At 42.1% G+C, this 288,358-nt stretch overlaps 3 protein-coding genes, 16 long non-coding RNA genes, 1 other non-coding gene and 1 pseudogene across 51 annotated transcripts in view; 15 read left to right on the forward strand and 6 right to left on the reverse strand.

Moving 5' to 3' along the window:
* Positions 1-1,195: 1,195 nt before the first annotated feature.
* APPBP2 (amyloid beta precursor protein binding protein 2) lies at positions 1,196-116,763 on the reverse strand. Of its 8 annotated transcripts, XM_077969514.1 has the most exons (16): positions 81,716-82,105; positions 66,542-66,659; positions 59,680-59,768; positions 55,804-55,904; positions 54,875-54,903; positions 52,941-53,092; positions 38,004-38,127; positions 24,312-24,480; positions 22,038-22,127; positions 20,054-20,121; positions 19,870-19,975; positions 18,729-18,853; positions 14,371-14,456; positions 12,053-12,243; positions 9,619-9,784; positions 1,196-5,911 (listed from the first exon to the last, which is right to left on the reverse strand). In XM_077969514.1, the coding sequence occupies exons 6-16, from the start codon at positions 53,059-53,061 to the stop codon at positions 5,658-5,660; spliced, it is 1,500 nt and encodes a 499-aa protein (XP_077825640.1). In that variant the 5' UTR covers positions 53,062-53,092; positions 54,875-54,903; positions 55,804-55,904; positions 59,680-59,768; positions 66,542-66,659; positions 81,716-82,105; the 3' UTR covers positions 1,196-5,657.
* On the forward strand, positions 29,174-30,702 carry LOC144335483 (uncharacterized). The gene is made up of 2 exons (XR_013406365.1): positions 29,174-29,255; positions 29,646-30,702. It is a non-coding gene; the product is annotated as an uncharacterized LOC144335483 (long non-coding RNA).
* On the forward strand, positions 36,982-45,175 carry LOC144335474 (uncharacterized). Its single transcript, XR_013406356.1, has 2 exons — positions 36,982-37,537; positions 41,053-45,175. It is a non-coding gene; the product is annotated as an uncharacterized LOC144335474 (long non-coding RNA).
* On the forward strand, positions 48,785-50,547 carry LOC144335463 (uncharacterized). Its single transcript, XR_013406345.1, has 2 exons — positions 48,785-49,006; positions 49,744-50,547. It is a non-coding gene; the product is annotated as an uncharacterized LOC144335463 (long non-coding RNA).
* LOC144335458 (uncharacterized) lies at positions 55,070-58,208 on the reverse strand. Its single transcript, XR_013406339.1, has 2 exons — positions 56,981-58,208; positions 55,070-55,608 (listed from the first exon to the last, which is right to left on the reverse strand). It is a non-coding gene; the product is annotated as an uncharacterized LOC144335458 (long non-coding RNA).
* Positions 62,656-65,589, forward strand: LOC144335489 (uncharacterized). The gene is made up of 3 exons (XR_013406371.1): positions 62,656-62,831; positions 63,272-63,859; positions 64,831-65,589. It is a non-coding gene; the product is annotated as an uncharacterized LOC144335489 (long non-coding RNA).
* LOC106994079 (splicing factor 3B subunit 6 pseudogene) lies at positions 69,416-69,918 on the forward strand (annotated as a pseudogene).
* LOC144335465 (uncharacterized) lies at positions 73,970-76,112 on the forward strand. Its single transcript, XR_013406347.1, has 2 exons — positions 73,970-74,748; positions 75,362-76,112. It is a non-coding gene; the product is annotated as an uncharacterized LOC144335465 (long non-coding RNA).
* Positions 77,283-82,105, forward strand: LOC144335461 (uncharacterized). Its single transcript, XR_013406343.1, has 2 exons — positions 77,283-78,797; positions 79,401-82,105. It is a non-coding gene; the product is annotated as an uncharacterized LOC144335461 (long non-coding RNA).
* Positions 82,285-83,062, forward strand: LOC144335477 (uncharacterized). Its single transcript, XR_013406359.1, has 2 exons — positions 82,285-82,422; positions 82,936-83,062. It is a non-coding gene; the product is annotated as an uncharacterized LOC144335477 (long non-coding RNA).
* LOC106994080 (uncharacterized) lies at positions 116,284-131,134 on the forward strand. Of its 2 annotated transcripts, XR_013406324.1 has the most exons (5): positions 116,284-116,422; positions 118,707-118,799; positions 125,865-125,957; positions 130,583-130,656; positions 130,745-131,134. It is a non-coding gene; the product is annotated as an uncharacterized LOC106994080 (long non-coding RNA). The 2 variants fall into 2 exon arrangements; XR_013406325.1 differs by lacking the exon at positions 125,865-125,957.
* A 2,798-nt stretch (positions 131,135-133,932) lies between these two features.
* On the forward strand, positions 133,933-136,961 carry LOC144335456 (uncharacterized). The gene is made up of 2 exons (XR_013406333.1): positions 133,933-134,371; positions 135,366-136,961. It is a non-coding gene; the product is annotated as an uncharacterized LOC144335456 (long non-coding RNA).
* Positions 136,962-142,226: 5,265 nt separating this feature from the next.
* Positions 142,227-155,268, forward strand: LOC144335473 (uncharacterized). Its single transcript, XR_013406355.1, has 3 exons — positions 142,227-142,338; positions 148,373-148,460; positions 155,155-155,268. It is a non-coding gene; the product is annotated as an uncharacterized LOC144335473 (long non-coding RNA).
* Positions 155,269-161,898: 6,630 nt separating this feature from the next.
* PPM1D (protein phosphatase, Mg2+/Mn2+ dependent 1D) lies at positions 161,899-231,242 on the forward strand. Its single transcript, NM_001260836.2, has 6 exons — positions 161,899-162,412; positions 185,870-186,098; positions 198,163-198,287; positions 212,062-212,252; positions 221,615-221,857; positions 230,412-231,242. The coding sequence occupies exons 1-6, from the start codon at positions 161,941-161,943 to the stop codon at positions 230,967-230,969; spliced, it is 1,818 nt and encodes a 605-aa protein (NP_001247765.1). The 5' UTR covers positions 161,899-161,940; the 3' UTR covers positions 230,970-231,242.
* On the forward strand, positions 170,107-175,071 carry LOC144335488 (uncharacterized). Its single transcript, XR_013406370.1, has 2 exons — positions 170,107-170,923; positions 174,364-175,071. It is a non-coding gene; the product is annotated as an uncharacterized LOC144335488 (long non-coding RNA).
* On the reverse strand, positions 201,587-203,831 carry LOC144335485 (uncharacterized). Its single transcript, XR_013406367.1, has 2 exons — positions 203,288-203,831; positions 201,587-202,945 (listed from the first exon to the last, which is right to left on the reverse strand). It is a non-coding gene; the product is annotated as an uncharacterized LOC144335485 (long non-coding RNA).
* LOC144335464 (uncharacterized) lies at positions 203,831-206,916 on the forward strand. The gene is made up of 2 exons (XR_013406346.1): positions 203,831-204,084; positions 204,820-206,916. It is a non-coding gene; the product is annotated as an uncharacterized LOC144335464 (long non-coding RNA).
* Positions 229,751-229,855, reverse strand: LOC114673378 (U6 spliceosomal RNA). Its single transcript, XR_003724081.1, has one exon. It is a non-coding gene; the product is annotated as a U6 spliceosomal RNA (small nuclear RNA).
* A 17,467-nt stretch (positions 231,243-248,709) lies between the features above and the next one.
* The window catches only part of BCAS3 (BCAS3 microtubule associated cell migration factor), a 712,862-nt gene continuing 673,213 nt past the window's right edge, over positions 248,710-288,358 (forward strand). For all 24 annotated transcript variants that reach the window (XR_013406305.1, XR_013406308.1, XR_013406307.1 and 21 more), the window contains exons 1-5: positions 248,710-248,758; positions 250,657-250,744; positions 255,154-255,208; positions 261,230-261,305; positions 277,641-277,747. Coding sequence is in view for 19 of the 24 variants with exons in the window: in XM_077970813.1 (XP_077826939.1) it covers positions 250,662-250,744; positions 255,154-255,208; positions 261,230-261,305; positions 277,641-277,747 (321 nt within the window). In the remaining 5 variants the exon portion in view is untranslated. The remainder of the gene's footprint in view (positions 248,759-250,656; positions 250,745-255,153; positions 255,209-261,229; positions 261,306-277,640; positions 277,748-288,358) is intronic.
* On the reverse strand, positions 258,814-269,856 carry LOC144335470 (uncharacterized). Its single transcript, XR_013406352.1, has 4 exons — positions 269,798-269,856; positions 267,910-268,188; positions 267,041-267,312; positions 258,814-259,050 (listed from the first exon to the last, which is right to left on the reverse strand). It is a non-coding gene; the product is annotated as an uncharacterized LOC144335470 (long non-coding RNA).
* On the reverse strand, positions 285,248-287,975 carry LOC144335462 (uncharacterized). Its single transcript, XR_013406344.1, has 3 exons — positions 287,864-287,975; positions 286,043-287,180; positions 285,248-285,472 (listed from the first exon to the last, which is right to left on the reverse strand). It is a non-coding gene; the product is annotated as an uncharacterized LOC144335462 (long non-coding RNA).

The raw sequence follows: 288,358 nt of genomic DNA on the forward strand, positions 1-288,358 counted from the left end.
ACCTAAATATCTGTTCAAGACCCTTTCAATTCTTTTGGATCTATACCCAGAAGTTGAATTGCTGGATCACAGAGTAATTGTATTTTTAATTTTTTGAGCACAGGTGACTTTTTCACAGCACATGCAGCATTTTACATTCCTGCCAACAGTGCACAAAGGCTCTCATTTCTGCACATCCTTGCCAACACTTATTTTCTGTAATAGCCATCCTAATGGGCATTTGTCTATAGAAATGTGTGCTTAAAGTAACTGAGTGTGGTTTGCTAACACACTCAGGACAGTATCTGTCACAGGGTAATCTTTGTTTCTTGAAAAAATACACAACTCAGCAGTTTACAAGTTGGAAATAGTCTTAATACTGCAAGTTATATGGCCACATGGTAATTGCTTTCACAAAGCTCTAAAATACTGCATTACTACCAAGTGGCAACTCAAACTTTAAGGGAAGGGTTCCCTTGATCTTTGAGCTTGACAGATGAGTAAGACTATCCAGGAAATGACATTCCACAAAGCAGATGAAATAGCATGTTCAGAGGTTGTCATGGAGATGTAAAAAGAAACATTTTTAAACTCAGTATCACTGAAGGTGGCAGGCAATGAAGCTGGTGCTCACTATATTCCAAGTGATGAGGGGATTTTGTCTACAGTATTTTCTTCCTAATCTTTAAAAATATGTCTTCGTTTCCTGCAACTGGTTTCTGAGTACTTCAGACTTATGCTGTTTCATGGTGAAGTTTTTTAAAGACCTAATTTCACCCCCTTATTCAAGTGAGGAAATAAAACACAAAGAGGGCTGGAATGACATCACTCGGTCTTCCAGTTCAGAGACAGCTGGAACTGAAACTCCAATCTAGGGTTTTCTTTACTATTCCAACAGAACTTTATCAGGTCTCATCATTCATTTTCAGCCTTTAGCGTGAGAGGATTCTTAAAAGAATGGTATACTTTTGTAAAGACTAAAAAATCCCTTTGCATTAATGCAGTGCTTTGTTTTTTTCAAAGTGCTTTTCATCAGCACAATCTCCAGATGTTACCATGTGCCTCCTCTGCCACACATCTTAATTTTCTTGAACAAGAGCACTTTTGTTCTAGTTCCAACAGTTTCTCTCACACTGTTCTCTAATAAAAACAGTCTGCAAAGCTTAATCCCAACCAAAAGCAATCAAAACCGAATTGGAAACAGATACACTATGAATGCAGGAACACTATATTTATTAGGTCAATAATTCATTTTTAGCAATACAAGTACAGAATAATATCACAATGCTGGTTACAAACATACTTAGTATGGTTTAATAGTTACAAATAACGGTGGGCACAAGTTGGTGAGAATGATATGAAAGGTCATCCTGACACAATGAAGAACTGTCTTCAAAAATCTATTTAATGACCTTAGATATTTCTATAGAAATTATTGTGGCACTATTAGTGGGGATTTTCACGTAAAGATTGTTAGTGTTTTGCTTTTAACTGTTACATTAAGAACTTTTAATTTTGAGCCTATTAAACTAAAATCCCCTGATGCTTAATAAAGTATAAAAATAGTACTGACCTGGTAATATTTAATAAAATGTAGCATTCATTCACATCATAAAAGTAGAACTAAACTGAAAAGTTTTAGTTACCATGGCAAAATATCTTCCCATAAAAGGAATATACAGAAATGAGTAATGTTACACAAACAGTACCTGCAATGGTTATTTAGTGATCCAACACTTAACTGTGCACCACAAACCAAGTTTTCTAGATATCTATATATAGCATATAATTTTAATCTTAAATTTTACTCTTGAAAAACATGTGCACTTCAACAAACTCACTAAGGCCACTCATGCTATAGATACCTAGGATTGCAATTAAAGAACAGTATTATGCAATAAGTCCTAAAGCACACTCCTTCTGATTATCAACAGGGTAAAACCAGTTTTCTGCCTAAAACATTCCTGAGATTTATGGACAAAAGTAGTGTTGAAGCTGGAGATTAATCCAAATGTCATATTAACAACAAAAAATTTCCTAGCCAGGCGTGGTGGCAGGAGCCTGTAATCCCAGCTACTCGGGAGGCTGAGGCAGGAGAATTACTTGAACCCGGGAGGCGGAGGTTGCAGTGAGCCAAGACGGTGCCATTGCCCTCCCAGCCTGGGCAATAATAGCGAAACTCCGTCTCAAAAAAAAAAAAAAAAAAAGAATTTCCTGGCAACTAAGGTCCTCCACAGCCAAGAGGTGAAATACACATTCACTTTTAAAGCAAAGGTAAAACTCTAAAAAATTTGTACTTATAAATTAGTGTTTTTCCAGTAGTAACTTTGCCACCCAGGGGGAAAAAAAAAAAAAAAAAAAGGAGCAGCAAGGCTACAAATTCTAGGGAAAACATAAAAACTGGCAGTTAACGATACCTGTTATGAGCAAATCATTATTTCTACATATAAAGTTTCCGCCAAAGGCTTCAATCATGTTTCGGCATGTGTTTACTGAGTTTTCTGTCTGCACTATTAAGGAGCAGCCAAATGGCACCTTCATTATTTCTAAGATCGCAGCCTCTGTACTTAATTTTCATAAAATTATAAACTCTTCCCAACAGGCTAGGAACAAAGGTCTTTCTCAAATCCTTTATTTTCACAAATGAAAAAATACCTGGGCAGGGGTTACTACAAAGCAACAGTGAGTCAGTTTTTAACCAGGCAGAGACAGAGATCTGATGGTAATAAGGGTCTCAATCCCTTTGGCAAAGTCAGCTTTGAGGACCCATAAAGATTATGCTCTAAAAATTCCAATTGGCTCTATTAAATGGAATGCAGGCATGAATGGCCACCTGAGCGACACATGCGAGTGCTGACGGAGCTCCCTGATGCACCCAACTGGAGTAGCACCGAACTTTAGGAAGAGACTGGGTAGAAGAGAAGAGTCAGAGAAGGATGAGACCAAAGGCCCCTAATTTAACATGACTTTGCTGAACCTCCAGAAAAATCTTTAAGTTGGCCAGGGCTTCCTTACATACCTCACCATATGTAAAAAGTTTGTGCAAGTTAACTTATTGTGAGATAAATTTTATTATTTTCAGATTTTTAAAAAACCCAATAAATCATAGTGGCACACATCTAACTTATCCTAAACATCCCTACTTAAAGGATGAATCTTACACTTAAAAGTCATAGGGTATTATTCTTCATTAGAACCAGAAATAATAACATATTAAGTCATATCCCTAACCAAAAATGGCAATCTGTTTTCTTAGCTAGTGTATGCACAAAAGTATATGGATTTACAAAAAAAACAAAAAAACAAAACTACATTAAAGCAGTGGTGATTAGGAGAAATTGCCAATAATGATGTTTCAAAAAAACACAACTGGCTGCCAACTGACATTATCACCCTGTGATCCTAGGCTTCTACATATCATGTTGTTTTATCACTGAGTGTGAGCTAAGTTGAGTTCAAACTGAGTTAGGGAGGATGAGGCTGTAGGTCATTTGTTTATTTTTATCCTAGGAAATGCTGTATGTGCACAAAACCAAAAAATACAGATTGAAAAAAAAAAAAACTTCATATGGAAACATGTTTCAAAATATTTATTGAAAAACAATTTACCATGACATTCCTATACCACAAACATACCACTAGATTCTAAATAACCAATAAAAGTATACAAAGCCTATCCTGAAAATATCTTTGGAGGTATTAAATATATAGGCCCATGAGGATAGAGCTGAGTAACTTAAAAATGTTAGTCCTTGGTCACAAAGACTATTTGGTAATTAATAAAGAAGTGCCTCTTGACATTAGACTGCAATTAACTGAGGGGTGGGGGGCAGCTTCATAAACTGCAAGTACATCAATTTACTCTTTCCAAAATTTAAAAAGAAAATAATTCAATTTAAGGAATAAACTCAGGTTTCTAAATCACACAGTTATCATCTTAGGGTGTGGGCATGCTTCATCTCTTTCAGTACATCCCCCAACCAACCCCCTCCTAGAGAACTTAAATGCACTGGCTCAAAACTAATAGGACTGCAAATAACAGCTTCAAACAAGGTTGGGAAGTTGAAAAAAGTGCTTAAAATATTAATAAAATTTGAAATCTACAATTTTTCTATACTCAATGTGGCAGATAGCTTAGATTTTTTCGCCTCTCACCCAACATGTATGTTAAAAGAAAACTAAAATTCAACACACATCCATTCACCCACAGACTACTCCAAGCATTAGCTAAGAGCAACATCTTTAACAGCCAAGTCATGAACCCCTGAAAATAGGGGGGAACCCAGATTCTTAACTATAGAAGCATCAGATGGGCTACTACAGTAAGAATTGAGGTAACAGCAAAATACCTTTTTGTTTCTTGAATTGCTACATGTCACAAATTCTTAAATTTGATTATTACCTCATAATTAAATAACCTGACTGGCTTACAAAAAAATCAAATCAAAACCCAATAAACAGAAAGACAAGTTAGTGAAATAGTTGTATTATTAGGGGATCTTTCCATTTGACAATACTAGTTGTATTACTATTTACCATAAAAATGGAGGGTTTTCTAAGACTTATTTTTGGGCATTCATTTTCATTAATCTCTATAAACCATACAGTAACCTAACATTTCCATCTGAACATGAACTTTTTCATGACTCACAGTCAGTATACTTGTTAACTGCATTGATTACTAGGGCAACATTCAAAATGAGGGGGATGGCTGTAGCCGATATTTATAGACTTGCTTATGGCACTGCCATCTGTGTACCTTGACTAAAAATATGCCATTGAAATTGCCAAACTTCCCTAATTTGGTATCTATTACATAATTTTTGCATTATTCTTTTTCATTATACATCTAAATGAAATCATTCTACTGATAAAAGTATACATAGGATCTAAAATAATCATCTAAAGCCTCTGGTCCAAATAACCACCTTCTACATAAGGCTGGTCCTTTTTAGATCCTCCTGGTCCTGTTAGCAAATGCTATCAGAGCATCTTACATTGTTGTACCAAAAAAAAAAAAAAAAAAAACAGTCAGAAGTGCTGGTCTATCAGATTTTCTGTTACTTACAGATCAACACTGGTCCAGTTCAGATGAATCTGACAGTCCTTTCCTTGTAATACAGAGTGGTTGTATCCACTTATCTGGGCAAGGTAGCCAAACATAAGTCAGGATGTCCCTCTTTTATTAGTCCTTGTATTAACTTTTCTATACTGCATATAAAGATTTTCCCATAAAATTCCTTTACACTACAGTATTGAATACCTCCACATGGAAGAATTACATATTAAAAAGTTGTTAAAATCATCCTTACATAATAAGAATGCAACTCTTTTAAACTCTTAAATAGTTTTATTTAGGGGTGTGTTTTATTCTTTCAGGCTTTCTGCAAAATGAATTTTTTAAAAACAAACAAAAAAAAGATTTCCTGTTGTTTGTTCTACGAGGTTGAAAATGTGGGCCAGACTACTTACACATGCGGTACATGCTGAATATAACTGAATATATGCTTATTCCTACAGACACTCTGCAAGATAGGGATCACCCAAAATAGGGTCTTCAATGGACTGGACCAGTGTTTCAATGCAAATTCCAGCCCCCCAAAACAACATGGTTTTGATTTCACAGTATGAATTCCCTGGAATCCGGGAAAAGGTAATTGGTTAACTGAGGTCCTCCCTCAGCAGCTCGGTCCCTCAACATTCTGAGAAATCAGGAAGGACTGCACAACTTCTTCAGTGGACTGGGGGCTGGTGTTGACATCTTCAAGAGCATCTGTCACTGAATACTGCCGATCTCGCAACCGGTTCCAGTTAGACAGAACATTGTGATATTCAAACACTTTCTCGTAATTTCCAATGGAGTTGTAAAGTTTAATGAGACCTCGATAATCATATTCTAGTCCACTGTAGCCTTCACCAAAAAGTTTCTTCCCTGAAAGTAACAAAAAAGGAAAAAAGAAAAAAAAAGAAAGCACAAAAGCACAAATAATGAGATAACAAGCAATTTCTATAATAGGAACAAGTTCAATTCTTTAAACAGGCAGGCTTAGGTTTATTCTCCTGCAAGGAATAGATGTAATTCTTGTATCAGCATCCCCCAAATCAGTCCATGAGCTATCATTAAGACTTTAAAAAAATTTTCTCTTGTCTAAAGCTGGCCTCACTAGAACAGAATTATAAAAATTCATGGTTTGAAGGAACTGTTTTAAAGAGATCTCAAAGAACAACAGCAGCATCTCCAACAACAGAAAAATACACATGCACAGGCCAGTCATGGTGGCTCACGCCTGTAATCCCAGCACTTTGGGAGGCCAAGGTGGGTGGATCACCTGAGGTCAAGAGTTAGAGACCAGCCTGGCCAACATGGTGAAACCCCATCTCTACTAAAAATACAAAAATTAGCTGGGCATGGTGGCGCATGCTTGTAATCCCAGCTACTGGAGAGGCTGAGGCATGAGAACCGCTTGAACCCAGGAGGCAGAGGTTGCAGTGAGCCAAGATCAGGCTGCTGCACTCTAGCCTGGGTGACAGAGAGAGACTCCGTCTCAAAACAAACAAAAAAACCAAAACACACGCACAAGGCTATTCACTGCAACAGTATTTGTAATTACAAAGTAACAGAAACAAATGAAAACATGTAGAATGGTTTAATCAACTGTGGTACCTTCACTCAATGGCATCCTATGTAGCTGCAAACTGAGGGGGAAATTCTGGGCTCTCTATAAATGGTTACGGAGTGACTGATGGTATATTGTTAAGATTCAAAAATGTAAAATACCAAAGAGTATCTATAGTGTGCTATCTTTTGTGTATGATAGGGAAAATAAGAAAATATGTATCTGTTCATTGTGCAAAAAGATATACAAAAACAATAAACCAGAAACTAGTGAGACTGGTTATCCATAGTGAGTGGGTGGGAACTGGGTAGAAGAAATCAGAGAAAATGACATGTCTCTGAGCATATCTTTCTGTATATTTCTAATTACAGTCCATTAATTAACTCAAAAAATTAACAAAATAAAGAAAGATGGATAGGAGCAAAATTTAACATGTTAAATAAACCTAATTGTTTTGCAAAAGAATAACATAACCACATTGAAGGAAGGGGGTGTAAATAACCCCAAGTAACTTTTGAACACAGTATTCTGAATATATACTACCTTCAGGCTAAACAAAAACTGTAAATGAATATTGAACTCTAAGTAGTAGGTCTGTTTTTCACAGTGGTATGGGTTAGCAACTCTTAAACTACATGCACCTGAGGAATGAACAAGTCAGTCAATACATTATAGATAATAGGGAAACCACATGTATATGGATAAATGATTTACGATGAAGACAGTATCGCAGAGGGAAAAAAACAGTATTGTGGCCAGGTGTGGTGGCTCACACCTGTAATCCTAGCACTTTGGGAGGCCAAGGTGGGCAGATTGCCTGAGGTCAGAAGTTCAAGACCAGCCTGGCCGACATGGCAAAACCTTGCCTCTGCTAAAAAAATTACAAAAAAATTAGCCAAGTGTGGTGATGCGCATCTGTAGTCCCAGCTACTTGGGAGACTGGGACAGGAGAATCGCTTGAACCCAGGAGGCGGAGGCTGCAGCGAGTCAAGACCACGCCACTGCATTTCAGCCTGGACGACAGAGTTTGAGACTGTCTCAAAACAAAACCAAACCAAAAAAAGTCTTTTGAAGAAATGGTCTTGGCTTAACTCTATGTCCATACTGGGAAAAAAAATTGAATCCCTACTGCACACCATAAACAAAAATCAGTTTCAGGACTGTAGATCTAAATATAAATAAAGTTTCCTAAAGATAATTTTCTAGAAAAATATCTTTATTACTTTGGGAAGGAGTGAGCCATTGCGCCCAGTCAAAAAGATTTCTTAAACAGAATACAAAAAGTGCTATTCACAAAAGAAAACACTGACGCAGGCTAGGTGCAGTGGCTCACAAGGCCTGTAATCCTAGCACTTTGGGAGGCCGAGGCGGGCAGATCACAAGGTCAAGAGATTGAGACCATCCTGGCCAACATACTGAAACCCCGTCTCTACTAAAAATACAAAAAATTAACTGGGTGTGGTGGCGGGCACCTATAGTTCCAGCTACTCGGGAGGCTTAGGCAGGAGAATCGCTTGAACCTGGGAGTTGGAGGTTGCAGTGAGCCAAGATCGCGCCACTGTACTCTAGCCTGGGTGACACAGCGAGACTCCCTCTCAAAAAAAAAAAAAAAAAAAAAAAAAGAAAGAAAGAAAGAAAATACTGATGCATCTGATTACATTAAGGACTGGCTGGCTGGTCACAGTGGCTCACGCCTGCAATCCCAGCACTTCGGGAGGCTGAGGTAGGAGGATCACTTGAGCTCAGGAGTTTGAGATCAGCCTGGGCCAAGATTGTGAGACCTCATCCCTATTGAAATTAAAAAAAAAAAAATTAGCCGGCTGTGCTGGTACATGTCTGTAGTCCCAGCTACTCAGCTGAGGCAGGAGGATCACCTGAGCTCAGGAGATTGAGGCTGCAGTGAGCCCTGATTTGCACTCCAGCCTGGGTGACAAAGTAAGATCCTGTCTCACACACAAAAAAGAATTATTGTTATTTAAAAGGCTCCATTAGGAAACAAGCAATAGAATAAGAGATATGTGCAACACATGTAACCAACGAAGGTCTGTCATATTCGTATCATATAAAGAACTTCTACAAGTCAGTAAGAAAACGACAAGATAAATCAGTATAAAAATGGGCAAGAGTTTTAACAGGCACTTCATAAGATGATGGCCACAGATTCCTTATCTTGATTTTGTAATAGTCCTGAAATGGAAATCCAAATGTTCCAAATGTTCATTAACAGTGGAATGGATAAATGATGACATCCTAATCTAGCATATGGCAGTGATATGCAACATCACAGATTTTACCATTATTGTTCACCAATAAGTCAGACACATAAAAATACACATTGTATAACTTTATCAAGTTCAAAAACAGGTAAGCCTGATCTATGATGTTAAAAGTTAGGAGAAGGGAGGGGGAGGAATGAGTGGGCAGTAACTGCACAAATACTTTAAAATAACTACTTTTGCCTACACATGACACTCTGCTGTCACACTTCTTACTACTGGCTTCAGTATCAAAAAAAGCACCTTTAGCAAAATGTTCCAGATGATTTTTGAGTGGTTCCTGAATATCCTTAGCAACTTATCCCATTTAAGTCTATTTTATTGTATTAACTATTTTACTATTTTATTTATTTTTTTGAGATGGAGTCTCATTCTGTTGCCCAGGCTGGAGAGCAGTGGCCCAATCTCAGCTCACGACAACCTCTGCCTTCCAGGTTCAAGCGATTCTCCTGTCTCAGACTCCTGAGTAGCTGGGACTACAGACGCGCACCACCATGCCCAGCTAATTTGTTTCTGTATTTTTTTAGTAGAGATGGGGTTTCACTATGTTGGCTAGGCTGGTCACCAACTCCTGACCTCAAGTGATCTGCCTACCTCGGCCTCCCAAAGTGCTGGGATTACAGGTATGAGCAACGACACCCAGCCCCATTTAAGTGTTTAATAACATTTTCCTTATACAACATATAAGACATGCTGACATGCTGATTTGTAATCAACTGACTAAAGAAAATTTAAATGTAACATACCAATTGCTATAGATCGCAAATAAAGTTTCTCAGCATTTTCATACTGATTCATGTCATAATTATATAAAGAAGCCAGATGTCCGACTGAAAGGGCTACTTCATAATCTTCTTGACCAAGAAGTTGTTCTTTAATCTGAATTGCTTTGATGTGCATTTCTTCGGCTTCCTGAAAAACAATTATGCCATATCAATCATTATACTTTTTCTCATCTTAACAGTTCTTACTCAATGAGCAAAACTGATCTAAATGCCAAAGACATCTTATGAATGCCATAAAGTAATCATATCAAAGAACATACTATGTTATTCCAAAAACTGCCTATGGGAAGCATTACAGAGTTTTGGAAACCGCAGATAAACTGATGACAGCAATAGTATCCTATGCCAAAAGTAACAAGTGAAAACTTATCCTGGTAATAAAAAATTGTTAGAAGAACAATTTTTTAGAACAAAGAAATTTGCAAAATTAATTATTACAAGAAACTGTTACAAGAAATTAACAAAACATTCTAAAACAAAAATTACTTCGTTTGGTTAACACAGTTAACACAGTCCAAAATTTAGTTGAACCTTCTTAACAAGCTCTATATCATAATATGTTAATTTACACGGGTATATACTTCATTTTTTGGAATTCTGACAATTTTTATTCCAACAAACTAAACTCAAGATACTTCAGGGATATATAGGTTGCTTTTCAGGTAAAGAAGACCTCTCACTCTTTCCTTACTGTGATCCCAAAATTAGTAATATTAAGAATTTATAGGCTGGGCACAGTGGCTCATGCCTGTAATCCCAACAGTCTGGGAGGTTGAGGCAGGCAGATTGCTTGAGCCCAGGAGTTCGAGATCAGCCTGGGCAACAGGGCTGGGCAATAGGGCAAGACCCTGTCTCTACAAACAATACAAAAATTAGGCAGTGTGGTGGTGTGTGCCTGTATTCCCAGCTACTTGGGAGGCTGAGGTGAAAGGATCGCCTGAGCCCAGGAAAGTTGAGCCTGCAGTGAGCCATGATCATACCACTGAACTACAGCCTGGACAGCAGAGTAAGAACCTACATTAAAAAAAGAAAAATTTGTAACTCAAAATTCTAAAAGACATTGAAGTTAGTCATATTTATTGCTACAATTAATAATACTTGTTGCAATAGCTGACATTTCTTGCACACCTGCCATGTGCCAGGCATTCTGCTAAGAGCTATACTTAGTATATACTAAGAATTATATATCAATAATTATATACTAAGAACTATGTTTGAAGTCAAGTATAGCAATCATATTTGTCTTTTTTTTTTCCTTATCTCAAGTACTACTTTCATATATTAATCTTTTTTTTTTTTTTTGAGATGGAGTCTCACTCTGTCACCCATTGGAGCTGGAGTGCAGATCTCAGCTCACTACAATCTCCACCTCCCAGGTTGAAGCAATTCTCCTGTCTCAGCCTCCCAAGTAGCTGGGACTACAGGTGCATACCACCATGCCTGGCTAATTTTTGTATTTTTAGTAGAGACGGGTTTCACCATGTTACCCAGGCTGGTCTCGAACTCCTGACCTCAAGTGTTCTGCCCACCTTGGCCTCCCAAAGTGCTGGGATTACAGACGCGAGCCACTGTGCCTGGCCTCATATATTAATCTTTTTGGTTTGATATGTTTCCTAATTTTTCATGATACATATGTATTTTTTTTTCTGGAGACAGGCTCTCACTCTGTCACGTAGGCTGGAGTGTAGTGGTGTAATCACAGCTCACTGCAGCCTCAACCTCATGGGCTCCAGCCATCCTCTTGCCTCAGCCTCTGGAGAAGCTGGGACTACAGGTGCGAGCCATCACGTCTGGCTAACTTTTTCTTTTTTGTAGAGATGGGATTTCCCTATATTGACCAGGCTAGTCTTGAACTCCTGGCTTCAGGTGATTGTCCCACCCTGGACTCCCAAAATGCTGGGATTACAGGCAAGAGCCACTGTGCCTGGCCCACGGTCCTGATTTTTAAATTTTATTTATATTTTGACTATTTTTTGTTTGTTTTAGAGATAGGGTCTCACTCTGTCACCCAGGCTAGAGTGCAGTGGTGTGATCAGTCACTGCAGCCTCAACTTCTTGGGCTCAACTCATCCTCCTGCTTTAGTCTTCCAAGTAGCTAGAAAGACAGGTATGTGCCACCACACCTGGCTAATTTTTGTAGAGACAGGGTCTCCCTATGTTGCCCAGGCTCGTCTGAAACTCCTGGTCTCAAGAGACCCTCCCATTTCAGCCTCCCAGAGTGCCAGGATTATAGGAATGAGCCATTGTGCTTGGCCTATGTTGTTTTATACTCGCTATCCTCTCAATTCCTTTGTGAATAATATAAGTGTATAATTTATTTGAGCTTAAGATTATTTAAGATTCTATTTCATTACTTAAGATTAAGAGAGAAAAATATAGTAAAACATGATTCTACCTTAAATTTTCTCATTGACTGATAAAGTCTTCCAAGGTTTCCATAGTGTTTTGCAGTCTGTACATTAAATTCCCCAAAAGCTTTTTTAGCTAGTTGGAGTGAAGACAGGTGCAAATCATGAGCTTCTTGAAGCAGCCTCTGTTCAGTTTCCTTATTATGACAGTCAATTGCAATCTCCTCTAAAATAAGTGCTAAAAAAGAAGGCAATAAATTAGTGTACTTCAAAACTGTCTACCAAAGCTAATAAGAACATTTACTTTAAACTTAAATAATAAAAATGTTTACTGATTATATTTATATGTGATTATGGTTTGGAACTGGTCAAGATGAAAGAATTCCACTTTAACAAAAAAGTACACTTTTTGGTGGTCATTCTATTTTGCACAGTATATAAATTCAAATTTAAGAAAAACAATGGTATAAACGATTTTGCAGAATTAGTTTCTATTTTAATAGACTGCTATACTTTGCTGATGTGAATTTATTTTTCAAATTAAATGGAAGGACAAGGCAAGTTTTTTTTTTTTTTTTTTTGAGATGGAGTCTCTCTGTGTTACCCAGGCTGGAGTGCAATGGCGCGATCTCGGCTCACTGCAACTCCACCTCATGGGTTCACGCCATTCTCCTGCCTCAGCCTCCCGAGTAGCTGGGACTACAGGTGTCTGCCACCACGCCCGGCTAATTTTTTGTATTTTCAGTAGAGACGGGGTTTCACCGTGTTAGCCAGGATGGTCTTGATCTCCTGACCTTGTGATCCACCCACCTCGACCTACCAAAGTGCTGGGATTACAGGCGTGAGCCACCACGCCCGGCCGACAAGGCAAGTTTTTAAAAGTTATGAAACTGTGTCAAGGAGTACCTAAGCACTTCTGAAAATTTTGAAACCACACTTTATAAAACATAACCTTTAACCAAACACAGCTAAGAACTGGTTTCCTCCTACTCATCTGACCAACCAAATCAGGCAAAACATTTCAATTTCAAAGCTGCATTCAAGACTTTCAAATTCTATCTAAAGTCTTAAGAATATACATATTATTTTACCAGATAATTTGATTTCTTAGAAAACTGTCTATGTACACAAAGGTAAGAAAAAGAGATTTACTTCGCTGTAGCATTTTTAAAAAATAAAAGGTTAAAAACAATTGTAAGGGTTAAATTAAAAAGGTAAAGTTAAATACATTAGAAAAAAGAACATATGTAGAGACATGAAAAAATGTTTGTAATATATTGAGCGAAAAAATCAGATTATAAAACTAAAAAAAAAAATTTAGTTATCTTATTTGAAGTAATAAAAGTCTAAAATAATATTCACCAAAATGTTGATTGAGGATTGGTGGGATTTTAAGGCAATTTATTTTTTCTCTTTTCTATCTAACATCATGTATTACTTGTGTAACTTAAAAAATACAAACCTAGAGGGAGAAAAACCTCAGTTCCAGAACTAAGGTAGAACATACCCAACATGCATGGAATTACCACATAGGTAACCCAATCATGTTAGCAAAATAAATACATTACATGAAAAAGCCTTGGTAGTAATCAGAAGGAAAGTTAAAATAAGAAATGGAAGATAGGGGTATTTGGCAAGAGTCTTGCAACATTCAGTGTAACCTGATATGAAGCTCAGGATAAGAATCCTGCACTACAAAGCTAAAGTTATGAAACCCATCTTCTATCCATGTTGTGCAGAAACATCTGTATTATTCTTCCATGAAATCATCAAAAAAAATTAATGCATGCATGAGTGAATGACAAAAAGGAGAGAGAAAAGAAATAAATTCTGGCTTATTAACTTTTTTTTTTTTTTTTTTTTTTGAGACAGAGTCTTGTTCTGTTGCCCAGGCTGGAGTGCAGTGGCACGATCTTGGTTCACTGCAACCTCTGACTCCTGGGTTCAAACAATTCTCCTGACTCAGCCTCCCAAGTAGCTGGGATTACAGGCGTGTGCCACCACACCCAGCTAATTTTTGTATTTTTATTAGAGATGGGGTTTCACCACGTTGGCCAGAATGGTCTCAAACTTCTGACCTCAGGTGATCCGCCTGCCTTGACCTCCCAAAGTGCTGGGATTACAGGCATAAGCCACCAAGCCCGGCCTATTAACAATGTTTTATGAGAGATGCAAACAGTCTTTCATTATGAACCACTGGAATCCCTTAAGTAGAGTTGTGGTAAAATGGCTATCTAGTAATACGTAGACACAGTCTAATCCTCTGAGAAAATCCTCCAATCCTCTGAGAAAATAAACAAATATCCCTATTTTATACCATATATCATCTATTTTAAAATATCTGAGTCTAGATTACAAAGGATACCTTTCACCCTCTTTGAAGAAGCCAAAAGAAGATGATCTTCAGGTAGGATGTGGGTAATGATACCAATAGCTCTTTCTGCATGAAATCTGTAATACAGAGAGATAGAGTCTGGTATTTCTTTTTAGTTACAAATGATTTAGGAATTTTAAAAATCACAATCTGTAATATAATACTGATAGAAAGTACTTCTAAAACTATCTATGGTAAAGATTCAGCTTTTTGCTTTGAATTTCCAATCTGCTGTAGACTGAATTTTTAATACCCAACAGAGACTCCCATTTCCCTCAGAATGAAAGAGAAAGTCTTTACTACAGTCTACAACACTGTATGATCTTTCAGCCTGCTACTTCCCTGACTTCATCTCCTGCCATTCTCACACCAACCCTCTCCTTCCCCTCCAGCCACACAGGCCTAGCAGTTTCCTGAACATGCAGAGCATGTTCTCACCCTGGCTTTACCCTCTCTGCAATGCTCTTCCCCTGAACATTCTCACAGCTCGCTTCTCACTGAACATGTCTTTCCAGAACAGATCATATAAAAGGCCCTAAAAAAATTTACCATTGGCCAGGCGCGGTGGCTCACACCTGTAATCCCAGCACTTTGGGAGGCTGAGGTGGGTGGATCACCTGAGGTCAGGAGTTCAAGGCGAGCCTGGCCAACATGGTGAAACTCTCTCTCTACTAAAAAAATACAAAAATTAGCCAGGTGTGGTGGTGAACGCCTGTAATCCCAGCTACTCAGGAGGCTGAGGCAGAACTGCTTGAACCCCGGAGGTGGAAGTTGCAGTAAGCCAAGACTGCACCATTGCACTCCAGCCTGGATGACAAAGACTGTCTCAAAAAAAAAAAAATTTTACCATCATTCTCTCAACTCTTAGCCTACTTTACTCTTCTTCACAACATGTATTCTCGCCTGACAAGTTTGGTTATTTGTTTATGGCCCATATCACCAAACAGAAGGTAAGCTATTTGTTTTATTGTCAGTTCCTTTCAAACAACACCAAGCCTCCTCTCCCCCATCTTCCAGGTAACCACTAGTTTTCTCAAATCTGTCTCCAATTTACTGATTCTCTCTTTTGTTCTAACTAACCTGCTGTTAAACTTGTCTGCTGAGTTTTTATTTTTTTTTGAGACACGATCCTGCTCTGTCGTCCAGGCTAGAGTATAGTGGTGCAATCATGGCTCACCACAGCCTCAAACTCCTGGGCTCAGGTGATCGTTCCACCTCAGCCTCCCGGATAGGTAGGTTACAGGCGTACATCGCCATGCCCAACTAATTTTTTTTGCATTTTCTTTGCAGAGCCGGTGATTTGCTATGTTGCCCAAGCTGGTCTCAAACTCCCGGGCTCAAGTGATCTACCCACCTTGACCTCCTGAAGTGCTGGGAGTACAAGGTGGGCCACCATGCCTGGCCTATCTGCTGAGTTTTAATGTCAATGACTACTTCCATTTCTAGCCATTTGTTTTATTTTTATAACGACTCAAGATGTAATTAGTATACCACACAATTCACCCATTTAACGTGTACAATTCAATGATTTTTAGTGTATTCACCAAGTAGTATGCCAATCACCAAAATCAATTTTACAACATTTTCATAACCCCATGATGAAAGAAACCCATGCTCATTAGCAGTCACTCTCCATTTCCCTCCAACTTCCCAGCCTAGACAAAACCAATTTATGTTCTGTCTCTACAGATTTGCCTATTCTGGACACATCACATAAATGAAATCATACAGTATGTGATCCTTTGTGACTGGCTTCTTTCACTGGGCACAGTGTTTTCAAGGTTCATCCATGCTGTAGCATGTATCAGTTGTTTTATTTTAAAATCTGCCCTTTTCCAGCCAGGCGCGGTGGCTCACATCTGTGGTCTCAGCACTTTAGGAGGCCAAGGTGGGCAGATCACTTAAGATGAGGAGATCGAGACCAGTCTGGCCAATATGGTGAAACCCTGTCTCTACTAAAAATACAAAAATTAGCCAGGCGTGGTGGCATGTGCCTATAATTCCAGCTACTCAGGTGGCTGAGACAGGAGAATCGCTTGAACTTGGGAGGTGGAGAGTGCAGTGAGCCAAGATCACGCCACTGCACTCCAGCCTGGGGACAGAGTGAGAGACTCTGTCTCAAAAAAAAACCAAAACCAAAACAAAAAAACTTCCCATTTCCTTTACAGGAATTTTCTTCATTCTTTCTTTTATATTAGGGTTAACAAGCTTTTTCTGTAGAGGGCCAGATAGTAAATATTTTAGGTTGTGTTGGCCACACATTCTCTGTTGCAACTATTGAACTCTTGCTGCTGCAGTGTGAACGAAGCTATAGAAAATACATGAATGAATGAGCATGGCTATGTTCCAGTAAAACATAAAACTTTAATTTACTTGCAGGCCTAGTTTGCCAACCTATTTTGTATCTTTAATCATAGAAAGAATACATACTATAGCATCAATCAAAAAACATTTTTTTTTTTTTTTTTTTTTTTTTTTTTTTGAGATGGAGTCTCGTTTTGTCACCAGGCTGGAGTGCAGTGGCGATCCTGGCTCACTGCAACCTCCAACTCCCAGGTTCAGGCGATTCTCCTGCCTCAGCCTCCCGAGTAGCTGGGATTACAGGCGCGTGCCACCACACCCAGCTAATTTTTGCATTTTTAGTAGAGACAGGGTTTCACCCTGTTGGCCAGGATGGTCTTGATCTCCTGACCTCATGATCCCCCCGCCTCGGCTTCCCAAAGTGCTGGGATTACAGGTGTGAGCCACTGCGCCTGGCCAAAAAAGTTCTGTTAACTAAAGTTCTCAGGATTCTAATCCTGTTCATTATGTCTGCTGACTCAGAGGAAATATTTTCTTATGTTTTGTAATTTTTAATGGTGAGTTCATTTTAGGTAAAGCTTTGTCTATGAAATGTCTGTGTAGTTTGGGTTGACAGGTAATTATTTCCAAGTTTTGCATTTTCTCTCACAAGGCATCCCAGGAAAACCTGCAGTCCCAAAGTGCTTTTTAATATTTTTCTGTTTGGAGATCCTCAGGCATTACCCCTGTCTCAAGAGTGTTATAGGTAAAGAATTATGTTTTGTGAGGCTTCTTTTTGGGTTCAACTGTGATACCAAACTCAGATGGCCAACTTTCCCTATCATCTATTAATTAGATAGATGTCCACCTGTTGTCTTTTCCCTGGGGTTGTAGTCTTTTTTTTTTTTTTTTTTGACAGAGTCTCACTCTGTTGCCTAGGCTGGAGGGCAGTGGCACAATCTTGGCTCACTGCAACCTCCATCTCCTGGGTTCAAGCAATTCTCTGCCTCAGCCTCCCGAGTAGCTGGCATTACAGGTGCCTGCCACCATGCCCGGCTAATTTTTCTATTTTTAGTAGAGATGGGGTTTCATCATCTTGGCCAGGCTTGTCTTGAACTCCTGACTGCAGGTGATCCACCCGCTTTGGCCTCCCAAAGTGCTGGGATTACAGGCATGAGCCACCGTGCCCAGCCGGGCTGTAGTCTTGACTCTGCTTCATGTGAGGGTTTCAGTTCTAACTCCCAGCCTCCTATAGGCTATTTCTTAAACCAAGGTTACAGAAATCTCTAAACTTTCCCATCACCCCAGAGCAGTTATACCACAGGCCATGCTTAATCCTTTGAATTTTAGTGTCCATTATTGGCCCTTGGAGGATTTCCCCCTCACTCTTGCAAGCTCAGTTACACATTTAAAAAGACAATTGTTATATTTGATTCAGTATTTCTATGTGTTCTGACCAAGAAGTTTTCAGGTTAAGTTTGCTACTGTATTACTCAAAAATTATTGAAGTAAATACTCAAAAGATAAGTTACATTCTACATGAAAATATACAAGTCTCAATATTAAATCACATAAAGGCTAAGTGAATAACCTATAAATTAGTATGATTTTATTTATTTTTGGAAATAGGGTCTCACTGTGTTGCCCAGGCTGGAATGCAGTGGTGTGAATATGGCTCACTGCATCCTTGACCTCTTGGGCTCAAGCAATTCTCCTGCCTCAGCCTCCAGAGCAGCTGGGACCACAGACATGCACCAAAACATCCAGCTAATTTTTAAAATTTTTTGAGTAGACAGGGTCTCAAAACTCTGGGGCTCAAGCAATCTTTCCACCTCAGCCTCCCAAAGTGCTGGGATTACAGGCAAGAGCCTCTGCACCTGAAAACTGGTATGATTTTAAATGACTTCAAGAACATTTTAGGCATTCTGTAAAAGCTCCAGGAAGACAAATTCAATCTATAAAGTATATCAAATACTATTATTAATATAATAATAGTTCCCTAATGGGAAAAAACAAAATAAAACAAAAACAGTATTTCCTCCTTCAGAGAAAAGGAATGTGGAACTTACAGTGCATTGTCAAATTTCCCAGAGCTATACTGGTGGACATAAGAAGAGTAAGCCAAATCTTCATGAGCTGTTGCTACGTGGATATTTTTGCCACCAAACACTGACTGTCTAATGTCAAGTGCTGCCTGAAAGAATCATAAAAATATTTGTCAATACTGTAGAAAATACCACCTAAATTAAACATCCTAGTAATTTAAATATATATCTATATGCCTAACACCACAAAATTATGAAGCCCAGAAAGTCCTGCTATATTTAAATTACAGAACACGAAAGTCACCTAGAAGGCCTGAATTTCTGAAGATAGAGTTTGACTTAAAAGGCAATGGCTTAATAATAATAATCATTCCTATGTCTTGAGAATCAAGACATTGGGAATGTTTTTCTCTGTGTCCTTCTTCAAAAGTGAACTTAGGCCAGGCACGGTGGCTCACACCTGTAATCCTAGTACTTTGGGAGGCCGAGGTGGGTGGATCACCTGAGGTCAGTAGTTCAAGACTAGCCTCCGCAACATGGTGAAACCCCGTCTCTACTAAAAATACAAAAATTAGCCGGGCATGGTGGCACGGGCTTGTAATCCCACATACTCAGGAGGCCGAGGCACGAGAATTGCTTGAACTCAGGAGGCGGAGGTTGCAGTGAGCTGAGATTGCGCCACTGCACTCCAGCCTGGACGACAGATCAAAACTGTCTCAAAAGAAAAAAAAAAAAAAAAGTGAACCTTAAAGTCAAGTATGCCTTGTCTAGACCGATGGCATAATACATCATTTACCTGAGAATGAGCAAGAAAGGCCTAAAATAATTATCAGCCATCTTTGTTATTACAAAGGCAGCTTTAGCGACATTTACTAAATCAACAACAAAGACAAGCCATTATATGGGTAAAAAAAAAATGGAAAACTACTCCCAAATATGAGCTCACAACCCAACAATTCCTTTCCTGAATGATTCTCTTTAGTTCCCAAAGCATTAACTTTTACGCCTTCTAGGCAATACTTAATAAAATAATGATGCAACCTATATTGGTGGGAAGGGTAGGTGTTAAAAAGTCATTTTTGAAGAGTGGTTTATACACCACAAACAAATACAGGTGAGCAAGTCAATATAGGTTGAAAGAAAAAAAGGGTAACCATTAACATACCTGATAAATTGCAACAGACTGACAGATATTATCTACATTGAGTAAGTAGAACCCATAATCTAGCAGTGTATCAGAATATTTTGGGTGTTTTGATCCAAAATGATCCCTATAAAAGGATACAAAATTATTAGCATATAAAGTATAGAGACAACTTAAAAGGATATTTTTAATAATAATCACCTACCGTGCCAAATACACTGCATGTTTAATTAACTGTTCTGCCTTCTTAAATTCACGTTTTACTACACAAGCCTAAAGATAAAGTGAAAAACGGTTAACTCTCAAACAGTTCATTAGTGTGCTAAAATAAGTGTAGTTTATATATTCTGGCTATAACAGTTAATAAGAAAAAAACCCTCCAAACATAAATACAAAGGTTCTATTTGTAACTTCTTTCCTTCCAAGTACTTAAAAATTTTCTATTATAGGCCGGGCGCGGTGGCTCACGCCTGTAATCCCAGCACTTTGGGAGGCCAAGGCGGGCAGATCACCAGGTCAGAAGATCCAGACCATCCTGGCTAACACGGTGAAACCCCATCTCTAATAAAAATACAAAAAAATTAGCCGGGCGTGGTGGCAGGCGCCTGTGTAGTCCCAGCTACTCGGGAGGCTAAGGCAGGAGAATAGCGTGAACCCATGGGGGCAGAGCTTGCAGTGAGCCGAGTGCCACTGCACTCCAGCCTGGGCGACAGAGAGAGACACCGTTTAAAAAAAAAAAATTCTATTACAAACAGATATGTATATAAGCTGGGAAAATTATAAAGTTTAAAATTTTGACAGTCAGTCCTAGTACAAATCTGTCACAATAAAGTCACCTTACAAAGCTGGTATACTCCCATTTTTCCCTATTATTAAAATAAAATAATGGGGGCAGCATTTACCACAGCATTTTCTAAGGTCCTTATATCCCAGTCCTGGAGTGGCTTACAACAATCTTTTGTTATTTTCATTTACTAATTTTTAAATGCATAGAATTTCAAGTTTTCTTATAATTTCTTTTCTTAAGAGACAAGGTTTTATGTTGCCCAGGCTGGACTTGAATTCCTGGCTACAGGCATGTGCCATTGTGCACAACTCCCAATTATTTCTTAAAATATTTTGATCCATGAGTATAGCTAGTCGTTTTTTAAAAACTCTAAATATAATTTATATATAGAAATATTAATCTTGCATAAATATTACACTGGCTTTATATTAAATTAATATTCAATTATTTCAATTAATTAAAAACATAAGAATATCCCTGTTCTAGCTCTCATAACTTGAATATTTACACTGTTTACTTACTCTAAAATGACTGACTTAATACAGAAATCTTGGATTCTCCCAGATATAATTTTGGACTCTATCTTCTAGTTGAATTTTCGTAAGTAAAATAAACCAAAATGAAATATTCAAATCTGAGAAACTTCTGGGTAGAAGAGTGTATCTGAAAAGTACATTAATGCTTTAAGGCCTCACTGCACCAAAGCAGTAGTTTTAAACTACTACTAAATATCCTCAAGAGTTAATGCAGGCCAAGCGTGGCAGCTCACACCTGTAATCCTAGAACTTCTGGAACTCGCTTGAGTCCAGGTGTTTGACACCAGCCAGGGCAACATAGTGAGACCCTGTCTCTATTTAAAATAAAATAAAAATGTAAAAGATTTAATGCATTTATTTACAGAATAAGAAAAAACTAGAGAAAAATCAAGTAAGGACTGCCTAGCAGGTCAAGTATAGCAAGCTGCCTTGCTGTGAGACTGCAATACAATGACAAAGAGATTTAACACCAGGCTATCCTTTAGCAGAAGAGTGACCAAAGTTCACAGGATTTTGGCATAAGGAATTTAGGTTGCTATAAATATTAAAAAAAAAAAAAAACAAAAAGAAACTCAAGCCAGAATAGCACCCAAATACTACTTTGATCTGTACTTTAGTGCACTGAAACAATTATCAAAATGAATTATTTCACTGGTTTTCTTGGTAAAGAAAAATTAGCTAAAAATCTACGTGTGATAGTTTTAGTTAGAAACCAGATTTCTAAAAATGAGCACAGAAACTTATAAAACAGACCTATGTCTATGGAGTGTACAAATAACTAAAATGTTAAATAATAGGTTAATTAAAACAAACTTAAAGCCTGATAAATCCTATAATTCATTTAATAATTTTAACAGTATATTTACCTTAGAAGCTTGTCTTAAAACATCCACCACAACTTTCACTGGTAAGCCTGCTGTAATTTCTTTCATTGCCTCAATGCACCATTTGTATGCCTAAAAAAATTATTATTTATAGGAGAGACAGAACTGTGGTAAATCAAGTTGACAATATTTAACAAGACGACTGCAAAATTTTTCTACAAGCACTTCAATAAGAACACACACAAAATATTTACAGTTAGAATTTTCTGAGGCTAAACTTTCTACAAAGTATAAATCTGTTAAATTATTTTTACTCTTAATATCTATAGCTTGTCTGAATCAGACCTTGTGTATACATATTTTCCAGAAATCAGAGGTATGTTCTCTCTTGCCTAGAAGCCTTTGCACATACTGTTCCCTCTGCCTTAAAATACATTCCCCCTTCTTCCAACTCCTTAAACTCATCTGTCTTGCAGGTTTCAGTCCCAGACAAGGTTTCCTGTGTTTTCCTATACATTCCATCCTCCTACTGTAAGATTTATTATTTTATGTATGAATTGTCTGTTTAGTTGAGTGCTTACTTTGTCCCAGCTACTGTCCAAGGTATTTTATGTGCATTAACACATTTACCTGACACAACAGCCCTATAAGATATGTACTATTATGGGAAACTGAGGTGTGGAGAGGTTAAGTGGCAGGCAAATATGCTAGTATCTAGGTTATGAAGTGGGAAACAAAACAAAAAATGTCCTTCCTCTCCTGGTGCTTAGTGGAAGAAATAAAAAAGTCAAAATAAATTATCAGGCTGGCTGTGGTGACGCATACCTGTAATCCCAGCACTCTGGGAGGCTGAGGTGGGAGGATCACCCAGCTCAGATGTTTGAGACCAGCCTGGGTTATAACATAGTGAGACTTTGTCTCTATCAAAAATCAAAAAAATCAGCTGGGCGTGGGGATGTGCACCTGTAGTTCCAGCTACTTGGTGGGGCTGACGTGGAGGCTGCAGTGGGCCATGATGATGCCACTGCACTCCAGGCCTTATGGAGTGAGCCGCTGTCTCAAACAAACAAGTAAACAAACAAAGACAAGTGTGGCCATGTTATTTCTTTTGGCAATTAAAATATGAAAAGTGAAGTGTGCCATTTCTGGAAGAAAAGTCCAAGAGCCAGCAGTACTACTCCATGAAGTTTCTGCCCCTGTGCCCAGGCGGGTAATGTTCTAGATAGATATGTTCCAGATAGACCCAAAACCACACTGGGTCTTGATCAAACTGTAGATATAATGTTAAGAACAGCCATAGCCATCTGAAGACAGGGATATATTATGAGCCAGAAAGAAACTTTCATTGTTCCAAGCTATTCTGGGGTTGATATTACCTCTGCATAGCCTAGCCTATCCTAACACAAAAACATGGTGCTAATTCATCAAACTATGTCTGTAAGATTTGTTTACTTTTCTGTAGATATCAGTGAAAAGCTTATTTATCACTAAAAGATTGAACTTTCGAAATTATCCAAGACTTCAACATTCCTCACGAATGTGATGAGAGTTGCAAAGACATGAATAAGGCATAGTATAAACCCCTAAATCCAAATGTAGAAGGAAAATAACTGTCAGGCTGGGCATGGTGGCTCATGCCTGCAATCCCAGCTCTTTGGGAAGCTGAGGAAGGTGGATCACTTGAGCCTAGGAGTTTGAGTCCAGTGTGGGTGACAAAGCAAGACCCTCCCTGTCTCAAAAACTACAAGAAGCCCATCCAAACAATTTAGGTAAACATTTGGTTAAATTAAAACAAAAACAACAAAAGAAAGGGCTCTAAATTATACATGTATATATTTCAAATTCATCTCACAAATACTCCTTTTGTTTGATTTCATTTTTATTTTTTTGAGACAGGGTCTCACTCTGTCACCCAGGCTGGATTGTATAAATATGGCTCACTACAGCCTCAACCTACTGGGATCAAGGGATCCTCCTGCCTCAGCCTCCCATCTAGTTGTGACCACCACAGGTGTGTGCTACACATGCGGCTAATTTTCTGTAGAGGCAGGGTCTCACTTTGTTGCCCAGGCTGGCCTCAAACTCCTGTGCTCAACTGATTCTCTACCTTGGCCTCCTAAAGTGCTAGGATTATAGGCATGAGCCACAGTGCTCAGCTTGACTGATTTTGAATATTCCATTACAAATGTGTACTGCCTTATATAAACCTAATAAGCAAAAAAGATCTGTAAGAAAAATAAGAGAAGACTATTTGATTTACTCTCTGTTTTTATAGGTACTTATTGGTCACAATGAAATGTACCTTAAAACACTTACCTCATCATAGTGACTTTTTGCAAATAGGAGTGCACACAGTTCTCCATAGAGTGCAGCTTTATTTGCTTGCTGGCCATGTTTTGATAGTTTATCCATATATGTCTGAGCTAATTTAAATGTTTCTTCACCCAAATGATATTTGCAGTTTCCATTTCGCACATGAAGCAACCTATAAAACACAAATAACATTGCTCTATTTTTTATATTTCCAGCTTGGTAGACCTGATGACCTCTTATCAATCACCTAAATGACTTAAGGTAATTAAATGCAATTACAAGGCAGCATGTGAAAATACATGTGTGGACCAAATTGGAGCTGACCTCATGCCGATAAAGAAGTACATGCTCTTTCCTGAAAGCTTCCCATAATTAATTTCATCAATTGTTGATTCCTTATCTTCTCTAAATATTTTATATATTTTGTATACTCAGCATGTACTGCATCTAAAAAAATGACATTTGCTCTTTTTGTTCCAAATCCACAAGTAATATAGCTTCAGTATAAGAAACTTGGAAAATAATGAAGAAAGTAAAATCAACATAAAATATCTTTTCTTATTTTTAGTACAGTCTAACACTTGATCAGTTACCACTTATTTCATGATGCTTCATAATGTTCATTTTTCTTTCTAATAAGATAAATTTACCAAAAATACCAGTAGTGTCAACTATTTCTTGAGACGGAGTCTCACTCTGTTGCCCAGGCTGGAGTGCAGTGGCACAATCTCAGCTCACTGCAAGCTCTGCCTCCCGGGTTCACGCCATTCTCCTGCCTCAGCCTCCCGAGTAGCTGGGACTACAGGCGCCCGCCGCCACCACACCCAGCAAATTTCTGTATTTTTAGTAGAGACGGGGTTTCACCTTGTTAGCCAGGATGGTCTCGATCTCCTGACCTCGTGATCTGCCCGCCTCGGCCTCCCAAAGTGCTGGGATTACAGGCGTGAGCCACCGCGTCCGGCCAATTATTTCTTTTAAAATCTTTATCCTCTATAGTGGAAATACAGAGTTCTTTACACAAAGTAACTGTACAACCATGCTGACTATTTAACGATATGCCAAAATAGTACAATGCTTCTAGATAGCAACAGACTATGTGTCTATATAGACTATACAACATAGGCAAACAGTGTTAGGACTGGACAAATATTTATTTATTTATTTATTTATTTATTTTTATTTTTTTTTTTTTTGAGACGGAGTCTTGCTCTGTAGCCCGGGCTGGAGTGCAGTGGCCGGATCTCAGCTCACTGCAAGCTCCGCCTCCCGGGTTCATGCCATTCTCCTGCCTCAGCCTCCCGAGTAGCTGGGACTACAGGCGCCCGCCACCTCGCCCGGCTAGTTTTTTGTATTTTTAGTAGAGACGGGGTTTCACCGTGTTAGCCAGGATGGTCTCGATCTCCTGACCTCGTGATCCGCCCGTCTCGGCCTCCCAAAGTGCTGGGATTACAGGCTTGAGCCACCGCGCCCGGCCTATTTATTTATTAAATGCTAGCTAGAACATTATGTTCATGTATCAAGCCAATACAACTTTCTGAAATGCTCAGCCTGAGAAGGAACAAAGGTATAAAAGCTACTTTAAAAAAAACCAAGGATGGAGAGGTTAGGAAGTATTCTTTAGGAGCATCAAATCAACAGATACATAAAATTTATTTTTTCTATCTATACCACAAATATTAACAGATTAATAACCCATGATGATAAAAATTCAGACAATCTTTTAATATCTATCATTCCTTTATATAGTCAGGGAAACAGATTAACTTCAAAAGAACCAGGACTAATCAATAAAGTGATGACTACTATACAATGCCAGTGTGTATCCTGTCAACATGTACCACACAGTTATCTGCAAAATCTATTACCATAAGAAGCTTACGTTCTAGTGGTGACAAGGGTATTAGCGTGGGCAAATATACAAATACATAAGACTTTCATTTAAGGATGAATGCTATAAAGATGATAAAAAAAAAAGTAGAGTAATATGATCAAAAGATTCTCAAAAGAGGTGTTTAGGGTAGACAGGGAAGAATTCTCCTGAGGTGGTAACATTTAAGTTGACACCTAAATGATGACACTGTAGCCAGCCAAGTGAAGATCTGGTGGGGAAGCATGTTCCAAAACAGAAGGAACTGCAAAATAGAAGGAACAGCCCCTGAGAAGGGATGGGGAGAAATTCTGGCATAGTCAAAGGAACAGAGAAGGCCAATTCATCTAGACTACAGTGAATAAAAGATTATGTAAAGAGAAATGAGAAGGCAGAGATAAGCAAGATTTTATAGCACCTTGCCTGCCTTGGAAAGGAGTTTTGGTTGCAACAGTAAGGGAGGTGATTTGACTTATGCACTATCTAATATAATTTCCTGAGATGTTAGAAATGTTCTATACTTGTGTTGCTCAATTTGGTAGCCACTAGCCACAGTGGCTACTGAGTATTAGAAATGTGCCCAGTGTGACTGAGGCACATTTTACTTTTAATTATTTTAACCTTAATAATCACATATGGTTAATGGCTACCATATGGGACAATGCAACTGTATCAAGAATGCTCTGGCTACAGTGTGGAGAATGGATTATAGCAAAGCCAAGAGTGGAAGCAAAGCCACCAAGGCAGAAGATACTGTAACAGTCCAGAAAAAAAAATTCCTTGAGAAAAAAAGGATTAGTATTTGAAACACAGATTTGATAGCCAAACAGCTGAAAGAAAAAAAAATGAGAAACCCATAGGTTGAAATTTTAGAGAATAAAAAGAACAGTGCTTACTTCTCATTTCCAAAATGCTAAGAATTTCCTTTCCAAAGACCTTCACTCTAAGTATTCTCCTGAAATAACAATCTGTGGAAATTATTTAGTAATTGGCACATGATGAGGTAACAAAATAAACATTGTAGGCCAGAAAGGCACAGCTTGATATTTTCTCCAGTCCCTGCTGAATATCTATTTAAACAAAAGGGCAAATTAAACATATGGAGACTCTTTAAGGTTCTGTGTGTCCATCTGGGCTGACACTAAGCAGTATATTGAATTCAAGGAACTTGCGGTCCAACTCATTATGGTCTAATTTTATCCCAACATTCGGCCTAAGGAAAACGCAGGTTCTCAAAATGTGGCACTATCATGCAAACACAGTATCTTACTTTCACAATAACATAAAATCTTGTCTACCTGATCAACACCTATTGTCAAGAGCAACTACTATCTGATTGTTCATTGTTTGAAATGAAAAATACACACATATGTAAGTCATTAGTTTACTAATATATTTACCATAAGACTGAACATGACTAGTTAGAGCCTCATCAGCCAGACATAACGAAAGTAAAATACACTAAAAGTGAAACTAAAGGAAAAGAATTTCTTTCCTTCTTATAAGTGTCTTTTTCTTACAACTAGTTTAAAATTTTGGCCGGGTGTGGTGGCTCACGCCTGTAATCCCAGCACTTTGGGAGGCTGAGGTGGGTGGATCACGACGTCAGGAGATTGAGACCATCCTGGCAAACACGGAGAAATCCCATCTCTACTAAAAATACAAAAAAAATTGCTGGGCGTGGTTGTGCGTGCCTGTAGATCCAGCTACTCAGGAGGCTGAGGCAGGAGAACTGCTTGAACCCGGGAGGCAGAGATTGCAGTGAGTTGAGATTGCACCACTGTACTCCAGACTGGCGAAAGAGCAAGACTCCATCTCAAAAAAATAAAAAATGGAAATAAATGATAGCTTGAAAGGGTAGAGCTGCATAATGAAAATAAAGACCGGTATGGGTTTAATAATTTTTTTTTACTATGGTGAAATATACATAAAACTTTGTGCCATATGAGCTATTTTAAAGTATACAATTCAGTGGCATTAATTATATTAACTGTATCATACAACCATCAATACTATTCGCTTCCAAAACTTTTTCATCACCCCAAAGAAAAATTCTGTAAGCATTAAGCAATAGCTTCCCCTTCTGCCTTACCCCTAAGTCCCTAGTAACCTTTAATCTGCTTTCTGTCTCTATGAATTTGCCTATTCTACATATTTCATGTAAGTGGAACCATACAGTATTTGTCCTTTTGTGTCTAACTTATTTCACTTAGGATAAAATTTTCAAGGTTCATCCATGTCGTAGCATGTACCAAAACTGGCTGAATCATTGTATGAGTATATATGTAAAAATGCCAAATTTTATCTCTCTATTTATCTGTTGATGGATACTTGGACTGTTACCTTTTGACTTGTGAAAAATTCTGCTATAAACACTAGCACACAAATATCTTTTGATTCCTTGCTTTCAATGCTTTTAGGCATATACCCTGGAGTGAAACTGCTGAGTCATACGGTAATTCTATGTTTAGCTTTTTGACAAACTGCCAAACTGTACTCCACAGCAGCTGCACCATTTTACATTCCCAGCAACAGTGCACAAAGTTTCCAATTTCGTTTTCTTTTTTTCAAATGCTCTCTCAGCAGAATCACTCGATTTCTTCTCATCCTTGCCAACACTTCTTTTCTTTTTTTTTTTTTTTAATTGTACACATCTTGATAGGAATAAAGTGGTGGCTCATTATGTTTGATTTGCATTTCCCTAATGCCAAATGACACTGAGTATCTTTTTACGTGCTTACTGGTCTTTTATGTATCTTCCTTGGGAAAATGTCTATTCAAGTCCTTTGCCCATTTTTTATTTTTTATTTTATGAGACAGAGTCTCACTCTGTCACCCAGGCTGGAGAGCAGTGGCATGATCAAGCTCACTACAGTCATGATCTCTTGTGCTTAAGTGATCCTCCCACCTCAGCCTCCTAAGTAGCTGAGACTAGAGGCTCGTGCCACCACAGCTGGTTGATTTTTTAAAAAATTATTTTAATAGAGACGAGGTCTTGCTATTTTGCTTAGGCAGGTCTCAAACTCCTGAGCTCAAGAAATCCTTCTGCCTCAGCCTCCCAAAATGTTGGGATTACAGATGTGAGCCACCATGCCCAGCCTACTCTTTATTTTAATTAATTAATTAATTAATAATTACAGGTGGTAGGCACCTGTAATCCCAGCTACTTGGGAGGCTGAGGCAGGAGAATCGCTTGAACCTGGGAGGCGGAAGTTGCAGTGAGCCGATATCATGCCATTGCACTCCAGCCTGGGCAAAAGAGTAAGACTCTGTCTCATAAAATAAAGCAAATACATGTAAATGAAAATAAAAATAAAAATTAATTCATTAATTAGTTTTTTAACAGAGTTTCACTCTTGTTATATTTTTCAGTAGAGACATAGAGTTTTACCATGTTGGCCAGACTGGTCTTGAACTCGTGACCTCAGATGATCTGTCTGCCTTGAACTCCCAAACTGTTGGGATTACAGGTGTAAGCCACGGGGCCCAGCCTCATTTTTAAATTGTGTTGTTTGCAGTTGTAGTTCTTGATACATTCTGGATACTAGAACCCTAATTAACATATGATTTGCAAATATTTTCTCCCATTCCATAGATTGTCTTTTTATTTTCTTGATGTTTTTTGATGTACAAAAGTTTTTTATTTTGATTAAGTCCAACAAATCTATAGTTTTACTTCTTCCTTTCCAATACCGATGCTTTTTATTTTTCTTGTCAAATTTCTTCTGCTAAAGCTTCCAGTACAACGTTGAAAACCACTAGTGAAAGCAGGCATCTATGTCTTGTTCCTGATCCTATGGGGGAATCTTCTAGTCTTTCACTATAGAGTATGATGTTAATTGTGAGTTTTTCATAAATACTCTTTATCATATTGAGGAAGTTCCTTTCTATTCCTAGCTTTGTGAATTTTTTTTTTTAATGATGAAAAGGTGTTAGATTTTGCTAAACGACTTTTCTGTGTCAACTGAGATAAACGTTTTTTTTTTTCCCCCTTCACCTTATTAACATGGTGTATCACACTGATGTTCTTATGTTGAACCACCCTTGCATTCCTGGGATAAATCTCACTTGGTCATAGTGTAAAATCCTTTTAATATTCTATTAGATTTGCTAGTATTTTGTTGATGATTTTTTCATCTATATTCATAAGAGATACTTGTCTGAAATGGTCTCTTTTGTGATGTCATTTTTGGTCTTTGGTATCAGGTAACGTTAGCCTTTTAAAATTAGTTAGGGACTGGGCGCAGTGGCTCACGCCCATAATCCTAGCACTTTGGGAGGCCAAGGTGGGCGGGTCACCTGAGGTCAGGAGTTTGAGACCAGCCTGGTCAACATGGCAAAACCCCATCTCTACTAAAAATATAAAAATTAGCCAGGTGTGGTGGTGGGCACCTGTAATCCCAGCTACTTGGGAGGCTGAGGCAGGAGAATTGCTTGAACCTGGGAGGCAGAAGTTGCAGTGAGCCGAGATTGTGCCACTGCACTCCAGCCTGGGCAAAAGAGTAAGACTCTGTCTCATAAAACAAAGCAAATACATGTAAATGAAAATAAAAATAAAAATAAAAACAAAACAAAATGAGTTAGGAAGTGTTGCTTCCTCTGCAATTTCCTGGAAGAGTTTGAGAAGAACTAGTGCTAATTCTTTAAATGTTTGATAGAATTCACTAGTGAAGTCTTCGGTCCTGGACTTTGTTGGAAGGTTTTTGATTATGGATTTAATTTCTTTACTTGTTATAGGTCCCGTAGGATTTTCTATTTCTTCTTAGAGCATTTAGGTAATTTGTCCATTTCCAAAAAATTTGTCCATTTTATTTATGTTATCTAATTTGCTGGTGTTCAACTGTTCATAGGATTCTCCTTAAATCCTTTTTATTTGTGGAAGGTTGGTAGTAATGTTCCAAGTCCCATTTCTGATTTTAGTTATTTGAGTCTTCCTTTTCTCTTTGTTAGTCTGGTATGGTTTTAATTTCAAGTCAGGGAGGACATCAGTGTGAGAGTGTTTCTTCTGCTAGAGAATGTGGAATCTGCATGTGATACCTCAAACAATGGCAGCAATCTTACAAGCACTGGAGAGCTAGCCAAAGAAATGACTGGTACACAAAGAATTAGCAGACAGATTGAAAGAACCTAGTTCCTTAATAACTTCTATATATTCATAATTACCCTACCCTGGAGGCACTAAACATTGTACTGATTATCTTTTTATCTTTTTTGTATTTTTAAGGTGCATTGCTTATGTAGGTGGCTCCTATCTTATTTGCTACACATAGGTTTATAACCTTTTTGTGAATTATACATTCTATTATCAATATCCCTTCTGTATCAACTAATGACTTTTATCCTGAATTCTTCCTTATTGTTAGTATTATTGTTTTGGGGTATTTTCTTTTTATGATATAGCACTAGCTTTTATTTTTTAACCCTCTTGGTAACCACCATCTTTAGGTAGGATAATTGAACCCATTCACATGTATTGTGATGATAATTGTATTTGGTCTAACCTTTTCATCTTATTTTTCATTTATCATAATCAGTTATGTCCTCTATTCTCTTTGCTTATATGTAGCTTGGTCAAGTTTCAAATCATTCTCACCCATATTCGCACCATCCTAGTTTGGGAGTTCTATCACACTTTTCTATTAACCAAGGCATTAAATATCCATCTCTAGCACTGATAATGTTTAAACATTAAATAATGATGCCCTTTCCTACTCTACCCACTAAGATGAGAACTTTGTAACACTTTAACTCCTCCATTCTCCCAAATGTTTATTTTAAAAATAGGCTATATGTCTATTTAAAAACCTGAATGTAAGATGAACTTCCATTTTCCATCTAAAAATATTTTTGCCAACTCATATATATCAAGTTTTGGGGATATATGTGATAACATTAAAACACTTATAATTTTTATTTAAGGCCAAGTGTGGTGGTAATGCCTGTAAGCCCAGTGCTTCGGGAGGCCAAGGCAGAAGGATCACTTGAGCTCAGGAGTTTGAGACCAGCCTGAGCAACATACTGAGGTCCCTTTTCTATTAAAAACAAAAAGAATAAAAATTTATAACATTTAAATCTTTCCTTATACCTACATATTTAAAATCTAAATTAAATTTTCAAAAATCACTTTTCCTCCTCACAATTTACAAAACTTTATCCAAATTATTCACATGTACCTTAAACATTTAGCTTCATCATCACCATAGTTATTTCTGGAGTCATCTGACAGTTTTTATTTTATCTGCTAAATAAATCCTTCTTTGGAATGACAGCTTTTTAGAGTAAAACATTTTCATTTGTTTGAAAACCAGTACTTCTGAATCTCTGTATGATGTCACCAGAAATTTAATCCAAAGCTACCAGTAGCCATTTGCAAAGCATTAGGACTGCTGGGCTTTTCAATTTCTCCTATGGCAAGTAGACATCCATGATCTCCACAAATGAACTACTCCATCACTTTTCAAAGTAATCTTTAAAAAGCCAGTTAATAAAATTATCCAACTCTTACAACTATAAGGTCATGACCTCCAGAATATTCTAAATATGCTAAATTTCATTACTTTTTTTTTTTTTTTTTTGAGACAAAGTTTTGCTCTCATCACCCAGGCTGGAGTGTAATGGTGCAATCTCAGCTCACTGCAACCTCCACCTCCCAGGTTCAAGCAATTCTCCTTCCTCAGCCTCCCGAAGTAGCTGGGATCACAGGCGCCCACCACCACGCCCAGCTAATTTTTTTGTATTTTTAGTAGAGACAGGGTTTCACCATGTTGGCCAGGTTGGTCTAGAACTCCTGACCTTAGGTGATCCACCACCCCAGCCTATCAAAGTGCTGGGATTACAGGCATTGAGCCACCACACCCAGCCTCATTACTTCTTTAGAAAGAAAATTTCGCTAGGTGGTCTCTATAAAGCTTCCTGACATTAGCACTAACTGAAGTTTCCGGTTAACATTTCTTTCCTAAGTACTACTTTCTTGTTCAAAATACAGGTTGAGTATCCTTATTTGAAATGTTTGGGACCAATCGTGTTTCAGATTTCAAATTTCTGGATTAGGGACACTAAACCTGTAATAGGTTTGACATGGTAAATTTTTGTCTTTTGTTATTTCCAAAATTTCCTTTTCATCTCTGGTTTGAAAAGCATCCTTATTAGGCCTATTACAAATTCTCAATTTGTTCTTCCTTCTCTTCCTACTCCATCTATATGTGAGATATATATTACAATATTCATTACCTACCACTCTTTTTATATAATCTTCCCCTACCTTGGGATTTGTTATTATAAGAACTTAAATAAAAGTTTAAAAATTTTATTTTAAAATAAAATAGAAGCCAGGTGCAGTGGCTGACACCTATAATCCCAGCACTTCGGGGGGCCAGAGCGGGTGGATCACGAGCTCGGGAGATCAAGACGATCCAGGCTAACATGGTGAAACCCCGTCTCTACTAAAAACACAAAAAAATTAGCTGGGCGTGGTGGTGGGTGCCTGTAGTCTCAGCTACTCAGGAGGCTGAGGTAGGAGAATGGCATGAACCCAGGAGGCGGAGATTGCAGTGAGCCGAGATCACGCCATCGCATAGAACTCCAGCCTGGGTGACAAAGCAAGACTCCGTCTCAAAAAATAAAAAAATTAAAAAAAAATTAAAAGACTCAGTCATAACATAACATAACATAACATAACATGTCTCATTATATTGCCCAGGCAGGTCTCAAACTCCTGGGCTCAAACGATCCTCTTGCCTTGGCCTCCCAAAGTGCTGGGATTACAGGCGTAAGGTACTATGCCTGGCTGGAACTTATATTTAGTTAGAGAAGTTCCTCGATTATTTCCCTCAGATAAGGTAAATGGAAACATACTGGGTCTTCATTTATTTGAAAATTATTTTTTTTGCCCTTTGAACTGGTGAGGTACAGTATTTTCTCTCGGTAACTAAGATACTGCTGCTTTCTTCTAGCTTCTAATTTCTATTTATCTTTGGCTTTCAGGAAATGCAACTGCCCAGGGTTCTCTTTCAATCCACATTCAACTCCCCCGTTTTTTTTTGAGACAGAGTCTTGCTCTGTCGCCTAGGCTGGAGTGTAGTGGCGCGATCTTGGTTCACTGCAAGCTCCACCCTCCCAGCTTCACGCCATTCTCCTGCCTCAGCCTCCTGAGTAGCTGGGAATACAGGTGCCCACCACCACGCCCAGCTAATGTTTTGTACTTTTTAGTAGAGACGGGGTTTCACCATGTTAGCCAGGATGGTCTCAATCTCCTGACCTCGTGATCCACCTGCCTCGGCCTCCCAAAGTGCTGGGATTACAGGCGTGAGCCACCATGCCCGGCCACATTCAACTCTTTACAAACATATGCATGCACACACACATACACATACATACACTCCCCAACCCCACCCCACTGTCGAGTAGTTCAAGAAGTTCTTTTTATCATTAAAAAAAAAAAAAAACCACTAAAGGAATACATGCCAATTGTTTAAAAACATAATAAACAGTAGAAAAGGATTTAAAATAAAAAGTAAGTTTGTTCTGCCCAACTCTCACAAGCCCAAAGGTAATCTCTGTTCCCTTATCTGGAGGTTCTAGAAAATTCTTGACCTTAAACAAACCATGCTCACATGGACTGATTAGCTACAAAGAAAAAATTGAAAAGCGGGTTGCAGGTGTGATTTTAAGTTTGTCATCCCCCAAAAACAAACCAATTCAGCAACTGTGGTTATTTCTGAGCAGCAGGGTTATAGACAACAATTTTCTTCCTCATAGCTTTCTGGATATGTTTGGCCACAGACACGTATAAGCAAGAAAAACAAAGCCATTAAATAGAAAATGAATAAATGGAAATAGGCAGAGTCTCCAAAGAATACAAAAGGACTGAAAAATGGTGCCAGTTTTAACTACTTTCTATCAAGAAAGGCTAGGAAGTTTCCCTGACCTTTGTTGTATAATGTTTTGCCACTAGCCCCATATTAGAAATTGGTTTTGTGACATTAAATTGAAAAACATACTTTTATTCTTCCCTCAGGCTCAAAGCCCCTGGGATTGGCCAAAGGATTTGATTCGTATCTGTTCTGCAAAACACTTCTTTTCCAATTCAATTAAACACATGGTCAATTAATACCTCAAATTTCTCTCTGCCTTAAAAAAAGACTAAGCCATAAAATTTTAATCATCTTTTCAAATGATACTAAGTAGATGAAAAAAAGTACTTATTATAAAAAAATTATATTAAATACACTTGTAATGACCAAGAATTTGGCAAGGTTAGTTGAATAGAGGCAAATTTTATTTTGAAATTTCAAATTCATAAAGACTAATGTCTTGGTATACAGGCAGTGAGTTGGCATTATAAATGGCTTTGTTCCTTGGTCCAGACAATATTCTAGTTTCACATGTGCTTGCTAAAAAGACAGCTAGTTCTGAATTGTTAATTAACTATTGTTTTTATTTATTTTAAATATTTGTTATAGAAATGGGATCTTGCTGGTCTCCAATTCCTAAGTTCAAGCAATCCTCAAATCTTGGCCTCCCAAAGTGCTGGGATTACAGGCGTGAGCCACTGCACCCAGACAGTTATCTACCCAATATTCCTCATGTTTTCTTCCTTAATGTAGACCCATGAGTTAATTCATGCACAATTGAAAATGTTTTGCTCCTCAGACTATATTACACAGATTAGAAGTTGTGTAGAATGTATCCCAGTTTCCAGTTTAAAAGAAAGGTAATCTAAGAGATAGAGTTAGACTTCTGGGAAAGCAATTTTTTTCTGATTTAAAAAAGAAGAGTCAGCTGTCATGCACTTTTTGCCCTCCCTTCTTCTCACTGCCTATTAACACTTGCAACCATAATGATGTGAGCTACTTGCTAAAGATGACATACTAGGAAGGAGAGAAGGAAACTGACTTGTCTTGTGAAAAAACTAAACTTTTTGATAAGGCTAAAGTCAAATTTATACAAGAATTTTAAAATCAGAAGAAACACAGGTATTTGGGTGAAATAAATCTGAATATGTGAATAAAAAAATAAAGCACATACAAAAAAGAAAGTGCTTTATCTTTTGGTCAAGATTGCTATAGTGAATAATCTATGATAAAATCATACAAAATCCCCTTTTGTTCCAAATTAACCAGTTTATGTACACAGAAATATATAACTAACCCCTCAAATCCCATATGGGATGGTCTAGTCTCCTATTCCTAAAAATATAAAATAGGCAGAAGAGGGGGAAAAAATGAGCGATTATTTTTATGAGTACTATAAATTATAGGGCTAAATACTAATTCTTTTACAGTTTCTGCCACAAAGATTCCTATAATTTATCATACACTTCTAAAGTATATGTGGGAAATTATCACCTTCTAAAATGTTATTTATAATTAAGTTTCCATATTACAAAATTAACTTCAGGATTTGAATGTCTGTCTGACATAGATAAGCCTTGTATAAAAAAGGGCAATGACAGCCTCAAAAGACTGAACTGGCCAAATAAAAAGAAAGAGAGAGAGTTTTACTCAATTTTAGCTTAAATCAACAATAATCTAGCTTGGGTGTGGTGACTCATGCCTGTAATCCCAGCACTTTGGGAGGCCCAGGCAAGAGGATTGCTTGAGCCCAGGAGTTGGAGACCGGACTGGGCAACACAGCGAAACACCACTTCTAATAAAAATAAATAAAATAAAAAATGTATTTTAAAAAACCCCAAAACAAAAATACAATGGTTTTACAGGAGAATATTCTAGTTTTGAAGGGATTCAGATTCAATTAACTCATCTAAAAAATACCTAGGAAATATGTACCTTAATTCCATAAAAATAGAAGACTGTAAATTCAATAAATTGATTGGACTTAGTTAACTTAGGATAAAGAATTTCTGCTGTTTAATTTTTTGACTTTAATTTTTAGTTTTATATAAAAAATTCTTTTTAAGAAATGCCAAATCAAATTGGGAGACAAAGAGAAAACCTGTATGAAAGTAAAGGTAGATGTAACATGTGCATAAAAAAAATAAGGACAATAAAGCAGAGTTACTTCTAGTATTTGCTTGACTTTAAGGACATCTGTAAAAAGGTAATAAATGCATCCTCAAAGAAAAGTTACTCATAAGTAAAGCACTAATCCTGTTATGCACAATTATGGAAATGTAAACAAAGCACGTGGTACAAAAGTAACACTCAAGAAAAAGTACATTTTTGGAGTTTCCTAGCATCCAGTATCTACCACAGTTCCTAGTACATAAGTATTCAATAAATACTTGTTGAATGAATAAACAAACAAGCTCTATGATAAAGCAAAAAGATACATAAGAAACACATTCTGGGCCGGGCACAGTAGCTCCTGCCTGTAATCCCAGTACTTTGGGAGGCCAAGGCAGGTGGATCACCTGAGGTTAGGAGTTCGAGACCAGCCTGACCAATGTGGCAAAACCCCATCTCTACTAAAAATAAAAAAAATTAGCCAGGCATGATGGCGCATGCCTGTAATCTCAGCTACTTGGGAGGCTGAGACAGGAGAATCACTTGAACCCAGGACGTGGAGGCTGCAGTGAGTCAAGATTGCACTACTGCAGTCCAGCCTAGGTAACAGAGCGAGACTCCATTTCAAAAATAAAAACAAAAAAAGAAACACATTCTGGTTCATAACACTCAAATCTAACCTAACTGTCTATAGCAGATTAACTATATTTTAGAGATGAGAGGATGCCAGACTAGTGAAACTATGACATATAAATATCATCTCAGAGATTTACTCAAATGTTGGCATATACTTATAAGAGCTAAAACTATAAAAACCACTAACTACCATTATAGCACATAATTACAGGATATGTTCCAACTTACCTCACACAACATTCTACTGCACGAAACCAATGAAGCATCTCATCGTGTAGAGTACACAACTGAAGGCAGGACAGAAAAACTTTCTCAGCATCACTATACCAGCCTGCATCTGAAAGAAAGCCACCTAAAAAAATAAGAAACACCAACTTTAGATAACTTAATAGCCTGAAAGCTAAAATGACATGCTGACAGTGAATATCACCTAAATTAAAAAAAAAAAAAACATGATATTAAAAGTCTTGTGTTTAGCATAAAACACAGGTATGAATTGTGAGATTTTTATAAAAAGGTTTTGAACTAGGGGAAGGAGGATTAAGGCTAAGACCTTGAATAAGGAATCAAAAGTTTCAACCTTGTAAGAATACTCCATGGCCTAAGAGTTGTTATTTTCCAGCTAATGAGCTAACTAATTATTTTGCTATTTTCATCTTGGAGAGTACACATAACTTTAGCATCTCCCAATACACAATTTCAAAGATAAATCTGAATATACTTAATCTTAATATAGCAGCACATAACGGAGGATACACAGATTATAAAAAGACCATGATGCTTAATTGATTATCTCATTTTTTTTTTAAACAAGAAATTACTGTCCTGGATAATGTTTCCTCAACATATTATCTTTTTGAGGATTCTGACCCCTAAAAATGACTAACATTTAATACACTGTTACTACACCATGTAAAACACTTCTTTTTGTGGTAACTACTTCAACTCACTAACTTTCACAACACAACTTCAACTTAAATGCAGTAACTGCCCCAAAGTAACAGATGAAAAAACTTGAGTCACAGGAAAACCAAAGCTTATAATCTAGTAAGTGAAAAGATTTGGATGCACACAATGTGACTCCAGAGGCTAAGTCTGTAGTCCCTATACTGCAATAGTTATTAAGGAATAATTTCTTAGTGCTATTCAGGATTAGTTACAATAACCAGAAAACACAAAGTAACATACCATCATGGTATATTCTAAAATACAATTTTTGGACATTAAAAAATATCTAAAATTATCTGAGACCTGCCTGGGCAACATGGCAAAACCCTGTCTCTACAAAAGAAACAAAAGTAAGCCAGATGTGGTGGCAAGTGCCTATAGTCCCAGCTACTCAGGAGGCTGGGGTGGGAGAATGGCTTGAACCTGGGAGGCAGAGACTGCAGTGAGCGGAGATCGCACCACTGCCCTCCAGCCTGGGCAACAGAGTCAGACCCTGTCTCAAACAACAACAACAACAACACCACTCTGAAATTAGAGTACGTCATAAAACGAATGGTATATTACAATAATTGGCTCAATTTTTTTTCTTGGCACACAAAAAATATGGTGTCTTAATAGTATTAATGTCTGAGTCAACAAAATATTATATTTTGCACAGACTCATGTTTTATATTTAATTAAAGCTACATGTAATTAAGCAATTTTTTAATTAGCTGGAGAGAACTGTGCTTTAGATCTTTCTAGGTTCCTCACCAAGTTGAGCAGAATAATGAGGTTATTATTCATATTCCTACTAAGTAATATTCTACTTATCATCCCAACATATTGTGTATTGTGCTGGTTATTAGAATATTGTCTCTCAGCTTCAAACCCACACTACTAGAGTCTGTTTGAGGATGCTGAACAAGGACTCTGCAAACCACATTTCTCTTTTGCTAGCTAGCTCCCTGTTTGGCTCAGCCCATAGGAGGCACTAGAGAAAAGGGCTGCAAGACTGGAAGAGCAAAGGACACTCTCCTTCCTGTATCTGTTAGTGAGGTTCCTGTTGACAAAAACACCCCAGGGTTTGCTTCTTTACTTTGGTGGTAGTAGTTCATTCCATTAAATAATAGTCAATACCATTTGCAGTTTTCCAATGCTTGCAAAACCAGTTTCACAGCACTCCATCAAACACCAGCAATAGACATCCAGGTTGCCCCTCCTAGAGGTCTAGATCCTAGACCCAAGGGCCCTCTTTTCAGACCTCTAAGGCACTAGTAACAGTCTAGCAGCATCCTAGCTCCATGGGGCAAACCCCTCCAACTATATAATTATAATTAAAAATTATAATTTTTAATAATTCCAATCTCTTTCCTTGGTTCCCCAAGCCATAGGTATGGCAGCCAATTCTCACAGCTGCTTTGTCCATAATAACCAACTATTCCCTTTTTGCGTTTTTAGTTCTCTAATATCTGGTTAAAAATGATCTGTATTAGGCCAGATACAGTGGCTCATGCCTGTAATTCCAGCACTTTTGGAGGCCAAGGTGGAAGGAGCCCTTGAGGCCAAGAGTTCAAGACTACCCTGGGTAACACAGTGAGACCCTGTCTCCTAAATAAATACTATTTTTTTATCTTGATAACTGATTTTATAGCCTAGTGAAATGAACTATTCACATATAACATCTATTTCATCCACATGTTGTTGAGAAGGAAAACATTTATACAATGTACTTAATTTCATTTGGTTCTTAGTTCGAAATCCCTAAAAATTTAGGTTTATTCTAGAGCATAAAATCAAAACTTGTAATATTGACCCTAGAATTTACCTAAACTCAAGGAAAATACTACAAGAGAGCTGGGTTTCAGCTAAGTCAAATCCAGAACTAAATTTATTTTCTCTGTTCAAAACGAATGAGATCCTTATTTGTTTTCAAAAGGAGTTATGAAAAGAAGACAACAGCACAATTGTGGCAGCTGTCACAGTTTCTTACAATGACCATTTGTGCTTGAAAATGAAGTGGACATTTGCTATAATTAGAAGAAGTATCAGTCCAGTAACCGCAGGATAGGTTACTATTTCTTTTTTTTAGGGACAGAGGTTTGCTCTTGTTGCCCAGGCTGGAGTGCAATGGTGTGATCAAGGCTCACCGCAACCTCCGCCTCCTGGGTTCAAGCGATTCTCCTACCTCAGCCTCCTGAGTAGCTGAGATTACAGGCATGCGCTACCACGCCCAGCTAATTTTGTATTTTTAGTGGAGACAGGGTTTCTCCATGTTGGTCAGGCTGGTCTCAAACTCCTGACCTCAGATGATCCGTCCGCCTCAGCCTCCCAAAGTCTGGGATTACAGGTGTGAGCCACCATGCCTGGCCAGGTTACTATTTCGATTAAAAACTTAATTTTAAGAAATGTGCTCCTTGATTATAAGCATCAAATTAAACACTTGTAAACAAGAAATAAATAAATTCAAACCATTTAAAAACATATGCCTGTTAAAAAATGTTTAGTTTTCCCTTTGAATAGCCTCATCACAATAAAGATGTGGCCTGTCAGAAAAGATCTTGGTCAGGGTGATAGTCCTACTTAATAATGCAGTCCTTTCTAAAAAACAATTTTTTAATTTTACTTTTTAGGATTAAAAAAAAGTTTTTAAATTATACTCTAAGTTCTATGGTATATGTGCACAACATGCAGGTTACACGTGCCAGGTTGGTTTGCTGCACCCATTAACTCATCATTTATATTAGGCATTTCTCCTAACGCTATCCCTCCCCTATCCCCCTAGCCCACAACAGGCCCTGGTGTGTGATATTCCCTGCCCTGTGTCCAAGTGTTCTCATTGTTCAATTCCTACCTATGAGTGAGAACACGTGGTGTTTGGTTTTCTGTCCTTGCAATAGTTTGCTCAGAATGATAGTTTCCAGTTGCATCCATGTCCCTAAAAAGGACAGGTACTCATCCTTTTTTATGGCTGCATAGTATTCCATGGTGTATATGTGCCACATTTTCTTAATCCAGTCTATCACTGATGGACATCTGGGTTGGTTCCATGTACTTGCTATCATGAATAGTGCCGCAATAAACATACGTGTGCATGTGTCTTTATAGCAGCATGATTTATAATCCTTTGGGTATATACCCAGTAATGGGATTGCTGGGTCAAATGCTATTTCTAGTTCTAGATCCTTGAGGAATCGCCACTCTGTCTTCCACAACGGTTGAACCAGTTTACACTCCCACCAACAGTGTAAAAACGTTCCTATTTCTCCACATCCTCTTCAGCATCTGTTGTTTCCTGACATTTTAATGATCGTCATTCTAACTGGTGTGAGATGGTATCTCATTGTGGTTTTGATTTGCATTTCTCTGATGACCAGTGATGATGAGCATTTGTTGTGTGTCTGTTGGCTGCATAAATGTCTTCTTTTGAGAAGTGTCTGTTCATATCCTTTGCCCACTTTTTGATGGGGTTGATTTTTTTCTTGTAAACTTGTTTAAGTTCTTTGTAGATTCTAGATATTAGCCCTTTGTCAGATGGTAGGTGGCAAAAATTTTCTCCCATTCTTTAGGTTGCCTGTTCACTTTGATGGTAGTTTATTTTGCTGTGCAGAAGCTCTTTAGTTTAATTAGATCCCATTTGTCAATTCTGGCTTCTGCTGCCATTATTTTTGGTGTTTTAGTCATGAAGTCCTTGCCCATGCCTATGTCCTGAATGGTAATGCCTAGGTTTACTTGTAGGGTTTTTTATGGTTTTAGGTCTAACATTTAAGTCTTTAATCCATCTTGAATTAATTTTTGTATAAGGTGTAAGGGAGGGATCCAGTTTCAGCTTTCTACACATGGCTAGCCAGTGTTCCCAGCACCATTTATTAAACAAGGAATCCTTTCCCCATTTCTTGTTTTTGTCAGGTTTGTAAAAGATCAGATGATTGTAGATGTGTGGTGTTATTTTTGAGGCCTCTATTCTGTTCCATCGGTCTATCTCTCTGTTTTGGTACCAGTACAATGCTGTTTTGGTTACCGCAGCCTTGTAGTATAAAGTCAGGTAGCACGATGCCTCTAACTTTCTTCTTTTTGTTTAGGACTGTCTTGGCAATGCAGGCTCTTTTTTGATTCCACATGAACTTTAGTTTCTTCCAATTCTGTGAAGAAAGTCATTGGTAGCTTGATGGGGATGGCATTTAATCTATAAATTACCTTGGGCAGTATGGCCATTTTCACAATATTGATTCTTCCTATCCATGAGCATGGAATGTTCTTCCATTTGTTTGTGTTCTCTTTTATTTCCTCAAGCAGTAGTTTGTAGTTCTCCTTGAAGAGGTCCTTCACATCCCTTGTAATGGATTCCTAGGTATTTTATTCTCTTTGTAGCAATTATGAATGGGAGTTTACTCATTATTTGGCTCCCTGTTTGTCTGTTATTGGTGTACAGGAATGCTTGTGATTTTTGTACATTGATTTTGTATCCTGAGACTTTGTAAACAAAGTTGCTTATCAGCTTAAGGAGATTTTGGGCTGAGATGATGGGGTTTTCTAAATATACAATCATGTTATCTGCAAACAGGGACAATTTGACTTCCTCTTTTCCTATTTGAATACCCTTTCTTTCTTTCTCTTGCCTGATTGCCCTGGTCAGAACTTCCAACAGCATGTTGAATAGGAGTGATGAGAGATGGCATCCCTGTCTTGTGCCAGTTTTCAAAGGGAATGCTTCCAGTTTGGGCCCATTCAGTATGAATGGCTGTGGGTCTTATTATTTTGAGATATGTTCCATCAATACCTAGTTTATTGAGAGTTTTTAGCATGAAGCGCTGTTAAAATTTGTTGAGGGCCTTTTCTGCATCTATTGAGATAATCATGTGGTTTTTGTCTTTGGTACTGTTTATGTGATGGACTATGTTTACTGATTTGCATATGGTGAACCAGTCTTGCATCCCAGGGATGAAGCCAACTTGATCTTGGTGGATAAGCTTTTGGATGTGCTGCTGGATTCGGTTTGCCAGTATTTTATTGAGGATTTTCGCATCGATGTGCATCAGGGATATTAGTCTAAAATTCTCTTTTTTTGTTGTGTCTCTCCCAGGCTTTGGTATCAGGATGATGCTGGCCTCATAAAATGAGTTAGAGAGGGTTCTCTCTTTTTCTATTGATTGGATAAGTTTCAGAAGGAATGGTACCAGCTCCTCTTTGGACCTCTGGTAGAATTCGGCTGTGAATCTGTCTGGTCCTGGACTCTCTTTGGTTGGTAGGCTACTAATTATTGTCTCAATTTCAGAGCCTGTTATTGGTCTATTCAGAGATTCAACTTCTTCCTGGTTTAGTCTTGGGAGGCTGTATATGTCCAGGCACTTATCCATTTCTTCCAGATTTTCTAGTTTATTTGCTTAGAGGTGTTTACAGTATTCTCTGATGGTAGTTTGCATTTCTGTGGGATCGGTGATGATATCCTCTTTATCATTTTTTATTGTGTCTATTTGATCCTTCTCTTTCTTCATTAGTCTTGTTAGTGGTCTATCAATTTTGTTGATCTTTTCAAAAAGCCAGATCCTGGATTCACTGATTTTTTGAAGGGTTTGTGTGTGTGTATCTCCTTCAGTTCTGATCTGATCTTAGTTATTTCTTGCCTTCTGCTAGCTTTTGAATTTGTTTGCTCTTGCTTCTCTAGTTCTTTTAATTGTGATGGTAGGCTGTTGATTTGAGATCTTTCCTGCTTTCTTTTGTGGGCATTTAGTGCTATAAATTTCCCTCTACACACTGCTTTAAATGTGTCCCAGAGATTCTGGTATGTTGTGTGTTTATTCTCATTGGTTTCAAAGAACATCTTTATTTCTGCCTTCATTGCGTTATTTGCCCAGTAGTCATTCAGGAGCAGGTTGTTCAGTTTCCAAGTAGTTGTGCGGTTTTGAGTGAGTTTCTTAATCCTGAGTTCTAATTTGACTGCACTGTGGTCTGACAGTTTGTTGTGATTTCTGTTCTTTTACATTTGGTGAGGAGTGCTTTACTTCCAACTATGTGGTCAATTTTGGAATAAGTACAATGTGGTGCTGAGAAGAATATATTCTGTTGATTTGGGGTGGAGAGTTCTGTAGATGTCTATTAGATCTGCTTGGTGCAGAGCTGAGTTCAAGTCCTGGATATCCTTGCTAACCTTCTGTCTCGTTGATCTGTCTAATATTGGCAGCGGGGTATTAAAGTCTCCCATTATTATTGTGTGGGAGTCCAAGTCTCTTTGTAGATCTCTAAGGACTTGCTTTGTGACTCTGGTGCTCCTGTATTGGGTGCATATATATTAGGTTAGTTCGGTCTAGCTTGTTGAATTGATCCCTTTACCATTATGTAATGGCCTTGTCTCTTTTGATCTTTGTTGGTTTAAAGTCTGTTTTATCAGGATTTCAACGCCTGCTTTTATTTATTTTTGCTTTCCATTTGCTTGGTAGATCTTTCTCCATCCCTTTATTTTGAGCCTATGTGTGGCTCCGCACCTGAGATGGGTCTCCTGAATACAGCACACTGATGGGTCTTGACTCTATCCAATTTGCCAGTCTGTGTCTTTTAACTGGGGCATTTAGCCCGTTTACATTTAAGGTTAATATTGTTATGTGTGAATTTGATCCTGTCATTATGATGTTAGCTGGTTATTCTGCCCATTAGTTGATGCAGTTTCTTCTTAGCATCGATGGTCTTTATGATTTGGCAAGTTTTTGCAGTGGCTGGTACCGATTGTTCCTTTCCATGTTTAGGGCTTCCTTCAGGAGCTCTTGTAAGGCAGGCCTGGTGGTGACAAAATCTCTCAGCATTTGCTTGTCTGTAAAGAATTTTATTTCTCCTTTACTTACAAAGCTTAGGTTGACTGGATATGAAATTCTGGGCTGAAAATTCTTTTAAGAATGTTGAATATTGACCCCCACTCTCTTCTGGCTTGTAGAGTTTTGGCCAAGAGATACATGGTTAGGCTGATGGGCTTCCCTTTGTGGGTAACCTGACCTTTCTCTCTGGCTGCCCTTAACATTTTTTCCTTCATTTCAACCTTGGTGAATCTGACAATTACGTGTCTTGGGGTTGCTCTTCTCAAGGAATATCTTTGTGGTGTTCTCTGTATTTCCTGAATTTGAATGTTGGCCTGCCTTGCTATGTTGGGAAAGTTTTCCTGGATAATATCCTGAAGAATGTTTTCCAGCTTAGTTCCATTCTCCCCGTCACTTTCAGGTACACCAATCAAACGTAAATTTGGTCTTTTCACATAGTCCCATATTTCTTGGAGACTTTGTTGTTTCTTTTCACTCTTTTTTTCTCTATACTTCTCTTCTTAGTTCATTAATTTGATCTTCAATCACTAATACCCTTTCTTCCACTTGATCGAATTGGCTACTGAATGTGTCATGCAGTTCTCATGCCATGGTTTTCAGCTCCATCAGGTCATTTAAGGTCTTCTCTACACTGTTTATTCTAGTAAGCCATTCTAATCTTTTTTCAAAGTTTTTAGCTTTCTTGCGACAGGTCTGAACATCCTCCTTTAGCTTAGAGAAGTCTGTTATTACCGACCTTCTGAAGCCTACCTCTCTCAACTCGTCGTCGTCATTCTCTGTCTGGCTTTGTTCCATTGCTGGTGAGGAGCTGCGATCATTTGGAGGAGAAGAGGCGTTCTCGTTTTTAGAATTTTCAGCTTTTCTGCTCTGGTTTCTCCCCATCTTTGTGGTTTTATCTACCTTTGGTCTTTGATGATGGTGACCTACAGATGGGGTTTTGGTGTGGATGTCCTTTTTGTTTATGTTGATGCTATTCCTTTCTGTTTGTTAGTTTTCCTTCTAATAGTCAGGTCCCTCAGCTGCAGGTCTGTTGGGAGTTTACTGGAGGTCCACTCCAGACCCTGTTTGCCTGGGTTATCACCAGTGGAGGCTGCAGAATAGCAAATATTGCTACCTCATCCTTCCTTTGGAAGCTTCGTCTCAGAGGGTTACCTGGCTGTATGAGGTGTCAGTCAGCCCCTACTGGTAGGTGTCTCCCAGTTAGGCTACATGGGAGTCAGGGAACCACTTGAGAAGGCAGTCTGTCTGTTCTCAGAGCTGAAACTACATGCTGGGAGAACCACTGCTCTCTTCAGAGCTGTCAGACAGGGATGTTTAAGTCTGCAGAAGTTTCTGCTGCCTTTTGTTCAGCTATGCCCTGCCCCCAGAGGTCAACAAATATTATTTGTATTAAATTCTATCTCTAAAACATGGATGGATTTTGGAAGTATTCTGATAAATAAAACAAGCCAGTCACAAAGACCATGTATTTCAAGAATCCACTTGTATAAAATGTCCAGAAAAGGCAAATCTATAGAGACAGAAAGTGGATGATGTTTGCTTCATGTGGGAGAGAAATGGGAGGGACTGCTAATGGGTACTGTTTTCTTTTTGGGGTGGTAACAATGTTCTAAAACTTATTGTGATGTCTGCACAACTCTTCTGGTATGATTTTTTTCTCTCTCTGGGTAACTTTAGGATTACGACTGATAACTATGAGTTTGCCAGGACTTGGTTCTCTCTCCAAGGTATCTATGTGGGTCATTACAGTGGCCAGATTGGCATAAGTAGATGTGGAGATGACAGAGGACCTCAATGAACACTAGTCTTCCTTTCATCTTCTTTGATACTAAATTTCTCTCACACACACATTTTTACATGATCGTACAGAACTATCCTTAACATTAGTCAAGACCACAAGTTTTTAGAGACTTTCTTTGGACAATTCTTTATCGCTACTGACATTCCATAAGACTATTTAAAAAAGAAATGCTGGCCAGGCACGGTGGCTTATGCCTGTAATCCCAGCACTTTGGGAGACTGAGGCGGGTGGATCAGGAAGTCAGGAGTTCTAGACCAGCCTGCCTAACATAGTGAAATCCCATCACTACTAAAAATACAAAAAATTAGCTGGGCATGTGGTGGGTGCCTGTAATCCCAGCTACTCAGGAGGCTGAGACAGGAGAATGGCTTGAACCTGGGAAGTGGAGGCTGCAGTGAGCTGAGATCGCACTACTGCACTCCAGCCCGGGTGACAGTGAGAGATCACATCTTAAAATAATAATAATAACAAGAATAATGCTGAGGGTCCTTTTCAAAAAATATATGTTCTAAAGTCCCTTCAGCAACCTATCTTTGAGTACTACAAATAATTATTCTAAGATTAAACAGGCCAGGCATGGTGCCTCACGCCTGTTAATCCCAGCACTTTGGGAGACTGAGGTGGACAGATCACCTTAGGTCAGGAATTCGAGACCAGCCTGGCCAACACGATGAAACCCTGGCTCTACTAAAAACACAAAAATCAGCTGGGTGTGGTGGCATATGCCTGTAGTCCCAGCCACCTGCGAGGCTGAGGTAGCAGAATCACTTGAACCCAGGAGGTGGAGGTTGCAGTGAGCTGAGATTGTGCCACTGCACTCCAGTCTGGGCGTCAGAGTGACACCCTGTCCCCCCCCCCCCCAAAAAAAGGAAAAGATTAAAGATGACTATTAAAATATGCTGGGAAGGATGTACATGCACATGTGTGTATGCTTTAAGACAGAAAACACATAAACGGCACATGCACACAGTAATGAGAGAAGTTAAAAACAAAAGTAGGGTTGGGTGCAGTGGCTCACATCTGTAATCCCAGCACTTTTGGTGGCAGAGGTGGGTGGACCACTTGAGGTCAGGAGTTTGAGACCAGCCTGGCCAACACAGTGAAACCCCGTCTCTACTAAAAACACAAAAATTAGTTGGGTGTGGTGGTGGTGCACGCCTGTAATCCCAGCAACTTGGGAGGCTGAGGAAGGAGAATCGCTTGAACACAGGAGGCGGAGGTTGCACTGAGCAAAAATCATGCCACTGCACTCCAGCCTGGGTGACAGAGCGAGACTCCATCTCAGAAAACCACCACCAAAAAACCCAAAACTAAAGTAGTTTGTGGCGATCAAACAGTACTATAGCTTGATAGTGATGGTAGTTGTATGACTCTACATGGAATCCACTGCACAGACATATACACACACAAATGAGTGCATGTAAAAACTGGTGAAAACTAAGTAAGGTCAGCAGACTAGTTGATGGCATAACACCATTTTTCAATTTCTTGGTTTTGATATTGCCCTACAGTTATATGATACATGACCACTGGGGGAAGCTGGAGGAGTGGTTCAAAGAACTCTGGGTACTCTTTTGCAACTTCCTATGAATCTACAGTCACTTCAAAAAAAATTTGTTTAATAGAGAAAAAAGAGCCAAGTGCAGTGGCTCATGTCTATAATTCCAGTAGTTTTGGAGGAATGCTTAAGCCCAGGAGTTCAAGAACAGCCTGGGCAACAAAGCAAGATCTAGTCTCAACAAAAATAAAAGTTAGCTGGATAAGGTGACACATGCCTGTTGTCTTAGCTACTCAGGACACTGAAGCAGAAAGACTGCTCGAGTCCAAGTCTGAAGTTACAGTGAGCTATGACTGTTGATATGGTTTGCCTCTGTGTCCCCACCCAAACCTCCTCTTGAATTGTAGCTCCCATAATTCCCACGTGTTGTGGGAGAGACCAGGTGGGAGACAACTGAATCATGGGGATGGTCTCCCCAATACTGTTCTTGTTGTAGTGAATAAGTCTCATGAGACCTGATGGTTTTATAAGGGATTTCCCCTTTCATTTGGCTCATTCTGATTTGCCTGCCACCATGTAAGATGTGCCTTTTACCTTCCACCATGATTGTGAGGCCTCCCTAGCCACGTGAGTCCATTAAACCTCCTTTTCCTTTAAAAATTATCCAGTCTCAGGTATGTCTTTATCAGCAGCGTGAAAATGAACTAATAAAGTAAATTAGCACCAGCAGAGTGGGGAGCTGCTATAAAGATACCTGAAAATGTGGAAGCGACTTTGGAACTGGGTAACAGGTAAAGCTTGGAACAGTTTGGAGGGCTCAGAATAAGACAGAAAAATGTGGGAAAAGTTTGGAACTTCCCAGAGACTTGTTGAATGGCTTTGATCAAAATGCTGATAATGATATGGACAGTGAAATACAGGCTGAGGTGGTCTCAGATGGAGATGAGGAACTTGTTGGGAACTGAAGTAAATGTGACTCTTACTATGTTTTAGCCAAGAGACTGGTGACATTTTGTTCCTGCCTCAGAGATGTGTGGAACTTTGAACTTGATGGAGATGATTTAGGGTACCTGGCAGAAGAAAATTCTAAGCAGCAAAGCATTTAAGAGGTGACTTGAGTGCTGTTAAAAGCACTGTTTTATTTATTTTTATTTTTTATTTTTATTTTTTGAGATGAAGTCTTGCTTTGTCACCCAGGCTGGAGTGCAGTGGGGTGATCTCAGCAGTGCAGTGGGGCAATCTCAGCTCACTGCAGCCTCTGCCTTTCAGGTTCAAGTGATTCTCCTGCCTCAGGCTCTCAAGTAGCTGGGATTACAGGCGCCCACCACCAGGCCTGGCTAGTTTTTGTAGTTTTAGTAGAGATGGGGTTTCACCATGTTGGCCAGGCTGGTCTCAAACTCCTGATATCAAGCAATCCACCTGCCTTGGCCTCCCAAAGTGCTTGGATTAGAGGCATGAGCCACCGCACCCAGTCGGCATTCAGTTTTAAAAGAAAAAAAGAGCATCAAGGTTTGGAAAATTTGCAGCCTCAGGATGTGATAGAAAAGAAAAACCCATTTTGGGAGAACTGCAAGCCAGCTGCAGAAATTTGCATAAGTAATGAGGAGATGAATGTTAATCTCCAAGACAATGGAGAAAATGTCTCCAGGGCATTTCAGAGAACTTTGTGGCAGCCCCTCACATCACAGGCCCAGAGGTCTATGAGGAAAAAATGGTTTTGTGGGCTGAGCCCAGGGCCCCCCTGTTGTGTGCAGACTAGGGACTTCAACCCGTGTCCCAGCTGCTCTACCCATAGCTAAAAGGGACCAAGGTACGGCTCTGACAATAGCTTCAGCGGCGGCAAGTCCCAAGCCTTAGCAGCTCCCACGTGGTGTTGAGCCTGTGGGTGCCCAGAAATCAAGAACTGAGATTTGGGAACCTCTGCCTAGATTTCAGAATGTATGGAAATGCCTGGATGTCCAGGCAGAAGTCTGCTGCAGGGTGGGGCCCTCACGAAAAACCTCTGCTAGGGCAGTGTGGAAGGGAAATACTGGGTTGAGGCCCTTACACAGAGTGCCCACTGGAGCAATGCCTAGTGGAGCTATGAGAAGAGGGCCACTGTGCTCCAGACTACAGAATGGTAGATACACCGAAAGCTTGCACTGTGTGCCTGAAGAAGCCACAGACACTCAACGCCAGTCTGTGAAAGCTGCTAGGAGGGAGGCTGTACCCTGCAAAGCCACAGGAGTGGAGCTGTCCAAGACCATGGGAACTCACCTCTTGCATCAGCATGACCTGGATATGAGACATGGAATCAGAAAAGATCATTTTGGAGCTTTATGATTTGACTGCTCTGCTGGATTCCAGACTTGCATGGGGCCTTTAGCTCCTTCATTTTGGCCAATTTCTTCCATTTGGAATGGTTGTATTTATCCAATGCAAGTACCCTCACTGTATCTAGGAAATAACTAACTTGCTTTTGATTTTACACATTCACAGGCAAAAGGGACTTGCCTGGTCTCAGATGAGACTTTGGACTGTGGACCTTTGAGTTAATGCTGAAATAAGACCTTGGAGGACTGTTGGGAAGGTATGATTGGTGTTGAAATGTGACGACATGAGATTTGGGAGGGGCCAGGGGCAGAATGATATGATTTGGCTATGTCCCCACTCAAATCTCACCCTGAATTATAGTTCCCATAATTCCCATGTGTTGTGGGAGGGACCTGGTGAAAGACAACTGAATCATGGGGCCAGCCAGTTCCCCCATAGGGTTTTCATGCTAGTGAACAAGTCTCATGAGAGTTGATGGTTTTATAAGGTGTTTCCCCTTTCTCTTGGCTCTCATTCTCTCTTGTCTGCCACCATGTAAGACATGCCTTTCACCTTCTGCCATGATTGTGAAGCGTTCCCCAGTCATGTGGAACTACGAGTTCATTAAACCTCTTTTTGCTTTATAAATTACCCAGTCTCGGGTATGTTTTTAATGGCAGCATGAAAACAGACTAATACAATTGTGCCATTGCCCTCTAGCCTGGGTGACAGAAACCTTGTCTCAAAATAAAATAAAAAAACAAAATAAACAAAAAAAAGTAGCAAAAACTTTAATAAGAAATTGCCTGAAACACACTTATCTATACAGATTTGTGAAAACCATATAAAATATTATACATACATTAAACAATATTTTTCTACATGTATAGCACACAAAACATTTTTCTAACTACTTTTATATTTATCATTATTTTTTAAAAATTTTTTGAGAGATGAGGTTTTGCTATGTTGCCCAGGCTGGTCTTGAACTCCTGGGCTCAAGTGATACTGCTACCTCAGCCTTCTAAAGTGCTAGAATTACAGGTGAGAGCCACCATGCCCAGCCTTTTTTTTTTTTTTTTTTTTCCCTGAGACAGAGTCTCCCTGTCACCCCGGCTGGAGTGCAGTTCAAGCAATTCTCATGCCTCATCCTCCCAAGTAGCTGGGATTTACTGGCATGCATCACCACACTCGGCTAATTTTTGTATTTGTAGCAGAGACAGGATTTCGCCATGTTGGCCAGGCTGGTCTCGAACTACTGACAGTGATCCGCCCATCTCAGTAACCCAGAGTGCTAGGAATTACAGGAATGAGCCACCATGCCCGGCCCTATCACATATTTTTAAGATCTTACTATGTTCCTTTTACATTTGTTTTCACTATCCTCATAACATCCCCACGAGGAAATACAGAATAACCCTCATTTTAGAGATGGGAAAACTGAGGCTCCAAAAGGATGAAGTTCCCTGCCACAGCCTACAGTAAACAGGTGAAAGAGGCTGGTAGAAAAACATGTATTATAGAATCACAGAGACACAGGAATCTAAACTTAGCTCTACTACTAGCTATGTGACTTGAGCCAGTTGCTCAACTTTTCTGAGTCTGTTTCCTCATTTGTAAAATGCTATTAATACAATCACTTCGTTGGAATGTCGTAAGGATTTAGAAAGATACTACTTAAATGTACAGTATAATGCTTTGGCACAGGGTTAAGTGGTTCTGATGTTCTTCTCATAACCTTCTTATGTAGACTTTGGGAAAGTCCTGGAATAATTCTTTGTTAGCAGGTTTAATTCTGAGTCCATCACACGACAAAATACTTCTGTTTTACTATTACTTACCTAAAACAAAGCCAACCTGAATGGCTTTTTCCTTTACTGCAGCATCTGATTCTGCTATATAAGAGCACCGCCTACTGAATGAGTAGGCCAAGACTGAAGCAACTTTAACACCATGATCCATCAAAGCCTGAAAACAATGATGAAGCAAATGTCTGTAAGAAAAGAAAACGATTATTTTATAAAGGTAATTTATTTTTTTCCTTTTAGAAAGTGCTAACTGCTTCTCTTTTAAATAATAGCATCATTATTTTCCAGGATGGAATAAGATAAAAAGCATTTTGCCTTATCAATTATGAGGCCATAATTCAAAATTTAGCCTAACCTCTTTACTCAGTGGATAACTGAGTGATCCTACAACATTCAGGAAAAGTACACAATGTGTAACTTGATGACAAAGAAGGATGAAGTTAACTTTTAAAATCGGCTTTAAAAACCAAATTATAATTCACAATAAAAAGGTACATAACCCAATTTTTAAAAGGCAATGAAGATAGAAGAGAGATTTCTTTTCTTTTTTTTTTGAGATGGAGTCTCACTTTGTCATCCAGGCTGGAGTGCGGTGGTGTGGTCTTGGCTCATTGCAACCTCTGCCTCCCTGGTTCAAGCGATTCTCCTGCCTCAGCCTCCCGAGTAGCTGGGACTACAGGCGCGGGCCACCATGCCCAGCTAATTTTTTGTATTTTTAGTAGAGACGGGGTTTCACCGTGTTAGCCAGGATGGTCTCAATCTCTTGACCTCGTGATGCACCCGAATCAGTCTCCCAAAGTGCTGGGATTACAGGCGTGAGCTACCGCGCCCAGCTGATATGAACAGATGTTTCTCCACAAAAGATATACAAATGCCAATAAATATGAAATAAGAAGCTCAACATCATTAATGATCAGGGAAATGCAAACCAAAATCATAATGAGATACCCCTTTATACCCAATATAATTTTTTTAAATATGCATTTATTTATTTATTGAATTTATGTTTTAGAGACAAGGTCCTGCTCTGTCACCCGTGCTGGAGAGAAATGGCATGATCATAGCTCACTGTAGCCTTGAACTGGTCTCAATTAAGATCCTCCTGCTTCAGTCTCCAGAGTAGCCGGGACTATGGACGCCCATCACTGCACGCTACTATAATTTTTTTTGAAGTGTTGTCATGAGGTGAAAAAATGGGAATCCTCATACATTGGTGGTGGGAATATAAAATGATACGTCTGCTGTGAAAAGCAGTTTAGCGGTTCCCCAAAAAGTTAAACATAGGGTTACCATATTATATACTCAAGAGAATTGAGTATATACGCAAGAGAATTGAGACTATATAAACACACACACAAAATATTGCCCAACCACATTCACAGCAGCATTATTCATAATAGCCAAAAGGTGGAAACAACTCAAATGTTCATCAACAGATGAATGGATAAGCAAAATGTAGTATTATCCGTACAATGGAAAATTATTCAGCCATTAAAAAGGAAAGTAGTACTGATGCAAGCAAAACATGAATGAACCTTAAAAACATTATGCTAAGTGAAAGTGTCAGTCACAAAAGACCATACAGTATAAGACTCAATTTATATAAAATATCTAGACTAGGCAAATCCATACAGACAGAAAGTAGATTAATGGTCAGCTAGAAACTGAGGAAATAGGTACTGTTAACTGAGGAAATGGTCAGCCAGGGTAAGAGGAAATGGAGTGACTGTTAATGATTTCTTTTTGTGGTGACCAAATTTTCTAAAATTAGACAGTGGTGATGGTTGCAAAATCTTGTAATAGTTGAGTGGTAGAATTTAAAATGGTGATTTTTATGGTGTGTGAATTACATTTCAATAGAAAAAACCTTTTAAACAAAATTGTAAATAACAGAGTCACTGCTTTGGATAAAGGAAAAAAAGGTCAAATTACATGCTTTTAGTTTCACAAATACATAAAACACTTACCAAAAGATTTGGATTTGGTGAAAGATAACCTAAGAGATGAAAAAGAGGTATTCCACTAAATCTTTACAACAGCCATGTTTAAAACTACCTAGAGAGATTCAAACCCCCAAAGTTATCCTTTCTTTAGAGTAAGGAATGTTTTTAAAAGTTTTTCTAGTCTTCTTTTACCAAAATGAGAAGTTCTTATTTATTAGATTTTTTTTTTTTTACAGACTAACTTTAATCAACTAATCAAGAAGTTTCTCTATAGTCTTAGTACACAGGCCACATTTCAAAGTTACCCCTGAACACTGAAATCATGCTATTTACTTACTTGTTTATTTATTTATTTATTTTGAGACGGAGTCTCACTCTGTCACCCAGGTTGGAATGCAATGGCACGATCTCGGCTCACTGCAACCTCGGCCTCCTGGGTTCAAGCGATTCTCCTGCCTCAGACTCCCAAGTAACTGGGATTACAGGCATCCGCCACCATGCCCAGGTAATTTTTTTTTTTTTTTTTTGAGACAGAGTTTTGCTCTTGTTGCCCAGGCTGGAGTGCAATGGCGCGATCTTGGCTCACTGCAACCTCTGCCTCCCGGGCTCAAGCGATTCTCCTGCCCCAGCCTCCTGAGTAGCTGATAGTACAGGCATGTGCCACCACGCCCGGCTATTTTTGTATTTTTAGTAGAGACGGGGTTTCTCCATGTTGGTCAGGCTGATCTCGAACTCCCGACCTCAGGTGATCCACCCACCTCAGCCTCCCAAAGTGCTGGGATTACAGGCGTGAGCCACCGTGTCTGGCCTAAATTTTTATATTTTTAGTAGAAATGAGGTTTCACCAGGTTGGCCAGGCTGGTCTGGAACTCCTGACCTCAGGTGATCCACCCACCTTGGCCTCCCAAAGTGCTGGGATTACAGGTGTGAGCCACCACGCCCAGCCGACTTACTTGTTTATTATCTTATCATCCCTCTCGAAAATACAAACTCCATGAGGAAGGGACGTTGTAGATCCTACTCACTGCTATGGCCCCAGCATCTAAAACAGCATCTGGAAAATGTGATACATATACACAATGGTGTACTATTTAGCCATAAAAAAAGAATGAGATCCTGCCATTTGCAACAACATGGATGGAACTGTATGGTAAGTAAAATAAGCCAGCCAAGGAAAGAACAACTTTGCATGTAGTCACTTATTTGTGGGAGCTACAAATTAAAATAATTGCATTCATGGATATAGAGAGAAGAAGGATGGTTAACAGAGGCTGGGAAGGGTAACTGGGAGAGGGGGGCAAATGAAGATGGTTAATGGGTCCAAAAAAAAAGAAGAATGAATAAAGCCTATTATTTGCTAACACAACAGGATTATAATCAGAAATAATTTAGTTCTACTTTTTTTTTTTTTTTTCTTTTTTTTGAGACGGAGTCTTGCTCTGTCACTCAGGCTGGAGTGCAGTGGCCGGATCTCAGCTCACTGCAAGCTCCGCCTCCCGGGTTTACGCCATTCTCCTGCCTCAGCCTCCCGAGTAGCTGGGACTACAGGCGCCCGCCACCTCGCCCGGCTATTTTTTTGTATTTTTTAGTAGAGACGGGGTTTCACCGTGTTAGCCGGGATCGTCTCTCCATCTCCTGACCTCGTGATCCGCCCATCTCGGCCTCCCAAAGTGCTGGGATTACAGGCTTGAGCCACCGCGCCCGGCCTAGTTCTACATTTTAATAACTGAAAGAATGTAACTGGATTGTCTGTAACACAAAGGATAAATGCTTGAGGTGATGGACACCTCATTTATGTTGATGTGATTATTACACATCGCATGCTTGTATCAAAGTATCTTAACCCATAAATAAATGCACCTACTATGTACCCCTGAAAACTTAATGGCAGTTAAACTTAGGGAAGAACACTAAACAGAACAGCAAGCAGGCCAGGCACGGTGGCTTACACCTGTAATCCCAGCACTCTGGGAGGCCAAGGCAGGTGGACGGCTTGAGCTCAGGAGTTTGAGACCAGCATGGGCAACATGGCGAAACCCCGTCTCTACTAAAAATACAAGAAAATTAGCCAGGTGTGGTGGCACATGCCTGTATTCCCAGCTACTTGGGAGGCCGAGGTGGGAGAATTACCTCAGCCCTGGAAGTCGAGGCTACAGTGGGCCATGATCTTGCCACTGCACTCCAGGCTGAGTGATGGAAGAGAGACCCTGCCTCCAAAAAAAAAAAAAAAAACCACAAAACAGCAAGTACAATGAAAAGCCAGATCTGTAGCTAATACTACTACATGATGATACTTACAACAGGAAGATGAATTCAATCTCCCTTTCTTGAACTCAAAAAGCTAAACTGTCAAAGTGTTAACTTTCCAAAAGTGATAGGAGGAGGCAGAACAAATGATCTTCTTTTTGTCGCCAAGCTTCTGTTTGGGTTGTACAATTAGTGCCACAATATTTTTACTATATTCTCTATGATGCTGGCAAAGACTCCTTGAGTTGTCTTAAATTGCTTTCAAATTCTAATTCTAGGTATATATCTAATAGATATGTATACATATGTTCACCAAAAAACATTTACAAGAATGTTCAGGGCAGCATGAGTTATAATATCTAAAAACTGGAAGCAGCCCAAATGTTCATCAATAATAGAATGAATACTATTTTGATGTAATAAAGCACCATATATATACAGCAACGAGAATGAACACACTGTATTTGCACGTAACATAGGTGATTCTCATAAAACAATACTGGAGAAAAAAAAAGCCAGACACAAAAGGGCACAAACTGTATATTTTATGTAATATGTTCTAAAACACATAAAATTAATCTAGTGGTTACCCTAGGGGAGGGGAAGTAGTGACTGGAAACAGGTAAGACAGGGGTTCTGGTAGCAACTGCAAATAAATATAATTCATAGTGAAATAATACCAGGTATATGGAAAAACTTATTGAGACAATTTCTCAATGAAACAATGTTATAGATTTATATTGGTACTACACTTATGAGGCAAAATTATTTTATCCACTCTAAATTTTCTGATACAATCATATTTATGAAATAATTTCTAAACTATATAAGAAATTAGTCAAAAATAAACATAAATTCATGCATTAACAAGAGGTGTAGTGGAATTTTAAAAAACAAGTAACTTAAAAATGAATTTATGTTCCAGCACTTTGGAAGACTGAGGCAAGGGGATCACTTGAGTCCAGGAGTTCAAGACCAGCCTGGGCAACATAGTGAGACCTCGTCTCTACTAAAAATAAAAAAAGGCCGGGCGCGGTGGCTCAAGCCTGTAATCCCAGCACTTTGGGAGGCCGAGACGGGCAGATCACGAGGTCAGGAGATCGAGACCATCCTGGCTAACACGGTGAAACCCCGTCTCTACTAAAAAATACAAAAAACTACCCGGGCGAGGTGGCGGGCGCCTGTAGTCCCAGCTACTTAGGAGGCTGAGGCAGGAGAATGGCATAAACCCGGGAGGCGGAGCTTGCAGTGAGCTGAGATCCGGCCACTGTACTCCAGCTCGGGTGACAGAGCGAGACTCCGTCTCAAAAAAAAATAATAATAAAATAAAATAAAAATAAAAATAAAAAAAGTTAGTTGGGTGTGGTAGCATGTGCCTATAGTCCCAGCTACTCAGGAGGCTGAGGTGGGAGGATGGCTTTGAGCCAAGGAGAGTTTCAGTTTGCAGTGAGCTACGAACATGCCACTGAACTCCAACCTAGGCAACAGAGCAAGACCCTGTCTCCAAAAAAAAAAAAAAAAAAAAGTATGGAAAACAGTATGACAGTTCCTCAAAAAAACTGGAAATAGGAGTTGGGTGCAGTGGCATAGCGCCTGTAGTCCCAGCTGGCAGGGAGGCTGAGAAAGAGGATCCCTTGAGCCCAGGAGTTCGAAGGCAGCCTGTACAGCATAGTGAAACTAAGTGTCTTAAAAAATAAACAAATAAAAATAGAATTACCATATAATCCAGCAATTCAACTTCTGGGTATATAACCAAAATAACTGAAGGCAGGGACTTGAAGAGGTATTTCTACACTCATGTTCACAGCAGTATTATTCACACTAGCCAAAAGGTAGAAAGAACCCAAATATCCACTGACAGATGAATAAACAAAATGTGGTATATGCACGCAATGGAATATAATCTAGCCATAAAAAAAAAATAAAATTCTAACTTGTGCTACGACATAGATGAACCTTAAAAACATGATGCTAAATGAAATATAACACACACAAAAGGATAAACATTATAGGATTCCACTTATATGGGATATCAGAGCAGTTAAACTCATCTAAAGTACAATGGTGGCTACACAGGATAAGGGGAAGAGGGAATGGGGAGTTACTATTTAGTGGGTAAGGAGCTTTTGTTTAGGGTAATGAAAAAGTTCTGGAAATAAATGGTGTTGATGGTTGCACAATGTGAATATACTTTTCTTTTTTTTTTTTTTTTGAGACAAAGTCTTGCTCAGTCGCCCAGGCTGGAGTGCAGTGGCGCCATCTTGGCTCACTGTAAGCTCCGCCTCCTGGGTTCATGCCATTCTCCTGCCTCAGCCTCCCAAGTAGCTGGGACTACAGGCGCCCACCACCACGCCCAGCTAATTTTTTGTATTTTTAGTAGAGACGGGGTTTCACCATGTGAGCCAGGATGGTCTCGATCTGACCTCGTGATCTGCCCAACTCAGCCTCCCAAAGTGCTGGGATTACAGGCGTGAGCCACTGCACCTGGCCCACAATGTGAATATACTTAATGCCACTGAATTCGGTTAAAATGGTAAATTTTGTGTTATGTATATTTTACAATTAAAAAAAAAAGAATTTACCTTTTATCCAAAGCTCTCAGTACTTTAGCAAAAACTTCCAATTCACAAAATTCACTGCCCAGTTGACATAATCGTCCCTGTTGGTAAAGCTGAAATAAAAAACAATTAATTATGACTTAAAAGTTTTGCAATTTAATTCTCATTTTTACTTTAATCATATTTGATAAATGTAACTTGATTAATTTCAGAAAAGATGCTTAAGAGAAATGTAACACTAACAAATTTCTGCAATTGATATAAAAATATTTTAATAGTAGTATATAATCGTTACAAATTGGTATTTGTAAACCACCTAGAACAGTACCTGGAACATGGCAAGTACTACAAAGCGCTGTATAATTATGTATTTATTAAATACAGATAAAAATCATTAAAGAAATGTTAAACTGTTAACTTTTTTACTTAAAACTGGAGAGTCAATGTAAAATTATCAAAATAATAGCAAAAACAGAGCTGGTCAATACGGCCACCTCAAAAATCTCAGTTCAGTCCTGGGTATAACATTTCAAAAACACACCAATAGTAAAGCATGTCTATAGTAATACAGGATGGCAGGATTTCTAATCATGTCATAATCGTTTATACATTCTGACTTTTTAGAACTACAACTTAAAATAACATTTTAAGGCTGAGTGCTGTGGTTTGAGCCTGTCATTCCAGCTACTAAGGAGGCAAAGGAGGGAGTATTGCTTGAGGCCAGGAGTTTGAGACAGGCCTGGGCAACATAATAAGATCCTATTTATAAATATAAATAAATTTATAAAATATAAACTGCACCTGTAGTCCCAGTTATTCGGGAGGTTGAGGCAAGGGGACTGCTTGAGCCCAAGAGCTGGAGACCAGCCTGGGCAACAGAGTGACACCCTGTCTCTACAAAACAGCCTGGGTGAGAGTGAGACCTTGCCTCAAAAACATAAATAAATAAACAAAAAGACAAATACTATTGTCCCTCCCTGCAACCCACCTCAATGTCACCAAATGCTTTTTTTCTGAGACGGAGTCTTGCTCTGTTGCCCAGGCGATACAATACCAACAGTGTGTAGTGGTGCAATCTCGGTTCACTGCAACCTCTGTCTCCCGGGTTCAAGCAATCCTCCCACTCAGGATCCCTAGTAGCTAGGATTACAGGCACGCATCACCACGCCTAATTTTTTTTTGTATTTTTAGCAGAGATGGGGTTTCACCATGCTGGCCAGGCTGGTCTTGAACTCCTGATCTCAAGACCAAATGCTTCTGAATTTACATGTGCTATATAAATAATACAGTGCCCTAGAAAGCAGGATTTATTTGACTTTATATTACAGACACTTAACAGCTCAGTTGATGAGAACATGGGTTTCATAAAGAGGACAAGGTCACTCTCAAAATGGGCCAGTTTACTTGGTGCACAGAAAACATAAAAAAACCTGAGCACACTCTTGGGCATAAATCACTAGTCACAATGGAGGTCAGGTCAAATTAGGTAAATATATTAATCCAAATCCATAATGACTACTTCAAAAAATGTATAACTGCTACAGGGGAGAGGGGACAGGGACCACCACATGCTCAGGAAGGAAAGGCAGCAATGTTATCTTCACGTAATAGTTAGACATTTATGTTAACGTTAAAACCTTCATCAGGAAAGATTTGTTATTCATTTATTTATTTATTTATGGTCTTACTCTGTCACCCAGGCTGCAGTATAGTGGCACAATTATAGCTCAATGCAGCACTGCAGTCTCGAACTCCTGGGCTCAAGTGATCCTCCTGCCTCAGCCTCTCTGAGTGCTGGGGTTACAGGTGTAAGCCACTGCGTTCAGCCTATATTTGCTATTCGTATAGAGGACTTTGTTTTCTGCTACAGAAAAGTAAGAGTTTCTGGGAATGCATCCTGTAAAATTCACTACTATTAATTGCTGTCTTATTTACTTGACAACCAAAACAGAATAACTCAGGGAAAATAAAGCTGAGAACTTATGACCACATTCTCGTAACATGGGCTTAACAAGGGGATAAATTTCTGATTTGTGACAGAAGAATTATCACAATAAATATAAACACACACTCCAAAAACACTAAGATAAAAATCTTCGCTTCTTACCAAAATGACTGACTCATCATTATCAAACTTAAGGCTTAGAATTTCTTTTAAAAAATAGAATAAATAGGCTGGGCATGGTGGCTCACACCTGTAATCCCAACACTTTGGGAGGCCAAGGCGGGTGGATCACCTGAAGTCAACAGTTCAAGACCAGCCTGGCCAACATGGAGAAACCCTGTCTCTAATAAAAATACAAAAATTAAACAGGCCCGTGGTGGCAGGCACCTGTAATCCCAGCTACTCAGGAGGCTGGGGCAGAGAATCGCTTGAACTCAGGAGACAGAGGTTGCAGTGAGTCAAGATCATGCCACTGCATACCAGTCTGGGTGACAGAGCAAAACTCTGTCTCAAAAAAACAAAAAAAGAATAAACAAAAACAAGTTATACAACTACTTTGCCTAAAAACAAAATTTATGTTATTTTACAATTCATTGTATTCCTTTAATGACTAAAAACTGGTGTATCCTACTAAATGAGATTCTATATTTGGCTGTTTAAATTTTCTTTTTCTTTTTTTTTTGGGGGGCGGGGGAACAGAGTCTCTCACTCTGTCCCCAGGCTGGAGTGCAGTGGCATGATCTCAGCTCACTGCAACCTCCGCCTCCCAGGTTCAAGTGATTCTCCTGCCTCAGACCCCTGAATAGCCTGGACTACAGGCACGCGTCACCACGCCCAGGTAATTTTTGTATTTTTAGTGCAGACAGGGTTTCCCCATTGTTAGCCAGGATGGTCTCGATCTCTTGACCTCGTGATCTGCCCACCTCGGCCTTCCAAAGTGCTGGGATTACAGGTATGAGTTTCTCTAGTTAATAAAATAGGATCACATTTAAATTGTGGGGCAAGGGTAATTTGTTTCAACTCATCCTTACCAAGTTTATCTAAAAAATGCAAAGTAATTTTTTTTTGAGACGGAGTTTCGCTCTTGTTGCCCAGGCTAGAGTACAGTGGCATGAACTTGACTCACTGCAACCTCCATCTCCCAGGTTCAAGTGATTCCCTTGCTTCAGCCTCTGGAGTAGCTGGGATTACAGGTGCCCGCCACCACACCCAGCTAATTTTTGTATTTTTAGTAGAGACGGGGTTTCACCATGTTGGCCAGGCAGGTGATCCACCTGCCTCGGCCTCCGAATGTGCTGAGATTACAGGTGTCTGCCACTGTGCCAGGCCTGAAATTAATACATTTTTATGAATTAAAGGGGTTTTTGGATACCAATCCAGAATAAAAATAGCTTCTAATCATACAGAGATCTTTTATGTGTCAGGCACTGTTCTCAGTGCTTTTCATAAATTATTCATTCTATCCTTTTACAGACAAGGAAACTGAGGCATTCACAGTTAAATAACCTTCTCAAAAATCACAAAATTAGGATAGGGCAAAGCAGGAATCTGACCCAGGCAGTTTGTCTCTATATCCATGTTCTTAACAACTTACCCTACATTGCCTCTTGAAGATAATATAAAAGGAAATTTTTTAAAGTATTAAATGGACAATTTAAAATATTTTTATAGAAATGATAGAAGATTTAAAGGTTAATCCCCTCATAGATTCATACATCTTATGAAACAGAGCTTAGAAAAGAGGAAACTGATGCTTTGTGTTCCGGTAATGATTCTCATATAAGATTTTTAAAACTTATTTTAGTTCATTACAGTGTTTATATTATGTACCCATAGCATAATGAAGCTATTAAAGGGCTATATCAATTACTTTTCTAGAAGTAGGCAAATTGTCTCCCACCAGAGATAAAAACAGACAATAAAAATACAATTAAAACAATATTATACAGGTATGAAGACAGACCAACCAACAGAACAAAATGCAATGTTCAGAAACAGACCTTAGTGTATATAAAAATTAACGTATGACAAAAGCATTTTAAGACCACTGAGGAAAGAAAAAAATTGCTTAATAAAGAGTTCATAAAAATGGGTAAACAAAGATGCCTACCTAATAAAATGTAACAAAAATGAATTCCAGATTTATCAAAATTTTAAATGGAATAAATTATATCAGAGCCTTATTAAAAGCTACCTGCTAACATTGCCTTGCTAAGCACTACATCACGGGTAAAATTCAAGATCAGCCTGGCCAACATGGTGAAACCTTGACTGTATCAAAAAAATAAAAACTGGCCCGGCATGGCTGCGTGTCCCAGCTACCTGGGAAATTAAGGCACAATAATTGCTCGAAGTCAGGAGGCAGAGGTTGCAATGAGCTGATATTGTGCACTGCACTCTAGCCTGGGTGACACCAAGACTCTGTCTCAAAACCAACCAACCAACCAAAAAACACCTATGGTCTAAGAAAACCTGAAGGCACATAATTGCATGCACACACTCACATATACCAATGAAACCTGTGCATCTCATTCATGTTTGGAACTCTCTCAGAGACTCTTTAAATAGCCAAAAACTTCAGAAATGAAAAGGGGTTGTTATCAAGGAAAAATGACCATGCTAAATGAAGTGAACAAGTTCCTGAAAAGTGTAATAAAATTCCACCTTCGCTTCTGAATTGTATATCTACATTATATATGCATCATATAAGAACCTGAAATAATACAATGCTTATATATATGTATAGGATTTATATCTCAAATATTTCACCTAGATTACTGTAAAAGTTTGATAGAATTAGTCTCTCCACTACCACTTGTCTCCCTCAAAATCACTGTCCACACAGTAGCCAGAATCGTAAAAAAAAAAAGAAAGAAAAAGAAAAACTCGTATCATGCCATTCTCTTGTTTAAAACCTTTATTTAAATGGCACCCTCACTGTAGAACAAAATCCAAAATCTGTAATGTTACCTCTGAGCTCCTAAAAGCCACGTGACCCCTGCTTTTTTTTTTTTCGAGATGGAGTTTCGCTCTTGTCACCCAGGCTGGAGTGCAGTGGTGCCATCTCGGCTCACTACCTCTGCCTCCCAGGTTCAAGCAATTCTCACGCCTCAGTCTCTCGAGTGGCTGGGATTACAGGCACCCACCACCACGCCCAGCTAATTTCTGTATTTTTAGTAGAAATGGGGTTTCACCATATTGGCCAGGCTGGTCTCGAACTCCTGACCTAGGTGATCCACCTGTCTCGGCCTCCCAAAGTGCTGGGATAACAGGTGTGAGCCACCATGCCTGGCCTTTTTTACTTTTTCTTTTTTTCTCCCTGGGAGACAGTCTGGCCTCTGTCTCACAAGCTGGAGGGCAGTGGCATGATCATGGCTCACTAGAGCCTCAATCTCCTTCCTGGGCTCAAGCAATCCGCCCACCTCAGCCCCAGATAGTAGCTGGTACTACAGGCATGCACAACCATGCCTGGCTAATTTTCCTATTTTTTGTAGAGACTGGGTCACACTATGTTGCCTAGCCTGGTCTATGAACTCGGGCTCAAGTGATACTCCCACCGAGGCCTCCCACAGTGCTGGGAAACAGGCACGAGCCACTGCCTCCGGCCTTGATGCCTGCCTATATTTCTGACCTCATTGTTGTTTCTCCCTGTCTCCTACATTCCTGCCACCTTAGGTTTCTTTTGGCTCATAATTTTTGCACACATATGCTACTACCTCTACATGAAGCACTGGTAACATGATTCTTTGCCTAGTTAGTTTATAATTCATCCAAATCCTCTCAACTACTATGTCACTTCCTCAGAGATCTTCCCCTGACTCGGCAATCTAAATTGTGTCCTGTTAAACTTTCTCATGACACACTGTTTTTTTTACCTCCATGGTAACACCAAGACATGCATGCATTCACTTAAACAGTCATTTGTTAAATATATTATTCCATCACACTCTACATTCTATGAGGTGACCATAGTTACCACTATATTCTCAATACCTAGCACAGTGCCTAGTACAAGATATACATTCAATATTTTCTTTTTAAAAAAAAATATTTTGGGCCAGGTGCGGTGGCTCACGACTGTAATCCCAGCACTTTGGGAGGCCAAGGTGGGTGGATCACGAGGTCAAGAGATTGAGACTATCCTGGCCAACATAGTGAAACCCCATCTCTAGTAAAAATACAAAAATTAGGCCGGGCGCGGTGGCTCACGCCTGTAATCCCAGCACTTTTGGGAGGCCGAGGCGGGTGGATCATAAGGTCAGGAGTTCGAGACGAACCCGGCCAGCATGGTAAAACCCATCTCTACTAAAAATACAAAAATTGGCCAGGCGTGGTGGTGCGTGCCTGTAGTCCCTGCTATCAGGAGGCTGAGGCAGGAGAACTGCTTGAACCTGGGAGGCGGAGGTTGTAGTGAGCCGAGATTGCACCACTGCACTCCAGCCTGGGCAACAACAGTGAAACTCTGTCTCAAAAAACAACAAAAACAAAGAAATCATCTGATGTCTAGATTTGCTTCCAAATGCCACATGAAAGGGGAAAGTGAATGGGAGAACAGATTCAGTAACAAGACTGGCCAAGAATTGGTAACTGTTAAAGCTAGGTGACAGACAGGAATCCATTATTCTATTCTATTTTTGTACGTATTTAATTTTTTTAAAAAAGAAAGTCTTACAAATGTATCCTTTACCTCTAACATAAAAGACTATGTTTCATTTAACAAACATGAGTTATTGTCACTTACATGATTCATTTATTACTATCCTCTGATCTCAAAACTCATCTGAAGGCTGGCATGGTGGCTCACACCTGTAATCCCAGCAATTTGGCATGCAGAGACGAGAGGATTGCTTGAGACCAGGAGTTTGAGATCAGCCTGGGCAATGTAGCGAGACCCCTGTCTCCACAAAAAATAAAAAATTAGCCAGACATGGTAGTACATACCTGTAGTCCCAACTAATTGGGTGGCTGAGATGGAAGGATCACTTGAGCCCTGAAGGTCGAGGCGGCAGTGAGTCATGACTGTACCACTGCACTCCAGCCTGGACAACACAGCAAAATCCTGTCTCAAAAACAAATAATTTTAAAAAGTAAAAAACTCATCTGCGGTTGGGCGTGGTGACTCACACCTGTAATCCCAGCACTCTTGGAGGCCAAGGTGGGAGGATTGCTTGAGACCAGCAGTTTGAGGACAGCCTGGACAACGTAGGGAGACCCCCATTGCCACAAAAAATTTTTAAAATTAGCCAAGTGTGACGGCGTGTGCCCCAGGTACTTGGGAGGCTGAGGCAGGAGGACTGCCTCAGCCTGGGAGGTTGAGGTTGCAGTGAGCCATAACTGCTCCACTACACCAGAGTCTGGGCAACAAAGTGAGATTCTGTTTCTGTGGGGAAAAAAATTCATCTGAAATGTACTCTGAAAAAAATTATATTAGAATATTGATATTCCTTTTCTTTGTACTTTATACCTTACAATTAAGGTCTTTTATCTGTTGTTGCTTCTTTAAAGTGTTATTTCAGAGAATATTCAAATAAAAGGGCAACCCTTTACTAAAACTTAAATATACTGTCCGTTTATGATGATGATGTCACTAGGTCAATCATCCATGAAACAAGAAATCAGGAGTTTTTTCCCCCAATGGTTAAAATAACGAACTTATGTGTATTTACCGAGATGCTCCAACTCTATAGCTCACTTTCTAAGTCAATGGCATAATTTTCAAAATAGTATGACTGTGTTAGTGGTAGGAGATGTTACCATAGCACAAATGGAAATTCAAAACAAAAATCTAGTTAGATGTAAAGCCTAGCCGGCGATAGATAACCAGTCATACATAACACAATATATACCAACAATCTCTATATTTGGGATAAGTTTCTCAGCTTCTCTTCTTGAAGCTTCACTACCAATATGTGGTGAAAATCAAAAGTGTTTCCATGAGGCAGAAGGAGAGGGCAGTATGGCTATAAGAAAACACTTTCTGCTGGGCACAGTGACTCACACCTGTAATCCCAGCACTTTGGGAGGCTAAAGTGGGCTGATCACGACGTCAGGAGATCAAGACTATCTGGAAAACATGGTGAAACCCCATCTCTGCTAAAAATACAAAAATTAGCTGGGAGTGGTGGTGCATGCCTGTAATCCCAGCTACAAGGGAGGCTGAGGCAGGAGAAATGCTTGAACTAGGGAGTCAGAGGTTGTGGTGAGCCAAGATCGCGTCACTGCATTCCAGCCTGGTGACAGATTAAGACTCCATCTCAAAAAAAAAAAAAAAACACTTTCTGTCTCTATAAGAAAACTCATTCTGTATTCTAGATAAGGAACTGTAAAACATTTGTTTCCTCTGATTTCAGTATTTAAAAACATTAGTTTTTAAAAACATTAGAAAATGTAGGGAATTTCATAAAGAATTGCTCAATGTTACCATCTACAGAGGAAAATCACTGTCAACATAATGGCACACTTCTTTTCAGTCCTCCTTTTCTTATTGATTTGCAAGAGTTTTGAACATGCTTAATAAACTTTAATCCTCTATTATATAACAGATATATTTTTTCTCACTACACATTTTTAACTTTTTTAACTTGGTTCTAAGAACTGTTCTGGGGATTCTGATTAAGTTCACACTGAATATACAGATTCTGGGAAAAGTTACATCTTTAAAACCCCAAATCTTCCAATCTAGGAACAAAATATTGTCTCTTCTACATTTATTGAAGACTTCTGGGTGTCTTTTTACTCCTTGAGGTGTTTTATTATTATTATTATTATTATTATTATTATTTTGAGATGGAGTCTCACTCTGCCGCCCAGGCTGGAATGCAGTGGCCCAATATCGGCTCACTGCAAGCCCGGCCTCCCGGGTTCAAGCCATTCTCCTGCCTCAGCCTCCCAAGTAGCTAGGACTACAGGCGTCCACCACCACGCCCAGCTAATTTTTTGTATTTTTAGTAGAGACGGGGTTTCACCATGTTAGCCAGGATGGTCCTGATGTCCCGACCTCGTGATCTGCCCGCCTCGGCCTCCCAAAGAGGTGTTTTATTATTTTGAGTCAGATATAATCCTTCCTATATTGCACATAGAAAAACTGAATTTTTAATTATAAACATGTAATCAACCCCTTTACCGAATTATCTTACTGTTATACTTTTTCAGTTGACTTTGCTGGCTTTTTACTAATTTTAACTGTACAGGTTAGCACCTCAAGAATGTTGAATAGGGCCGGGTGCGGTGGCTCACGCCTGTAATCCCAGCACTTTGGGAGGCTGAGGCGGGCAGATCATGAAGTCAGGAGTTCGAGACTAGCCTGGCCAACATAGTGAAATTCCCGTCTCTACTAAAAATACAAAAAATAGTCAGGTGTGATGGCACGCGCCTGTAGTCCCAGCTACTCAGTAGGCTGAGGCAGGAGAATAGTCTGAACCCAGGAGGTGGAGGTTGCAGTGAGCCAAGACTGCACCATTACACTCCAGCCTGGGCAACAGAGTGAGATGTCATCTTAAAAAAAAAAAAAAAAAAAAAAGAAAAGAAAAGAAAAAAAAGAATGAAATGCTGAATATGTAGTATACAGTGTCAGAAATAAGTCTGAAAGTCTTCACTTAAAAGCCCAGGGAGTCGATTCGAAATGGAACGCTACACGGATGTGTCTTGGCATAAGACAGTGCTATTCTGAGGGTGCTGTAACAGCTTCCAGCAGTGCTTGGGTGTTGATATCCTGCCCCTGACACTATGCAGCACCTGAAGCCCAGTGAGCTTGGAAGCTATCCAGAAGAATTTCAGTATTTGCTACAGTAACCTCATCAGTCTGCCAAGACAGCAATGCAAGCGGCCAAGAGGGTAAGCATTCGACTTCCACCTGAAGTAAATCGGATATTGTACGTAAGAAATTTACCACACAAAATCACAGTTGAATCAATGTATATTTGGGAAATATGGACCTATTCATCAAATCAGAGTAGGGAACACACCTGAAACTAGAGGAACAGCTTATGTGGTCTATGAATACATCTTTGTTGCCGAGAATGCTTGTGATCACCTACCAAGATTCAATTTTTGTGACAGATAACTTGCGGTTTTGTACTACAATGCCAACAGGGCAGTTCAGAAGATGGACACGAAGGAGGAGGAACAGCTGAAGCTTCTCACGGAGAAATATGGTATCAAGATAGATGCACCAAAAGAAACGTTGTTTTCCACATTTTTATTTTGAGGCTGGGCGCGGTGGCTCACACCCGTAATCCCAGCACTTTGGGAGGCCAAGGCAGGTGGATCACCTGAGGTCAGGAGTTTGAGACCAGCCTAACATGGTGAAACCCCGTTTCTACTAAAAATACAAAAAATTAGCTGGGCATGGTGGCGGGCACCTGTAATCCCAGCTACTCAGGAGGCTGAGGCAGAAGAATCACTTGAACCTGGGAAACGGAAGTTGCAGATGCCACTGCACTCCAGTTTGGGCAAAAAGAGTGAAATTCCGTCTCAAAAAAAAAAAAAAAAAATAGAGCATATATGTACAAAGTAAAAAGCAACTGCGATCCTACCCCTTGAGTAAACACCATTAAACTTTTGTTGTGTTCCCCTATATTCTTCTTTCAATGCAAATGCATAAATATACATGTTTTCCCCATATTTTAAAAAAAAAACAAAAAAAACAAAACACAGGCATGGTGGCTCACGCCTATAATTCCAACACTTTGGAAGGCTGTGGCAGGAAGATCACTTGAACCCAGGAGTTCAACACCAGCCTGAACAACGTGGCAAAACCTCATCTCTACAAAAAATACAAAAATTAGCTGAGCATGCAGTAAACACCTGTAAGTCCCAGCTACTAGGGAGGACCACTTGAGCCTAGGAGGTAGAGGTTGTATTGAGTGGTGACTGCACCACTGCATTCCAGCCTGGATAACAGAACAAGACCCTATCTTAAAACAAACAAACAAAAAACCCACAATGGTGGCTAGGCAAAGTGGCTCATACCTATAATGCCAGCACTTTAGGAAGCCACAGCAGGAAGACCGCCTAACGCTGGGAATTCAAGACCAGCCTGGGCAACAGAGCCAGACCCCACTTCTACCAAAAAAACAGAAACAAAACACACACATAAGATGATTCTATTCACGCTACTTTGTAACAAACTTTTTATTCTCCCTACTTGCTCTATGTTCTGGCATCTCTAGTATATATAGAATACTCATTATTTATAAATGCACTGTGATATTCCATTCCTGATTAGTATAAAGTTGTTTTCAATTTTTGCCATCATAAACAATGCTATTTATGAACAAACACTGAATATCCTTTAATAGGATTTTCCACACATTCAACAAGTATTCCTGGAGGAAAAATTCTTTAAATGGTATTGTTGGTTAAAGGGTATGAGTGATTTGAATTTTTAAAGCATGACAATCTGATAGGTGAAGGCTGATGTTACTTTAAAACTTCTTTTTTTTTCTCTTTTGAGACAGGGTCTCACTCTGTAGCCCAGGCTGGGGTGCAGCCGTGCAATCCCAGCTCATTGCAACCGCCACCTCCCAGGTTCAAGTGATTCTTCTGCCTTAGCCTCCCGAGTAGCTGGGATTACAGGCACCCGTCACCACGCCCAGCTAAGTTTTGTATTTTTAGTAGAGACGGGGTTTCACCATGCTGTCCAGGCTGGTGTCAAATTCCTGACCTCAAGTAATCCACCCACCTCAGCCTCCCAAAGTGCTGGGATTATGGGCATGAGCCACCACACCCAGCCTATTTTTAAAATTTTAAATCAAAGTACAACATGCATACAGAATAGTGCACAACTCATATTTTACATGTGAAGCTGGATAAATTTTCACTTGTAACCAGCATCCAGATAATAAAAAAGTATAACCAGAATCTCAGAAGCCTCCCCTCATATCTGTCCCTGTATCATCACTACTGTCCAAGGATAGTGTCTACTTCCAACAACTAAATTTTGCCTGTTTTGAACTTCATATAAATGGGATCATGTATTATACACCCAGTTTCCAAACTGCAACAAGGTACCCTGACGCACTGCAAGATATTCTTAATTTGAGAGAAACAACATTCAACATCTGCATTGCACTATCCCAAATACTAGATTGCTACACTACATTGCTTTCAATGACATCTTTATGAAGCTGTGTTTTCAGTGGTTGCTGTGATAAAAAGAGTAATATGAAAAAGTCAATATGGAACATCAGATGAAGCTGGGCGCGGTGGCTCACGCCTGTAATCCCAGCACTTTGGGAAGCCAAGGCAGGCGGATCACTTGAGGTCAGGAGTTTGAGACCAGTCTGGCCAACATAGTGAAACCTGTTCCTACCAAAAATATAAAAAATTAGCTAGGTGTGGTGGCACGCACCTGTAATCCAAGCTACTGGGGAGGCTGAGGCAGAACTGCTTGAACTCAGAAGGCAAAGGCGCAAGTGAGCAGAGATCATGCCACTGTACTCCAGGCTCAGCGAAAAAGTGAGACTCCATCTCAAAAAAAAAAAAAAAAAAAAAGATGAGAGTGGTGGTATCCAATCTGATTCCAAGGTTTGAGATGCTGTACAGTGCCCAACACACAAACATCCCATTAGTTAAGGCGGTTGTCTAAGAATGAAAGTTTTTTTCTTCAATTTTTGTGCATTTTAAAAAACAGATCTTAAGTTGTTAGGACATAAATAATATGAAGTTATTTGGATCTAACTACTTAATAAACAGAACTGTCAGGTATTTCTTTTGGCCTGGGGTTGCCATGAACCATAAAGGGAAAAAGTTTAGGAACCTCTGGTACACATTCCTGTGACTGGTTTATTTCACTTAGTATCATCTGCAAGATTCATTCATATTATTATTTAAAGTAGTTGTTGTTCATTTTCATTGTGTAATATTCAACTATATGATTATCCCACTCTTTATTAATATTCTTCTATTGATGGGTATTTGACAGTTTCCACCTTTGGGCTATTATGAATAGCAGTGCTATGAACATCCATAAGTGCATATATCTTGAAGTAGCACTACTGGGTTACAGTGCATGTTTATGTTCAGTTTTAGTACATAATGCTACTTTTCCAAAATGGCATATCAACTTACATTCCCATTAACAACGTATGAGAGTTTTTTATTTCTCCATATCCTTCCTAACATTTTCACTGAGTCACTGTGATGGGTGTACAGTAAAACAGTACTTCTCTGAAGACAAAATGAGGTTGAGTTGCTTTCTAAATGTTTGGCCTTTTGAGTATTTTCTTTTGGGATGCTATTCAAATTCTCTTCAAACAAACAAACAAAAAACTGAGTATTTTTCTCTGAGTTTTTTTTTTTTTTTTTTTTTTTTTTTGCAACACAGTCTTGCTGTGTCGCCCAGCCTGGAGTGCAATGGCACGATCTCAGCTCGCTGCAACCTCCATCTCCCGGGTTCAAGCAATTCTCCTGCCTCAGACTCCCAAGTAGCTGGGATTACAAGTGCCTGTCACTATGCCTGGCTAATTTTTTTATTTTTAGTGGAGATGGGGTTTCATGATGTTGGCCAGGCTGGTCTCGAACTCCTGACCTCAGGTGATCCACCTGCCTCAGCCTCTCAAAGTGCTGGGATTACAGGCATGAACCACTGCGCCCAGCCTTTTCTCTGCTATTAATGTATAGTTCTTTAGTGTACAAGGAGTCCTTTGTCAGATACAGGTACTGCAAATATCTTCTCCCACCCTGTGGCTTGACTCTTCACTTGCTTAATGATATCTTTTGATGAGGTGTTCTTGCTCTTAATATAGCACCAATTTATCACACTTCCTTTATATTTAACCACTTTGAGATCCAAATTAATCTTTGCTGACATGAAACTTTTTTTCTAAAACACTTTTTTCACATTTAGATCAGCAATTTATCTGTAAATGACTTTTGTGTGTGGTGTGAGGTAAAGTCAAGATACTTTCTTCCCTGATACAGAAATTAATTAACCAATACCATTGATTTGACTTTCCTTTTCCTATCATAGTGCCATGTCACTTTTATCATAATATGGGTTATAGTATATGTGCCAGTCTGTTTCTGGACTGTTCATTTTGGTCCACTGGTCTATTTGCAATACCATATTACCTTAATTGTTATAGCTAGGTAACAATTAAGTTTAATTCCTCCAGATTTTCTTTCACCATCATCATGATTACCTTGCATCTGGCTTCATCTTGCATTTGAATTTGTATTTCAGTTGAGTATCCTTTAATGTTCACTGGCCATTCATATTTCCTCTTCTGTAAGCTGGTTTTTGGGACATGAATTAGTTGCCTTAGTTGCCTTTTTCAAACTGATTAGTATTAGATCTTTCTGTATTAGAAAACATGCCCTTCATCTGTCAAATGCTGTCATTTGCATAGTGTTTTTTTAAAGTGTGCTTACAATTTTTTTTTTTTTTTTTTTGAGACAGTCTCAATCTGTCTGCAGTGCAGTAGCATGATCTTGGCTCACCGCAACCTCCGCATCCTAGGCTCAAGCAATTCTCCCAAGTAACTGGCACTACAGGTGTATGTCGCCATGCCTGGCTAATTTTTTATTGTTTTTGGTAGAGACACCATTTTGCCATGTTACCCAGGCTAGTCTTGAATTCCTAGGCTTAAGCAATCTGCCTGTCTCGGCCTCTCAAAGTGCTGGGATTACAGACATGAGCTACCATGCCCAACCTTTTTGTGTGTGTGTGTGTGAGAGACAGTGTCTCATTCCGGAAGCTGAGAGTGCAGTGTCATGATAATCACTCACTGCAGCCTCGAACCTCCCAGGCCCAAGCGATCCGCCTGAGCAGCTGGGACCACAGGCATGTGCCACCACGCCTGAATAATTTTTAATTTTTTTGTAGAGACGGGGTCTCCCTATGTTGCCCAGGCAGATCTAAAACTCTTAGGCTCAAGCCATCCTCCCACCTTGGCCTCCTAAAGTTCTCAGATTACAGGAGTGAGCCACTGCTCCTGGCTCTACTTTCTAATGCATTCCAACACAACAATTTCTTTTTTTTCCTTCTGGGTTTTGGTTTCATTCTTAGAAATGCCTTCTTCATGCCAAGATGGCATTACAGTGTTGGCAAGATAAGACAAGAGGTAAAGATAGATTTTAAAATTATTTTTACATTACTTTTTTTCCTTTGAGAGAAGTTCTCGCTGTGTTGCCCAGGCTAGTGTGCAGTGGCACAATCACAGCTCATTGAGTGGCCTCGACTTCCCAAGCTTCAAATGATCCTTCCACCTCAGCCTCCCAAGCAACTGGGACCACAGGCATGTACCACCCTGCCTGAATAATTTTTTTTTTTTTTTTTCTGGTAAAGACAGTGTCTCCCTATGTTGCCAAGGCTGGTCTCGAACTCTTGGGCTCAAGCAATCCTCCTCCTGCCTTGGTCTCCCAAAGTACTGGGATTACAGGCATGAGCCACTGCTCCTGGCCACTTATTTTTATAGTGTTTGACATTTTCATAATTTGTACATTACCTTAAAAATAATTTTTTAGGCTGGGCACAGTTACTCACACCTGTAATGCCAGCACTTTGCGGGGCTGAGGTGGGAAGACTGCCTGAGGCTAAGGTTCAAGACCAGCTTGGGCAACAAAGTGAGATACAGTCAGTCTCTACCAAAAAAAAAAAATTAAGGTGTTTTTTGTTGTTGTTATCTCCTACAGGAAGGAGAAATTTTTTTTTTTAATTAACCAGGTGTGGTAGCATGCACGGAGGATGAGGCAGGAGGATCACTTGGGGCCAGGAGTTCAAAGGCTGCAGTGAGCTATGATTATGCCATTGCACTACAGCCTGGGACACAGAGGGAGGCCTTGTGTCTTAAAAAAGAAAGAAAAACAATTTCTTTAAAGAAGACATTCTGGTCATTTCCCATTGCAAAATATTGACCCAATAATTTATTCTGACACTTTTATAATTTTAGTAGCCAAATTTAATTTTTTTTTTTTGAAACAAGGTCTCGTCCTGTCACCCAGTTTGGAGTATGCTGGTGCAATGACAGTTCACTGCAACCTCAGCCTCCTGGGCTCAAGCAATCTTCCTGCCTCAGCCTCCTGAGTAGCTGCGACTATAGGCATGCAACACTACACATGGCTAATTTTTTCTTTTTTTTAGAGATGGGATCTCACTATGTTGCCAAACTCCTGGAGTCAAGCAAAATCCTCCCACCATGGCCCCCAAAGTGCTGAGATTACAGACATGAGCCACCATGCCTGGCCATCAGTGAATTTTTTTAAATTCTCAGAAAACTGAATGTTGGTTCAGGCTGTATATAGCTATACAACTGAAATGTACAGAGAAAAATAAAAAATTAAGTCTGATCCTAAATCAAAACCTAATTAGTATGGTTTTCAGCATAGTATTTATTTTTATTTTTTTTTCTTTTCAGCATAATACTTTAATTTTTAAAAAAATCATTAAGGAGGCCGGGTGCAGTGGCTCACTCCTGTAATGCCAGCACTTTGGGAGGCCAAGATCACCCGAGTTCAGGAGTTCAAGACCAGCCTGGCCAACAAGGTAATAAAACCCCATCTCTACTAAAAATTCAAAAATTAGCTGGGCGTGATGGCAGGCACCTATAATCCCAGCTACTTGGTAGGCTGAGGCAGGAGAATCACTTGACCCCAGGAGGCAGAGGTTGCAGTGAGCTGAGACTGTGCCTATGCACTCCAGCCCAGGCAACAGAGCAAGACTGTTTCAAAAAAAAAAAAAAAAAAATCATTAAGACAGTGAAACCTATACATAGAACATACTACTGAAACACTTCACCCAGACAAAGCTTAACTCTATGGCAGACTTTGTATTTGGAAAAAACACAAAATAGACCTTCAGTAGTTAAAATAAAAAGATCATAAACTTCATTCTTTTTTTTTAGAGATGGAGTCTCACTACATTGCCCTGGCCAGTCTTGAAGTCCTGGACTCAAGAGACCCTCCCGGCTTGGCCTTCCAAACTGTTGGGATTACAGGTATGAGCTACCACGCCTGGCCATAAACTTCATTCTTTAGAATAAGAATCCAGCCCCGTCTCTATTTCCTTTCACTCTGTATAGAGTTCTAGAATTTTCTTTTAAGAGATGATTTTGCTGCCCAGGCTGGAGTGCAGTATTCACAGGCACAACCACAGCTAGCACACTACAACCTCCAACTTCTGGACTCAAACCATCTTCCTGCCTCAGATTCCTGGGTAGCTACGATGGGACTACAGGCATATATCACTCCATCTGACTTACAATTCTTTCACTTCATCTTATCAGCTTTTATACCAAAATGGTTGCACGCCCTTGGAGAGAAAACTTCAGAATCCAAGCCATTGCAATCACATGCCACGTAAAGTTTCAGTCAACAACCAACTGCAGACACAAAGGTGGCCCCATAAGATTATAATAGAGCTGAAAAGTTCCTATTACCTAGTGACACTGTAGTCCAATTACTTTATTTTTTTAACATTAATTTAGAGTAGACTAAGTATACACTGTTTATAACGTCTACAGTAGTGTACAGTGATGTCTCAGGCCTTCACATTCACTCACCACTCACTCACTGACTTACCAGAGCAACTTCCAGTCCTGAAAGTTCCATTCACAGTAAGTGCCCTATACAGGTGTACCATTTCTTAATCTTTTATACTGTATTTGTACTGTACCTTTTCTATGTTTAGATGAAGCTTGCCCAATGCACAGCCAGTGGGCCGCATGTGGCCTAGGTCAGCTTTGAGTTACTTTTTTTTTTCTTTTTGTGAAGAATGGGGTCTCACTTTATCACCCAGGGAGGCCTCGAACTCCTGTGTTCAAGCTATCCTCCCACCTCTGTCTCCCTAAGAGCTGGGATTACAGGCATGAGACACAGCACCTGGTCCCCAGAACATCTTTGAATGCAACCCAACAGAAATGCGTTAACTTTCTTAAAACATTATGAGATTTTTTTTCCTCAGCTTATCAGCTATCGTTAGTGTATTTTATGTGTGGCCCAAGACTTTTATCTTCTTCCAATGCGGCCCAGGGAAGCCAAAAGATTGGACACCCCTGGTTTAGATACACAAGTACTTACTATCGTCTTACAACTGCCTACAGTACTCAGTAAAGTAACATGCTGTACGAGTTTGTAGCCTAAAAGCAATAGGCTATCATATAACCTAGGTGTGTAGTAGATTATACCATCTAGGCTTGTATAAGTATACTCTCTGATGTTCCCACAAGCATGAAATCACCTAATGCGTTTCTCAGAACATATCCCTGTCATTAAGCAACACATGACTGTATTTTGTAGGGTTCTGATTTTTATAGAACTGTCAATTCTTTTACATATTTTTAGTCATCTTTCCTTCTCATACACCTCACTAGACATTCCCAACTTCTGTTTAGACTTTCTACATAAAAGCTACCACTCCTATCACTTACCCTCAACAAATGAACTCACCTCCTCATTCATGACAATCGTTCTTACAAACTTAACTATATTAATTACTTGTTTTGTTTTGAGATAGGCTCTCCCTCTGTTGCCCAGGCTGGAGTGCACTGGCACAATAACAGCTCACTGCAGGCTCTGACCTCCCGGTCTCAAGCAATCCTCTCACCTCAGCATCCCGAGTAGCTGGGATGACAGGCAGGCACCACCATGCCTGGATAATTTTTTCTACTTTTTGTAGAGGGACGGGGGTCTCACTTATGTTGCCTAGGCTGGTCTCGAACTCCTGCGCTCAAGCGATCCTCCTGCTTCAGCTTTCCAAAGTGTTGGAATTATGGGTGTGAGCCCTGCGCCTTTATATCTTTAATTCTTTCATTCTGATCTTAGAAGATTTCTTTCCCCAACTCCAATATAAGGATAATACCTTAATTTATGCACGGTGAAGGAGGAAAGACCAAAAACAGGCAAGACTCAACAACTCATGTTCCTGCTCAGGGATCTTGTTCCAAAACTTATTTCCCACCTCACTTGGATATTCAACCTCACTCTCTTGGTTTCTGCCATTCAGCCAACAAATATATTCTAATGTCTTCCATTCTTTAAAAAAAAAAAAAAAAAAAAATTCATATTTTACCCTTTCTATTCTCTCCCTTCCCTGCTTATGGAGCAGTCAATATTCCTACTTCCTTACTTTCTTTTTTTTTTTTTTTTTTGAGACGGAGTCTTTGCTCTGTCACCCAGGCTGGGGTGCAGTGGTGCGAACTCGGCTCACTACAAGCTCCGCCTCCTGGGTTTACGCCATTCTCCAACCTCAGCCTCCCGAGTAGCTGGGACTACAGGCGCCCGCCACCTCGCCCGGCTAGTTTTTTTTGTACTTTTAGTAGAGACGGGGTTTCACCGTGTTAGCCAGGATGGTCTCGATCTCCTGACCTTGTGATCCGCCCGTCTCGGCCTCCCAAAGTGCTGGGATTACAGGCGTGAGCCACCGCGCCCGGCCCACTTCCTTACTTTCCACTCATTTCATAACCCCATCTCCTAATGCTTTATGATTGTGCCTTTATCTGAAGCTATTACAAAAATTAACACAGTCATACTGTACTACACCAAACAAGCAGAAGAGGGAAATTTACGATTCCACAAATACTACCATTTTGGCTATGACTATGCCTACTAATGGAAATTTGAACTGCAAGAGAGGTGTAATTATGAAATTCTCCTTGGCTTTAAAGTGCAGAAAATTGGAAATCGTAAACAGTAAGCTTCCTAAAATTTTCACAAGTTGGGCAGGGGATGAGTATCTTATATTTATGTGTGCAATTATATTGCTTTAAAAAGTTTCTCCAGCCCGGGCACTATATCAAGACCTCATCTATACAAAAAATTAGCTAGGCACGGGTGGCATGCACCTGTAGTCCCAGCTACTCAGGAGGCTGAGATGGAAAGACTGCTTAAGCCCAGGGGTTCAAGGTTGCAGTAAGCTATGATCACCACTGCACTCCAGCCTGGGCAACAGAGTAAGATCCTGTCTCCACAAAAAAAGTTTCTTATATGTATATGCTAATACAGTGTTCAAAAGGAAGAAAAGCCAGGTGCAGTGGCATATGCCTGTAGTCTCAGCTAATCAGTAGACTGAGGCAGGAGGATAGCTTGAGCCCAGAAGTTCAAGACCAGACTGGGCAAAATAGCAAGACCCCATCTATTTTTTTTTATTTTAATAAAAAGAATAATTTATTCTTTTATCTCCACTGAAGACTAGAACAGAGTCCTGGGACTGACTTTCACTCTACTTCTACAGAGGCTAACAAAAAAATTAGTGTTATAATATCTTTCATTAAAATAATCCATTATCTTAAGATAGATAGCTAAGTAAAAAAGCAAGGAACTCAGAAACTAAATATCAGGTTTGAGACTTTAATTAAATTACTTAACCTTCTCACCAATAAAGCAGGGTTATACTGTACTCTACTTCACAGTTTAATTCTGAAGATTAAACAACACATAAAACTACTTAACACAGTTACAGGCACATATTTAACACTTCCCTCATCTTAGCACAATGCCATACTCCCAATAAGAAGTAAAAGTGTACCAAAAAGAAGCAATATTAAAACTGTGAACTATGTGAAACAGAAATTCTGACAAAACCACCATCTGTTCATACTAATAATCTTCAAATGAAAAGCTTCAATTAGAAGTGAAAGTTACTAAAAAACATTCAAGTATTCTGAGCGAATTCAACTAGTAAATATACTTTGATGACATTCCCAATGATTTCCTCTGAGAGATTGCATACGCGGTACAAGATTACATATGATTTAATAAAATGGACAGAGAGCACACACAAAGCTGCAGTTTCCCAGGCTGAGAAAGACACATCTAATTTGTCCTTCCTGGGGAGGAATGTATCTTAAATGAACAAAATTTCCTTAGATATACACAAAAGTAAATCAACGTATCAAAGGGATTAGGATAAAGGGAGCTTTTTCTCTAAATCCAAAATAATAATATGCATGACCTAAATGAATCTTCTCCAAATATTTAGGGGGGAAACCCCACTTTAATTGTTAGAACTGGTGCAAAGCAGCTGGATTTAATAGAAAGCAGTCCATCAACTGCTAATTCTGGAAAAAAAAAAAAAAACTTTCTAGGGGTGGAGAAAGCAGGCAATCTTCCCCATAAAACAATTGCCATAAAACACCGTACATACATAAGAACATACACATTTGTTAAAACGTCAGTTTACACTGTTCCAGCCAACTTACAGATCAAGAGGAAGTATTTAAGGTCAAAAAAATAAATTACATTCTACTTAGGAGTTATCGACGCAGATTCAAGACAAGGAGGGCTGAATAATAAATCCAGTGTTCACATTCAAATGTGGGGGAAAGAAAAAGGCAGGCTCTGAGTCCATAAAGTTCTCCACACTCTCAAAACACAACTAAGGACACTTACCCTTGAAACTCCTTGGAGAGTAGCTTGGGAGACTTTCTGTTCAGATTTTTGAGGGGGAGCGATTTAAGAATGCTGCAAGATTGCAACTTTCAAACACAGGAACACAATCTAAAGTATTTTTTTCTTTCAGTAAAGATCTCTCCCTGTCCTCTTCAAACAGTTGATCAGCACTCCCATTTTCACAAAATCCCTAATTCAACTTCAAGTACAGACCCCCTCCTCTCCCACAAAAAAACAAAGCTTTAAAGAACATGCAAATAAAACACACAGATCATTTCCAATAATCCCTAACTCCTTCCCAATTGGGAAAGGAGAAACGAAGGAACACGAAGCAAAAACACCAAAACACTCGGGTAAGGAAGGCGGCGAGATGAGAAAGTAGGAAGGGGTAGGGGGAGGAGCACGGAAAAAAGTCCAGCTGATGCTGACACTTGATGGAGAGGGTGGAAAATATCTTGAAGATACCGGCTAGAAGGAAAGGACTAGATGGGACAGGGGCGCGACAGAGGAAGTCCACGCAAAAGGCCTACCCAAGAGGGCCACTGTGTAGAAGGGAACACCAAAAGGGAACAAGACTCCTCAGGAAGATTTCAATGCCCCAAAGCTTAAGAGACGGCATGGGCAGATAGGGTGCTTCTCCATTGGCAACGCGGACACCACACCAGACGTTTCGGGAGGCAAGCCTGCTGCGAGGGGTGAGGGGTTAACTGCGGGGGTTCGCAGACGTGGAAGGGGGTGCGGCCCCCGGGGTTGCTGGAGGAGAGCAGAGAGGAGGCCCACGGCGCATACCTTGTAGTAAACATCAAACTGGATGTTCTCGGGCAAGGAGCGGATGTCTCGGCGGGAGCGGATGTAGTTGTCCACGACAGCGGAGATGGCGGTGTTATAGAGAGTCTCTGGGATCCACTCTAGTTCCACGGCCGCCATCTTCCTTCCCTCCTCCTCCGCCTCCTCCGCCTCCTCCTCCCGAAGGCCCGCACCTCCCTCCGTAGCGAACCCCTCTGCGGCCCCGGAGGATTCGGAGGGGCGGTGGCAGCCACGCGGGCGCACGGCAGGAGGCACGGCCGCCCTGCCTTCTCCGAGGGCAAACTGAGGGACGGCGGCAGCGGACGCAGGCCCGAGTAAAAAGTGGGACACAAAACAGGGGCCAGCCAGGCCAAAGCCTCACATTCCGGGTTTGAGAGGAACCCGGGTTCCGTCCCAGCGCCGATCTCTGCAGGGGCGGGGCTGCGTGTGCGGCGTCATGACGTAAAAGCACGCCGACGCGCCGGAGGGGAGGAATGCGGCAGGCGGAAAACTTAGGAAGAGCTGGATTCCTCCCACGGAGAGCGTGCTTTCCAAGCGGCCCCGGAGTGGAGTGGAGTGGAGTGGATAGGGGTAGACTTTTCACACGGGGACAAATTATTACAGGATATCTGCACCCCCCATTCCGAGTCACTCGGGCGCATCGGTTACTTCAGCAGGTTCTCTGCATCACGGACCCTTTTAAGGCTCAGGTAAAAGTTTGGATCCTCTCCCCACAAACGAGCAAAATTATCTGCACATTGAAAATTATGCATTGAGAAAATTCACATTACTGTAAAAATCCTTAGACTGCAGTTCCTAACCCAAGTTAAGAACCCGCGGTCCAGGAACTAGGGGTAACGATAGAAGAGACTTGTTTTTCTTTGTATAACCGTTTGCATGCACCGTTTTAACTTTTTGACCATGTTTCTTTATCCAAATAAAATTTCCGAAAAAAGAAAACTCCTGCCCTAGAACTTAGTAGGAAAACTAGCTTGATTATGGAATTACAAATAATAGTAAGAGAAAAAAGGCTAAGTGGTGGCCGTGATAGGACTTAATGGTGTTTCAATTCCCTTACAGTGGTGGCTTCAAGGGATTGTTGAATAATTGGGAGTACTTGTATCAACTTCTTTCCTTCCTCAGCCTGAACATCTGCTGTTTATGTAACTTAATTTCCTAAGTCTGCGATTTCAAGAATTTGATGCAACATCTTTCTGTTCTAGGAATTTAACATGGAAATTATTGGCCATAATGGTTGGTGACACTATCAAACTCATAGTCACTGTATAACGATGTGAGTCCTGAAAACAGCAATAATAAAAATGTCCTGGTGGATATTTAGAGCTAAAAGAAGTGGAAAGAGTTCTTTCAGTTTACCCTTCACCTGCTACTTCGGGGTTAAGTGATTAAATAATTCCACAAAAAAAATAAACAAACACTCTTAATCTTTTTCAGTCTATATAAATTCTTGTTCTATAATCTATGAACCTAGTAAAGCTGTGGATGGCCTCAAGATCAGATTGGCAGATTTAGCAAGTAAAAAAATACAAATGCCCAGTCACATCTTAATGTCATATAACCAACAAATGGTTTTGAAATGTAAGTATGTTCCATGCAATAGTTTTGCTCATGCCTTCGGAGTCACTCAAGTGTATTAGTTCATTCAGCAAATCCTTCATCACTAAGTAGACACTAGTGCTTTTGAAGCTCAGGATCCCTGCCCCACATAAAAGAATAATTATCTATTATCTCTGCAAATATTGCAGGGAACATATTTATACTAAAAACTTATTTGTAACCAGCCTGGGCAACATAGCAAGCCCCCCATCTCTACAAAAAAATTTAAAAATAGCCACGTGTGGTGGTGTGCACCTGTAGTCCTAGCTACTCAGGAGGCTGAGACAGGAGGATTACTTGAGCCCAGGATGTTGAGGCTGCAGTGAGCCACCCTGTCTCAAAAAACAACAACAACAAAAAACTTTGTTGTTCATCTGAAATTCACATTTAGCTGAACATCTGTATTTTATCTAGCAATCCTACCTGAAGGGATCCATGAATCCCCTGAAATTGAATGCACATGTTCTTGGACATTTTGGCTAAATCAGGATCTGTACTAAGGTCCTGTAAACAGGTAAAGGTGTGTCAGACACACATATTGATTGCTATATGGACCTTAGATGCTGAGTATATTAGTCCATTTACACGCTGCTGATAAAGACATACCTGAGACTGGGCAATTTACAAAAGAAAGAGATTTATTGGGCTAACAGTTCCACACAGCTGAGGAGCCCTCACAATCATGGCGGAAGGCAAGGAGGAGCAAGTACACATCTTATGTGGATGGTAGCAGGCAAAGAGAGACAAGCAAAAGGGGTTTCTCCTTATAAAACCGGCAGATCTCATGAGACTTACTACCACAAAACAGTATGGGAGAAACCACCCCCATGATTCAGTGATCTCCCACTGGGTCGCTACCACAACACGTGGGAATGATCAGAGTACAATTCAAGATGAGATTTGGGTGGTGACACAGAGCCAAACCATATATCACTGAGTTAGACATTAAAAAATGTATATAGTCACAAAGGGGACTCTGGATGAAAGGGCCTCTTAATCCCTTCTTCACTGCTTTCAGATTGAAAGTTATTCAGATGTGTGTGATGGACTAGGAGGTCCTGACCAAGAGCAGATAAACTGCCAGAAAGGATAAGGCCCCTGAGAAGGACTTAGTCCTGGCAGTATTCATCACCTTCTAACTGAAGAGCCCTTGGGCCCTAAATAACCAGCAGATATACCCGGGTACTACGTTGAGGACCTTGGGTGAGCCTCTGAGACTTGTTGGCTTCAGGTGCCAGCATGGCCGTAGAGGGGTAGAGCACCAAGTGGGCCTTTGGGGTTGGTTCCTGATTCCAGGACTGGACTCCTAAATGGCATTTCTGACCTGCCCTGGTCCAGAATAGAGCCCACTGCCCTGACGGGTGAGTCTCTGGCCAGACAGCATTCACCACACACTGACTTGAGAGCCCCTGGGCCTTAAGGAAACATCGGTGGTAGCCTGGCAGTACTCCCTGTGTCCTGTGGTGGTGGTGGCTACAGAGTGAGGCTAGTCTCCTTTTGGAAAGAAAAGGGAAGAGTAGGAAGGACTGTTATGGTTTGAGAGCCAGCTCAGCTGCAGTACAATAGAACACCACGTAGACTTCTGAGACTTTTTACTCTAGTCCATGACTCCTGGAGTATACTTCTGGACCTACCCAGGGCCTGGGGGAACTCATCACCCTGAAGGGAAGGACACATGCCTGGATAGCTTTGCCACCTGCTAATTGTAGAGCCCCAGGGCCTTCAGTGAACATAGGTAGTAGTCAGGGAGTGGTTACAGCAGGTCTTGGGTGAGACCCAATGCTATGCTGGCTTCATCTCTAACGCAGTCCAGTCATAATGGTGGTGGCCACAGGGGTACTTCTGTCACTCCACTCCCAACTTTATGTGGCTCAGAACAGAGAGAGAAATTCCATTTGTTTGGGAGAAAGTAAGGTAAGAGAACAAGAGTCTCTGCCCGGTAATCCAGAGAATTTCTCCCAGATGCTGTCCTTGACCATCAAGGTGGTACCTCTAAGAGTCTGTAAGAACTTCAAAGAACTATGGTGTTACTGGGTTTGGGGTAATCCCTCCCACAGCTCCAGGCAGCTCAGCACAGAGAGAGACTTTGTGTGTTTAAGGAATGTAAGGGAAGAGAACAAGAGTTTCTGCCTGTAATCCAGGGATTTTCCTTGGATCTTACCCAAGAACACCAAGGTGATACCTCTATAAGCCTGCAAGAACCATAGCATTACTGGGCTTGGGGTGCCTCCTAAAGCAGATACAGCTTAGATCACAGTAGTGAAGTCCTTTGAAATATCTGGAAAGCCTTCCCAAGAAGGACGAGTACAAACAAGCCCATACAGTGAAGACTCTGATAATATCCAACTCTTCAATGCCCAGACACTGAAGAACATCTATAGCATCAGCACCATCCAGGAAAACATGGCTTCACCAAATAAACTAAAGAAACCGGCCAGGTGCGGTGGCTCACACCTGTAATCCCAGCAGTTTGGGAGGTCGAGGTGGGCAGATCACCCGAGGTCAGGAGTTTGAGACCAGTCTCAACATGGAGAAACCCTGTCTCTACTAAAAATACAAAATCTGCTGGGTGTGGTGGTACATGGCTGTAATCCCAGCTACTGAAGAAGCTGAGGCAGGAGAATTGTTTGAACCTGGGAGGTGAAGGTTGTGGTGAGCTGAGATCACGCCATTGTGCTCCAGCCTGGGCAACGAGAGTGAAACTCCGTCTCAAAAAAAGAAAAAAGAAAGAAACCACCAGAGACCAGTCCTAGAGAAACAGAACTATGAGACCTTTCAGAGAATTCAAAATAGCCACGTTGAAGAAACTCAAAGAAATTCAAGAGAGCAGAAAGAAGGAATTCAGAATTCTATCAGAAAATTTAACAAATAAATTGAAATAATTAAAAAGAAGCAGAAATTCTGGAGCTGAAAAATGTAATTAGCATACTGAAGAAAGCATCTGAATCTTTTTTTTTTTTTTTTTTTGAGGCAAGGCCACACTCTGTTACCCAGGCTGGAGTGCAGTGGCAGGATATCAGCTCACTACAGCCTCAGTCTCACAGGCTCAAGCAATCTTCCTGCCTCAGTTCCCTGAGTAGCTGAGACTACAGGTGTGTACCACCATGCTTAGCTTGTATTTTTTTGTAGAGATAGAGTTTTTGCTATGTTTCCCAGGCTGGTCTTGAACTCCTGGGCTCAAGTGATCTATCTGCTTCAGCCTTTCAAAGTTCTGGGGTTATAGGTGTGAACCACCACACCCAGCCTCGAGTCTTTTAGTAGCAGAATTGTTCAAGCAGAAGAAAGAATTAGTGAGCTTGAAGACAGGCTATTTGAAAATACATGATCAGAGGAGACAAAAGAAAAAGGAATTAAAAATAATGAAGCATGCCTACAAGATCTAGAAAATAGCCTCAAAAGGGCAAATCTAAGAGTTATTGACCTTACAGAGGAGGTAGAGAAAGAGATTGGGTAGAAAGTGTATTCAAAGGGATAATAACTGAGAACTTCCCAAACTTAGAGAAAGATACCAATATCCAAGTACATGAAGGTTATAGAACACCAAACAGATTTAACCCAAAGAAGACTATCTCAAAGCATTTAATAATCAAACTCCCAAAGGTTGTGGATAAATAAAGGTTTCCCTGGCAAAAGCTGAGGAATTTCAAATCAGACTTGTCCTTCAAGAAATGCTAAAGGGAGTACTTCAATGAGAAAGAAAAAGATATTAATGAGCAACAAATCATCTGAAGGTACAAAATCACTGGTAATAGTACATAAACAGAAAAACACAGAACATTATAACACTGTAACTGTGGTATAGAAACTGGCGTAGAAAGACTAAATGATGGACCAATCAAAAATAGTAACTGTGACAACTTTAAAAAGACATAGACTATATAATAAGATAGAAATAACAAAAAGTTAAAAAAACAGGGATGAAATTAAAACATAGAGTTTTTATTAGTTTTTTTTTTCTTGTTTGTTTATGTAAATGGTGTTAAATTTTTATCAGATTATAATAATGGGTTATAAGATCGTATTTGCAAGCCTCATGGTAGCCTCACACCAAAAAGCAAACAATGGATACACAAAAAATAAAAAGCAAGTAACTAAATAATATTGTCAGAGGAAATCACTTTCACTAGAGGAAAACACAGGGAGGAAACAAGACTACAAAGCAATTAGAAAACAAAGTGACAGGAATAAGTTCTTATCAATAGTAATATCAAATGTAAATGGACTAAACTCTTTAATAAAAAGACACAGAGTGGCTGAATGGGTGAGAAAACAAGACCCATTGATCTGTTGCCTACAAGAAACACACTACACCTATAAAGACACACATAAACTAAAAGTAAAGAGTTGGAAAAAGATATTCCATGCCAATGGAAACCAAAAAAAGAGCAAGAGTAGTCAATGGGATATCATCTCACTCCAGTTAAAATGGCTTCTATCCAAAAGACAGACAATAACAAATGCTGGCAAGGATATAGAGAAAAGGGAACCCTCATACACTGTTGGTGGGAATGTAAATTAGTACAACAACTATGGAGAATGGTTTGGAGGTTCCTCAAAAAACTATAACTAGAGCTACTGTGTGATCCAGCAATCCCATTGCTGGGTATAGACCCCAAAGAATGGAAATCAGTATTTCAAAGAGATACCTGCACTCCCATGTTTGTTGCAGCTCTGTTCACAATAGCTAAGATTTAGAAGCAACCTAAGTGTTCATCAGCAGATGAATGGATAAAGAAAATGTGGTACATATACACAATGGAGTACTATTTAGCCTTAAAACAAAAAAGATCCAGGCCAGGCGCAGTGGCTCACACCTGTAATCCCAGCATTTTGGGAGGCCGAGGCAGGCGGATCACCAGGTCAAGAGATTGAGACCATCCTGGCCAACATGGTGAAACCCCATCTCTACTAAAAATACAAAAATTAGCTGGGCGTGGTGGTGCACGCCTCTAGTCCCCTATTTGGGAGGCTGAGGCAGGCGAATCACTTGAATGAATGTGGGATTCAGAGGTTGCAGTGAGTTGAGATTGCACCACTGCACTCTAGCGTGGTGACAGAGCAAGACTCCGTCTCAAAAGAAAGAAAGATCCTGTCATTTTCATCAACATGGATGGAACAGGAAATCATTATGTTAAGTGAAATAAGCCAGGCACAGAAGGACAAATATTACATGTTCTTACTTATTTGTCAGATCTAAAAATCAAAACAATTGAACTCATGGTCATAGAGTGTAGAAGGATAGCTACCAGAGGCTGGGAAGGGTAGTGGGGGGTTGGGAGGGAGATGGGGATGGTTAAAGGCTACCAAAAAATAGAAAGAATGAATAAAGGCTACTATTTGATAGCACAACAGGGTGACTGTGGTCAATAATAACAATTGTACATTTTTTTAAATAACCAAAATATCATAATTGGATTGTTTGTAACACAAAGGATAAATGCTTGAGGAGATGAATACCCCATTCTCCATGATGTGATTGTTTCACATTGCATGCCTGTATCAAACATCTCATGTACCCCATAAATGTATGTATCTACTATGTACCCACAAAAATTAAAAATTTATATCTTTTTTTGGGCCAGGCGCAGTGGCTCATGTCTGTAATCCCAGCTACTTGGGAGGCTGAGACAGGGGAATGGCTTGAACTTGGGAGGCAGAGGTTGCAGTGAGCCAAGATGGTGCCACAGCAATCCAGCCTGGGAGACTCCAGAGGGAGATTCCGTCTAAAAAAAAAAATATATATATATATATATATATATATACACACACACACACATATATGTAAACAGATCAGATTTGTGTGTCAGAAAGAAGATGGCGATAATCTGTGACCAGCGCAGAGAACCAGAACATCCAGAATCATGCTCTCCCAGCTCCAGAAGAGTTTTATATGTATATATATATATATATATATATTTTTTTTTTTTTTTTTCAAAGGATAAGGAGCCAGGTGTGGTGGCTCATGCCTGTAATCCCAGCACTTTGGGAGGCTGAGGTGGGCAGATTGCTTGAGCTCAGGAGTTTCAGATGAGCCTGGGCAACATAGTGAAACCTTGTATCTACAAAAAAAAAAAAAAATACAAAAATTAGCCAGGCATGGTGGCATGCAGCTGTAGTCCCAGGTACTTAGGAGGCTGAGGTGGGAGAATCACTTGAGCCTGGGAGCTGGAGGTTGCAGTCAGCCAAGACAGCACCACTGCACTCCAGCCTGGGCGACAGAGCCAGACCCTATCTCAAAAAGGATAAGATCCCTGAAAAACAATTCACCATGAGGGTTAGAGGAGTCAGGAGCAATAGGCTGGCATCTATACTAAGGGTCAAAGGTCAAAAGGAAGCATAGGCTCTAGAATTAGAATCCATTTTCAGGCTTGGGCCCTCCAGAACTGGCTGACTAGAGAAACCAGTGGAAACTAGGCCATTTTGTTGTGGACTAAGGGAAGAAAGGTCCTCCCTTGCACCCCAGAAAATTAATGAAAGCCCAGAAGCTTACCAGAGTGTTGATTTGGACTCAGTAATTATACCATGCTGCTTTCCATGTTTTGGACTAGAACATAGAATCTGAGTTTCTGGTGATCAGAAACAGAACATAAAGGGGCATATATGTGATGCTAATGGCCTTGGACTTTATCTCGGAGCTGATAGGCAATCCTTAAGGCATTGTAAACAGGGAAGTAAACAGATCAGATTTGTGCGTCAGAAAGAAGATGACAATAATCTGTGACCAGCACAGAGAACCAGAAGAAGATCCAGAATCATGCTCTCCCAGCTCCAGAAGGGTAAAATAGAAAAGGGTAGAATACAAAAGAGGCCTAAACTGTTGTGGCCACCTATACCATTTTAGACACAGGACCATAGTATCACAAAATTACCCCTACAGTCCACCAAATCCCCTTTAACTCTTGACTTTTGGTACCTTCAAATTTGCCAGGAGGCCTTGCACCAGACAGAGATATCTGAGACATGAGTCTTGTCCAAATAGATTTCTGAGAATCCTAAGAGACTGTGATGCGCATTGTGACAATGTTTTTTGTTTTGATTTTTGTTTTTTGAGACAGAGCCTCGCTCTGTTACCCAGGCTGGAGTGCAGTGGACTGATCTCGGCTCACTCCAACCTCCACCTTCCAGGTTCAAGCTGTTCTTGTGCTTCAGCCTCCCAAGTAGCTGGGGTTCCAGGCATGCATCACCACACTCGGCTAATTTTTGTATTTTTAGTAGAGATGGTGTTTCACCATGTTGAGCAGGCTGGTCTCGAACTCCTGACTTCAGGTGATACACCCTCCTCAGCCTCCCAGAGAGCTAGGATTATATAGGCATGAGCCACTGTGCCTGGCCCCATTGTGATAACTTTTAAGTTGAAATTTCCTTAAGGATTCCTTCACTGAGATGAGATCTAAATACCTTCCCCTTCAATCTGGGTGGATTGTGACTGCTCGAACCAATGGAGTGCAGTGAAAGTGATGCTGCATACCTTCTGAGGCTAGATCAGAAAAGGACATTTGGCTGGGTACATTTGGCTCACGCCTGTAATGCCAGCACTTTGGGAGGCTGAGGTGGGCGGATCATGAAGTCAGGAGATCGAGACCATCCTGGCTAACACATGAAACCCCATCTCTACTAAAAATACAAAAAAAAAAAAAATTAGCTGGGCGTGGTGACGGGCGCCTGTAGTCCCAGCTACTCAGGAGGCTGAGGCAGGAGAATGGCGTGAGCCCGGGAGGCGGAGCTTACAGTGAGCCGAGATTACGCCACTGCACTCCAGCCTGGGTGACAGAGCAAGACTCCATCTCAAAAAAAAAAGAAAGAAAAGGACATTCAGAGGTCACCTTGTTATCTATAATAAACAGTCTTGGATTCCTAAGCTACCATATAAGAAAATCAGCTACTCTGAGGCCACCATGCCCTGTGTGATATGATATATATTTTTTGGTTTTTCCCCATGGTTCCTAACTCATAGCTCCTGTAACCCTTGTAATTTCCTCAGTGACTAGAGCAATATGAGTATCTTTTGTGCAAATATTTGACCTGTTGTCCTTGGTTTCTGAAACAGCTCAGAAACAGCTCCCGGGACAAAGATGAAAGATAGTTTTGTGTTATTTATAACAAGCCCCTTGCAACCACACCTGAGCTTATATTAACGAGGTGGTTTTTAGAAAGCCCTTGATAACCACTGGATGGGGTTGCTGCTTGCCAAGTATATAAATTTTTCATTTGAAGAGAGTATGTAAAAATTGTTTTCCTTGCATGGAAAGATGATGCTCTATAAGGAATTCCACATCAAGGGATGCTTATTTAAAATGGGAGAATGATAGGGAAGCAATTCTAAAGAATAACCCAGATTTACAGCCTCTAATCCCAAAACAGTCTCACACTACATGTCAGTTTTCTTTCTAAGTCATCAGTCAGATCAAATCACAGTACTCTCCTGCCCTAAAGCTTGCAGATATTCCGAAGAAGTGCCCAGACAAGATTATTACTGGGTGCAGTGGGGAATAAGTGAAGGGTATCACCAGAGACAGGTTAACTTTGAAGGGAAAGCAGCAATTTTGGATATAATAGCCAAAGAGGGCATTGGTTAAAAGGTGACATATAAACCAAATGTGAACCGAGTGCTCAGAGAGTTGGAACTCATAGCCCCACCCTCCACCTCCAGGGAGGAAAGAGAGACTGAAGGCCACCAATGACCAATGACTTAATCAGTTGTGACTGTGTAATGAGGCCTCCATGAAAACCAGAAGGATTGAGTGCAGGGGGCTTCCAAGAAGTTGAAGAAAAATACATCTACATGCCTAAAAGGCAGTTCATCCCAACTTGATGAGGATGGAAGTTTTTTTTGTTTGTTTGTTTGTTTGTTTGTTTGTTTGAGACGGAGTCTGGCTCTGTCACCCAGGCTGGAGTGCAGTGGCCGGATCTCAGCTCACTGCAAGCTCCGCCTCCCGGGTTTACGCCATTCTCCTGCCTCAGCCTCCCGAGTAGCTGGGACTACAGGCGCCCGCCACCTCGCCCGGCTAGTTTTTTGTATTCTTTAGTAGAGACGGTGTTTCACCATGTTAGCCAGGATGGTCTTGATCTCCTGACCTCGTGATCCGCCCGTCTCGGCCTCCCAAAGTGCTGGGATTACAGGCTTGAGCCACCGCGCCCGGCCGAGGATGGAAGTTTTTACACTTGGGACCCTTCCAGACTTCCTCACCCTATGTATCTCTTAATCTGGCTGTTCGTTTTGTCAACCTAAAATAGTCAAAAGGGTGAGAATCTAGTTTATTTATTTATTTATTGAGACAGGGTCTTGCTGTGTCGTCCAGGCTGGAGTTCTCAAGCAATCCTCCCACTTTGACCTCCCAAAGCACTGGGATTACAGATGTGACCCACCTTACCCAGCCAGAGTCTGGTTTAAAGAGAGTTTATTCAAGCACAGTTTGAGAACAGCCTTCTGGGAAATACAGATTCCAAAGGATGGAAGTCAGTGTTTTGTGAATGTGAAATTTGGATTGTTTATATAGATAGAGATTGGGGAAGCTTAACAGAATTTCAACATCTCTCTCTCTGGGGTCTTATTTGTTGTGTAGGCTATAGTCTAGTGGTACAATCATAGCTCATTGCAGCTTCTAACTGCCATGCTCAAGGGATCTTCCCACCTCAGCCTCCTGAGTATCTGGGATTACAGGCGCCAACCACTGCATCCAGCTCTATATAAGGCTTAATGCATAGTTACAACAATCTGATTAGTCAGGTGGTCTTTTTCTTTCAGGAAAGGTATATTTAACATTACACACTGAAAATGTAGCAGTCATGGGGTCTTTTGTGCCCTCTGGTCTGAGTTAGGTACACAACAATAAAGGAGGCAGTTAATCTACAACAAAGTTGAATGGAAGGGGAGGAGCTGTGGTCTCCCTTAGTCACTTATAAAACAAGAACAATGAGGAAGCGAGTTAATCTGTAAGAACCAGAACTTGCAAACATGCTATTTGACTCGGTCTCTAGGGCTTAACTTCTTAAGTGGCATAATAAATTTAGAGGGTCCTGTTTTTATTTTCTTTTACAATATGTATCCTTTAAAATATCCTGGCCAAGCACGGTGACTCATGCCTGTATTCCTAGCACTTTGGTAGGCCGAGGCGGGTGGATCACTTGAGGTCAGGAGTTTGAGACCAGCCTGACCAACATGGTGAAACCCAATCTCTACTAAAAAAACAAAAATTAGCTGGGCATGGTGGCAGGCGCCTGTAATCCCACCTACTCGGGAGGCTGAGGTAGGAGAATCGCTTGAACCAGGGAGGCAAAGGTTGCAGTGAACCAAGATCGTGCCACTGTACTCCAGCCTGGGCAACAAAAGTGAGACTCTGTCTCAATTAAAAAAAAAAAATTCATTTATAATAAACTGGTAAATGTAAGTAAGTGTTCCACCTAGCAAATTAATCAAACCCAAGAAGAGCGACATGAGAACCCTGATTTATATCCAGTCTGTCAGAAGCATAAGTAAAACAGCCTGGGGCTTGCAATTGGCATTTGTTGGCATCAAAAGTTGGGGGCAGTCTTATGGGACTGAGCCCTCAGCCTGTGGGATCTGATGCTTTCTCCAAGTAGATAGTGTCTGAATTGAACTAGAGGATACCCACCTGGTGTCTGCTGCAGAATTGATTGATTGCTTGATGTGTAGAGGGAAAAAGTCCACACAGCTGGTGTCATGGGCATGTTATAAGGGTATAGTAGGAGGAACTGAGTTTGTTTTTCTACTCATACATACCCTGACAAAGCCCAAGCCTCATGGAAGGCTACACGTAAGCACTCTGGTCTACAGCCCCAGAGTACAGCCCTTGAGTCATCCCAGCCCAGCTACCAGATGTTTCGGTGAAGAACTTTCAGACGATTCCAACTCTAAGATATTTGAATCACCCTTTATTTTATCCCACTGAACCTGTAGCTTGGGTCACCCCAAAAGTGGAGGTAAGAATGTTCCCACGAAGTGCTCCAAACCATCTCAAGATGAGGCTGGTTGGGATTCACAAGAAAGATGCACTAAATGCCAGGCTGATCAGTCCCAAGCATGTATTAGTGGAACTTAGATGCAGAGGACTGCCTCATATCCTCCTGACAGAGGGCGAGAGAAAAAGAATGTTCTACCTGGGTATGTCTGCAGCAAAGGGGTCAAAGCAGAGAGTTTACATGAGGGTTTAAGGAATTTGGCTCAGTGCTGGGGCCGGTTTCTTTGTAGTAAACCTAAATACCTTTATCAGGGCCTGGGGATGTTCAAGGCCCCAGTTTGAATTCAAGCTTGCTGGGAAAAACATACATCTGGCAGAGTCACAGAGCCGTCCAGGTGCTCTGATTTTTGGTCAGGACACAGAAAGTGGGGGAAACTGGGAGACCCTGTACCTTCAGTCTTCCTAAATGAGGGCCCAGCATCATGGAGCTGAAACAAGCATCCCTGCTGTACTCTGAATTCCTTGCTCACAAAAGCATAATAAAATGGTTGTTCATTTATATCACTAATGTTGTGGGTGGTCTGTTATGCCAAAATAGATAACTGGAACACCCCATCCCAATCCTCTAAAGTTCCCAGGAACTCATTATCTTAGACTCCATAATAAACCTATTCCTTTTCAGGGATACGTATCACTAAGCACGTGGATACATTCGTGAAAATGAAAATTCAAGCCGGGTACAGTGGCTTACGCCTGTGATCCCAGCACTTTGGGAGGCTGAGGCGGGTGGATCATTCAAGGTCAGGAGTTCAAGACCAGCTTGGCCAGCATGGTGAGACCCTGTCTCTACTAAAAGTACAAAAATTAGCTGGTCATCGTGGCGCATGCCTGTAATCCCAGGTGCTTGGGAGTCTGAGGGACAAGAATTACTTGAACCTGGGAGGCAGAGGTTGCAGTGAGTCGAGATTGTACCACTGCACTCCAGCCTGGGTAACAGAGTGAGACTCCATCTCAAAAAAGAAAAAAGAAAAAAGAAAATGATAGGATTCGTAGCCTATACTAGAGAACTTTCATAATTTACAGACTCTGACTGTGCTACACTTTAAAGAGTGAACTGGGCTGGGCTCATGCCTGTAATCCCAACACTTTGGGAGGCCTAGGCGGGCGGATCATGAGGTCAGGAGATCAAGAACATCCTGGCTAACACAGTGAAACCCCCATCTCTACTAAAAATACAAAATAATTAGCCGGGCATGGTGGCGGGTGCCTGTAGTCCCAGCTACTCGGGAGGGTGAGGCAGGAGAATGGCGTGAACCCGGGAGGCGGAGCTTGCAGTGAGCCAAGATTGTGCTACTGCACTCCAGCCTGGGCGACAGAGTGAGAGTGTCTCAAAAAAAAAAAAAAAAAAAAAAAAAGTGAACTGCCTAGTCACAAAGTGTCAAGATAGAGACAATGATTTCTGTCCTAAATCCGAAGTCTTTTTGAGAGCCCTCCAAGTCTAAAATGCACGTATTCCCTGCCCATCAAATAAATAAGGTCTTGTTGTGGCATACCTATGGCACCACACATCATATAAGCTAAATGACTAGGTCATTTTGTAATGACCCATGTAACTTGAAACTACCAAAAATCAAAGCAAGTCTTTGTCAACAAGTTCTGGTCACCTGAGAAAACAATGTAGATAAGAAATCCAGCCTAATTCTTTTTTTATTTGCTCGTCTTGAAACAAGGTCTTGCTCTATTTCCCAGACTGGAGTGTAGTGGCGCCATCACAGCTCACTGCAGCCTTGATCTCCTGGGCTCAAGTGATCCTCCTACCTCAGCCTCCTGAGTAGCTGGGACTACAGGCATACGACACTCACCCAGCTAAATGTATATATTTGTAGGCACAAGGTTTTGCTGTGTTTCCCAGATTGATTTCAAACTCCTAGTCTCAATCCGCCAGCCTCCCAAAGTCTTGGGATGACAGGTGTGAAACACCACACCTGGCCTAAATCCAGCCTAATTGTCATCATCCCTCATCACCCGTATTTGCAGAAAACTAAAGAGTTTTCTGAACATGTTCATAGTTACCATCCATCTTGTCCTGGCCCTTTTAAATTCACCCTGCTTGTTAGACATAGATCCTATGGCCACAATTAATCCAAATCGCTACCTGCTAGGCTGTTCCCTTGTTCTTGATCTTTACTGTCACCACTAACAAACATCTCCCTGCTGGGTGTGGTGGCTCACACCTGTAATCCCAGCATTTTGGGAGGCTGAGGCAGGAGGATCACTTGAGCCCAAGAGTTGAAGACCAGCCTGGGCAACATGGCAAGACACAATCTCTACAAAAATTTTTTAAAAACATTACGCAAGTATGGTGGGGTGCATCCAGCTGGTTTGCTGAGGCTGATGCAGGAGGATTGCTTGAGCCCGGGAGATCAGAGCTGCAGTGTTCACACCATTTCTTTCCATCCTGGGCAACAGAGAGTGAATCTGTCTCAAAAAAATCCTATCCCTGCCGGCCGCCGTGGCACACACCTGTAATTGCACCACTTTGGGAGGCAGAGGAAAGGGTTATTGCTTGAGCTCCAGAGTTCGAGACCAGCCTGGGCAAAATGGTGAAACCCCCCATCTCTACAAAAAAATACAAAAATTTACTGGGCATGGTGGCATACCTGTAGTCTCAGCTACTTGGGAAACTGAGATGGGAGGATCACCTGAGCCCAGCAGTTCAAGGCTATAGCGAGCTGTGATTGCACCACTGCACCACAGCCTGGGTGATGGAACAAGACCTGCCTCAGAGAAAAAAAACAAAACAAAACAAAAAACAGGCCGGGCACTGTGACTCATGCCTGTAATCCCAGCACTTCCGGAGTCCAAGGAGGGTGGATCACTTGAGGGCAGAAGTTTGAGGCCAGCCTGGCCAACATGGTGAAACCCTGGCTCTACTAAAAATACAAAAATTAACTGGGTATGGTTGTGCACCCCTGTAATCCCAGCTACTTGGGAGGCTGAGACAGGAGAATCGCTTGAACTCAGGAGTCGGAGGTTGCAGTGAGCTGAGATCATGTCATTGCACTCCAGCCTAGGCGGCAGAACGACTCCATCTCCAAAAAAACAAAAAAAAAACGAAAAACATCATCCCTATTTGGCTCTAAGAAGCAAAACACGGTATAACCTCTGATTAGGCCAGTCCTTATTTTGAAGAAGCCCACCTGAGGCTGAAGCCAGGAGGATTGCTTGAGCCTGGGAGGTCAGATTGTGCACATACAATCTGCCTACTTGACAATCTGAAGTAGAAACCCAGCATAGAAGGACTGAGTAGTTCTGGATTTGTGCTGCGAAGGCTGGTTTAATGTGTAGAATAAAGGCTTAAGGATCATATATGTGGAAAGACAGACATGTAACCGATGATAATTCATTGTGAAAAGTCTGTGGTAGGGTTTGCACAAAATTTTATGGGAACACGGAGGAGGAGATAATGACTTGATTTGGGTTTTAATAATGCTGTAACAGTTCCAATATAGGTCAATACTCAAGTATTTTTAGTTGCAGTGAAACTCATAGGAAAATAATACTGGAACAGTTTTACTTGGGCAATTCTAAGTGCGTTCATTTTCTTTCTTTCTTTTTTTTTTTTTTTTTTTTTTTTTTAATGTGGGTTCATTTTCACCTTGACATTGCACCTAGTAAAATTTTCTGGAATCTTTTCTAATTATCAGAATGTATAAAATACATAGAAGTTTGTGAATAAAATTGTGGTTCTTGACTGGCTGTGGCAGCCCACACCTGTAATCTCAACACTTTGGAAGGCTGAGGTGGCTGGACTGCTTGAGCTCAGGAGTTTGAGACCAGCCTGGGCAACATGTTGAAACCCTGTCTCTATGAAAAAAATTTAAAAAATTAACCAGGCATGGTGGCGTGCACCTGTGGTCCCAGCCATTCAGGAGGCTGAGGGGAGAATCCCTTGAAACTGGGAGGCAGAGATTGCCGTGAGCCAAAACCATGCCACTGCACTCCAGCCTGGGTGACACAGTGAGTCCTTGTCTCCAAAACAACAACAACAAAAAATTGTAGTTCTTTATTTGTGATGGTGATATGACTTCTTTAATGAGATAGAAAATAGCAAAGATCATGGATCAGGAAAAAAATTTAAAAGGAGTTCAAAATGAGCCTGGCCGACATAGTGTTACCCTATCTCTACAAAAGAAAAATAAAATTAGCCAGGCATGGTAGTGTGCACCTGTAGTCCCAGCTACTTGGAAGGCTGAAGCAGGAGTATTGCTTGGCCCAGGAGTTCAAGGCTGCACTGAGCCATAATTGTGCCACTGTACTCCAGCCTGAGCAGCAGAGTGAGACCTTGTCTTCCAAAAGAAAAAAAAAGAAAAGAAAAAATAGGAACAAGGAAAACTATAGGCAATATAACATAGTCGTATAATAATGATAACTCTTGAGCCATCTGGTAGAAATACCATTATCCTAAGTGATCCCATATACCTCCAACCTCCCACCAAACATTTTAGTTAAAATGTGCAAATGACACGTTTTTAACTTAGAATACAACATATATGGTGAGGCCATCTACTGAGCTTAACAAATACTGAGGAATTTGGGTCCAGCTTTTTATTATATTAAGGTTGATGTATCTATAAGATGTTCAGGCAGCTATAGTCCCAGCTACTCTGGAAGCTGGGCAGAAGTAGGAGAACATTTTGAGCTGAGGTGTTTTAATCCAGCCTGGGAAACATAGCAAGATCCCATCTCTTAAAAGAAAATATATATATACACACACACACACATATTATATATGATACATTATATATGATATACATCATATATGTGTGTATGTACATAATATACATAATATACATGTGTGTATGCATATAATATATAATATGTATCATACATAATGTATATATACAATATAGTGTATATAATATATAATACATTATAATACATAATGTATACATTATATATAATACATTATAATACATAATATATAATGTATTATACAATATGTATATATGCATATGATATATAATATGGATTATACATAATATATATTATATGATATATAACAATATTATATATTATATCATATACAACATATAACAATACTATATAATATATAAAATATATATTTATATATTATGTATAATACATTATAATATATATTATATACAAAATATATGTTATGTATACATAAAACCACACACATACATGTTCAGGAAGACTGGGAAAAAGCTTTAAGACTAGGGAAATAACATGGTAATTGTTGATGATAGGTAAAGATAAGAGAGTATAGTATATCAAAAGAGAGAAGGAATATTGCTATGGTTTGAATGTTTGTCTCCTCTGAAACTCATGTTGAAACTTAGGCTGGGCACAGTGGCTCATGCCTGTAATCCCAGCACTTTGGAAGGCTGAAGTGAGAGGATCTCTTGAGCCAGGAGTTCAAGATCAGCCTAGGCAACATAGTGAGACTCTGTCTCTACAAAAAATTTTAAAAATTTGCTGAGTGTGGTGGCACAAACCTGTAGTCCCAGCTACTTGGAAGCCTGAGGTGAGAGAATCACTTGAGCCCAAGAGTTTGCAGCTGCAGTGAGCTGTGATCATGCCATTGCACTCCAGCATGAAAGATAGAGCGACTGTCTCAACGGAAAAAAAAATGAACCTTGATCCATAGTGTAACAGTGTTGGGAGGTGGTGGTTTTAAAAGGTGATTGGGTCATGAAGGCTCTGACCTCATGAATAGATTAATCTACTCATGTGTTAATGGATTAATGAATTATCATGGGAATGGGTTAGTTATTGTGAGAGTGGATCTGTTATGAAAAGCCAGGTTGACTCTCTCTCCTGAGCTCCCTAGCCATGTGATGCCCTGTGCTGCCTCAGGACTCTGCAGAGAGCCCCCACCAGCAAGAAGACCCCCACCAGATGTAGCCTTCAACCTTGGACTTCCCAGCCTCCAGAGCTGTATGAAGTAAATTTATTTTTCTTATAAATTACCCCATCTCAGATATTCAGTTGTAGCAACAGAAATGGACTAAGACAAATGTGTAATTCAAGAGAAAAGAAAAAGAGATCACATTATAATCTGCCCCCTAAGATCTCTTAGAATGATTTGTTATAATTTATATTATAGTGTAATATACAGTAGTCACCCCTTATCTGCTATTTTACTTTCTGCAGTTTCAGTTACTCACAGTCAACTGGGGTCCAAAAGTATTAAATGGAAAATTCCAGAAATAAATTCATAACTTTTAAATTGCCCATCATTCTGAGTAGTGTGAAAAAAATCTCACATGGTCCCACTCCATTCTGCTCTGTCCTGCCCAGGACATGAATCATCTTTTTGTACAGTATATCTATACTGTATATACCCATTACTGTATATGAAAAAATATGCTATATATAGGGTTTGATGCTATCTGAGGTTTCAGGCACCCACTGGGAGTCTTGGAATGTATCCACTACAGAAAAGGAGGGACTGCTGTATATGGGTGCCTTATCTCCCAAACTGGTCCGTAATTTTTTGTTTTTTTTTTTTTGAGATTGAGCCTGGCTCTGTCCCCCAGGATGGAGTGCAGTAGCACAATCTTGGCTCACTGCAATCTCTGCCTCCCAGGTTCAAGCAATTTTCCTGCCTCAGCCTTCTGAGTAGCTGGGATTACAGGCATGTGCCACCATGCCCAACAAATTTTTGTATTTTTAGTGGAGATGGGGTTTCTCCATGTTTACTAGGCTGGCCTTGAACTCCTGACCTCAGTGATCTGCCTGCCTTGGCCTCCCAAAGTTCTGGGATTACAGGCATGAGCCACCCTGCCCAGCCCTCATAAGCATCTTGAGGACAGAAACATAAATATGTATTTCAGGTACCAAGCATAGTGCAGATATAGGATGAGTATTTAATAATTGGATGAAAAGGAAAGCTCCTTCCTATTTTTCTCTAGGGGGGAAAAGCACATTTTGTACATAGGTGTTTATGTAGGTGTTTGCTGCATCGCAAAACATTTACTTTCTTTAAAACCCAAAGTAGCAAAAACATACACTTTAAAATATTTTTTCATGCTTGGTGTGGTGGTGCACAACAATAATCCCGGCCACTCAGGAAGCTGAGGCAGGAGGATCACTTGGGCCCAAGAGTTTGAGGCTCCAGTGAGTTGTGATCACACCTGTGAATAGCCACTGTACTCTGACCTGGGTAACATAGCAAGACCCCATCTCTAAAAAAAAAAAAAAAAAGAAAAAAAAAGAAAAATTTTCTTTCTTTTTTAAAAAAAATTGTGCTATAACATAAAATGTACCATTTTAATTTTTTTTTTTTTTTTGAGACAGAGTCTTGCTCTGTCACCCAGGCTGGAATGCAGTGGTACAATCATGGCTCACTGCAACCTCTGCCTTCCAGGCTCAAGCGATTCTTGTGCCTCAGCCTCCTGAGTAGCTGGGTCTACAGGTGTGCACCACTGCACCCGGATAATTTTTGTATTTTTAGTAGAGATGGGGTTTCGTCATGTTGGCCAGGCTGGTCTCAAAGTGATCCACTCCTGGCCTCAAGTAATCCACCCACCTCGGCCTCCCAAAGTGCTGAAATTATAGGTATGAGCCACCACATCCAACCCATTTTAACCATTTTTAAATGTACAGTTCATTGCCATTAAGTATATTTACAATGTTGTGCAACCATCACCACTATCTATTTCCAGAAAATTTTCATCATCCCAAACAAAAAGCCTTATTCTCTTGTCCCCACAGTCAGGCCCTGGCAGCCACCTTTTGACTCTGTCTCTGAATTTGCCTATTTTAGATATCTAATGTAGTGGAATTATACAATATTTGCCCTTTTGTGTCTGGCTTATTTCACTTAGCATAATGTTTTCAAGTTCATCCATGCTATAGCATGTATCAGAATTGCATTCCTTTTTAAGGCTTAATATTCCATTGTATGTACATACCACATTTCATTTATTCATTCATTGGTCAATGGACATTTGGGTTATTTTTGCCTTTTGGCAGATGTGAATAATGCTGCAGTGAACATCAGTGTACAGTACTCATTTGTGTCGCTGTTTTTAATTGTTTGGGGAGTATATCCAGGAGTAGAATTGCTGGACCATATGGTAATTCTATGTTTTAACTTTTTGAGGAACTGGCAACTGTTTTCCACAGCATGTGCACCATTTTATATCCCCCCTAGCAATGTACAAAGGTTCCAGTTCCTCAGCATTATCACCAACACTTGTTATTTTCCTTTTTTAAAGTAATAGTCATTCTGGCTGGGAACGATGGCTCGCGCCTGTAATCCCATCACTTTGGGAGGCCAAGGCAGGTGGATCACTTGAAGTTTGAGACCTGCCTGGCCAACATGGTGAAACCTTGTCTCTACTAAAAATACAAAAATTAGCCAAGTGTGGTGGCAAGCGCCTGTAATCCCAGCTGCTTGGGAGGCTGAGACAGGAGAATCTCTTGATCCCTGGAGGTGGAGGTTGCAGTGAGCCAAGATCACTCCAGCCTGGCAATAGAGTGAGACTCCATCTCAAAAAAAAAAAAAGTTGGGTCCGTGGCTCATGCCTGTAATCCCAGCACTTTGGGAGGCTGAGGCAGGTGGATCACTTGAGGTCAGGAGTTCAAAACCAGCCTGCCCAACGTGGTGAAACCCTGTCTCTACTAAAAATTTAAAAATTAGCCAGGCATGTGGGTGCATGCCTATAATCCCAGCTACTCAGGAGGCTGAGGCAGGGGAATCGCTGGAACCTAGGAGGCACAGGTTGCAGTAGGCTGAGATCAGGCCACTGCACTCCAGCCTGGACAACAGAGCAAGACTCTGTCTCAAAAATAAATAAATAAAAATAAAATAAAAATAAATTTAAAATAAAAATAAATAAAATAATAGTCATTCTAATGGGTGTGAAATGGTATTAAAATATTTTTGTAGCCAGGTGCAGTGGCTCATGCCTGTAATCCCAGCACTTTTGGAGGCCAATGAGAGAGGATCACTTGAGCCCAGAAGTTTAGGGCAGCAGTGAGCTAGAATGGCACCACTGTGCTCCAGCCTGGGCAACTGGGCAACAGAGACTCTGTCTCTTAAAAAAAAGACTGGGTGGTGGCTCCTGATCACTTGAACCCAGGAGTTGAAGACCAGCCTGGGCAACATAGTGAGACCCTGTCTCTACAAAATTTTTTTTTTAATTTTAAAAAGTAGCCAGTTGTGGTAGTGCATGCTTTTGATCCCAGCTACTTGGGAGGCTGAGGTGAGAGGATCGCTTGAGCCTGGGAGGTCAAGACTGCACTTGTGAGTGATGATTGCCCCACAATACTTCAGCCAGGGTGACAGAGCAAAATGCTCTCTCTAATTAATTAAAATACACTTTAAAAATTTTGTCTCATAAAATCCACAGAAGGGTGAGCTAGCCTGATAAGAAAAGAATATTAAGTTTAGAATTGAAGACACTAAAGTTACATTAGAAAATGTTTAGGCAAACATATTAGGAGCCTTAAAAATGTTCAATTCCAACTGGTTTTATAAATGTTTTCTCCCATCTTCAAGGAGATTATGTATGAGGATGTTTATACAGTTTGTTTATGTGGTAAGATAAACCACCTTGTGGTATGTTTGTTTGTTTATTTTTGAGACAGGGTCTCACTCTGTTGCCCAGGCTGGAGCACAGTGGCACAATCACAGCCCACTGTAGCCTCAACCTCCCTGGGCTCAGGTGATCCTCCCACCTCAGCCTCCTGAGGAGCTGGGACCACAGGCGTGGACCACCATGCCCAACTAGCATAACCGTTTTAATATGTGAACTGAAGTTACTCTGCAACCCCTCCCCCGCATTGAGGCAGCAGCTATTGTGGTTCTATGTTTACTTGTTTTAAGTGAGAGGGCACAGAAAAGAGAAACAGGAGCCTTTTGTTTGAAAGTCTAGCCCCTGCAGGGAAATAGAAAGAGCTAATATGCATAGACACAGCAGTAGATTTGGTAGCAACTTGATGAATAGAGCTTCTGCATCCCTTAGACCAGCCAGTTTCCCTGGAGAGGAGAAAGGAAAAGGAGGGAAAAGCCCAAAATAGAAAGCATAGGAATCTTATTATGTAGAAAGTACCCTGCACCCTGTCCCCTCACCACCCCACCACTACCTCCACCCCATGGATCCCAGAGTAGGAATCAAAAACTAAAGATCTGTGGTGTCTGAGTACATAGGACCTACTTTCACAGGAAGATTTGAGAAAGGCAGTAGGAACCCAAAGTGGAACAGCTGCCTGATATGCCCAGGCTGATAGGCCTTAGACAACATCTCCCGGCCCCCCAGCATGATATGGGAGTCATACAATGATGCTCTTGAATTATCTGGTAGTAACTAGCGTCTGTGAAGTGTTTTGGGTAACTCAAGAGTTGCTTAGAAAAACAGAATGATTTCTGTGTGTTTAGGAACTTTAGGCAGCCTCCCGAACTGGCCACTGGCAGCCTGTCACAGGGGTTGACAATTCCAAGGTGCCCTGGAGAAAGGAGAGAGAAATCTGCCTCTCAAGAAGCTCTATGATCCAGAAGGAGGAAAGCACAGCAGTGATGGGCACACATTGGCCATCTTGCTGATGCTGATCACTAGCAGGATGAAACAGCTCTAAGCATTTTTTGGTCCTTAGATCACACGACTCAAAATTAAAATTCCAGGGATAGAAAGGCTGATTGGCTCGCTTGGTCACATGTCCACCTTTGGCCAGAGGACAGGTCAATGTAATTGTTCACCAAAACTACATCAACTAGAAAAAGGGTAATAACCTAAGAAAACAATCAGGGGATGTTACCAAAAGATGGGGTCAGAAATGTCTGGCAAGCAAAAACTGCAAATATCTGAATTCACCACATGGACTTACAGTGTCAGAGATGTAATAGTTTGTTGGGTTTTTGTTTTTCTTCCCAGAAAATTATCTGCAAGTAAAGATGTGATAGTGTTGTTTTGTTTTGTTTTGTTTTTGAGACAGAGTTTTGCTCTTGTTGCCCAGCCTGGAGTGCAATGGCACGATCTCAGCAACCTCTACCTTCCGGGTTCAAGCAATTCTCCTGCCTCAGCCTCCCAAGTAGCTGGAATTACAGGTGTGCGCCACCATGCCCGGCTAATTTTGTATTTTTTTAGTAGAGAGATAGTTTTGCCATGTTGGTCAGGCTGGTTCTGAACTTCTGACCTCAAGTGATCTACCTGCCTCAGCCTCCCAAAGTGCTGGGATTACAGGTGTGAGCCACCGCGCCCTGCCACAGAATCTCGTATGTTTAGCAATTTTCTTTTCTTTTTTCTTTCTTTCTTTCTTTTTTTTTTTTTTTTGTTGTTGTTGTTGTTAGATGGAGGCTTGCTCTGTCACCCAGGCTGGAGAGCAATGGCACGATCTTGACTCACTGCAACCCCCATCTCTGAGGTTCAAGTTATTCTCCTGCCTCAACCTCTTGAGAAGCTGGGATTACAGGCGTGCACCACCACACCCACCTAATTTTTATTTTCAGTAGAGACGGGGTTTCATGATGTTGGCCAGGTTTGTCTGGAACTCCTGACCTCAGGTGATCCACCCGCCTCAGCCTCCCAAAGTGCTACCATTACAGGCGTGAGCCACCGCCACCATGCCCAGCCTTAGCAATTATTTTCAACAATTGATACTCTTACCTTTCTTCCTATAGATCTAATTATATGGAAAGATACAATTATTTTTGACGAAATTTTTATCTTAGTATGTTGTACTCATTTATAATTCTTCCAGTAGTGGCAGTAATTTTCCTATATACAAATACATCCATATATAAGCACACAGTATATATACACTATATATAAAACATATAGATAAGTTAAAACTATAATGGAAGGAAAGATTATAAGAGCAATAAAAACATAAAATATGGAAGAATAAAGTCAACAAAAAAATGCAATGGACCTGTGTGAAAAAGCTACAAGACAATAGGGGGAGGTAAAAGAGGATTTTAATGAAAGGAGGGACGTGCTTTGTTCCCAGAAAGACAATATTGCGAAATTTTGACTTCTCTTTGTTGAGAGTAGAATTGTTTCTACTCTCAACAATTTCACTCATTTTTCTGGTCAAAACAGCATATCGTTGTAATGTATCTTTTTTTGGTAAATGCTAAATCTGACAGTTGTTGCCCTTTAATATAAGAATTAAACTCATATATTAATAATTGGTGTATCTGATTTTGCTTCAGCCATCATGTTTACACTTTCAGCCATCATGGTTTACACTTTCCACTCATTGTATATTCTTGCTTTCTTTCTTTTCCCTGGAAAGAAAAGTCTTTGACTTTAGCTAAATGGATTTTGTTTTCTTTTTTTAAAGAGAGAGGGTCTTGCTCTGTCGCCCATGCTAGATTGCAATGGCACTATCAAAGCTCACTTCAAGGCCAGGCATGGTGGCTTACGCCTGTAATCCCAGCACTTTGAGAGACCAAGGCAGGCGGATCGCTTGAACTCAGGAGTTCGAGACCAGCCTGGGCAATATGGCAAAACCCCATCTCTACAAAAAGTACCAAAAAAATTAGCCAGGTGTGGTGGCATATGCCTGTAGTCCCAGCTACTTGGGAGGCTGAGATGGGAGGAACACTTGAGCCCAGAAGGCAAAGGTTGCAGTGAACCAAGATTGTGCCTTTGCCCTCTAGCCTTGGTGACAGAGGGAGACCCTGTCTCAAGAAAACAAAACAAAACAAACCAAAAATCTCATTGCAGCCTGGAACTCCTGACCTCAAGTGATCCTCCTGCCTCAGCCTCCGAAAATGCTGGGATTAGAAGTACTGTATCCCTTTTTTTTTTTTCAGACAGAGTCTTACACTGTCACCCAGGCTGGAGTGCAGTGGTGCGATCTTGGCTCACTGCAACCTCCGCCTCCCAGGTTCAAGTAATTCTCCTTGCTTCAGCCTCCCAAGTAGCTGGGACCACAGGTGCGTGCCACCATGCCTGGCTAAATTTTGTTTTCATTTTGTTTTGTGTTTTTGAGACAGAGTGTTGCTCTGTCAACCAGGCTGGAGAGCAGTGGCATGATCTCTGCTCTCTGCAACCTCTGCTTCCCAGATTCAAGTGATTCTCCTGCCTCAGCCTCCCAAGTAGCTGGGACCACAGGTGCGTGCCACCATGCCTGGCTAAGTTTTTGTATTTTTAGTAGAGACATGGTTTCACCGTGTTAGCCAGGATGGTCTCGATCTCCTGACCTCATGATCTGCCCGCCTTGACCTCACAAAGTGCTGGGATTACAGGCGTGAGCTACCGCGCCCGGCCTAATTTTTGCTTTTTAGTAGAGACAGTGTTTCATCATGTTGGCCAGGGTGGTCTCGAACTCCTGACCTCAGGTGATCTGCCTGCCTTGGCCTCCCAAAGTGTTAGGATTACAGACATGAGCCACCACACCCGGCCAGAAGTACTGTATCCTGTTTCCACTCTCATGGTGGTGAATTTTACCTTTTAGAAAATAATAGTTATTTTTATTTTCTGATTATAAAAGTAATACATACTCATGAACGGAAATTTGGAATAAATAGCAAACTAAAAGGAAAGTGTCATGCAGAGATAATCACTATTAATATCTTTAATTTTTTGTATTCTTAAATTTTTTCATGAAGTAATGCACAATTGCTGTAAAGATTTCCAATCACATTGAGGCATTATAGAGGACATCTTTTATTTTTGCTCATCTAGTATCTATTCTCTCTTCTGGTAACACCACCTGATTTCCCTTTGAGGAACTATCTCTCTTCCACTTTCCGTTCATGTGTTTCAGATGGGACTGAGCCCAACTCTGAGCTCCAGAGACTAGCCAGGACCCAGGCTTGGCCAGAGTGATGATGAACCTGGCAAGGCTAATGGAAATCAATTCTGGAACTTTAGTTGAAACTATTGGGAAAGAGAGGTTCCCTTTCTCTACTGTGACTGACACCTAACAAATAGAATATGGTGGAAGTGATGCCGTGTGACTTCCAAGGACATAGCTTCCATTCAGTACACTCTTTCTTGAATCACTCACTCTGGGGGAAGGCAGCCACCATATTGTGAGGCCACCCAAGCAACCTTGAGGAGAGGACCCTGTGAAGAAGAACTAGGGCATCAGCCATGTGAGTGAACCACTTTGGGGTTGTTTGTTTGCTTGTTTTGTCACCTGGGTTCTGTCACCCAGGCTGGAGTGCAATGGCATGATCTCCACTCACTGCAATTTCCACCTCCCAGGCTCAGGTGATCCTCTCAACTCAGCCTTCCGAGTAGCCGGGACAGGTGCACATCACCACATCTGGCTAGTTTTTGTATTTTTTGTGGAAACAGGGTTTTGCCATGTTGCCCAGGCTGGTCTCAAACTCCTAGACTCAAGCAATCCACCCGCCTCAGCCTCCCAAAGTGCTGAGATTACAGGCATAAGCCACTGTGCCTGGCCAGAGTTAGCCACTTTGACAGTGGATACTCCAGCCTCAGTCAAGCCTTCAGATGACATCTTTATTGCATACTCATGAGTGATCCTGAGCCAGAACTGCTCAGCTAATCTGTTCCTGACCACAGAAACTTTGAGAGATAATAAATGTTTGTTGTCGTTTTAAGCCACTAAGTTTTTTTGTTTATTTGTTTTGTTTTGTTTTTATTTTTTGAAATAGAGTCTCATTCCATTGCCCGGGCTGGAGTGCAGTGGCGCAATCTCTGCTCACTAAAACCTCCACCTAACCAGCTCAAGCAATTCTCCCAACTCAGCCTCCCAAGTAGCTGGGACTACAGGAGTGCACCACCATGCCCAGTTAAGTTGTGTATTTTAAGTAGAGATAGAGTTGAATCATGTTGTTCAGGCTGATCTTGAACTCCTGACCTCAAGTGATCCACCTGCCTTGGCCTCTCAAATTGCTGACATTATGGGCGTGAGCCACCATGCTCAGCCATAAGCCACTTAGTTTTGAGGTAATTTGTTGTGTGGCAATAGATAACTAATACAAGATTAGTTTAGGAATCCAAACCTAAGCCAATCAGCACGTGGCATTCCCCTGTGAACTTTGCTGGTTCAAGAATAGATATGTTACTAAATTGTCTCAGTTAGACCCAGGGACAGACTTATAAACAGTTGGGTAAATAGCTCTCTTCTACAACCCATAAACCTGAAAACCTATGTTCAGAGTGTGGCTGGCAGCCATCTCATTATAAATAAAGCCCTCACTAGTGTACTTGATGAGTCTTAAGAAAGTGGCTGGGTGTGGTGGCTAATTCCTGTAATCCCAGCACTTGGGAAGGCCATGGCAGGCAGATAGCTTGAGCCCAGGAGTTTGAAATCAGCCTGGGAAACATGGGGAAACCTCGTCTCCACAAAAAATACAAAAATTAGCTGGGCATAGTGGCACATGCCTGTGGTGGCAGCTACTCAGGAGGCCGAGGTAAGAGGATCGCTTGAGCCTGGGAGGTCAAGGCTGCAGCAAGCCGTGATTGCACCCCTGCATTCCAGCCTGAGCGACAGAGCAAGACCCTGTCTCCAAAAAAATAAAAGAAAGCCAACTTTAGGATGAATATAATATTGTAGATAGCAAATCAGATGGACCTAATAAATTGGGTCCTTGATGAAATTATTGAGCTACTGAAATAAATAACCATAAACCCTTCCTTAACTTTAACCTTCTGGTTTTATGAACCAACACATTTCCTTATCATATTAGTCACAATAGCCTTCTTTATGTTAGCATTTGCTTTGATGGAAACACTTCCCAGTATTATCAAACTCTTTTAGTCATGTTGTTTTAGGTATATCTTACGTAAATTGTAAATAGCTGGGATTGTTTTATTTTCTCAACATGACTTTGACTTTGGGAGAATTTACTACGTGATCATAGCTCACTGCAGCCTCTGACTCCTAAGCTCAAAGGATCCTTCCCACCTTGGCTTCCTGAGTAGCTGGGAATATAGGCGTGCACCACCATGCCTGGCTCATCCAACGTTTTAAAATCTGGATCTTTCATGTAGAAATTCAGTTGCGTATCCACACTTTAAAAATTAGAGGCTCTATAATGTGAAGTCCCCTAATCTCACATCACTGAGTGGTGGCTGGCCCTTCCAGATGGGGTATGTACCCTCTGGTTCACCACAGTGCCCCCCATTCTGTGTTATTTTTCCAAAGTGGAGAGAATTTTAGTTTATATTTATGATCTCTCCTTGCACTATTTTTTTTTTATGGTAGAATATCTGTTTCCATGACTCTATTACTTTTATTGAAGACCCAAAAGAGCCGTATTTCAAGAAACGAAAGTAAAAATATCCACTTCTGCATTACCCTTCTGGCCCCTGTGGTCATTTGGGTGTGCATTTTCTGTCTTAATTCTGTTTCTCTTTTACAATTGGTTACATATAAATTGTTAACAATTATGTTATGAGTCACTGGTTTCTTTTTTTTTTTTTTTACTTTTTTTCTTTTCTTTTCTTTCTTTTTTTTTTTTTTTTTGAGACAGGATCAGGCTCTGTCACTCAGGCTGGAGTACAGTGGCGCGATCACAGCTCACTGCAACCTCTGCCTCCTGGGCACAGGTGATCCTTCTACCTCAGCCTCCCTAGTAGCTGAGACTACAGGCACACATCACCACACCCAGCTAATGTTTGTATTTTTTGTAGTGACAGTTTCGCCGTGTTGCCCAGGCTGGTCTCGAACTCCTGGGCTCAAGTGATCCTCCTGCCTCCACCTCCCAAAGTGCTGGGATTATAGGCGTGAACCACCACACTCTGCCCAATATTTTTAATGACCATCAAGAAACAGTATCTATAATTTTGCTCCCCTATAATTTTGCTTGCTACAGAAAATCTTTAGCAAGATTTTCTTTCTCCTCTGCCTTATACCTCACTTCTACTTTTGTTGTGATTTAGTTCAAGATTGTTACTCATCTTTCTTATTATGTCTCTTCTAAGAATCTTTTCTGACAAATTGCACTAAACATAAAAACCACTATCAACAACTATTTAACCTATACAGCTGTAAACGTTGTCAGTTTCTTTTTCTTTTTTTATTTTTATTTTTTTGAGACAGAGTCTTGCTCTTGTCACCTAGGCTGGAATGGCACAGTCTTGGCTCACTGCAACCTCCGCCTCCTGGCTTCAAGCAATTCTCCTGCCTCAGCCTCCCGAGTAGCTGGAATTACAGGCGCTTGCCACCACACCCGACTAATTTTTGTATTTTTAGTAGAGATGGTGTTTCGCCATGTTGGCCAGGCTAGTCTCAGACTCCTGACCTCATGATCTGCCTGCCTCGGCCTCCCAAAGTGCTGGAATTATAGGCATGAGCCACCGTGCCTGGTATTTGTTTGAGACAGTCTTGCTGTGTCATCAGGCTGGAGTGCAGTGGCATGATGTTGGCTCACTGCAACCTCCGACTCCCTGGTTCAAGCGATTCTTCTGCCTCAGCCTCCCAAGTAGCTGGAATTACAGGCAGGTGCCACCACATCCAGCTAATTTTTGTATTTTTAGTAGAGACAGAGTTTCACCATGTTGGCCAGGATGGTCCCTATCTCCTGGCCTCATGATCTGCCCGCCTCTGCCTCCCAAAGTGCTGGGATTACAGGCGTGAGCCACTGCACCCAGCCTACTCATCACTGTTTCTTATATATCACCCCTGCCCTTTTTTGAGCTTTTTATTGTAATTCATCTGTCATTTTGCTACAGTGCTTCCTTAAGGGGAAAAAAAAAAAATCTCTGTTGATAGATGGTTTGCACTCCCTCAAAACTTGTGTCAGTTACTGGGCTATTCAGTTTCTTCTGAGCTAGGCCTCCCACCCCAAGGCTGCAGCATTCTGCTGGCCGGCTTCACCCTGAGTATGATGAGTAGCCATGGAACTGGCTGACAAGCTAAGACCCTGCTGGAACAAGAAAGCAAGGGAAGTAGTGGAGGCTTAAGGGACTTTGCTGATGTGATTTGACTGTTGTGCTGAGTCTTTCTCTTTTTGTCCCCAGTTCTCTCTCTTCTTGTTTGTTGTAGTTGCCTAAAATTAGTTGGATCTCAGCTAGCCAATCTCTCTGGCTGCCTAGGTAAATTGCAATTTCAAAGAGAGTCAAGCATACCAGTGTAAAATTATCCTTTTTCCCTAAAACAGTAAACCCTGCTCCACTGTCATTTTGTATCTACTGCTGCATATGAGAAAACATGAAAAGTTATGAGTTTCTTTTTATCTTTGGAATACGGAAAAGTCACCAGATTCACTTGGAATTCTCTTCATTCCTCTCTTTCTCACACCCCACCACCTTCTACCTATCAGTAAATCTTGTTAGTTCTACCTTCAATATGGAGGTCAGGCATGGTGGCTTATACCTGTAATGCCAACACTTTGGGATGCCAAGGTGGGAGGATCGCCTGAGCCCAGGAGTTTGAGACCAGCCTGGGCAACATGGTGATACCCTCATCTTATATAGCTGAAAGAACACTTAATGGGCCATAGGCACGTGAAAGATGGTTTCATTCAGCAGCTCTCTTACACTGTGTGTCTCTGTCTCAGCTACCTCTTCTGGCTCTGTGACTTCTGCCACTCCCACACACAGCTGCACAGCCAGCTTTCCCTACAGGTCAGCAGCTTAACACTTTCTCTGGGCACAAGCATGCCTGTACAGCATCAGCAGGGCAGTTATACCTTTTACAGACAATAGTGGCTCCAAGCCAAGTGATGAGCCTTCCCATGTTATGGCTATGTAGCTGTGATTATATAACAAGTAAAGTTATGCACCTGCACTCCAAACTTGCTGAGTCATGCAGGATGTTTACCTTGGCCCATGCCTCCCTTGCTGCATTGCAGCCATGTTCCTTACACAGGAGGATCCCTTGAGCCCAGGAGTTTGAGGCCAGTCCAGGGAACATAGCAGAATCCTGTCGCTTAAAAAAAAAAAAAAAAAATTAAAATATTTTTAAAATTTAGGAAGCTACTAGGGATGGAATCCTCCAAAATAAGAAGCAAACCAAGAAGGAGGAAAAATATGACACAAAATGAAGGGTACAACCAAAAGAGAGGTATAAAGTAAACCACTAGGATGGTGGTAAAGGGAGATACCAATGAGACAGTGGTATAGGCTTAGAGAGGAACGAATACAGATTGGAGCAGGCCAGAAGGGTCTGGAATAGATTTCCAAAGAAAGAGTCAATTAATAGATTACGATTGCTAGAAAAACACTTGTTAGATCCCGGTGTCTGGGTCCAGCCATGCTGAAGTCCGAGGGGAGTGGGTAGGTGAGCAGAAAGAACACTTGATGGGCTGTAGGCAGGTGAATATGGTTTTATTTAGCAGCAGCTGTCTTACATGGTTTACTCAAACTAGCTCTTCTACATTGTCCACCCTGTCTCGGCTGCTTAGTCTGGTGGCTCCCACATACCTGTGCAGCCAGCTCTCCCTTGTCTTCAGGGTCAGCAGCTTAACTCTTTTTCTCTCTAGGCTTGAGCAAGCCAAGCTGTGTCCTGGCTCCCTCCTGTCCATCTGTAAAATAGACAGCTTTGGCTCTCTCTCTTTCTCTGGGTACCAGTGTGTCCTCCATGTCAAGCCATGTTGAGCTGAGCCAAGCCCCCAGATCCCCTGTACAGCATTAGCAGGGCAGACAATAGTGGCTCAGAGCCAAGTATGAACTTACACAAATAGGTTATATAACAAGTGGACGTGTGCGCCTATGCACCAAACTCACTGAGTTACACAGGCCTTGGATATCCACCTCGGCCTATTCCTTGGCCAAAGCACATCCATATGTACCTTACACTCCACCCCCTAGGCTGAGGGAGACATAGGCCTTGGACACACAGGTTTGATACACAGGTTTGGCACACAGGCCTGACATATAAACTTTGGGCATGCAGGTCTGATACATATACAGGCTTGACACATAAGCCTGACACACAAGCCTTGGGCACACAAGCCCAATACATACATAAGCTTCTGGGCATGCAGGCCCCTTGCATACATAAGCTATGATAAACTGCCCAGCTATTGGCGCAGATTACCTTAGGTGTCACCTCCTTGGTGATTACCATTCACATTGCCTTAACTTTAACTTATTAACTACTTTGCCCATACCTGCTTTCAAACCATATGGTGTCAGTACTAGCTTGGACTGCACCAGCAGTAGCACCCCAGCTGGACCCACTTGTACATGATACCCTATTAGGAATGGGGGAGGCCCTTCCTAATGGTGAAGGCTTAGTGTCTAGAGGTGCCTCGGGCCCCATGGCCTCATCTTGCATTAGGACTTCAGGTCCCAAAACCTCTTGTAACTCTGCTGTTAAGGAACTTGCATTCAGCATACTCTGCTGCTCTAAGTAAGTAGGCACTGCACTTCGCCAAAGTGGATGTCTTCACTGTCCCTGTCCAGGGATTGTTATCCATGAACACACCCATCCCGCTATTGGGTTAGTTGTCAGCACGACTGTAGCCCGTACTGCCATGCTCTTATGAGCCTGAAGGGCAGAATATGCAGTTACTAACTGCTTTCCCAGTCTGGGGTGGTGGTTACGCATGAACACACCCATCCCACTATTACTAACTGTGGGATGCTTTTACTATTACTATTACTAACTGCTTCTCTGTTAATGAACACTGGAGGTCAGCTCTCTTCCACAGCTGCTTCCAAGCGCTCATGCACTGATATAGTCCCTAGCCAAAACTATCTGTGGTTACATGTACATCTAGTGTAAATGGGCACCCTCGGTTTACTACCCAGAAAGGCTGTCTCAGCCTCATCATCCCAGTCCCAGGCAAGAGGAGTGCTGCCACTTTTAAACCTGCAAGAGAATCAGAGGTTAACAGAACATTATTAACAAAACCACAGCATATGGCGGGGCTATACAATAGCCCATCAGCAACACTATGAAAGTCCATTGTCGGGCCTAGCGCGGTGGCTCATGCCTGTAATCTCAGCACTTTGGGAGACCGAGGCAGGCAGATCACAAGGTCAGGAGTTCGAGACCAGCCTGGCCAATATGGTGAAACCCCATCTCTACTAACAATACAAAAATTGGCTGGGCATGGTGGCTCACACCTGTAATCCCAGCACTTTGGGAGGCCAAGGTGGGCAGATCACGAGGTCAGGAGATTGAGACCATCCTGGCCAAATGGTGAAACCCTGTCTCTACTAAAAATACAAAAATTAACCGGGTGTGGTGGCACGTGCCTGTAGCCCCAGCTACTTGGGAGGCTGGGGCAGGAGAATCGCTTGAACCCAGAAGGCGGAGGTTGCAGTGAGCCGAGATCGCGCCACTGCACTCCAGCCTGGTGACAGGGCGAGACTGTCTCAAAATAATAATAATAATAATAATTAGCTGGGCATGGTGGCGGATGCCTATAGTCTTAGCTACTCAGGAGGCTGAGACAGGAGAATTGCTTGAACCCAGGTGGCAGAGGTTGCAGAAGCTGAGATCGTGCCACTGCACTCCAGCCGGGGCGACAGAGCAAGACTCCACTTCAAAAAAAAAAAAAAAAAAGAAAAAGAAAAAGAAAGTCCACTGTTGCCCTCCCATGAAGGCAAACTGTTCCTGGCTCTCTGAACAAGAAGTCCCAGTTCCATTGTCAAGTGGTCCAGCAAGTCCGTGACAGACGGTACAGCTGCCAAGCCCTACAAAACATCCACCCTCAGAATGTCTTCAGGTATGGGAGACACATACACAGTGCATAAGTGGAGAGCCAAGCAGCCGATGCCAAGATGCAAAGACCCAGATTTTGCTTTCACTGACCAACTTTCGTAGCTGTTTATGCAGCTCTGCCCGGAAACTTATCCGGGTTCAGAGACCAGTGGATTGCCAAATCCACATGTGGCTCTGGTTGTCCAGTGCCCCGCAAGCCGGGCACCTTGGCCAGTTCTCTTATCAAGCAGAAAAGGCTTTACCCTTCCGCCAGCTGCAGCAGGTACTCTTTGAACTGGAATGCTCGGGCAGGACTGGGTTGCGCAGCAATGATCCTTCTCCCAAATGACTTGCGCTAAGTCTGTACACAACTGCAGACATTAGTTGCTTAACTCCCGCAACTCAGCGGGGACACAGGCATCATAGGAAACGTGTTCCACCACAATGGGGGAGTCTCTGGGCCTCCTCTTGGGACCCAACAGCTGTTCATGCTCTATTTTCTGACGGACTACCCGGCGGGCCTGCAACGGAGGTTTCTCCTCCCTGTGCTGCATCCTGCTGGGATTTGGCATTCATTTCCCTCAGCACAGTCGCAAATGCCCATCTGACTCTGCTGGCAAAGGTATGTTCCTTTCAGTGCTGTGCATTTGCAGGTGCTTCAGCGCCTTCTCCACACTCATGGGGGATCTGGCCACTGCCTCCCATGTTTCCATTGGGGCTTATCCAAGCAGCACCACTACGACCAGGTACCACAGCTCATGCTGTGGCTACATAGCCCACCCGGCAGCCCTCAGGGGCTGAAGACCCACTCACCTCATTGCGTCCTCGTCACCAATTGTTATATCCTGGGGTCTGGGTCCAGCCCATGCTGAAGTCTAAGGGCAGTGGGTGGATGAGCAGAAAGAACACTTGGGTGGCCAGCCATAGGCAGGTGAATTTGGTTCTGTTTAGCAGCAGCTGTCTTACACAGCTTACTCAAACTAGCTCTTTTAAACTGTCCACCCTGTCTTGGCCGCTTAGTCCGGCGACTCCCACACACACCTGTGTGGCCAGCTCTGCCTTGCCTTTAGGGTCAGCAGCTTAACTCTTTTTCTCTCTGGGCAGGAGCAAGCTGAGCTGTGTCATGGCTCCCTCCTGTCCGTCTGCAAGACAGACAGCTTCGGCTCTGTCTCTTTCTCTGGGCGCCAGCACACTCTCCATGTCAAACCATATTGAGCCAAGCCCAGAGCCCCTGTATAGCATTAGCAGGGCAATTATACCTTTTACAGACAATACTGGCTCAGAGCCAAGTATGAACTTACACAAAAAGGTTATATAACAAGTGGAGGTGTGTGCCTGTGGGCCAAACTCACTGAGTTATGCAGGCCTGGATATCCACCTGGGCCTATCAACCACAGCACATCCATATACCTTACACCACTGTTTTTAATGTATCAAGAGCAGATTTATATAACTGGAGTAAGTTTGGGGTTAAATTAATAATAAATAATTAAAAAGACAAATAAATGAACAAACAATAACCCCCAGAAAAACAAAAATATAAAAGGGAAAGTAATCATACTATAATATTAGCATGGATAAAAATAGCGTTTTTCAGCTGGGTGTTGTGGCTCACACCTGTAATCCCAACACTTTAGGAGGCCGACGTCAGTGGATCACCTAAGGTCAGGAGTTCGAGACTAGCCTGGCCAACATGGTGAAACCCCATCTCTAGTAAAAAAAATACATAAATTAGCTGTGGTGGCGGGCACCTGTAATCCCCGCTACTCAGGAGGCTGAGGCAGGAGAATCGCTTGAACCCTGGAGGTGGAGGTTGCAGTGAGCCAAGATTGTGCCATTGCACTCCAACCTGGGTGACAAGAGCGAAATTCCATCTAAAAAAAAAATATATAGCATTTTTTACTTCTCCTTCCTGCCACTTTGTGAAGAAGGTGCTTTGCTTCCCCTTTTCCTTCCACCGTGATTAAGCTAGGAGAGGATATGCCTGCACAACATGGCAGATAATCAATGGGGGACCTGAGAAACTGAATTTCTATACACATCAGGGGCTGAGAGGATGCTCCAGGTGATGGTGAAGCTAAGCTCCAGCAGGACAAGTGGAGCATGGAGTATACCTTCAATTAGAAAACCAAAACAATGTGAACTGTTGAAAACTGCTGTCACTGATTCTCTCCAAGCTGAGGGAATACACAAGGTCACTGCCTCCCACGAAAAGCCGCTCTTGACATTCATCCAGCAGGATTGTGTAGAGATCAAGAAATCCAAAAGGGCTATGAAATATTGATGTTCTGTTCAGTTTCAAGACCTCTGAAATGCAAAGTGATATGTACACTAAACACACGAGAAAATGCAAACACCTTTATAACACTTTTCTCATAGCTCTATTTTCATCCCTATTGGAAGCAAGTCGTTAACATTCATTTTATCATAAATATAATGGCAATGAATTTTAATGTGCACAAATTAAAATATTTTATAAATAAAAATAGCATTTTACATTATTCAACTTATGGAACTATTTGATTCTAGATTATATGATTGTATAACCTGAAAAAACTAATTAAAAATATTTTATATCATTCTATTTAGGGTATTAGATAAAAAAATTAAATAACTCATAGTGACTAAGCTGGTTAATTATTGCCCTTAAATGGATATTAAAAGTGAATTTTTCTTTTTGATAAAGTAACTAGCAAATGATTAAATGTTGTGAAAGTGTTTCCTGGTATGTGGATTCACTGAATTCCTTTGACCCACTTAAACAGAACATGTGACATTCATGAAATAGTAACTTAATAACTTTAAAACAGCTGTTCTGTAGCTCCAAATTAATTTAGCTTTTCTCTCTCAACATGTCTACTTTATGAGAAAAAAGCGTGAGAAATGAGTTGTTCTTTTGCTTTCAGGCCCTGTCCTACCATGAGCTGAAGAGGCAGCAGCATATGTGTTTGGAGTTTAGTAGGGACTGAGAAGCAGGGAAAAGAACTGCCTAACCAAAGGTATTGTTTCCACCTGACTTCCAAGAGGTCAGAAAATTCTCCCTGGTAGATACTCTTTTATACGTGGACATTAGCAATTGTTGTTAAAATGAAAACAGTTTAAACCTATTAAGTTATCATCACCTATTAATAATTTAGACTATCAGCTTATCAGATTTATCAACTAGTCTTATAGCAAAATACTGTTGTTAAACAGCACAGAAACAGGAGAGAAGAAAGAATTGTCTAAGTCTGCACTGTCCAACAGAAATATAATATGAGCCATATAAGTTGAAATTTTCTAGTAATTAGCAAGTAAAAAGAAACAGGTGAATTTTTTTTCTTTTTTTTACTTCCTCCTCTTCCAAGGTGAAATTTTTTTAATAACATATTTTTTGTTAACCCAATATATCTAAAACATTTTTAAACATAAATCAATATAAAATTTATTAAAGAGATATTTTGCATTCTTTTTTTTTTTGTACTAAGTCTTTAAAATCCGGTGTATGTTTTATACTTACAGCACATCTTAATTTGAACTAGACACATTTGAAGTTCTTAATAGCCACATGTGGCCGGGCGCGGTGGCTCAAGCCTGTAATCCCAGCACTTTGGGAGGCCGAGACGGGCGGATCACGAGGTCAGGAGATCGAGACCATCCTGGCTAACACAGTGAAACCCCGTCTCTACTAAAAATACAAAAAACTTAGCCGGGCGAGGTGGCAGGCGCCTGTAGTCCCAGCTACTCGGGAGGCTGAGGCAGGAGAATGGCGTGAACCTGGGAGGCGGAGCTTGCGGTGAGCTGAGATCCGGCCACTGCACTCCAGCCTGGGTGACAGAGCGAGACTCCGTCTCAAAAAAAAAAAAAAAAAAAAAAATAGCCACATGTGGCTACCATATTGGACAAGCAGGTCTAAGTCAGTGGTTCCCAAAATGTGGTCCCTGGAGCAGCAGGATCAGCATCACCCTAAAACTTGTTAGAAATACAAATTCTCAGGTTCCACCCCAGACCTACTTACTGAATCAGAAACTCAGATAGCTGGGCTCAGCAACCTGTGGTTTAACAAGCCTTTCAGGTGATTCTGATGACATGTTAAATTTCACAATCGGCAGCCTAAATTATGGGGAACTGGTTTTTCTTTGCTAACTAATACATTTAACAGGGTTCAAAATTCAAAAAGTACAAAAACATACACAGTGAAAATCTTCCTTTCCTGCCAGGCACAAACCATCTATCTCCCCTCCCTAGAGGCAACCAAAATGTTATGTTTGTAGGTAGCTGTCATGCTGGACCCCTATTGACTTCAACAGGAATGGCACCATGTTTGAGAGGCTGAAGACGAGATGCAGAGCCAGTGAATGAGACATACGGTTTATTTAATTAATTTATTTACTTTTTGAGACGGGGTCTCACTCTGTCACCCAGGCTGGAATACAGTAGTGTATTCATGGCTCACTGCAGTCTCAGCCACCTGGACACAAGCAATCCTCCTGCCTGAGACTCCTGAGAAGCTGGGACTACAGGCATTAGTTCTGGCTAATTAAAAAAAAAAAAAATTATAGAGATGAGGCCTCACTATGTTTCCCAGGCTGAGACATAGGGTTTATTGAGGAGACTTACATACAGGGCAATCCTGTGGTGGCAGGCTGGACAGGAGAACTGCATTTGCTTATAAAAAGCATACTGGCTGGGCGCGGTGGCTCACACCTGTACTCCTAGCACTTTGGGAGGCCAAGGCAAGTGGATCACTTGAGGTCAGGAGTTGGAAACCAGCTTGGCCATCATGGTGAAACCCCGTCTCTATTAAAAATTCAAAAATTAGCTGGGCATGGTGGTGCGTGCCTGTAATCCCAGCTACTTGGGAGGCTGAGGCAGGAGAATTGCTTGAACCTGGGAGGTGGAGGTTTCAGTGAGCTGAGATCGTGCCACCGCACTCCAGCCTGGGCAAGAGCAAGACTCCATCTCAAAAAAAAAAAAAAAAAAGCATACTGGTTATATAGCATTTTCACTTAGCATTCTCACCCTAGCAACCTCCACCTGGCAACCTTGATTTAACCCAAAACAAAGGGCCTCGATCCCCTGTATGGCCCGCATTCCATGGGATGAGATGGGGCTTCCTATGTTCCTCATAGGTAAGGAATGAATCTCCTGATTGGCAACTCCCAGGTTCCTTTTGTTTGTTTGTTTGTTTTTGTTTTAAGAAACATGTTTATTTTCTGTCAAACTTATTTCCATGTGGCTTATGAGCCTGTAAGACAACTTGGTGGTTGTTCCTACCCATTCAAGTGGCCTGAGCAGTGGGAGCTGCAGACCAGGCTTCTGTGGCAGGCTGAGCTCTCCAGTCTTCAGTAAGGAATTACTGAATAGGCACAGAGGGCACCTGCCACCTTCAGATCAGTCTGCACCCTCAGGCGGAGGAGCAGTGAACTCAGGAGCCAGAGCCGTCCACTTACCCTGAAATTCCTCCTTGGTCACAGATTTTTTTCAGCAACAGCCTGCTCTTCCTTTTCATCTTTTTTTTTTTTTTTTTTTGAGACAGAGTCTCACTCTGTTGCCCAAGCTACAGTGCAATGGTGCTGTCTCAGCTTACTGCAGCCTCCGCCTTCTGGGTTCAAGTGATTCTCCTGCCTCAGCCTCCCAAGTAGCTGGGACTGCAGGCACGTGCCACCACGCCCAGCTAATTTTTGTATTTTTAGTGGAGACTGGGTTTCACCATGTTGGCCAGGCTGGTTTTGAACTCCTGACCTCAGGTGATTCACCCACCTTGGCCTCCCAAAGTGCTGGGATTACAGGCATGAATCACTGCACCTGGCCTTCCTTTTCAACCTCTTTAGGATCTCCGTAGAAGCAGAGATCAGGCCTGAGCTCCCATGAGTGTTCACAGGAGATGGTGCCATGCATGCACAGAAGTTCCCAAACCAGCATCCATCATATCAAACCCATAAGTTAAATCCTTTGTTGTTGCATGGGATGGCAATGTCCCCATAGCACAGAGGAGAATCTGTGTTGCACAGAGCGATGGTAGATAGATTAACGTAAGTTGCCTCTGTGACAGGCTGGTGGTCATCGTTGGAATCAATAACCACCAGAAGCTGTGGCTCCCAGAAGGCTGCCTGGATCTGGTTAGTGAAGGTTCCAGGAGTGAACCGATCAGCAATTGAACTTTAATTGAGCAATTGAGATTCTTTAGCTCAGAGTTCCGAACACACATTCTTCTTTTTTTTGAGACGGAGGCTGGAGTGCAGTGGTGAGATCTAGGCTCACTACAATCTCTTAAGACTTGACTGAGGCTAGAGAATCCACCTTCAGGATGGCTCACTCACATGACTGTTAGCAGGAGGCCTCAGTTTCTTGTTGGCTCTTGGCTGAGGGCCTCAGTTCCTCACTACAAGTACCTCTCCATAGGGCTGCTTGAATGTCTTCACACCATAGCAGCTAGTGACTGATCCAAGAGACAGCAAGGCAAAAGCCACAAGGTCTTTCTATACACTTGCCTTTGAAGGGACATACCATTACTATTGCAATTTTCTAGTAGTCACACAGAGCAAATCTGGTACAATATGAGAGGGGACTACAAAAGGGTAAACATCAGGAGGCAGGGATCACTGGAGGCCATCTTGGAGGCTGCTGTATGGCAGATGTGCCTAACAGCAACAATTTAAGCATACCCTGAGAATGACCCTATGGCCTAAGACGAACGTGTGTTCGGACAGCCCAGCGCAGTGGCTCATGCCTATAATCCCAGCACTTTGGGAGGCCAAGGCGGGTGGATCACCTGAGGTCAGGAGTTCGAGACCAGCCTGCCCAGCATGGTGAAACCCCATCTCTGTTAAAAATATAAAATTAGACTAGGCGCGGTGGCTCACACCTGTAATCCCAGCACTTTGGGAGACCAAGGTGGGCGGATCACGAGGTCAAGAGATTGAGACCATCCTGGCCAACATGGTGAAACCCTGTCTCTACTAAAAATACAAAAATTAGCCGAGCATGGTGGTGCACACCTGTAGTCCCAACATCCTAGAGATGAAATTACTGAGAGGGCTGGGCACGGTGGCTCATGCCTGTAATCCCAGCACTTTGGGAGGCTGAGGCAGGCGGATCATTTGAGGTCAGGAGTTTGAGACCAGCCTGGCCAACACAGTGAAAACCCATCTCCACTAAAAATACAAAAATTAGCCAGGCATGATGGTGCACACCTGTAATTGCAGCTACTCGGGAGGCTGAGGAGGAGAATCACTTGAACCCAGGAGGCGGAGGTTGCAGTGAGCACAGATCGCGCCACTGCACTCAAGCCTGGGTGACAGAACAAGACTCTGTCTCAAAAAAGAAAGAAAGAAATTACTGAGAGAGTACGTACATTTAAAGATTTGATGAATATCACAAAATTTCCCTGCAAAAAAAAAAAAAAAAGTCATACCGATGTACACCTTCGTGAATAGTGTTGTTGGAGACTTTGGATGCTCCTTTCCTCACTTTCACTCCAGTTCTGATCAATGAAGAATACATATTTAAAAAATGGTCAAATGGGAACTGACATACAGTTCTGTTAATATGCACAAGACTCTAGTACTCCTGAATTGTAGCTTACCTTAGGTCTGAGGTTACAATTGGGCATCTTACTTCCAGTGTGATTCCAGATCTTATGACCCACACAATCATGCATTCTTGCAGATAAATCAGTAAAAACAAAATTTCCTTCTTCTTATAAGTTAAAGTCCCATATTTGATTATTTTCCTTTTTTTTTTTTTTTTTTTTTTGAGACGAAGTCTCGCTCTGTCGCCCGGGCTGGAGTGCAGTGGCCGGATCTCAGCTCACTGCCAGCTCTGCCTCCTGGGTTTACGCCATTCTCCTGCCTCAGCCTCCCGAGTAGCTGGGACTACAGGCGCCCACCACCTCACCCGGCTAGTTTTTTGTATTTTTTAGTAGAGACGGGGTTTCACCGTGTTAGCCAGGATGGTCTCGATCTCCTGACCTCGTGATCTGCCTGTCTCGGCCTCCCAAAGTGCTGGGATTACAGGCTTGAGCCACCGCGCCCGGCCTTTTTTTTTTTTTGAGATGGAGTTTTGCTCTTTTTGCCCAGGCTGGAGTGCAATGGCACGATCTTGGCTCACCGCAACCTCCGCCTCCTGGGTTCAAGCGACTCTCCTGCCTCAGCCTCTTGAATAGCTGGGATTACTGGCATGTGTCACCATGCCTGGCTAATTTTGTATATTTTAGTAGAGACAGGGTTTCTCCATGTTGGCCAGGCTGGTCTCAAACTCCCGACCTCAGGTCATCTGCCCACCTCGGCCTCCCAAACTGCTGGGATTACAGGCGTGAGCCATTGCACCCGGCCTTTTTTTTTTTTTTTTTGAGATGGGAGTCTCACTCTGTTCCCCAGGCTGCAGTGTAGTGGCACAGTCTTGGCTCACTGCAACCTCCACTTCCCAGGTTCAAGCAATTCTCCTGCCTCAGCCTCCTGAGTAGCAGGGATTACAGATGCATGTCACCACACCTGGCTAATTTTTGTATTTTTAATAGAGACAGGGTTTCACCATGCTGGTCAGGCTGGTCTCAAACTCCTGACCCCGTGATTTGCCTGCCTTGGCCTCCCAAAGTGCTGGGATTACAGACATGAGCTACTGCTCCCGGCCAGTAATTTTTCTTTCTTTTTATTTTTTTGAGACGGAGTCTTACTCTGTCACCCAGGCTGGAGTGCAGTGGCATGATCTTGGCTCACTGAAACCTCCACCTCCCGGGTTCAAGCAATTCTTCTGCCTCAGCCTCCCAAGTAGCTGGGATTATCGGCATGTGCCACCACGCCCGGTTAATTTTTGTATTTTTGGTAGAGACAGGGTTTCACCATGTTGACCAGGTTGGTCTCAAACTCCTGACCTCATGATCCACCCGCCTTGGCCTCCCAAAGTGCTGGGATTACAGGCATGAGCCACTGTGCCCGGCTAGCCCCAATTTTTATTTGGCCTGATGAGTCTGGTTTCCAAAAACAGTAGCTAAATCTCACTTTAGAAATATACCCTGTTGCTTAGACATGGTTTGAAAAAGAATTGATTGGGGACTGAAAGGGTTCATGTCTACGTCACTGTTTTTTTGTGTGTGTGTTTGTTTGAGAGGGAGTCTGGCTCTGTCACCCAGGCTGGAGTGCAGTGGTGCAATCTTGGCTCACTGCAACTTTCGCCTCCTGGGTTCAAGTGATTCTCGTGCCTCAGCCTCCCAAGTAGCTGGAATTACAGACAAGTGCCACCATGCCCAGCTAATTTTTTTTTTTTGAGACGGAGTCTCGCTCTCTCGCCCAGGCTGGAGTGCAGTGGCCGGATCTCAGCTCACTGCAAGCTCCACCTCCCAGGTTCACGCCATTCTCCTGCCTCAGCCTCCCGAGTAGCTGGGACTACAGGCGCCCGCCACCTCGCCCGGCTAGTTTTTTGAATTTTTTAGTAGAGACGGGGTTTCACCGTGTTAGCCAGGATGGTCGCCATCTCCTGACCTTGTGATCCACCCATCTCGGCCTCCCAAAGTGCTGGGATTACAGCCTTGAGCCACCGCGCCCGGCCATGCCCGGCTAATTTTTATATTTTTAGTAGAGATGGGGTTTCACCATGTTGGCCAGGCTGGTCTCAAAGTCTTGACTTTGGGTGATCCACCCACCTCGGCTTCCCAAAGTGCTGGGATTACAGGCATGAGCCACCACACCCGGCCCGTACTTCATTGTTGATCTGCTGGTCCACTTGGTAGATAAGGAAGTCAGGCCAGACCCCTGTTGCCAATGGTTATACATATTAAACCATATTCCTTGAAGTATGTAGCTACAAAGATGGGATATTGGCTCACCGTTACATAGTTATTGATGCCAGGGTATGTTTATAAGGTATAAATATACCATTTTACTTCCCTGATTGAAAACTTCTGATGATTCATCATTGCCCAAATCATAAAGTGTATGTTTCATGATATGGCTCTCACAGCCCTTCACAATCTAATCTAAACCTACTCTTCAGCCTCTTTCCTTATTCCCACCCTACCTCTGATGTCACTCCCCTATTTCTTGAAATTTGGGTGGTGGTTGTTTTTTTTTTTTATATATATATAGAGATGGCATCTCGATGTGTTCTCCTGGCTGGCCTTGAACTTCTGAGCTCAAGTGATCCTCCCACCTCAGCCTCTCAAAGTGCTGGGATTACAGGTATAAGCCACCATGCCCAGCCTATTTCTTGAAATTTGGTCTCCAACCATGCTAAAAAACTGGTCATTGCCTAATCAGGTAAGACATGATGAATCACACTCTCCAGGCTCCTGAAGTAGCTTACCAATATTGGGAATACCTGTTGACCCTGATTACTCAGACTATATCCTGCCTGGGCTGTCAGGCAGCTCAAAGTTAAATTTTTATTTTTTATTATAAGAGACATGGCCAGATGTGGTGGCTCATGCCTGTAATCCCAGCACTTTGGGAAAACGAGGCAGGCAGATTGCTCGAGTCCAGGAGTTCAAGACCAGCCTGGGCAACATGATGAAACCCCCATCTTTACCAAAAAATACAAAAATTAGCTGGACGTGGTGGTGCATGCCTGTCGTTCCAGCTACTCAGGAGGCCGAGGTGGGAGGATCACCTGAGTCCAGGAAGTCAAGGCTGCAGTGAGCTATGATCATGCCACTGCACTCCAACATGCATGACAGAGTGAGACCCTGTCTCAATAAAAAACCGAGAGAGACAGGATCTTGCTATGTCACCCAGGTTTGAGTGCAGTGGCTATTCACAGGTGCTATCATGGTGTTCTACAGCCTTAGACTCCTGGACTCTAGTGATCCTCTCATGTCAGTGACCAGAATAGCTGGGACTATGGGCCCATGCCACTGCACCTAGCTTTTACAATTAAATTTAGTGCCTACTCACTAACTCTTATTACTAACTCTTAGTAGCCGAATTAACATTTCTATTTCTTTGGACCATATTTTTGTTGTTATATTTAAGACTACTTCTTTAAATGATAAAATAAGTGAGATATAGAAACGAAGAAAAATATTTTGAAATGTTATTTTTAAATTTTATTTATTTATTTATTTATTTTTGAGAGAGTCTCTCTCAGTCGCCCAGGCTGAAGTGCAGTGGCGCAATCTAGGCTCACTGCAGCCTCTGTATCCTGGGTTCAAGCAATTCTCCTGCCTCAGCATTCCAAGTAGCTGGGACTACAGGGGCGTGCCACCACACCTGGTTAATTTTTGTATTTTTAGTAGAAACAGGATTTCACCATGTTGGCCAGGCTGGTCTTGAACTCCTGACCTCGAGTGATCCGCCTGCCTCAGCCTTCCAAAGTGCTGGGATTACAGGCATGAGCCACCACGCCTATTTTTTTTTTTTTTTTTAAAGAAATACATGCAGTTGTTAAAAAAGAAAAAGTACTCAAGTGTATAAACTATACAGTCACACATTCTTCCCTAACTCCACTGCCCAGAAGTACCTAGTTAAGCTTAATATATATGCTTCCAGATTTTTCATATAAGCAGCTGATAAATCTCATACATTGCTGGTGGGAATATAAATTGGCACACTATTTTGGAAAACTGTTTGGCACCATCTACTAAAACTAAATATATACATAGACACAATAGTCTCACTCCTAGGCATATATTCAGCAGAAATGTAGACATCTGTGAACTAAAAAAAATATAAAAGTAATGTTCATATAAGCATGATTTCTTAGTAGCCCCAAAGTAGAAATAAATAAATTGTGGTATATTCAACTTGAATATATCTCATAAACAATAATGACCAGAGAAGCCAGACGAAAGAAAATATGCTGTATGATTACATTTCTGTAAAGTTCAAAACAATCCATAATGGTAGAAATCAGCAAGTAGTTACCTTTGGGGAGATGGCTGTGACTACGAGGATGTATAAGAAGGCATTTGGGCTATTAATGGGTGTGATTGCATTGTGATAATTTATTGAGCTGAACACTGATGCAGTAAAAAGATATTGATCTCATTATTTTTAATGGCTCCAGAGTCTTCCATTGGATGGATGTTTACTAATTTAGTTAACCATCTCTCTATTGATTGCACATTTACGTTAGGTTTTTAGGTTGTTATTCCTATAATAATGCTGTCATGACCAACCTTGTATAACTTCTTCCATTTTTATGAATATATCTGTAAGATATATTTCTAAATAGAGAAACTGATGTTTTACAAGAAATACATGCTGTAAATGTTGTTAGATATTGTCATAAAACCCTGCAGAAAAAAAAAAAACTGTAACAATTTGCATTTTCACACAGGACATGGTTGCCTAATTTCCATAATCTGAAAATTCACTGAGTAGTGTTGGTCTTTTACATTGCTGCCTTTAGTAGGTGAAAGCATTTTCTCACTACTGCATTCATTCTAGGTTTTTTCTTTCTCTTTTCTTTTCTTTCATTCTTTCTTTCTCTTTTCTTTCTGTCTTTTCCTCTCTTCCTCACTCCCTCCCTCCTTGATTTCTCTCTCTCTCTCTTTCTCTTTTTCTTTTTTTCTTTGACAAGTTCTTGCTCTGTCGCCCAGGCTGGAGTGCAGTGGTGCAATCGTAGCTCATTGTAACCTCTAACTCCTGGGCTCAAGTGATCCTCCTGCCTCAGCCTCCTGAATAGCCAGAACTACGGCACTCGCCACTGTGCCTGGCTTCTCATTCGTATTTTTAAATTATTGGTGAATTGAAATTTTTTTTTTTTTTTGAGATGGAGTCTTGCTCTGTCGCCCAGGCTGGGGTGCAGTGGTGCGATCTCGGCTCACTTCAAGCTCCCTCTCCCGAATCCACGCCATTCTCCTCCCTCAGCCTCCTGAGTAGCTGGGACTACAGGCGCCCACCACCATGCCTGGCTAATTTTTATGTATTTTTAGTAGAGATGGGATTTCATCGTGTTAGCCAGGATGGTGTCTATCTTCTGACCTCGTGATCCGCCTGCCTCGGCCTCCCAAAGTGCTGGGATTACAGGCTTGAGCCACCGCGCCTGGCCGAATTGAAAATTTTTAATGTTATTAGCTGTTTGTTATTTGTTATGAGTTTCTTATTTATGTTGTTCTCCTTTTTTCCCCTCTAGGGAGTTGTTTGCTTCTAATATATATTAAGAATACTAATCCTGGCCAGGCGCGGTGGCTCATGCCTGTAATCCCACCACTTTGGGAGGCCGAGGTGGGCGGATCGCTTGAGCTCAGAAGTTTGAGACCAGCCTGGGCAACACAGTGAGACCTGTCTCTACCAAAGAATTTAAAAATTAGCCAAGTGTGGTAATTTTTACTGGAAATTAAATTAATTACTAGAATTCCAATAAATAAATTCCTGGAAATTCCTCACTGGAGCCTGGGAGGTCAAGGCTGCAGTGAGCACTCCAGCCTGGGCGACAGTGAGACCCTGTCTCCAAAAAAAACAAACAAACAAACAAAAGAGGAGAGAGAGAACACCAATCCTTTATAAAGTGGTACAAAATATGTTTTCTGGGTATCATTTGGAATTTGTCTTCATTATTGGTAATTTTTGACCTAAGAAAAAGTAGTTTAAATTTTTATGTGTTCTGTTTTAGGCTTTCAGTGTTTTCTAGTATCTTCTTAAGACTGGAAGGCCAGTAAGCAAGTTTTTCGGAATTTGTCCCCATGCTGACATTTTGTGTCAGGTTTTTCCTGGAACACAGTGTACCCTTTGCATGTTCCAAGGGAGGAGATCAAGGTAATATCAGACAATTCTGCCCACACATCCCGGGCTGGCCTCCCAGACACTGGACTGGGGCAGATAAGACAAGCAGTCTAGCTCCTCAAGGCTTTTATGAATGGCTCTTTGATACTGGCCTCTGAAGCCTTTGAAATGGGTCAAGGCAGAACATTTACTTTTTATCCAAGAGTTGCATTATACGCTACAAGAGAAATCATAGCTTATTCACTACTCAGTTACATTTTCAAATTGAGGTTATTAGATGTTATCACCCCAATGATCCTGTGCCAGTTATTTTTTAAAGTCATAACATTTGAAATGTAACAGTATGTTCCTTTTCCCTTATGGTTTAAGAGAAAATGATGTTCATAAAATGAATCACCCGTTCTTTACTCCCAAAGAAGCACTAGAGTCTCCAGATTTCCCCTCTCCCAGTTCTCCTTTTGCAGGGTTCTAGCTGGAAGGGCCTCACTCACGTACCAGCTCGGTGTCAGGGCTCTCCTTTTGACAAGTGTAGCTCTAGCCATCTTCCACTAGAGCCACTGTGGTTCCTCCAGCTCCTCCCAGGATGTTCCAACCCAATTCTGTACTTTTCCTGACTTTTAGAAGGTCCCATAAAAATGTTCCAGCCTCAAAAAAAAAAAAAAGTTAAGACTGGGCAGGGTGACTCACACCTGTAATCCCAGCACTTTAGGAGGCCAAAGTGGGCAGATCACATGAGGCCAGGAGTTCAAGACCAGCCTGGCCATCATGATGAAACCCTGTCTCTACTGAAAATACAAAAATTAGCCAGGCATAGTGGTGCATGTCTGCAATCCCAGCTACTCAGGAGGCTGAAACACATGAATCGCTTGAACCCAGGAGGCGGAGGTCGCAGTGAGCTGAGATTGAGCCACTGCACTCCATGTGCCACCATGCCTGGGTAATTGTTTAATTTTTTTTTTTGGAGGCAAGGCCTGACTATGTTGCCCAGGCTCATCTCGAATTCCTGGCCTCACGCAATCCTCCCCACTCAGCCCTTCAGTCTTTGGAATTACAAACATGAGCCACAATGCCTAGCTAAAATGAGTACATTTTATCATATACAAATTACATCTTAATGAAGGTGATTTTTTTTTTTTTTTTAGATGGAGTCTTACTCTGTCGCCCAAGCTGGAGTGCAGTGGCGTGATCTCGGCTCACTGCAACCTCCGCCTCTCAGGTTCAAGTGATTCTCCTGTCTCGCCCTATCTAGTAGCTGGGACTACAGGTGCGTGCCACCACGCCTGACTGATTTTTTTTATTTTTAGGAGAGACAGGGTTTCACCGTGTTAACCAGGATGGTCTCGATCTCCTGACCTCGTCATCTGTCCATCTCGACCTCCCAAAGTGCTGGGATTAGAGGAGTGAGCCACCGTGCCCAGCCAAAGAACGCTAAAGGAGGCAGAGACTGGAGTCATGCGTCCACAAAACAATGCCAAAGATTGCCAACAACTACCAAAAACTGAGAAGAATCAAGGAGGGATTTTACTGCTCTCTCAGCTCTCCACCAAATGAGGATACAATGAGGCAACTGCTATCTGCAAACCAGGAAGAGTGCCCTCCCCAGACCCCAAATTTGCTGGCATCTTGATCCTGGACTTCCCAGCCTCCAAAACTGTGGGAAATAAATGTTGTTTAAGTCAAAAAGAAAAAAAAAAGTAAAGTAAGTTTCTTCCCCTAGGACCTTCAGAGAGAGCATGACCCCTCAATTTTGGACTTCTAGCCTCTGGAACTGTGAGGGAACAAATGTTTGATGTTTAAAGACACCCAGGGCCGGGCCTGGTGGTTCATGCCTGTAATCCCAGCACTTTGGGAGGCCAAGATGGGAGAAATTGCTTGAGGCTAGGTGTTCAAGACCAACCTGGACAACATAAGCAGACCCTGTCTCCATAAAAACAAGCAAAAAAAAAAAAAAAAAAATTAGAGGCTGAGGCGGGTGGGTCGCTTGAGGTCAGGAATTCGAGACCAGCCTGGCCACCATGGCAAAACCCCGTCTCCACCAAAAAAATACGAGAATTAGCCAGGCAAGGTGGTGTGCGCCTATAGTCCCAGCTACTCGGATGGCTGAGGCAGGAGAATCACTTGAACCCAGCAGATGTAGGTTGCAGTGAGCGAAGATCCCACCACTGCACTCCAGCCTGGGTGATAGAGCTAGACTGTCTCAAAAAAAGTAAAAAATAATAATAATTTAAAAAGTAACAGGGCATGTTGGTACATGCCTGTAATCCCAGCTTCTCAGGAGGCTGAGGTGGGAGGATTGCTTGAGGCGGTGGAGGCTGCAGTGAGCTGTGATCACAGCAGTGCACTCCAGTCTGGGTGACACCGTGAGACTGTTTCCCAGAAAAACAAAAAACAAAAAGTGTAAAGACACTTTGAGGGAGGGAGAGAGAAGAAAATAAAGACATCCAGTTTGTGATAATTTGCTACAGAGCCTAGGAATCTAAGACACTTAGAATTGTTTTCATTTATTTTTTTTGTTGTTGTTGAGACAGAGTCTCGCTTTGTCACCCAGACTGGAGCGCAGTGGCCGGATCTCAGCTCACTGCAAGCTCCGCCTCCCGGGTTTACGCCATTCTCCTGCCTCAGCCTCCCGAGTAGCTGGGACTACAGACGCCCGCCACCTCGCCCGGCTAGGTTTTTGTATTTTTTAGTAGAGACGGGGTTTCACCGTGTTAGCCAGGATGGTCTCGATCTGCTGACCTCGTGATCCGCCCATCTCGGCCTCCCAAAGTGCTGGGATTACAGGCTTGAGCCACCGCGCCCGGCCTAGAATTGTTTTCATAAACCAGGCGTGGTGGCTCATGCCTGTAATCCCAGCACTTTGGGAGGCTGAGGCGGGCAGATCACAAGATCAGGAGATCGAGACCATCCTGGCTAATACAGTGAAACCCTGTCTCTACTAAAAATACAAAAAAAAAAAAAAAAAGCCAGGCGTTGTGGCGGGCGCCTGTAGTCCCAGCTACTCAGGAAGCTGAGGCAGGAGAATGGCTGAACCCAGGAGGCGGAGCTTGCACTGAGCCGAGATGTCCCCACTGCCCTCCAGCCTGGGTGACAGAGCGAGACTCCGTCTCAAAAAAAAAACAAAAGGAATTCTTTTCATAATATGCTCTTGCCCTATGGAGATGTTTTATAGTCAGATACGAAGTCGATGAGCTTGAGATCTGAAAAACTTCCTCTTCACTTTGTACCTCCTTGGTGGAGTTCTCAGGGAACTCGCCTTCTAGTGAGCCCGCATCCAGCCTGCTCTCACACAGATGCTGTCTAGCTCCCATTGAGGGGCTCCAATGCCTGTGGGTTCTTTCAGATGCCCAGCTTCACAAACCCCCTTACACAGGCTGCTCGTAGCATGTGTCTTTCTCTGCATGTGGAGTGGGCTATAATATTTCAAATATTAATGTGCATTTCCTTACCCTCTAGATCATCATCCATTTTTGTTGTTGTTGTTTCTTCCAGAAGAGATTTTTCCACAACCTAAAGTTAGTTCTGAATCTCCCCTTGCTTTGAGAAAACAACAGTGGAGGGTGGGGACATCACTGTGGAATGTCAGAAATGAAAGTCAGTAAATTTTGGTTTGTAAGTTCAAAAGCGGTTTATGTCTCATAAAGCAAAAATATTAAGAAAGAAGATAAAATCAGTCAGCAGAGATGACCAGATAGGTAGAGACTGAGAATGTCACAACCTCTGCTCACTCTTACAACCACCCTGGTAGCATTTTTAACCCCCTTCCCAGGAATATTAACTTCAAAAGGAAGAAAGATCAAGTAGAAAGAAATGTGAACTAAGGTATTTTAAACATGAATTGAGATATAATTGAATTTGATTTAGTTTGCCTTAGATTAACAAGATTGTTTTCTGCTTCAGGCAGGATGGGGACTCAAGGTCATAAATTAAGACTGAATTGTAGGAAAGTTCTATTTGGCTGGGCATGGTGGCTCATGTCTGTAATCCTAGAACTTTGGGAGGCCAAGAAAGGAGGATCATTTGAGGCCAGAAGTTCAAGACCAGCCTGGGCAGTATAGGGAGACCTCTGACTCTACCAAAAAATATAAAAGTTAGCCAGACATGGTGGCACATACCTGTGGTCCCAGCTGCTCGGGAGGCTGAGGTGGGGGGATCAATTGAGCCCAGGAGGTTAAGGATGCAGTGAACTTTGATCATGCCACTGTACAACCTGGGTGACAGAGAGAGACCCTCATTTCAAAAAACCCAATTAACTAAATTAAATATAACCTTTCTTTTCTTTCTTTCTTTCTTTCTTTTTTTTTTTTTTTTTTTTTTTTTGAGACAGGTCTTGCTGTGTCACCCAGCCTGTAATGCAGTTGGCGCCAGCTCAGGTCACTGTGACCTTGACCTTCTGGACTCAAGTGATCCTCCCACCTCAGCCTCCCAAGCAGGTGGGACCACAGGCCCACACCACCACACCCTGCTAATTTAAAAATTTTTCTTTGTAGAGATGGGGTCTCACTATGTTGCCCAGGCTGGTCTTGAACTCCTGGGCTTAAATGATCCTCTCTTGGCCTCCCAAAGCGCTGAGATTACAAGTGTGAGCCATTGCTCCCGATTAAAAAGTTCTATATTCTATATATCTGCACTTGGAGGATCCTGTGGGTGAGCATCTGTGCACGACCAGTTCCTTCACTTGCGTCGCCCTAGCCCCAGCCCTGCTCTTCATTTGCTGCTTTCAGAGTGTATCTTTCAACATTTTCCTGAACTTGGACCTTCTCTGAGGGAGATCCAGCAGTTTCTGAAATCACTAACTGCTCGTTTACAAAATCCTTTCGGGTCCCAGACATCCTCCCTATTTCTTAAGAATATTTTTGGCCGGGCACGGTAGCTCATGCCTGTAATTTCAGCACTTTGGGAGGCTGAGGTGTGTGGATCACCTGAGGTCAGGAGTTCAAGACCAGCCTGGCCAACATGGTGAAACCCCATCTCTACTAAAAATACAAAAATCAGTTGGTGTGGTGGCATGTGCCTGTAATCCCAGCTGCTCGGGAGGCTGGGGCAGGATAATCGCTTGAACCTGGAAGGCGGACGTTGCAGTGAGCCGAGACGGTGCCATTGCACTGGGCGAAAGAGTGAGACTCCATGTCAAAAAAAGAAAAAAGAAAAATGTTCAGGACTGTTACAGCTGAGAAAAGATTTTTTCATGTATCCTTTAGACTTACATGGTCACAGCCTTTCTTCATGACAGGCCCCTCTCTTTTCTCCCTCGCATCCTGATAAACCCCTATTCTACCCTCCGCCAAATTTGTATTAAAAGTCGCACATGAGCCCAGATGACATCTGATTCTCTGTAGCTGACAGAGGGCTGGCAACAGAAATCTCTCTTATATCCTGGCAATATGTAATATACTACCTTTCTCGTCTAGTAATGAGAGTCCTTAAAGGGTCTAGTTTCTTCATAAAGGATGCACCCTCTCTGAAACTAGACATCAACCTTATAACTTTGAATCATTCTCTAATTAGGCAAAAGCATATCTTGCAAAATAATTTTATACTTTCAATTTTGAAAATGCCACCTAGTGGACAGAACTAGTAAGGTTTTCATGATAACAACCAGTCATGGGATAATCGCTAGAGTGAGCCCAGGGGTTTAACAAACCCTCCAGCTGGATCCACTTCAGCACGCAAACCAGACAAATGGCCTGTGATGACTTTTCTTTTTCTTTTTTTTCTTTCTTTCTTTTTTTTTTGAGATGGAGTTTTGCTCTCGTTGCCCAGGCTGGAGTGCAATGGCATGATCTCAGCTCACCACAACCTCCACCTCCTGGGTTCAAGCAATTCTCCAGCTTCAGCCTCCAGAGTAGCTGGGATTATAGGCATGCACCACCACACCCAGCTAATTTTGTATTTTTAGTATAAATGGGGTTTCTCCATGTTGGTCAGGCTGGTCTCGAACTCTCGACCTCAGGTGATCCATCCGCCTTGGCCTCCCAAAGTGCTGGGATTACAGGCATGAGCCACCGCATCCTGCGCTGTGAAGACTTTTCTCCTGTCTTTTCTGCTTCCCTCCAAATTAATCATGACATGATAATTTAAAAGAAAATATTGGGGGGCAGGCATGGTGGCTCGCACCTGTAATCCCAGCACTTTGGGAGGCTGAGGTGGGCGGATCACTTGAGGTCAGGAGTTCAAGACCAATCTGGCCAACATGGTGAAACCCCATCTCTACTAAAAATACAAAAATCAGCTGGGCAAGGTGGTTCATGCCTGTAATTGCAGCTACTGAGGAGGCTGAGGCAGAAGGATCACTTGAACCAGGGAGGAGGAGGTTGCAGTGAGCTGAGATTGTGCCACTATACTCTAGCCTGGGCAACAGTGCAAGACTCCGTCTGAAAAGAAACAAAATAATTAACATCAAGAAGAAAATGTTGGTTGTTCCAATTCATGTTGTTATGACGTCCAAGTTGCTAGCTATTGTAATGGCAAAATATTTGGGGAAAGTATATGGAACAAAGGTTCATGTGCTGGGCAGTGATGGGAAGTTAGTAATTAGTATGTCCACTCTCCAACTGCATAGAATAGTTTACACTCAGCAGGAAAATCACTAAACTAAAATTCCAAACATAATATGAGAATTCAATAGGTACTTTATTGTTTGAAAAAACATATAAATCATGACTGTTTCTCCCCACCCCTAAGAGTAGTAATTGAAAACTCTGGAAATCTTTTAAACAAAGATAGGACGCATTCCTTTGTTTCAAATATAGAGTACTTGCAGATAAGATCCCTGAAATCTTCTTTTGAGAAATGTCAGGGCAAAACTGAGATCCAGTTTCTGAGTTTAGACAGATAATTACTGAAACTTTTGAGAGTACTTGGAACTTCAAATTATCTGTGACTCCACCTTTACTGAGTCACACAGCAGCCATTACAGCCCTTTTCTGTTTCTTCCTTTGTGTTGCTCCATCCTAGGTTTGGGAAATGGTGCATTTCCTCCTCTCTGCCCACTAGCAATTTCACATTTCAATTTCAGCTAGAGGAAGGGACACAAATAAATACCTATTAGAAATTATGGGGTGGAATAATTTTGTGGATGAGAAAGTTTCAAAAATCATGAGAGGGACCTATGACAGACCCCCTAGGGTCTTATATAATGTCCCCTCCACATTTCTCTGCTTTTAGACACAGCTGTGCTGAATAGTTCCACGCAAGTTCAGATGCACCTAGCACTGATGGTGCTCATGAGTACACGTGTGCATCTTGTTCAATGCCCAGGACATTCTTCAGTGCCACAGGAGCCTGCTAGACTCATGGACAAGTGCAGTCCAAGGCAACCCTCAGGCAGAGGGGGATGGGAATAAGTGATGATCCAGCCTCCTTTCCTTCGGAAGAATCATTCTAGGAGGCCCTGGCTGACTGGAGTGCCTGATCTCCACAGTTGCAACCTGGATAATTATTTTTATATGATCTTTTACTCTTCTATTTCACTCTCCTCCATCTCTCCTGTGATCACTTTCCAAATAAACTACCTTAATTCAATTCCTTGTCTCAGCCTCTGCTTTCAACGGAACCCAATCCGTGTTCACTAGGAGACAAGCGAGAAAGTATTCTGAAGTCCATTTTTGCTCTTAGTAAGTTAAGAAGAGTATACTTATTCTGAGCCAGGTGCGGTGGCTCATGCCTGTAATCCCAGCACTTTGGGAGGCCGAGGTGGGCAGATCACTTGAGGTCGGGAGTTTGAAACCAGCTTGGCCAACATGGTGAAAACCTGTCTCTACTAAAAATACAAAAATTAGCTGGGCGTGGTGGTGGGTACCTGTCATCCCAGCTACTCAGGAGGCTGAGCCGGAAGAATTGCTTACACTTGGGAGGAGGAGGTTGCAGTGAGCTGAGATCACACTACTGCACTCCAGTCTGGGCAGTAGAGTGAGATTCCATCTCAAAAAAAGTAAAAAGAAAAGTATACTTATTCACTCCCGATGTTTTATTTGGTTAAGTGGGGTGACGTCTATTCCCATTTTTCATCTCTCTATGCTTATTATGCTATTGCCACACTGGCCTCCTTTCTGTTTCTCAAACAAACTAGCCTATTCCTGTCTTAGGGTATGTGGAGGAGTTGTTCCTTCTGCCTGGAACACTTTCCTTCTGTGGCTTCACGTGACTGGCAGCATCTTGTCATTCAAATCTTAATTCAATTGTTACTTTCTCAAAGAAAACGTCCTTGACCACCAAAAGTAGCCACCATACACAGACTCCCAACACCCTACCATATCACTTTGATTTATTTTCTTCATAGCTGGTATAAATTTATCTGGCTAATTTGTTCAATTGTTTATTGGTCACCTATTTCCACCTCAAAACCTAAGATCCAAATACAAGTAGGTACTCAACATACATTTGCTGATCAATAAATCTCCTGGGCCAGGCATGGTGGCTTATGCCTGTAACCCCAGCACTTTGGGAGGCCAAGTGGGCAGACTGCTTCAGCCCAGGAGTTTGAGACCAGCCTGGACAACATGGCAAAACCCTGTCTCTACAAAAAATAAAAATTAAAAAATAATCTGGGGATGGTGGCACATGCCTTTGGTTCCAGCTACTGGGGAGGGAGAGATCGGAGGATCTCTTGAGCCCAGGAGGCAGAGGTTGCCATAAGCCAAGATCGTACTGCTACACCCCACCCTGGATTATAGAGCGAGACTCTGTCTCAAAAAATAATAATAATAAACCCAACAAATCTCCTTTTGCCTGTAAAGAATTGAAAATGTTTTCTCGGACTTGTGTGCAAAAATAAATACGGGTTTTTAACAGAGACTGCTCAGCTCACCAGTGTCTGGGAGAGGGCCTCTACCTCTACATATATCAAAGGGTTGAAATAGAGCATTCCAAAGAATGATCTAAGTAGAAACTTCTGAAGGAAAATCTCTATGAACATTCCATTTGCCTTATGAGGAGCTTAGAATTTAGCTCTCCACTGAATAATTTGTTTCACCTTCAGTACTTGGTTAGGCTTGCATTACCTTACTCCAACGGCTTCTTTACCTCTTTGGCAAGGTCTAAATTTGTCATAGATGTGGAATTTTTTGTTTCGTTTTTACAAAGTCTAGGTTTGTCACAGATTGGAGGAGTACAAGCAAGACAGAGTAGAGTTGGGTCTTGGCTTCAGCGCACCCCCCACTACAGCATTCCCATTGAGATGCTTACACGACGACGTCACTGCTAATAGTCCTTTTACTTAAAGAATTCCAGGAACTGGCCTTGGAGATAATCAAGGTCGCAAAGTGTTCCCCCTCAGGAAGGAATGCTGAACAACTGATTTACAGCCTGGTTGCCCTGGCCAGACCACCAGGTGGCCCATTACTGAAGAAAACCATCACAATCAGCTGCCCTGACCTGCATACCCTACCCCTCACGTGTTTTGTCCAGCCCAGCCTGCATACCCTACCCTTGATGTCAATTCTCATGCTTTGCCTACTAAAAAAGCCCTACCAGCTCTTCAGGGAATTCTTTCTCTTGTGCTGCCTCCCTTATGTCTCAGCATAAGCTCCAATGAAGCCTTGTCAGGGAAAATTCTTTTGGCCTCATGTCAATTTCTTTTGCATTGAGAGCCCAAGAACCCATGGTCAGTAACATAAGGAGACATGACGACTAAATGCAATGTGGGATCCTGGATTGGATCCCGGAACAGAAAAAGGATATTAGTAAAAAAAACTGATAAGATCTAAATAAAGATTGTCATTTCTTTAAAAAAAGAAAAAAGTAACTATGAAAAAATAGAATAGATATAACACTAAGGTAGGCCATTCCCAGAATCCAGCTTTGAAAGACTTTGCCACCTTATCACAGAATCAAAAGTGCTTCCCAGCCCAGGCGTGGTGGCTCACACCTGTAATCCCAGCACTTTGGGAGGCCAAAGTGGGCGGATCACCTGAGGTCAGGAGTTCGAGACCAGACTGGCCAATATGGCAAAACCCTGTCTCTACTAAAAATACAAAAAATTAGCTGGGCGTGGTGGCAGGCGCCTGTAATCCCAGTTACTCAGGAGGCTGAGGCAGGAGAATTGCTTGAACCCGGGAGGCAAAGGCTGCAATGAGCTGAGATTGCCCCATTGCACTCTAGCCTGGGTGACAAGAGTGAGACTCTGTCACACACACACACACACACACACACACACACACACACACACACACACACACAAAACTGCTTCCCAGAGTTGAGAAACTGTCCCTGCATGAGGAAGAGGATACATGACTTTAAAGAAGTTTCCTACCCACCATCTTTTCTCTTCTCCCCTCCCTCTTTCCCCACTCTTCTCTCTCCCTCTCAAATATATTTTGAATATGTTATACCTGTATGAGTTATAAAACTCAGAAAGTACAAAAATATATGTGTAGTTCAGATTAATACTAAGTGTGGTAGGCTGAATAATGATCTTCCCTAAAATAAAATATTTATATCCTAATCCCTGGAATCTGTGAATGTTATCTTATGTGGGGAAAAAAAAGAACTTTGCAGATGTTACTAAGTTAAATATCTTGAGATGGGCATATTATCTTGGATTATCTAGGGCACTCCTAAATAAAATCACATGTATCTTTATAAGAGGAAAGCAGAAGGAGATTTAACACAGACAGAAGAGGAAAAGGCAATGTGACCATGGAGGTGGAGACTGGAGGGATGTGGCCACAAGCCAAGGTGGGCTAGCATCCACCAGAAGCTAGCAGAGGCCATTTGACTGTGAAGTGTTTAGCTAAGGTTTTTTAGTTTATTCCACTTGATGTTGATTGCATTCTTGAATGTATTGTGCTTTCTTCAAATTCGAGAAGTTTTCAGCCATTATTTCTTCAAATATTATTTCCACCCTTTTCTCTCTCTTCTCTCCTTCTGGAACTCTTATTGTTTGCATTTTGGTGCACTTGCAGGTTTCCCACAATTCTCTAAGGCCTTTATTCTTATTTTCTTGCTGTCCCCCAGATTGGCTGTCAGTGGACTTGTCTTGAGATTTGCTGAAGATAAATCTGAGACAGGATCTTGCTCTGTCACTCAGGATGAGTGCAGTGGCACAATCATGGTCCACTGCAGCCTCGAACTCCTGGGTTTGAGTGATCCTCCTAGCTCAGCCTCCACCTCAGCCACCATGCCCGGCTAATTTTTATTTTTTTTTAGAGATGGGGTCTCTATATTGCCCAGGCTGATCTTGAACTCCTGGGCTCAAGTGAATCCTCCTGCCTCGGTCTCCCAAAGTGCTGGGATTACAGGTGTGAGCTACCACACCAAGCTGCTTTTGTGTGTTCGTTTTCAAGATGAGGTCTCACTCTGTCTCCCAGGCTGGAGTGCAGTGGCACAATCATAGCCCACTGCAGCTTCAAACCCATGGGTTCAAGTGATCCTCGTGCCTCAGCCTCCTGAGAGCTAGGACTACAGGCATATGCTACCATGCGTGGTTCATTTTTAAATTTTTTTGTAGAGATGGGGTCTTACCATGTTCCCCAGGCTGGTCTTAAACTCCTGACCTTTAGCAGTCCTCCCTCCTCAGTCTCCCAAAGCACTGGGATTACAGGTGTGAGCCACTGCACCCAGTCCCAGGTTTGGTCATTCGTTGTCAGTTTGAATCCACCATTGAGCACCTCTAGTTAATTTTTCATTTTCGTTCTTACACGTTTCAACTCCAAAATTTCTATTGTGAGCTAATTTATATCCTTTATTGATATCCTCTATTGGCGAGATGTTTGTCATACTCTCCTGTAGTTCTTTTTTTTTTTTTGAGATGGAGTTTCACTCTTGTTGCCCAGGCTGGAGTGCAGTGGCGTGATCTCAGCTCACCATAACCTCTGCCTTCCGGGTTCAAGCGATTCTCCTGCCTCAGCCTCCTGAATAGCTGGGATTACAGGCACGTACCACCACACCCAGCTAATTTTGTAGTTTTAGTAGAGACGGGGTTTCTCCCTGTTGGTCAGGCTGGTCTTGAACTCCCAACCTCAGGTGAGCCGCTGGCCTCGGCCTCCCAAAGTGCTGGGATTACAGGCGTGAGTCCTTGTGTCCAGCCCTCTCCTTTAGTTCTTTAGACTCACTTTCCTTTAGTTCTTTGAATATATTTATAATAGCTGATTTAAAGTCTTTGTCTGCTAAGTCAAAATCTGGATGCACCCAGGGACATTTTCTTTTTCTTTATCTTTTTCTTTTCTTTTTCTTTTTTGGAGACGAAGTCTCGTTCTTGTCACCCAGGCTGGAGTGCAATGGCGCGATCTTGGCTCACTGCAACCTCCGCCTCCTGGGTTCAAGCGATTCTCCTGCCTCAGCCTCCTGAGTAGCTGGGATTACAGGTGTCTGCTACCACGCCTGGCTAATTTTTGTATTTTTAGTAGAGACAGGGTTTCACCATGTTGGCCAGTCTGGTGTCGAACTCCTGACCTCAGGTGATCCACCCTCCTCGGCCTCCCAAAGTGCTAGGATTACAGGTGTGAGCCACCGTGACTGGCCGACATTTTCTGTTTTCTGCTTTTTGTTTTGCATATGTGGCATACCTTCCAGAGGTGGTGGTGGTGGTTGTTTTTTTGTTGTTGTTGCTGCTTCTTTGGTGACTTTCTTCTAATAATTCTGTAGATTCTGTATTCTCTGCATTGTGTGGCAATTGAGTTCTCTGCTAGCTTAAAAAAAAAAAAATTATAAGCCAGAATTCCTAGGTGTGATCCCTGGGTCAATATAATTTAGTGATCAACTAATGATCAGTCAGAATTCCTTTAATGCTTTGTCTTTCTGTCCTCTCTTCTTTGCCAAGGGAATCTGTGTGAGAAGGCATGCCTTCATACTTCAGGCTGTTTACAAGACAGACTTAGCTTTCATTTTCTGCTTGCTACGAGCCTTAAGGTCAGCCAGAAGCGAGTGACTGGAAACGTCTTAATTCTCATCTCTCTCCTGGGTAAGTGCAGAGCTTTGTGCATGCATGCAGCCTTTTAGATCCCCTGGAATATGCTGGAACTTTTCAAAGTTCCCTATGTCTAGTTCCCTTTTCTAGTTCCCTATATTGTCTAATTCTCCATGATGTACTTTTAGATTCCCAACCTGTCTCTTGCTTACCCCAACTGAAAGTGCAGTCTTAGTCAGCCTCAACATTGCTAGCAGATGGCTCTTGTTTTGTTAATGCCTTGGGAGTCGGGCATTTTTTCTGATGAGCTGAGTTCTAAGTCATCAAGTAATTACAACTCCCTAGGAATAGAGATTTTCCAGAGAGCTGCAATTTTGAACTAAATATTGGCTGTACTCGGGGGATCTTTCTTTTAACTGAGCTCCACAAGAGGTCAGCCCTTGCCATTGGCTGAGACTGCTGCTCACAGCTACCTCTACTGAGCTGATGAGGGAGGGTGGATGGGAATAGCATCCCAGCCACAAGTTAAAATATCACAGATCACACTGTCTTAGCAAAGTTTAATAGCTTCTCTTTCTAGAGTTCTGAAATGGTTGGTCTTAGTGGTTTTGCAGGATTTTTCATTGTTTTTGTGGGAGAGCAAGTTCACCGAAGGTGAACTATTCTGGAAGTTAATCTCCAAGCAAGTTCATTCTTTTTTTTTTTTTTTTTTTTTTTTAATGAGAAGGAATCTCACTCTACCACCCAGGCGGGAGTGCAGTGGCACGATCTCAGCTCACTGCAACCTCCCCCTCCCGGGTTCAACCAATTCTCCTGTCTCAGCCTCCCAAGTAGCTGGGACTATAGGTGCCCGCCACCACGCCTGGCTAACTTTTGTATTTTTTAGTAAAGACGGGGTTTCACCATATTGGTCAGGCTGGTATCAAACTCCTGGCCTCAGATGATCCACCCGCCTCGGCCTCCCAAAGTGCTGGGATTACAGACGTGAGCTACCGCGCCAGGCAGGGCAAGCTTATTCTTTTTATTTATTTATTTATTTATTTATTTATTTATTTATTTATTTATTTTTTGAGATGGAGTTCCGCCTTGTCGCTCAGGCTGGAGTGCAGTGGCGCGATCTCGGCTCATTGCAAGCTCCGCCTACCAGGTTCACGCCGTTCTCCTGCCTCCGCCTGCCAAGTAGCTGGACAACACGCCCGGCTAATTATTTTGTATTTTTAGTAGAGACGGGGTTTCACCGTGTTAGCCAGGATAGTGTCTATCTTCTGACCTCGGGATCCGCCCGCCTCGGCCTCCCAAAGTGCTGGGATTACAGGCTTGAGACACCGCGCTCAGCTTTTTTTTTTTTTTTTTTTTGAGACAGAGTCTCTCTCTGTCGCCCAGGCTGGAGTGCAGTGGCGCGATCTTGGCCCACTGCAAGCTCCACCTCCCGGGTTCACACCATTCTCCTGCCTCAGCCTCCAGAGTAGCTGGGATTACAGGCGTGAGCTACCGCGCCCGGCTGCTCATTCTTAAACATGGTTCTTCTCAAGTCTTCTATATCTCTACGGGGAAAGTTTTCATTTAAAGTCTGTCCTGGCCGGGCGCGGTGGCTCAAGCCTGTAATCCCAGCACTTTGGGAGGCCGAGACGGGCGGATCACAAGGTCAGGAGATCGAGACCATCCTGGCTAACATGGTGAAACCCCGTCTCTACTAAAAATACAAAAAAACTAGCCGGGTGAGGCGGCGGGCGCCTGTAGTCCCAGCTACTCGGGAGGCTGAGGCAGGAGAATGGCGTAAACCCGGGAGGCGGAGCTTGCAGTGAGCTGAGATCCGGCCACTGCACTCCAGCCTGGGCGACAGAGCCAGACTCCGTCTCAAAAAATAAATAAATAAATAAATAAATAAATAAATAAATAAATAAAGTCTGTCCTGCTTTCATCAAGCTATCCAGCCTATCCAGGTGATTCTGATGCATGCTAAAGTTTGAGAACACTTGTTCTAAATCCTTATTATTCAAAGTGGGGCCCATGGACTGGCAACTTTGGTACCACCTGACAGCATATTAGAACTGTAGATTCTTGGGCACCCCCTAGACCTAATGGAGCTGAATCTGCATTTAATAGGATCCTCCAGATGATTCCAGGATCCCCAGATGGTTCATGTGCATGCTAAAGTTTGAGAAGCTCTGCTCTAAATAACTATCTCTTCTCAGGGATGTTCCTCATTTTTCCCTCTCTCTTTTACTTTTTCCACTGTTCTGAATTTTTCCTGTCAGCATTTTATTTTTTTATTTTTATTTTTTTGAGATGGAGTTTTGCTTTTGTTGCCCAGGCTGGATGGAGTGCAGTGGTGTGATCTTGGCTCACTGCAACCTCCACCTCCTGGGTTCAAGCGATTCTCCAGTCTCAGCCTCTCAAGTAGCTGGGATTATAGGCATGTGCCACCACACCTGGATAATTTTTTGTATTTTTTTGTGGAGACGGGGGTTTTGTCATGTTGGCCAGGCTGCTCTTGAACTCCTGACCTCAGGTGATCCACCTGCCTTGGCCTCCCAAAGTGTTGAGGTTACAAGCGTGAGCCACTGCGCCTGGCCCCTGTCAGCATTTTTAAAATGAGTATGTCTCTTTAATAATAAAAAATCATTATTCTGGGTGGGCGCAGTGGCTCACACCTATAATCCCAGCACTTTGGGAGGTTGAGGAGGGCAGATCACTTGAGCCCAAGAGTTAGAGACCAGCCTGGGCAACATGGTAAAACTCTGTCTCTACCCAAAATACAGAACATTGGCCAGGTTTTGTACTGTGCGCCTGTAGTCCCAATTACTCAGCAGGCTGAGGTGGGAGGATCACTTGAGCCCGGGAGGCAGAGGTTGCAGTGAGCCGATATCAAGCCACTGCACTTCAGCCTGGTTGACAGAGTGAGACCCTATCTCAAAAAAAAAAAAAAAAAAAAAAAAAAGTTTTAATGAAAAGAGAAAAAAGTCATTATTCTATTTACTTTTTAGCTACTTCTCTCTCCTATTCACAGACAAGCTCCTTAAATGACTTACCTATACTGTAACCAGAGTCTTTTTCTCATCACCTCACTCACTCCTCAATCCCTATCAGCCTGACTTGTCCCTGCCACCCTACTGGAACTTCTTGAGCAAGGGTAACAAGAAACCCCTTATGGATAAATCCACTGGATGATTTTCAGTTGTAAACTCACTTGACCTCTCTACAGCATTTGACGATATTGGCCATGTTTGCCTTCTTAAAAGTCTCCTTAGAGTTTTGAATAGGACATTCTTTCCATCTTCTTCTACCTCTCTGACCACTCATTATCATCTTTCTTTGGTGTCCCCTGTCCCCTAGCCTGGGTACGGCCAGGGAGTGGGCCTACTTGATCTGAAACAGAGTTTCCCAGTCTCAGCACTCTTGACTCTTTGTTGCAGGGGGTAGGAGGGTGGCAGGGGGAGGCCTCCAGGGTGGGGGTGTCCTTATGTGCATTGAAGGATGTTTAGTAGTAACATCCTTGGCCTCTACCCACTAGATGCTAGTACCATTTCCTCTCCTCAAGTTGTGACAATCGAAAATGTGTCCAGATATTACCAAATGTCCCATCAGGGGAAAAATTGCCCATGGTGAGAAGAACGGGTCTAAAAGCAATCAGATCAGATGTGACCTGGTTCTGGTAAATAGTAAGAGAGCCTTGCTGAAGATTTCTAGGAAAGTTCTTTTTTTTTTTTTTTTCAGATGGAGTCTTGCTCTGTCACCCAGGCTGGAGTGCAGTGGCACGATCTTGGCACACTGCAACCTCTACCTCTCGGGTTCAAGTGATTCTCCTGCCTCAGCCTCCCGAATAGCTGGGATTACAAGTGTGTGCTACCACACCCAGCTAATTTTTGTATTTTTAATAGAGATGGGGTTTCATCATGTTGGCCAGGCTGGTCTCGAACTCCTGACCTCAAGTGATTCTCCCACCTCGGCCTCTCAAAGTGCTGGGATTACAGGCGAGAGCTACAACACCTGGCCTGCTAGGAAAGTTCTTGACTTGAGAAGAAGCTATGGGATGTTATTCTTTCTCTCCCGTCACATGGGGAAGCATGTAGTATTGATTGCCACAGGTAGCCATCCTATAGCTCTGGATGAAGAATGAGGTGGTTTCTGATGACATTGCTGGATCAACCAGTTCTGATGTCAGCCCTTCCTCTGGATTTAGTCCTGACTAATACACCTTTCAAACTCACTTACTCATCTGGTCTCCTGTTGTCCCATTTCCTTCTACCTCTTTGTCTCTCAGCCCGTCCCCTTCAGATTGACATTTTATTTGCAGTTTGGTTTTCCAATTTATTTTTCCCAGTGGATACTAACTTTTCCTCTATCTTTTTCCCACATTTTACATGGAGGCTAGCATCTCATCATTGTCACAATGACTGCCAGCTCCCAGGCCTCAACCTGGAATCTCAGAAGCAACTCTCTTTGTATAGCTGAGGGGCACCTGGGACATAGAAGTTAGGAAGATAACTGGCTGGGATCAAGAAATGTCTTTCACTGCACCTGAGGCTCAATTGTGCCCTCTGCTGACGCTAGGTCGGGAGGCTGCACAGTTCCAACTTGAAACTTGGAGCAGGGTTTTAAGACCTCTGCTTTCTCATGTTGAAGAATAGGAAAAGAGAAATAGAAAATACAAAAATGATGAGTCCTTGGAATTGATAGGACATGTAGATTTGAGAGAGTTGAATATGTTTTTTGTCTGTTTGATTCCCTTCTCTATTCCCAGTGTTTCGAGCAGTTTTAGTCCATGGTAAGTGCTCAGTGAATATTTGTGCTGATGAGCAAGCAAAAGGCTGTTCTGCTGTGAAAGGTATAGTGGAGACCCTTATGCTCCTAGAAAGAAGCAGAGAACAATCGCCTTGGTTCCTGACAAGTCCCTGTCCAAGGTCCTCAATGAGGCTTATGTAGGCTTCCTGCCCTCTGGTTCTATGAGATATCCCTATATCTGTGCAACAAATCATTTTTTTCTTGTATTATATTGAGGGGTTCAGGCATAGATTGCCAGTCTTTTTTTTATTTTTCTTTTTATTTTCAAACAGGGTCTTGCTCTGTCACCCAGGCTGGAATGCAGTAGCACCATCATGACTCACTGCAGCCTCAGCTTTCCAGGCTCAGGTGATCCTTCCACCTCAGCCTCCCAAGTAGCTGAGATTACAGATGTGGGCCACTGTGACCAGCCCTAGGCTGGTCTTGAACTCCTAGGCTCAAGTGATCCTCCCACTTTCGCCTCCCAAAACATTGGAATTACAGGCGTGAGCCAACAAGCCTAGCCAATAAACTGAACATTCTTTTTTTTTTTTTTTTTGAGACGGAGTTTCGCTCTTGCTGCCCAGGCAGGAGTGCAATGGCACCATCTCGGCTCACTGCAACCTCCGCCTCCCGGGTTCAAGTGATTCTCCTGCCTCAGCCTCCTGAGTAGCTGGGATTATAGGCATGTGCCAAAATACCCAGCTAATTTTGTATTTTTAGTAGAGACGGGGTTTCTCCATGTTGGTCAGGGTCGTCTCGAACTCCCAACCTCAAGTGATCCGCCTGCCGAAAGCACTAGGATTACAGGCATGAGCCACCACACCTGGCCCTGAACATTCTTTTAAATAATTCAGATGGGCTGATTCCATTCAGGGGGTCCCATATATGGAGCTTTACTTAATTTGAAGGGTGAAAGGGGCAAACGTTAATAAATCATTGTTCCAGCCGGGCGCGGTGGCTCACGCCTGTAATCCCAGCACTTTGGGAGGCCGAGGCGGGCGGATCACGAGGTCAGGAGATCGAGACCATCCTGGCTAACACGGTGAAACCCCGTCTCTACTAAAAATGCAAAAAATTAGCCGGGCGAGGCGGCGGGCGCCTGTAGTCCCAGCTACTCGGGAGGCTGAGGCAGGAGAATGGCGTGAACCCGGGAGGCGGAGCTTGCAGTGAGCCGAGATTGCGCCATTGCACTCCAGCCTGGGCGACTAAGCGAGACTCTGTCTCAAAAAAAAAAAAAAAAAAAAAATCATTGTTCCTATGCTTTGGCATCTGCTGACATAGCTTTTTCTGCTACTTCTCTTGACACGCTGGCCCCTGTGAGGACCATGATGTTCCTTGGGTGCATCTCCCAAATCCCAGGAGCACAATTTCTACTATCCTACAACCTCTCCATGCTGGGCAAGATAGAGGTAAGGCTTAAAAACTGGTGCCTGCTTTCCCAGGTTGGTCCAAGAAAATGAGGCACATACTCTGTTGCAACTGAGTCCCAAACCATCTGGGGGAATTCAGTTGACTCCCCCCGCCAGGCCCTTACATGTGGAGAGGGCCAGGAACAGGATAACTTACTTTTGAACACGCCACTATCTAATTTATTTAGTTTTCTTCTCCGGTTCTCCTCCCCTTATAGCCTGTAGAATTTTTTTTTTTCCTGAGAACTTTAAAACATTTTATTTTGCTTTGTTTTGTTTTTTGAGACAGGGTCTTGATGTCACCTAGGCTGGAGTGCAGATCATAGTTTACTGCAGCCTCCAACTCCTACGCTCAAGTGATCCTCCTGCCTCAGCCTCCCAAGTAGCTGGGACTACAGGTGCGTGTCACCATGCCTAGCTGATTTTTAAATTTTTCTTTTGTAGAGATGGGGGTCTTGCTTTGTTGTCTCAAATTCCTGTCCTCAAGTGATCCTCCCACCTCAGTCTCCCAAAGCACTGAGCCACTGAGTCCAGTCTTTTTTAATTAAATACAGAAAAATATGGAGAATAATAAAATGAACGTGTGTCATCACTACCAAGGATCAAAGATTATTAACATTTTGTCATATTTCTGCCCTATTTTAAAGAAATACAAAAATTACAGATAAATTTTATATTCTTTTTACCTCTTGCTCTGCACCCCAGAGTCCCATTAACCATGTCCTCCCCTCAAGGGTAACAACTACCATATTTGTTTGTATTTTTCCAGTACAATTTTTAGATTTTACGTACATTAGGTTACTTTCTACTATATATATTACACAAATTATTTTACTTTAGCAATATATAATAATGTCTTTTTTTTTTTTGAGATGAAGTCTTGCTCTGTCACCCAGGCTGGAGTGCAGTGGTGCGATCTCGGCTCACTGCAACCTCCACCTCCTGGGTTCACGCAATTCTCCTGCCTCAGCCTCCTGAGTAGCTGTGATTAGGCATGTGCCACCATGGCCAGCTAATTTTTGTATTTTTAGTAGAGACGGGGTTTCACCATGTGGGTCAGGCTGGTCTTGAACTCCTGACCTCAAGTAATCCACCCACATTGGCCTCCCAAAGTATCGGGATTATAGGCATGAGCCACCGCACCTGGCCTATAATAATGTCTTGAATGTGTATGAAGTGTATATAAATATGCTATGCCATATCAATTTGTGTATTCATTTTAAATTATCCTCAGCCGGGCGCAGTGGCTCACACCTGTAATCCCAGCACTTTGGAAGTCCGAGGCGGGTGGATCACAAAGTCAGGAGATCGAGACCATCCTGGCTAACAAGGTGAAACTCTATCTCTACTAAAAATACAAAAAATTAGCCAGACGTGGTGGTGGGCACCTGTAGTCCCAGCTACTCAAGAGGCTGAGGCAGGAGAATGGCGTGAACCCAGGAAGCAGAGCTTGCAGTGAGCCAAGATCACGCCACTGCACTCCAACCTGGGCGACAGAGCAAGACTCCGTCTCAAAAATAGAAATAAAAATAAAAAAATAAAAAAACAAATCGTCCTCTTAGGACTGGGCATGGTACCTTACACCTGTAATCCCAGTACTTTGGGAGGCCAAGATGGGAGGATTGCTTGAGGCCAGGAATTTGAGACCAGATTGGCCAACATAGTGAGACCCCATTTCTATTTTATTAAATTAAAATATTGGCTGGAAACAGTGGCTCACGCCTGTAATTCCAGCACTTTGGGAGGCCAAGGTGGGCAGATCACTTGAGGTCAAGAGTTTGAGACCAACCTGGCAAACATAGTGAAACCCCATCTCTACTGAAAATACAAAAATTAGCTGGACATGGTGGCGGACACCTGTAATCCCAGCTACTTGGGAGGCTGAGTCAGGAGAATTGCTTGAACCCTGGAGGCAGAGATTGCAGTGAGCCTAGATCACACCACTGCACTCCAGCCTGGGCCACAGAGTGTGACTCCGTCTCAAATAATAATAAATTAAATTAAATTAAATTAAAATATTTAAAATAAAATAATACACTTAGGCTGGTGCATGGCTCATGTCTGTAATCCCAGCACTCTGGGAGGCCAACGCAGGAGGATTGCTTGAGGCCAGGATTTTAAGACCAGCCTGGGCAACGTAGTCAGGCCCTGTCTCTACAAACAATACAAAAATTAGCCAGGTGTAATAATGTACACCTGTAGTCCCAGCTACTGAGGAGGCTGAGGTGGGAGGATCACTTGAGTCCAGGAATTAAAGGTTACAGTGAGCTATGAGCCTGCCACTGTACTCCAACCTGGACAACAGAGCAAGACCCCATCTCAAAAAAAGAATTATAAAAACGCAATTATTTGGCTGGGTGTGGTGGCTCATACCTGTAATCCCAGCACTTTGGGAGGCTGAGGTGGGTGGATCACCTGAGGTCAGGAGTTTGAGACCAACCTGTTCAACATGGTGAAAGCCCATCTCTACTAAAAGTATAAAAAATTAGCCAGGCGTGGTGGTGGGTGTCTGTAATCCCAGCTACTCAGGAGGCTGAGGCAGGAGAATTGCTTGAACCTGGGAGGTGGAGGTTGCAGTGAGCTAAGATTGCAGCACTGTACTTCAGGTTGGGTGACAAGAGAGAGACACTGTCAAAAAAAAAAAGCAATTACTCCTTTAATATCTTGTAGTATTATTTTTGAGATGTTTCCATGTTGACACAGTGTACCAGTTAGGAATGCTTCTGGCTAAAGATAACACAAAACCCAACCAAGGGTGATTTAAACAAACCAACTTTTTTCTCTCACATACAGATATTCTGGAGGTCAATAGCTGTGGCATTTTTTCCATAACTCAGTTATGTCAGGGACAGAATCTCTGTACTTCTGGCACTTTCTTCACAGCTGTATGCAGGGGGAAAGTGCAGTGCCAGCTGCATTTGTCTCTAGAATCCCTCAACAAACTTCCATTTATATCTCTGATCAGCTGGGCACAGTGGTGCACCTGTGGTCCCAGCTACTCAAAAGGCTGAGCCCAAGAGTTTGAGACCAGCCTGAGCAAAATAATGATACCCCTTCTCAAAAAAAAGAAAAAAAAAACCTCTCATTGATCATTATTTTCCCATGGCCTACATGCAATGGAGCTTAGGAAACGGGATAATTAGTCTTTTCAGTCCCATAGAGAAGGTGGCAAATGGAGAAAAGAGTCAGGAATGGTTGCTGACAGTCAGTCAATGTCTAGTATATCATTCCTAAAAGAATATTTCTTGTGACTGCTATCACAGTTATGGGGATTTTCTTACTTATTCCACTATTGATGGATGTTGCCAATGTTTGCTATTTCAAGCAATGATGCAATGAACAACCTTGTATGTGTCTTCTTGTGAGTTTGTAAAATCTTTATCACCTCCATTGCACAAAAAAACTGGCTCTGCTAAATTGTATATTTTTGTATACCAGGATATGTTTTTGAAACAAAAAAGCTGAATGTTTAACTTTTTTTCCTCTATAACATCATGTTCCTGAGGCACAAACCCAAATGTCCTTCAGTGAGGGAAGGATCAAGAGGGAGTAGGGATGTCTAGGGGTGGAAAGCTAGTGAACATTATAAAAATAATTTCCTGCTATAGAGAAATGAGTAAAGTCTTAATATATTAAAAATCATATTCTGAATTAGTACATAAACAAAAACTGGGACATCAAAAAGACTCACAAAGAAGCAGAAATCTCAGAACAGACCACACAGGATGAAAAGAACACTGCAACACAAGAATTAGGTATAGTTAGGAGCTCAAACAAACAAGACCAATCATACTAGTTACAGGGTATCCTCAATTCCCTAGCAACGAGGAACACGAGATTTTTATGTGTGTCAGTAAAGATTCTTCATATTGCAAGTGAAGAAAAATCCAAGGCAAACTGCTTTCATTAGAAGAGGAAACAGAAAAGTCTATTGCTAAGTCCAGTGATGGTCGTGACTTTATCCAAAGTTCAAATCATGTTAGTAGGACCTAGCTCCCAGGTCCTCTTCCTCTGAGTGTCAGCTTCATCTTCAGGCAAGTTCCGTTCCTGGTAACAGAATGGCTGTAGCAGTCTCAACTTCACATTTATAGGACACAGGATCCTGAAGAAGAATTAGCTTATCTTCCAGTAGCTTCATTTTATTAGGGAGAAGTTTTTCTTTCCCAGAAGCTCCAACAAATGTCCTCATATCTCACTGGGCTTCTGACTAGGTTATGAGTTCATTAATGAACCTTCAGTAAGGCCATGGAGATGGAATATGTTGACTGGCCTAACCCAGTCTGAGCTCTCTCAGAGCTGAGGCTGAGACCAATTCTACCAAATCACATAGCTTGAGAGTAGGGGAGGGCGTGATTACCCAGGATAAAATCTTTGTATTGTTTCACCAAAAGAAGGGTGTTCAACCCAGCGATCTCGTTACTGGGTATAGACCCAAAGGAAAATAAATCATTCTACCAAAAGGACACATGCATCCATATGTTCATTGCAGTGCTGTTGACAACAGAATCAACCTAGGTGCCCTCAATGGTGAACTAGATTTAAAAAATGTGGTACGCATACACCACAGAATACTATGAAGCTATAAGAAAGAACAAAATCATGTCCTTTACAGAAACATGATAGAGTATAGGCCATTATTGTAAGCAAATTAACACAGGAACAGAAAAGCAAATACCTCATGTTCTCACTTATAAGTGGGAGCTAAACATTGGATACACATGGGCATAAAGATGAGAACAATGACACTAGGGACTAAAGGGGGAAGGGGGGTGGAGGGCAAGAGCTGAAAATCTACCCATTGGGTACTATGCTGACTACCTGGGTAATGGGTTCACTCATACCCCAAACCTCTGCATCATGCAATATATCTTTGTAACAAATCTGCATATGTACTCTCTAATTCTTAAATAAAAGTTGAAAAAGAAAAAAGAAGGGTGAATGGATGTTATGGATACTGGAAAGGAAAAACCAAAATGTCCACTAAAGTATCAGAACACACTTTATATGATTTTTAGTTAATTATATGTAAGCAGGTAGAATAAGCCATATTAATCTCATTACAAAGACAGTCTGTCATTATCCATAAATCCTTTGACTTATTTACCTCATTTTTCATTAAACCCATCCAAGAATAATTAGGGGCCAGAACCGCTTTCCACCAATCACCACTTAAATGATAAACCTATTCATTAAATGATAAAGCTAAATCAGTGCCCTCGATTGCCTGTAAAAAAAGATATTGAGCTAGGCACAGTGGCTCACGCCTACAATCCCAGTAGTTTGGTAGGCTGAGGTAGGAGGATCACTTGAGACAAGGAGTTCGAGACCAGCCTGGGCAATATAGCAAGACTCTGTCTCTACACAAAAAAATCCAAAAATTAGCTAGATGTGGTGGCATACCCCTGTAGTCCAGCTATGTGAGAGGTTGATGTGGGAGGATCACTTGAGCCCAGGATTTTGAGGCTTCAGTTGGCTATGAATGTGCCACTGCACTCCAGCCTGGGCAATACAGCAAGACCCTGTCTCAGGAAAAAAAAAGATATAGAAGCCCAGTGCGTGCTGAACCCTTGGAGATAGACTTCAACCCTCTGATCCTCTGATACATCCACACACTGCTGCTCCCACTGTTGAGTTAATGCTTGTTCACTAACCTGTTTGTTCCAGTTGTTCTTGCTTTAATTACATATTTAAGTAAATGTTACATTACATGATGAAATAAGAGTGGAGGAAAAATAACTTCTCTCTATGAAAATAAATTTAATACTCTGGAAAGACTCAAAAAAGGCAAATTAATTTTTTTTAAGATGGAGTCTCGCTCTGTTGTCCAGGCTGGAGTGCAGTGGCACAATCTCCACTCACTGCAACATCCGCCTCCTGGGTTTAAGCAATTCTCCTGCCTCAGCCTCCCAAGTAGCTGGGATTACAGGCACCCACCACCACACCCGGCTAATTTCTATATTTTCAGTAGAGACAAGGTTTCACCATGTTAAGCAGGCTGGTCTTGAACTCCTGACCTCAGGTGATCAGCCTCCCAAAGTGCTGGGATTATAGGTTTGAGCCACCCAACCTGGACCAAGCTTCCTCTCTTTAAATAGGTGATTTAGGAGTTCAAGGTTACAGTGAGCTATGATCACGCCACTGCACTCCAGCCTGGGCAACAGGCCAAGACTCTGTTTCTAAATAAATAGCTCTGGGCCGGGCGCAGTGGCTTGTGCCTGTAATCCGAGCACTTTAGGAGGCCGAGGCAGGCGGATCACCTGAGGTCGGGAGTTCGAGACCAGCCTGACCAACATGGAGAAACCCTGTCTCTACTAAAAATACAAAAAATTAACCGGGCGTGGTGGTGTGTGCCTGTAATCCTAGCTACTGAGGAGAATCGCTTGAACCCGTGAGGCAGAGGTTGCGGTGAGTTGAGATCATGCCATTACACTCCAGCCTGGGCAACAAGAGCAAAACTCTGTCTCAATAAATAAATAAATAAATACTTCTGAAGTCCCTTCTAAGTTCAGTTAAGTCCCACATACTGGATAGAGGCAGGAAAATGTGGGAAAAAAATGTGCCTATTTAACACAAAGGAACAGTGAGTATTTTAAGATAATCTCCTCCTATGCTAGCTCAGAAACCAAAATTTCGTTAACATCTGCAAACAAATGGAATGTTTAACTTTAGTTTCTATTTTTTTTTTCTTTGACAGTTTCGCTCTGTGGCCCAGGCTGGAGTGCAGTGGTGCCATCTGGGTTCACTGCTGCCTCTGCCCTCCAGGTTCCAGCAACTCTCCTGCCTCAGCCTCCCAGGTAGCTGCAACTACAGGCAGGCATCACCATGCTTGGCTAATTTTTGTAGTTTTAGTAGAGATGGGGTTTCACCATGTTGGTCAGGCTGGTCTCAAACTGCTGACCTCGTGATCCACTCGCCTCGGACTCCTAGTTTCTATCTTAAAGGTGGTTTCTCTAATTTCGTCTCAAATTCTGGATGGTACACTATTAAGGGCATAAAATCTTCTGCAGCAGAAGTATAGTAAATAGTACTGCTGAATGAAACTAAACCATGCAGTAATTACCTCAAGGAAAAAGATGCTTTTTCTAAGTTATTTAAACAAATAGCTTTTATTTAACTTTTCATAAAATGGAAAAAAAGGAACTTTGTATAAAGTAAAAGCAATGACGCAATAAAGACTAGGCCACATCTCTTTAGAAAAAGAAAAAAAAGGCCAAGTGTATCAGTAGAACTATCTGAAGAGACAAAGGTACAAATGTTCTTTCCCCATTATTGACTCAGAAACCACTTATCTGCAGAAACATGACAGATTGAATTTCCATGGCTAATTAAGAACAAAACAGGTTTGACACCTTTGGGACTTTGGCAGCTGTGATTCTAATTTTGCGTCTCCCACCAATTTACATTCACACACAATGAATGTGACAGTGGTAGTCAGATTAGAGTGATTATTTTGTTAAATACTGAGTTATGAAAGCAACAGGGTCAGAGTAAAGGCAGGTGTACAGAATTTAACCTCTTGAGACACGTCATCTCACAGCCGTAAATACACAAAGTGGCTCTAATAGATGGACAATGGACTACTACTCTACGTGGTAGACTTCACTGATATTTTCTAGCTATGGGAAGAAACGATAGAAATTAATTAGATTTTTATTTTGTTTCTAAAATTAATTCTTTCTTTTTTTTTTTTTTTTTTTGGGGGGACAGAGCCTTGCTCTGTCACCCAGGCTGGCATGCAGTGGCGTGATCTTGGCTCACTGCAACTTCCATCTCCCAGGCTCAAGTGATTCTTGTGCCTCAGCCTCCCGAGTAGCTGGGATTATTACAGGCAGGCACCACCATGCCCGGCTAATTTTTGTATTTTTAGTTGAGACGGGGTTTTGCCATGTTGGCCAGGCTGGTCTTGAACTGTGAGCTCAAGCAATCCACCCACTTCGGCCTCCCAAAGTGCTGGGATTACAGGTGTGAGCCACTGTGCCTGGCCTAAAATTAATTCTCAGAGTGTATGTTTGAAGATTTTGAACTCTGTAATTAAAGACATGACTCCTAAAATGAACAAATCAGTGGATGACAACAGTTAACCCTGAAACAGATCCAAGCATATATAAAAACTTACTAATAAAGGGAGTATCAGTAACCAATTGGGAAACACACTTGTTTGAAAGAAACTCAAATTCACTTTATGCCAAAATAATTCCAGATAAATTTGAATGTAAAAACAAATTTTAGCCAGAAAAATACTAGAAGAAAACATAAAATTTTAGTCATAAGTAATCTCAGAAGTAAAAAGACCGTTTTATTTTCTGGGTTTTTGTTGTTTTTTTTCCTTAAGATACGAGGTCCTGGTTTTGCTATGTTACCTTTGCTAGTCTGGAACTCCTGGCCTCAAACAACCCTTCCACTTTGGCCCCCCAAAGTGCTGAAATTACAGGCATGAGCCACAATACCTAGCTTAAAAGGACACTGAGGACATTTTAAGCTTAAAACCACTGGAAATATAACAAAGGAAACTTAAAAAGATTTTTAAGGATATTTTTATCCCATGTTTTCTTTTAGTATTTAAAAAAATATATATGGCCGGTCACGGTGGCTCACACCTGTAATTCCAGCTCTTTGGGAGGTGGAGGCGGGCGGATCAAGAGGTCAGGAGATTGAGCCCATCCTGGCTAACATGGTGAAAACCCGTCTCTACTAAAAATACAAAAACTAGCCTGGTGTAGTGGTGCATGCCTGTAATCCCAGCTACTCGGCAGGCTGAAGCATGAGAACTGCTTTAACCCAGGAGGCAGAGGTTGCAGGGAGCTCAAATCGTGCCACTGCACTCCAGCCTGGGTAACAGAGCTGGAGTGTGTCTTCAAAAAAAAAAAAAAAAATTCATAACAATAAAAAAGAATATTCTAATATCTGTAGAACAACTAATCACCTTCTTTTTCAACAATGTCTTGGCTATTCTTATCCATTTTCTCTTCCAGATAAATGTTGGAATCAACTTGTCAAGTTACAAAAAAAGAATCCAGTTGGAATTTTGATTAAAGTTATAATAAATTTGTAGATTAATTTGAGACCAATTGTTTTCTCATCTAGAAACATGGTATCTTTTTATGTTATTTAGGACTTTTTTTCTTTAGCAAATTTTCCTGGTTTTCCTCATATTAATTTTATACATTTCTTGCTAAGTAAATTAATTAATTAACTCACTCAACAACTCTTTGTCCGAGGCTCAGAGTGTACAGCAATGAACAAGACAAGTTCCCTGTTCTCATGGAGACTGTAGTCTAATTGGGACAAATGAAAAAGATCAGCTAGTGAGTAGTCCTCTGCAGATAATTAAAATAGGGTTATGTGAAACAGAGATATTGGGTGGCTACGTTAGATTGGGTAGTTAAGAAAGTCCCTCAATATTTCTTTCTTTCTTTTTTTTTTTTTTTTTGAGGCGGAGTCTCACTCTGTCACCCAGGCTAGAGTGCAGTGGCACGATCTTGGCTCACTGCAACCTCCGCCTCCTGGGTTCACGCCATTCTCCTGCCTCAGCCTCCCGATTAGCTGGGACTACAGCCACCACGCCCAGCTAATTTTTTGTATTTTTTAGTAGAGACAGGGTTTCACTGTGTTAGCCAGGATGGTCTCAATCTCCTGACCTCGTGATCCGCCTGCCTCGGCCTCCCAGAGTGCTGGGATTACAGGCATGAGCCACCACGCCTGGCCTCAATATTTCAACTGAGATCTGAGTAGCAAGAATAATCCAGCTTTGTAAAGCTGCTGGGAGCGGGGATGGCATTTCAAGGAGAGGGAACTGCTAACGAAAAAAAAAAAATCACTAAGTCTCCTAATAGTTTGATATTTTCTGTTCAAGGAACAGAAAAAAGGCCAGTGAGCTAGCAGTTAGTGGCGAAGGGGAAAGTGTTATGAAAAGATGTTAGACAAACATTTAGGGGCCAAACAGATGATTCAGGCCTTCATAAGGAGTTTGCATATTATTTTATTTTTTTTGAGACAAAGTCTCTGTTGTCCAGGCTTCAGGGCAGTGGTGTGACCTGAGCTCACTGCAGCCTCTGCCTCCCAGGTTCAGGTGATTCTCCTGCCTCATCCTCTCCCCCGAGCAGCTGGAACTACCAGTGCACGCCACCATGCCTGGCTAATTTTTGTATTTTTAGTAGAGACAGGGTTTCACCATCTTGGCCAGGCTGGTCTCCAACTCCTGGCCTTAAGTGATCTGCCCGCCTTGGCCTCCCAAAGTGCTGGAATTACATGTGTTAGCCACTGCGCCTGGCCCATATTATTTTAAATGTGATGGAAGCCATGAGTGTATTGAGTAAAAGAATGACTTGATCTGATTTATGGTTTTTGAAAGATCGCTATAGTAGCTAGAGGAAAAAGAATTGCAGAAGGCCAAGAGTGAAAGAAAGATTTGTGAGGAGGCGAGTGTAGTGGTCCAGGTAAGAGGTAATAGTGGCCAGATATGGTGGCTCACACCTGTAGTCCCAGCTACTAGGGCGGCCGAGGCACGAGATTTCCTTGATCCCAGGAGACAGAGGTTGCTAGTGAGCCGAGATAACGTCACTGCACTCCAGCCTGGGTGATGGAGGGAGACTCTGTCTCAAAAAAAGAAAGAAAACAGAACATATTTCTACACAAATGGAAATGACCCAGAAGAGGAGAAATTAGTCTGGGTGTGGTGACACATGCTTAATCTCAGCTACTTGGGGGCTAAAGTTAGAGGATCACTTGAGGTCAGGAGTTTGAGGCTGCAGTGAGCTATAATTGTGCCTGTGAATAATCACTGCACCCCAGCCTGGGCATCATAGCAAGTCCCTGTCTTTAAGATTTAGAAAGAGAAAGGAGAGATTGACAAGGCACAAGCAAGGAGGATAACTGTTGGAGCAGTAAAGCTCTTGAAAAGGAGACAGTATGGAAGATATGGATAGTATCTTGAAAAATAAAGTGGATGAGAAGTGACATGAATAGTGGAAGAAACGAAGACAGTGGGCTATGAAAAACGACGGGGAGACACCAGGGATCAGTTGCTGACAGCATCTCACAGTAGTAGCAGTCTGTATAAATTTTAAAAGAACTTGAGTTTCTGAGGGAGGATGGAAGAGAAGTGGTTTGGAGGCAATATGAGGAGTAGGCCACAGATAAGAATACCTGTGAGAGGAAAAATAACCTCCTGTACTTGAAAAGTTGCAAGGGAGGTAGTTTTGCTAAGTGATAAACCGGGTTTCAGTTGGAATGGGAAGTTGATGGGAACACTTACAGAAGAGGCTAAGAATAAAGGGGAAGTGGCTGATGGCAGATGTTGAAATCCAAAGTGTGAAGTGAAATGGTTAGGATGTTTGGTGAAGAGTGGGATATGGAATCAGAGTGGCTGAAGTAGAGTAGCATGGAGATACCAGAGCAATAAAGGGATGACGCAGATCCCATTGGTTGTGATTGAAGTGGAAAGGATTATAAAGCATGATGGAATTATCTTTTGGTAATCTCTTGGGTCAAACGTGGTGAACGGTTAAGATGAATAATATAGAGCTACACAAACCATTCTTGTTGCAGGTCTTGTGATATGGATTTATTACAATGCTAATATTTCATTTAGGATTTTTGTATTCATCGTTACAAAACAGGGTCCGTAGGTTTCCTTTTAGTGTTCATAACACTTACGTTTTATTAACAGGGTTATGATCACCTTTCCAAACAAGCTGGGATTTTTTTCTTTTTCAAGCGTTTCCATGCCCTGGAACCATCTGGTCTAGTGCTTTTTGGGGTAATGAATATCTTCGATTATATTTATTTTTATTTAGTTGATCTATTCAGATTTTCTACATTTTCTTTTTTTTTTTTTTTTTTTGAGACGGAGTCTGGCTCTGTCGTCCGGGCTGGAGTGCAGTGGCCGGATCTCAGCTCACTGCAAGCTCCGCCTCGCGGATTTACGCCATTCTCCTGCCTCAGCCTCCCGAGTAGCTGGGACTACAGGCGCCCGCCACCTCGCCCGGCTCGTTTTTTGTATTTTTTAGTAGAGACGGGGTTTCACCGTGTTAGCCAGGATGGTCTCGATCTCCTGACCTCGTGATCCGCCCGTCTCGGCCTCCCAAAGTGCTGGGATTACAGGCTTGAGCCACCGCGCCCGGCCCGATTTTCTACATTTTCTTGAGCTGCTTTTTCTTATTTATATTTTTATTGGTATAAAGATCTTTTCTATTTGTATTTCTTGTGCCAACTGTATGTACATTCCCCCCATTCCCGTTTCCATACTGTTTTCAGGCCATTTGAAGTTCTCAAAGGTTGTAAAGTACAGATTGATGATGAAGTGGCCAAAAACGGGAAAAGTGAACTTTAAAGTGATTCAACTACAAAACGTATGCTGAGCAAATACTAGTGTATTCCTCGCTCTGCGGCTTAATTCCGTGAAAATCAGTGCAAAGGTTTTAGCGTTGGGATTGTGACCGACTCGGTGAAGAGACGGGACGATCACCAAACCGTTAGAGCACTAGGGCTCTTGGCAGGTTTTGTCAGTTATTTTCAAGTGATAACTTGAAGTGATACCGCAGGAATAAAATGCTGTATCCAGAGCTGGTCGGAACAAGCACTACCTTTAACAAAAGCTGAAAAGATCTGCTAAGAATTTGTTAGAATACAGCCCTCTTTCGTCTCTGACAATACCTAGTTACGTGAACCGAGACTGTGCAGCTGACGGTGGAAATTTCCCAAATGCTTTTTAAAAACAGAACTGGACTGCCTCCCTCCTCCATTCCCAGTCGGATACGTCCCACCCAGATCCAGTTTAAGGGTGCCGCACTTGTTCCGGCCAGCTCACAATCGCCCCTCGGAAGGGAGGTTTCCCGCCATTTCGCTCAGGAGGAGGGTGAACTCTTCTCCTTTCATTCTCCACTCGCTGGGGGCCCGAGTCCACACCACCTTCCCGGCAAAGGGAGCAGCGGGACGCCAAAGCCAGCAGGCCGCATTAAGAACCCTGGACTAAGCCAAAAACCTACACAGACCAAGTCGCTCGGAAAAGGATCAGCAACCGCCGACAACCCGGAGGGCGAAAAAGCCCGCGGCGTGGGTGAAGCAAATTGGTAGGTGCGCGGGCCCAGCGCCAGCAGCGGGAGGAGGGAGCGCGGCTGTCGCGGGCGGGAGCGAAGGCGGGGACGGAGGGCGGGCTCGCTCCACTCGACTCCGGATTGGTCGGGCTCAGAGAGCCGGGTGACGTCAGCGGGGGAGAACGCCTGATTTGTGTGGTGGGCGCGGACGGGCGGGGGAAGCACAGTGCGCAGGCGCAACTGCTTGGCTTTGCTCTCTCCGGCGCTCCGGCCCAGCTCTCGCGGACAAGTCCAGACATCGCGCGCCCCCCCTCTCCGGGACCGCCCCCTCCCCCCTCTCGGCGTCGTCGAAGATAAACAATAGTTGGCCGGCGAGCGCCTAGTGTGTCTCCCGCCGCCGGATTCGGCGGGCTGCGTGGGACCGGCGGGATCCCGGCCAGCCGGCCATGGCGGGGCTGTACTCGCTGGGAGTGAGCGTCTTCTCCGACCAGGGCGGGAGGAAGTACATGGAGGACGTTACTCAGATCGTTGTGGAGCCTGAACCGACGGCTGAAGAAAAGCCCTCGCCGCGGCGGTCGCTGTCTCAGCCGTTGTCTCTGCGGCCGTCGCCGCCCGCCCCTGCCGGCGGCGAAGTCTCGGGGAAAGGCCCAGCGGTGGCAGCCCGAGAGGCTCGCGACCCTCCCCCGGACGCCGGGGCCTCGCCTGCACCCAGCCGCTGCTGCCGCCGCCGTTCCTCCGTGGCCTTTTTCGCCGTGTGCGACGGGCACGGCGGGCGGGAGGCGGCACAGTTTGCCCGGGAGCACTTGTGGGGTTTTATCAAGAAGCAGAAGGGTTTCACCTCATCCGAGCCGGCTAAGGTTTGCGCTGCCATCCGCAAAGGCTTTCTCGCTTGTCACCTCGCCATGTGGAAGAAACTGGGTACGTTCCCTGGCTTGTTTGGCGCCCGCCGCTTTTTCAGGCAGTTCAGGGCTTTTATGGCACTAGCCCCGCGTGGGCCCCCGGCACCCAGAGCGCAACCAAAGTGTACATTGATGGAAGTTACCAAACGGTGGAATAGCGCTTTGCTGGGTGGAGGTCCGGGCAAACCAAGTGGCCTTGGGGAAGATAGGATTGCTGTCTCCCTGCAACCTCTTCTTGCTTTATTTCCATCCTCCAAGGATCAATGGGAAGCAGCCCTCTCCCTTCCCTGCTTCACTGTGGTGGCAACCAATGAAAACGTGTTTGAAACCTGGCGCCAGATTTTGGCCAAAAGATAAATCGGTGTTGCACCTGGGCCAGGCGAAGGAAAAATTGTAGTGTTTCCTTAGAGAATCTGTCATAATTCTGCTCCTGAAAGTCTTGTCCCTCTCGGTTGCCGCCTACCGGTGGTGTCAGTTCTCCAGATTGACCCGGGATTGCTGGGGCTGGTTGCTGGAGTAAAGCGTAAGCTAGTTTAGAAGGGCTGAAATGTAACCATCCGGCATCTTAAAGTTTTGGAAGGAATTCCGTTGTAATGATGGTGAGATGTTTTTAGGATTATAAACGTGTACTGCTTATGAAAAATAAAAACGCGGAACGTGTTGTTACCTCTTAAACTGGCCCCGTGTTAAGGGTGTGCCTTAAATTGTGCTTGGGCTTTCTTTTTGCAGATTGCCTTAGCTGATTGCTTTCAGGTAGTTTTCAACAGTGCCTAGTTTAAATAGTACTTACAAATTGTAAATGCCCATCAAAATAGGAAAAGGCAAGGAATTACTGTGTGCTAGAAGGAAATAAAGGTCTTAAATGTCTAAAAATTTCGGTGGAGCTGTAGTTTCATCTAAGTTTTAAATGTTTGTAAAGCAGGCAGGATTTCTGTGCCCGACATATACAGAATAATCTTACAGGATTATAATTGCTTATCTGTTGCAGTGAATAAATGGCATGCATCTTTGTTAGAGCAAAGAAGACAATACTCTCCAGTGGTGGGGGAAAAAACCTTGTTTATGGCAGCATAATAAAGTTGCTTTATTTTCAGCAGAGGGATAGAGACATAGAGGAAAGAGTTAGATTTAGCAAATACAGAACATTTTTAGAAAGGTATTGTCATAGAGTTGTAGATTTAGCCGGTTACAAAGTCTGTTTTCCATTTGCTTGGCTTTCTGCCAAGAATTAGTTGATTGACTCAAAGACCAACCACTAGGCTTGTTGGAGGCGTTTCCCATCCATCCCAGGGGCCCCACTTTATGAATGTATTTTGTTTTTGTGTAGGCACCGTAGAACTGAAAGCGCTGTAGGTATTGTAGGAATATGTCGTATCATTGACAGCAGGGCAACGAGAAGTCGACAGCAGCACCAGAGAGGAAGACTAGACACAAAGAACTATTTAGAGTTCTGGTTTTTTTTGCAGTGTACTTGGAGTAACATGAATTTGCCATGTTTGAACTTTAAGGATAAAAAGCCTTTAAGATATAAACTCCGTTACATTAGTATTTAAATTTTTTTTTTTTAAGAGACGGGCGGGGGCGGGGAATTGGTGTGGGCGGTCTCACTTTGTTGCCCAGGCTGGGCAACAAGCGATCCTGGGCTCAAGCGATCCTCACTCCTCGGTCTCCGAAAGTGCTGGAATTACAGGCGTGAGCCACCCTGCCGGACCTTCAGCAGCATTTTTTAATAAAGCAGGGACCATGCTGTTAAATGTAAATATGTATGGTTTAGTTTTACATACACAGACTTTTCGAATTAAGCTTTCACTCTTATGATGCATAAAGTTTAGAGCCTTATACTCCAGAAAAATGTTAAAGTTTGTTTTGTAACACAGCTAGACCTCAGACTTCGTCCTCAAAACTTGAAGAAAAAAAAAGTATGCTAATTATTTTGGGAGTCTTGACAAAGGAAATGAAGGTTTAAATTGTTTTTTTCAGTACAAATTCTTGGATGGCTCCACATTTTCTAGAAAATAAACTGTAGTTTGTAATCTGCAGGCCAACCCCTTTCCTGTGCAGATTCAGCCTCTCTAGTAAATTATATCTGTTACACGAATTTCCATTACATTAGTCTCTACTCATCCTTTTTCAGGGCACATCAAAATATTCCATTTCCATTTTCTTGGATTGTGCCTCTCTCACCCCGACCCCCCAACAAGGGAAACTCGAACAAAAATATATCCATCATGTAAATTCCCAGTCAGTATGTTTTCTTCTGTGAAGACTTCTTTCTTTTGGAATCGAGCACCGTTTTTTCTACTTTGTAGTGCTCATTGGATTGTAGTAGTAGTTCTCAAACTTTTTGCTCTCAGAACCCTTTATACTCTTATTGAGTACTCTAAAGAGTTTTTGTTTATGTCGGCTACATCTTCCAGTATTTACTACATGAGAAATTTAAACTTAGACAATTTAAAAATATTTCTTTAAAAACAAACATATTTTTATATGTTTTAAAGAAATACCACTTTTTTTCCCCAAATAGGAAATAGTGGTGGGAGGAGTGGGATTGTTTTACATTTTTGCAAACCTCTTTTAATGTCTAGCTTAATAGAAGACAGCTGAATGTCTGGGCGAGGTGGCTCACGCTTGTAATCCCAGCACTTTGGGACACCAAGGCAGGCAAGTCACCTGAGGTCAGAAGTTTGAGACCAGCCTGGCCAACATGGTGAAACCCTGTCTCTACTAAAAATACAGAAATTAGCCAGGTGTGGTGGTGCATCCCTGTGATCTTAGTTACTCGGAACCCTGAGGCAGAGAGAATTGCTTGAACCCGGGAGATGGAGGTTACTTTGAGCTGGGATCGCGCCACTGCACTCCAGCCTGGGTAACGGAGTGAGACACTGTCTCAAAAAAAAAAAAAAAGCTGAATTATATCCACTTCTGCACTCAATCTCTTGTGCTGTTTGGTTGAAGTGTCTAAAGAAAAAGCAGCCCCACACACATATGTAGTAGGAAAAAGGAGTAATACTGTATTAGTCTTTTCAGATAATTGTGGATATTCTGCACTAAAATGGTAGCTTTTTTTTCCCCCCAGAGAAAGGTGGAAGAAAAGTAGTTTCTTAAAGTTAGTTGAATTGGAATTTGAAACCTTAGTAATGAATTTCATACTTAATACATTAAGATTCATTGGTCTGTTTTGTACTTTGAATAAATCTCATCCATGTGTGATTTTTGTGACATAGTGCATTAGCTATTTGGAAAGTAATGGTTCACTCAGTTAAGAACATCCTCTGAATAGTAACACATTTCATTATACAATATCAAAGAAAATCATGTTTGTTAATATCACTGATCTCATCAGAAAAGTCTTTAAATATTGGGAAGCTATCTAGTTCACTGTTGTGGATACACATTTTCCAAAATGTATTTTTCAAGCAACAATTAGAAATGTATCATTGACAACAAATACTGTCAGTTTTTCTTGAAGTGAAAAACTCACTTTGTTCATGTTGAAGATGTACACCAAATGCCCAAGTCTTATTAACACAGTCTCTCAAGTAAAGATGATGGTTGATGAATAGTGTTCATTACATGACTCAGACATGAACATGGCTTGTTCATTACATGACTCAGACAATCAATCACAGGTGCTTTTCCTGTAGTATGTAACAAAAGCCTGTTTTTATATAGTCTCCTTTTTGTCATGTAGAATATTAAAAAGATGTACATGGCAAGATACTGTTGCTATAAAAATAAAAAATGAGCCTAGCATGGTAGCATGTGCCTGTAGTCTCTGCTACTCAGGAGGCAGAGATGGAAGGATCGCCTGAGCCTGGGAAGTTGGGTTACAGTGAACCATGATGGAGCCTGTGCACTCAGCCTGGGCAACAGAAAAAAAAGTAGATATTCATGGGTTGAGAATTAATAAAATTAATTTTTGTTGTGTCATCAAGGATATTCTTTTTTTAATTTTAATTTTTGTTTTTTTGAGACAGTCTCACTATGTCACTCAGGCAGGAGTGCTGTGGCACAATTTCAGCTCACTGCAACCCCTGCCTCTCAGGTTCAAGCGATTCTCATGCCTCAGCCTCCAAGTAGCTGGGACTTACAGGCGTGTGCCATCATACCCGGCTAATTTTTGTGTGTGTTTTTTTTTTTTTTTTTTTAAAGTAAAGACGGGGTTTCACCATGTTGGCTAGGCTGGTCTCAAACTCTTGACCTCAAGTCATCCATCTGCCTCGGCCTCCCACAGGCGCGAGCCACCACCCCTGGCCAGGAATATTCTTAAGTGAAATTAGCTTGCTTTTTTTGGACTGTAAATAGGTAGCTGTGAAGAATGCAGTGACTAATAGCTCAGTTTGGTGCCACTGCCTTGACTCCTGCCAAGGCACCAGCAGTTTACCAGCCATTGCTTTCTACCATCAGTACAAGTGTCAGCACAGTGAAAAGGGCAAATAAATTCTTATAATTATTGTGAAAATAGTTTTGGCCTTATACAATCCCTATAAAGATTACACAGACCACTGGGAGATTCTAGTCTGCTAGAGTATCTGCCTATCAGCTAAATCTTGAGGTCTTTGGGGCCAGAGATACTGCCTTACTCATCTTTAATCGTTTTAGGATTGACCACATAATACCTTGCCCAAAGTAACTGCTCAACAACTAGTTGAGTTTAGTTGAATTTCTGTTGAGTGTAAACAAACAAATGGACTTTCTTCTTTTTTTAAATTAAAATTTCTCCCTTTAAAAAATTGTGCTAAAATACAGATAACATAAAATTTATACCAAGTTGGGCGTGGCGGCTCACGCCTGTAATCCCAGCACTTTGGGAGGCCAAGGTGGGCTGATCACCCGAGGTCAGAAGTTTGAGACCAGCCTGGCCAACATGGTGAAACCCCGTCTCTATTAAAAATACAAAAAAATTAGCCGCACGTGGTGGCGTGTGCCTGTAATCCCAGCTACCGGGGAGGCTGAGGTGGGAGAATCATTTGAACCCGGAAGGCAGAGGTTGCAGTGAGGTGAAATCATGCCATTGCACTCCAGCCTGGGAGAAGAAGCGAGACTCTGTCTCAAAAATAAATACATAAATAAAATTTATACCATTTTAGCCATTTTTAGATATATAATTTAGTGGCATTAAGTGTATTCATAATGTTGTACTACCATCACCACTATTAATTTTCAAACTTCTTCATCAGCCCAAATAGAAACTCTGTGCCCATTAAATAATACCTCATTGTGAACCCTTTCCCAGCTCTGGTAAACTCCCCATTCTACTTTGTACTGCTATGAATTTGACTATTCCAATACTCCATTTAAGTAGAAAAGTGTTCTTTTGTGTCTGACTTATTTTACTTAGAGTATCTTTAGAGCTCAGCCATGTTGTACCATGAGTCAATTTCTTTCCTTTTTAGGGCTGAATAATATGCCATCATATAGATGTGTGCATGCCACATTTTGTTTATCCAGTTTTCTGTTGATGGACATTTGGGTTGTTTCCACTTTTTGGCTATTGTGACTAGTGCTGCTGTGAACATTGGTGTATAAGCATTTGTTTGCATCCCAGTTTTTCAGTTCTTTTGTTTATGAACCTATAAGTGGAATTGCTGGATCATATGGTAATTCTATGTTTAACTTTTTTTTTTTTTTTTTTTTTTTTTTTTGAGACGGAGTCTCGCTTTGTTGCCCAGGCTGAAGTGCAATGGCACAATCTCGGCTCACTGCAAGCTCTGCCTCCCAGGTTCACGCCATTCTCCTGCCTCAGCCTCCCGAGTAGCTGGGACCTCAGGCACCTGCCACCACACCCGGCTAATTTTTTGTATTTTTTTTTAGTAGATACGGGGTTTCCCCATGTTAGTCAGGATGGTCTCAATCTACTGACCTCATGGTCCACCCACCTCAGCCTCCCAAAGTGCTGGGATTACAGGCGTGAGCCACCCTGCCCAGCCCCTATGTTTAACATTTTAAGGACTTGCCAAACTGTTTACATAGCAGCTGTACCATTTTACATTCCTACCAGCAATGTATAAAGGTTCCGATTTCCCCATATTCTAATACTTGTTAACTTTTCCATTAAAAAAAAAAGCATTCTAATGAATGTAGACTATCTTACATTTTAAAATTATACCTTTTCTATGTTACTGAGCCCTTCTTGAATTATTTGATTAGTGTTAAGCTTGACCTCTCTGTCTTTCAAATTTTAAAAATGGCTTATTTTTGTCTTAAGGTAGCGATTTGGTAAATACAGTATGGAATGAAAGAATATGAATATATATATATAATAATTATTATTTTTTTTGGTGATAGGGTCTTGCTCTGTTGCCCAGGCTGGAGTGTAATGGCATGATCAAAGGTCCCTGTAGCCTTGACTTCCTTGACTTGAGGAATCCTCCTGCCTCTGAAGTAGCTGAGACTACAGGCATGTGCCCAGCTAATTTTTTTTTTTTTAATAGAGACAGGGTCTTGCCGTATTGCCCAGGCTGGTTCCTTACCCTGGGTTCAAGAAGTCTTCCCAGCTTGGCCTCCCAAAATGCTGTTATTTTTATTTATTTATTTATGTTTTGAGATGGAGTCTTGCTCTGTCGCCCAGGCTGGAGTGCAGTGGCCGGATCTCAGCTCACTGCAAGCTCCGCCTCCCGGGTTCATGCCATTCTCCTGCCTCAGCCTCCCGAGTAGCTAGGACTACAGGCGCCCGCCACCTCGCCCGGCTAGTGTTTTGTATTTTTTAGTAGAGACGGGGTTTCACCGTGTTAGCCAGGATGGTCTCGATCTCCTGACCTCATGATCCACCCATCTCGGCCTCCCAAAGTGCTGGGATTATAGGCTTGAGCCACCGCGCCCGGCCCCAAAATGCTGTTATTACAGGCATAAGCCACCACATCCAGGCCTGAAAATATTCTTTATTAAAAAGTCATTATTTTTCTTTTATCTTTATTCATGATCATAAGTTTTAGGTTATGCCTAATTTATGTTTATTCACATATGTATGTTTACTGCCCTTTTATTATGCTTGCCTTCTAAGAAATAAGTTTTTTGGCCGGTCACGGTGGCTCACGCCTGTAATCCCAAGCCCCTTGGGAGGCCGAGGTGGGCGGATCACGAGGTCAGGAGATCGAGACCATCCTGGCTAACCCGGTGAAATCCCGTCTCTACTAAAAATACAAAAAATTAGCCAGGCATGGTGGTGGGTGCCTGTAGTCCCAGCTACTCGGGAGGACGAGGCAGGAGAATGGTGTGAACCTGGGAGGTGGAGTTGGCAGTGAGCTGAGATCGCACCACTGCACTCTAGCCTGGGTGACAGAGTGAGACTCTGTCTCAAGAAAAAAGTAGAAATAAGTTTTTTTGTTTTGTTTTGTTTTTGAGATGGAGTTTCGCTCTTGTTGCCCAGGCCGGAGTGCAATGGTGCGATCTCGGCTCACTGTAACCTCCGCCTCCCGGGTTCAAGTGATTCTTCTGTTTCAGCCTCCCGAGTAACTGGGATTACATGCATGCGCCACCACAGTCGGCTAATTTTGTATTTTTAGTAGAGACGGGGTTTCTCCATGTTGGTCAGGCTGGTCTTGAACTCCCGACCTCAGGTGATCCACTCCCCTCAGCCTCCCAAGAGGCTGGGATTCCAGGTGTGAGCCACCGTGCCTGGCAGAAATAAGTTTTAAAGTTTGTATAGGCTTTTTTAGGTTTACTTATTGGAAATAATGTTTTCCTTGTCCCTTCTTTTGATAGTTTAATGAAGATGGTGAACGAAGTGCAGTTTTTAGCTGTGTATCGTAGTCTTACCCAGAGAGTCAATAGAAAGATGACATTCTGTTGAAATAAGAGAAGTGTGATCTCTGGTGTGATTACAGGGAATTAGCCACAGTATTTGTAAAGGAAGATGAAATACAAAAGTTTCATTTGTTAACTTGGACTGAAGATTTAGAGCATTCATTTTAAAAGAGTATGACCCAGGGAATCATGAAGAAGTTAGTCTTAACCTAAATTGTTGGTTCTAGATTTGGCATTACTTTAATTTAAAATGGAAAGAAACCAAAGTGGGGAGAGAGAAATAATTGAATTTGGAGAAACCTCTTAAACCATAGAATTTTAAACGTTTATCTTGTTTTAGGTTGGTTGTTCCCATTTTTTCACTGTTAAGGATCTTCGCCTTCTCATAAATTACACGTTCTGAAAGAGTTGTGTGCCATATTAACTTTCAAGTTCAAATTTATTTTTTCATCAGTCATTACTTTTGATCCGTATTAGGTAGTCTCCAGAATTGATATCACTTAGAGAAAAAAGAAGCAATTTAAATTCTAATTAGTTTCTATATTATCCAGGTAAAACTAGATTTCTTTGAATCTTTATATTATGAAATATTCAAAAAGGTGTAAAATGATATAATAAACACCCATCCATAACTCAGCTTAAAAAATAAAACATTACCAGGCCGGGCATGGTGGCTCACTGCTGTAATCCCAACACTTTGGGAGGCTGAGGCAGGCAGATCATGAGGTCAAGAACATGATGAAACCCAGTCTCTACTAAAAATACAAAAAATTAGCTGGATGTGGTGGCACACGCCTGTAGTCCCAGCTACTTGGGAGGCTGAAGCAGGAGAATTGCTTAAACCTGGGAGGCAGAGGTTGCAGTGAGCTGAGATCGCGCCACTGCACTCCAGCCTGGCAACAGAGCGAGATTCTGTCTTAAATAAATAAATAAATAAATAAATAAATAAATAAAATAATAAAGCATTACCAATATAGTTAAAGCCCCTTCTCTCTGTTTTGTATTACATCTTTTTCAGTCTCCATGAGGGGCAACTGCTTCTATATTCAGTGTTTATCATCCTCACTATTTTCTTTATAATTTTATTATGTATATCTTTAACCAATATACAGTACATTTTGTATTTTGTTTGTTTGTTTTTTAAGACAGAGTCTTGCTCTGTCTCCCAGGCTGGAGTGCAATGGCGTGATCTCAGCTCACCGCAACCTCTGCCTCCTGGATTCAAGTGATTCTCCTACCTCAGCCTCCCCAGTAGCTGGATTACAGGCGCACACCACCACGCCCAGCTAATTTTTTGTATATTTAATAGAGACGGGGTTTCACTGTATTGGCCAGGCTGGTCTCAAACCCCTGGCCTTGTGATCCACCCGCCTTGGCCTCCCAGAGTTCTGGGATTACAGGATACAGGCGTGAGCCACCGTGCCCAGCCTGCGTGGTTTTTATAACTTATATATGACATCTTACTATATGTACAGTATCATCACCCCTTATGTGGTTTCACTTTCTGCAGTTTGTTATCCTTGTTCAGTGTTGAAATATTAAATATAAAATTCTAGAAATAAACAATTCATAAGTTTAACTTGTGTGCTGTTGGGAGTAGCATGATGAAATCTTGTGCCATCCCACTGTGTCAACCCTGGATGTTAATCATTTCTTCGTCCAGCATATCTACGCTGTATATGCTGCCTACCTGTTAGTAGCTTGTTAGTCACTTAGTAGCCATCTTGGGTGTTGGTTATCAGATCAACTCTTATGGTATTGCAGTGTTTATGTTCAAGTGACCCTTATTTTACTTAATAATGGACCCAAAGAGCAAGAGTAGTAATGCTGGCACATTGTTATACTTGTTTTATTTTATTAATGTTGTTAACCTCTTACTTTGCCTAATTTATAAATTGCATTTTATCATAGATATGTATGTATAGGAGCCGGGCACAGTAGCTCACGCCTGTAATCCCAGCACTTTGGGAGGCAGAGGTGGGTGGATTATGAGGTCAGGAGATCAAGACCATTCTGGCCAACATGGTAAAATACTGTCTGTACTAAAATACAAAAAACTAGCTGGGCATGGTGGTGCATGCCTGTAGTCCCAGCTACTCTGGAGGCTGAGGCAGGGGAATTGCTTGAACCCAGGAGGTAGAGATTGCAGTGAGCTGAGATCGCACCACTGCACTCCAGCCTGGCAACAGGGTGAGACTCCGTCTCAAAAAAAAAAAAAAAAAAAAAAGATATATATGTATGTATGTATAGGAAAAAACATAGTATATATAGGGTTTGGTACTATCCAAAGTTTCAGGTATCCTTTGTGGGTTTTGGAACATATGCCCCTGAGATAAGGAGGTACAACTCTATTCTTCTGGGTCTTTCTTTTTTGGTTCAGTATTGTATGTGATTTCTTCATGTTGACACACGTAGCTCTAGTTCGTTCATTTTCACTTATGGATAATATAAATATACCAATATTGTGCTCATCCATTGTATCCTTGAAGGATATTTAGTTTTACAACTATTTATAATTAAAAACAATGATGTTTGGAATATTTCTGTACATGTCTTTGGTTGTTGTTCAAATATCTGAGGGGTTCTCTGAGAGTCCAAGTTTGGCAAACTAAAGCCTACAGGCCACGACGCTACCACCAATTTTGGTAGATAAATTTTTTTTTATTGGAGCACTGCCAAGATCATTTGTTTATACAATGTCTAACTGCTTTCACACTTCAACAGCAGAGTTGAATAGTTGTGACAGATACCATATGTTTTGCAAAGCCAAAAATATTTCTCTGGTCTTTTATAGAAAAGGTTTGCTGACCCTGCTCTAGTGTACTAGGGGAACAATTGCTGGGTCATGGGGTATGTATATCTTGGACCTCACTAGATATTGCCAAATTGCCTTCCAAAGTGTTTATACCTGTTTATTCCCCTGAAGAAGTGTAGGAGAGTATCATTCTTTCACCTTCTTGCCGATACTTGAAGTGGTCTGCATTTTATGGTGGTGAAATTGTATCTTATTGTGGTTTTGATTATCATTTCTTTGATTATTCATAAGATTGAGCACCTTTTTATTTTTTGAGAAAGAGTCTCACTCTGTTTCCCTGTTGCCCAGGCTGGAGTGCAGTGCCTCGATCTCAGCTCACTGCAACCTCTGCCTCCCAGGTTCATGTGATCCTCCTGCCTCAGCCTCCCAAGTAGCTGGGATTACAGGCATGCACTGCCACCCCAGCTAATTTTTCTACTTTTAGTAGAGTCAGGGTTTCACCATGTTGGCCAGGCTAGTCTCGAACTCCTGACCTCAAGTGATCTGCACACCTCGGCCTCCTAAAGTGCTGACATTACAGGTGTAAGCCACCATGCCTGGCCATGTTTTCTTTTTATGAAATACTTTTTAATTTTTTTGCCCATGTTAACATTGAATTGTTTTCTTGCTGATTTGTAGAAAATTTCTTTATGTATTTTGTGGGGGTTTTTTGTTTTGTTTTTTGAGTTTTTTTTTTAAAGACAGGATCTTGCTCTGTCACCCAGGCTGGAGTGCAGTGGCGATCTTGGCTCTGCCTCCCAGTTTCAAGTGATCCTCCTGCCTCAGCCACTTGAGTAGTTGGGATTACAGGCATGTGCTACAATGCCTGACTAATTTTTGTGTTTTTTGTAGAAATGGGGTTTCACCATGTTGGCCAGGCTGGTCTCGAACTCCTGGCCTCAAGTGATCCAACTGCCTCAGCCTCCCAAAATGCTGGGATTATAGGCGTGAGCTACCGCGCCTGGCCCTTAATTGTTTATGTATTTTGGATACTAATTCTTCGTTACAGACGTAGCAGGTATCTTCCAGTTTTTAGTGTGTCTCTTCACTTCGTGATGTTTATTAATGAACAGGAGATCTTAAACTTATGTAATTTTATTAATCATTTTCTTAATATCTCATGTTTTTAAAGATGCTATTGTGTTCTAAGAGGTATACAGCTCTGCTTTCACAATTAAGTCCTCCTATCATTTTTGTTTTTGTCCTTTACATATGTGCTGTCCAATTGACTGCAGTACACATGTAGTCAGTGGTTACATGTGGCTATTTAAAAAAAAAACAGGTCAGACGCAGTGGCTCATGCCTGTAATCCCGGCACTTTGGGAAGCCGAGACGGGTAGATCACGAGGTCAGGAGATGGAGACCATCCTGGCCAACATGGTGAAACCCCGTCTCTACTAAAAATACAAAAAAAAATTAGCCGGGCGTAGTGGCGGGCGCCTTTAGTCCCGGCTACTTGGGAGGCTGAGGCAGGAGAATGGCATGAACTGGGGAGGCAGAGCTTGCAGTGAGCCGAGATCGTGCCACTGCACTCCAGCCCGGCGACTGAGCAAGACTCTGTCTCAAAAAAAACAAAACAAAACAACAAAAAAACAGATTTATAGAGGTATAATTGACATACAATAAATGGTACACATTTAAAGTATACTCTTTGATAATTTTTGACATATGTGCATGTCAAACCATGATCCCAGTCAAAGCAATAAACATCTATCATGCCCAAAAGTTTCCTTGTGACCATTTGTAATTATCCCATATTCTCCAATCTCCATTTCTAGGTAACCACTGAGCCACTTTCTGTCCTGTACATTATTTTTTCTGTAATTTTATATACAGTCATATGTTGCTTAACAACAGGGATATGTTCTGAGAAATGTATCTTAGGTGATTTCGTGTTGGTGTGTGAATATCAGAGTGTACTGACACAAACCTAGATATCGTATAGTCTACTGCACACCTAGATTGCTCCTCGGCTGCAAACCTGTATGCAGGCGGTATGGTATCATTGTTAACTTTCTGATTTTGATGGGATTGTAGTTATGTAGGAGAATCTCCTTGTGTGTAGGAATTAAATACTAAAATATTTAAAATTGATGTGATTTAGTGGTTTACACACTATTGCTTAAAGAAAAAGAAAATAGAATTATTCTTGCAAAAAAGGAAAGGTAAAGCTGAATATATAAGAAGATCAGAAACCTGGGTACTTTTAGGAATCTAGGTAGCAGTTTCATCAGGGTCCTGCTGCTCCATGTGTACCAGATAACAGTCTGTTTTTTTCAGTGAAGAGAATAAATCAGAAATAGCAGCATTTGGAGTCACCATTTGGTTATGATAATTCACTGTCATTTTCCAACAGCTATCAGACTTTTGCAGTGGTCAGACTATATAATAGGAATAGATAGGATTTACCACCCCTTCTTCTTTCATGTTTTACTGGTGGCAGGAATCTTTGTTATTCTTTGAAGGATGCAATAATGCTTTTAAATTACTATTTTGGAGTAGAGTCTCATTGTTGGGGTGCTCCAAAGTCTTGCACTTGGCCTTTTCTACCATAATAGGCTTCCTAACCTATCCGTTAAGAGCTTTGAGGAGAAGCTATTAGTTTTTGTCCAGCTAGTTGATATTCCATACAGTCTGTGGATATGGGGGAAGTGTGTACTATTTAATACTAAATAGTATTACTGTTTAAATAAGCCCTTTAAATAAGGGCTAAAGTGAAAGCAGTGTAGCCTTTTTTTTCATTTGGACTATTTCTTTAGAAAAAAAATTCTCAAAACTGAATTATTTGCTTAAACAATGTACACCTTTTGATGGTTGCCAATAAGTATTTTCAAATTGCTTCCCCAAAGGCTTTACATCTCCATACTACTTTGGAATATGAATTCTGTAAGAACTCTTAAGTGATTGAGAGTATGTGCCCTATAGTTGTACCGCCTATGTTCGAATTCCAGCTTCTCCACTTACTACCTTTGTGACCTTGAGTAAAACTATTTGCACCACGGTATCCTTACCTATAAAATAGAGATGTTATAACAATGTATTGGTTTTTGCCTTTTTGACATGTGTATTTTCTTAAGAAAAGTTTCCTTAGGCTGTGTATGGGGTATGGTGGCTCACACCTCTAATCCCAACACTTTGGGAGGCTGAGGTGGGCAGATTGCTTGAGCCCAGGAACTCAAGACCAGCCTGGGCAACATAGTGGAACCCCGTCTCTACAAAAAATACAAAAATTAGCTGGGCGTGGTGGCGTGAACCTGTAGCCAGCCCCAGCAAACCCAGCTACTTGGGAGGCTGAGGTGGGAGGATTGCTTGAGCCCAGGAGGCAGAGGTTGCAGTGAGCCAAGATTGCGCCACTGCACTGCAGTCTGGGTGACAGAGTGAGACTCTGTCTCAGGAAAAAAAGAAAAGAATACTTAAGTGAGAGTTAATATACTAGATGATGCTGTCTTTTCATGCACTCCTAGTTTTATGTTATTAAAAAAATTAAAATAGAAAATAGAAAACAAATACCATAGTTAAGGAAGACAACATAAAAATATCAGTTCCTTAATATATAAATTTAGTGCAGTTTCAATCAGAATCTCAAGAAGGTTTGTTTTTTAATTTTGCAAGTTGCTACTAAAGTTCCTTTGGAAAAGTATGTGGGAGAATTTTCTTTTTACTTAGTATTATTATTATTACTATTTTTTGTGGAGACAGGGTTGGGCTCAAGCTATCCCCTCCTGCCTTGGCTCCCAAAGTGCTGGGATTACAGGTGTGAGCCACCGTACCTGCATCTCACTCCCTCTTTTTTAAGAGATAAGATCTCTCTATGTTGTCCAGGCTGGCGTATAGTAGCTATTCACAGGTTCAATCACAGTGCAGTATAGCTTCTAACTCCTGGGTTCAAGCATCCTCCTACCTCAGCCTCCCAACTAGCTGGGACTGCAGGCATGAGCGACTGCACCCAGCTTTGTAAAGATTAATTTTTTTGTTTTTGTTTTTTTTGGAGGCAGAGTCTTGCTCTGTCACCCAGGCTGGAGTACAATGTCATGATCTCGGCTCACTGCAGCTTCTGCCTCCCAGGCTCAAGTGATTCTTCAGCCTCAACTCCTGTAACTGGGATTATGGGTGTGGTGGCACACAGCTGTAATCCCAGCTACTCCAGAGGCTGAGGCATGAGAATTGCTTTAACCTGGGTGGCGGAGGTTGTAGTGAGCTGAGATTGAGCCACTGTACTCTAGCCTGGGTGATAGAACAAGGCTCTGTCTTAAAAAAACAAACAAAGCAACTAAAAAGAAAAAGAAGGCCAGGTGCAGTGGCTCATGCCTGTAATCCCAGCACTTTGTGAGGCCAAGGCGAGCAGATTTCTGGAGGTCAGGAGTTGGAGACCAGCCTGGCCAACATAGTGAAACCCTTTCTCTACTAAAAATACAAAAACATTAGCCCGGTGTGGTGGCACATGCCTATAATCCCAGCTACTCAGGAGGCTGAGACAGGAAAATCACTTAAACCCAGGAGACAGAGGTTGCAGTGTGCCAGGATCATGCCACTGCACTCCAGCCTGGGTGACAGAGTGAGACTCCGTCTCAAAAAAAAAAAAAAAAAGAGAAAGAATTGAGGGATACTTAAACTACCAATTATTAAAAAGTACTATAAATAGATTAGTAGGATGAGTTCAGAAATAGATCTAAGGCAAAATGTAGCATATAATAAAGGTGACATTTGAAATGAATAGGGAAAGTAGGAATTAGTCATTTTTAGGTCATTGCAAAATTATTTGTATACTGTAGGTAAATTTTGTTTTATTTTCTTTCTTTTACTCTTTTTTTTCTTTAAGAGACTGAGTCTTGCTCTGTTGCCCAGGCTGGAGTGCAGTGGCATGATTATAGCTCACGGCAGCCTTGAACTCCTGAGCTCAAGTGATCCTCCTGCTTCCTCCTCTGAAGAAGTTAAAACTAACAGATGCATGCCACCACACTTGGTTAACTTAAAAAGTTGTTTGTTTGTTTGTTTGTTTTTCTTTTTTTTTGTAGAGACAGAATGTGTCTATGTTTCCCAAGCTGGTCTCGAGCTCCTGGCCTCAAGTGGTCCTCCCACCTTGGCCTCCCAAAGCACTGTGAATGCAGGCATGAGCCACTGTACCCTGCCAAATTTTGGTTTTTGAATGTGCTTTAGATCTCTTTCTGAGAGTTCACCTCATTTATTCATTCACATTTATTGTAGTAGACTTTTTTTCTTTTAAATTTACTTCAGTTTGTTTAAAAAGAAAGGGTATAGCCAGGCACAGTAGCACATGCTTATAGTTCCAGCTGCTTGGGAGGCTGAGGCAGGAGGATTGCTTGAGCCCAGGAGGTCAAGGCTGTATATGCGATGATCACACCTGTCAATAGCCTGCACTCCAGCCTGGGCAACATATTGAGACCCTGTCATTAAAAAAAAAAAATAGAAGAAAGGGTTTTATCAAAAGCTAGTAAACACCCAAAATACTTGAAAGGGTTGAAGAAACATACAATATACTCTAGGCTGAGCTTCTAGGAATAACGTCTGTAACCAGATTGCAAACTGGATGGGGGATGGAGCTGTCCTTGCTGTGATTTCTGCTGGCAAAATTGATACCTTCTCTCTGCTTTTTTTTTTATTTTAAATATTGTAAAATATAGCATATGTATAGAAAAGGTCATAAAACATAAATGTACACTTTAATGAATAATTGTAAACTGAACACCATCCAGTTAGGAAAGATAACATTGTCTGCACTGCAGATATCTGTATGTCTTTTCTAATCTCATATTTCTATCTCCCCTTAAAAAGACCTTCCTGACTTTCATGATTAGAGTTCTGTAATGGTGTACTTGTTTTTCTTAATAGTTTTACCACTTTTCTCTAAACATGATGGTTGTTTTTGAAGAAAATCATGCTGTATGTATTCTTTTATCATGTGCTTCTTGTGAGATTCTTACGTGTTTTATGTAGTATTGTCCATTTTCATGTTGAACAACTTGGGCTGTTGCTCATTTTTAGCCCTTATTAACGATGCTGCTTTGAACATTCATATGTAATTTTTAATTATTGTTTTAGAGACAGGGTCTGGCTGTATTTCCCAGGCTATAAACTCCTGGTCTCAAGCGATCCTCCTGCCTCACCCTCCTGAGCAGCTGGTACTACAGGCACGTACTACCATGGTTGACTCATGTATTCGTTGTATATGTATGTTAATTTGTGGTATATACCTAGGAGGTAGTCAAAGAGTATACGTATCTTTACCTTTAATAAGTAGAGCCTAAATGTTACCTGAAATACACAGTTTCACAGTAGTTGATGATAGTACATGTTGCTTCATTTTCTTGACCACAGTTCGGTTGCTATTGTCAGACTAGTCTTGTAGTTATGCAGTGCTATCTCATTGTGGTTTTAAATTAGTATTTCCCTAATGATTAAAGAAGCTGAATACCTTTGCATATTTTGTGGCTGTTTGGATTTCCTGTTTTGTAAAAGGCTTGTTTAAGCTTTTTGTCCATTCTACCATTTGGGTAGTCTGTCTCATTGATTTGATTTGTAGGAAAATTGTATATATTCTGGATGCTTTTCCTTTGGCGCATATGTGTGTGTATCCTCTTCCCTTCTGTGAGTTGTGTTTTCATTCTAATAATGGTATCTTCTGAAGAACAGATTTTTTTAGTGGCTTTTAAAAAAGATGTACAATGTGATTGATGATTTTATATATGTATACATTGTGAAATGATTGTGACAATCAAGTTAATTAACACATCTGTCACCTCACATAGTTGCCTTTTTTTGGTGGTGAGAACACTCAAGATTTGTTTTCAGCAAATTTCAAGTATACAAAATAGTATTATTAACTATAGTCTCTGTGTTGTACATTAGATACTAACAACTTTACTCATAATGGAAAGTTTGTGCCGTTTGACCAACATCTCCCCACTTCTCGCAACTCCTAATCCCTGGCAACCATCCTTCTGCTCTTTCCTTCTGTGACTTTTTCTTTAGATTCCACGTATAAGTAAGATCATACAGTATTTATTTTTTCTGTGTTTGGCATATTTCACTTAGCATCCTTGTGTTGCACATGGCAGGATTTATCTCTTGCTGGATATTAGATTGTCTACATATCTTGGATATTTTGAATAATTCTGCAGGGAGCGTTGAGGTACACGTATCTCTCTGAGAGACTGATTTCATTTTCTTTGGATATAAATTCAGAGGTGCAATTCCTGAGTCATATGGTACTTCTATTTTTAGTTATATTTTTAATTCTATAATATTGTCCATAATAGCTATGCCAGTTTACATTTCCATCAGCAGTGTACAGGTGTTCTCCCTTCTTCACATCCTGGCCAGCACTTGTTTACTGTTTACTGTTATCTTTTTGATAGTAGCCATCCTAATATGTGTGAGATTATATCTTTTTTTTTTTTTTTTTTTTTTTGAGATGGGTCTTCTTGTTCTGTTACTCAGGCTGGAGTACAGTGGTGTGATCCTAGCTCACTGTAACCCCAGACTCCTAGGCTCAATGGATCCACCTGTCTCAGCGTCCTGAGTAGCTAGTACTACAGGTGTGTGCTACCATGCCCGGCTAATTTTTTTTTTTTTTTTTGAGACGGAGTCTCGCTCTGTCACCCAGGCTGGAGTGCAGTGGCAAGTGATCTCGGCTTACTGCAAGCTCCGCCCCCGGGGTTCACGCCATTCTCCTGCCTCAGCCTCCCGTGTAGCTGGGAGTACAGGCGCCCGCCACCACGCCCGGCTAATTTTTTTTTTTTTTTTGTACTTTTAGTAGAGACAGGGTTTCACCGTGTTAGCCAGGATGGTCTTGATTTTCAGACCTCGTGATCCGCCTGTATCCGCCTCCCAAAGTGCTGGCGTGAGCCACTGCGCCCGGCCCCGGCTAATTTTTAAATTTTTAGTGGGGATGGGTCTCGCTATGTTGTCTAGGCTGGTGATAAATTCCTGGCCTCAAGCGATCTTCCTGCCTCATTGTGGTTTTGATTTGAATTTCCCTCATCATGAGTGATGTTGAGCTTCTGTTCATATACTTGTTGTCCATTTGTCTGACTTCTTTGACAAATGTCTATTCAGGTCATTTGCCCAGCTTTTTTTTTTTTTTTTGAGACAGAGTCTCACCATGTCTCCCAACCTGGAGTGCAATGGTACGACGTCGGCCCACTGCAACCTCCACCTCCTGGGTTCAAACGATTCTCCTGTCTCAGCCTCCCAAGTAGCTAGGATTACAGGCGCCTGCCACGATGCCTGGCTAATTTTTGTATTTTTCCTAGAGACGGGGTTTCATCATGTTGGCCAGGCTGGTCTCAAACTCCTGACCTCATGATCCGCCCACCTCGGCCTCCCAAAGTGCTGGGAATACAGGCATGAGCCACCACGCCTGGCCTGCCCAGTTTTTAACTGTGTTTTTGTTTGTTTGTTTGTTTTGCTATTGAGTTGTATGAGTTCCTTATATATTTTGGATATTAATCTCTTACCACATAGTGTAAAGTTTGTAAGCATTTTCTCCTGAAGGTTGCCACTTCATTTTGTTGATGGTTTCCTTTCCTGTGCAGAAGCCTTTTAGTTTGATGTAGCCCACCTGTTTATTTCTGCTTTTGTTGCTTTTTTTTTTTTTTGGATACAGAGTCTCGCTCTGTTAACACAGGCTGGAGTGCAGTGGTGCGATCTCAGCTCACTGCAGACTCCACCTTCTGAGGTTGGGATCCCTCCTGAGCTGGGAATGCAGGCGTGCGCCACCACGCCTGGCTAATTTTTGTATTTGTAATAGGGACAGGCTTTCACCATGTTGGTCAGGCTGATCTAGAACTCCTGACCTCATGATCCACCCACCTTGGCCTCCCAAAGTGCTGGGATTACAGGCATGAGCCACCGCACCCAGCCTGTTGCCTTTTCTTTTGGTGTCATATTCAAAATGTAATTGCCAAGACCAATGTCAAGATTTTTCCCTGTGTTTTCTTCTAGGAGTTTTGTGCTTTCTTTTTCTTTCTTTTCTTTTCTTTTTCCTTCCTTCCCTTTCCTTTCCTTTCCTTTCCTTCCCTTCCCCTTCCCCTTCCCCTTCCCCTTCCCCTTTCTTTTTTTTTTTTTTTTTTTTTTGCGGATTCTCGCTGTGTTGCCCAGACCGGAGTGCAGTGGCGCGATCTTGGCTCTCTGCGACTTCTGCCTCTAAGGTTCAAGCTATTCTCCTGCCTCAGCTGCCTGAGTAGCTGGGATTACAGGTGCACACCACCACACCTGGCTAATTTTTATATTTTCAGTAGAGATGGGGTTTCACCATGTTGGCCAGGTTGGTCTCGAACTCCTGACTTCAGGTAATCTGCCCACCTCAGCCTCCCAAAGTGCTGGGATTACAGGTGTGAGCCACCGCACCCGGCCTGAGTTTTATGCTTTCAGTGTATTTCTTACATTTCGATTTTTAGTCACTTTCCAGTTAATTTTTGTGTATAGTATAAGACAAGGGTACAATTTCATTCTTTTGCATGTGGATGTCCAGGTTTTCCAATGCCATTTATTGAAGACTATCCTTACCTCAGTGTTTTTGTTTTTGTTTTTTGAGGCAGGGTCTTGCTCTGCTGGCCAGGCTGGAGTGTAGTGGCGCCATCTCCACTCACTGCAACCTCCACCTCCTGGGTTCAAGCAGTTCTCCCACTTCAGCCTCCTGAGTAACTGGGACTACAGGCACATGTGCCTGGCTATTTTTTGTATTTTTTGATAGAGATGGGGTTTCACCATTTTGGCCAGGCTGCTTCAGGGTGTATTTTTGGAACTCTTGTCAAAAGATTAGTTGACCATATATGCATGGGTTTATTTCTAGGCTCTCTTTTCTATTCCCTTGATGTATTTTTATGTCTGTACCATACTGTTTTGATTACTATAGCTTTGTACTATACTTTCAAATCAGGAAATGTGATGCCTTTTAAGCTTTGTTCTTATTTTTCAAGATTGCTTTACCTATTTGGGGTCTTTTGTGGTTCTGTGTGAATTTTAGGATTTTTTTTCTATTTTTGTGGAAAATGTCATTGGAATTTTGATGGAGATTGCATTAAATCTGTAGATTTCTTTAGGTAGTATGGACATTTTAACAATATTCTTACTATCCATGGACACAGATTTTTAATGTTTATTTCTGTCTTCTCTAGTTGTTTTCATCAGTGTCTTACAGTTTAAATGTACAGATCTTTCACCTCCTTTGTTAAATTTATTCCTAAGTATTTTATTCTTTTTGATGCTTTTGTAAATTAGGATTGTTTTCTTAACTTTTTTTTGGATAGTTAGTGAATAGAAATGCAACTGATTTTAGCATGTTGATGTTGTATTCTACAACTTTGTTATATTTGCTTATTCTAACAGTTGTTTGGTTGAGTTAGGGTATTTTCTCTCTTTTCTTTTTTTTTTTTTTGAAACAGAGTCTCGCAGTCTCACACTGTCGCCTAGGCTGGAGTGCAGTGGCGTGATTGCGGCTCACTGCAAGCTCCGCCTCCTGGGTTCGCGCCATTCTCCTGCCTCAGCCTCCTGAGTAGCTGGGACTATAGGCACCCGCCACCATGCCCGGCTAATTTTTTTGTATTTTTAGTAGAGACGGGGTTTCACCAGTCAGGATGGTCTCGATCTCCTGACCTCGTGATCTGCCCACCTCAGCCTCCCAAGTAGCTGGGATTACAAGCGTGAGCTACCACGCCTGGCTGATTTTTAGTAGAGACAGGGTTTCACCACGTTGGCCAGACTGGTCTCGAATTCCTGACCTCAAGTAATCTGCTCACCTCGGCCTCCCAAAGTAGTGGGATTATAGGCATGAGCCACCGTGCCCGGCCCACCCTTCCTTGTTTTATTAGGCCCTATTTGTTCTTCTACCTGTTTTTGAGAATCTATTACACCCATTAACAAATCTACCACTTTCCTTAAAAGAGAGGTGTTACAGTTAGTGGTACCTTGAGGACTTAACATTTCACCTTACTGTGTAGAGAGTTTAGGCACTGCCCTAGCTTCTGCAGTGTAAAAATTTATCTGCCTGGCCACGCGCAGTGGCTCACGCCTGTAATGCCAGCACTTTGGGAAAGGCCGAGGCAGGTGGATCACGAGGTCAGGAGATCGAGACCATCCTGGCTAACACAGTGAAATCCCATCTCTACTAAAAAAAAAAAACAAAAAAATTAGCCGGGCGTGGTGGCAGGCACCTGTATTCCCAGCTACTTGGGAGGTTGAGGCAGGAGAATGGTGTGAACCTGGGAGGCGGAGCTTGCAGTGAGCTGAGATTGTGCCACTGCACTCCAGCCTGGGCAACAGAGCAAGACTCCGTCTCAAAAAAAAAAAAAAGGGAACACTCATTTACTGTCTTTATTACTGATTGTTCTTTTTGCTTATGTTGGATTACAAGACCGCATTTTTATTTTTTTTCTTAACGTGATTTTATTTGTTTAAACTTCCAGGAATTCTTTGTCTTTCCTTATGACCTTTCTATGTGTTTTATGACTCCTGTGGACTTTTTCTAGTATTTATATTCTGTCCTTTCAGTGGGATTTTGGTGGGGAGAATGTCATTGTTTGGACTCATTTTGCCATCATGAACTATAAGTTGCAGTTTGTTTAGAGTTAGAGAATGCTTCATTGTTGAATGACAGTGAATTTAATTAAACAATATTGAGTTTGTAATATACAGGGATTCTGCCACTAAATATTTGAGTTATCACAAGCAGGTTTCTTAATTACTCAAAGTATTGATATCCTTATCTGCAAGATGAGGAATAAGTAAATAAAATAAATAAAGGGAATAATCATATCTGTCTCATAAATTGGTCACAAGCATTATTTGAGATGATACATGTAAAGCTCTTAGTATAGAACCTGGTATACAGTGAGTATACTCAGTAAATGTTATTTGTTAAGTAGTGACTGTTCAAAATAGTTATCTAAAAAACAAATCAAGCCAGGTGCGGTGTCTCATGCCCATGATCCCAGCACTTTGGGAGGCCGAGGTGGGTGGATCACCCAAGGTCAGGAGTTTGAGACCAGCCTGACCAACATGGTGAAACCCCATCTCTACTAAAAATACAAAAAGTAGCTGGGCTTGGTGTCAGGCCCCTGTGATAACAGCTACTTGGGAGGCTGAGTCAGAAGAATCTCTTGAACCCAGGAGGCAGAGGTTGCCCTCCAGCCTGGATGACAGAGTAAGACTCAGTCTAAAAAACAAAACAAAAAAAATAAGGAACTTTTTCAGAAAGCCTTTTAGAAGAGATATTAGTAAACAGATGCTAAGTGGCTGGCTAAACGATATCAAAACTCTTGAATCAAGACTGATTCTGGGCCGGGCGCAGTGGCTCACGCCTATAACCCTAGCACTTTGGGAGGCCGAGACGGGCGCATACGAGGTCAGATCGAGACCATCCTGGCTAACACGGTGAAACCCCGTCTCTACTAAAAATACAAAAAAATTAGCCGGGCATGGTGGCGGGCGCCTGTAGTCCCAGCTACTCAGGAGGCTGAGGCAGGAGAATGGTGTGAACCCGGGAGGCAGAGCTCTCAGTGAGCCGAGATCGCACCACTGCATTCCAGCCTGGACGACAGAGCGAGACTCCGTCTCAAAACAAAAACAAACAAAAAAAAAACTGATTCTGATTAAAAAAACCTCTTAACACATTCTTTCCTCTCAGTTTAGTTAGGACTAAGAGTTATGTAGCAGTAATAAACCTATCCTGTAATAGATTTCTCTTAGGATTGGTTTGATAGTTGTATTATAATTGTATTATTTATAAAATTAATTTATTAGTGTATTCATTAATTAACCTAAGTCCTTTAGTAGTTTTCAGAATATTTTTCTCAAATTTTTTCTTATGTCAATTCGAGTGTTAACATGCTAATTCAGGGTTTGTTGCCATTTGTATCCTGACAGTGTATTACTGTTTATACTTTTAAGAGTAAAATATTTTATTTCTTATTACAGCGGAATGGCCAAAGACTATGACAGGTCTTCCCAGCACATCAGGAACAACTGCCAGTGTGGTCATCATACGGGGCATGAAGATGTATGTAGCTCACGTAGGTGACTCAGGGGTGGTTCTTGGAATTCAGGATGACCCAAAGGATGACTTTGTCAGAGCTGTGGAGGTGACACAGGACCATAAGCCAGAACTTCCCAAGGAAAGAGAACGAATCGAAGGACTTGGCGGGAGGTAACATTCTGTTGTTTTCTCTTTCCTGTCTTGGTTCTAATTTAGTCCTTTTATACTTTACTAATGAAATTGACCTACTACTCTCCCTTTTATTGAAGTTACTTTCTTAGTATTACAGGTTTTTTAGTTTGTCTGATGTAGTACCCATGTATGTGCATTCATGTTTTTCTCATTATTATGAATTGACTGTTTTATTTCTGATAATGACTCTAATAGGAAATAATATCTCAGTGGGCCTCAAGGAAACAACACAATACAAGGTTTTACTGAAAACCTTTCACATGACTTTCAGATTCTAGACAGAACAGCTCTTGGAGTTCCAGAGTAGAACACTTTGAATCTGGCTGAGGGAAAAAGATTAAGTTAGAATTAACCTTCAGCTTTTTTCATTGATTTCAGATTTACTGCAAACCTTTCCAATTATTTATTTATTTGTTTTTTTGAGACGGAGTCTCGCTCAGTCGCCCAGGCTGGAGTGCAGTGGTACAATCTCGGCTCACTGCAAGCTCCGCCTCCCGGGTTCACGCCATTCTCCTGCCTCAGCCTCCCAAGTAGCTGGGACTACAGGCGCCCGCCGTCACGCCCAGCTAATTTTTTGCATTTTTAGTAGAGATGGGGTTTCACCGTGTTAGCCAGGATGGTCTCGATCTCCTGACCTCATGATCCGCCCGCCTCGGCCTCCCAAAGTGCTGGGATTACAGGCGTGAGCCACCACGCCCGGCCCAATTATTTTTTGTTTGTTTGTTTGAACTTAGTGTTTCAATGTGTAGGTAATTTGTAAACTAGGAACTGAAATTGATTTCAGTATTATATTTTTATAATTCAAACTTAAATGAAAGATTATTCTAAAAAGAGAGTGAATAACATGAGAAAATTTAAAAATTATCTCAATACTAATTTTTAAAAATTGAGGGTATGAGGCAAGTTGAGTAGAATCCAGTGTTTTCTAAATAATCGTTGTAACTGAAGCCTTCCCATGATATCATTACTTGCCTCCTCTTTTTTGCTTTTATTAAATCAAAATTGGTCTTTTGCAGAGAAATGACAAGCTAAAGAAAATAATTAGCATCTGGCCAGGCACTGTGGCTCACGCCCGTAATCCCAGCACTTTGGGAGGCTGAGGCGGGTGGATCACCTGAGGTCAGGAGTTCAAGACCAGCCTGACCAACATGGAGAAACCCCATCTCTACTAAAAATACAAAATTAGCTGAGTGTGGTGGCGCATGCCTGTAATCCCAGAGACTGAGGCAGGAGAATCACTTGAACCCAGGAGGTGGAGGTTGTGGTGAGCTGAGATTGCACCATTGCACTCCAGCCTGGGCAACAAGAGCAGAACGCCATCTCACAAAAGAAAAGAAAAGAATTAGCATCCTTAAACTATAAGGAGTTCAACAAATTAATACAGTACTAAAGCACGAGGCCGGGCGCGGTGGCTCACACCTATAATCCTAGCACTTTGGGAGACCGAGGCAGGTAGATTGCCTGAGCTCAGGAGTTCGAAACCAGCCTGGGGAACATGGTGAAACCCCATCTCTGCTAAAGTACAAAAGAAATTAGCCAGGCGTGGCAGCGTGCGCCTGTAGTCCCAACTACTTGGGAGGCTGAGGCAAGAGAATTGCTTGAACCCAGGAGATGGAGGTTGCAGTGAGCCGAGATCACGCCACTGCACTCCAGCCTGGGCGACAGAGTGAGACTCCGTCTCTTAAAAAAATAATAATAATAAATAAAATAAAGTACTAAAATGCATGGCACCCTGGATAGGTGGATAAAGGAAAGTTTGAACAACAAAAAAATGCAAAACAGTAGTAAACATTTGGGGAAATAAAAGTTAAATATTAAAATGAAACTCCATTTCCTGTTGTTAGATTAGCAAAGATTAAAAAAAAAAAAGGCCGGGCGCGGTGGCTCAAGCCTGTAATCCCAGCACTTTGGGAGGCCGAGACGGGCGGATCACGAGGTCAGGAGATCGAGACCATCCTGGCTGACACAGTGAAACCCCGTCTCTACTAAAAAATACAAAAAAACTAGCTGGGCGAGGTGGCGGGCGCTTGTAGTCCCAGCTACTCGGGAGGCTGAGGCAGGAGAATGGCGTGAACCCGGGAGGCGGAGCTTGCAGTGAGCCAAGATCACGCCACTGCACACCAGCCTGGGCGGCAGAGCGAGACTGTCTCAAAAAAAAAAAAAAAAAAAAAAAAAGAGATTCCTCTCAATATTTTTGTTGAAATGGTTACCCTGTTGATAAGATTATAAATTGGTACTACCGCCCGGGCGCGGTGGCTCATGCCTGTAATCCCAGCACTTTGGGAGGCCGAGGTGGGCGGATCGTGAGGTCAGGAGTTCGAGACCATCCTGACTAACATGGTGAAACCCGTCTCTACTAAAAAATACAAAAAATTAGCCGGGCGTGGTGGTGGCGCCTGTAGTCCCAGCTACTCGGGAGGCTGAGGCAGGAGAATGGCGTGAACCCGGGAGGCGGAGCTTGCAGTGAGCCGAGATCGCGCCACCGCACTCCAGCCTGGGCGACAGAGCCAGACTTCGTCTTAAAAAAAATAAATTGGTACTACCTATATAGAAAATAATACATACCAGTAGCTTTAAATGTTTCGGGAATCTATTCTAAAGAAGAAATCTGAACTGTGGACAAAAATATCTGAATAGAGTTATTGATTGCAGCATTTTTAATGACTGTTAGAGTCCGGAAGTAACTTGAAGGCCCAACAGCTAGAGAATAGTTAAGTATATTTAGCAACATATTCATAATATTAAAATATTATTAATTAAATTTTTAATAAATTAATTCGTAATTAAAAATAACATTTATAGATAAGTTTATAAAACTCATGATGTTTTGAAATTTTTCCAAGTAAAGGTAGAGAGAGTAATATGAACTTCCATGTATATGGGGAAGGTTTAATGATACGGGAAAATGTTTATGGTCACAAAAAAGCAGGATATAAAATTACATTTCTAGTGTTACCTCAGCAATGCAGAGACATGGGAATAAGATAAATATTCTAAATTTTTATAAATGAGTGATGAGATTTTATACCACACGTTTATTTTTATTTTTGTTTTTTTTTTTTTTTTGAGACGGAGTCTCACACTGTCGCCCAGGCTGCAGTGCAGTGGCGCGATCTCTGCTGACTGCAAGCTCCGCCCGCCGTTTCACGCCATTCTCCTGCCTCAGCCTCTCGAGTAGCTGGGACTACAGGCTCCCGCCACCACGCCCGGCTAATTTTTTGTGTTTTTAGTAGAGACGGGGTTTCACCGTGTTAGCCAGGATGGTCTCGATCTCCTGACCTCGTGATCTGCCCGCCTCGGCCTCCCAAAGTGCTGGGATTACAGGTGTGAGCCACTGCGCCGGGTCTTATTTATTTATTTATTTATTTATTTAGAAACGGAGAGTTTTGCTCTTGCTGCCCAGGCTGGAGTGCAATGGCGTCATCTCGGCTCCCTGCAACCTCTGCCTCCCGGGTTCACACAATTATCCTGCCTCATGCGCTTCCATGCCCGTCTAATTTTGTAGTTTTACTAGAGACGGGGATTCTCCATGTTGGTCAGGCTGGTCTCAAACTGCTGACCTGAGGTGATCCGCCTGCCTCGGCCTCCCAAAGTGCTGGGATTACAGACGTGAGCTACCGCACCCGGTCATTTTTATTTTTTTATTTTATTTTATTTTATTTATTTATTTTTTTGAGACAGAGTCTCACTCTGTCGCCCAGCTGGAGTGCAGTGGCGCGATCTTGGCTCACTGCAAGCTCCGCCTCCCGGGTTCACGCCATTCTCCTACCTTAGCCTGCCGAGTAGCTGGGACTACAGGCGCCCGCCATGGCGCCCGGCTAATTTTTTTGTATTTTTAGTAGAGACGGGGCTTCACCGTGTTAGATAGGATCGTCTGGCTTCAGTCATGTTTTAATTTGAATTTATCTTATGAGAAATGTTGAATCTTTTTATATATTTAAAAGCCATTTATATTTTTCCTCTGTATTTCTTTTTATTCATTTTGGGGGATTGTTGTTAGCCATTTTTTCCCCCACATTAATGTGTAGGGGCTAGCTGTACATTAAAGAAATTAGTCTAATGTATGTGATGTGAATTTTAGATATTGTTTCCACAGTTTGTCTTTGATTATGCTCCTGGAACTTTTTCCACATGGAAGTTTCTTTTAATGCAGTTAAATTTATTAGTCTCTTCTGTTACAACTTTTTGGGTTTTATGCTATACACACAGTGAAGCTTTTTAATAAAGTCTGCTATATATATTTTCTTTTAGTACAGCAGGAATATTTTTGGTCTTAGAAATCCTGTTTGTTCATTCTGTTTGTTTTTTCATTTTTGAAACATGATCTCACTCTGTTGCCCAGGCTGCAGTGCAGTAGCACAATCATGGCTCACTGCAACCTCAAGTGATCTTCCCATGTCAGTCTCTTGAGAGCTGGGACTACAGGTGCATGTGTGCCACCATGCCAGCTAATTTTCTTTTTCTTTTTTTTGAGACAGAGTCTTGCCCTGTTGCCCAGGCTGGAGTGCAATGGTGCGATCTCCACTCACTGTAACCTCTGCCTCCCAGGTTCAAGCGATTCTCCTGCCCCAGCCTCCTGAGTAGCTGGAATTATAGGCGCCTGCCACCACGGCTTAGCTTTAGTATAAAGACAGGATTTCATCATGTCGGCCAAGCTGGTCTCGAACACCTGACCTCAGGTGATCCGCCTGCCTCGGCCACCCAAAGTGCTGGGATTACAGGCACAAGCCTCTGCACCCGGCCTCTTTTTCTTTAAAAAAAAAAAAAAAAAAACGGCCGGGCGTAGTGGCTCCCGCATGTCATCCCAGCACTTTGGGAGGCTGAGGTGGGTGGATCATGAGGTCAGGAATTCGAGACCAGCCTGGCCAACATTGTGAAACCTAGTCTCTACTAAAGATACAAAAAATTAGCCAGGCATAGTGGCATGTGCCTGTAATCCCAGCTACTTGGGAGGTTTGGGCAGTAGATTCTCTTGAACCCGGGAGGCAGAGGTTGCAATGAGCCGAGATCACACCATTGCACTCCAACCTGGGCAACACGGTGAGACTCCGTCTCAAAAAAAGAAAAAAAGTCTTTTTTGGAGAGACAAGGTCTCACTATGTTGCCTAGGCTGGTCTCAAACACTCCTCTTGCCTTGTTAATTCATCTAAAAATAGCAATTATAAACCCATTATGTATTAACTAAAGAATATTTTAAATGAAAAAAAAAGCTATTTGCCAAAACATTTAGTGAGAGGAGTGTCATTGTTTTAGTTTTGCAAGTGTCTTTAATGTCTGACTTAATAGGTGACAGAGTCTCATCTTCTACATTCAGTCTGTTGTAATATGTTATTTTGGTTGCAGTAGATGAAGTAAATCTGGTCTTATATATAGTTGGAAAATGGAGGATTTATTTATTTATTTATTTATTATTTTGAGACAGAGTCTCGCTCTGTCGCCCAGGCTGGAGTGCAGTGGTGGGATCTGGGCTCACTGCAACCTCCACCTCCCGGGTTCAAGCAATTCTGCCTCAGCCTCCTGAGTAGCTGGGATTACAGGTGCACTCCACCATGCCCAGCTAATTTATGTATTTTTAGTAGAAACGGGGTTTCACCATTTTGGTCAGGCTGGTCTTGAACTCCTGACCTCGTGATCTGCCTGCCTTTGCCTCCCAAAGTGCTAGGATTACAGGTGTGAGCCAAGGCGCCAGGGAGGAGTACTTTGCTCACTTCTCTATAAATGTTTGTCTTTATGCCGGGTGCAGTGGCTCATTCCTGTAATCCCAGCACTTTGGGAGGCCGAGGCAGGTTGGTCACAAGGTTAGGAGATCGAGACCATCCTGGCTAACATGGTGAAACCCTGTCTCTACTGAAATACAAAAAAAATTAGCCGCGCATGGTGGCGGGCGTCTGTAGTCCCAACTACTTGGGAGGCTGAGGCAGGAGAATGGTGTGAGCCCAGGAGGTGGAGGTTGCAGTGAGCTGAGATCATACCACTGTACTCCAGCCTGGGCAACTGAGCAAGACTCTGTCTAAAAAACATAAATAAATAAAATAAATATGTAAATGTTTGTCTTTGATGCTGTTTGAAACACAAGAAATGATAGTTTCTTTAAGGATTGTAGTATGATATCTGAAACTTTATTAATGAACTTTGCATATTCTTACATTAACATCCATTAGTCAGTTAATGAAGACATTGGTTGGATTGATTTTTGTTTTTTGAGACTTGAGTTTTGCTCTTGTTGCCCAGGCTGGAATGCAGTGGTGTGATCTTGACTCACTGCAACCTCTGCCTCCCGGGTTCAAATGATTCTCCTGCCTCAGCCTCCCGAGTAGCTGGATTACAGGCATGTACCACCACACCCAGCTCATTTTGTATTTTTAGTAGACGCAGGGTTTCACGAACTCCCGACCTCAGGCAGTCCGCCTGCCGTGGCCTCCCAAAGTGCTGGGATTACAGGCGTGAGCCACCATGCCGGGCCCTGAATTGAATACTTTTTAAAAATCCCTGCATAATTTAAAAAAATTAATAGACTTTAATTTTAAGAGTACTTTTAGATTCACTCCAAAATTGAGTGGGAAGCACAGAATTCTCATATATGCTCTGCCCTATCCCCCACCTCCCAGGCTTCCCGACTATCAACATCCTTCTCCAGAGTGTTTGTTATAATCAATCAATTGACATACCATTGACATACCTACATTGACATACCTACATTGACATACCTACATTGACATGCCTACATTGACATACATTGTCAATGACATACCTACATTGACCTACATTGACATAACTACATTGACATACCATTATCACCCAGTGTCCATAGTTTACATTAGGGTTCACTCTGGGTGTTACACATTTTATGGGTTTTGACAAATATGTCATCACATGTATCCACCATTATAGTATCATGCAGATTAGTTTCATCACCCTAAGAGTCCTCTGTATTATGCCTATTCATCCCTCCCCCACTTACTCCTGGTAACCACGCTCTTTTTACTGCCTTCATAATTTTGCTTTTTCCAGAATGTCATATAGTTGGAACCATATAGTATGTAGCCCCTACGCATGACTTTTTAATATATGCATTTATTGTTTGTAATATACTGGTACACTGAGTTATACAGATCTTGCAAATATTGACACTTTTTATTATACTATATCATATCCAGTCATGCAGCCTCTCAGAAAACTCCACTGTATACATGCGGTCTTAGTAGTATTATGAAAAAAATATATATTTAGACCTTGGAGACACCCTGAAAAAGTCTTTAGCAACCTGCCAGGGTCCCCTAAACCACATTTTGAGAACCACTTTGCCAGTTCTCATATGGTTTCATCATCTTTTATATTTTAATCTTTAATCCTTCTGGAATTTTGAGATCTAAGCTATGTAGTAAATAGACAAGTTAACTTTTTTTCTAGATGACTACTGGTAGCCACTTGAATAATTACACATCTTTTCATTACTGAGTAGCAGGGTGACCAGGCTTAAGACCCTTCTTCAGTGGGAAGATGACCTTGAATTTACCCTCTCCTTGTATTTCTCTAGTTAAGATAAATGTGAAATATCACCTCTGTTATTAGACAGCATTGCTTATTGTAGAATGATCCCTGAATGGAATTGCATCTTGGTAGGGAAGTCGTTGAATGGAGTATACATTTCTATTCGGAAGCACAGACCTTGGCTTCCTTGTATGCATGCAGTTTGTCTTGTGTAGGAACAAAGAAACTATAGTCATGTGCTATTTATTACATTGGTTTCTGTGGCACATTAAGCTTACCTAAGGTAGACCCTGTCGCCTTGCTTACAACTGAGCCATCACTTGGGAGATGGAAAAATGGCTTCTGGCTGTCTGAATCACTGCTGAAGACAACATCCTTGAAGTCGCTATGGTGGCATACTGTATTTCCTGCCCAGTATCCTGCAAAGTTAGATGAACTGCCTTTCAAGCTATATTCTATTTGATCCTGTTACTGCGAAGGTCAGAATATATCTGACACCTCTGCTCGTTGTCATGCTAAGTGGGCTTTGCAGATTATAAACGGAATTCGTCCACATATTTGGGTCTTTTCTGGGCTATAATTTTTTTCCTGCTTATTTACCAGTATTATAATTTTTAAAACTGAGACTTTATTATAATTTTAAATATTGGTAGGCCTGATTCCTTCTCATTAATCTTCCTTTTAAAAAATACTTTTCTTGGGGCTGGGCACAGTGACTTACACCTGTAATCCCAGCACTGTGGGAGCCTGAGGTGGGCGGATCACTGGAGGTCAGAAGCTTGAGAGCAGCCTGGCCATCATGGCAATACCCCATCTCTACTAAAAATACAAAAAAATTATCCAGGCATAGTGGCACGTGCCTGTAATCCCAGCTACTTGGGAGGCTGAGGCAGGAGAATCTCTTGAACCTGTGAGGCGGAGGTTGCAGTGAGCCAAGATCATGCCACTGCACTCCAGCCTGCCCAACAAGGGTGAAAACTCTGTCTCAAAAAAAAAGAAATAAAGCAGCTGGCTGTGGCACCTGTAATCCTAGCGCTTTGGAGGCCAAGATGGGAGGATCACTTGAGGTTAGAAGTTTGAGACCAGTCTGTTCAACATAGCGGGACCTCCATCTCTATGTAAAAAAATTTTTTTTAACTATAAATAAATGAACAAAAAAGGAAATAATTATTTTCTACAGAAGAAATTACCCTTTTGTGTTTTAAAAATATCTTTCTTGACTATTCTTTGTTTTTTTACTTGAATTTTAAAATTATATTTTATTTGATTTTAATAACATTTTTAGAAAGAGTTTTTTGGCTTTATTACCAAAAACACCATCTGGACAGTTGGGCAGATACTCTGCTATTTTGGAGCAGGTAACTTTTTGCAAAAATTGAGCTATTTTATTATAAGTTATTTCATTGCTTCCCTCTGTCCCGGCCTGGGCAACAGGCCAGCATTTTGTTTTTCCAGCCTTCTGTTGCTGCTCAGTCAGTTCTCTGCATGTCAGGCTGTTCCTTTTTATATGCCTTTTAATCATATAGGACAACAACAGGGAGTGCAGTAAAAGCATCTTTTATAACGTTGCTTTGGTTTTTTGTTACTAGATCTTAAAACTTCTGTGTTTTAACCAGTGTCATTATTTGTCTTTTTGTTTCTCAGAAACACAGATCATAGTATCTTTGAATATTTAGTGTTAAGAGAGCTGCTCGTCTAGTTATGTTGGAAGTAGCTACTGTAAATTACTTAGATACTAAACCTTACCTGGTAGGGAGAAGGTTTAGCAAAGAATAATAGAGCTTTAAGATGGTATTAAGACAGAATGTTGGCATCTTATAACTCTTGTGTTTCATGGATTCTTGTGAATGGCAAATTTAGTCTTTACTCTGCTGTTGACTTTTGAGGATCATCATTGAAGAAAGCTTAATGTAACAAAATGAATGCCTTTGATATTTTAACTCTTGTTATGATCAACCTGTTGATATCAGAACTTATTTAAACTAGTTATTGGCTGGGCATGGTGGCTCATGCTTGTAATCCCAGCACGTTGGGAGGCCCAGATGGGAGGATGGCTTGAGACCAGCCTGGCAAACATAGTGAGATCCATTCTTTACAAAAAAATTACATGCCTGTGGTCCCTGCTGTTTGGGAAGCTGAGGTGGGAGGATCACCTGAGCCCGAGAAGTCAAAGCTGTGGGGACCACGATCATACCACTGCACTGAAGCCTGGGCGACAGAATGACAGACACCCTGTCTCAAAACAAAATGAAAACTAGTTCTCAAAAGGGATGGTAGGCTGGGCATGGTGGCTCATGCCTGTAAGACCAGCGCTTTGGGAGGCTGAGGCAGGCACATCACTTGAGGCCAGAAGTTCAAGACCAGCCTGGCCAACATGGTTAAACCCCATCTCTACTAAAAATAAAAAAATTAGCCAGGCATGGTGTTGGGTGCCTGTAATCCTAGCTACTCAGGAGGCTGAGGCTGCAGTGAGTCAAGATCACGCCACTGCACTCCAGCCTGGGTAACAGAGCGAGACTGTCTCCAAAAAAAAAAAAAGGAGGAGGGGATGGTAAATGAGCCACTTTCTGGAATTTGTATTCTTTGTTAATACCCACAGTGTTTTCTGGTCATTCTCTACTTGTTTCACTTCTCCTCTGGACTGTTCAGTATACTCAACACTAGCCACAAATGGCTGTTTAAATTAATAAAAATTAAATTTAAAAAATCAATTCCCATTTGAAGTAAAGCTCATTTCGGTCATGCCGGGCAGAGTTTGAGAGACCATCTCTAATGTTTTGATTATCAGTGTTTTTTCCTAAAGAACTAATCGTATTTCCAAGTTTTAGGCATTTCTGTTGCTCCTATGACACATTTTTAGGAGGATTTTCTTACTCTTGTAACTCCCAAATCTATATGTCTACAGTTGATCTATTTCCCAAAGTCTAGTCTCACACTTTGAATTACAGAAATACCTAAATATATAGTATTTTCTGTATATTGCTGAAGTCATATTAAAACTGCCAGCCTGGGCAACAAGGTGAAAATCCGTGTCTACAAACAAAAACAACCCCCCCCCACAAAACCCACAACAATTAGTTGGGCCTGGTGGCACATGCGTGTAGTCTCGGCTACTTAGGAGACTGAAGTGGGAGGATCAGTATAGCACAAGAGGAGGTCAAGGCTGCAGTAAACCATGAGTGCACCACTGCACTCCACCCTGGGCGACAAGAGTGAGACTCTGTATCAAAAAACAGGCGGGGCGCCTTGCTCATGCCTATAATCCCAGCACTTTGAAGGCTGAGGTGGGAGGATGGCTTAAGCCCAGGACCAGCCTGGGCAACATAGTGAGACCCCATCTCCTCAAAAAAGAAAAAATTAGCCAGGCATGGTGGCTCGTGGTGGCTCCCAGCACTTTGGGAGGCTGAGGTCAGGAGTTCGAGACCAGCCTGGCCAACATGGTGAAACCCCATCTCTACTGAAAATACAAAAATTAGCAGGCGTGGTAGCACGTGCCTGTAGTTCCAGCTACTCAGGAGGCTGAGGCAGAAGAATCGCTTGAACCCAGGAGGCAGAGGTCACAGTGAGCTTAGGTCGTGCCACTGTACTCCAGCCTGGACAACAAGAGCAAAACTCCATCTCAAAATAAATTAAATAAATAAATAAGTAAAAATAAACAAAAAAACTGGCCAGGCATGGTGGCTCATGCCTGTAGTCCCATCATTTTGGGAGGCTGATGTGGGCAGATCACCTGAGGTCGGGAGTTCCAGACCAGCCTGGCCAACATGTTGAAACCCCATCTCTGCTAAAAATACAAAAATTAGCCAGGCATGGTAGTGTATGCCTGTAATCCAAGCTACTCGGGAGACTGAGGCAGGAGAATCGCTTAAACCCAGGAGGCAGAGGTTGCGGTGAGCTGAGATCACGCCATTGCACTCCAGCCTGGGCAACAGAGTGAGACTCCGTCTCAAAAAAAAAAAAAAAAGAAAAAAAAGCAACCAACCAACAATAACAAAAATTAAAACTGAAGTTCTGCTATGTTTTCCCCATCCTCAACATAAACACTCAGAACTCTATAACCTTTCCTTTTTAATTGCTTATATCACGATTTAATCCCTATTTATTTATTTATCTATTTATTTATTGAGACAGAGTCTCGCTCTGTCATCCAGGCTGGAGTGCAGTGGTGCGATCTTGGCTCACTGCAGCCTCTGCCTCCCATGTTCAAGCAATTCTCTCTCCACTTAGATAAGGTCTTCTGTCATCCCCCAATTGTTTACTAATTAGGTAATTTTGCTTTTTTTTTGACGTGGTATTTATACTCACTTTTCTTCACATTACATTCATTTGGTTATACTGCCTGTTCCAGTAATCTCAACATTTTCTGCTTTGAATCCACCCTAATTCCTCTCTGAACAGGAATTTTGGCTTATGTTATCTTTGTATTTGAAACACATAAGACATTATTTCGTAATAATGTAGTCTTCTTTTATTAGTGATTTAATATACTGAGCTACCTTATGGTTGTATTTTAATCATTTAGATTATTTATGTGAACTCTATTTATTTTTAGTGTGATGAACAAGTCTGGGGTGAATCGTGTAGTTTGGAAACGACCTCGGCTCACTCACAATGGACCTGTTAGAAGAAGCACAGTTATTGACCAGATTCCTTTTCTGGCAGTAGCAAGAGCACTTGGTAAGTAGGACTTAATTTGGTGAAATTATATTGAATTTTGTACAATGTATGGTGGCAAAATAAAAAAGGAAACTGAGAACCCTTACATGGCATATAGTGAGGGTAGAGATATCATGATATTCTATTAAATGCTTTAGAACCTAGTAGAAGCCATGCATGGTGGCTCACGCTTATAATCCCAGCACCTTGGGAAGCTCAGATGGGCAGACCACTTGAGGTCAGGAGTTTGAGACCAGCCTAGTCAACATGGTGAAACTGCATCCTCACTAAAAATACAAAAATTAGCTGGGCATAGTGACGTGTACTTGTAGTCCCAGCTACTCAGGAGGCTGAGGCAGGAGAATTGCTTGAACCCAGGAGGCAGAGGTTGCAGTGATCGCACCACTGCACTCCAGCCCGGGTGACAGAGCAAGACTCAAAAAAAAAAAAAGCCTAATTGAAAGGAAGGTTTAGGTATATATTTCACTGACAGTTGCCCTTTGTTCATGAGTCATGTTCAGTGTTTTGCTAATTTCTATCTGTGTTTAGGGAAGTATATCCATGTCTAGGCTTAATGTTACCCTTGAAACTATTTTTAAATATCGCATTCTACTTTAGCCCTTTAAGTCCTCCTGAGGGCCTTCAAAACGTCTTTTTTCTTTAGTTAGCAAAGTAAAATAAGTATGAAAAAAAATAGTTATATTTCTGGTCTACTTGGCTTTGGAAAGAAGGCTAGAGAATTATACCTAGTAAGGTGTCTTACCTTGGCTATGCTATATGGGGGTAGTTTTTCCAAAGAAAATGTCTCGGAGAAAACGCACATTTGTTTATTTTTATTTTATGAGACAGGATTTTGTTCTGTTATTCAGGCTGGGTTGCAGTGGCATGATGACGGCTCACTACAACCTCTACCTCCAAGGCTCGAGCGATCCTCCCACCTCAGCCTCCCAAGTAACTGGGACTACAGGCGTGAGCCACTACGCCTGGCTAATTTCTTCTTTTTTGAGGAGACGGAGTCTCACTATGTTGCCCGAGCTGGTCCTGGGCTTAAGCCATCCTCCTACCTCGGCCTCCCAAAGTGCTGGGATTATAGGCATGAGCCACCACACCCAGCACAACTACTATATGTATTAATAATTTGTTTCCAATGTGAAACTAATTTTCTTCTTCTACACCCTGACTGGTGGACTTTTATGTTATATCCAAGCATTTGCTATTATGAAAAATACTGCAATAAATATTTCCTTATATACACATATGAGATTTCTTTTTTTTTTTTTTTTTTTTTTTTTTTTTGAGACAGAGTTTTATTCTTGTTACCCAGGCTAGAGTGCACTGGTACGATCTCGGCTCACTGTAACCTTTGCCTCCTGGGTTCAAGCGATTCTTCTGCCTCAGCCTCCTGAGTAGCTGGGATTACAGACATGCGGCACCATGCCCGGCTAATTTTGTATTTTCAGTAGAGACGCGGTTTCTCTATGTTGGTCAGACTGGTCTTGAACTCCTGACCTCAGGTGATCTGCCCACCTCGGCCTCCCAAAGTACTGGGATTACAGGTGTGAGCCACTGTACCTGGCAAGATTTCTTTAAGATACATAACTAGAAATGGAATTTCTGGGTCATAGTTTGTTACTTACCAACTGTTTCTGTGTCATCGACACTCACACAAGATGATAATATTTCTACAGTAAGCAGAGGAGGCTACTTGAGACTGAGGTAACTAACTTGGATGCTCTAGCCACTGAGGACCCACCCTGCTGCCCCTAGGCCATACTCATCCAAGGAATACCAGTTGGGAGACTCAGTTCAGAGATATCTACATGTTTAGTTTTATTAGGTATTGCTAAATTTATTCCCAAAGTGATTATCCCAGGTTATTACAGTCCTGCTGTATTAGTTATCTATTGCTGTGTAATCAAATACTCCCACACTTAGGAGTTTAAAACATTTTTTATGTACACAGCTTCTCTGGCTCAGTAACCCAGGGGTGACTTAATTGGGTAGTTCTGGCTCAGGGTCTCTTGTGTAGCTGTAATCAAGATGTCATTAATCATCTGAAGCCTTCAGTGGGGTTGGAGCATCTACTTGTAAGACAGCTCACTGAGTAAGCTGGCTTGGCAGTAGGCTTCAGTTTCTTGCTTTGCCGGCCTCTACATAGGGTTGCTTGAATGTGCCTTCATCACATGGCAGCTGGCTTCCTTAGAGCAAGTGATCATAAAAAGACATTTTGACTTCTATCTTGCTTTCTTGATCACTTGCTGTAGGGAATCCAGCTTTGTATTTTGTTAGCCTTGAATCACTAAGTCCAGCCCACCCTCAAGTATATCAAATAATTTGTGGATGTATTTTAAAAGCATACAGTTCCTACTTCTTCATGATTGTTCTTTATCCACCAAATATTTATTAAATACCTGCTATGTGCTAGGTACTATTCCAGGTGCTGAGGATTCAGCCGTGAATGAAACAAAAATTCCTGCACCCATGGAGCTTACTTTCTAGGTTAGAGGAAAACATGATAAACTAAAATAACTAAGTAGGACATATATTGTGTTAGAAATGCGACCAAGAAAAATAAAGCAGGGAATGCTATGGGGGTGGGGCCTGTATAATAATTATAAATGGGATGGTCAGAGGGGGGTCTCGCTAAGATGATATGTAAGTAAAGTGTAAGTAAAGAGATGAGGCAGTGAGACCTGTGAGTGTCTGGGGCCACAGAATTTAGGCAGAAGTAACAAATGTAAGGGTTCTTATTACTCACAAATTTTTCTTTTTTTCTTTTCTTTTTTTTTTTTTGAGATGAGGTCTCACTCTGTGCCCTAGGCCCTAGGCTAGAGCTCATTGAAGACCCTAAGGTCCTGGGCTCAAGTGTTCCCCACAGCCTCAGCCTGCCAGGTAGCTGGGGTTACAGGTGCACGCCACCACACCCAACTAATTTTTAAAAATTTTTTGTAGAGATGTCTTTGCCTAGGTTGGTCTCAAATTCCTGACTTCAAGCGATCTGCCCACCTCAGCCTCGCAAAGTACTTGGACTATAGGTGTGTCACAGCGCTCAGCCTACTCATGATTTTTTTTTTTTTTTTTGAGACAGAATTTCGCTCCTATTGCCCAGGTTGGGGTGCAATGGCGTGATCTCAGCTCACTTCAACCTCTACCTCCTGGATTCAAGCGATTCTGCTGCCTCAGCCTCCCAAGTAGCTGGGATTATAGGCGTGTGCCACCACGCCCGGCTAATTTTATATTTTTAGTAAAGACCTGTGAGTGTCTGGGGCCACAGAATTTGGGCAGAAGTAACAAATGTAAGGGTTCTCATTGCTCATGAATTTTTCTCTTTTTTCTTCCTTTTTTTGTTTTTTTTTTTGAGATGAGGTCTCACTCTGTGCCACAGGGATTTCACCATGTTGGTCAGGCTGGTCTCGAGCTCTAACCTCAAGTGATCTACCCACCTCGGCCTCCCAGAGTACTGGGATTACAGGCATGAGCCACTGTGCCCTGCTCCTACTCGTTATTTTTAACAGAGAAGCTGGAAAAATGGAGTTGCCACTAACTGATAAAGAAACGACTGGAACATCAATGAAAAGGAGAGGTCGGAAGTTCAGTTTTGGACACACTACCCTTTCAGCACGTTTTAGACATTAAGATGGTGACACCTATTTGGCTTCCCATTGTAAGAATTGATTTCAGGTGATGTCTAGGGTGGAGATTTCAATTTGGGGGAGCCAGTAGCATATAGATAGTATACAAAGTCTTGAGGTCATGTAGGGATTGAGTGCAGATAGAAAAGTGGGGAAGGTCTAGTGGCTGAGCCCTGAGATACTCTCACTGTTAGGACTCGGGGGATGTGCTCTGGTTCCCATATGAGGGTTGGATTAAAATTAAAAAAAAAAAAAAAAAAAAAGAGTTGGGGGATATGAATGGAAGAACAAGGTTAGAACAACTAAGAGCTGTAAGTCAAATAGGAAATTTGGGAGAGAGTACCCTGGAAGCTAAGTGAAGAAAGTGTTTCCAGAAAGAAAGAGTTTCAAATGCTGTTGTCATTAGGTGGAGGGAGGATTGAAAAATGACCATGGGATTTAGGAATGTGGAGGTCATTGGTGACCTTGAAAAAGAAAGTAGCTTTTAGTGGAATAGTGAGACCACAACCATAATTGGGGTTATTGAAGAAAGAACCATCTTCTTGAGTGGGAGGAATAAAATTTGATACAGCAAGTTTAGACAGTTTTTTGTAGAAGTTGCTTTACTTCAACATAATTTTGTAAACACATACAGAAGTGAATTAATATTTTGGTAAAAGGGCTTTCTTATAAGAGACAAAATCGTTTTAGTGATAAAAAAACTTTTTTCCTCTTGATTTCTCTTGTCACATAAATATTTTCTTTTCAAAAATAATGGTACCTTTTAGATTTTAATATTTAAGCTAAAAAGGCTTTGCTGTATTACTTTTTGTTTGTTTGTTTGTTTGTTTTTTGAGATGGAGTCTCACTCTGTTGCCCAGGCTAGAGTGCAGTGGCGCGATCTTGGCTCACTGTCAGCTTTGCCTGCCGGGTTCACGCCATTCTCCTGCCTCAGCCTCCCGAGTAGTTGCGACTACAGGCGCCCGCCACCACGCCTGGCTAATTTTTTGTATATATTTTTTAGTGGAGACCAGATTTCACCATGTTAGCCAGGATGGTGTCGATCTCCTGACCTCATGATCCGCCCTCCTCGGCCTCCCAAATTGCTGGGATTACAGGCATGAGCCACCACGCCCGGCCTGCTATATTACTTTTCAAACCATTATTCTGACACTTGGAAAAGAATTTTTTTTTTTTTTTTTTGGAGATGGAATCTTATTCTGTTGCCCAGGCTGAAATGCAGTGGCACGATCTCAGCTCACTGCAACCTCTGCCTCTCAGGTTCAGACGATTCTTCTGCCTCAGTCTTCCAAGTAGCTGGGATTACAGGCACATGCCACCACACCTGGCTGATGTTTGTATTTTTAGTAGAGATGGGGTCTTACCATGTTGGCCAGGCTGGTCTCGAACTCCTGACCTCAGTTGATCTGCCCACCTCCGCTTCCCAAAGCACTGGGATTACAAGCATGAGCCACTGTGACCGACCCGGAAATAATATTTTTAAAAGAGCTGTGTTACTGATTTTCTGAGTTTAGCTTGTTGCATGGAAATACTTATTGGCCAAAAGTAAATTAAATGCTGGTATTTTGCACACACACACCGTTATGGTTTACAGCCATTTTTCTTACAGTTTTCTTTTTTTTGGTGGGGGAAGGAGTGGGAATAGATGTCTCCTTGTCAACATTGGTGCCCTATAGACACTGATGATAATTACCCAAGTACAAATGTAACAAAGGTGCCTTCTAGTGGCTGCCTGCTGGAATTGCATTTGAGTCTTGCAAATCATTTTATTCACTGGGGAGATCAATTTTTGAGTACAGTGTGTATGAAGCACTCTGCTGTATGTACAAACACATCATCTTTGCCCTCATGGAGCTTGCAGTCTAGGAGAGGATTGAAAGGCATTCATCAGATGATAACAAAAACTGAAAAACAAAAACAAAAAAAAAAAAAACTTTTTTTTTTTTTTTTTTTTTTTGGAAACTGAGTTTCATTCTTGTCACCCAGGCTGGAGTGCAGTGGGACGATCTCGGCTCACTGTAACCTTTACTTCCCAGGTTCAAGCAATTCTCCTGCCTCAGCCTCCCACGCAGCTGGAATTACAGGCACCCGCCACCACACTCAGCTAATTTTTGTATTTTTACAAAATACAAAAATACAGCAGTTTCGCCATGTTGGCTAGTTTGGTCTCTAACTCCTGACCTCAGGTGATCTACCTGCCTCAGCCGCCTAAAGTGCTGGGATTACAAATGTGAGCCATGGCGTCCAGCTAAAACTGAGAATTTTTAATTTTTCTCTTTTTTTTTTTGAGAGGGAGTCTCACTCTGTTGCTCAGGCTGGAGTGTAGTGACACGATCTCGGCTCACTGCAGCCTCTGCCTCCCAGGTTCAAGTGATTCTTCTGCCTCCACCTCCTAAGTAGCTGGGACTACAGGCGAGCGCCACTGCACCCAGCTACTTTTCGTATTTTTAGTAGAGAGGGGATTTCACCATGTTGGCCAGGCTGGTCTTGAACTCCTGACCTCAGGTGATCTGCCCCCCTCAGCTTCCCAAAGTGTTGGGGTTATAGGCGTGAGCCACCGCACCCCAGCCTATTCTTCTTGTATGTACTAATGAAAACCTAAAATAAGGATATTTCACTTAACCAGAGAGGCCGGAAAAGTGGTATTTGAACTGAGTTTTGAAGAATTACTGGAGGTCAAGGAGGAAGAAAGTGTGTTTTAGGCATAGAAAACAGCGTTTTCGAAAAGTTCGGTGACAGGAAGAAGCATAGTGACATAGGAACTCTGGTGAAGGCCATTGTAGCTGGAACAGAGATAAGGAAATAAGAGATTTGGTTAAAATGAGAAAATACTGCATTTTATAGGCAGTGGTAAAGAATTGTGTTTGGCTGGATGTGGTGGCTCATGCCCATAATTCCAACACTTTGGGAGGTCAAGGCAGGTGGATTGCTTCAGTTCAAGACCAGTTGGACAACATGGCGAAATCTCCCCTCTACAAATAATTGGCTGGGTGTGGTTGCACGTGCTTGTAGTCCCAGTTACTCAGGAGGCTTTGGTCGGGAGGATTGCTTGAGCCCAGGAGGCTGCAGTGAGCCAAGATTGTGTCACTGCACTCCAGCTTGGGCGACAGAGCAAGACCCCGTTTCAAAAAAAAAAACAAAAGAATTGTGTCTTTATCTTAAAAACAATTGTGAACTATAACAGAGTTGGAATGGGAAACAACCAGATTTGTGTGTTTTTAATTGTGGTAATATATACTTAGCATACACACAACTTACTGTTGTAAGCACATGGTTCATTGATGTTAAGTACAGTTATACTGTTTTGCAACCATCATCCACCATTTATCCTAGATTTGTGGGGGCTTTTTTGTTTTTGTAATTTCAACTTTTAGATTCAGGAAGTACATGTACAGGTTTGTTACATGGGTATATTGCATGGTGCTGAGGTTTGGGGTACGGTTGATTCCGTCATCCAGGTAGGGAGCATAGTACCCAATTGTTAGTTTTTCACGTCTTCCTCCTTCTCTCCCTTCTCCCTCTAGTGGTCCTCAGTGTCTGTTGTTGCCATCTATATGTTCATGTGTACCCAATGTTTAGCTCCCATTTATAAGTGAAAACATGTGGTATTTGGCTTTCTTTTCCTGCATTAATTTGCTTAGGATAGTGGCCTCCAGCTGCATCTGTGTTGCTGCAAAGGACATAATTTCATTTTTTTCGTGGCTATGTATTATTCCGTAGTGTGTATGTACCATATTTTCTTTATCCATTTCACTTTTGATGGGCACCTAAGTAGATTCCTTGTCTTTGCTATTGTGAATAGTGCTCTGATGAACATTTGAGTGCATATGTCTTTTTGGTAGAGCAATTTATTTTCCTTTGGATGTATACCCAGTAACAGGATTGCTAGATCGAATGGTAGTTCTGTTTTAAGTTCTTTGAGGTATCTCCATACTGCTTTCCACAGTGGCTGAATTAATTTATATTCCCACCAACAGTGTATAAGCATTCCCTATTCTCTGCAGCTTTGCCAGCATCTGTCATTTTTTGACTTTTTAATAATAGTCATTCTGACAGGTATGAGATGGTATCTCATTGTGGTTTTCATATGCATTCTCTAATGATTACTAATGTGGAGCTTTTTATGATTCTTGGCCATTTGCATGTCTTCTTTTGAAAACTGTTGATGCCTTCTGCCTACTTTTTAATGGGGTTATTTGTTTTTAAACTTGTTGAATTGTTTAAGTTCCTTACAGATTCTAGATAATTAGTTCTTTGTCAGATACATGTTTGCGAATATTTTCTCCCTTTCTGTAGGTTGTTTACTCTGTTGATAGTTTCTTTTGCTGTGCAGAAGCTCTTTCATTAGGTCCCACTTGTCAATTTTTGTTTTTGTTGCAGTTGCTTTTGAAGATTTAGTCACAGATTCTTTCCCAAGGCTGATGTCCATCCAGGAGTCTTACAGTTTGAGGTCTTATATTTAAATCTTTAATCTACTAGGTTTGTGTTTTAAAGAGAGAATTTTAATTGCAATTTTGAGAATGGATTAGAGGTGTAAACGTTGTTGGAAGTTCTCCATGGGAAACCACTCAAAGGGGTGCTGAAATTTGCTTGGTGTAAGGACCACTGAGTGTCTTGTGTACTGCTGGCTCCCATGTGCCACAAGAGCAAGCAGAAAATATACTGGAACCAGAAAGCAGGCCTCCTCTCTTCTGGTGTCCCTTCAGCACCCTCTACTGAGGAAAAAAGGGAATTGGCTGTCTGCCAATGTCCAAGGCACCTCCTTTCAGGACCTGCAGAAATGTTCTGTGATCCTACTTTGGTGTACAAACACTAGATCAGTAATAAAAATCCTTAGTTAAAGGCCCAATTCTGATCCTTACCATTTATTTGGTATTATATAGAATCACACAGACTCTTTGAACTGATAAAACAAAGGAAAGTGGCTCTGAGTATGAATCATCTGGTGAGTTTGTTAAAAGGTCAGATTCTAGAGACTTTTACTAGCAAATTTGAAGCAACTTGAGCATCAAAACAAATTATAACAGGAATAAGTTTAAAAATATTGAATAAAAAAGAATCTGTAAGTCTACATAGAGATGGACTATATTTTTGTGATTTGGGTAGCCAATTTGTGAATTGGGTAGCCACCCTCCCATAGTAGATTCAGAGAGACTCCAAAGAAAACTCCTTTTTTTTTTTTTTGAGACGGTGTCTCGCTCTGTCATCAGGCTGGAATGCAGTGGTGCGATCTCGGCTCACTGCAACCTCTGTCTCCTGGGTTCAAGCAATTCTCCTGCCTCAGCCTCTCAAGTAGCTGGGACTATAGGTGTGCAGCACCGCCCCCAGCTAATTTTTTTTTTTTTTTTTTTTTGAGACGGAGTCTCGCTCTGCCACCCAGGCTGGAGTGCAGTGGCCAGATCTCAGCTCACTGCAAGCTCCGCCTCCCGGGTCTACGCCATTCTCCTGCCTCAGCCTCCCGAGTAGCTGGGACTACAGGCGCCCGCCACCTCGCCTGGCTAGTTTTTTGTATTTTTTTTAGTAGAGACGGGGTTTCAATGTTAGCCAGGTTGGTCTCGATTTCCTGACCTCGTGATCCGCCCGTCTCGGCCTCCCAAAGTGCTGGGATTACAGGCGTGAGCCACCGCGCCCAGCCCCCCAGCTAATTTTTGTATTTCTAGTAGAGACAGGGTTTCACCATTTTGGCCAGGATGGTCTCGATCTCTTGACCTCGTGATCTACCAGCCTCAGCCTCCCAAAGTGTTGGGATTACAGGCGTGAGCCACTGTGTCCGGCCAGAAAATTCTTTAAAAAAGACTTTCAGCCGGGCGTGGTGGCTCACGCCTGTAATCCCAGTACTTTGGGAGGCCGAGGCAGGTGGATCACGAGGTCAGGAGATCGAGACCATCCTGGCTAACATGGTGAAACCCCCATCTCTACTAAAAATGCAAAAAAATTAGCCCAGTGTGGTGGCGGGCACCTGTATTCCCAGCTACTCGGGAGGCTGAGGCAGAAGAATGGTGTGAACCCAGGAGGCGGAGCTTGCAGTGAGCCGAGGTCACACCACTGCACTCCAGCCTGGGCGACAGAGCGAGACTCCATCTCAAACAAAACAAAACAGAAACTTTCAGGCCTGGGCACAGTGGCTTATACCTGTAATCCCAGCAGCCTGTAATCCTAGCACTTTGAGAGGCCGAGGCTGGTGGATCGCTTGAGCTCAGGAGTTCGAGATCAGCCTGGCCGACATGGCAAAACCCCATCTGTAGAAAAAAATACAAAAAAATTAGCTGGGTGCGGTGGCACACCCCTGTAGTCCCAGCTACTTGGAAGACAGATGAGAGAACTGCTTGAGCCTGGGAGGCGCAGGCTGCAAGGAGCCATGATCGCACCACTGCACTCCATCCTGGGCAACAGAGTAAGACCATGTCTCAAACAAAACAAAACAAAAACTTTCTGGGGTTGGGAAAGAAGAAAAGAACCAAAGTAAAGTAAAATAAACTGTCAGCTAATAAATGTAGTTAGAATATCCCAATTCTATCATCAGTTTATAACCATTATGATAATTGATTCATTCAGGAATCATCAGTAGAGGCTAAAATATGGCATATTTTGGTACAGAACAGGATATTTCACAGAGCCTCAAACTTTCACCCTACAGACTACTCACCAGTTACAAAAAGAAAATTGCCTGAGTGTGGTAGAATAGCATCCTCATGCTTAGGAGATAAATGTTGAAGTATTACTATTTGGAGGTGAAGTGTTTTGAGTCTGTAATCTAATCTCAGATGGTTCAGCAAATAACTAAAACCAGTTCTATCCACAGATTCCAACATTGTCTGCATAAAAAATCCCAAATAATCTTCAGAAGAACTACTGGAATTAATAAGTGGATTCAGCAAGTTCACAGGACCCAGATTCAGCCTACACAGTCTATCATATTTTTATGTACTAAAAATGAACAGTTCATAATGAAATTTAAATAAGTATCATCTATAATTGCACCCAAAAAAAACCCATGAAATACAATTAGGTATAATTGTAACATACTATGTTTAAGATTTATATGCGGGAAACTACAAAATGATGAAAGAAATCAAAGAAATAGAAATAGACCATGTATCTTAGTCAAAACCCACAGTTTAAAAATTTAAGTTAGAAGAAACAATCCGTGGCCGGGCGCAGTGGCTCAAGCCTGTAATCCCAGCACTTTGGGAGGCCGAGACCGGCGGATCACGAGGTCAGGAGATCGAGACCATCCTGGCTAACACAATGAAACCCCGTCTCCACTAAAAATACAAAAAAATTAGCAGGGCGTGGTGGCGGCGCCTGTAGTCCCAGCTACTCGGGAGGCTGAGGCAGGAGAATGGCGGGAACCCGGGAGGCGGAGCTTGCAGTGAGCCGAGATCGCGCCACTGCACTCCAGCCTGGGCGACAGAGCGAGACTCCGCCTCAAAAAAAAAAAAAAAAAAAGAAACAATCCGTTCTTCTGAAAACGTATTGTGGTTTATCGAGAAAGAGAGATTGAGGTCGGGCGTGGTGGCTAATGCCTGTAATCCCAGCACTTTGGGAAGTCTAGGAGTACAGATCACCTGAGGTCAGGAGTTCCAGACCAGCCTAGCCAACATGGTGAAACATGTCTCTACTAAAAATACAAAAATTAGCCAGGTGTGGTCGTGGGCACCTGTAATCCCAGCTACTCAGGAGGCTGAGGCAGGAGAATCACTTGAAACCAGGAGGCGGAGGTTGCAGTGAGCCAAGATCACGCCATTGCACTCCAGCCTGGGCAACAAGAGCGAAACTCCATCTCAAAAAAAAAGAAGTAGATATGGGCAAGATATTGGAGACTAGTGATTTGGAAGTTGTCAGTAAAAGAGTTGGAAACTTGAAAGGACAGTTTCACCAAAGCAATGTAAATATATGTGTGTGTGTGTGTGTGTGTGTGTGTGTGTGTGTGTATACACACACATATATATATGTAGGTAGATAGATAGATAGGTATCTCCAGAAAGATAAGAACATAATAATAATAGTCCTTTCAGGGAAGGGCAGTGATGAGAAAGGAGAATTTTCACTGTATATATACCCTTTTGTATCTTTTGGTTTTCGTACCATGTGGGTGTATTACATAATATAAAATAAAAAGGCAGACCCAGTACCGTGGCTCATACCTGTAATCCCACCACTTTGGGAGACTGAGGTGGGAGGATTGCTTGAGTCCAGGACTTGGAGACCAGCCTGGACAACATAGTGGGAACCCCATCTCTACAAAAAATAAATTAGCTGGGCCTGTTGGTATACACCTATAGTCCCAGCTACTTGAGAGGTTGACGTAGGAGGATCACTTGAGCCCAGGAGATCGATCCTGCAGTGAGCCATGATTGTGCCACTGTCTCCATGTTCATTTTTATTATTTCGTCAACCAGGCAGCTTTGTTTTGCTGGTATAATGAGGTAAGTGTGTCTTTGTGAGCTTATCTGGATTATAATTAGCTTTTAGTGGTTGCGTGTATTCTGTTTTGCTGCTGAGAGGGCTGAATTGCTCTTTGAAGAGTCTGGGTAGCAGTGATTTTGCTACTTTCGAGTGGGAGTAATTGATTTGAATTATTCTTTCCTTGGACTCCCAGTATGTTTGAATTGCCAGTATTTCTGATGGGAGCTAGTGAGGAAGTTTAATTAAGGAAAAGGACAAAGCTCTTCCTCTTATTTAACAACAACAAAAAAACAGACCTACTGAAAGGGGACAAAAATCGTTTAACCTCTTGTCTGAAAATCTTTTACTTTTAATTTAGGCCTTTCCCTTAAGTAGTTCACAATAAACAAAAGAGGCAGAAATTAATGTTTTCTTCTTTCTGTCTCCTCTTCCACATTTATTGGAAACAGAAGAAAAATTTATATTGTTTCATTTATGTTGTCTTATGTATTACAGAAAAGTAGATGGTTTCTATAAATCACTTTTATTTTCTTCTGTTTTAGTTTTTTTTATCTTTTTGATGGCTTAGGTCGACTGAAAGTTCTTTTCTCTTGAGCATTTTGATGTTTGTATCTAATAGGTTTAAAGGCAGAAGTTTAGGCATTGTTTTTATGTGGAGCTAATCAAGGAGAAGGAGAAATGTGTAAGAACTTTCTTTTTCCAGCTCAGTGAAAGAGAGAACTGTTGCTCTCCAAAGGTTGGTCATATGGTTGGTAAACAGCATTAAAATGCTGGTTTTTATATTTTGAATTTTCTTCCAAGTGACTGGTACTTGTTCTGTAAGTTTTGATGTAGGTACTTCACTGATCTAGAGATTAACAGGAAGTTTGCAAACAGCCATTGGTACTTCTGTTTGTAGGATAAGTTCTCATCTTGTCCTTTTTCTTCAAAATTAACTTGATTATTCCTGGCCCTTTGCGCTTAGCCTGTCAAATTCTACAACAATCTTTTTGGGATTTTGGTTAGAATTATATTGACCTTGTAGATTATTTTGGGAAAAATTGACATCTTTATTATGATAAGTATTCCTATCTATGAATCTGATTGGTTTCTTCATTTATTTAGATTATCTTTTTAATGTTTCAAAATAGAATCTATAATCTTCATAACAGGTATGTATACCGTTTGTTAAAGTTGTTCCTAAGTACCTTACATTTGGTTCATTGTTAAAATTCGATTATTTAAAAATTTATATTTTCTATGTATTGCTATTATATAGAAATACTGTTGACTTATATATTGAGTTTGTATTTAACAACTTTGCCAAACTTTCCTATTGTAATAATTTCTTTTTGGCTTTCCATGTAGAAATGAAATTACCTGCAAATAATAATATTATTTTCTCCTTTCCATTTTGTATATCCTTTATTTTTATTATCTTTCTGTGCTGGGAAGGACTCAGTATAGTATCAGAAGAGAAACAATGGTACAAGGCATAGTTTTCTTATTTCTACGTTTTAAAGGGAATACTTTTAACATTTTACCTTTAAGTAAGCTGATTACAGAATTCTGGTGGATATACTTTATCAGGTTAAGGGAGTTCTCTTTTATTCTTAGTTTGCTAGGAAATCTTACCGTGAAAGGAGTTTGAATGTTATCAAATGCTTTTCTGCATCTGTTGAGATGAACTGTGTCGATTTTCTCTTTTAATCTGTTGCTGTTGTACTACTAGCTTTCAAGTAATACTTCTTGCTTTTTCTGCTCCCTTCCCCCAGGTGATTTGTGGAGCTATGATTTCTTCAGTGGTGAGTTTGTGGTGTCACCTGAACCAGACACAAGTGTCCACACTCTTGACCCTCAGAAGCACAAGTATATTATATTGGGGAGTGATGGGCTTTGGAATATGATTCCACCACAAGATGCCATCTCAATGTGCCAGGACCAAGAGGAGAAAAAATACCTGATGGTGAGAAGTGATTCAATAACTTGATATTGTTGTCTAAACATTGTTTTGGTACTTCTGTCAGAATCTTGAATATGAACTAAGGACATTGACCTTGGGTAGATTTTTGCATTTGCCTGGATCTGCTGGTGGGTAAAACATAGGCTTTGTAGCTCCTAATCATTAGAGGAATGAGACAAGAAATATATAAGTGAAACCTAATAACAAAACACACAACCACTGACTTCAGTATAAATTGGCCTATGGAACACTGCTAATTCCTTATTTTTTTAAATGACATATAATTCGCATACCATAAAATTTATCCTTTTAAAGTATATAATCCAGTGATTCTTAGTGTAGTTCACAAAGTTGTACAACCATCACCACTACTTCTTTTTTTTTTTGAGACAGAGTCTTGCTCTGTCACCCAGGCTGGAGTGCAGTGGCATGATCTCAGCTCACTCTAACCTCCGCCTCCCGGCGTCAAGCGATTCCCCTCCCACCTCAGCCTCCCAAGTAGCTGGGATTACAGGCGTGCGCCACCCCCACCCAGCTAATTTTTTTGTATTTTTAGTAGATGGGGTTTCATCATGTTGGCCAGGCAGGTCTTGAACTCCTGACCTCAGGTGATCCACCTGCCTCGGCCCCACAAAGTGCTGGGATTTAAGGCATGAGCCACTGTGCCTGGCCTCCATCACCACTACTTGTACTACTTTTTTTTTTTTTTTCCTCCCAAGAGATGAGGTCTCACTACGTTGCCCAGGCTGGTTTAGAACTCCTAGGCTTAAGCAATCCTCTCACCTCAGCTTCCTGAGCAGCTGAGACTACTGTGGTGCCGTGCCCAGCTCCTAATCTCAAAACATTTTCATCATCATCCCCTAACAGAGCACATGGAAGTATCTGGAATCAAAGACCCAAAGATGGGTTATCCTTAGAAGAGATGATCTTTCTCTCAGATGGGAGGAATAGTAAAGCTGTATTTTGAGGTGGAAGGAGGGGCAAATTGATTGAATTTTTGTTAAATTGCCTCCATTTAGTACAGGCGCAGTAGCTCACACCTGTAATCCCAGCACTTTGGGAGGCTGAGAGGGGTGGATCACCCAAGGTCAGGAGTTAAGAGACCAGCCTGGCCAACATGGTGAAACCCCACCTGTATTAAAAATACAGAATTAGCTGGGTGTGGTGGCACTCACCTATAGTCCCAGCTACCTAGGAGGCTGAGGCTGGAGAATCGCTTAAACCTGGGAGACAGAGGTTTCAGTAAGCCAAGATCATGCTGTTGCACTCCAGCCTGAGCAATAACAATGAAATTGTGTCTCAAAAAAAAAAAAAAAAAATTGCCTCCATTCATTCACTCAACTAACACGAGGTATTAGGTACAGGGATTGCAAAGGTAAATAGAATATGGTCCTTCCTCAGGACTTACCATATTATTATAAATAGAATATATAAAAAACTAACAATCCCATTAAATCATGAGTTCTTTTAAGGTGAGAGTCATCTTGATTCAGTTTTACAATTTCAGGGCCTGGTGTGTTGCATTTAATCGGAGATTATCAGGTATCAAAGAGTAACATAAAGACTGTTCTGTTTAATGGATTTAGAATTCTTTAATGATCTGAGAGAGATCATTTCAATGGCATAAAGACAAAAGCCAGTTTGTAGTGGGTTGGAAGAACCTATTTATGAACCCTAAAGTGTTTTAAGATGAGTATTGAAGGAAGCATCCGTATAATACATAATTAGAACAAGTCTTATGAGACCTAGGAGAGTGAGACAATAGAAAATATCACAAGATTGCATAGGAAGCTTCATGGAAGGGAGTGATATTTGAGCAAGAAATTTTGCAGGCTTGATCTAAGCAGCAGTGGTTTTTGGAAAAAACACAAAGAAATACATGTATGCCAGGCGCGGTGGCTCAACCCTGTAATCCCAGCACTTTGGGAGGCCAAGGCAGGTGGATCACTTGAGGTCAGGAGTTTGAGACCAGCCTGGCCCACATGGTAAAACCCCATCTCTACTAAAAATACAAAAATTAGCAAGGCGTGGTGACTCACACCTGTAATCCCAGTTACTCAGGAGGTTGAGGCAGGAGAATTGCTTGAACCCCGGAGGCAGAGGTTGCAGTGAGCTGAGATCGTGCCACTGCACTCCAGCCTGGTATCAGAGCGAGACTCCATCTCAGAACAAACAACAACAACAACAACAAAAAACCCACAAAGAAATACATGAGTAGTAGAATTGACAGCTCGTATGTTTTTAAGGAATAAGAATATGATGACACCTAAATTTCTAACTCTGGTGACTAGTAAGATGTTATAAAGAAGAAACATCATTTAGGGAGAGATGGGGAAGGTAATTATTTCAGACATAGGCATGTTGAGTTGGAGGTACCTGTGGTTCATCTAGATAGATATCTTCAGTAGGCAGTTATAAATATTTGAGACAGAGGGGTGGCATGCTCCTGTGGTCCCAGCTACTCAGGAGGCTGATGTGGGAGGATTGCTTGACCCCAGGAGTTCAGGGCTGTAGGGCGCTATGATTGTGCTTGTGAATAACCACTGCACTCTAGCCTGGACAACACAGTGAGACCCTCATCTCTTTAAAAATAAAAACTTGGGAAGGAAGCCTGGAAATACTAATTTGACAGTTAACAAGAGTTGTGTAAATTGTGGCAATATATGCACTTAGACTGTGTGGTTTCAGAGCACACAATATTAGGGGGACTCAAGTCAGCAGAATTCTAGTGAGCTGAGGGAAAAAAATACAGGTAAGGTAGTGGAAAATGGTTTATATAATTGTTTTCATGGAGCATTGATGGGAAGGGAAACGGGCACACTGAAAAAGTGAGAGGTAAGGGCTCAGTCAACTGGTGTTTGGAGAGTGATGAACCACGTGCCGTGGGGAATGTGATAGATTCATGAATTAGAGAGTAATGCTGCCTTTAAGCAATTCTGAGGTGCATATTTTCTTTTAATATCTCTGAAATTGGAACACTTTTTACAAATAGTATATCATAGTTCAATTAACAGTGTTTTGTTTTGTTTTGTTTGAGACGGAGTCTTGCTCTGTCGCCAGGCTGGAGTGCGGTGGTGCAGTCTCAGCTCGCTGCAACCTCTGCCTCTTGGGTTCAAGCGATTCCCCTGCCTCAAGCCTCCCAAGTAGCGGGGACTACAGGCACGTGCCACCATGCCTGGCTATTTTTTTTTTTTTTTTTTTTTTTTTTGAGATGGAGTCTCGCTCCGTCCCCCAGGCTGGAGTGCAGTGGCGCTATCTCGGCTCACTGCAAGCTCCGCCTCCCGGATTCACGCCATTCTCCTGCCTCAGCCTCCCGAGTAGCTGAGTCTACAGGCGTCCGCCACCATGCCCGGCTAATTTTTTTTTTTGTATTTTTAGTAGAGACGGGGTTTCACTGTGTTAGCCAGGATGGTCTCGATCTCCTGACCTCGTGATCCGCCTGCCTCGGCCTCCCAAAGTGCTGGGATTACAGACGTGAGCCACCGTGCCCGGCCCAGCTAATTTTTTTTATTTTAGTGGAGACGGGGTTTCACCACGTTGGCCAGGATGATCTCCATCTCCTGACCTCATGATCCACCCACAGTGCTGGCATTACAGGCGTTGAGCCACCACGCCCAGCCGACAATGTATTTTATTTCTTTTGTGGCACATAAAATGATGCATCCATAACACCAGGCTCATGGTATTCTACATGAAGAAAACAGTCTAAGTGATCCAGTCAGAGAGTTAGAAAAAAGAACATCAGAGTAAAACCCTTCAAAATAGGAGGATGAAAATAATAGAGCAGAAATTATTTAGGGAGATTCACAAAACCCAGAAGGGCAGTCCTTTAAGAAGACAAATAAGGCATGATTGATTGTTTCTAGTTCAAGAAAACACAAAAAAGTTTGAGTGGACATAACTACACTTAAAAATAGAGATTTTTAAAACACACTTTAAAAAATTCAGAGTATACTATACATATAAAATTTACAATTTGTACTACTTGAAAGTGTACAATTCAATAGTAATAAATACATTTGTATTTTTTTTCCCATCCTTCATCCCTTCCTCCCTACTACCTTCCTGACTTCTCATAACCACAATTCTACTCTCTGTCTTTGTGAGATCTTCTCTTTTAGCTGCCACAAATGAGTGAGATCATGTCTTTCTGTGCCTGGATTATTTTATTTAGCATAATGATCTCCAGTTCCATCCATATTGCTGCAAATGACAGGATTTCATTCTTTTCTATGGCCAAATACTGTTTCATTATGTGTGTATATATGTATACACCACATTTTCTTTATCCATTCATGTGTTAAATGGAATTGACGTAGGATGATTCTGTATTTGGACTATTGTGAATAGTGCTGCAATAAACATGGGAGTGCAGATACACCTTCAGTGTGTTGATTTTCTTTCTGTTGGATATATGTATAGTAGTGGAATTGTTGGATCATATGGTAGTTTGCTTCTGTCTTTTTTTTTTTTTTTTTTGGGGAACCTTCATACTCTTCTTCATAGTGGCTGCACTAATTTACATTCCCACTAACACTGAGGGTTCCCCGTTCTGCACATCCTCACCAGCATCTGTAGTTGCCTATCTTTTTGATACAAGCCATTTTAACTGGGGTGAGATGATAACTCACTGTGGTTTTGATTTGCATTTCTCTGATGATTAGTGATGTTGAGCATTTTTTTCATTATCTGTTAATCATTTGTATGTCTTTTGAGAAATACGTGTTTTAGATCTTTTGCCCATTTTAAAATTGGATTATTTCGGGTTTGTTTTGTTCCGTTGCTACTGATTTGAGCTCCTTAAATATTGTGGTTGTTAATTCCTTGTCAGATGGATAGTTTGCAGATGTTTTATCCCATTCTGTGGATTGTCTATTCACTTTGTTGATTGTTTCCTTTGCATTTTAGCTTGTATTTTCTTTTTTTTTTTTTTTTTGAGACGGAGTCTCACGCTGTTGCCCAGGCTGGAGTGCAGTGGCGCGATCTCAGCTCACTGCAAGCTCCGCCTCCTGGGTTCACGCCATTCTCCTGCCTCAGCCTCCTGAGTAGCTAGGACTACAGGCGCCCGCCACCGCGCCCGGCTAATTTTTTGTATTTTTAGTAGAGACGGGGTTTCACTGTGGTCTCGATCTCCTGACCTTGTGATCCGCCTGCCTCGGCCTCCCAAAGTGTTAGCTTGTATTTTCATTTGTCTATTTTTGCTTTGGTTGCCAGTGCTTTTGAGGTCTCATGCAAAAATTATTTGCCCAGAGCCATGTCCTGGAGCATTTTTCCAATGTTTTCTTCTGATAGTTTCATAGTTTGTGAGATCAAAGTAGATCTCACAAAGAGAGAATAGAATTGTGGTTACCAATTGAGATCTTAGATTTAAGTCATTAATCCATTTTGATTTGATTTTTGTGTATGATGAGAGAGAGGGGTATAGTTTCATTCTTCAGCATATAGTTATCCAGTTTTCCCACTACCATTTATTGTTGCTTTTGGCACCTTTGTTCAAGATGAGCTGGCTGCAAATTGCATGGATTTATATATAGGTTTTCTATTCTGTTCTATTGGTCTGTGTGTGTGTGTTTGTAGCAGTACTGTGCTATTTTGGTTACTGTAGGCCTCTAGCATAGTTTGAAGTCAGGTAGTGTGATGCCTCCAGCTTTGTTCTTTTGGCTTAGAATTGCTTTGGCTATTCAGGATCTTTTCTGGTTTCATAAAAATTCTGAGCTTAAAGAAAAAATTATGTGAATAATGTTATTTCAATTTTGATAGGGATTGAATCTTTAAATTGCTTTGGGTAGTATTGTCATACTAACAATATTAATCCATCCAATCCATAAGCATGGACTATCTTTGTATTTTTTTGTGTCCTCTTCAGTTTCTTTCATCAGTATTTTCTAGTTTTCCTTTATAGATCTTTCACATCTTTGGTTACATTGATTACTAGGCATTTTATAATTTATATACCTATTGGAAATGGGATTGCTTTCTTGATTTCTTTTTTTTTTTTTTTTTTTTTGATACGGAGTCTTGCTCTGTTGCCCAGGCTGAAGTGCAGTGGCGCAGTCTCGGCTCACTGCAAGCTCTCCCTCCCGGGTTCACGCCATTCTCCTGCCTCAGCCTCCCGAGTAGCTGGGACTGCAGGCGCCTGCCACCACGCCCAGCTAATTTTTTCTATTTTTAATAGAGACCGGGTTTCACTGTGTTAGCCAGGATGGTCTCGATCTCCTGACCTCGTGATTCACCCACCTCGGCCTCCCAAAGTGCTGGGATTACAGGCATGAGCCACCACGTCCGGCCACTTGAGTTCTTTTTCAGATTGTTTGCTGTTGGTATATGTAAATGCTGCTGATTTTTGTATGTTCATCTTGTATCCTGCAGTTTCACTGAATTTATCAACTCTAACAGTTTTTTTGGTGGCGTCTTTAGGTTTTTGTAGGTATGAGATCATGTTATCTGCAAATAAGGCTCATTTGACTTATTCGTTTCCAGTTTGGATGCCCTTTATTTCTTTCTCTTGCCTAATTGCTCTGGCCAGGACTTCCAGTATTGTATTGAATAACAGTACTGAGAGTGGGGCATCCTTGTCTATTTCAGTCCTTAGAGGAAAGACCTTTAATTTTTTCCCCATTCAGTATGATGTTAGCTGTGAGTTTGTCATTTTGAGGTATATTTTACTATACCCATTTTTGATGAGGGTTTTTTTAAAATCATAAAGTGATGTTCAGTTTTATGAAATGCTTTTTCAGCGTCTATTGAAATAATATTCTTTTTTTTTTTTTTTTTTTTTTGAGAGAGTCTTACTCTGTCACCCAGGCTGGGAGTACAGTGGTGCCATCCTGGCTCACTGCAGCCTCCGCCTTCTGGGTTCAACTGATTCTTCTGCCTCAGCTTCCCGAGTAACTGAGGTGGGAGGATCACTTGAGCCCAGGAGGTTGAGACTGCAGTAAGCTGAGGTCATACCACCGCACTCCAACCTGGCTGACAGAGTAAGACCCTGTCTCAAAAAACAACAAACAAACAAACAAAAAAGTTTTCCACTCATTTTCATCATTCATTTATTTCTACGGGTACTTTTAATACATGTAGGCAGCCGGGTGTGGCGACTCGTGCCTGTAATCCCAGAACTTTGGGAGGCCGAGGTGGGCAGATCACCTGAGGTTAGGAGTTCGAGACCAGCCTGGCCAATGTGGTGAAACCCTGTCTCTACTAAAAGTACAAAAAAAAAAAAAAATTAGCTGGGCATGGCGGCAGGTGCCTGTAATCCCAGCTACTCGGGAAGCTGAGGTGGAAGAATCACTTGAACCTGGGAGGTGGAGGTTGCAGTGAGAGGTCGTGCCATTGCACTCCAGCCTGGGTGACAAGAGCAAAACTCTGTCTCAAAAAAAAAAAAAAAAAATGTAGGCTTCTTTCCTGGAGTACATCATTTTCACTTCTAATCTGTGAGACTTAGCAGATTACAAATTCATATATGACACTGGAAGTTTTATTCTAAGCCACATTTATTTGCATAAAATGAGATCCTTTTGGTTTTGTTTTCTTTACTCGTTCAATTGGTATATATTTGTTCTTTATTCTATAAGCAGTTAACTGTATTATTTTTTCCTCCTATGAGTGACATTGACTGTGTGTGTGTGTGTGTGTGTGTATGAGCTGTTTATATTTCCTTTTCTCTGGATTTTGTTTATATTCTTTGACAATTTTTATGTTGAGTCATTGTCTTCAATTTGCAGAATCTCTTATGTTGGGAGGAATTTGACCCTTTGCAATGATTTTTTTTTTTACCATGCCTGATTGTCTTGTTTGTGAATTATGTTTTCTAAATAACTTCATGTTTACTTTTTGTTGTTGTTTTTTTGAGATGGAGTCTCACTCTGTCACCCAGGCGGGAGTGCGTGGCATGATCTCTGCTCACTGCAACCTCCGCCTCCCAGGTTCATGCCATTCTCCTGCCTCAACCTCCCAAGTAGCTGGTATTACAGGCGCGTGCCACCATGCCTGGCTAATTTTTGTATTTTTAGTAGAGACAGGGTTTCACCGTATTGGTCAGGCTGATCTTGAACTCCTGACCTTGCAATCCACCTGCCTCCACCTCCCAAAGTTCTGGGATTACAGGCGTGAGCCACCGTGCCTGGCTACTTTTCTTTTTAAGTAACTTCTTTATAACTTTTTCTTTTCTTTTCTTTTCTTATTTATTTTTATTTTTTTCTCTTTTTCTTTTTTGGAGACGGAGTCTTGCTGTGTTGCCTAGGCTGGAATGCGGTGGCGTGATCTCGGCTCACTGCAACTTCCGCCTCCTGGGTTCAAGCGATTCTCCTGCCTCAGCCTCCCCAGTAGCTGGGACCACAGGCATGTGCCATCACGCCCGGTTAATTTTTTGTTTTTTAGGTAGAGACGGAATTTCACCATGTTAGCCAGGATGGTCTCGATCTCCTGACCTCATGATCCACCCGCCTCAGCCTCTCAAAGTGCTGGAATTACAGGCATGAGCCATTGCGCCTGGCCAACTTTTTCTTTTATTTTTTCTTTTCTATTTTCTTTTCCTTTTCCTTTTCTTTTCTGACAGAGTCTCGCTGTGTAGCTCAGGCTGGTGTGTGGTGGCGTGATCTCCACTCACTTCAGGCTCCGCCCCCGGGTTCATGCCATTCTCCTGCCTCAGCCTCCCAAGTAGCTGGTACTACAGGCACCCACCACCACGCCTGGCTAATTTTTTTGTGTTTTTAGTAGAGACAGAGTTTCACAGTGTTTGCCAGGATGGTCTGGATCTCCTGACCTCGTGATCCGCCTGCCTCAGCCTCCCCAACATTTTCTAATTAAAGTTACAGTGAAGGCTGAGTTTCTTGATAAAAATAAAAATAGTGAAATTTAATGACAGGATAAAACCTTGTTTTATTAGTATTTTTTTAATTTAGAGAAGTACTATTTTAACATAGCTAAGGAGACTGGGGATAATGTTTGAAAATTTGGGAGCTTTGGCTGGGCGCAGTGGCTCACGCCTATAATCCCAGCACTTTGGGAGGCGGAGGCAGGCGGATTATGAAGTCAGGAGATCGAGACCATCCTGGCTAACGTGGTGAAACCCCGTCTGTACTAAAAATACAAAAAATAAGCCAGATGTGGTGGCGGGTGCCTGTAGTCCCAGCTACTGGGGAGGCTGAGGCAGAAGAATGGCGTGAACCTGGGAGGCGGAGCTTGCAGTGAGCTGAGATCGTGCCACTGCTCTCCAGCCTGGGCGACAGAACGAGACTCCATCTCAAAAAAAAGACAATTTGGGAGGTTTATTTGGGCCACAGTGAACACCAGATATTTAATTTGATATAGATGTTGTGGCAGCTAAATCTGAGTTACTTTCCTTCTCCTTGTTCTTTTGAATACAGGGTGAGCACGGACAATCTTGTGCCAAAATGCTTGTGAATCGAGCATTGGGCCGCTGGAGGCAGCGTATGCTCCGAGCAGATAACACTAGTGCCATAGTAATCTGCATCTCTCCAGAAGTGGACAATCAGGGAAACTTTACCAATGAAGATGAGTTGTACCTGAACCTGACTGATAGCCCTTCCTATAATAGTCAAGAAACCTGTGTGATGACTCCTTCCCCATGTTCTACACCACCAGTCAAGGTATATAGTTCCATAGTTTTTAAGTTATGTTTTAATAGTCACCAGTTCTTTGGTTACCGTCACCTGGAAACAATTTTTAAATTCTTACAGGATTTTGGATTTGAACTCGGTTCAAGAAAGTGGTATAACTTATTATCAGAGAGCCATCTTTATATCAATACTAATCTCAATGCCAGCCATGTGTACAGCACTAATAAAAAGGTGATTGTGGGCTCTTAAGAATATTATCGTTTGCCATCTAATGCTATGAATATTATTTTTAAAGCATTTAGAAGTTTGTGAAGCACTTAAATATATTTTATTTGAATCTCATAGCCCAGAAGTAGAGCTAATGTTATTATTTCATTTTATCAGTAATAAGCCTGAGAGATTAAACTGTCTAAACGAGGTCGTAGAGAATCAAAATTGAGCTGGACCTGAGGACAGCAGACATTACAACTGGTTGTCTGTTAACTCGTCTAAGAAACTTTATTCCTGTTTCTTAGCCACATTAATATTGAGTGAGTTTAAGATATGCTTTGAAATAAGCAAATTTTAAGTAATATCATACTTTCCTTTTTTGATTTACTAAGAACTCAAATACTTGGTTGTGTTTTCATACTAATTTTTCTCACCAAAAATTAGCAATATTGATTGATAAATGCTTTAATACATAGTATGGCTAACCTGGCTTTCTGAGAATGTGTTTTCAGTAGACTGACCATTAAAATGGGAAATATAGCGAAATCTAACGTTATCTATTCAGGCAGTTTTTTAAAGTGTCAAGGGCTTTAATTTTGGGCGTTGTAATCCTATAGTCTGTACTTGGAAATGGGTTATTACTGCTTTGCTTTCTTTCACTTTACATACATATGGCAAAAACCACATATGGCCAGATAAAATGAAATTTTTTCATTTCATTTTCTTTTTTTGTTTTTGAGACACTCTTGTTGCCCAGGCTAGAGTGCAGTGGCACGATCTTGGCTCACTGCAACCTCCACCTTCCAAGTTCAGGTGATTCTCCTGCCTCAGCCTCCCGAGTAGTTGGGATTACAGGTGCCTGCCACTATGCCCTGCTAATTTTTTGTATTTTTAGTGGAGATAGGGTTTCATCATGTTAGCCAGGCTGGTCTTGAACTCCTGACCTCAGGTGATCCACCCGCGTTGGCCTCCCAAAGTGCTGGGATTACAGGTCCAGCCAAAATGAAGTATTTTCATTTACAAAAGTTTTCTTTTCTTTGAAAACCATGAATGGTAATGTAGGTTGAAATCCTTTAAAGCCTCTTTATCCTCTCTTCGAAGCTGCGAAGGAGCTTGTGTTTGTATATTTGCGTATGTCTGAATATTTGTATATAATTATTACTTTCATGTTCCCCGATAACTGACCTTTAGGCAGTATAGAGAAGGAGGAGACATTAGACTGGGGAATAGTGTGAGGGACAAAGGGGCATTCTTAATATTGACCTCAAATAAAAATTATTGCAGTCTGCTGACTGGCATTAGTAAACCCATACATAAAATATGTTTAAAAAATTACTTAAGCCAGGCACGGTGGCTCATGCCTGTAATTCCAGCACTTTGGGAGGCCGAATTGGGCAGATCACCTGAGGTCAGGAGTTAGAAACCAGCCTGACCAACATGGAGAAACCCCATTTCTACTAAAAATACAAAATTAGCCAGGTGTGGTGGTGCATGCCTGTAATCCCAGCTACTTGGGAGGCTGAGGCAGGAGAATCACTTGAACCCAGGAGTGGAGGTTGCAGTGAGCCAAGATCACGCCATTGCACTCCAGCCTGCGCAACAACAGCGAAACTCCATCTCAAAAAAAAAAAAAAAAAAAGAAAAGAAAAAAATTAAATTCTGGACTGGGCATGGTGGCTTACGCCTGTAATCCCAGCACTTTGGGAGGCCGAGGCACGTGGATCAGGAGGTCAGGAGATTGAGACCATCTTAGCCAACATGGTGAAACCCCATCTGTACTAAAATACAAAAAATTAGCTGGGCATGGTGGCTCATGCCTGTAATCCCAGCTACTTGGGAGGCAGAGGCAGGGGAATCGCTTGAACCCGGGAGGTGGAGGTTGCAGTGAACTGAGATTGTGCCACTGCACTCCAGCCTGGTGACGGAGCAAGACTCTGTCTCAAAAAACATAGTAATCATAATTCTGATAATGACCTAATACTACTACTAAAGATAAGACGTATGCATGCCATATGCAGGTATAGTTATTTGTTAACCCATTGGCCCTGCCCAAATACGGGAAAATATTTAGATTAATTCAGAATAATTAGTATTGTTGGCTCTGATCTAACAACTAACAAAGACAAATTTCTGCCCAAGAAGTTGTTTTTGGTTTATTTACCTTAATTGACATAAAGGTGAGTACTCCCGACTATGTTTGATTTACATCATTATTAAAGTTATCTCATGTTTAGTAACATAGAGATAAATTTAATGAGAATTTGATTAATATTGAATAGTTTCAGAGACTTACATTTAGACAAGGCATTTGAGACTAGATTTGTCTATAAACATGTCAACTTCTATTTGAATTCTCACATAAATTAGTCTTTGTTTTGGGATGGAGATAGTGGAAAGCCTTTGTTTAAGGTAGTTTACTATGACACACATTTCTTTCTCTGTCCTTTGTTTAGGGCAAAACTAAATTTAGCTATGTTTTACAAGCTAAGATCTATAAGAAAGGCATGGGGAAGAGCAGAGTTTCAGAAAATTAAAACTTAGTTATGTTTTAGGCACAGTTTGTAATTGTTTAATATTGGATTACAGGATAGGTGGGAGGAGAAAGTTGATCTCTGAAGCAGTGAACTTTTTTAAACTATGTATTTTTAGGGGGTAACCTCAACATCACATCACTGTTTTACGAACGTGCAGGCCTTAGCAATACAAATTAATCTGGGGTACATCTGAGAAGTCTGAATAGTTGCCTGTGCTAACAGATGCAATGTATTCCCACAGAATGCCAATAAAAAGAGAAGGAAAAGGAAACATTCAAGGAGAAAGTGGGGGAAGGGAAGCCAGCACTCCTGTAGGGTCAGAATAATAATCTGTGCATTTATTTATTTATTTATTTATTTATTTATTTATTTATTTATTTTTTGAGACGGAGTCTTGCTCTGTCGCCCAGGCTGGGGTGCAGTGGCCAGATCTCAGCTCACTGCAAGCTCCACCTCCCGGGTTTACGCCATTCTCCTGCCTCAGCCTCCTGAGTAGCTGGGACTACAGGCGCCCGCCACCTCGCCCGGCTAGTTTTTTGTATTTTTTAGTAGAGATGGGGTTTCACCGTGTTAGCCAGGATGGTCTCGATCTCCTGACCTCGTGATCCACCCGTCTCGGCCTCCCAAAGTGCTGGGATTACAGGCTTGAGCCACCGCGCCCGGCCAATCTGTGCATTTAAAAAGACACAGCTGGCCGGGTGCGGTGGCTCATTTCTGTAAACCCAGCACTTTGGGAGCCCAAGGTGGGTGGATCACAAGGTCAAGAGATTGAGACCATCGTGGCCAACATGGTGATACCCCGTCTCTACCACAGATACAAAAATTAGCTGGGTGTGGTGGTGTGTACCTGTAGTCCCAGCTTCTTGGGAGGCTAAGGCAGGAGAATCACTTGAACCTGAGAGGCAGAGGTTGCAGTGAGCCAAGATCACACCACTGCACTCCAGTCTTGTGACAGAGTGAGATTCCATCTCAAAAACATAAATAAATAAAATAAATAATAAATAAATAGACCGGGCGCAGTGGCTCATGCCTGTAATCCCAGCACTTTGGGAGGCCGAGGCGGGCAGATCACGAGGTCAGGAGATCGAGACCATCCTGACTAACACGGTGAAACCCCGTCTCTACAAAAAATACAAAAAAATTAGCCGGGCGTGGTGGCGGGCGCCTGTAGTCCCAGCCACTCAGGAGGCTGAGGCAGGAGAATGGCGTGAACCCGGGAGGCGGAGCTTGCAGTGAGCCCGAGATCGCACCACTGTACTCCAGCCTGGGCGACAGAGCAAGACTCTGTCTCATAAATAAATAAATAAATAAATACACAGCTAAACAGAAATTACAGTATATTGTGTTAACTCTGAAATCATCCCATTGTTTTTCTTTTATAAAGAAATTCCACCTAATATCTAACCTTATTATGCATGCTATAGCAATATGTTTTATTCCATTAGATAGCTTGACTAGTACCATTTTTCTTGTGCCTGCAGTAGTGATGTGATTATTTGGCATTAGGAAGCCTTCTGCTACAGAACTTATTTGCTGCTTGGTCTTGTGGCACATTATTTTTCTATATTAAAGCAGCATGAGCTCTTGGTCAGTGATTGCTTATTACTTAACGTATTTTTTCTGTGATCAGCCAGAACGTGCTTGTGACCAGGTTAAACATTTGAATCAACCTAATACGGAGGGATAAACTTACACGCAACTCATTGTTGAAATGAGAAACCTATATGTAAGACGTTCTAGAACAGAGACTGTTGCTGCCCAACATATAGTCAGTACTAAAACAGGCAAGAATAATCAAACTTTCAATGAACCATGCAGTTTATAGTAAATCAATGGAGCTGCCAGGTGTGGTGGCTTACGCTTGTTATCCCAGCACTTTGGGAAGCCAAGGCAGGCACATCACCTGAGGTCAGGAGTTTGAGACCAGCCTGACCAATATGGTGAACCCCCGTCTCTACTAAAATACAAAAATTAGTTGGGCATGGTGGCGGGTGCCTTGTAGTCCCAGCTGCTCAGGAGGCTGAGACAGGAGAATTGCTTGAACCCAGGAGGTAGAGGATGCAGTGAGCTGAGATCGTGCTACTGAACTCCAGCCTAGGCAACAGTGAGACTCTGTCTCAAAAAATAAATAAAAAATAAATGGAGCAATGGATTCAGAAACAGTATATTTTTAATAAAAAAGAGAAGTGGGCCGGGCACGGTGTCTCATGCCTGTAATCCCAGCACTTTGGGAAGCCGAGGCAGGCAGATCACCTGAGGTCAGGAATTTGAGACCAGCCTGGCCAACATGGTGAAATCCTGTCTTTACTAAAAATAGAAAAATTAACTGGGTGTAGTGGTGGGTGCCTGTGATCCCAGCTACTTGGGAGGCTGAGGCAGGAGAATCACTTGAGCCCAGGAGGTGGAGGTTGCAGTGAGCCAAGACTGTGCCATTGCACTCCAGCCTGGGCAACAAGAGCGAAACTCTGTCTCAAAAAAAAAAAGAACAGAGAAGTGATGTATTTGGGGCAGTAACAGATTAGTAACTAGAAATTCTTTGTCCTTTTCTTCAATGTCCATTGGTCCTAAAGTCTGTATGTTTTTCAGTAAAGCATATTCTTATCTATGATTAAATTGAGGTCATTTTAGAAACAGGTTTCTGAGCTGGGTGTGGTGGCTCACCCCTGTAATCCTAGCACTTTGGGAGGACAAGGAGGGTGGACCACTTAAGGTCAGGAATTTGAGACCAGCCTGGCCAGTGTGGTGAAAGCCCGTCGGCCGGGCACGGTGGCTCAAGCCTGTAATCCCAGCACTTTGGGAGGCCGAGACGGGCGGATCACGAGGTCAGGAGATCGAGACCATCCTGGCTAACACGGTGAAACCCCGTCTCTACTAAAAAATACAAAAAACTAGCCGGGCGCGGTGGCGGGCGCCTGTAGTCCCAACTACTCGGGAGGCTGAGGCAGGAGAATGGCGTGAACCCGGGAGGCGGAGCTTGCAGTGAGCTGAGATCCGGCCACTGCACTCCAGCCTGAGCGGCAGAGCGAGACTCCGTCTCAAAAAAAAAAAAAAAAAAAAAAGCCCGTCTCTACTGAAAATACAAAAATTAGTCAGGCATGGTGGCAGGTGCCTCTAACCCCAGCTACTCGTGAGGGTGAGGTGGGAGAATCGCTTGAACCTGGGAGGCAGAGGTTACAGTGAGCAGAGATCACGCCACTGCACTCCAGCCTGGATGACAGAGCAAGACTCAGTCTCAAACAAACTAAAAAAGAAGCTTCTGGATGCCTTCAATTTCCCTTTCATTTTATTTTTTCAACCTCCCTGCCTCCCTTATTTCCCTTTTAACTCTAGACAAATTAAAGGAAACATTCCTATTATAAGTATACTTTTATATAGCACTTTTAAGAAAGTTGTATATTCAGGCTGGGTGCAGTGGCTCACGCCTGTTATCACAGCACTTTGAGAGGCCGAGGTGGGCGGATCACCTGAGGTCGCAAGTTTGAGACCAGCCTGACCAATATGGAGAAACCCCGTCTCTACTAAAAATACAAAAAAAAGAATTTAGCCAGGTGTGGGTGGTGCATACCTATAGTCCTAACTACTCGGAAGGCTGAGGCAGGAGAATTGCTTGAACACGGGAGGTGGAGGTTGCACTCCAGCCTGGGCAACAAGAATGAAACTCCCTCTCAAAAAAAAAAAAAAAAAAAAGGAAAGGTGGCTGGGCGCGGTGGCTCACACCTGTAATCCCAGCACTTTGGGAGGCCAAGGTGGGCAGATCAGCTGATGTCAGGAGATCAAGACCATCCTGGCTAACATGGTGAAACCCCATCTCTACTAAAAATATAAAAAATTAGCCGGGCGTGGTGGCGGTTGCCTGTAGTCCCAGCTACTCAGGAGGCTGAGGTGGGAGAATGGCGTGAACCCGGGAGGCAGAGTTTGCTGTGAGCCGAGATTGCGCCACTGCACTCCAGCCTGGGCGACAGAGCAAGACTCCGTCTTTGGGGGAAAAAAAAAAAAGGAAAGGTGTTTATTTTATAGGAGATTTTATTTCAGAGAAAGATCAGATAAATATGTCTTCATTTACTGCTCTACAAAAGGATTTGCGTGGACTTTTCAGAATCTATTAGTATTTTAATAAATTTTGATTGAGAGTCCACTTGAGGAAATTTTACATGTTTGGGGGAGAGAGTGTTTATGCTTTAACTCTGGACCTTGATAAAGTATTAAGACAATGATTTTATGAAATGTTATTGCTTTGGAAGAGCTGGGTTTGACAGTAAGAATGTTCTTATCTGGAGGTGAGCGGATATTCTGAGTATATGTAGATTTAGAGCACTACACTCAAAGTAGTGGTGCATATCTAGATTGACAGGTGAGCGGATATTCTGAGTATATGTAGATTTAGAGCACTACACTCAAAGTAGTGGTGCATATCTAGATTGACATGAAGCGTTTTAAAAACAGCATTTTTAAAAACAATAAAGTGCCTTGGATAATTCTGATTTGTTTCATCAATTGGGAATTTCCCTAACCATTTTCAGTAGGGTCCCATGTGTACTACTTTTCTCAAATCACAGAACAGTATCTAGTGTTTGCAGGATGGGTGCAAAGCAGCATTCATCTGAGTTTTCATTATGACCATTATGGCATAGTTGCTTTAATGTCGTACTTTGCTTCAATAATGTGTTTTAATGTTGTAATGCTTTCCACGCTACGTACTCAGAAATTAGAATTTAGGAGATAGGAAATAAACCAAAAAACCACAAATTTGTTGCTTATCCTACGGAGATGCTACCATCCCCCCCCAGTGGTTACACTAGTTTTCATTACTATAAAATTGAGGTTTTTATTTTTATTTATTTATTTATTTATTTATTTATTGTGAGACGGGGTCTCACTCTGTCACCCAGGCTGGAGTGCAGTGGTGCGATCTCTGCTCTCTGCAGCCTGCACCTCCTGGGCTCAAGCAGTTCTCCCATCTCAGCCTCCAGAGTAGCTGGGATTACAGGTGCGCACCACCATGCCTGGCTAATTTTTATATTTTTAGTAGAGATGCTGTTTCACCATGTTGGCTAGGCTGGTTTTGAACTCCTGACCTCAAATGATCCACCTGCCTCAGCCTCCCAAAGTGCTGAGATTACAGGGTTAGCCACTGTGCCCAGCCAAAAATTGAGATTTTTAAAAGCTTTTTTTTCTTTTTTGAAATAGGGAACACTTCGTGAATTTGTGTCATCTTTGCACAGGGGCCATGCTAATCTTCTTTGTGTTATTCCAATTTTAGTATATGTGCTGCTGTAGTAAGCACTTAATGGCATCTTAAAGCAATTTTTTGATGGTTCTTATGGAAAAAGACTTTTATGAAAAATAGAGCGATTCCATCAACATTATGTTATTGTCAAAAGTAAAATTAAAACGCACACAGAGAATGCGATACTTTTAATCTTCTCCATGTTTGGGTACAGAATAGTGGAAGAGTGAATGTGTGCCTATGGTTAATTTTGAGGGTTTGTTTTGAAATTTTGTTCCTTAATGTATCTTATTTTTGGTTACCTGCCAGTGGATAGAAAATACATGTGACTACGTGAATTTTCACCCACTTGAGTAGGTTATTTTATAATTTCATCTATTACCCTGAAGACAGAATTCATGTCATTCTTACCTTTATATTGTCTTCTCACTCTGGTTCCTCCCATTAAACCTTACACATAGTTCAGTAAATATATGGTGAATGAATTAGTGAATGCATATAACATGTTTTTGCCATCCTACTAGCTTCATAACAAGCCTAACATCACATACATAGGTTTGTTGAGTTCTAGGATAAATTTTTTCTTATTTTGTTTTACCTTCTTATTTTTCAGTCCCTGGAGGAGGATCCATGGCCAAGGCTGAACTCTAAGGACCATATACCTGCCCTGGTTCGTAGCAATGCCTTCTCAGAGAATTTTTTAGAGGTTTCAGCTGAGATAGCTCGAGGGAATGTCCAGGGTGTAGTCATACCCTCAAAAGATCCAGAACCGCTTGAAGAAAATTGCGCTAAAGCCCTGACTTTAAGGATACATGATTCTTTGAATAATAGCCTTCCAGTTGGCCTTGTGCCTACTAACTCAACAAACACTGTCATGGACCAAAAAAATTTGAAGATGTCAACTCCTGGCCAAATGAAAGCCCAAGAAATTGAAAGAACCCCTCCAACAAACTTTAAAAGGACACTAGAAGAGTCCAATTCTGGCCCCCTGATGAAGAAACATAGACGAAATGGCTTAAGTCGAAGTAGTGGTGCTCAGCCTGCAAGTCTCCCCACAACCTCACAGCGAAAGAACTCTGTTAAACTTACCATGCGACGCAGACTTAGGGGCCAGAAGAAAATTGGAAATCCTTTACTTCATCAACACAGGAAAACTGTTTGTGTTTGCTGAAATGCATCTGGGAAATGAGGTTTTTCCAAACTTAGGAGAGAGCTTTTTAAATTTGGTGCCGAAGTTGGACTTTTTTTTAAGGAGACAAAATTAAAAGAATATACAGTTTGACTTTTTGGAATTCAGCAGTTTTATCCTGGCCTTGTACTTGCTTGTATTATAAATGTGGATTTTATAGATGTTAGGGTATAAGTTGCTGTAAAATTTGTGTAAATTTGTATCCACACAAATTCAGTCTCTTACTCTGATACACAGTAATTGTGACAACAGGGCTAAATGTTTAAAGAAATCAAAAGAATCTATTAGATTTTAGAAAAACATTTAAGCTTTTTAAAATACTTATTAAAAAATTTGTATAAGCCACTTGTCTTGAAAACTGCGCAACTTTTTAAAGTAAATTATTAAGCAGACTGGAAAAGTGATGTATTTTCATAGTGACCTGTGTTTCACTTAATGTTTCTTAGAGACAGGTGTCTTTTAAACATTATTTTTTATTTCTGATTTCATAATTCAGAACTAAATTTTTCATAGAAGTGTTGAGCCATGCTACAGTTAGTCTGGTCCCAATTAAAATACTATGCAGTATCTCTTACATCAGTAGCATTCTAAAACCTTAGTCATCAGATATGCTTACTAAATCTTCGGCATAGAAGGAAGTGTGTTTGCCTAAAACAATTCCCTTCAATTTCATCCCAGACCAATGGCATTATTAGGTCTTAAAGTAGTTACTCCCTTCTCGTGTTTGCTTAAAATATGTGAAGTTTTCCTTGCTATTTCAATAACAGATGGTGCTGCTAATTCCCAACATTTCTTAAATTATTTTATATCATACAGTTTTCATTGATTATATGGGTATATATTCATCTAATAAATCAGTGAACTGTTCCTCATGTTGCTGGATTTGTAGTTGTTGATTTATTTTAATGGTATGTACAATTTGAGTATTGCTTATCCAAAATGCTTGGGACCAGAAGTGTTTCAGATTTTTTTAAATTTTGGAATATTTGCTTTACACTTAGCTTTTGAGTGTTCCTAATCTGAAATTCAGAATGCTCTATTGAGCATTTCCTGTGAGCATCAATGCCTGCTCTGAAAAAGTTTCTGATTCTGGAGTATTTTGGGTTTTGGATTTTCAGATTAAGGATGCTTAACCTGGATTAACATTCTGTTGTGCCGTGATCATGCTTCATGCTTTAGAGTGAGTTTATTTTATTTATTTATTATTTTGTTTGTTTGTCTGAGATGGAGTCTCACTGTCATCCAGGCTAGAGTGCAGTGGCGCGATCTCAGCTCACTGCAACCTCTGCCTCCTGGGTACAAGTGATTCTCCTGCCTCAGTCTCTCTCCCCAGAAACTGGAATTACAGGCGCGCGCCACCATGCCCGGCTAATTTTTTTTTTTTTTTTTTGAGACGGTGTTTTGCTCTGTCGCCCAGGCTGGAGTGCAGTGGTGCAATCTCGGCTCCCTGCAACCTCTGCCTCCTGGGTTCATGCAATTCTCCTGCCTCAGCCTCCTGAATAGTTTTTTGTTGTTGTTTTTTTTTTGTTTTTTGTTTTTTGTTTTTTGAGACGGAGTCTTGCTCTGTCACCCAGGCTGGAGTGCAGTGGCCGGATCTCAGCTCACTGCAAGCTCCGCCTCCCGGGTTTACGCCATTCTCCTGCCTCAGCCTCCCGAGTAGCTGGGACTACAGGCGCCCGCCACCTCGCCCGGCTATTTTTTTTGTATTTTTTAGTAGAGACGGGGTTTCACCATGTTAGCCAGGATGGTCTCGATCTCCTGACCTTGTGATCCGCCCGTCTCGGCCTCCCAAAGTGCTGGGATTACAGGCTTGAGCCACCGCGCCCGGCCTGAATAGTTTAGATTACAGGCACGTGCCACCATGCCCAGCTAATTTTTGTATTTTTAGTAGAGGTAGGGTTTCACATGTCGGTCAGGCTGGTCTCGATCTCCTGACCTCATGATCCACCCGCCTCAGCCTCACAATGCTGGGATTACAGATGTGAGCCACCATGCTCAGCCAATTTTTGTGTTTTTAGTAGAGATGGGGTTTCACCATATTGACCAGTCTGGTCTCGAACTCCTGACCTTGTGATCTGCCTGCCTTGGTCTCCCAAAGTGCTGGGATTATAGATGTGAGCCACTGTGCCCGGCTTAGAGTGAGTTTAAAATACAACTTAAAGTCTTCGTTTTTGCACACTGAATTTTTTATTTTAATATCAAATATATTGAAATAGGTCAGGCGCGGTGGCTCATGCCTATAATCCCAGCACTTTGGGAGGCTGAGGAGGGCAGATCACGAGGTCAGGAGATCGAGACCATCCTGGCCAACATGGTGAAACCCCGTCTCTACTAAAATACAAAAAATTAGCCACGCGTGGTGGTGCACACCTGTAGTCTCAGCTACTCATGAGGCTGAGGCAGGGGAATTGCTTGAGCCCAGGAGGTGGAGGTTGCAGTGAGCTGAGATCGTGCCACTACACTCCAGGCTGGCAACAGAGTGAGACTCCATCTCAAAAAAACAATAAAAAACAATGAAATAATAAGAATGTGATTAAGTCAGTTATGGCTTATAAGCATTATGTAAAATATGTAGCGATTTAAGATGAATAAAAAATTGCCAACTTCAGTAATACAGGAAAAAATCTGAAGGGAATTAATATTAAACACTAACAGTATGTAATTTTGATGTGACTTGTACAGTGAGATAATTTTTTAGTTTATTTGGAACAAGATCTGTCATTGAGAGATTCAAGAGTTAATTCATGAATTCAATGTCATGCACCTACAATATGCTACAAACTGTGTTGTTGGAAACATACCAATTTTCCATAGGAAATCTAAGAGTTTTTTCAGATCTTTCCAAGAGAGAGATAGCAACTAGCAGACACTTCTGGAGTCTGTTCATTGTGAAGGTCTTTTCCATCTGGTACACGTGTAATACCATCCTGGCTGCACCACGTGAAAATCCAGCAAGCCAGGTGTGGTGTCACATGCCTGTAGTCCCAGCCACTGGGAGGCTGAGGTGGGATGATCACCTGAGCCTGGGAGATTTAGGCTGCAATGAGATAGGCTCATGCCACTGCACTCCAGCTTGGGTGACAGAGTAAGACCCTGTCTAAACAAAATAACAAGAAAAACACCAGCAAATCTAAATACATACTGAAATCCAGACCGGGCATGGTGGCTTACACCTGTAATCCCAGCACTTTGGGAGACCGAGGTGGGTGGATCATGAGGTGAGATTGAGACCAGCCTGGCCAACATGGTGAAACCCCATCTGTACTAAAAATACAAAAATTAACTTGGCATGGTGGCGTGTGCCTGTAATCCCAGCTACTTGGGAGACTGAGGCAGGACAATCGCTTGAACCTGGGGGGCGGAGGTTGCAGTGAGCCAAGATTGAGCCAGGCCGGGTGCGGTGGCTCACGCCTGTAATCCCAGCACTTTGGGAGGCTGGCGGGGGCGGATCACGAGGTCAGGAGATCGAGACCATCCTGGCTAACACTGTGAAACCCTGTCTCTACTAAAAATACAAAAAATTAGCTGGGCATGGTGGTGGGCGCCTGTAGTCCCAGCTACACGGGAGGCTGAGGCAGGAGAATGGTGTGAACCTGGGAGGCAGAGCTTGCAGTGAGCCGAGATCGCGGCACTGCACTCCAGCCTGGGCGACAGAGCGAGACTCTGTCTCAAAAAAAAAAAAAAAAAAGATTGAGCCAGTGCACTCCAGCCTGGGTGACAAAGTGCAACTCCATCTCAAAAAAAAAGGAAAATCCATTTAGGACAGGTGCGATCTATCCTGCCTGTATTCCTAACACTTTGGGAGGCTAAGGTGGGAGAATTGCTTGAGCCCAGGAGTTTGAGACCAGCCTGGACAACATAGGGATACCCCATCTCTACAAAAAAAAAAAATTAACTGGATGTGGTGGTGTGTGCCTGTGGTCCCAGCTATCCAGGAAGCTGAGATGGGAGGATCGCTTGAGCCTGTGAGGTGGAGGCTGCAGTGAGCCATGATCATGCCACTGCACTCCAGCCTGGGCAACAAAATGAGACCCTGACTCAAAATTAAAAAAAAAAAAGTAGCTACTTTTTACTTTTTTCTTTTCTGCTAGTGGTTGTAAAATAGATTATGTAATCTGTATTTTTCAAATCAATTGTTTAATGTAAAAAGTGTCACAGCATTATTTCCTACATCACATTATTTTTTAGTGCAATGGATCTAATTCCATACCATATTAGTAGCTGTCTAATATCGAAAACCTTTTTGAGACACAACTGTACATGTTAAAATTACTTATTTTTTTGTATGTGTTCCTAGGGCTGTGGTTAGGCCTACTCTTTAAGGGAGTCAATGATGTTTTGCCATCACAAATAATGCTTTAATGTTTGTGTTTCTTAAATTTTATTTGTCTATGTAACACATAGATCAGTAGTAATGGAAAGTTCATGATGTATGAAATGATACATAATGAAAAGTCCCCTACCTCAGTCCCCAAGACAGTCAACATTTCCACCTATTTTTTGTGTGTATTCTTTCAGCAATAGTCTATGCATAGACATGCAAGGATTATGTGTTTATCTCAACCTTATTTCTTAAAGATTTTTCTATATCAGTACATCAAAGAGCTTCATTATTTAGTATTTCAGTCTACAGATATAAGTTAACTATGCCATTATTTTTTTTTTCCTTTTTTTTTTTTTGAGACGGAGTTTCGCTCTTGTTGCCCAGGCTGGAGTGCAGTGGTGCAATCTCGGCTCACTGCAACCTCCGCCTCCCGGGTTCAAGCGATTCTCCTGCCTCAGCCTCCTGAGAAGCTGGGACTACAGGCGCATGCCACCCATGCCCGGCTAAGTTTTGTATTTTTAGTAGAGACGGGGTTTCACCATGTTAGCCAGGATGGTCTTGATCTCTTGACCTCGTGATCCATCAACCTAGGCCTCCCAAAGTGCTGGGATTACAGGTGTGAGCCACTGCGCCCAGCCAACTATGCCATTATTTAACCATGTCCACACATTCTGGTTATTTTAAATATTTTGCAGAAGATAATTCTTGATCTGTGTGTCTTATGCCACAAGGATTAAAATGTGTATTCATTGCTACAAAACTATCTCAAAATTTAGCAGTTTAAAACAATAAATACTGGCCGGGTGCGATGGCTCACGCCTGTAATTCCAGCACTTTGGGAGACCGAGGCAGGCGGATCACCTGAGGCCAGGAGATCAAGACCATCATGGCTGACACGGTGAAACCCCATCTCTACTAAAAATACAAAAAATTAGCTGGGTGTGGTGGCGGGTGCCTGTAGTCCCAGCTACTCAGGAGGCTGAGGCAGGAGAATGGTGTGAACCCGGGAGGTGGAGCTTGCAGTAAGCCGAGATCCCGCCACTGTACTCCAGCCTGGGCGACAGAGCAAGACTCCGTCTCAAAAAAACAAAACAACAAATATTATCTCTAGTTTCTGAGCCTCAGAAATCTGAGAGTGGTTTAGCTGGGTGATAGTCTCGTGGTTTTGGTCAAGCTACCAACCAGCGCTACAATCTTTCAAAGGTGTCACTGGGGCTAGAAGATCTGCTTCCCGCGAGACTCACAGCTGTTGGCAGGAGACCTCAGTTTGTTGCCACATGTTCCACTCCAGAGGGCTTCTCACAACATGGCAGTTATTTGCCCCCAGAACAAGCCACACCAGAGGGCAAGGCAGAAACCACGATGCTTTTTGTAACCTAGCCTCTGAAAGTGTCATATCAATTCTGTATTTTGTTGGTCACACAGACCGAGTCAGCTACAACGTGGGAGACTCCTACACAAGGCATGAATTCTAGGAGGTGGGCATTTTCTAGGAAGTGTCATTCTAGGGAGTGTCATCTGGAAGGAGGCTATCACAATCTAGAAGTTAAAAGCATTGATATTTTGAAATATAGCATGTATAATATTGTGTTAGTAAGATGTGCGCTAGCTATGTTTTGGTAATAGCATTAACGAGCAATGTTATTTTCATCTTCCAGACGTCTGGAAGATTGCTCTAGTGGCGTAAAGCATCTTAATGTATTTTGCCACTAAATAAACCGTCTCACTAACAAAGTTGAGAATAATTTTTTTTTTTTGACAGGGTCTCGCTCTGTCCCCAGGCTGATGTGGAGTGCAGTGGCACAATCATAGCTCACTGTAATGTTTAACTCCTGCTTCAAGTGATCCTCCCATGTCAGCTTCCCGAGTAGCTGGGACTGCAGGTGCATATCACCACACCTGGTGGATTTTTAAAATTTCCTTAGAGACGAGGTCTCACACTGTGTTGCACAGGCTGGTCTTAAATTCCTGGCCTCAAGTGATCCTCCTGCCTCAGCCTCCCAAAGTGCTAGGCAAATTTTAATCTTTGAGACAAAATATTTAGGCAATATTAGTGGTTGCATTAGGGATTACAATGTGCATACACTTACAGTCTACTTAGAATCAATGTTCTATGACCAAAAGTGGAATGTAGAAACGTTACTAGCCAGGTGTGGTGGCATGTGCCTGTAGTCCCAGCTACTCTGGAGTCTAAGGTAGGAGGATCACTTGGCCCCAGGGGGTTGAGGCTTCAGTGAGCCGTGATCACACCACTGCACACCAGCCTGGGCAACAGAGTGAGACTCTGTCTCAAAAATAAATAATAAAAGTAACAAAAGTTTTAGCAAAAGGAAAAAGAGAGTTAAAGCAAGCTGGGTATGGTGGTGCATTCCTGTAATCCGAGCTACTCAGGAAGCTGAGGTGGGAGGATTGCCTGAGCCCAAGAGTTCTGGACTATAGTGTTCCATGATGACATCTGGACTATAGTGTTCCATGATGACATAGCTAGGCCCTGTCTCTTACACAAAACACAAAGTAACAAAATGAAAACTGGTCGGGTGCAGTGGCTCATGCCTGTAATCTCAGCAGTTTGGGAGGCTGAGGCGGGGGGATCACCTGAGGTCAGGAGTTCAAGACCAGCCTGGGCAACATGGTGAAACCCCATCTCTACTAAAAATACAAAAATCAGCTGGGCGTGGTGTCAGGTGCCTGTAATCCCAGCTCCTCGGGAGGCTGAGGCAGGAGAATCGCTTGAACCCGGGAGGCAGAGTTTGCAGCAAGCCAAGAATGTACCATTGCACTCTAGCCTGGGTGACAAAGTGAGACTTTGTTGCGAAAACAAAAACAAAACAAAACAAAACAAAAAACAAATGGAAACAGAAAAGAATGTGGTACTAAAAAAAAAAAAAAAAAAAATACGCTGGGCATGGAATACGCCTGTATTCCCAGCACTTTGTGAGGCCAAGGTGGGTGGATCACTTGAGGTTAGGAGTTTGAGACCATTCTGGCCAACATGGTGAAACCCTGTCTGTACTAAAAATACAAAAATTACCCAGGCATGGTGGTGGACACTTGTAGTTCCAGCTACTCAGGAGGCTGAGGCAGGAGAACCACCTGAACCTGGGAGGCAGAGGTTACATTGAGCTGAGATCGGGCCACTACACTCGAGCCTTCGCAACAGAGTGAGGCCCTGACTCAAAATAATAATAATAATAATAATAATAATAATAATAATAATAATAAATATGGCTTTAAAACATCCTAAGTCTAGTGAAAGTCATAAACCTACAAATTCAAACTCAGCAAATCCCCAAACAGAAAACATTAAGAAATCCTGACATAAGCAAATTGCTAAAAAGTAAAGAGAAAACAATCTTGAAAGCCACCAGAGGAAAAATATAATGCATACTGACCTACACAGGACTAATTTAAATGACTGCATATTTCTTTTCAGAAACCATGATAGGGCCAGGCATGGTAGCTCACGCCTGTAATCCCAGTACTTTGGGAGGCTGAGGTGGGTGGATCACTTGAGGTCAGGAGTTTGAGACCAGCCTGGCCAACGTGGTGAAACCTTGTCTCTACTAAAAATAAAAAAATTAGCCAGGCGTGGTGGCACATGCCTGTAATCCCAGCTACTCGGGAGGCTGAGGCAGGAGAATTGCATGAACCCAGGAGGTGGAGGTTGCAGTGAGTCAAGACAAAGCAAGACTCCGTCTCAACAACAACAACAAAATAAAAAAAAAAAAAAAAAAGAAGAAGAAGAAAGAGAAAAAAGAAAACATGAAGACCAGAGGAAGTGGCTTTTTAATTTTTTTGAGACAGAGTTTTGCTCTGTCATCCCCAAGCTAGAGTACAGTGGCTCAATGTCGGCTCACTGCAACCTCCGGCTCATGGGTTCAAGTGATTCTACTGCCTCAGCCTCCTGAGTAGCTGGGACTACAGCTGTGCACCACCACGCCTGGCTAATTTTTCTACTTTTTTTTTTTTTTTTTTTTGGGACAGAGTCTCGCTCTGTCGCCCAGGCTGGAGTGCCGTGGTGCGATCTCGGCTCACTGCAAGCTCTGCCTCCCGGGTTCCCGCCATTCTCCTGCCTCAGCCTCCTGAGTAGCTGGGACTACAGGCGCCCGCCACCGCGCCTGGCTAATTTTTTGTATTTTTAGTAGAGACGGGGTTTCACCGTGGTCTCGATCTCCTGACCTTGTGTTCTGCCCACCTCGGCCTCCCAAAGTGCTGGGATTACAGGCATGAGCCACCGCGCCCGGCCTTTTTCTACTTTTAGTAGAAACGGATCACCTGAGCTCAGGAGTATGAGACCAGCTCGGCCAACATGATGAAAACACATTTCCACTAAAAATACAAAAATTAGCTCGGCATGGTGGCACACACATGGTGGTGCACCCCTGTAATCCCAGCTACTCAGGAGGCTGAGGCAAGAGGATCACTTGAACCCAGGGGACAGAGGTTGCAGTGAGCTGAGATTGAGTCACTGCACTCCAGCCTGGGTGACCAAGCAAGACTCTGTTTCAAAACAAAACAAAACAACAACAAAAACAAGATTTGGTCCTTGTCAGCAGTTTCACTTTGCTGTATCTTCATAACTGTCTATGGTTTTTTTTTTGGAGAGACAGGGTCTCATTTGGTTGCCCAGTGTGGAGTGCAGTGGCGCAATCACAACTCACTGCAGCTTCGAACTCTTGGACTCCTGTGATCCCGCTGCCTCAGCCTCCCCAGCAGCTAGGACTACAGGCATGGGCCACCACGCCCAGCTAATTTTTGTATTTTTAGTAGCGATGGGGTTTCACTATGTTGACCAGGCTGGTCTCAAACTCCTAGGCTCAAGCAATCCTCCCACCTCAGCCACCCAAAGTGTTGGGATTCCAGACCTGAGCTACTGTTACTGGAAAGGGGTCCTGATCCAGATCCCAAGATACGGTTCTTGGCTCTTGCACAAGAAAAGATTCGGGGTGAGTCCATAAAGTGAAAGCAAGTTCATTAGTAAAGTAAAGGAATAAAGAATGCCTATTCCAGGCCAGGCGTGGTGGCTCAAGCCTGTAATCCCAGCACTTTGGGAGGCTGAGGTGGGCGGATCACGAGGTCAGGAGATTGAGACCATCCTGGCTAACACGGTGAAACCCCATCTCTACTAAAAACACAAAAAATTAGCCGGGTGTGGTGGCAGGTGCCTGTAGTCCCAGCTACTCGGGAGGCTGAGGCAGGAAAATGGTGTGAACCCGGGAGGTGGAGCTTGCAGTGAGCTGGAATTCAGCCAGTGCACTCCAGCCTGGGAGACAGCGAGACTCCGTCTCAAAAAAAGAATGCCTATTCCATAGACAGAACAGCAGGATGAGCTGCTAGTTGGCCATGTTTATGGTTATTTCTTGATTATATGCTTAACAAGGGGTGGATTATTCATGACTTTTCTGGGAAAGGGGTGGGCAATTCTCGAAACTGAGGGTTCCTCCCCTTTTTAGACAATATATGGTAACCCCCTGACATTGCCATGGTATTTGTAAACTCTCCTGGCCCTGGTAGGAGTATCTTTTAGCATGCTAATGTATTATAATTCATATATAATGAGCAGTGAGGAAGTCACTCTTGTTGCCATCTTGGTTTTGGTGGATTTTGGCAGGCTTCTTTCCTGCAACGTGTTTTATTAGTTAAGGTCTTTATAACGTGTATCTTGTGCTGACGTCCTCTCTGATCCTGTGACTTAGAAGGCCTAACCTCCTGGGACTGCAACCCAGTAGGTCTCAGCCTCATTTTACACACCCCTATTCAAGATGGAGTTGCTCCAGTTCAAAGGCCTCTGACACCATCGTGCCTGGCCAATAGTAGGAGCTCTGACATTTAATTGTTCCTGTTAATGAATAGAGCATCATGGAGAATAAATGAAACAAATAATGGTTTCTGGTAAAGAGATTTTGTTACATTTTAGTTACAGGCAATAGAATTATAAGCAGTTACAAAGCAGCACCGATGTGTCAAAGATAAAGAATGACCATACTTGGCCTGGCTGTGACTCACTCATGTAATCCCAACACTTTGGGAGGCAAAGGCAGGCGGATTGGTTGAACCCAGGAGTTTGAGACCAGCCTGGGTAACAAAGTGAGACCCTGTCTCTACAAAAAATTAAAAAATTAGCTGGGTGTGGTGGTACGCACCTGGGCTGAGGCAGGAGGATCCCTTGAACCGAGAAGGTTGAGGGTGCAGTGAATTCTGATTGCACCACTGTACTCTAGCCTGAGTGACAGAGCAAGACCCTGTCTCTAAAAAAAAAAGAAAAAGAGATGAAGGATGACCATACTTAATAGTTTGCCTGGAACAGTCCTAGTTTACTTTTTGTGTGTGTGTGTGTGTGTGTGTGTGTGTGTGTGTGTAATTATTAGAAGAGCCTCATTTCACAAAAGTGTCCTGACAAGATGATAAATTCTATGACTACTTTATAGATACTAGTTGCTTTCAAAAGAATGAAAAACTAAAGGAAAATAATCACCATGTCTTCAGGATTTGTTTGTTTGTTTTTTTGAGATGGAGTCTTGCTCTGTTGCCCAGACTAGAGTGCAGTGACGCAGCCTCGGCTCACTGCAACTTCCCCGTCCTGGGTTCAAGCAATTCTCCTGCCTCAGTCTCTCGAGTAGCTAAGATTACAGGAGTGCACCGCGCCCAGCTAATTTTTGTATTTTTAATAGAGAAGGGATTTCACCATGTTGGCCAGGCTGGTCTGGAACTCCTGACCTCAGGCGATCCACCTGGCTTGGCCTCCCAAAGTGCTGGGATTATAGGCATGAGCCACCACTCCTGGCCATCTTCAGGTTATTTGCTGGACTTGGGAATGAGCAGAGGGATCCAGCATAATAAACAACTGCAAAGACTTAAAATTTTGAATAGAAATTATGAGGAAATGCTGTGTTAGAAAGCATAATTACCTAGTACCTAGTATTCAGGATGGACAAATGGCAGGCACTAATTGTAATTAATAGAGGTGAGGTGATAGGATTTTGGATTATGTTGGTTTTGCTATTCTATGAATTTTGGGATTCTACTTTTTAGGAGATTAATACAAAAGGTAGTGTTTAAAAATTGTAACCTAAGGAATGCATCAGAAAAAGTCAATATCATGAGTAATCAATGTGTTTTTATCTTGTAGCTAGAGGATTTTAGAGAAAAGTGATAGGGTTTTATTTTTTAAACGTTTTAAAATTTTACTTAGCTGAAAATTAAAATACTAATGTCCACCACAGTTTTGTGTGCAAACAGGTTATTTCCCTGCTGCTGAAATCATAGGATCATTATTCAAGTGTTTTTGGTGGCCTGGGTCAGTGAGGCAATAGCTTAAGTCTTCAAAAACAAACAAACCAAAAGAAGAATCCTAACCAAAACAAAAACACACCAGAAAGTACACACTGATCTTGAAATTTGGTTTGCATAAGGACAGCTCTGATTATTCTCTAGGGATTTTGTTTTTTTGTTCTGTAGGGCCATAGGAGAGGCAATCTTGGTCATTAGTAATTTATTATACTGGGCCAAGGTACCAATTGGAAGAACAAAGAACTCTTGCTTAAAGTTACTTTTTTCCACTAAAAATGAGTTTCGTAGCTGGGATTGCTAGGTATCAAGAACAAATAGTTCACTGACACGTTTCTCCATGTCTCTGTACTTTGATGTGACTCATGAGCTGGCAATATGTACAAAGCACCCACTAGTTACTTCCATTAAAAAATATGATCACCACACGTTTTATCTCCAGTGAAGGCTCATAAGAGAATCTCAAACCATCTTTGTGGATAATAAAACGGGGTAATTAGAACTGGTTGGTAGTTCATTTGGAGAAATTTCTTTTTTTTGTTTCTGAGATGGAGTCTCACTCTGTTGCCCAGGCTGGAGTGCAGTGGCGCCATCTCGGCTCACTGCAAGCTCCAACTCCCGGGTTCACGCCATTCTCCCGCCTCAGCCTCCTGAGTAGCTGGGACCACAGGCGCCTGCCACCACGCCCGGCTAATGTTTTGTATTTTTAGTAGAGACGGGGTTTCACGGTGCTGGTCAGGATGGTCTCGATCTCCTGACCTCATCATCCGCCCGCCTTGGCCTCTCAAAGTGCTGGGATTAGAGGTATGAGCCACTGCGCCCGGCCCTTAGAGATGGGGTTTCTCCACGTTGGTCAGGCTGGTCTCAAACTCCCGACTTCAGGTGATCCGCCTGCCTCCGCCTCCCAAAGTGCTGGGATTACAGGCATAAACCACTGCGCCTGGTGCATTTGGAGAAATTTCTGCTTTGATCTAAGAACTTTAAGTTTGGGCCGGGCGGATGACTCATGCCTGTAATCCCAGAACTTTGGGAGGCTGAGGCGGGCACATCACTCGAGCTCAAGAGTTCAAGACCAGCCTGGGCAACATGGCGAAACTCCATCTCTAGAAAAAATATAAAAATGGCCGGGTGGTGGTGGGCGCCTGCAATCCCAGCTACTCGGGAGGCTGAAGCAGAAGAATTGCTTGAACTCAGGACACGGAGGTTGCAGTGAACTGAGATAGTGCCACTGCACTCTAGCCTGGGTGACAGTGCAAAGACTCTGTCTCCATTAAAAAAAAAAAAAAAGAAAAGAAAGAAAGAAAGAAAGAAAGAAAAAGAAAACAAGAAAATAAAAAATGCAAAAATTAGCCACGAGTGGTGGTGCAGGTCTGCCATCCCAGCTAGTCAGGAGGCTGAGGTGGGAGGATCACTCGAGTCTGGGAGGTCAAGGTAGCAGTGAGCTATGATTGCGTCACTGCACTCCAGCCTGGGAGACAGAGTGACACTGTCTCAAAAAAAAGAAAAAAGAAAAAAAAAGAAAAAAGGAAAAATGGCCAGGCGCAGTGGTGGCTCACGCCTGTAATCTCAGCACTTTGGGAGGCCGAGGCAGGCAGATCATGAGGTCAGGAGTTCCAGACCAGCTTGGCCAATATGGTGAAACCCCGTCTCTACCAAAAATACAAAAATTTGCCAGGCATGGTGGCACGTGCCTGTAGTCCCAGCTATTTGGGAGGCTGAGGCAGAAGAATTGCTTGAACTCAGGAGTTGGATGTTGCAGTGAGCCAAGACCACGCCACTGCACTCCAGCTTAGACGACAGAGTGAGACTCTGTCTCAAAAGAACAAACAAACAAAAAAAAGAAAAAAAAACCTTATTTACTCATAAAAAGCCTATGGGTCGGGTGCAGTGGTTCACACCTGTAATCCTAGCACTTTGGGAGGCTGAGATGGGAGAATCACTTGAGCCCCGGAGTTCAAGATCAGCCTGGGCAACATAGGGAGGCCCTGTCTCTACAAAAAAAAATTTTTTAATTAGCCAGGCATGTTGGTGTGTGCCTGTAAATCCAGCTACTTAGGAGGCTGAGGTGGGAGGATCACATGAGCCCAGGAGTTGGAGGTTGCAGTAAGCTATGATTGCACCATTGCACTCCAGCCTGGGCGACAGCAAAACTGACTCCCTCCTATGCCCCTGCTAAAAAGAAAGCCTATGAGGCTCATAATAATTTTTTTTTTTTTTTTTTGAGATGGAGTCTCGCTCTGTCGCCCAGGCTGGAGTGCAGTGGTGCAGTGGTGCGATCTCGGCTCACTGCAAGCTCCACCTCCCGAGTTCTCTCCATTCTCCTGCCTCAGCCTCCAGAGTAGCTGGGACTACAGGCGCCCACCACCATGATCGGCTAATTTTTTGTATTTCTAGTAGAGATGGGATTTCACCATGTTAGTCAGGATGGTTTCAATCTCCTGACCTCATGATCCTCCCGCCTTGGCCTCCTAAAGTGTTGAGATTACAGGCCTGAGCCACCACACCCAGCCCATAATATTCCTTCTACAATTTGCAAAGGATGAAACAATGAAGGCACAGAAATTTACTAAGAAATGTATAACTCAGCTAGTGTTCATCCTATTTGTAAATGGGACTACTCAGCCGATCAAGCCCAAAACACAGAAAACATCCGTTTTTTTTTTTTTTTTTTCTAACACCTTTAAGGTTTGTTGGATTTGAACATCTTTGATTCTTTCCCTTTGTGTCCGGAGTTGGTTGCTTCCAGTGGGTTTGTGGTCTCTCTGACTTCCAAGAATGAAGCTGAGGACTTTCCCGGTGAGTGTTACAGCTTTTAAAGGTGGCACGGACCCAAAGAGTGAGCAGCAGCAAGATTTATTGTGAAGAGTGAAAGAGCAAATCTTTTAGTGTACCACAGAGCACAAAGGCATGGAGCAGGTTGCCTCTGCCACAAGGTTGGGGGTTGGGGGTGGTCAGCTTTTATTCTCTTATTGTCCCCTCCCATGTTCCGTTTCTGTCCTATCAGAGTGTCCTTTTTTCAGTCTTCCCCGTGATTGGCTTTTAGACTCCTGCTGATTGGTAAGTTTTACAGAGCGCTGATTGGTGCATTTTACAGAGCACTGATTGGTGCGTTTTACAATCCTCCTGCTAGCTACAGAGCACTGATTGGTGCGTTTTTACAGAGCGCTGATTGGTACATTTTACAATCCCCTTGCTAGCTACAGAGCGCTGATTGGTGCGTTTTTACTGAGTGCTGATTGGGGCACTTTACAATCCCCTTGCTAGCTACAGAGTGCTGACTGGTGCGTTTTCCAGTCCTAGCTACAGAGTGCTGATTGGTGTGTTTTACAATCCTCTTGTAGGACAGAAAAGTTCTCCAAGTTCCCACTTCACCCAGGAAGTCCAGCTGGCTTCACCTCTCACTCTCATCCTGTAACCAAGTCCAAACTTGTTCTGCTCACTGCATGACAGCCAATGGGTGAAGAGTCAAGGAGTTAGAGCAAGGGTAGTAACTTTATTTCTGAGAGCTAGCAAACCCAGAAAATTACAGAATAATATATTAAAGAACTATCTTTTTGGCTGGGCATGGTGGCTCACGACTGTAATCCCAGCACTTTGGGAGGCCAGAGTGGCTGGATCATGAGGTCAGGAGTTCAAGACCTTCCTGGCCAAAATGGTGCAACCCTGTCTCTACTAAAAATACAAAGAATTAGCTGGACACGGTGGCAGATGCCTGTAATCCCAGCTACTCGGGAGGCTGGGACAGGAGAATCACTTAAACCAGGGAGGCAGAGGTTGCAGTGAGCTGAAATCGAGACACTGTACTCCAGCCTGGTGACAGAGTGAGACTCCGTCTCAAAAAAAAAAAAAAAAAAAAAAAAAGAGAGACGGAGTCCTGCTGTGTTGCCCAGGCTGGAGTGCAGTGTCTTGATCTCGGCTCACTGCAACCTCCACCTCCCGGGTTTACGTAATTCTCCTGTCTCAGCCTCCCGAGTAGCTGGGACTACAGGCGCACACCTCCACACCCAGCTAATTTTTGTATTTTTAGTAGAGAAGGGGTTTCTTCATGTTGGTCAGACTCGTCTTGAACTCCTGACCTCAGGTGATCCACCCATCTTGGCCTCCCAAAGTGCTGGGATCACAGGTGTGAGCCACCACGCCCAGCCTAAAGAACCATCTTAAGTTAATACACATTTCAGGCTCTTTTTGTGTTAAGGGCAGGGGGAAGAAGAGGGGGTTGAAATCAAGGGGTGACTGATGACTGTAGACATCTGGGCACCAGCGAGGGTTCCTCGAGGACGGAAGCCTCTCTGTTACTGGTCAGGTCACAACACTTTCTCAAACTCCCAACATTGTTACTTGTGTGTACACCCTCCTTATCTCCTTGGGGATTAGTTTTGGGAAGGGACTGTTATCATCCTTGCTTTAAAGTTAAACTATAAATTCCTCCCATAGTTAGCTTGGTCTACGTGCAGAGATAAGCAAAAGCGGTTAACTTAGATATCACCCAGGGGTGGGAGTGGGGAGTTTAGGAGCAAAATGGAATTAGTCATGCTAGGCCTCCTTTTCAATGTTACAATTCCACATTATCAAATTATTTCAATCCGACATTTTCAAGTTATTTCAATATATCCAAATATATTCTTCTGTTTTTTTTGAGTGAGGGTCTCGCTCTGTCGCCCAGAGGCCGGAGTGCAATTGCGCGATCTCGGCTCACTGCAACCTCCATGTCTCGGATTCAAGCGATTTTGCCTCAGCCTCTTCAGTACTTGGGATTACAGGCGTGCACCACCACACTCGGCTAATTTTTGTATTTTTAGTAGAGACAGAGTTTCACAGTGTTGGCCAGGCTGGTCTTGACCTCCTGACCTCAAGTGATCTGCCCGTTTCAGCCTCCCAAAAGGCTGGGATTACAGGCGTGAGCCACCGCGCCCGGCCTTTTCTTTAATTTTTTTTTTTAATTTTTGAAAATTTTAATTAATTAATTAATTAATTAAGAGAGGGACTCCACTCTATCACCCAGGCTAAAGTGCTGGAGTGCAATGGCGCGATCTAGGCTCACTGCAACCTCCGCCTCTCCGGTTCAAGCAATTCTTCTGCCTCCTGAGTAGCTGGGATTACAGGCAACCGCCACCACACCTGGCTATTTTTAGTAGAGAAGGGGTTTCTTCATTTTGTCTAGGCTGTTCTAGAACTCCTGGCCTCAAGCGATCTTCCCGCCTTGGCCTCCCAAAATGTTGGGATTACAGGCGTGATCCACCGCCCCCAGCTCACCATGCCTAAGCTATACTCTCACGGACCTGTCGTTGACATTAAATTTGATAATACATATAGAGTACTGTATAAGAAATATACGAAGGCCTGTGCTGAGTGTTCAAGAAATCAGTCAGTATTACTCTACTTATATTAATAAATGTAACTGATGAAATCACAATGGCGAGATCTCGATACTCAACAATAAGGGAGATGGAAACTGAGGCAAGGAAGGGGTCAGGCGTGGTCTACAAACCTAGCTCAAATGGTTGAGATTACCGGCCGCGCCCCTTATTCAGATCAACCCCTTCTCTGCTGATCACCGGCGCGAGCCAGCCTAGGCTCCCGGAAGGTAAACACATCGCCAAGGGCTGGGCAGAAGGCGAGTGTGGGACGAGTGAGTGGCCAGCTAAAAGTGATTGGCAGCTGCCATGTCCACGTGCTCTGAGCTTCGAACCAGCTGTCGCGAGAATTCGATGTAAACAGACCAGTCTCCCTGTCCTCCGGCTCCAACTTGAGACGCTCACGTGAGCGGGACAGGAGTCTGGAACATATTGATTTTCTTTTCAAAGCCACGAAGGTTCTGTCTTCCAAAAAAAATGTACATGTTCGTAATTACTCCCCAGCTGCCTGCGTTCGCAACCGAACCTGACACGTCGGCTTCACCCGAACTTACATGCTGTTGTGTTTTCCCTCCAGCCCCAGCGGATTGGACACATTCAGGAGGCGGGTCCGCCTCTTTCCTACTTGCTGGTTGGCGAAGCTGACCTCCAAGGGCGGTGCCCGGCCATAGCCGGTTTGCTTCTGGGATTGGCTAGAGGGGTGGTTCCGCTGAGGCGTGGTAGGAAGTGGCTGCCGTCAATCAAGCGGGGAGACTCCAAACAGTGAGCCTAGAGCTGGAGAACAGCGTTAACCGGCGGGGCGGCCGGTGAGAGGGCTGGCGGGGCTTTGGCTTTGGGGAGGCTTGGGGAGGACGAGGGACTGGCGGCGTGAGGGGACTGGGTCGGGCTGGCAGGAATTCGACAAGAGAGAGGTGTCGATACTGGAGGGGGAGGGGAGCAGTGCAAGGGGCCGGAGGGCGGCCGGGGGCAGCGGTGGCTCCGTGTTGGAGGTTAAGTGGGCAGTGCCGTGCGAGTGTCTTTCAGGAGACTGGGGCCTGAGGGGCTGGCGAGGGTCGTCCTCAGGAGACAGGGCCCTTAAAGGACAGGGCTTGGGAGACTGTGGTTCGAGAAAGCAAGAATGGGATGAGAATGAGAGGGATGAGGGGCTGGAGGTGCAGGTACCCTCTGAGGAGGTGGTGGCTCTGCTCGTTGGGGCAGAGGGTGTTTTGGTTGTAGGAGGTGGGGCGCACAGGTTTGGAGTTTTCACATCAGGTGTGAATGCTCCCTACTTACAAATGATGGTTTTAGGTGCCTTCAAGATGAGTTCCAGGCTGTGGGCTTCCCTGAGCCCTGTAAGAGATCTTTGATACTGCTGTCAGTCCTCTTTTAACCTTAACCAAGCCGACTCCATGCTCTTAAAATCTCTGATTCAGAGGGTCATGAAAAATTCTAGGATAAGCATTTACTGATGTGACGGGAAAGGGTAAAGGACTGTAACAGCATATAAGTTTATGTTACTTATTTGACTACTTTCTACTAGTCAAATAAATAATTGCTTGACTTGTTTGTTACTTATTAAACTCTGGTGATTAGGTTACAGTAGCAAGGTGTTACCAATGTGATTGAAATTGTGGCCATGCAGTCTTTACTCATACATTCCCAACAGGTTTAATTGGAAGGTAGAGTGGTATCATGTCACTTGTTCCGTTTGGTCTTGAAATATTGTACCGTGTGTATTTTCACTATCTCAACATAAAATTTAAGTAAATTCCCGTCCCATGATCTGGTTCTCTTACCCTTGTAATTTATGTTAACGACAGACCAAGGGGGTACAGCAAGAGTCTTCCTTAAATTGTTTTGTGGTTCTGAGACCTGGTCCTATTAAAAAACAAAACAGGCCGGGCGCGGTGGCTCAAGCCTGTAATCCCAGCACTTTGGGAGGCCGAGACGGGCGGATCACAAGGTCAGGAGATCGAGACCATCCTGGCTAACATGGTGAAACCCCGTCTCTACTAAAAATACAAAAAAAAAAAAAAAAAAAAACTAGCCGGGCGAGGTGGCGGGCGCCTGTAGTCCCAGCTACTCGGGAGGCTGAGGCAGGAGAATGGCGTAAACCCGGGAGGCGGAGCTTGCAGTGAGCTGAGATCCGGCCACTGCACTCCAGCCTGGGCAACAGAGCGAGACTCCGTCTCAAAAAAAAAAAAAAAACAAAAAACAAAACAGGATGGACGCGGTGGCTCAAGCCTGTAATCTCAGCACTTTGGGAGGCTAAGGCTGATGGATCGCTTGAGCTCAGGAGTTTGAGACCAGCCTGGGATACATGGTGAAACCCCGTCTCTACAAAAAAAAATATAAAATTTAGCTCGGCATGGTGGCGCTTGCCTGTAATCTCAGCTACTCTGGAGGCTTAGACAGGAGAATTGTTTGATCCTGGGAGGCAGAGATTGCGGTGAGCAGAGATCGTGCCACTGAACTTCAGCCTGGGCGACAGAGCGAGACTCTTATCTCAAAAATAATAATAACCCCCCAAACCCCTCATTATAATTTGAAAAAAATTAAAAACCTACTTCATCTTTTTTTCCCTTTCTGGTGTAACAGGAATTTCTGGGAAAGTTTCCTACATTTGAGGCATTTTTGACAAGGGATCTCTAGTGAGTAATCATAAATCTTCCTCCCTACCCCCAACAATGATCCATGTTTTTCTATTTTTTTGTTCTGGAAACAGGTTTTATGAATGAAGCTATGGCTACAGATTCCCCAAGAAGACCCAGTCGTTGTACTGGTGGAGTTGTGGTTCGTCCCCAGGCTGTCACGTAAGCACATTTCAGATAAACCCAATAGCTGAAGAAAATATTACTCAGAATAGTAGCTAACATTTAGGTTTTCTTTATGAACAGCGGTTACTTTTGTAAAAATCTTTTAAATGTTGGCTTTATGGGATGAATAATAATAATTGCCAAGGCCAAATGAAGAATTTGGAGAGTTAAGTTGATGTATTCAGCACATTTACAGAGTACATGAAGAACACTGCTAAATCCCGAAGAGCAGTGTTTTCAAACTCCAAGTTTAACAAGTTAGTGGATTGTCAAATCAGTTTAGTGGGTCAGGAGTTGTAGTAGAAAATGAAATAGAGGCCAGGCGCGGTGACTTATGCCTGTAATCCCAGCACTTTGGGAGGCCGGGGCGGGCGGATCACGAGGTCAGGAGATCGAGACCATCCTGGCTAACATGGTGAAACCCCGTCTCTACTAAAAATACAAAAAGTTAGCCGGGCGTGGTGGTGGGCGCCTGTAGTCCCAGCTACTTGGGAGGCTGAGGCAGGAGAATGGTGTGAACCCGGGAGGCGGAGCTTGCAGTGAGCTGAGATCATGCCACTGCACTCCAGCCTGGGCGACAGAGCGAGACTCCATTTCAAAGAAAAAAAAAATGAAATAGAATATAATAGAAAATATAGCTGGGAGTTTGTATTATTTCATGACATGCACATAGATGTGTATGTATGTATTTACCAGACAGTGATGTAAAAATGTATCTCTTTTAACTTTTAAGTTCAAGGGTACATGTGCAGGTTCGTTATATAGGGAAACTCATGTCGCAGGGGTTTGTTGTACAGATTGTTTCATCACCCAGGTATTAAGCATAGTCCCCATTAGTTATTTTTGCTGATCCTCTCCCTGTTCCCACCCAACTCTGATAGGCCCCAGTGTGTGTTGTTCCTGTCTATGTATCCATGTGTTATCTGTAAAAAAAGTATCTCTTAGTCTAGGTCTATGTCAGAAAGTTTCAAAGTAAGTGTCATAGTACGTTTCTGTGTTTTTGGCATTCTTTGACAAAGAATGTCTATACTTACTAGGAGCTTATAATCTAATATGGTTTGAAGATATGTATACTTTTTTGTTTTTTTAAGATGGAGTCTCACTCTGTCGCCCAGGCTGGAGTGCAGTGGCGCCATCTCGGCTCACTGCAACCTCCACTTCCTCCCCTGCCTCCCAGATTCAAGCAATTCTCCTGCCTCAGCCTCCCAAGTAGCTGGGATTACAGGCGAGTGCCACCACGCCTGGCCAATTTTTGTATTTTTAGCAGAGATGGGGTTTTGCCATGTTGGCCAGGCTGGTCTTAAACTCCTGACCTCAGGTGATCTGCCTGCCTTGGCCTCCCAAAGTGCTAGAATTACATGTGTGAGCCACCGTGCCCCACCAAAGATATGTATACTTGAAGGCTGAGGTGGAAGGATTGCTTGAACCCAGGAGTTTGACACCAGCCTGAACAACATCCCGAAACCCTCATGTGTTAAAAAAATACAAAAATTAGCCAGGCGTTGTGGCAGGCGCCTGGAGCCTTAGCTACTCACGAGGCTGAGATGGTAGGATCACTTGGGCCCAGGAGCTTGAGGCTGTGGTAAGCTGTGATTGTGCCATTACGCTCCAGCCTGGGTGACAGAGTGAGACTGTGTCTTAAAAAAAATATATGGCTGGGCGCGGTGGCTCACACCTGTAATTCCAGCACTTTGGGAAGCTGAGGCAGTGGGCGGATCACCTGAGGTCGGGAGTTTGAGACCAGCCCAACCAACATGGAGAAACCCTGTCTGTACTAAAACTACAAAAATTAGCCAGGCATGGTGGCAGGAGCCTGTAATCCTAGCTACTTGGGAGTCTGGGGCAGGAGAATTGCTTGAACCTGGGAGGCAGAGGTTGCAGTGAACTGAGATCGTGCCATCGCACTCCAGCCTGGGGGACAAGAGCAAGACTTTGTCTCCAAAAAAATAAAATCAATCAATCAATATATATGTTGTGTGTGTGTGTGTGTATATATATATATATATATAAAAAATTCTTTTTTTTTTTTCCTTTTTTTGAGATGGAGTCTTGCTCCGATGCCCAGGCTGGAGTGCAGTGGGATGATCTTGGCTCACTGCAACCTCTGCCTTCTGGGTTCAAATGATTCTTTTGCCTCAGCCTCCCAAGTAGCTGGGATTACAAACGTGGATCACCATGCTTGGCTAATTGTTTTTTTGTTTTTTTTTTTAGACGGAGTTTTGCTTACTTTGCTCAGGCTGGAGTGCAGTGGCGTGATCTTGGCTCACCACAACCTCTGCATCCTGGGTTCAAGCGATTCTTCTGCCTCAGCCTCCCGAGTAGCTGGGATTATAGGCATGTGCCACCATGCCTGGCTAATTTTGTATTTTTTAGTAGAGACAGCGTTTCTCCATGTTGGCCAGGCTGGTCTCAAACTCCTGACCTCAGGTGATCTGCCTGCCTCGGCCTCCCAAAATTCTGGGATTACGGGTGTGAGCTACTGCTCTAGGCCTAATTTTTGGTAGAGATGGGGTTTTGTCAAATTGTCTAGGCTGAAGCAAACAAGTAAATAAGTAAAACACTTATAGGCTGTGATTGTGCACAGTGTACTACAATGGAGAATGACAAAGGAAAATATATATAAGGGTGTCACGGAAGCTCTCTCAGAGGAGGCAACACTTATCTAAAAGGAAGGAAAGGGGATGGGAAGGAATCCAGATAGAGAGAAAGGTGGTGTAAAGGTCTTGATTCAAAGAAGAACTTGGTGTGTGCTAGGAATTGAAGTTGCATATGGCTGAATCAGAATAAGGAGAGTGGCAAAAAATGAAGTTGGAGAGGTAGCCTAATTTTTTTTTTTAGGCCTAATCAATTTTTGTAGGTCTCTAGGGCATATTGCTTTTTTTAATAGGATTTATGATAAATCATATTATTTTCAAGTGTGATTTTTCACATCTCTCTTGAAATGGATTTGAATTAGTATTTTTATTTTTTTGTTGTTGTTTTTTTGAGACGGAGTCTTTCCTTTTTGCCCAAGCTGGAGTGCAGTGGCGCAATCTTGACTCACTGCAGCCTCCACCTCCTGGGTTCAAGTGATTCTACTGCTTCAGCCTCCTGAGCAGCTGGAATTACAGGGTGCACCACTAGACCCAGCGAATTTTTGTATATTTAGTGGAGATGGGGTTTCAGCATGTTGGCCAGGCTTGTCTTGAACTCCTGACCTCAAGTGATCCACCCACCTCGGCTTCCCAAAGTGCTGGGATTATAGGCATGAGCCACCATGCCTGGCCTAAAATAGTATCTTGAAGAAATTATTTTTTTCCCCTTGCTGAAGTTTATGTACTTTATATTTAAAATGCATTAATTTAGTGTCCTTACTTAATTAACAATGTTGTTTTTCCCCTTTTTTTTGTTTGTTTGTTTTTTAGAGATGGGGTCTTGCTATGTTGCCTAGCCTGGCTGCCAACTCCTGGGTTCAAATGATGCTGCCACCTCAGCTGCGTAAATAGCTGGGACTACAGGCACATGCTGTTGCACCCAGCTTTCCCTCATTTTTATGCATTTTAATTTTTTTGTATGTCTTTTCTATACCAAAAGTTCTGTGAAGGCTTAATAGCTTCTTCTAATGCCTGTATCTGCCAGAAAATGTAGACTCACCTGCTATATACAGGTAAGGGACTAGGTTCATAACCAATTTAAAGAGAAGGTCACTAGATAGTGAGTCATCAGCAGTCGTTTTACTTGCTCTAATTAGGGCATTCTTCTGCTCTGACTCAAGAGCAAGGTCCTACCTTAGGTCTCTGTCATCACTCCTTCAAATATGACTTAGAAACTATCTCTATCAAATTAGGAGAGTATGACTTTTAAAAAGAGATAATGTTTAAAAATGTTTAAAAGCTCATTTACATTTAATAACATATATAAAGACCCTTGAAACCAGAAAGTAGTTTAGCAGAAATATCAGGTGATAAGAGTTAGCCTTTTTTTTTTTTTGCCTTATTTGAATATTATGAGTGATGCCTGTAATCCCAGCACTTTGGAAGACTGAGGCAGGAGGATCCGCTTGAGCTCAGAAGTTTGAGACCAGCCTGGGCAACATGGTGAAACCCCATCTCTACAAAAAATACAAAAATTAGCTGGTTGTGGTGGCGCAGGTCTGTAGTCCCAGCTACTTGAGATCCTGAGGTGGGAGGATTGCTTAAGCCCCAGAGGTCGAGGCAGCAGTGAGCCGAGATCACACCACTGCACTCCAGCCTGGGTGACAGAATGAGACCATGTCTCAAAAAAAAAAAACAACAACAACAAAAAATCAAAACCACAAACAACAACAACAGAAAACGAGTGACTTTATTAAGGCTTGTAAATAGAGCTTTTTTCATGGTCTATGTTAAGCTCTCCTGACCAGTGTTGTCTATTTCACCCTTTTCCAGAGAGCAGTCCTACATGGAAAGTGTTGTGACTTTTCTGCAGGATGTTGTGCCACAGGTAAGTGTCTATATGTGCTTTCAGCTTCCCTTTGGTCAGGAGAGCTCTGAAATGTTTGGTTTCCTAAACTTGACACTAGTACCAGCAACTTCAGAAAGGTTTTTGGTGTTTTAGCATCCTGAGCATTGGTAGGGTGGGACTACATTATTGTTTAGATGTGCTGCAGTGTTGTGATGACCGTGGCGTAAATGTTATTCCTCAGGACTTTGCCCTCCTAAGAAGAATCAAGGTGAATTGTTAGTAGAGATTTGGGACTCTCGCAGGTTTATATTTTCTTGTCCTATTTAAGTGTTGCCTGTCAGAAGGGAGAAAAGCAATATACACTCTGCACTCCTTAACTAGATAACAGCTAAATATTATACGTGAACACAAATCTACATCTCTTTTATCTTGAGAAGCACTTTTGTGCCAACTAGGGTATCCTGTTACTCTAACTGATAAGTCTTTTACTGTTCCTTTTATATAAATATGAGAATAAAGAATGAGAATTGCCTTACTGGGATTATCTAGTATGCTATTTATACTATTGCCAAACTTAGTTATCACTTGGCATACTTATTAAAAGTAATAATTTCCTCTCTCAGAGTCTTAACACAATTGATTTGGGATGGTAACTGGTAACTTGTAGGGATAGTGAGACTCTCAGGTGATTCTTGTGAAATGGTACCTTTGGGAAGCACTGTTCTAGTGGGACAACTGAAGGGAGAGGTTTCCATACTTTCTCCTTATGGTTTTGTAGTCTTCCTTGACTACCATGGGTATCTGTAACTGGAGTGTTCAAAAAGGATATTCATAGATCCAGCGTCCCAGCTTTATGAGAGGATCCTAGGAAACAAAGTGCCTTCAACCTGAAAAGCTGAGTGGGAAAAAAAGGAGAAAATAAACAGAGTGTTATGGTAATATAGTAGAAGGACAATTAAATTCACTTGAATGACATCAAAGAAGGCTTAATGAATGCGATGCCATTTGAATCGAGGAATAGAGTGGAATAAAATCCAACAGTAATAAATGGAGTAAGAATGTAGTGGGGACAATAGGATCCTAGTAGCTGTTTGCTTTATTTGGCAGAGAAGTTATAACTTAACATTTTGCACATTAGGCTTAGAGTAGCTTAGTGATTAAGAACATAGACTTTGGGCCGGGTATGGTGGCTCATACCTGTAATTCCAGCACTTTGGAAGGCTGAGGTGGGTGGATCACCTGAGGTCAGGAGTTCCAGACCAGCCTGACCAACATGGAGAAACCCCGTCGGTACTAAAAATACAAAAATTTGCTGGGCGTGGTGGTGCACGCCTGTAATCCCAGCTACTCAGGAAGCCTGAGGCAGGAGAATTGCTTGAACCGAGGAGGCAGAGGTTGCGGTGAGCCGAGATCACACGATTGCACTCCAGCCTGGGCAACAGGAGTGAAACTCCGTCTCAAAAAAAAAAAAAAAAAAAAAAGAACATAGACTTTGATATTAGATCTGACTTTATATTTCAGCTCTATATCTTACTAGTTCTAGACAAGTTACTGAACCTTTCTAAACATCAGTATCCTTATGTGTAAACTCAGGTTAATCATCTTATTCATCGTAGGTTTGTTTTGAGGCTTAAAGGGTGTCATCTATATAAAGCATAAAATAAAGCAAAGCAAATAGTAAGTAGTCTTTCCTGGAGGGAGCTTGAGACTGGAGATCCAGGGTAGAGATGTAGATTTCTGGCATACAATCAGTAGTCAAAATAATCAGATGAGCCAGAGACATTACAGTTTCTAATTGTAATGGTGAGACGTCATCATTTTAGCACCTACTGATGACAGTTTGCTTAGGAAAGCAATAATAGGAGTAACTTTTTGTTATATTAGACTTTTTTTTTCTTTTTTTTTTTGTTTTGAGACAGTCTCACTCTGTCACCCAGGCTGGAGTGTAGTGGCGTGATCTTGGCTCACTGCAATCCCTGCCTCCCGGCTTCACACCATTCTCCTACCTCAGCCTCCCGAGTAGCTGGGACTTACAGGCGCCTGCCGCCATGTCCGGCTAATTTTTGTATTTTTAGTAGAGACGGGGTTTCGCCGATGGTCTTGATCTCCTGACCTTGTGATCTGCCTGCCTTGGCCTCCCAAAGTGCTGGGATTACAGGCATGAGCCACCGTGCCCGTCCCGTATTAGACATTTTTTCTACTGTTTGGTTGACATGAGAACAGTGCTTTCTAACATTTTTTCCCCACATTTAATTCAGAGTCCTGTGTTGGTACTTTGTGGTCAGACATTAAAAAATAATGTCTTCTGCCAATATTGTGTTCTGCCTCCTGCTCTATTCTGGGTATCATCAAATTCACGGAGCCTAGGTATTCTCTGGGTCTGCAAATATCCTCCTAAAGAGAGAACATGTGTTGTTGGACTGGTAGCAGCTTCTTTAATTATCACCCATTGAATTCTAGTTATGATAGCATTGATGGCCGGAAGTTGCCCTTGGTTGTGTCTTGATCTAATAATTTTACTTATGAAAATTTGATTTTTTTTTTTTTTGTTTTTGAGATAAAGTTTCACTCTTGTCGCTCAGGCTGGAGTGCAAAGGCGTGATCTGAGCTCACTGCAACCTCTGCCTACCAGGTTCAAGGGATTCTCCTGCCTCAGCCTCCTGAGTAGCTGGGATTACAGGCATGTGCCACCATGCCTGGCTAATTTTTGTATTTTTAGTAGAAATGAGGTTTCACCATGTTAGCCAGGCTGGTCTCGAATTCCTGACCTCAGGTGATCCTCCAGCCTTGGCTTCCCAAAGTGCTAGGATTACAGGCGTAAGCCACTGCACCTGGCCAAAAATTTATTTTAAAAAAATAATTCAACAAAGAAAAAGTTAAAGCTTAGAACTTTTCAGTATGTATGAAATTTTTACATTTTCAGTGTAAAAACCTGTAACCAGCTTAAATGTCAGTTAAGCAAATGACATATCATGGTCCCTATAGAATAATTTGCTGTAAATAAAAATTATACTTATGGCAATAGTACACTATGAAAATTATTTTTTCTACAGTGAACAAATAAGACAGCATACAGACTGACACAATGATTATAGCTATGTTATATAACATTCAAAAATAACTTTGTACTTATGAGTGTGTTTACGTGTGTTAGAAACCAGTGCTGAAGTATAAAAGAAGAAGTAAATAAATCTTTTCAGTAGTGAGGTGAAAGTTTTGACTCTAAATAAGAGGGCTAAATCAGTTGCTCTTGTTTGAAGAAGGGCTTTTAATCAGTGCTGGGGGAAAAGGAAAAAAAAGTATGGCAGTACATTGACCTCTATAAAGACATCAGGTGGTGCTGGGTGCGGTGGCTCACACCTGTAATCCCAGCACTTTGGGAGGCCTAGGCGGGCAGATGGCCTGTGCCCAGGAGTACCAGACCAGCCTGAGCAACATGGTAAAACCCCATCTCTACAAAAAATACAAAAATTAGCTAGGTGTAGTGGTACACACCTGTAGTCCCAGCTATTTGGGAAGCTGACATGGGAGGATTGCTTGAGCCCAGGAGGCGGAGGTTGCAGTGAGCTGAGATCATACCACTGCACTGCAGCCAGGGTGACAGGGTGTCTCAAAAAACAAACAAACAAACAAACTCCAAAACAAACTTTTTTTTTTTTTTTTAATAAAGACATCAGGTGAAAGCTAGAAGGGCAATGGGTGAGTCTGTGTCTTACTGAGAATAAAATATCTAAGCATGGGAAAAGGAGATCATAAGAGGCAAAAAAGGACGGGATACACCTTTGTGCAAAGCTGTAGTAAGGAACACACAAAGCAGAGCTCAGGTGCTTCAGTTAGCTTCCCAGAATTTTTTCAAAAATGCTGAATAAAAAACACCATGTCTACTAAGGAGAGAGGAAAACTTGAAGACATAGTAAAAGCGTATAAGCCTCATTTTGCAAGACTTATTTGCCCCTCACAGGTAAAGCAAAAAGAGGTTCAAGAATCCCAATACACTGAAAGACCTTCTTCAGCCTTGTTTTGTTCTGCATATCACTCAAAAATCAAACGTTGCAAAGGAGTAAGTCTGCTAAGCTGAAGAAGAATTTGAAAGTGTTAGTGCTTCACCATGTTAAAGGAAAGGAAAGCCTGATGCAGGGAAAAAAGGAAGTTGTGCTAAATGCAGTGTGGCGTCCTGGATTGGATCCTGGAGCAGAGAAAGGGCATTAGTGGGAAAGCTTGTGAAATCCAAATAATGTCTGGGGTTTAATAGTAATGCACCAGTGTTAGTTTTGTAGTTTTGAGAAATGCAAATGTAAGATTTGATTAGATTAAATAATATTAGGGAATAAATTTTTTTTTTTTTTGAGACAGAGTCTTGCTCTCACCCAGGCTGGAGTGCAGTGGCACTATCATGGCTCACTGCAGCCTCAATTTCCTAGATTCAGGTGATCCTCTCATCTCAGCCTCCTGGGTAGCTGGGACTACAGGTGCATGCCACCATGCCCAGATTTTTTTTTTTTTTTTTTTTTTTTTTTTTTTTTTTTTTTTTTTTTGAGACGGAGTCTCGCTCTGTCGCCCAGGCTGGAGTGCAGTGGCCGGACCTCAGCTCACTGCAAGCTCCGCCTCCCGGGTTTACGCCATTCTCCTGCCTCAGCCTCCCGAGTAGCTGGGACTACAGGCGCCCACCACCTCGCCTGGCTAGTTTTTTGTATTTTTAGTAGAGATGGGGTTTCACCATATTAGCCAGGATGGTCTCGATCTCCTGACCTCGTGATCCGCCGGCTTCGGCCTCCCAAAGTGCTGGGATTACAGGCTTGAGCCACCGCGCCCGGCCCAGATTTTTTTTTTTGTAGAGATGAGGTTTCTCCATGTTGCTCAAGCTGGTGTTTTTTAAAAAAGGTATGTTAGGCAGGACATGGTGGCTCACCCATGTAATCCCAGCACTTTGGGAGGCCGAGGTGGGGCAGATCACCTGAGGTCAGGAGTTCAAGCCAGCCTGGCCAACATGGTGAAACCCCGTATCTACTAAAAATACAAAAAATTAGCTGGGCATGGTGGCACATGCCTGTAGTCCCAGCTACTTGGGACGCTGAGGCAGGAGAATCACTTGAACCCGGGAGGCAGAGGGTGCAGTGAGCTGAGATCATGCCACTGCACTCCAGCTTGGATGATAGAGTGAGACTCTGTCTCAAAAAAAAAAAAGTAAAAGAAAAAACATGCTTTATGGGAGATGCCTCCTTTTGAATACTGTTGAATACTGTTGATACATCATGCTGTTAATGCTTATCTTTTGACCCTTGCAGGCTTCCAGGAAGCAGATGATAGGTTGGGTCTAGAAGCTTGATAAGAGACTAAAAAAGTACAGTAATACTCTTAAAAAAAAGTATAGGTACAGTATAATAGCCACAAACACCTAGCAACTTAATAGATAAAAGGTAGTAGTTTTGTTTGTTTTCTAAGCCTTATTTGTTGACCATTATAGGGGATGGTTAGTTTCTCGTTTGCCTTTGAATTATAGTAATGCTTCATAATAGATTGTCATCATTGTATTTTAGGTTTCTGCAGTTCTTTTTTGTGTGGAGGGGACAGAGTCTTGCTCAGTCATCTAGGCTGGAGTGCAGTGGTGCGATCTCTGTTCACTGTAATCTCTGCCTTCCAGGTTTAAGTGATTCTCGTGTCTCAGCCTCCCCAGTAGCTGGAATTACAGGCGTGCACCACACCCTACCCAGCTTATTTTTGTGTTTTTAGTAGAGATACAGTTTCGCCATGTTGGCCAGACTGGTCTTGAACTCCTGGCCTCAAGTGATCTGCCTGCCTTGGCCTCCCAAAGTGCTGAGATTACAGGTGCCTAGCCTGCAGTTCTTTTAATAAGTTAAAAACTCTTTTGACCAAGGTTATCAGACACATGGATAATATTCTCTGGGGGTAATAATGTTCTAAAATGTTCTAGTTACCAAGATGTAAGGTTGGTGAAGTTGGAGAGGTATAGTGTTGGCTTTAAGTCACTCTTTGTTTTGAATATCATTAATACTAAAGCTGTAAAATATGTTTATTCAAATGTTTCTGTTTACTATGCAGGCTTACAGTGGAACACCTCTAACAGAAGAAAAGGAGAAAATAGTCTGGGTCAGATTCGAAAATGCAGATTTAAATGGTATGGTTTTAACTTTTTTGGGACATATGAATTGTTTGTTTGGAGTACCTGATTCCAAAAAGAGAGCCTCTACTTTAGTCAGATTACTTTCTCTTATAGTAATTTTTCAGTTTTCAAAATAAAAGGTAGCATGACTACAGTACAGAAACTTTAGAACTAATATTGTGTAATAAGTCTTAAAGTAACTGTAACACAGTGTGTAAGTGTTAAACTTTGATGAAGTTAAAGTGAGTTAAAATTTTCTTAGGCAGAAAAATGGTTTTCTTAAAAAAGGAGTTTTTCATAGCTGCATAGTATTCCATGGTGTATATGTAGGGACATGGATGCAGCTAGAAACCATCATTCTTAGCAAACTATCACAAGAACAGAAAACCAAACACCGCATGTTCTCACTCATAGTGGGAACTGAACAATGAGATCACTTAGACTCGGGAAGGGGAACATCACACACCGGGGCCTATCATGGGGAGGGGGGAGAGGGGAGGGATTGCATTGGGAGTTATACCTGATGTAAATGACGAGTTGATGGGTGCTGACGAGTTGATGGGTGCAGCACAGCAACATGGCACAAGTATACATATGTAACAAACCTGCACATTATGCACATGTACCCTAGAACTTAAAGTATAATAATAATAAAAAAAAAAAAAAAAAAAAAAGGAGTTTTTCAAGTTTGGTCAGTTGTATAGGATTTATAACTGCAAAATCATCATTAGTGTTGAACTTTCTAGGCTTGAAAATTGTTTTTCTCTGAACAGAATTTTATGCTAGTCCAAGTACTTCATATAAGTGGAATCATACAGTATTTGCCTTTTTGTAACTGGCATATTTCACTTAGCGTAATGTCCTCAACTTTCATCTATGTTGTAGTGTGGGTCAGAATTTCCTTCCTTTTAAAGGCTGAATGAGGCAGGGCGCAGTGGCTCATACCAGTAATCCCAGCACTTTGGGAGGTTGAGGCAGGAGGGTCGCTTGATCTTAGGAGTTCAAGACCAGCCTGGGCAACATAGCCCAACCCTGTCTCTACAAAAAATTAAAAAATTAACTAGGCTTGGTGGTGTGTGCCTGTAGTTTCAGCTACTTAAGAGGCTGAGATGGGAGGATTGCTTGAGCCTGGGAGGTCTAGGCTGCAGTGAGCCGAGATTGTGCCACTGCACTCTAGCCTGGGTGATGGAATGCAACCCTGTCTAAAAATAAATAAATAAATAAACTTAAATAAGTAAATAAAAACAATCATTTATAAAAGGCTGGATGGGCTGAGCACTGTGGCTCATGCTTGCCGTCCCAGCACTTTGGGAGGCTGAGGTGGGAGGATCACATGAGGTCAGGAGTTCAAGACCAGCCCGGCCAACATGGTGAAACCTCATCTCTACTAAAAATACAAAATTAGCCGGGCGTAGTGGCGCGCTTCTACAGTCCCAGCTACTTGGGAAGCTGAGGCAGGAGAATCACTTGAACCCAGGAGGTGGAGGTTGCAGTGAGCCAAAATCATGCCACTGCACTCCAGCCTGTGCGACAGAGCGAGACTTCGTCTCAAAAAAACAAAAAACAAAACAAAACAAAACAAAAAAGCAAAAAAAAAAAAAAAAACCGGAGTCTCACTCTGTCGCCCAGGCTGGAGTGCAGTGGCATGATCTTGGCTTACTGCAACCTGAGCCTCATGGGTTCAAGTGATTCTCCTGTCTCAGCCCCCTGAGTAGATGGGATTAAAGGCGCTCGCCATCACGCCCACCTACTTTTTGTATTTTTAGTAGAGACGAGGTTTCACCATGTTGGCCAGGCTGGTCTCGTACTCCTGACCTCAGATGATTCACCCGCCTCGGCCTCCCAAAGTGTTGGGATTACAGGTGTGAGCCACTGCGCCCAGCCTCCTATCTCTTTGAGACTGTACTTTTGAGAATTGCTGGCTTATATAGTAATTTTGTTTTTAATGTTTTGAGGAAACACCATGGTTTTCCTCAGTGAATGTACCATTTTTCATTCCCACCAACAATGTACAAGGGTCCCGAAGTTTCCTCTCTCTCTTTTTTTTTGATAGTAGCCATCTTACTGGGACTGGGTTGTGGTTTTGATTTGGATTTCCCTAATGATTAGTAATGTTGAGCATCTTTTTATGTGCTTATTGGAATTCATTTAGCTTCTTTGGAGAAATGCCTCTTCAAGTCCATTGCCCATTTTTGAATTGTGTGGTTTTGTTTGTTTATTTAGTTTTAGGAGTTTTCTAAATATTCTGGGTATTAATTCCTTATTAGATATAAGATTTGAAAACATTTTCTCCTATTCTGTGAGTTGCCTTTTCCTCAAAGACTTTTCAAATATGAAGCCTTTTTTTCTTTTTAGAGCCACCATCCAGGATGAGAAAGTCTGAGTGTCACTTTTACAGATTGGTTTCATATGAATTTGGGACTCTCTGTTAGCTTATTCTTTCAAATAATAACAATTTGTTGGGCCCTCTTTATGGAGAGTAAAACATTAATTTCTTTTTTTTTTTTTTTGAGACGGAGTCTCGCTCTGTCGCCCAGGCTGGAGTGCAGTGGCTGGATCTCGGCTCACTGCAAGCTCCGCCTCCCGGGTTTACGCCATTCTCCTGCCTCAGCCTCCCTAGTAGCTGGGACTGCAGGCGCCCGCCACCACACCTGGCTAATTTTTTTGTATTTTTAGTAGAGACGGGGTTTCACCGTGTTAGCCAGGATGGTCTCGATCTCCTGACCTCGTGATCCGCCCATCTCGGCCTCCCAAAGTGCTGGGATTACAGGCTTGAGCCACCGCGCCCGGCCTCTACTTTCCATTTCTATGATTTTTAACTACTTTAGGGACCTCACCTAGGTAGAGTAATAGATTATTTGCCTTTTTGTGATTGCCTTATTTCACTTAACATAATTTTCTCAAGGTTCATTCATGTTGTAGCATGTGTCAGAATTTTGTTCCTTTTTAAGGCTGAATCATGCTTCATTATATGTATATACGACTTTTTTTTTTTGAGATGGAGTCTCGCTCTGCCACCCAGCCTGGAGTGCAGTGGCACAATCTCAGCTCATTGCAGCCTCCACCTCCCGGGTTTAAGCGATTCTTCTGCCTTGTCCTCATTAGCATCTGGGACTATAGGGATTTGCCAGCACACCCAGCTGACTTTTGTATTTTTAGTAGAGACGGAGTTTCACTATGTTAGCCAGGATGGTCTCTTGACCTTGTGGTCTGCCCGCCTCGGCCTCCCAAAGTGTTGGGGTTACAGGTGTGAGCCACCATGCCCAGCCTATACCGCATTTTATTTTATTCATTCATTTATTGAAAGACATTTGCATTGCTTCTACCTTTTGGCTTTGTGAACAATGCTGTAATGAACATGGGTGTACAAATATCTCTTCTAGTGGAATTGTATCATATGGCAATTCTTTTTAAAATTTTTTGAGGAACCACTATACTGTGTTCCTTAGGGGATTTTAAATTTTATTTTTAGAGACAGGGTCTCCCTGTGTCATTCGGGCTAGAATGCAGTGAAATGATCACAGCTCACTGCAACTTTGAACTGCTGGGCTCATGTGATCCTCCTGCCACAGCCTCCCAAGTAGCTAGCACTATAGGCACATGCCTCCATGCCCAGCTTATTTTTAAATTTTTTTGTAAAGATGAGGTCTTGCTATGCTGCCCAGGCTGATCTTGAACTACTGGCCTCAAGGAATCCTCCTGCCTCAGTCTCCTAAAGTGCTGGGATACAGGCATGAGCCACTATACTTAGGCTCATAGGGGATTTAAAAATAATCTACTCATGGATCTGGGAAGGATAGGGGCTTCACACTTTTAATCTTTGTCCACTTCTTGTCACTACTTCTTTCTGAATGTTTGCATCTCTTCTTTGACTTCTTTAACAAAGAGAGAGTTGGTGCAGTGGTTACTCAAAGCTCTTTATTCATACCTTTATGATTATATGATACAATCAAAGAGGAAAAAGTATTCATTAGGAGATCCAGATGGCTCAGTCTGAGTCACTCTCCCATTATTGGAATAGTTGCTGGGGCCAAGGATGTAGTACTAGAATTGCTCAGCTGGTCATGTGCCTATCCCTGAGCTTGATGGAGGATAAGATTAGTTACCAGAAAAGAGGGAGTTACAGAGTAGGAAGTGTGTGAGGTATGCAAAGGTAATAGCTGCTACAGCTTGCCCACATTAACATTCTGACATTTTTCTGTCAAATTCTCTAAACGTGAGAATATAGTTTGAATCCCAGACTACATCAAATCAAATTGATGCTGGTTTACTCTAGTATAATGGGAATTGCTTTCTAACCTGTGCAGTGAAATTCTTACCATCCCCTAATCCCATACTTCATACTTGGCCAGTTTTTTTTTTTTTTTTTTTGACAAGAGTCTCACTTTTTCACCCAGGCTGGAGTGCAGTGGCACACACCTGTAGTCCCAGCAGCTCAGGAGATTGAGGTAGGAGAATCGCTTGAGTTCAGGAGTTCTGGGCTATAATGTGCTATGCTGATTGGGTGTCTGCACTAAATTCCGCATCAGTATGGTGACTTCCCAGGAGTGGGGAACCACCAGGTTGCCTAAGGAGGGGTGAACCAGCCCAGTTCAGAAATAGTTAAAACTCCCATGCTGATCAGTAGTGAGATTGCATCTGTGAATAGCCACTGCAGTCCAACCTGGGCAACATAGTGAGACCCCATCTCTAAAAGAAAATGCTTATAAGCTTCTATTGCTCTAGAAGCTTGGGTCCCTTAGATCTGTGGGACAGCTACATGAAGATGCCTTCTAGACATCCTCAAGTAGGTATCCCACAGATGCCTCAAACTCTGATTTCTTTTCCCATCTAATTGTCTCTCCTTAGCAGCTGTGCACTGACCCTACTTACCTTTCAGGTCATTAAAGCCACAGAACTTTTCATGCCTCAGGATCTTTGCATAGGGTATCCTCTAGGTGAAGTGTTGTTTTCTGCTTCTATCATCATTTACCTTTTAGAGTGTACAAAAATGACTGGACAGGCTGGGCGCAGTGGCTCATGCCTATAATCCCAGAACTTTGGGAGGCCAAGACGGGTAGATCACTTGAACCCAGGAGTTCAAGACCAGCCTGGGCAACATGGCAAAACCCCATCTCTACCAAAAAAAATACAAAAAAAATTAGCTGGGTGTGGTGGTATGTCTCTGTAGTCCTAGCTACTCGAGAGGCTGAGGTGGGAGGATTGCTTCAGTCCAGGAGGTCGAGGCTTCAGTGAGCTGTGTTTGTGCCAGTGCACTTCAGACTGGGTGACAGGGCAAGACCCTATCTCTGAATGAATGAATGAATAAATGAGGGAGGGAAAGAGGGAAGGGAAGAAGGAAAAGAAAGAAGCAGATTTGAGAAGAAAGATTCAGTTTTGGCCGGGCTTGGTGGCTCATGCCTGTAATCCCAGCATTTTAGCAGGTGGATCTCCTGAGGTCAAGAGTTCGAGACCAGCCTGGCCAACATGGTAAAACCCCGTCTCCACTAAAAATACAAAAAAAAAAAAAAAAAAAAAAAAAGCTGGGCATGGTGGCGGGTGCCCGTAATCCCAGCTACTTGGGAGGCTGAGGCAGGAGAATTGCTTGAACCCAGGAGGTGGAGGTTGCAGTGAGCCGAGATCGCACCACTGCACTCCAGCCTGGGTGACGGAGTGAGACTCTGTCTCAAAAAAAAAAAAAAAGATTCGGTTTCACTTTACACCTTGACTTTTGAGGTGTGAGTAGAAATCCAGTATCCCTATCCTCCCACCAATTGCAAACAGTTTTCTAAGGAGAGAGCGTATACTGAGTGCAGTCATGGAAGATTCACAGGTAAGTTAAGACTGGACAAGTTTTTGAAGGATGGGTGAATCAAAGGAAGGGAGGACATTGTAGTTGGCTGAAACCATGCAAAAATGCTAGATGTCTCTATAGGAAAGACCGTAAAGTTCAGATTTAGAGGTAGAATTGGAAAAAAGAAACCAGTAAAGAAAATAGGCAGGGTGCGGTGGCTCACACCTGTAATCCTAGCACTTTGGAAGGCTGAGGCGAGTGGATCACCTGAGGTCAGGAGTTCAAGACCAGCCTGGCCAACATGGTGAAACCCCATCTCTACTAAATAATACAAAAATTAGTTGGGTATGGTGGTGGGCACCTGTAATCCCAGTTGCTTGGGAGGCTGAGGCAGAGAGAATTGCTTGAACCTGGGAGGCAGAGGTTGCAGTGAGCCGAGATTGCATAACTGCACTCCAGCCTTGGGGACAGAGCAAGACTCCGTCTCAAAAAAAAACAAAAAACAAACAACAACAACAACAAAACAGGATTCCGTCTCAAAAATAAATAAATAAAACACAATTGATATGTCAGATTTGATGATGTACACAAAAGCACATAGAAACTTATAAACAACATTTATTTATTTGTTTATGAGATGGAGTCTCATTCTGTCCCTTAGGCTGGGGTATAGTGGCACAAACTTGACTCACTGCAACCTCTGCCTCCTGGGTTCAAGCAGTCCTCCTGCCTCAGCTTCCCAAGTAGCTAGGATTACAAGCATGCACCATCATGCCCAGCTAATTTTTGTATTTTTAGTAATTTTTGTATTTTAGTTTGAGCATGTTGGCCTGGCTGGTCTTGAACTCCTGACCTCAAGTGATCTGCCCGCCTCGGCCTCCCAAGGTGTTGGGATTACAGGCGTGAACCACCACGCCTGGCCAAAAACACCATTTAAATGTCAGGTATAAAAATAATTATGCCCTAGGTACATAATTTTATAATGCTGAATTTTGCTGGGTGTGGAATCATGTGCTATTAACATTGCAACAGTGAATTCCTGTTGAAAGAAAATGGGCATTAAAGAATTACTGATGTATTAGCCATTTAATGGTTTTGATTTTTGTTTTTTGAAATGGAGTCTCGCTCTGTCGCCTAGGCTGGAGTGCAGTGGCGTGATCTCCACTCACTGCAAACTCTGCCGCCTCCCGGGTTCACGGCATTCTCCTGCCTCAGCCTCCCTAGAAGCTGGGACTACAGGCGCCCGCCACCACACCCAGCTAATTTTTTTGTATTTTTAATAGAGATGGGGTTTCACCATGTTCGCCAGGATGGTCTTGATCTCCTGACCTCGTGATCCACCCGCCTCGGCCTCCCAAAGTGCTGGGATTACAGGCGTGAGCCACCGCGCCCGGCCGGTTTTGATTTTTATATTTAAGAGTAGGAAGTCACTAATGCGGGAGATGGAGGTAAAGAGGTATGCCATTATTTGTGTTTTTAAAAGAGCAGTTTGCTGCTGGGAGGTGGGGGTTGCAGTGAGCCAAGATCGAGCCACTGCACTCCAGCCTGGGTGACAGAGAAAGACTCCATCTCAAAAAAAAAAAAGAGCGGTTTTGGCTGGGCATGGTGGTTCACACCAGTAATCTCAGCACTTTGGGAGGCCAAGGTAGAGGACTGCTTGAGGTCAGAAGTTTGAGACCAGCTTGGGCAACAGAGTGAAATCCCATCTCTACAAAAAAATAAAAAAATTAGCCAGGCATGGTGGCGCATACCTGTGGTCCCAGCTACATGGGAGGCTGAGGCAAGAGGATTGCTTGAGCTGAGGAGGTTAAGGCTGTAATGAGTCTTGTTTGTATCATTGTACTCCAGTTTGCACAACAGAGTGAGACACTGTCTCAAAAACAAAAACAAAAAGCAGTTCAACTCTAATGTGAAGTTTGGTGAGCAGTGGTGGATGTAGGAAGCCATGTATGCTTTTGGAGTAGCTGTTGTAGCTGGGACAGGGTGGTGGTGGTGTAAGAGGAATGAAGAGAACAGTTTAGGAAGACACAGGGACTTGGGATAGATTTACTGTTATAGGTGAGGGAGAAAGTGGTTCCTGGCTTTGCCAATGGGATAGTGATGCTTTTCACCAAAATAAGGAACCCTGGAGGAAAATCAGGCTTGGTGAGGAAATCATGATCTTTGAGTGGAATTCGCACTTCTATTGAGACATCCAAACTCCATATTGAGGAAGTCACTAGCAGATACTAATTGAAGCAATGGGTGGAATGAGTTAACCTAGGAGAGGATATATGGTAAGAAATGGAAATTTAGAAATTGGTTTTGAGTAACTCCAGTATTTAGAGACTAGGTAGAAAAGAATGCCACAGCAGAGAGAATGGTGAAGGAGTGACTAGAGAAAGTGGAGAAAAGTTAGAGGATTATCCCTGAAAGACCAAGGGAGAATATTTTAAGGAATACATGGTGACCATTGGTTATAGTTGCTGAGTAGTCTAAAAAGATGTGCTTGGGCCAGGCATGGTGGCTCATGCCTGTAATCCCAGCACTTTTGGAGGCCAAGGCGGGTGGATCACGAGGTCAGGAGATCGAGACCATCCTGGCTAACACAGTGAAACCCCGTCTCTACTAAAAAATACAAAAAATTCCGGGCGTGGTGGTGGGCGCCTGTAATCCCAGCTACTCGGGAGGTTGAGGCAGGAGAATGGCATGAACCTGGCAGGGTGGAGCTTGCAGTGAGCCGAGATCTCGCCACTGCACTACAGCCTGGGAGACAGAGCAAGAGTCCGTCTCAAAAAAAAAAAAAAAAAAAAAGATGTGCTTGAAAATTATCTATTGGATTGAACAACTTAGACATTATTGGTCACCATTAGTGGTGACCAAAAATCACTTGGGAGGAGTGTTAGGGACATTCTGAAGTGGGTTTGGGGTAAATGTTAGATGAAAAATGATGACAGTTGTGAATAACCCAATTAAGGAATTTAGCTTCTAGGAGAGGGGAGGCCGGGTGCAGTGGCTCACGCCTGTAATCCCAGCACTTTGGGAGGCCTAGGTGGGCAGATCACTTGACGTCAGGAGTTTGAGACCAGCCTGGCTAACATGGCAAGACCCTGCCTCTACTAAAAATACAAAAATTAGCTAGGCGTGGTGATGCACATCTGTAATTCCAGCTACTCAGGAGGCTGAGGCACTACAGATGGAGGTTGCAGTGAGCTGAAATCATACAACTGCACTCCAGCCTGGGTGATGGAGTCAGAGTCTGTCTCCAAAAAAAAAAAAAAAGTCAGAGAGAAGATTGATGAAATCAAGTCAAGGAAGAGGAATGTTTATTGCTTTATGATTTTAAAAAACATTTATTGTACAAAATATGGCAAATAATGCAAAAGTATAGATTAGTGAATGAGTTTTTACAAATCCATTGCTTATGTAAACAACACCTAAAAAATAGAACACAGTTGACCCTTTAATAACATAGATTTGAACCATGCAGGTCCACTTTAGTTATACCCAGACTTTTTGGAATAAATACGTTGAAAAATTTTTTGGAGATTTGTGTGACACTTTGAAAAAACTTGCAGGCCGGGCGTGGTGGCTCAAGCCTGTAATCCCAGCACTTTGGGAGGCCGAGACGGGCGGATCACGAGGTCAGGAGATCGAGACCATCCTGGCTAACACGGTGAAACCCCGTCTCTACTAAAAATACAAAAAAATTAGCCAGGCGTGGTGGCGGGCGCCTGCAGTCCCAGCTACTCTGGAGGCTGAGGCAGGAGAATGGCGTGAACCCGGGAGGCAGAGCTTGCAGTGAGCTGAGATCCGGCCACTGCACTCCAGCCTGGGCGACAGAGCGAGACTCTGTCTCAAAAAAAAAAAGAAAAAAAGAAAAAACTTGCAGATGAACCACGTAGCCTAGAAACATCAAAAAAATTAAGAAAAAGATATGAATGCATAAGATGTATAGATACTAACCTATTTTATCATTTACTATAAAATACACACAAATCTAGGCTGGGCATGGTGGCTCATGTCTGTAATCCCAGCACTTTGGGAGGCCAATGCGGGTGGATTATTTGAGGTCGGGAGTTCAGCCTGGCCAACATAGTGACACTCCATCTCTACTAAAAATACAAAAAAAACGCCCAAAAACCAAAAAAACCCACAAAAAACCATTAGCTGGGCGTGGTGGCACATGCCTGTAATCCCAGCTTCTTGGGAGGCTGAGGCAGGAGATGTGCTAGAGCCCAGGAGGTGGAGGTTGCAGTGTGCCAAGATTGCGCCAGTGCACTCCAGCCTGGGTGACAGAGCGAGACTCTGTCCCAAAAAAAAAAAAAAAAAAAAAAAAAGGATGTATCTCTGTCTCTCTTTCTCTCTATGTATATATGTATGTATAGATATACACACACAAATCTATTATAAAAAGTTAAGATGTATTGAAATGTGCACACACACTTAACAGTACGTGGTGCCATCTATAATCATGTAAACGTATAGATGCAGTATTGAATTTTAACTGCATAAAATTAACTGTAGTACATACTGTACTACTGTAATAATTTTGTAGTGACCTCCTGCTGCTGTCGCAGGGAGCTCAAGAATTACAAGTATTCACTTAAAATCATCTCTGGTGAGCAGTTGATGTTTCCAGTAAATTGCTGTGTCACAGTAGAAAGTGATCTTTTTGGATTCTCACCTATTTTGCATCATGTTAATTGTAACACTATAAACCTTGAATAGCACGATGGGTCCCATATGAAGTGCCCACTAGTGATGCTGGAGATTCTCCCAAGAAACAGAGAAGTCATGACATCATGATAAAAAGTTGAATTGATTGATATGTACTGTAGATTGAAGTCTGCAGCTGTGATTGCCCACCATTTCAAGATAAAGGAATCTGGCCTAAGGACTATTGTAAAAAAAGAAAAGGATTTTTTTTTTTTTTCTTCGAGACAGCGTCTTCCTCTGTCACCCAAGCTGGAGTGCAGTGGTACAGTCTCAGCTCACTGCAGCCTCCACCTCTGGGGCTCAAGCAGTCCTCCCAACTCAGCCTCCCAAGTAACTGGGACTCTAGGTGTGCACCACAGCGCCTGGCTAACTTTTGTATTTTTTTGTAGAGACCAGCCTGGGCAACATGGCAAAACCCTGTCTCTATAAAAATTAGCTGAATGTGGTGGCGTGTGCTTATAGTCCCAGGTAGGAGACTGCTTGAGCTTGGGAGGCAGAGGTTGCAGTGAGCTGAGATAGCACATTACACTTCAGCCTAGGCAATGGGAGTGAAACCTTGTCTCAAAAAAAAAAAAAAAATTAATTATGATAAATGCAGCTTTTACAGGGGTGCAGGATGCTGTAAGAAAGAGTTACCTATAGACTCTAATATGATTTGAGAAAAAGTGAAGTCATTATATGACAACTTAAAAGGAAGGTGGTGAAAAATCTAAACTGGAGAATTTAATGCCAGAAAAGGGTGGTTTGATAATTGTAGAAAGAAGTTTGGTTTAAAAAATGTCAAGATAAAAAGAAGCAGCTTCTGCCAACCAAGAGGCAGCAGGGGAGTTCCCACATGCCATTAAGAAAATCATTGAGGAGAAAGGTTATCTGCCTGAACGAGTTTTTAATGCTGACAGAAGTGCCCTATTCTGGGGAAAAAAAGCCACAGAAGACATTTATTAGTAAGGAAGAGAAGTGTGCACCCGGAATTAAGGCTAGGAAGGGATAGACTACCTCTATTGTTTTGTGCAAATGCAGTCAAGTTTATAATCAGGACTGTCCTTATCTATAATGCTGCTAATCCCCCAGCCTTGGAGGGAAAAGATAAACAGCAACTGCTAGTCTTTTCCTTGTATAACAAGAAGACTAGATAGTGGGAACCCTTTTTCTGGATTGGCTCCATTGATGCTTGTTCCCAAAGTCAGGAAGTACCTGACCAGTAAGAGACTGCCTTTTAAAGTTTTTTTTGAAGCTAGGTGCAGTGCTTCACGCCTGTATCTCAGCACTTTGGGGGGCCGAGACGGGTAGATCACTTGAGGTCAGGAGTTCAAGACCAGCCTGGCCGACATGGTGATGCCCCATCTCTACTAGTACAAAAATTAGCCAGGCATGGTGGTGCATGCCTATAATCCTGGCTACTCAGGAGGCTGAGGCAGGAGAATCGCTTGAACCCGGGAGGGAGAGGTTACAGTTAGCTGAGATTGAGCCAAAAAAAAAAAAAAAAAAAAAAAAACAAACAAACCACAGTGCCCGTGGCCACGTGAAATCTCATGAATTCAACACCAAAGGTATGGAAGTGGTCTACTTGCCCCCAGACACAGTGTCTCTATCTTGACATAGGCCTCTAGATCAAAGGGTCACACAGAACTTTTAAGGCTCACCACACATGGTACTCTATGGAAAGGATTGTCAACTCTGTGAAAGAGAACGCTGATAGAAATCAGGAAAGTCTGGAAGGATCACACCCTTGAAGGTGCCGTCAGTGTTACAGAAATAACCATGAAAGTCAGCAAGCTTGAAACAATAAATTCCTGCTGGGGAAAACTGTCCAGATGTTTTGCATGACTTACAGGATTTATGATAAGTACCATCAAGAAAGTCATGAAAGAGGGCTGGGCATGGTGGCTCATCCCTGTAATCCCAGCACTTTGGGAGACCCAGGCTGGCAGATCACCTTAGGTCAGGAGTTCGAGAGCAGCCTGGCCAACATGGCGAAACCCTGTCTCTACTAAAAATACAAAAATTATCCAGAAGTGGTGATGCCTGTAATCCCAGCTACTTGGGAGGCTGAGGCATGAGAATCGCTTGAGCCTGGAAGGCAGAGTTTCAGTGAGCCGAGATCATGCCACTGCATTCCAGCTTGGGCAACAGAGTGAGACTTGTCTCAAAAAAAAAAAAATAAATAAATAAATAAAGAAGTTGTAGATATGGCAAAAAAGATGAGAAGTGAAGCATTTCAAGATACCGATTTTGGAGAAATTCAAGAATTAATAGATACCACAGCAGAGAAGTTAAGAGAAGACAGATTGATGGAGCTCAGTGCTTCCAAACCAGTGCCAGATGATGAGGAAGAAGATATAGAAGAAACAGTGCCAGAAGATTGATGTTAGACAGTCTGCCAGAAAGCTTCCAATTGTTTAAGACTGCTTTTGACTTCTTTTAAACATAGATCTTTCTATAATACTGGCACTGAAATGAAAGCAAATGGTGGAAGAAGGATTGGTACTGTATAGAAACATTTTTAGAGAAATTTGCAAAAATGTCAGAGAGAAAGTACAGTATATTTCCATAAAGTTATACTGAGCATGCCTGCCTCTATTGCCTTCCTTTCTACTCTCCTCCACTTCCTCTGTCTCTGTTAACCCTGAGGGAGATGACCAACCCCTCCTATTCTTCCTCTTCCTTAGCCTACTCACTGTGAAGACAAGGATGAAAACTTTTTTTGTTTTGGAGACAGAATTTCACTGTTGTTGCCCAGGCTGGAGTGCGGTGGTGTGATCTTGGCTCACTACAACCTCCACCTCCCGGGTTTAAGCAATTCTTCTGCCTCAGCCTCCCCAGTAGCTGGGATTACAGGTGCCCACCACCACTCCCGGCTAATTTTTTGTATTTTTAGTAGAGATGGGGTTTCACCATGTTGGCCAGGCTGGTCTAGAACTCCTGACCTCAGGTGATCCACCCGCCTCAGCCTCCCGAAGTGCTGGGATTACAGGCCTGAGCTACCCCGCCCAGCAGGATGAAGACTTTTTTGATGATCCACTTCCATTAATAGATAGTAAATATATTTTCTCTTCTGTGTATTCTAAGAATATAGTATATAAAACATATACAAAATATGTGTTAACTGACTGTTTATTTTAACAGTAAGCCTTCTGGCCAGCAGTAAGCTATTAGCAGTAAAGTTTTTGGGTGAGTCAAAAGTTGTAAATGGTGGCTCATGCCTGTATTCCCTCCCAGCAGTTTGAGAGGCCGAGGCAGACGGATCTCTTGAGGGCAGGCACGCAAGACCAGCCTGGGCAACATGGCAAAACCCCATCTCTACTAAATATACAAAAATTAACCAGGTGTGGTGGAGACTGCAGTGAGCTGAGATTGTGCCACTGTACTCTAGCCTGGACAACAGAGCGAGACTCTGTCAAAAACAAAACAAAACAACCCCCAAAACTCATACTATACATTTTTTTGTTTTTGTTTTTTTGTTTTGGTGGAGATAGGGTCTCACTTTGTCACCCAGGCTGGAGTGGAGTGCAGTGGTGTGGTCACAACTGACAGCATCCTTGACCTCCTGGGCTCAAGCTATCTTCCCATTTCAGTCTCCCCAGCAACTGGGACTATAGGTGCTTTTCACCAAGCTCAGTTAATTTTTGTATTATTATTATTATTATTATTATTTTTGAGACAGAATTTTGCTCTTGTTGCTTGAGTGCAATGGCTTGATCTTGGCTCACTGCAACCTCTGCCTCCCAGGTTCAAGCAATTCTGCTGCAGCCTCCCAAGTAGCTGGGATTACAGGCATGCACCACCACACCCAGCTAATTTTGTATTTTCAGTAGAGACAGGATTTCTCCGTGTTGGGTTAGGCTGGTCTCGAATGCCCGACCTCAGGTGATCTGCCTGCCTCGGCCTCCCAAAGTACTGAGATTACAGGCGTGAGCCACTGCGCCTGACCAATTTTGGTATTTTTTGTAGAGACAGGGTTTTGCCATGTTGCCCAGGCTGGTCTCAAACTCCTGGGCTCAAGTGGTATGCCCACCTTGACCTCCCAAAGTGCTGGGATTACTCAGTCTATATGTGGATTTTGACTTCATTGGGGGACAGGGGACTCAGCACCCCTACCCTCCACATTGTTCAAGGGTCAACTGTACTTTTCTCCTTTCAATTTTTATGTCGTTTATTTTTCTTTCCTAATTGCAGTGTCTAGGGCCTCTAGTACAGTGTCGAATATAAGTTTTAAGTTTGGGCATTTTTGCCTTGTTCTGCTTCATAGGGAGGAAGCATTCAGTCTTTTACCATAATTAGCTACAGTATTTTCATAGACATCCTTTATTCTTGATTTGCTGAGTTTTAAAAATAAAATAGCTATTGCATTTTAGCAAATGCTTTTTAAACATATGTTGAAATGATCATATGATTTTTTGCCTTTATTCTGTTAATGTTGGCAAGTTATAATTGATTTTTCCAATGTTAAACCATCTTACATTTGTGGGATAAGCCCTGTATTTTAGTGGTCGATTATCCTTTCTATATTGTGGACTCCAATTTGCTAGTCTTTGTATTTTTTTTTCTTTGTAAAGTATTTTTATATGTACATTCCTGAGGAGGATTAATTTATAGTTTTCTTGTAATTTCTTAGTCTAGTTTTGATTGCCTCAGAATGAGTTGGTACTTATTGCCTTCTCTTTTGTTTTTTAGAAAAGCGTATAAGGCCGGACGTGATAGCTCATACCTGTAATCCTAGCACTTCGGGAAGCTGAGGCAGGTGGACTGCTTGAACTCAGGAGTTTGAGACCAGCCTGGGCAACATGACGAAACCCTGTCTCCACAAAAAATACAAAAAATTAGCTGGGCATTATGGCATATGCCTGTAGTCCCAGCTGCTTGGGAGGCTGAGGTGGGAGGATCACCTGAGCATAGAAGGTCAAGGCTGCAGTGAGCTATGATGGCTCCACTCTACTCCAGCTTGCATGAAAGAGTGAGATTCTGTCTCAAAAGAAAAAAGTTTGTGTAGAATTGATGTTATTATTATTTTTAGAGCCAGGGCCTCGCTCTGTCACCCAAGCTAGAATGCAGTGGTGCCATCATAGCTCACTGCAGTCTTGAATTATTTTGTTTAAAGGCTCCTTCCACTTCAGTCTCCAGAGTATCTAGGACTATAAGTGTGTGCCACCAAGCCCAGCTAATAATAATAATAATAATATCATTATTTTTGAGATGGAGTCTTGCTCTGTTGCCCAGGCTGGAGTGCAGTGGCGTGATCTCGGCTCACTGCAACCGCCGCCTTCTGGGTTCAAGTGATTCTTGTGCCTCAGCCTCCCCAGTAGCTGGGATTACAGGCGCGGCACCACAACCCGGCTAATTTTTGTATTTTTTAGTGGAGACGAGGTTTCACCATGTTGGCCAGGCTGGTCTCGAACTCCTGATCTCATGGTCCACCCGCCTCAGACTCCCAAAGTGTTGGGATTACAGGCGTGAGCCACCAGGCCTGGACTATTTTTTTTTTTTTTTTTTTTAAATAGAGACAGGATCTTGCTGTGTTGCCTAGGCTAATCTTGAACTCCTGGTCTCAGGTTATCCTTCTACTTTGGCCTCTCAAAATACTGGGATTATAGGTGTAAGCTACCATACCCAGCCCTGTCTTTTTTTTTTTCCCCTTAAATGTTTGATATTATTTAAATTGTGTGGCTAGAAGCTATGTTGAAATGGGCCAATGAATGACAGATATATAAGGAAATAGATAGCTAGGATGGACAACTTTGAGAATTCTGTCTATTAAGAGAAGAGAGGATAGTTACTGGAGAGGTGTAAAGATTGAATCAGGCATTAAAGAAATACCGTTGTTTTCTTGACTGACATTATGTCTTTTAAGTTAGCTTCTTTGTTACTTAATTGTATTGCAGATACATCAAGAAATCTGGAATTTCATGAAATACATAGCACTGGGAATGAACCGCCTTTGCTGATTATGATTGGCTACAGCGATGGAATGCAGGTCTGGAGTGTCCCTGTAAGTACACATGTGGTTGAATACCTAAAACATTATACTTCCCAGCATGTTAGCTTATGTGAAATCTGTAGATACTTTTTTTTTTGGGAGACAGAGTCTCATTCTGTTGCCCAGGCTGGAGTGCCGTGGCGCGATCTCGGCTCACTGCAAGCTCTGCCTCCCGGGTTCGCGCCATTCTCCTGCCTCAGCCTCCCATGTAGCTGGGATTACAGGCACCCACCACCATGCCTGGCTAATTTTTTGTATTTTTAGTAGAGATGGGGTTTCACCTTGTTAGCCAGGATGGTCTCGATCTCCTGACCTTGTCATCCGCTCGCCCCTGCCTCCCAAAGTGCTGGGATTACAGGTGTGAGCCACTGCGCCTGGCCAACATTTTTTAAGTTAAAAAAATGTTTATTTTTTGATAAGTCACTTCTGATGAAGTTTGGTCTTCCATTCTGTTCTTTTTTTTTTTTTGAGACAGGGTCTCTGTCACCCAGGCTCGAGGGCAGTGGCATGATTGTAACTCACTCTGTCCTCTAGTGATCCTCCCGCCTCAGTCTCTGGAGTAGTTGGGACTACAGGCACGTGCTACCACACCCAGCTAATTTTTAATACTTTTAAATGGACACAGGGGCCTGTTGTGTTGCCCAGGCTGGTCTTGAACTCCTGGGCTCAAGTAATCCTCCTACTTGGCCTCCTAAAGTGTGGGCGTTACAGGCATGAGCCACTGTGCCTGGCCAATTCTGTTTTTATAATTATCGTATTACTAAGTATCTAAGATGTGGGATTTTTTTTTTAACTTGGCTTTACTTTGCAGAGGTAGAAGAATCATGCTGGTATGTCATGAAATTAGAAGTGTTCTTTTTCTTTTGCCTTTTGGGAAGTGTAGTTGACATGTTTCAAGGTCTTGCAGTGTTCTTTGCAATTTTCGTATTGTTCCAAAGGCATGGAGAAAGTACTTAAAATTTGGTAGTTTTTTTTTTTTCTTACTGAGAGGAATATTTCTAGGTTGTAATAAAACAAAAGGGTTTTGTAAATGTAAATTTTTCTTATTAATAGAGACTACATTTTGCTTCATTATGCTGTTTGTTGACAGAATTGAAGACAAAGAGGAAGCTATACGTTTAACAAGAGGGTTGAGCCTGTGTGATTAGGGGTGTTGACTGGATTGAACACATTCCTTTCGTGGTACTCAGGTTGCTTTAACTGCTCACTTGTTTTGGTTATAATTAGAGGTATTACTTTTAATAGTTTAAAGTTAATTTCTGTTTATCTTTGAGTGCTTAAGGTCTTTAGTCTTTATTCCTCTTTATGCCTAGATTGTATTTTGAGAGGCTTGAATATTTTTTTTTTGAGACGGAATCTTGCTCTGTCGCCTAGGCTGGAGTGCAGTGGTGCGATCTTGGCTCGCTGCAAGCTCTGCCTCCCAGGTTCGCGCCATTTTCCTGCCTCAGCCTCCTGAGTAGCTGGGACTACACGTGCCTGCCACCATGCTCGGCTAATTTTTTGTATTTTTAGTAGAGATGGGGTTTCACTGTGTTAGCCAGGATGGTCTCCATCTCCTGACCTTGTGATCTGCCTGCCTCGGCCTCCCAGAGTGCTGGGATTATGGGTGTGAGCCACCGCGCCCAGCATAAATTTTTTAATGGAATTTTCTTTGGCCATTTGTATATTGTTGTAGTACTGCTACTTCATGAATTAGGGCCTGGTGTAGAGGCTCACGCTTGTAATCCCAGCACTTTGGGAGGCTGAGGCAGGAAGATCACTTGAGGCCAGCAGTTCGAGACTAACCTGGGCAACATAGTGAGACCGGGTGGGCACGGTGGCTCATACCTGTAATCCCAGTACTTTGGGAGGCCAAGGCAGGCAGATCATTTGAGTTCAGGAGTTTGAGACCAGCCTGACTAACATGGTGAAACCTCATCTCTACTAAAAATACAAAAAAAATTAGTTGGGCGTGATGGCGCATGTCTGTACTCCCAGCTACTCGGGAGGCTGAGGCAGGAGAATTGCTTGAACCCGGGAGGCGGTGGTTACAGTGAGCCAAGATTGCACCACTGCACTCCAGCTTGGGCGACAGAGCGAGACTCTGTCTCAAAACAAAATAGAACAAAACAAACAAACAAACAAAAACATGTAGTGAGACCTTGTCTCTACAAAAAATTTTGAAAATTAGCCAGGTGTAGTGGCATGCACCTGTGGTTCCAGCTCCTTGGGAGGATGAGGCAGGAGGATTGCCTGAGTCTGGGAGGTTGAAGCTGCAGTGAGCCATGATTATGCCACTGCACTCCAGCCTGGGTGACAAAGTGAAACCTTGTCTCAGGAAAAAAAAAAAAAAAAAAAGACAATATGAGAAAATAAGCTTCTTATGTTTCATTGATTGAGCTCTAATTATGGTCAAAGAGGTTTATATACATATTATCTCATCTAATGTAGAAGTTACCTTGTTTTATAGGTGGTAAGGTCACACTGCTTTTAAGAGGTGGAACTAGAATTTTAACCTAGTTATGTCTGAATTCAAATTCAAATCCCATGGTCTAAGAGCTATACTTCATCACTTTTCAAATGTGATTGCTAAAGATATGACATGTGAGTAGTTTTGTAGTTTAGGTTCAGTTTTTGTGGAGGTGAAGGGAATTTTCCCTTCTCCCTCTGAAATAAATTGACAGTAGATTAACAGGAAGAAAAAGCATATACACATGCACGAGAGCCACATAAAATGAGACTCAAAGAAGGGCCAGATGGCAGAAGCTTACATAGTGCTGTCTTCACAGGGGAGAAGGAGAAGGAGGAATGTAGTCAATTTTGAGAGTTAGTAAGTCATTCTCAAGAAAGTTGAAGGGGCCCAAAGAGCAGAAAATCGTTTCTAAGTGATTCTCTTGGAAATGGGACCTGCGCAGAGATGATAGCCTGTGACAAAGTCTGTCTAGGTGTGATGTCATTTCTCAGTTTTCCTTCCTGCAATTTGAGATTAATCTTCTCTGGTTGAAGAAATTTCAGAGAGGGGAGAGGGAGGCAATTGTGTTCCTTGTAGAAGAGCTTCAGGAAAGGGAACTTTAGAGAGTTCCACCTTGTGCTTGTGAGGAGAAGCAGGAGAAGAACATCAGAAAGTCCTTGGTTCTGAGGGCTTCTGGGGCCTCTTAATTTCCTATAGCTCAAAATGCTCCGCATGCTAAAATGCCAGAATTTGGAATATCGTTTTTTGAGCCCCAGTGTTTTCATTTGTAAAAGATTAAGATATACCTTCAAATACTTATAATTATGTTTTATGTTTCACTCTGTTAGCCATTATTGTGTTGGAACCCTTCTGAAACTTACAACCATTATTCATTCAATGAGCATATGCTAGACAGTGGGGAGCCTGTTTGCTAACCTGAAAAAAAAAGTGACTTTCATGGATCTTTATAGTCTGTAATTCATACAGTTGGCCCTCTATGTATGTGTTTTACACATCTGCAGATTCGACCAACTATGGATTGAAAATATTTGGAATTAAAAAAAAGGATGGTTGTGTCTGTACTGAAGACATATAGAGTTTTCTTTCTTGTCATTATTTCCTAAACAATGCAGTGTAACAATTATTTACATAGCATTTACATTGTACTAGGTATTATAAGTAATTAAGAGATGATTTAAAGTATATGAGAGGATGTGTAAAGGTTGTATGCAAATACTGTGCCATTTTATGTAAAGTACTTGAGCATCATGGACTTTGGTATCCATGGGTGGTTTGTGGAACCAATCCCCCACAGATGCTGAGGGACAATTGTATTTGCATTTGCTTTTCTTTTTTTTGGAGTGCAGTGGGGGTGATCTCAGCGCACTGCAACCTCTGCCTCCTGGGTTCAAGTGATTTTCATGTCTTAGCCCCCTGAGTAGCTGGGACTACAGGTGTGAGCCACCATGCCAGGCTAATTTTTGTATTTTTTTTTTTAGTAGAGATGGGGTTTCACCATGTTGGCCAGGTTGGTTTTGAACGTTTGACCTCAAGTGATTGACCTGCCTTGGCCTCCCAGAGTGCTGGGATTACAGGTGTGAGCAACCGTGCCTGGCCTGCTTTTTAAAAATAGAGATGATATCTCACTATGTTGCCCAGATTGGTCTTGAACTCCTGGCCTCAGGCCATCCTCCTGCTGTGGCTTACCAAACCACTGGGATTACAGATGTGAGCCATTATGCCTGGCTATGTCTTTGCTTTTGAGTAAGTATAGGTGGGCAGAAAATCAACCCCTGTGCAAACCTTAGCTTAGTTTTTGCTTCTAGTATATGCTCAGGACTCCCTCTTGTTGAGTATAATACAACTGTCCCACGGTGGCTCATGTCTGTAATCCCAGCACTTTGGAGGCCAAGGCAAGCAGGTTACTTGAGGTCAAGAGTTTGAGACCATCCTGGCCAACATGGTGAAACTCCATCTTTACTAAAAGTACAAAAATTAGCCAGGGATGGTAGTGGGCACCTGTAATCCCAGCTACTCGGGAGGCTGAGGCAGGAAAATGGCTTGAGCCCAGGAGGCGGAAGTTGCAGTGAGCCGAGATTGCGCCACTGCGCTCTTGCCTGGGTAACAGAGTGAGACTGTGTCTCAAAAAGAAAGACAAAACTGTCCCACCTGGGAGTCTCAGGTTAAGAAAATAAGCATATCCTGGTTAAACATTTAAAAAAATTGTCTATTGAAGTGCATAGATGTGAATGGAACTTAGATGATGTCTAGGAATATCGTTAATTAGAGTCAGCTCAAAAGCAGAACTGTGCAGTAGTTTATTCCCCAATCTCTACTGCTTTGTATATGACACCAGCTTTCCTAGCTTTCCTGAGCTGTCAGATCCCTTCTTTAAACACACCAGATTTGACATAGAAAAATTGTTATGTTGGCGTTCCAGATAAACAACCCCTTTTTCCAACCATCCCTTTAATGTTACTGACTCTTTTTTGGTGAGGTAAGTGTAAGCTTTCTTGCTTAAAATTCTTAATTAAAAAAATCAGAATTATCTTTGTATATATTTTAAAAACCAAATAGTGGTGTGAGATTCAAATATGAAAAAAATGAAGTTCTATACGCTGCCTTTCTTTTTTTTTTGTTTTGGAGACTCTTGCTCTGTCACCCAGACTGGAGTGCGGTGATGCGATCTTGGCTCACTGCAACCTCCACCTCCGGGGTTCAAGCAGTTCTCCTGCCTCAGCCTCCTGAGTAGCTGAGATTACAGGCATGCATCACCACACCCAGGTAATTTTTGTGTTTTTAGTAGAGATGGGGTTTCACCACGTTGGCCAGGCTGGTCTCAAACTCCTGACCTCACGTGATCCACCTGCCTCAGCCTCCCAAAGTGCTGGGATTACAGGCGTGAGCCACCACACCTGACCTCAAAATAATCATACTTTTTGAAGTTTTCTTCTCCCAGTTTTAGATAGATTGGTGCCATGAACTACAAAGTTATTTTTTTATTTTATTTTTTATTTTTGATATGGAGTCTCGTTCTGTCAACCAGGCTGGAGTGCAGTAGCATGATCTCGGCTCACTGCAGGCTCTGCCTCCTGGGTTCAAGCGATTCTCCTGCCTCACCCTACTGAGTAGCTGGGATTCTGGGTATGCGCCATCACGTCGTGCTCATTTTTGTATTTTTAGTAGAGACTGGGTTTCACCGTGTTGGTGAGGCAGGTCTCGAGCTCCTGACCTTGTGAACTGCCTGCCTCAGCCTCCCAAAGTGCTGGGATCACAGGCTTGAGCCAACGTGCGCGGCCACAAACTATGAAGATTTAAATGGTGTTCATTTATTCAGCACATGTCTGGGATATACAGTGGTGAGCACAATAGATGTGGTCTTTGCTGTCATAGAGCTAGTAGGAGAGAGAGATTTAAATAAAAATAAATGCATATACAACTTAAGTTGTAATATGAGAAAAAAGATGACATATTATGACAAGGAAGTGGCATATAAGCTAAAAAATACTTAGGGTAAGACTGGAACAATAAACAGTAAACAGAGGTTCTGAGATGAAAGCGTTCTTTTCTCTATAGTTAGAGATTGATTTAGATTTCTCAAATTTTTTCTCTTTAAAGAGTATTGAGGCCGGGCATGGTGGCTCACGCCTATAATCCCAACACTTTGGGAGGCTGAGGGTGGTGTATTGCTTGAGGCCAGCAGTTTAAGAGCAGCTTGGGCAACATGATGAGATCCCATCTAACCATAAACCACAAAAATTCAGGCTGAAACAGGAGGATCACTTGAACCTAGGAGGTCGAGGCTGCAGTGAGCTGTGATTGCGCCACTGCTCACCAGCCTGGGTGACACAGCAAGACCCTCTCAAAAAAAAAAAAGAAGAAAGAAGAATATTGAGATAAATATCTTTATGGTCATATAATTTGGAGAGATCAATAAAAGTAAGGCTCCTGATAGATTTTCCAAATTATAATTTTTTACAGCCATGTCATTTGTACTTATCCCATACATTTATTAATTCATTCACTCAGCAAAGATTTATTAATTGTCTATTACATGCCAGACTGTGTTGAAGGTGCTGAGACAACACTGAACAAAACAAAGTCATTCTGCTTGTGGAATTTTCATTCTGGTAGGTGGGGAAGATAGATTTAATAAATGTGTACCATGTTAGATGGTGATAGATGTTATGTATGTAGGGGGGTTGGTGTTGTTGTGGGTTGCTCTTCTATATAGGATGGTCTGGGAAAGCCTCTCAAATATCCAGTGATATAGTGGAGTGGTGTGAAGTTATCCATATGGGTATTTGAGGGAGGAACACTCCAAGCCAGTACAAACATTCTGTGGTGCAGAATATGTTTCTTATATTTAAGAACAGTAGGGAGGCAGTTTAGCTGGAGTTAGGGGAGCAAAGCAAAGAGTAAGAGATTATGTCCAAGAGGTGGCAGTTGGCTAGGGCTTTGTTTTAGCCCTTGTAAGGACATCTGAAATTTCAAATATAGAGCAAAGTTGGAATTTTACAGTGAAAATACTTATACCCACCATCTAGAGCAGCAGTCCCCAACGTTTTTGGCACCAGGGACTGGTTTTGTGGAAGATAGTTTTTCCACAGGGTGGGAATAGTTTCAGTATGATTCAAGCACAGTAAATGTATTGTTCAGTTTATTTCTATTATAATTACATTGTAATATATAATGAAATAGTTATACAACTCACCATAATGTAGAACCAGTGGGAGCTCTGAGCTTGTTTTCCCACAACTAGATGGTCCCATCTGGGGGTGATGGGAGACAGTGACAGGTCATCAGGCATTAGATTCTCATAAGGAGCACGCAGTCTAGATCCCTGGCATGTGCAGTCCACAATAGGGTTCACATGCCTATGAGAATCTAATGCTGCTGACCTGACGAGAGGCAGAGCTTAGGCAGTAACGTGCATGATGGAGAGCAGCTGTAAATGCAGATGAAGCTTCGCTTTTGCTTGCCTGCTTCTCACCTCCTGCTGTGAGGCCCGGTTCCTAACCAGTGCCTGGCCCAGGGATTGCGGACCCCTCAACTAGAGTATACCCTTAAAATTTACCTATACTTTCTTTTTTTCCCAGTTTTTTTTTTTTCTTTTTCTTCAGGCAACCCTCAGAACCGGAACGGGTTCATAGAGCTGCCTACTGTACTTTGTCTCATGTCCATCTTATTCGGTGCATTTCAGAGGAATGCAAACATCAATATGCTTTCCCCTAACTACTTTTGCATGCATATAATTAACTAGAGTTCAATATTTGGTTAGTTTTTTCATTTTTTTTAGACAGAGCCTCGCTCTATTTCCCAGGCTGGAGGGCAGTGGTGCGATCTCTGCTCACTGCAGCAGAGATGGGTTCAATCGATTCTCATGTCTCAGCCTCCAGAGTAGCTGGAATTACAGGCACATGCCACCATGCCTGGCTAATTTTTTGTGATCTTTTAAATTTTAGCTATTTTGGTAGGTTATACCTTGAGGATTTACTTAGCATTAGCATTTCCCTGATGACTAATAATGTGGAGTGCTTTTTCATGTTTCTTGGCCATTTGTATATATTTTAGCAATTATTTGTATAATTTTGTTGCCCATTAAAAATTTTAGTTGCCGGGTGTGGTGACTAAACCTGTAATCCCAGCACTTTGGGAGGCTGAGGTGGGCAGATCACAAGGTCAGGAGATCGAGACCATCCTGGCTAACATGGTGAAATGCCATCTGTACTAAAAATACAAAACAAAAAAAAATTAGCCCAGCGTGGTGGCGGGCGCCTGTAGTCCCAGCTACTTGGGAGGCTGAGGCACGAGAATGGCGTGAACCCAGGAGGTGGAGCTTTCAGTGAGCTGAGATCGCACCATTTCACTCCAGCCTGGGCTACCGAGCAAGACTCCGTCTCAAAAACAACAACAACAACAACAACAACAACAACACTTAGTTGTAGAAGCCATTGGAGGATTTTGAATAGAGGTAATATCACTTTTAAAAAATAAGAAAGGTATGTGAAGAGCAGATTTGGGTGGAAAGGTAGTGAATTTGGTTTTAAATGTGTGAACCGTAGATTGTTGTTGGTCCATGAACTGGTGATAGTGAATTATTTGTTATTGGCAGCAAAAAGGTAAAGGGCAGAAAATGAGAGTAAGCTTTTAGAAACCTATAGTATTTGCCAGTGCATACTCTCCAAACATATGTATGTAGTTTACAGAAGTATCATTTATGCCAACTTTTAGAAAAATAAAAGGAAATTGGTCTTTTATGACAAATGGTTTGAAAAACACTATCATCAACGCATCCAGTTGGAGAAGGAGTTGTTTTTGATAAGTATGTTTAGACATGCAATCATGTATTATTTTATTTCACACAAATAACATTTCTGTGATTATTAGCGTTCATTTTAGCATTATACATTCTTTGTAGTCATGAGAATAAGATACAGAATTTTCAAGGAGGAGATTTGAATTGCAGAATGAGGAGTTGGACTTATTCTTTCAGCCATGATAATTTGGACTCATTGAGAAGCTTTTGGTAACATACATTCCGAAAGCCGTCTGTAATATTGATTTTGTGGTTGCAGTGGGATGAATAGCAGGAGAAAAGGTTATAAGGCTAGTTAGGAGTGAATTTCAACACTGTCTAAATGTTAGATGTTCAGAGCCTGAAGTAAGTTTGTTGCTGTGAGAGGATTACCAAAAACCTTGGTAAGTGGTTAGACATTTAGAAGAGAAGAAAGTCAAAGATGTTTCCAGAGTCTTGACCTGGGGACTGGTGCTGCTTAGTATGAAAGATGGCATCATTTTAGCAGAAATAGAATTTGATTATTAGACTTAGACTATGTTAAAAATCATGTAAAGCGAAAATTGTATAGCTCTTGTCTTACAAGTAATAAAGGGTTCTCACTTAAAATTTCAGTGGTAAAAGTCTTCTGATATTTTCCTATAACTTTTGCTATCTGTTTAAATGCCTACTTAGTTTTCTCTTCTTTTCTTTTCTTTTTGAGACATAGTCTTGCTCTGTCACCCAGGCTGGAGTGCAGTGGTGCAATCATGGCTTCAACCTCCTGGGCTCAAGTGATTCCCTCACCTCAGCCTCCCGAGTAGCTGGGACCACAGGCATGCACCACCATGCCCAACTAATTTTTGTGTTTTTTTTTTTTTTTTGTAGAGGTGGGGTTTTGCCATGTTGCCCAGGCTGATCTTGAACTCTTGAGCTCAAGCGATCCTCCTGCCTTGGCCTCCCACAGTGCTGTGATTACAGGCATGAGCCACTGCACCCAGCATCTTCTTTTGAAATGCTTAATTTTTTCTTAAAAAATGGAGAGTATATTTATTACAGCACCTAAAATATGGCAGTTGTATTGTGTGAAACAGTATACAGTTGGCCCTGGGTATCCATGGATTCTGAATACGTGGATTCAGTCAATATGGATAGAAAATATTTGGGGAAAGGCCGGGCGCGGTGGCTCAAGCCTGTAATCCCAGCACTTTGGGAGGCCGAGACGGGCGGATCACGAGGTCAGGAGATCGAGACCATCCTGGCTAACATGGTGAAACGCCGTCTCTACTAAAACATACAAAAAACTAGCCGGGCGAGGTGGCGGGCGCCTGTAGTCCCAGCTACGCGGGAGGCTGAGCCAGGAGAATGGCGTGAACCTGGGAGGCGGAGCTTGCAGTGAGCTGAGATCCGGCCACTGCACTCTAGCCTGGGTGACAAAGCAAGACTCCTTCTCAAAAAAAAAAAAAAAAAAAAAAAAAAAAAGAAAAGAAAATATTTGGGAAAAAAGTAAAAAATAATTCAACAATAAAAAATAACACAAATAAAAATGACAATATAGCTATTTACATAGCACTTACATTGTATTAGGTATTATAAGTAATTTAGAGATGATTTAAAGTATATAGGAGGATGTGCATAGGTTATATATTCATAGTTTATGTGCAGATACCATGCCATTTTATAAAAGGGACTGGAGCATTGGAGGTTTTGGTGTCCACAGGGATTCTGGAACCGATCCCATGCAGATACAGAGGGATGACCGTATTTTCGTTTCAAAAGTTAGTATTTGTAGTGTTTTCTTGGAGCTGTGTATATGCGGTACTTCAGTGACCTAACACTAGGTGTCACTACCACATTGATCTAAGAAAAGTGCATCTGCTCCTTGAAAGGAAATTTTTGCCCTAAAGCTTTTGTG

Source organism: Macaca mulatta, chromosome 16 (genome assembly GCF_049350105.2).
Source record: "Macaca mulatta isolate MMU2019108-1 chromosome 16, T2T-MMU8v2.0, whole genome shotgun sequence".
NCBI classification, from domain to species: Eukaryota; Metazoa; Chordata; class Mammalia; order Primates; family Cercopithecidae; genus Macaca; species Macaca mulatta.

Excerpts from the sequence above, each read along its gene's own strand:
- APPBP2 (XM_077969510.1), bottom strand. Across the intron at positions 18,854-19,869 it reads AGTCTGTTGCAATTTATCAG|GCAGCACTTGACATTAGACA; the intron begins GTATGTTAATGG and ends TGATTCTTTCAG. Across the intron at positions 5,912-9,618 it reads TTTGCGATCTATAGCAATTG|GGAAGAAACTTTTTGGTGAA; the intron begins GTATGTTACATT and ends TGTTACTTTCAG.
- PPM1D (NM_001260836.2), top strand. The coding sequence starts at position 161,941 with ATGGCGGGGCTGTACTCGCTGGGAGTGAGCGTCTTCTCCGACCAGGGC. Across the intron at positions 186,099-198,162 it reads ATCGAAGGACTTGGCGGGAG|TGTGATGAACAAGTCTGGGG; the intron begins GTAACATTCTGT and ends ATTTATTTTTAG. Across the intron at positions 212,253-221,614 it reads AGGAGAAAAAATACCTGATG|GGTGAGCACGGACAATCTTG; the intron begins GTGAGAAGTGAT and ends TTTTGAATACAG.